Source organism: Protomyctophum parallelum (assembly GCF_964188405.1).
Source record: "Protomyctophum parallelum genome assembly, chromosome: 14".
NCBI lineage: Eukaryota > Metazoa > Chordata > Actinopteri > Myctophiformes > Myctophidae > Protomyctophum > Protomyctophum parallelum.
The window spans coordinates 22,949,967-23,238,324 of record NC_139709.1 but is presented as its reverse complement, the minus strand read 5'-3'; the positions used below and the strand labels follow the sequence as shown (position 1 = coordinate 23,238,324).

The window sequence follows — 288,358 nt, the reverse complement described above, 5'->3', positions numbered from 1 at the left end:
ATTAACATAACCGCAATGTGGACACTCGAAACTTTAATGTCGGCTACAAAACTTGTGCGGTTAACAGCCCGAGCCTTTTTCTTGTGGAACGGGTCTCAGTTTGCAAGACCCACATGTAATTGTGGTGATGTGGCAGTCAGCTGACCAATTGGGCAGGGTATTTAAGCTCACCTAGACTGCATGCTTCTTCCTGCCTACCTTCTGCATATGGTTCCTGGTTGTTATGTGATGTTTGCTCCCTCCGCCACCCCAGCACCACCGGTGGGCTCTGTTATTTCTGTTCCCCATGGGGGGTTGTTATTGTATATCTATCTCCCTGCTCTTAATGTTTAATGATGGTGTTTAATTGTGCCGAGCAGGGAGAAAAATGTAGCAGAGCCGAAAGCTAAGATAAAATATTATATGCACTCTTGTATTCTCATTCTATAATAGATTGGTTAAATCTATTCGTGAGTTATCTGACTCAACTACACGTGAGTGTGCCACTCAATTGTGTGTGTGTGTGTGTGTGTGTGTGTGTGTGTGTGTGTGTGTGTGTGTGTGTGTGTGTGTGTGTGTGTGTGTGTGTGTGTGTGTGTGTGTGTGTGTGTGTGTGTGTGTGTGTGTGTGTGTGTGCGGCTGGCAAACAATGCAAGCCAGGCTCATTAAAAACTCTTGGCTGAGGTGAATTTGTGCTTTTCCTGAAAAGTTAAATCGGCAGATGTTCCTTTTAATTAATGGGGGTGATGGTGGTACACATTACTAGATTAATAGACAGTGGATATTCCAGGCATGATATTTGACATACTACATAAATACAGTATATATTCACAGATATACATTATTGGTTTGACTGTAGACTAGATGAAGGCACTAGACTAGAGCATGTAATACAAAACATACATATGCTAAATCTCAATATATCATATGAACATTTGAAGCATTTCCTCTTGTGTAGAAAAATAATCCATTGTTTAAGATGAGCAATGAGTACACTTCCATCCTGTTACAGCTCATGCTCGCAATCTTTAAGATGTTGTTTTACATATGCACAGCACAATCTACTACTGTAGTAGGCATGTTGTGCCTATACTTAAATGCCTAGTTTGCACAGTTTATGCAGAGTGTCAGGTATCGAACCAAAACAAAGAGACCTGCTGTTTAAGAGTTGATTTATTATTGTAGACAGTAGAAATACAGTAAATCTGTGGTGGATACATTCCCAGCAGAATCTTACTGTTAAGCTCACTCCAGTTCCATTATAAACCGCATGTTCTTGTTTGGATCAGAGTTGCATTTCCCCAAACCATCTAGAAGCCCGTTGACACATCACATATCAATGGCCAGGTGCTTTTGGGAAACGGGGCTTATCTCTGTTCCATTATAAACCACATCTTAGTGCTCAGATTCTCTTAATTCCACTCTAACCTGATTTTGGCTGTTAGTGGTCTTGCTTTTCAGAAGAGTGTTCAGAAGCGCATAGAAGCTCACATACAGTAACTGTACAATTTTGAGATGTCATTTATATACAGCACTTTAGACATGGTTTACAATGTGAAATAAAATATATGGCACAGCAGTAGAACAATGGAGTGAAACGAGACTAGCATTACTTCAATAAATCAAATGTATAGATTTCAACCAGGTGAAAAACACATTGGGCCAAATTCATAACAGCGTTTACGCTCATATCGTGAGCGTATAAAGACATTTATGAGGATTGCCACGTTACGTGTAGAATTCATGAACTTGAACTTGGCATGACGTTGACGGACGTTGGTCGTAAAATCCGCTAAGAGAAGTAAAAGTCAGCTCAGAGGGTGGTGTACCAGTGATCAAGCCATGCGTATATTTATTTAGAAGGCTTTAGTCTTCATGCTGAATCAATTCATAATAATAATAATAATGATGATGATAATAATTCTGAATCAATCCTTTTTCAAGCAGAAGTTTAGTTTAGTTTAGTAGCACATTGTGTAATAATAAATGGAAACAATACCACAAGAAGCCAAAAGGCTTAAAGGGTCACGCTGAATAATTTCAGTCTAAGGTACAGCGAACGGGTCTCGGGACCTCCGATTGTACCAAGATTAACTGATTTGAGCCAATTAATTAATCTGCATGTAAAGTGATGTTCAAACCTTACAGCGATGAGCAACTTTTCATACATGTACTGTATGTGGGAGGTCAAATGCACATTATTATGTCAAAATATAGTTTCAATAATATCCTTTTTCAACGTCTTTGTTCTTGTGTTGTGTCCCAGGCTCTGACGTGGCCAGCCTTGATGGCAGCAGCAGCCTGCTCTACAGGTTGAGTCCTGCTCAGAGCTCCACCACCAGAGACAAGATGTCTCTGAAGTTTAAGACTTTGAGGAACTCTGGGACACTGCTCCATGCCGAGGGGCAGAGAGGACACAGCCTTACTCTGGAACTGGAGAAAGGAAAGCTTCTACTGCTGATCAGACAAGGTACTGTACAACCCAGACACAGATGTTACATTATAATTTTTTTCGTTTCCGATCCCGATAACACAATTTCTGTTTTAGCCGATACCGATACCGAATACCGATACCAGAGAATAATATTTATAATTATACAAAAAGAAAGAATATCTTATTTTGAAGTCCAACGACCGGGAATAGTGTTTATAGCTATCTAGCTATATAGATATATGTGTTGTGTTTATAGCAGACTCCTCACTCCACAGTAAACTCCACATGCCCCAACATTTTATTTACCTGCCATAGTGTCAGCCCCTTACCCCTGTGTCGGATCTGTGGTTAGACTGGCATATTTGCCGATACCGCTATGAACCGATATGACCAAATAAGGGCCGATACTTTTCCGATACGATAAAGTATTGGGACATCTCTAATTATCAACATACTGTATAAAGCCCAACAGTTGAATCAAGGCTAAAAAAACACAGAGTCTAAGTGGAATTTAAATCAGGATAAAAAAGGCACTTGCTTGCACATTCTATTCTAATAGCGAAAATATATTCCAGCACATGCTGGTAATATCTCCCTAAGTCCCCTTCGGCAATATACCTGTAAACCCTGCTGCAGTCTCCCAAGGTACAACAATGCTGTCAGAAAGATACTGGCCATATCGATTGTTCGAGCCTAATAGATACCGATGTGTATACAGCGGCTAGATCCCAACAGACACTGTTGTTATCTATAGATAATGGTGCTATCTACCAAAGTACAACGCTATAGATATTGCTGCTATCTCCTATATCGTTGCTGCAGATTGGAAACCTTGTATGTCCTAAACCATTACATTTCAGGAAATGGAATAAAGAACCTGGATATGTAGTTATAATTTAGTCACATGTAAGGTCTTGTTGATAATTTGCATTGGTTCAATATTTATAAAACCCTCAGACAAAGCAACCACTTTCACTTTAAATTGTTTGAAAATGACAAAGAAATTGCTGCGCTACGCTGGCTATTTTTGCTACTTTTGTGTTGCAAAAGTAGCAAAAAAACCCCAAACAACATACAAAGTTGAAATCGGTACATGTTCCACTGTACACTGTTGTTTTCCCCTGAATCAGTGGTTCAACAGTGAATCATCTGGAGAATGAAGCCGTTTTACTTGTATTGTCAGGGTTTCAAACAAACCACTGGAGAGATCAATAAGCCAAAACCCTTGGACACATCTGGTTGGCCTGTTAACATAGGCCAGTGGATCTCAAATGTATTTGACCACGAACCCCCATCTGAAAATATTTGTGCCAGGACCCCATACAGTATTTGTGTTGTGTTGTGTTGATTTTCTATATAAAATGTGAACCATATTATAAAGTAAAACCAATTTTGCTGGGGACCCCCTGAAGCCCCTTCAAGGACCCCTGAGGGGTCCCCAGACTTCATTCTGAGAACCACTGGCTAAGCACGTTGGCTATCATCAACAAGGTTAGCGTTAAAGGCTCTCAAGATACTTTCTCCAAGTATGAGTTTCTTCTTCTCACCAAGTGCTGGACATACTGCAATGTAGCTAGCTGGTTAAAAACTGAGCAACAAAGCCTTTTTTTTTGTATCCAGGAAAAGGGAACAGAAGGTCATATGGCTTGGAATGGAACACTCACTGTTGCTGGTTGAAACCCTCCTTCCATATAGTTACGATCTCCTGCTCTCACGCACTTGTGTGTGTGTGTGTGTGTGTGTGTGTGTGTGTGTGTGTGTGTGTGTGAGAGAGAGAGAAAGAGAGAGAGAGGGGGTGTTTTTTTGACACATTTGTCCAAAACGTTTGTTCCTACTGTCTTCCCATGTTTTGAAGAAGTTAAACCTTATGCTTTTGTTGTGAGTTGCCAAACACACCCACACAGGGTGCCATCCCCAGGGTAAAAGTAGTATGGAAAACTTACTCAAAAGTAACAATTTCCCACTATGGTTTTTCCTATTTGTTGAAGGAGCATGAAGGCCCATTAAGACAGTGGTTCTCAAACCTTTTCATATTTTATCTCAAGGGTAATTAAAATATAATTAACCAATAGATAGAGAGAGTGAGTGCATTTTCCGGCAGCGGCATCTTCCGCGGAACACCCGCGGCAGTCGGTAGTGTTTCTCGGCGGCATCAGTCCGACACTCTACCCCAAACCCTTACCCTAACCCTAACACTCTACCCCAAACCCTTACCCTAACCCTAACACTCTACCCCAAACCCTTACCCTAACCCTAACACTCTACCCCAAACCCTTACCCTAACCCTAACACTCTACCCCAAACCCTTACCCTAACCCTAACGCTCTACCCCAAACCTTTACCCTAACCCTAATACTCTACCCCAAACCCTTACCCTAACCATAACCGCAAGCACTCTACCCCAAACCCTTACCCTAACCATAACCGCAAGCACGGCGCAACGCATGTCGGACCAAACGCACTGCCGCAGAAGCGAGCGGCAGGCGAGTGTCATAATCCCCCCAGTTTCCCCCGGCAGTTGCCGTCCCTTCTCCCGGCAGCGCAGCGGCTGTTACCGACAGTTTACCGGCAGTTGCGGCAGCTGGAGCGCGGCTGCCGAACGGACCGACAGAGCAGCGGAATGGAGCTGTCATAATCCATCGGAGGCTGCAGGTCCTCCCCGCGGCAGTGCCACGTCTCATGCCGTTGCCAGATTATGCACTTGCTGCTTCTGGGTAGATGGACGGATGGGTGGATGGACGGAAGTTTTCAGTTTAAGGATTAGGTTACTAAAGTATTTCCATCGAGCCATGATTTCATAGGGGATTCACACTGACTGAGTCCGTTTTATTCGAACCGTTAACGAATACGGTTGCCTGGTCCCCGCTGGCCATGATTCACATTGGCCGAGATTCAACAGCGCACACTAAAGCAGTGTGCGCTGATGGTCTTAAACAGCGCAATGTAACCTTGTCTCTCATCTGTATGACGGTGACATCACATACATAACCTTGGTAAGTTTGTCATAGCTGCAGCGCATGGCATGTGGTTTTGTGCTGTGCTACTCAAACACTAGCGGATTATCAATCATGCTTTGTCAACATTCAAGTAGAACTACCCAGGTAAAATAATGTGTCATTATATAAATACATAAATTATTATTATAGTCCACTTCCTCCTTTTAGTACGGATGGCTTTCACATTGCAGCAATCCGTATCCGAGACTTGATTGATTGCGATCCCGGGTACGGTTGGGCAATCCGTTCCCGGGAACGGTATGCATCATTCACACTACCGCCAAGTGGTCCCGAGTGTGCATCCGGGACCATAGTGTGAATCAGCCTAGAATTATCCAAGACTATAGTAATAATTGCCTGCAAACATTCAGTGGCAAACTGCCAAACAAACCAGCGTGAAACTAAAATGACTCACAAAGCTGTATTATGTAATTTTTTGTGTGATTTGTTTTATTTTATTTTGTCTAATCTGCATTGGTAGAGTATGTTAACATACTACATAATACACCTGGGGTGGTTGTATTTTGTCTCCCTACTCTTCTATTGAGACATTTAGATCCTGTGTCTAGGTCGGACATGACCTTTGACAAAATCCTGTTACTATACTGGTTTGATATAGATTTTGACCAGAAGGTCAAATTTTATTTTCTCCCCTGAGCAAGCAGGCAGGCTCTATTAGCTCAGTGGTAAGAATGTCAGCACTTGCATAGGAGACGTGGGTTCAAATCTGTGGTAGAACAGGTAAGTGCAGCTTTAACATCTCGGTTATTGATTTACAACCTTTAAAGGTTTAAAATGGTTAGAACTAAAGCTTTCAACTGCAGTCTCAGCCTTCTACAATGATACGTTCTGTAGGTTGCACAATGTGTAAATCAATAAATGATCTTTTCTCTGACATGCGGCATTCAGCCCCATGGACCGCGCAAGGGTCAGAGAGGGCAGAAGAGAGAGAGAAATGATTTTTTCACAATGAGGATTTTACAGAACATATATTAACTCTTTTCTCAACTAATCATTGAGGCGAGGCCTGTCCCAGTTGCTATGTCAGTTTCAGTTTAAACATAATGTAGTAAGGGCTGCCTGCTTGACAAACTGATTCCAACCATATTGTGTAACAATATCACACAAACATGCAAGATCCCCATGCAGTAAAATACTACAAATCCAGAGAGATAATAAAGTCTCCAGTAAAAGATATTAGAGCATACTAATCCTAACCTTAAAAATCACAACACACCAGGCTGGATCAAACAACGCATTGATTGGTGGCACAGATCTAACAGTAAGCATATGCAAAACAAACAAATAAATAAATAAAGTTACTGCCTCACTTTAAGATTAACTTTCTTGAAGTCTGACAGTCATTCTCATCTTTATCTCTCCTGTGTGTCATTCTTACCACTGTCGTCATATCTAGTGAGCATATGCAAAAAAAATACATTTATAAAGTTACTGCTTCACTTTATGATTGACGTTGTTGAAGTCTGACAGTCATTCTCATCTTTATCTTTTTTCTCATCTTTATATTTTTTTTATTTGATGCACACATCAAATAAACTGGATTCGATGTTTGGCTCATCCTGGATGGTTGCAGCTCTCTTTGTAGTTACAGCTGTGATGGATGGTACCCATTCACTGGAACATGTGTTAGGTCTGGGCCCTGTGGAAAACACTGGACCAGTACAGCTAAAACATGATGCATGAGCTGAAGACAGCGTACCAGAGGCAGCAGCCAACTATGTTCCCCGGTGGTGTGTGTGCGTGTGTGTGTGTGTGTGTGTGTGTGTGTGTGCGTGTGCGTGCGTGGGGTTAAACAGGGTTAAATCTGCGGCGTTGTCACCATACGGTACAGCTCTTATGACGCATGCCATCTGACTGTTGCTGCTGCAGCAATATCCCTCTTCCACTACCTCCCATGTATCGGTACATCCTTTCATCCCTTCATCTGCCATCCGTTCATCCTCTTATCCCTCTCTATACATCCATCAATCCATCCGTCATGCCAAAATCCTTTTATCCTTATCTCTTCCTACCTCTGTCCCGTATTTTATTTGCTCCTGTCTGTCTGTCTGTCTGTCTGTCTGTCTGTCTGTCTGTCTGTCTGTCTGTCTGTCTGTCTGTCTGTCTGTCTGTCTGTCTGTCTGTCTGTCTGTCTGTCTGTCTGTCTGTCTGTCTGTCTGTCTGTCTGTCTGTCTGTCTGTCTGTCGTCTGTCTTATCTGACTGTCTCTGTATTTTGATTCCTATTCCTATTCCTATTCTCCATCCATCTTTCTTTTAATATTTTCTTCTCTCTACCTCACTTACCCCCCCCCCCTCACCCTATTCCTATTCCTATTCCTATTCCTATTCCTATTCCTATTCCTATTCCTATTCCTATTCCTATCCCTATCCCTATTCCTATTCCTATTCCTATTCCTATTCCTATTCCTATTCTCCATCCATCTTTCTTTTAATATTTTCTTCTCTCTACCTCACTTACCCCCCCCCCCCCCCCCCTCACCCTCTCTCTCTTCTCTCTTTTCCTTTGTTCGTCCCTGCAGCATCCATCTATCTCTTTTCCTACTACATCTATTCCACGGCCCTTTCTCACACTGCCCTCACTGCATCTGTCTTCCCTATCCAGGTACTTTACGTTGGTCTCTATCTCTTCCTACTGTCGAGTCAAACTAAGTATTCCCTATTCCCTCCTATGTGGAGGGAAGACACGTCTCTCTGCCTTAGAGAGGTGTCATCTGTAAGACCTGCCAACGCTTTCACTGGATGACTTAGCTCTGCTGTAGTAGAGCAAATATCCAAGATTAATAGAGTACAGTCTGATAGCCAGTAAGCTACTGAACCACGTATGTCCCCTTGTCCCGCTCACGATAATACACTCTCTAAATAGAAATTGGTGCATTTATATAGCTTCTTTATCCAAGGCGCTTTACATAGATTGTGCATTACATTCATCCATTCACACACCGATGGCGGTGGAAACCATGCAAGGCACCAACCAGCACATCCGGAGCAATAGAGACACACGGGGACTACAAATTTCACGCCCCCAAATGAGACAACGGCCCCACTTCTGGTCCGTTTCAACGGTGTACTGCAGCTGCATGCAATCCCTATGAAAAGCATCATAAAATACCCTAATTTCACTGGTTCATTACTGAGGCTGTAGTGATTTTTTTTGTGTTCCAATAAAGTGTCCCATATATTTATTAGTCCTTTTCAATGTCACATACCTGCCATCTCAATATACAACCCACAATGTACTATAATATACTCCACGGTATAGGCCTATACGGTCACGGTCGCATCCCTTGAGGTTTTCAAAACCCAGATATATTTGCTGTATTTCGTTTTATATGCTATGTATTTGTGGAAGATTATCCAAACAGGCTTGCAAGACTAATTATTAATACTCATCTGGGGAATTCACTAGGTAGTTTAAAATGTCAGGATATGTCACTTTTGACAACGGTAAAACACACCGTCGGAGCTCCGAGGTAGGTAGAAAATATTAGTAAGCCCGTGACATACAGTATAGACTAGACATACCGGTAGACATGAATGAACAAAGTCAGTCGGGATCGGGATGTATCATTGAGAATTCCACTCCTCAAAGTCGGTGCTCGTTGCCTCGTAAAGGCAGTGACGTCCTTAAAAGCGACAGGTTCTCTGTCTGCCGTCTCCCCTCTGCTCCGTAAACAAAAATACTTGTTTAATTGAAAACAATACACATTATGACTTTAAAGTAACATTGCATGCCTTAAAATAATGTAACTCCTTAAAGGAAGAACTATATTGGTTAAAATAATGTAGCCTATTTAAGGAAACACAGTGGTATCCCACCTTAAAAACTGTATCCCACAGAAGGATATCAAACGGAACACAACCACCCTAAAGACTAATCATTGTGTATATTCCTGCACTATACCTGCATCCAGTGATCTTGGTACATAGCAATTGATCTATTTGAAGATTCTGACTTTCAAATGTACATACTTTTGATTGTATTGCTGTATTGTTGTATTGTGCTTTCTGCTTTGGCAATGTAAACGTATGTTTTCTCATGCCAATAAAACCCTTTGAATTGAATTTAATTTAATTGTATCCCACCTTAAAAGAGTCAGTGTCCAGGGAGGTGAGCCATCCATTGCTGTTACAGAGATGAGGAGCTGTTCATCTTTCTAAGGAGCCACATTGAAAATAACTCCCATCCTGCCTCAATCCAACCTCTGTCTCTTGCTATCTTTCTCTGCTTCCTTTACTTTTTACCCCCCTTTTTGACATCTGTTTACTGCCTTTCATGGACCCCTTCACTTTTTCACTTATTTTTCAATATATCCAGTTGCCTTTGTCAGCTTCATTCTCCTCATCGTCTGTATCTCCTCTCTCCTGTCTATCTCTAACTATTTTCTCTCTCCCATCCCTCTTTTTTTCTCTCTCATCTCTGACTCTTCTTTTTCCTCCCCATGCATTTGCTGCTTATTGAAACTTGTTTTCATTCCAAACTCACCCATTACTGTACATGCTCTGTATATTTATGTCTTTCTGTCAACCTCTCTCTCACAGGTTTGCAGTCTGTTGACTACATAATTTATAGTAGGTCAATACTCAATAGCGTGTCACACAAGTGCATTAAACCCTGAGCCACAATATGGTCCCGTCTGCTGTATGACACTAAGAGGTCTGACACAGAGGAGATGTATCTCTCTCTATGAGGCAACACTATGAAACGTGGCGTAGACAAAAGAAGATTAGTTTAAAAATACATTCATTACTACAAATATGACATTCAGTTGTTGTCATTGGAGCTGCTTTGGAGTGTCATTGGAATTTGGAAGTGAATATATCTTCATCAACACTTCATATTATCTTTAAAAAAATTATGTAAAAACCTTCATTGTGATACAGATACAAAGTATACTAAACTCAGCAACAAAAGTTCGTAAACTTAACTTTGATCCATTATTTCTCCACTTTAATAATACCAATTGGTATTTTATATCATTTTAATCGTTGATTAGTCATAGAGAGAAGACTTCCGCACACCCGGCAGGCAATTTGGAGCAGGTGCGATGATGACAAAGAGTATACAATGTGGAAGAAGGGACATCCGCACACTGCCACTTGCTAGTTCAGAGCAATTTTATTAATTGAGCAACGTTTTGGTCTTGCGACCTTCCTCAGGCTCGTTGATTAGTCACCTTTACAACAAGGTATAGCTTGTGAGCATCGGGCGTTCGTGGAATGAGCAACACAGCTAAACGTGTGGGTAGCGCCTCCAAAAAACTTGCCAAAATGGCAAGTGGTTTGGTATTCACCCTTTAAGTAGCCTCGGTACCAGGCTTTCATTTTTGTTGGTGCAAAAATGTAAAGCCTGGAGGAACGCATTGGCCGCTCTGGTCTAAAAGTGGGAGTCAACCCTTCCGGGTGGGCGTCGCTCCAAATGATGTGACGTAGCGCTGCACTAGGGGGGAGAGGAGGGGCCGGGGGTGACGGACAGATCGATGAGATCCAATCAGGGCATGCGCAAATCTCAGCCGCGACCCGCCCCTCTAGACCAGAAACCTAACACGTTAGCTCAGGCTACCCTTTAAGTTGCTTAAGGCAATATGTGTTGTTTTTTCCATATTACTGTGTGACAGTGCAATCATCCAATCCACTAATAAACTCAAAGCAATCCACTAAGCAACTCAAAGCAAATCCACTAAGCAACTCAAAGCAAAATGGCCAACCTCTTGCCATTTTAGCACATTTCTTGGAGGTGCTACCCACACGTTTAGCTGTGTTGCTCATTCCGCGAATGCCCGATCCTTACAAGCTATATACCTCGTTGTAAAGGTGACTAATCAATGATTACGTATTACTAAAATGGAGAAATAATGGACCAAAGTTACGTTTCTGAACTTTTGTTGCTGAGTTTATGTTAGTTCCATTGATCCAAACTTGAACACAATAGATTGTCATTGATCATGAACTCATTTACTGCCAACATTGATTCAGTCTGTAGTCTCATCACTGCCTCTGAATGCAGCAGGGACTTTTATTTGGATCTGTAGCTTCGTAATCTTAGCTAATCTTAAGTGATATTATCAGATGCAGCCTTTTGCATAATTTAGTGTCTAACCTTCGTTATCTCATGTAGCACACAAATACCTTAATGGACAGATCGACATCATCATGGACAGATACTGTCATATTTAAATGTTTGATACACCTTCATGCCACTTTCATGGGCAGATATAGATGCCTTCATGGACAGCCGCTGGAACATGTTTTATCTAGTAGGGGTGACATTGACTTGACTTGATTTATGTTGTCATACAGTATGCTATTAGTTTTACTTGCAGTCCAAGTAAGCTCCCCCACATTTGACTCTAACAAGAAATAGACCTACATATTGTTTCAAAAGGAAACTTAAGGCAGCAATAGTCAGAAAGGAAATTATATTAGATTAGGTTGTTATTATTTTTTTTATTTTCGGACTGACAAATCAGTTTTTTTCCTTTTTCTTTTAATTTTACTGTTAATATAAATGTTGTTCTCTAGGTTTGTGTGTTTGTTCACCAACATTGATCATGTTGTACTGCATTTTATGATTTGTACTGTGATTTTTGCCTGGACCCCAGGAAGAATAGTCTCCACTACTGTGTAGACTAATGGGGATCCTTAATAAACTAAACTCCAGTCCTGCATATCGACCAGCCTACATTATTTCCTACCAACGCACCGTTAGTCCAAATCTGTCTGCCTCTGGCTATCCAAACAGCTGGAATAAACAGCTTATTAAGATTTATGTGTCCTATCCAAAAACCATCCTATTTCCTCCTTGCCTTGCATTCATCAAAATGTCACTTAACCAGACTGCAGCCCACTGACTTGTAATTCCGCCACATCGTTTCCTGTCACTGGAGGAATTCAAACCAGTAAATAAACGTGGGGTCGCTGACTCGCTGTTTCCTTCCCCAGTAGATTCAGAGTAAGATTCAAGCATACAGTAAGTGTAGCTGACTTAATTAGGTTGTGTCAGAGACTAAGGCAGTACAAGCTTATTACAATAGGGATACATTGTACAGACATTACTGTACATGGAGGATCCCGGGGGACTCATAATTTCTTCACAGATATCTCAGCCATTGTCTTTGCTATTTATGGGGTTATACTGTATGTTTGTATATTCTTAAAGGCAAAACTCACTATTAATTGTGGAGAAGTACAGATCCCTGGTGGTGGTGAAATACAATAGAAACCATGTAATGGATTTCATAGTTTCTGACAACATTTTAGGCAAGAAAGGAATTAACTTTTCAGAGACGTTTCACAGAGAGGATACACGTCAGCCCTGATTGGCCATTGCTCAGGGCCAAGTCAGTCCCTGCTCATTTGCATAAGGTTGAACAAGTTATTTGTCACCAAGTCGTGGCAATCTTGTGGCAATCTTGCCGCCAGGTGTCTTATCACCACTGTGACTCAATATATCCTCCGCTACCACTCGAAATTACTGCTAGTCACTCTTATTGTTGCTTTGGTGTGAGTGCACTGTTACGGCCAGGGAGTACTGTACTAACTACACTAGAGGGATGTAATGATATAGTAACTGCATCCGAAAAACATATTATATCGTTTGACTTTGTATCATATCGTTTAGCAATGCAAATAAATGGTATTGAATCGTTGTATGTATACAAGCCGCACCGGACTATAAGCCGCAGGTGGCCCCCTAGTGGCCGTTTCGTTAGCTCAGCTAACGCAGAGCCATCTAAGGAGATGGCACCGTTGTATAAGCCGCAGGGTTCAAATCATGGGTAAAAAGTCGCGGCTTATAGTCCGGAGATTACGGTAATCATTTTTCCATTCAATATCGCTACACTTGTTCTATCGATAAATGTAGGAATTATCTGTGTTCATGTCAAGGTACAAGTTTGTCCATATGAGTTGTTCAAAGTGTGAACAACTGTTACGTTGGGTATGGATGAAACTCCTATCGGTCTGCTTCCTGATAATTCCTGTCATTGTCTTCCTTCATAATCCGATTTTGAGTTACTGCTTGAGCCATAATCCAATAGAAGAATCTGATTAGCTGATATTGTCTTTGGGAAACATCTGGCATGTTAGAAGACTGGGACAAACACCACCCAATGTAACGCCATTCAAGGTGGATAAATGTAGGAGTTGTTGTCCTGTTAATTACAAGGTTTGTTTTTATACTTTTTATCCCACGATTTTGTAACCCATTTTTCACCCCTGTGTCAGTGTCCAAGTTGCTCCTTTGCACCTGACAGGGGAGAGTTTCCCTGGTTGGACGTGGCACGTGGAAGGAACACGTTATTTCAACCAGTTCCTTTCCCCTCTTAATGGTGATTTATGTGTATCACTTCATATGGCTATTGCTGGAAACACACTGGCTGCTGCTGTGAGCAAACCAGCGACCTTTTGCTTACCACCCGTAAACATTGTCTGCTTGTGCATAAATATTAACATGGTTTGCCCCCTCTGCTTGTGCACATCTTCCAGTTTTACAGCAACACTGTGAGTGGATTGATTGATTGAAATCTTTATTAACAGTTTGTAGAATTTACAGTACATTTTAAGCACAAACTCAATACAAAGACTGTCAACTGTGAGTGGACGACCCAATTAAGCATTACACTTGTTTACAACAGGGTCCACATTGTTCAATTCATCAAAACATTTAAAGACATACAAACATTTAGAGACATACAAATAGACATTTCTCTGTAGGTAAAGAACAGAACAGGAATTCATCATATGGGAAGCAAAAAAGGGAAAAGATACAATATACAGTGAGGGAAAATGGGGTGGGGGGGTGGGGGGGATTCAGATTTTACAGAGGCCAGTTTCGAATTGCAGCCATCCGTAGGTGCCCTTTGAGAGTGGTTTTGAAGGAGTCAAGGGATTCACATGTCTTAATGACTGTTGGTAGGGCGTTCCACATTTTGGTGGCATAGGAGCGAAAAGAATTTAGTCCCTTGTTTGTGCCGAATCTGGGTTGTACATGGTTTGTTGCACTCCCTCTGGTGTTGTGGGTGTGGACTTCGTTTACATTAAGGAAGTATTTAGACAGGTACATGGGTATCTTGGTGGTGTATCGAATCTTGTGGACCAGACCCATTGCAAGATGCTGTACTCTGTCGTCGACCCTAAGCCATCCCAGCCTGTCAAAGTGGGCAGGGGTGAGGTGGGTTCGGGGGGTGAGGCCAAGTAGGAGCCTGACCAGTTTGTTTTGAGAGGTCTGGAGCCTTGTTTTAAGGGCCTTTGAGGTGCTGTGGTACCAAGAGGTGGATGCATAGTCAAAGAAACCTTGTACGAGGGCTCCTGTTAAGGTCTTCAAGGTGTTTTTGCTGACCAGTGAGGAGATCCTGTAAAGGAATCTTGTTCTTTGATTGACTTTTTTGATTACGTTGGTGGCCATTTTATCACCGGAAAGATTGGCCTCCAGGATGGAACCTAGGTAGGTAATTTCATCTTTTCGAGTGATAATATTGTCACCCACTCTAACCAAGAAGCCATCTGCCTTGCTGAGTTTACTATTTGATCCGAAGAGGATGGATTCAGTTTTTCCCAGGTGTAAGGATAGTTTGTTATCAGCGAGCCAGGTGCAGATTCTACCGAGTTCAGAGCTGAGGGTCTTTTCAACCTGCAGTTTGTTCCTGTCCGAGACCAGCAGTGCTGAGTCATCTGCGAACAGGAACAAGTTGCAGTCACAAGCTGAAGTCATGTCGTTAACATAAATTAGGAACAGTAAAGGCCCTAGTATGCTTCCTTGTGGGACGCCACAGCTCACTGGGAGGGGAGGGGACAGTGTTCCGTTCACCTCCACCATCTGTTCTCTCCCCTCCAGGTAGGATTGCATCCAGCTCACTGATGTGCTATCAAAACCAATAGCTTTAAGCTTGTTAACCAGTATGGAGTGGTTCACTGTGTCAAAAGCCTTTTGGAGGTCCAGCATGACCATGCCGCAGTATTTTCCAGCATCCACCTCGTGTTTGATGTGGTCGCTCAAATAGAGGAGGCATGTGTCAGTGGAGTGGGATGTTCTGAAACCAGATTGGAACTCGTACAGCAATTTATTAGTGGCAAGATACTTTTCAACCTGTTCATAGACTATTTTTTCCATCACTTTCGAGATGGAGCTTAGAATAGAAATAGGGCGGTAGTTGCCGGGTTCTAATTTACTCCCTTTTTTGTACAAGGGGGTTACTTTGGCCAGTTTAAAATCTTGGGGGACCTGTCCCTGTTTGATGGAGAGGTTAACTATGTGGGTGATGACTGGAGCTATGGAAAAGGCTGAGTCTCTGAGAAATTTGGAGGGAATATTGTCATGGCCAGTGGCCTTGTGGGGTTGGAGGGCACTCAGTTTTTTAAGTACCTCCTCGGTTGTTACCATTGCCATTTTAAAATCATCTTTACAAACACCAAGGTTTTTGTAGAAGGCTGTGATGTGCTCTACACCAAAACGCCCAGAGTGGGAGGGCAGTTTGCTAACCAGCTTTGTTGCAATGTTTGTAAAGATGAACGAGGAAAATGGAGACAGAAGGAGAGGAAGGGGATAAATGGAAGGTTCTACTAATGAATCTCCATTAAGTAATTTTCTAAATTAGTTGACAAGCCTCGTGAATTGATCCCACTTCACTATTTTGGCCTCATCTATGTTGTAATCAAATACAGACAGTATACTGTAGTTAAGTGGGTTGAAATGTCAGACATTTATCATAGGGTAGTGGAGCTTACTCTTGCATGCTCATGTCTCTCTCTCTGTCTCTATCTTTCTCTCTGTATCTCCCCCCCCCCCCCCCCCCCCTTGTCTTCCTACTGTATATTGTCGTCTTTCAGACTGTATTGATCGCTCTGCTCTGTCTTTCTACTCTAGCTATCAACACCACCCAGCACCTGACTCTCTGCATGAAGTTGTCTCCCTTTAAACAGTATCTAATACATTTTTAATGACCGGGTGTGCTTAGCCTTTTCTAAACCTCCTCTCAGCAGAATATCTTTCGCTTCGTCTCTTGCTCTCTCTCACAAACATAATTGGAAGCTCTCATTTGAACATGCTGCTGTTCATCTATCATTAATAATGTCCTGCTGTCTTTTTCTCTTTTTTTTTCTTTTTCTTTGCTGCAGTTATTTTCGTTTTCTTTTGAATGGTGTCTATTCCGTTCCCCTTTATTGGTCTCAGTCCTCTGTGGCCATATGCAGATACCCAGGAGTCCCTAATGAGATGAGGGGGAAGAGTCACTTCACCTCCTTTCACTGTGTGAGGCAATTGAATTGTTCAGCTGTGGTATGACCGTGGGCCGGGGCACACTTGTGGGCGGTGAGGATATTTCAAGTGGGCCCCCAAATAATCTGCAAAACACTATGATTGTATCGCATAAGATTTATAATCATATTTTTAAAAGATAATGTAAAAACATTCATTGTGAGACAGATACATACGTAGGAACTTAAAGTATACTATGTTAGTTCCATTGATCCAAACTGAAACACAATAGATTGATTGTCATTGATCATGAACTAATTTACTGCCAACATTGATTCGGTCTGTAGTCCCTTCACTACCTCCGGGTGCAGTGGGGACTTTTATTTTGAAGACCCCACCAACAAGTCATCCGAACATCGATGTTCTGTTCAAACACCTCAATCTGAGAAAGATTAAGATCTGAGTTAAGATCGTGGTTATAATGGCAGTGGAGGGGGGGGGGGGATCGTTTCATTGACGGACCACAGGCGAGCCGAGCATTACCTAGCGACGGGGACGCTGCTAGACGGTGGATATCAGCGCGACCATACTGAATCAATAAAAACCTAAATAGACGTCAAAGACATCATCGGCAGTATGCTAAATGAGTTAAAATAGTCAATAGTCTTAAAATGCATGCGGCCCACCCATCTGAGCACTTAACGGCTGCCATGCTTAGTGGTCAGATGGGTGGGCCGGGAACACTAATTAAAGGTTGGGAACCACGGGTATAAGGAGTTGATGTTTGCATTACACCCACTGTGTTCCGTAAAGGAAACCACATAAGAGAGGACACATGTTAAGGTCAGGAAATGAGGAGAAACTAGAAAAAGTGCCCTTCTGGGCACAGGTCTCCACCAGAATTCTTCCTCAGCCTAGTGGGAATATGCGTGCACAGTTTCATCGCAATCGGACGCTGCGTTGAGGAGTTGTGGCGATTTGTACAAAGCGGGCTACTCCTGAAAACTGTAGGAGCCAATCGTGGCCAATCAGGACGGAATATGAGAAATCAAACAAACCTGTCTTGATCACATGACTATGCAGATCATGTGTACGGATTTGCGTGAAATTTGGATAAAATCTGAAGGAGTAATAATAGAAAATGTGTTTTACATATGTCGGCCTCCTGGTGGCGCTATAAAGAGCAGATGTGAAAAATTCCAGACAAAGGTTTTTCCTTGGCCTCTAGGGAGTTGGCATACAAAGTTATCCACAGAGCCGTGCAGTTAGAGGTAAAAACACTTTTCGGCCAGTTATAGCGCCACATTGAGGCTGAGTTGAAATTGTTCATGTGGCATTTCGTCCTCGGCCTAGTGGGAATGTGGTTGCACAATTTCACGGAAATCACGCGATGTGTTCATGATTTGCAGCATTTTGTTTGAAACTGAGCACTCCTGTGAACTTTGCAAGCCAATCTTAACCAATCAGGATGGAGTGTGAGAAATCTGAAAGACCGGTTTCGTTGAATGGCTCTAGAGAGACTGTGTACCAATTTGCGTGATGTTTGGACAAAATCTGTAGGTGTACTGTGCAAAAACTTTTTTTGCACAAAGCGGCCTCCTGGTGGCGCTGTAACAGGCCGTTCTGGAAAGTTTGGGGCAGAGGTTCATCGTTGGCATCCAGGGAGTGTGTGTGCAAAATTTGGCATCGACCGGGTTAACGGTGGCCGAGATTAGCTGCTCACGGACACACGGACGGACACACGGACGGACGGACGGACACACGGACGGACGGACGGACACACGGACGGACGGACGGACGGACGGACGGACGGACGGAGTGCAAAACATACTCTCCCCCCATGCCTTCGGCCTGGTGGAGACAAATATCAGGAAGTTTGGACTAGACTTAACAAACTGTAAATCGTTGTGGATTAAGGTCTGTCAACGAGCATTAGTGAAAGTACGACAGAATGGAGGCCAGTGCTGTGATATTGATTCGCTCTGCTCCAGTTTGTTTGTGGTGATTTACTGGAAGGTTCATGGGGTTGCTCCTGGAAAAAACTTTCAAAGTCAAATAACTTTGAATTCCAATCCTAAAATGCAGTGGCTACCCAACATTATTTAATTCATGCATAGAATAGGTTCATACATTCAGACCATACCGTTTATGCAGTATGGAGTATAGATCATAGACATATATATTGTTGCTGTCGGACCAACATATTCTCACTCCCAAGACGCCCCAAGAAGTCAAACATTTGACTGTAAGGAGGGGCAAAACGGCACATGTTGACCAGGGGTAATACGAGTTATGATTCTCTAGCGCTACGTTCTACGTGTTGGGACTGGGACATGAATGTACATGTATAAGTCTTTATAATTATCTTCCTGGTTTCTCCCATGGACAGCTGTTGTCTCTGATGCTTCATCTTCAAATGCGTGTGTATTGTTGATTTGTAGAACGACTGGCCGTTGCAAACTTGCACAGATTGCGTGTTTTTATTACTTTTTGTGACGGTTTCACACAGAACCTCTCACATTGAAGTGTCTCTGACGTGTGCACATGAAAGAAAGAGCAAGAGAGCACATAAAAGAGAGAGACAGAGACAGAAAAAGAGCACTCTGTGGAGCAGAGATGCTTGCCCCTTTATTATTTCCAGACGCAATTATGCCCAGAATTGGGACGCTAGGGTTCATGTAGTTAAGGAGGCAGGGCTTCCAGAGGCCTGCTGACATCTAAATCTTATAGTGTTGAATTGTTTTTTCCCGTCATTCTTTAAGTAAGTTAGTAAGTAAAGTTCATTTGTAGAGCACCTTTCACAGACAATCACAGTCACAAAAGAAAACAATAAGAGTAGAAGATGTCTATAATAAAATGTAACACCCGCCTTTCTCTTTGTCTCCCGCTCCTCATCCTCCTATTATATATCCTTCTTCCTCCGCATTATCATTCCCTCTTTCTCTCATCTCACCCATCATTTTGTTCCATATCTCTTACATGTCATTCCTCCTTCCTCAACCATTTGTTTCTTTCTTTGTTTCTTTCTTTCTATTCTTCCTCGTGTCTGTATTCCAGGCAGGGGTCTGTCCTCTGACAGCCAGCATGGTCTAGTGTCCGTGGGGAGTCTGCTGGATGACCAGCACTGGCACCATGTGGTGGTGGAGCGTCTCGGTGCTCAGCTCAACCTCACTGTGGATGACAGCACGCTGCAGCTCCACCTCCCAGCAGCACACTTCACTCACTGGGACATCCAACAGGTGTGAGGCTGCAAACAAGTGCAAACACCATGCACAGTTGCACACACAACACACTGATATCCCATATGTGGTACTCGGTATCGAGCAATGCAACATCAGGTATCGGAATATCTCTCCCTCAGGTGCACATGCAAACATGTGTTTCACGCATGCACGAGCGCACGCACGCATGTAGGCGCAAACATGCACCCATACAGACAAACACATACAGACAGAACACTGATATGAATCAGATAAATGTATAATATATGAAATACCATTTTCAATTATGTGTATTGTTTTGTGTCTAGCTGAGCATGGGAGCTGTGCAGAGCCCCAACTCTCCGAGACCAGGCATCTCCAAGAGGAACTTCCACGGCTGCCTGGAAAACCTGCTCTACAATGGCCTCAATGTGATCCACGTAGCTAAAGACAGCAGCCACATGGTTACTGTGGTGGTGAGTTAATTAACACAGCTGTTCACCTGATAGACAGAGCTAAACACAATGACCAGACTGGAACTAATGAGTTTAATTAACTAATGTCCATTATTCATTATAGTTCATTATAGGACATTTGTTCACAGAGAAGATTGTGTGCACATCTCTTGTCTGTATTTAGGCCAGGTGCTGGATGTCAAGGCATCAAGGAGGAGGAAGAAACATTCATTATATCCATTATAGGATATCCCCATTTTACAGTAATGAGGGCCCAACAGATAATCGTAATCCATTTTACAGTAATGAGGGCCCAACAGATAATCGTAATCCATTTTACAGTAATGAGGGCCCAACAGATAATCGTAATCCATTTTACAGTAATGAGGGCCCAACAGATAATCGTAATCCATTTTATGACTAAGCAGTCAATGACTAAGCTGTGTGTGTGTGGTGGCTGGGTTGTCATTGATTTCACCTTCCATGTTTTCAAATTCTCTTCAGTTTATTTCTGCGTTGGTCATTGCTTCCTTGATTTAATCATATAGCTGTTTTTAAATGATAGACATCACTAGTAATTTCCATATAAGCAACTGTGTGTGTGTGTGTGTGTGTGTGTGTGTGTGTGTGTGTGTGTGTGTGTGTGTGTGTGTGTGTGTGTGTGTGTGTGTGTGTGTGTGTGTGTGTGTGTGTGTTAAAGTTCACTTTCAGATAAATAGTTTTTTCTGCTAAGTCAGCAAGCTGTCAGAAAGCTAGATTTGGGCTAGTATTCCTCTTGGCTGGGGCCAAATCGAAAGCATTAATTTAAAATGTAATCCTGGCATTCCTTTTACAGTACATGTGAATGTGTGCATGCATATTTGCACACATCACAAATCTTTCGGGGTGGTCCCTGCTGTTCTGCCTGGAACGCTATCGCTATTCACACAAGCATCAATTATAAAGATCTCTGATGATGATCTTCTCTTATGCTCCGACATAGTGCTGATCTACACCTCACACTGCATCGCGTCCGCAAAACCTTGTGTGAGTCTGTTGATTGGCTGTCTTCTGCGTCCAGCGACAAAGTGTACATCTGGCTTCAGTTGTGCTCACTGCACTGCTAACCTTTCTGTTGGAAGAAATTAGTATGGAGTTGTAGGGAGTCAGACTGTTTTCGTTCCCTTTCCTCTATTGCTTTTCTTCATTGTTCATATTCGGTCTAGAGACCGCCTACTACAGTATATCCAGTAATTTCCCACACAAGTCATTTGCACACACGCACTCACGCACCGTTTCTCTCCGTATCTGCTCTAGACAGGAAGTGCGGAAGTGCAGCTGATGGATCCCATGCATCCAAGCTCACGGAGCAGGTTAAACCATTTTTACTTTGTAATAGGTGAGAGGAGCTACAGAGATTACTACATTATTTGTACATACAAAGTTCAGTCTCTCTCGATTTTATTCAGCTAATCTAAATTTATTTATGACACAAATTAAATAAAAATGTAAACTAAATTCAACAAGAACATTTTCAATCCCGGCTTTTTGAGACCCCCCCCCCCCCCCTCCATTGGTCTCTGGTAAGTCATCCCCCCCAGGTTCGAAGCTTGTGTGTGTTATGCTTGTGTGCGTGCATTTTATATGACCATTGTGAGTGTGTACGTACATCTGCTTCACTGCTTAGGGATAAGTCTTTAGTTCTATGAATCCAAGTATCCCTCTTGTCTCAAACTACTGGAGGAAATGAAGGACAAGCTTCTCCTCCTGTACAGAACACTGTACGTCAGGATGTGGAGCGTGATCCTTCTGATCGCAGTCCACAGTTTTTCCATTAAGACATACATTATAGAGGTCTTTGAAAAATGACAGCTCAGCAGGCGGTGCACTTTTTTTTTTTTTTTTTTTTAAGATTCTTTTGCGGCTTACGCCTTTTATTGTTTTTTTGAAGGGACAGACAGTAGGCTGACAGGAAACGGGAGAGAGATGGGGGATGACATGCAGTAAAGGCCGTGTCGGGCTCGGGAGTCGAACCCGCGGCACACTGCGACTGGATTACCAGTCGGGTGCCCAGACGGTTACGCCACCGGCTGGGCCAGGCGGTGCACTTTGAACCAGTTATGCCAATGAATTCCTCCCCATGTTGTCAGTCACTGCTGTCGACACCCAAACGCCTCCAGAGAGAGCAGGCTCCTGCAGGGGGTCTTCAAACACCTTTTTCTCCATCCTGCCCTGAGATCCAATCTAAGCTGTCCAGAAATGAATGTGTACCATCACAAATCTAGAATCGTTGTTGATCTTCTACTTCATCATTAGTTCAGTCAGATGACTCGTGAATATATTGACAATACTTTATTTTGTTAAATGTAAGTACAAGTATGAAAACTATTTGATCTTGCCGTTCAGGCTATTATATATTACTCCCTGCTCAGTACACCAGAAGACAACCATTTAAGAGCAGGGATATACAGTATAACAACCTCCTAGGGGGAAACGGAGCCTGTAGGAAAGCAGAGCCCACATGGTGGTTCTTCAGTGGCGGTTGGAGCAAACAAGCTCTTCTTCCCCCCTGTGCTCGGCACCCAGCGTCAAGGGTTGTATTGGGGGCAAGTCCCTGGAACATGCTAGTGTCATAGCAGAGGAAAGTTCAGCTTTAATGATAACTGAGAAAACACACCAAGCTAATTCTCAGATGTGTGTGTGTGTGTGTGTGTGTGTGTGTGTGTGTGTGTGTGTGTGTGTGTGTGTGTGTGTGTGTGTGTGTGTGTGTGTGTGTGTGTGTGTGTGTGTGTGTGTGTGTGTGTGCGCGTGTGCGACGCCTGCTGGTAGGTGCGTGCCTGTGTGTGCACGCACGCGTGTGTGAATGATTGTGTGTGTATTTTTAGGGTTGCTTCAGGCTATCTTCCTGTAGTGGTGAATCTCCACGGACCTCTCCTCTCCGTGTGTACTGATACCGTTCATCACCACAACGGCTGCACAAAGAGCCTCTAGATGTGATCTAGCGGTGTGCTTCCTGAATCCTGACCGTTATCAAGACAGCAGGCCCGGTGTTTTCTATAGGGGAAGCTTTCTGTAATCTATCACTACTGCAGCTCCAGCAATAACCCTGCTGTCATTACCACTACTCAAAACAATGGAGCACAACATACTGTAGATGTCTAGATAATACTGAACACGCACCCCCCCCCCCCCCCATCTCCAGCTATGCTCTTCTCTGTCCTACACAGTACAATCCTCCGTGTTAATTCAACTCTGAGAATACGTTTGTACATATTAAGGTCATGCCTGGGGGTGACTGACTGACTGACTGACGGGAAATGTCATAGTAAATGCATCGCAATAAAGCTTTCATCCATAATCTAGCAGCGGTTAACGGCGTTCCCGTGTGTCCTGCATTACAGCATAATAATTTGTTTTGTTTTTACCTCAGGAAAGGTGAGGAACTTTTTTGTCGAAAAGGATTATATAATAGACCATACTTAAGCCTAATATATTATTTCGTATTCTGTTACATTTATGGACTTGCTTTGATGCTTTCCAAATAAACCATATCTACAAGCTGTCAAGGCGTAAAACAGGATGTTTTCAACACAGTGAATTTGATTTCCAGCTTGGCTATTCCGGTGTTGCCTTTTATGGTGTTAAATGAGGTGCAATTTGGGCTTACGCAAACGCGCATTTGATTTACGAACGATTCGCAACGTATCGGCAGGCAGAGATCTCTGATCATCTGGCAACACAAGACTACATCACACGAAACATCCAGTCAAACTGAACATTTATTTGGGCTTGTCTCTGAGTTTTAACAACTCTCTCTCTCTCTCTCTCTCTCTCTCTCTCTCTCTCAGGGGAATGTGACCTTTTCTTGCGCACAGCCGATCTCCATTGCCGTGACGTTCACCGACTCTCAGAGTTTCCTGCAGTTGCCGGGTGCACCAGTGCCCTCCTCGGGGAGCGTGTCTGTGGGGTTCCAGTTCCGGACGTGGAACATGGCAGGCCTCCTGCTGACCTTTGACCTGCCTCAGCAAGGAGGCGTGGTCTGGCTGTACTTGAGTGAGGCTAAGCTCTGCCTACAGATACACAAGGCTGGCAGGGCCTTGCTGGAGCTCAGCGCAGGTCAGTTCCACAGCTAAGCTTTATGCTTAAAGCAAAATAAACACAAATGTACACATTAAATATAACACATTACAAAATAGTGAAAATAGCAAAATAATAAAAGACATTTTAACTATGATTTTAGTTGGTTTTATACACTATAATAACCCTTGTTACACACACACACACACACACACACACACACACACCCTTGTGCGTGCGTGCGTGCGTGCGTGCATGTGTGTGCGTACGTGCGTGTGTGTGTGCGTGTGCATCCAGGTTCAGGTCTGAATGACGGTCAGTGGCATGCTGTGGAGCTGATCTCCAGGCGAGGCCGTCTGACTATCAGTGTGGACACAGAGGAAGAAGACGCTACGATGGCTCATGCCGGCCCCTCGTTTCCTGTCACCACAGGAAGTCACCTCTTCTTTGGTGGTAAGGGACGCACACATGAATGATGCTAATTGTCTAATTGTCTCTACAGTTAAAGTTTAGCATCTGTAGGCTGTATATCCATTTCTGGCTTATTCTCATTTTATATAATGCCAAGGTTATGCCCTGTGGCAAGATGATTGATATTATGCATACACTTGTACAGTTTTCCAAACATGTTCCTAAAAACGAAAAGTAAATAAATAAGAAAGGCTATTGTGATTTTCTGTGTAATGTGTTTTTCTATTGGCTACGCACAACACTGTGTTTGTGTGGTTTCCTCTTGAGACCTTTTGAGTGACTGCTGCCTTTGCTCTGTTTTTTTTTGTTTTTTTAAGATATTTTTTTTGCGTCTTACGCCTTTTATTGATTTTTGAAGGGACAGACAGTAGGCTGACAGGAAACGGGAGAGAGATGGGGGGATGACATGCAGTAAAGGCCGTGTCGGGTCCGGGAGTCGAACCCGCGGCACACTGCGACTGGATTACCAGTCCGGTGCCCAGACCGTTACGCTATGGCCTGGGCCCCTTTGCTCTGTTTTATCATGAGCTAACTGCTGCATGTATTCCTCTTTTCAGGTTGCCCAGCAGAGGAAAGTAGTCAAGAGTGTACAAACCCCTTCAACGTGTTCCAGGGCTGCATGCGCCTCTTGGCGCTAGACAACCAACCCGTAGACCTGATGAATGTACAGCAAAGGCTTCTGGGAAATTACAGCCACCTGCAGATCGACATGTGTGGCATCATTGACAGGTCAGTCAGAAAACAACATGGACCTGTTGGGTGGGTTTGGGCGGCCTAGGCACTTCACATTCTCTCTGATAAAACACATGGGAAAATATTAACATATAATACTTCACACGTGAGCTCTGATTTGGGGGTCATTTTTTACTTTAAATTTTAGTTCAGTTCATCCTCACCCATCCTCTCATGCTGAGTCTTAAACTTTAAAACCTACAGTATACAAATTATGTTTTGTCCTCCTCACTAATGTCTTGCCAGCCCCTTTCCCAGATTTCATTGTATTTTTAATACTTTGAACGCAAGGTGAGAAAAGGCTTTTGTGTGCAGCAGGCAGTCAATTATGGTCCGAATAGCTGCACAGGAGTAAGGGAGGAAAGACATGGCCGTGTCTCCCTACAGAAGGAAGTCTGTGACAAAAAAAGAAAAGAAAGAAATAGTTGAATTTCACACACCCAAACCTATGTCTGTAATCTGTCACTTATTTATTTTTACCATGCTGGCAAGTGCTACATCTCCTCTATGCACAAGTGAACTTCCCTTATCTCTTTAGGCTCACTTTTTTTTCACACCCAAAGAAGAATTGTGATGCTTTAAATCAGGGGTGTCGAACTCAACTTGGGGCGAGGGCCGCATTGGTCAAAAGGTCACTTGATGGGGGCCACAACCAGTTGCAGACGCACGCTCGATGTCTCAGTCAGTCACTGCTATAATATCTATCTATCTATCTATCTATCTATCTATCTATCTATCTATCTATCTATCTATCTATCTATCTATCTATCTATCTATCTATCTATCTATCTATCTATCTATCTATCTATCTATGTTGGTTGAATGCTTGATTCTGATTGCTCAATCGCTGAATTCATCGGTTATTTCTGGATAATGACCGCTCCGCTCTATAACAGACCGCTGCCTAATCAAACCCTCGGAGCATCTGGCTGCAGCTGCTTGATTTAATGCTGTTTCCTACATGACAGCCATGTAAACACACACACAGCTAAACATTGCTCTGAAATGTTTTCAAAAACATTTGAGCAAGAAATAGACGAAGCAGTACGGGTTTAGCGTATTACGCAGGGTGCGTAATGCATGGATGTTTGCAAAATGTTATCTTTGTGCGTAAAAAAGAACTAAAAAAATATGTATAACCTCCGCGTCATCAGTGCCCATACCCGAAGGCGGGGTTGGCGATAGGGCCTTTCTGTGTGGAGTTTGCATGTTCTCCCCGTGTCCCCTAGGGTAGATACCCTCACAAAAACATGCAGTAATCCTGGTCTCTAAACTGCCTCCCCCTGGCCAGCCGGGCCGCCTGATGGAGGGGAAAGGAAATGGTTGGAATAACGTGTTCCTTCCACGCGCTACGTCCAACCAGGGAAACTCCCCCCTGTCAGGTGTAAAGGAGCAACTTGGACACTCAAGCATGAAGGAAGCATGAGTTAAGTCCGTTGCTCTCCCCAGGTTGGTGGAGGGTGTGTAGAGCCCAGGATCACATTAGATGATTGACACAGGGGTGAAAAATGGGTTACAAAATCGTGGGATAAAAAAAAAGAAAAAAAAAAAAAAAAAAATATGTATAATAAAAAAAAGCTTCCCCAGCTGTTGTGGTTTAGCTTCACTGAGATCAGGCAGAGAGAATACATTTTGCACATGTCAAACTCAGTTAATCCAAATATCTCCCCAGAAAGTCTAAATTAACAACTTTATCCCGAGCGTCTGTAATACTGGGATGTCAAAATAGGTGAATATTCAGCGAATAATGGGATGTGAATAATGTGTTATGTTGCGTCATCAGTCGACTTTTAATTTATTATTCATTTATTAAATTTTTCTTATAGACCCGGCTATCAAATCTCTGAAGTAAATCTTGTCACCTTTTTCATCACTACCCAGTTTCTTGTGTACATGTTCTATGATTGAATCATGTTGGTTTGTTCATTTGCGTTTGTACTTGACTGAGTGACTAACCACCACATGAAACGAATTTACCCCGGTGGAGCTCAAAAGGAAAAGAAAAAGAAAACAGAAATGCTCCGGGCTTCTCTGCCTAAATTGACAAGTTATTTTAAGCCAGCAGAAGAACCCAAACCCATATTAGAGGAGGAGAGAGAGGAAGAGGAAGGGTTGCACCAGCACAGAGCTAATGTAGCAGATTACACTGACAGTGAGGTTGGTTCTGAGGCTGACTTTTCAAAAAGTATTTATTTAAAGACGTGTACGCCACGGACAAAACCAACTCGAGTTGTGACAAATCATGACAACAAACACAACCTTTTGGGCCGAACAAATAATTACTTTAATTGTCTCCACCAGGCCGAAGGCATGGGGGGGAGAGTATGTTTTGCACTCCGTCCGTCCGTCCGTCCGTGTGTCCGTCCGTCCTTGTGTCCGTGTGTGTGTCCGTGAGCAGCTAATCTCGGCCACCGTTAACCCGGTCAATGCCAAATTTTGCACACACACTCCCTGGATGCCAACGATGAACCTCTGCCCCAAACTTTCCAGAACGGCCTGTTATAGCGCCACCAGGAGGCCGCTTTGTGCAAAACAAGTTTTTGCACAGTACACCTACAGATTTTGTCCAAACATCGCGCAAATTGGTACACAGTCTCTCTAGAGCCATTCAACCAAACCGGTCTTTCAGATTTCTCACACTCCATCCTGATTGGTTAAGATTGGCTTCCAAAGTTCACAGGAGTGCTCAGTTTCAAACAAAATGCTTGCAAATCATGAACACATCGCGTGATTTCCGTGAAATTGTGCAACCACATTCCCACTAGGCCGAGGACGAAATGCCACATGAACAATTTCAACTCAGCCTCAAGGTGGCACTATAACTGGCCGAAAAGTGTTTTTACCTCTAACTGCACGGATCTGTGGATAACTTTGTATGCCAACTCCCTAGAGGCCAAGGAAAAACCTTTGCCTGGAATTTTTCACATCTGCTCTTTATAGCGCCACAAGGAGGCCGACATATGTAAAACACATTTTATATTATTACTCCTTCAGATTTTATCCAAATTTCACGCAAATCGGTACACATGATCTCCATAGTCATGTGATCAAGACAGGTTTGTTTGATTTCTCATATTCCATCCTGATTGGCCACGATTGGCTCCTACAGTTTTCAGGAGTAGCCCGCTTTGTACAAATCGCCACAACTCCTCAACGCAGCGTCCGATTGCGATGAAACTGTGCACGCATATTCCCACTAGGCTGAGGAAGAAATGCCACTTGACAGTTTTCAACAGCCTGATGGTGGCGCTACAACAAGCCAAGTCGCGTCATGCACTCGTTTATTTGTGTTGCCCTGCTACCCAACCACCAGATGAAGGCAAGCTGCAATGTCCTACATTCCTATCCTCCTGGTGGAGACCTGTGCCCAGAAGGGCACTTTTTCTAGTTATTATTATTTTTTATAACTTAAAATTTTATTGGTTTTTAAGACAAGACAGAAAAAACGAACTTACAATACATATAACACCACAAACATACAAAAAAAAAAAGAACAGAAAAAGAACAGAAAAAGAAAAGAAAAAAAACAGGCATCGACATTGCGTTTCAAATTTGTTACATACATTTTTCTAGGCATTTACAATTGTCTCTCTTATTCCCCTATACCCTTAAATATTGTCCATTTATACCATTTGTCCTCCATTTTTTCTTGTAGCCTCAGACGGTGTGTCAGTTTCTCCATAAAATGTATCTCCTGAATTAAGTCCTCCCATTGTCCCTGTGTTGGAGGTTCCATCTGCCCCCATTTTCTTTTTTTTTAATTTATATTTTTTGTCCCACGATTTTGTAACCCATTTTTCACCCCTGTGTCAATCATCCTGTGATGTGATCCTGGGCTCTACACACCCTCCGCCAACCTAGGGAGAGCAACGGACTTAACTCATGCTTCCTTCATGCTTGAGTGTCCAAGTTGCTCCTTTAAACCTGACAGGGGGGAGTTTTCCTGGTTGGACGTAGCGTGTGGAAGGAGCACGTTATTCCAACCAGTTCCTTTCCCCTCCATCAGGCGTCCCGGCTGGCCAGGGGGAGGCAGTTTAGAGACCAGGATTACTGCATGTTTTTGTGAGGGTACCTACCCTAGGGGACACGGGGAGAACATGCAAACTCCACACAGAAAGGCCCTTTCGCCAACCCCGCCTTCGGGTATGGGCACTGATGACGCGGAGGAGGAAACACGCCGCCAGCACCCACAGCGCCCCGAGCGGGAATCGAACCCAGGACCTTCTAGCTGTGAGGCGACAGCACTACCAACTGTGCCACCGTGCCCCCCTCTGTCCCCATTTTCTTGACAGCTTTCTTTGCTGCCGCCAGTAAAATGTTTACCAAATATCTATCCTCTCCTCGAATCTTACCCCCCATCAAGTTTCCTAAATACAAAACATCACACTTCATAGGCACCTCATATCCCAATATCTTTTGTATCTGCTCATGTATCATTTTCCAAACACATGTGAGTGATCCACATTCGCATCCCCACAACCTCTCCAACATTGTATCTGTTGCTTCAATTGCTTACTCTTGATTTTTGGTGTTCTGCACAGGTTTTTCCAAGAGAATTCCCTCCATATCCGTGAATTGGTAGTTGAATGGTGCATTCTCCACATATGTGTCCAATCTTTTTCTGTAATTTCTATGTTTAGTTCTGCTTCCCATTTATTTTTAATGTATTCCGTTGAATGACTGCCACTCATCAGAGTTGTATATATTGCTGATATAATTCGAATCTTATTCCCCTTGTATATATTTTTAATGATTTGGACAATACCATTCACTTCTATGGAGGGCCTCCCTTTGACTTCCTTAGTGTAATAATCCCTTAGTTGCAAATACCTGAAGAAATCATGTTTATCCAACATGTATTTAACACTCAAATCTGTGAAACTCTCCAATGCCCCATTTTTCTCCAAAACACACCATGCTGTCATTCCTCTATTACTCCATATTTTAAATTCCTTATCATACCCTGCAGGTTTAAATGAACTATCAAATGCCATCCATTTTAAAATCTTTATATCCTCTTCTAACTTATAATTCTTTACTATTTTAAACCAGATCTCCAGTGTAAATAGGGTGATTGGATCCATACAGTGTTTTATTTTCTTAAACTTTTCCTTGTCTCCTATAATATTCTGAATGGGATGTTTGTTGAATTCCTTTTCCATATCTTTCCATTTTGCTATATAATCTGGTTCACACCAACATCCTACTGTACATACCGTAACTGGGCCGAATAATAGTACATTTTTAGGTTGGGAAGACTCATACCCCTCTTTCCTTTGGGAGTTGAAGGGTTTGAAATCTGACCCTTGGCCTCTGCCCGGCCCACACAAACCTAGAAATCATTCTGTCCCATGTAATAAATTGCCCTTGTGGGACCTCTACAGGCAAGGATTGGAATAGAAAGAGCAATCTGGATAATACATTTATTTTAACTGCCTCCAACCTTGAGTTCAGGTCTAGTGGCAAAGTATTTTCAATATCTTTCAATATCTTTTTTTATCTCCTGATTTAATTTTTCGTAGTTGGCTTTATATAGTGTTGACAATTCTTTTGTTATGTTTATACCCAAATATTTAATACTTTTTTGTTCCCAATTAAAGTTGAAGGCTCCCCTTATAGATGCATTTGGAGCATAGTTTAAAGCCAAAATCTGTGTTTTGGCTATGTTGATCTTGTACCCTGACAAACGACCAAATTCTTCTAATACTTTGCTTAAAATGGGGAGTGAGTCATTTAGTTTCTGGAGGAAGGCAATTACATCATCTGCAAAAAGTCCTATCTTGTGTTCGCTACCGTTTACCGTCACCCCTTGTTTACCTTCATTATCTCTCACGGCTTGTGCTAAGGGTTCAATAAAAAACGCGAACAACGTAGGCGAAAGACAGCATCCTTGCCTAGTCGATCGTTGTAGGTTGAATTTCCCAGACAAGCTCCCATTCACTTTAATTCTAGCCGTAGGTTGTTGGTATAATGTTTTTACACATTGTAATGCTTTCTTATTGAACCCAAATCTAGTCAATACAGCGTAAAGGAACCTCCAATTGACCCTATCATATGCAGCCTCTGCATCAACACTCACTAATAGAGTGCTTGTTTTAGTCCTCTGTGCTTGATCTACAACGTGTATAGTTCTCCTTACATTGTCATTAGTTTGGCGACTGACTATGAAGCCTGTCTGGTCTTCGTCCAAAAGCTCGTTGGCTATGTCCGCTAACCTTCTAGATATAATCTTGGTGTAAATTTTATAGTCCACATTCAAAATGGATATGGGTCTATAGCTCCCACATTGCTCTTTATCCCTTCCTGGCTTTGGTATCACTGAGATTATTGCTTCGGACCAAGATGGTGGTTTTATGATTGTTTACTGTTTAGGGTCCAATTAAAGGATGCTACCAGCATAGGTATCAACTCTTCTCTGAACATTTTGTACCACTCCACAGGGAACCCATCACTTCCTGGTGATTTATTATTTTTAAAGGAACTAATTGCCTCCATAATGTCGTCTGCTGTAATATTAGCTGTTATTATACGGCTCTGCATTGCCCCTATATTTGGCAGGTCCAGCTGATCTAAATATGTTTTCATTTATTCTTCCTCTGCCTGTTCGGGCTGTGTATAGAGCTCCTCATAGTACTGTTTAAAAACTCTCTCTATTTCCTCTGGTTCAGTTGCTAATTTCTTGGTTTTAGGGTCTCTGATTTTGCTAATATTGCTCAATGTCTGTTGCTTACGCATACATTTAGCCAATAATTTAGTGGCCCTTGCCCCGGCCTCATAATAATTTTGTTTTACATATTTACTTTTCCTTTCAATTTCGTCTAATTGGGCCTCCTTTATTTTAATTTTCAAGTATTTAATATTTGTATATATTTCTCATTTTTTTGTCATCTGGTATTCCTGTTCCAATGCCCTTAAATCTTCATTATTTTTCTTATAAGTTACTAGTTTAGCCTTCTTCATTAATGCAGTCTCCACTATCAATTTACCTCTCATGACAGCTTTCATAGCGTCCCATACTATAGTCGGATCCACTTCCCCATTGTTATTTTCCTCAAGGTATGTATTCAAATCTGTCCTGACTTTCTCTTTTCTCACTTCACTGTTCAACATACCCATATTAAGTCTCCACGCTGTCTGCCTCTTCCTATTATTTAAACCAATTTTCAAAAACAGTGGGTTGTGGTCCGATAGATCTGCCCTCCTATCTCATATTCCTCAACTCTGTAACTATCACCCTTATTCACAAAAAATTGGTCGATCCTAGAATGGACTTTATGTGCAGCAGAGTAATGGGTGAAGTCCATATCTGTCGGGTGGAGTCTTCTCCATATATCTACCAGCCCCATCTCACTCAATGATGTATCTTTTTTTATCACATAAAACCACATTTGTGTCCCCTCCTGCAATCAAAATACCCTTTGTTTCCACAGCTATAATGTCAAACATGTATTTAAAAAACTTCTTGTCGGCCCAGGCCGTAGCGTAACGGTCTGGGCACCGGACTGGTAATCCAGTCGCAGTGTGCCGCGGGTTAGACTCCCGGACCCGACACGGCCTTTACTGCATGTCATCCCCCCATCTCTCTCCCGTTTCCTGTCAGCCTACTGTCTGTCCCTTCAAAAATCAATAAAAGGCGTAAGCCGCAAAAAAAAATATCTTTAAAAAACTTCTTGTCACTTTCTGGTGGTGCATATATGTTTACCGGTTCATTATCTAATCTCCCCTTCACAATAATGTACCTCCCTTCTTTATCTTTAATCTGCTTTTCAAAATCAAAGTTGACTGTATTAGCTATTAGTATTATAACTCTTCTTTTCCCGTTTTTGTATGAACTATAATATAATATGAGTTCCTATAACCAAACCTTTTTAGTTTATCATGCTCCGTTTTGTTTAGATGAGTTTCTTGTAGAAAAAAGACCTGCATTTTTTCTTTTTTCAATTTTGTCATGACCCTTTTTCTCTTAACTGGCGAATTCAAACCATTTACATTCAGCGACATTATCCCCAACCTATTAGACATTGTTATTTCTTATGGTTCATACATATTTGTTTCCTGCCTAGTTACATTACAGTATTTGCATCCGCTTGTCGATAAAACAAAAACAAAAAACACGAAACACACACATAGCTTCCAAACACGATGTAAAACATCCGTGACCCTTAAACCCTCATAAAGGGGTGAGGGGACAGTCCCCGTCTTGCACGAGGGCCCCTCCCTAGACAAACTAGTACTAATCTCAACCTGTGAGTTTCCCCAGTGCCTAGCCATTCCCTACCTAATTAAGCAAACCCTTCCAGTTGGTACATTTAAATGTAAAGAAATATTAATGAAGCCCTAGTTAGAATATTCACTACAAAGAGTTGGTTATGTACAAAAGAAAAACAATAATATATATGGGGATTCAATCTTATTTAGAAATGAACCAAAGTGTTATATCTATGGCACCCTCTGTATATTAATTTATCTTTCTTTTCTTTCTTTTCCTTCCTTTCTTCTTTCTTTCTTAAAAATAAAACCAAACAAAAAGAAGCCCTTCTTCGCCTATCTTTCCCCCCTCCCTCATTCAACCCAACTCTATGTTATCTCTTTTCACAGCAGAAATCACGTCCTATTTCCTCATAAACATTCGTAGGCTGTCCTTGGCTCTCCACGCCGCTCCTCGCCTCTTTTCCACCTTCCTCCACTCCGGCTCCCACAGTTGAGCGACTTCCTCCGCACTTCTGTACGTCTTCTCACCGTCAGGCCACTGTACCCTCATCTTCGTAAACGGTGTCTGGAACCGGATTCCTCTTGCTTTCAACATTCTTTTGAACGGAATATAATCCTTTCTCTTCTTCACAACTTCGGGTGGGTACTCATGGTCGAAACCGAGCTGTTTGTCTCCTACTTGTATCTTTGCCTCCCAGGCTTTTCTCAACACCATTTCCTTCGTCTCGAATTGAAGAAAGTTTGCCACAATGGATTGTGGTGTTGCAGACGGGAGAGTAGGTTTCTGAGACAGTGCACAGTGTGCCCTCTGTAGCTGGAGCTGAGTCCCTGCTGGTAGCTCAAGCTCCGTGTGAAACAGCTGCTCCAAATATTGAATTACAGTGGTCCCTTGTTCACTATTTTCTGGACAATTGAATACACGAATGTTGTTCCTTCTTGATCTGGCCTCGGCCTTCAATTGTCTTTCTTGTAGTTGTTCAATCTGGTCCACCAGTGTCATCATGGCCTCGGTCGCTCCCGTCCTCCAGTCCTCCACCTCTGATATCCGTGTCTGCGCCTCGGCCATGTTCGTCTTCTGCTCCGTCACCTCCTCGTCTTGTCGTTGTAGCTCCCGGTCCACTATTACACGATAGTTTGCGAATTCTTCCTTCATTTCCCTCTTCAGTTATTCTTTAAACTTAGCCAGCTCCTGTTGTATGCCTTCTTTAAAAGTCTTTAGCTCTTTGGTGATTTCAGCCCTCCGCCATGCTGTCTGTGTTTTCTTTCACTCCACTCCCGTCGTCGTTTTCTTTAGTTTGTTTATCTGCTTTATAACTTCGAGTTATCCTACGGCTTCCTTGTTGTTCACCACTCATTTCGTGTCATATCTTTTCCATTTTTAATCTGTTTTTCCGTGGTTATTTTAACTTATCATGCCCAACTTTGGGGAGCTCACTAATCAAGCAGCTCCTTCCTCCGCCATCCTACCGGAAGTCCAATTACTTTAATTATAAAGTGTTGTAACCTGCCGTTTTCTTCTTCTTTCTAATTATTTGTTCGGCCCGAAAAATTGTGTTTGTTGTCATGATTTGTCACAACTCGAGTTGGCTTTGTACGAGGCTTAAAGGGTCTTTAAATAAATACTTTTTAAAATGTCTATGAGGAAAATGAACGGGGAATAATTTCCTGGGCCCTGGTAGGGGGCGGGACTGGGACACTCTACTGGTACTAGGGCTGCTGCTACTGTAGCACCAGTGATGATGCTACTGATGAGGAGGAGGATGATGATGATGATGATGATGATGATGATGATGGTGGTGGTGGTACTACTGGGGCTGTTTCGGCTAGTACCAGTGAGGCTGCTGCTGTAACTAGGGCTGTTACTACTACTATTGACAGTGACAGGGATCATAGTGTGTCTGTAATTGAGGATGAGGAGCAGGATCTGATTCTGAAGCCAGTGAAGTGAGTGACATCATCATACCTCAGTGATGACCCAGCTCTTTGGCCAGGAACGCTGAGTGGTGTGACATTGTCATGTGACACTGTACAGTACACTGTACTGTCCGCTATGCCATTTTGCCTGGTAGCCTGCTATGCCATTTTGCCTGGTAGTCTGCTATGCCATTTTGCCTGGTAGCCTGCTATGCCATTTTGCCTGGTAGTCTGCTATGCCATTTTGCCTGGTAGCCTGCTATGCCATTTTGCCTGGTAGTCTGCTATGCCATTTTGCCTGGTAGCCTGCTATGCCATTTTGCCTGGTAGTCTGCTATGCCATTTTGCCTGGTAGCCTGCTATGCCATTTTGCCTGGTAGTCTGCTATGCCATTTTGCCTGGTAGTCTGCTATGCCATTTTGCCTGGTAGTCTGCTATGCCATTTTGCCTGGTAGTCTGCTATGCCATTTTGCCTGGTAGTCTGCTATGCCATTTTGCCTGGTAGTCTGCTATGCCATTTTGCCTGGTAGTCTGCTATGCCATTTTGCCTGGTAGTCTGCTATGCCATTTTGCGCCCAAGGGACAAGAAATGTGTCTCTGATTGGTCCAGCGGTTTGCTGCGGACATGAGACACGCTGTAAAAACGATCAGATAGACAGTTCAATGCAGTTCAACATTGCCATCTGTTCTCAGAGCTACTCAAGAGCATTGAAACAGGTCATTGAAAGACAATTGCAGGGTTCATCTAATTGCTTTTGCCACCTGGGGAAATCACCAGGTGTACTGAAATGAAGACTGGCATTCATCCCTTCATGGGCACGTAGACACGTAGACAAGTGAACGTTTGTCATTACATTTATGTGGTAGGCCTAATGTTAAGGCTCTTTACAGAACTTCTTGATAAGCCCATTTAAAGCATAGGTCCGGAGTATGGTGCAGAAGGAGAGGCCATAACCACCCAAAAAAAGAAAAATTATCTGAATATTTCTCTTTTGTTTGATATCAATGAAAATGCGCTAGGACGTGTGTACACGTACTCGCAATCCATGGGTTGGATTAGCTAGGACGGCTAAAAGGGTTAAAGGCTTTTTGATTTTTGATTTGTTTGGAAAGTGATAAATGTTTTACGCGCCTTTGATGAATAATTTATTCAATGTCAACTGAACATAACGGTGTGCACTTAATAATTAATGGATGTTTGAATTGTATTCATAAATCTTCTCTTATTAAATGAATATATTTATGGATACTTTTCACATCAGTCCACAGTTTAAAATGCATTGGGACGCAAGAGTTATATAACATTGACAAAAATGAGCATGTATATATAATATTTTGTGTGTTGGATTACCTCAAGCAAGTAGAATCCAGTGGCAAAGAAAATACCACATGCTTCGTAAAGTATTTTTTCAAGTGCCTTGTGACCAAGTTTCGTTAGAACCTGAAGTCTGGTCACGTGATATGGGGGCTGAGGATTGTTCGTGGTAGGCACGGACAGAATTACAATCCTTGAAGACAGATGAATAATGATTAGAGAGTATAGTAAATTACTTAATCCAATGTCAAATCTTAATGTGTCTAGACCCTGATCTTTATACTCTGGCGATGTCGCCTCTGACGTCACTGCTGGGATGTCAGAGCGACATCCCGTATCTGTGGTAACATACCTAATGCAAGTACTGCAAGTATACAGTCTTGGTCAATGGGCTAAACATGTTCAACCACCAGGATAGACTTGTAGTTCCAACACATCACCACACAGTCATTGACCAACACAGTATGGTGATTTTGATAATCACTTCTCTCATATCCGGTTGTTTTGCTGCCTGTTGAAGTCACTATATAATCATATTGTGTCAGCTTTAACCTCCATTGTCTTAAAAAGACATTTCCATTGCATTCCAATTATTGTTGAAGAAGCCAAGTATTCATTATTGACATTAGTTCTAGATAAGTGCCTTATCTAGCCTGCATTGGGTTTCATAGCAGTGTTGGGTATGGAATCTTCTATGAAGCAGTTAACCAGCCTATCCCAAAGTTCTACTTTCTCTGGTTTTTATTTTCTCTTTTGAAATTGCCCACCAGCTGTCTTCATTATTGCTATAATAGCATATAAGTTAATTTATAGTTACAAATGGATAGAGATAAGGTTTCTGCCCGACAGAGACGTTATGAAAACTGCTTTACAAATGCAGTTTTTTGTTATTTGACAGCAGTGGGTTGGATGCAGAGAGGAACAACTGTATGGCTGCACTGTTGTTCTCTCCTCCAGGAGAATTTTCCCAGAGTCTCTCTGTGGCTCTCTTCAATGGGTTCTCATCCTGTTTGATATGATGTAGAAGTTTTTTTGGAGATGAAATGGGATTTCTTTTTCGTATTATTTATTTATCGGGTGCGGTGGAGTAAAATGTTTTTATTGCCCCATCCACACACACACACACACACACACACACACACACACACACACACACACACACACACACACACACAGCGCTGTGTTCCCCATATGAAACCTGAGTTATTGTTCAGCTGAGACCAGGTTGTGAAACAACCAGCATGAGTATTATACCCAATTTTCTCTCCTCTCCTCTCCTCTCCTCTCCTCTCCTCTCCTCTCCTCTCCTCTCCTCTCCTCTCCTCTCCTCTCCTCTCCTCTCCTCTCCTCTCCTCTCCTCTCCTCTCCTCTCCTCTCCTCTCCTCCCTTTCTGATGCCCTCAGCTCCCTTGAGACATGCTTTCATCAGCATCATCACAACACTGTCACTGACATCATCACCACCACCACCATCTGCATCATCTACACAGCAGCAATCTCAGAGAGAGAGACAGACAGACAGACATGGAAAGAGGGAGAGGGGGAGAGAGGTGTGTGGAGCAGAACCAATGGATTATTGTCTTACTGTCACAGTCTAATAGTAGTGCAATTAATGGCACAATTATAAACTCTCCCTTAGGCTCAACAAAACACATGCACGCACGCACGCACACACACACACGCACATACGGCACACACACACACACACAGACACACACCACACACAGGCATGCATACACATTCGCGCACACACAAAGTAGGCCTATATATACATACATAAAGTACAGACTACAGACATAAATTATGTACACATACATGTGCATGCAAGTGCCCCCCCCCCCCCCACACACACACACACACTGCACACTCCCCATGCAATAATCCATATCTTTAGCAGAGAGAGTGTTTGCTCCAGTGGTTTTTTTTATTGAACATTTACGTTTTCACATAGATGAATCATGAAAGGTATAAATTATAAGCACAATAAAATAAAACAGACAAGAAAAACAAAAAGCACAGAAACAAGACAAAAACAAATGGCGAGCAGCACATACCGTACACAATACAGTCAGTATTCATTAGGAAAAAATATATACAGTATATATATATATATAAATACAAATATATACACATACATACACAAGATAACACAACACACATGGGCATATCAAAAGGCAAATTGCAAGAGTACAGCTGGGGCTCTCCAATCCAATGAATCACTTCCGTTATAAATCACAGTAGATAGATCCCTGGGCAAGTAATCTCTCAATCTATCAGTGGCTGCCATATATTCACAAAGTTATTTTCTCTCTCTTTTAATTTGGCACTGAGCCTTTCCATTGGAAGTACTCTGTAGATTTCTCTATACCACTGAGTCACTGATGAAAGTTTTTCGTGAATCCACGCTCCAGTGGTTTTAATTAAATCTCTCTTGGTGTTTGTGAATTCATCACATAATCATCCATTAGCACACATATCTGTCTGTGATAACCTACTGTACATGTGCACCAGTCACACTGTAGCTGTCCAGTGGAGAGAAGATTTACAAGCCCTTAACATCCCCCCCCCCCCCCCCCTGTAAGTCTGTTTATGACATTATCAGCTCATGAAGCCAGTGAATCACTGACGCTCCCTACACAATATAATACCATTCATTTAAAAATGTACCATTAACAGTTACAGTAAATTTACATTTAGTTTTATTGTCATTTCACGGCGTACCAGACCGTATAACCATCTTTGTATTTGTACCGTGGTTTCACTTGCACGTGACACAACAAGGGACTAGGGAGAGAGAGACAGACAGACAGACAGACAGACGGTAGTTACCGCAGTGAAATTTGTTCTCCGCATTTGACCCATTTCTTGGAGCGGTGAGCCGCAGCGTGCGCCACGCTCGGGAATCATTAGTTGATTTGACCTCCAATCCAACCCATTGATGCTGAGTGCCAAGCAGGGAGGCATTGGGTCTCATTTTTACAGTCTTTGGTATGACCAGGCCGGGGATCGAAACCCCGACCTCCCAGTTTCAGTGGCCACAAGGCCACTGTTTGGTTTAAGGGCAGACGGTGTGTTCTGTTATAACGCACTGAGCGCACTGTGCAATACAAACTAATACATGAGTGCGCTCCCGGTGCGCATATCTGAACACACCCAGAGAGAGAGACACACTTGGTTGCGTTTCTTTCTTACCAGCCATGCTGGCATGGAGGGAAAAACACGAATTCATTACCACATACCAGGCTATAGTGCGACCATTGTTTTGATAGGATAGGGACCACTCCATCACTTTTCAACCTGCCTTCATATAATTGGTCCTCACTATGATGTTCATGATAAAATGCCACATTTCTTTCCTACTCAGTCTGTGTCTCATGGGAGGGCTGTGGGCAGTTCAGAAACCATCCACCAGGCATGCAGGTCTACAGTACACACTTACTTACTTACTTATGGCAGTCCATCGTAGTCGATGATGACTTCATATCTCCCGGGGGTAAGGGGGGGTTTTCAGCGCCTGGCGCGCTCATGCGCCCACATGTGGCGGTTGAGACCAATAGCTGATCCGCACACTTTTCCACACGTGGGGCAGGGGGGTGTTGAGCCTGGGTGGATAGTCCCTGCAGCGCGCTCATGCCGCTGCCTGCGCTTCTCTGCGCGTCTCAGGGATGTCTTCTCCTCCCAGCGGGAGACACCTGAGTTGCAGGAGGAGCGCCAAGCGTCCCGGTCTACTGCTATCCTTTCCAGGTTTGAGGGTGGAATGTTGCAGCTCTTTAGTAGCATCTTTATGTGGTCCTTGTATCGCTTCTGTTGGCCTCCTGCAGACCTCTGGCCGGATTGAAGCTGGCTGTAGAGGACCTGTCAAGGAAGACGAGCTGCAGGCATGCGTATCACATGTGACAGAAACACCTCCATGCTGGATGAGTTGGTGCGTTCATATATTTCTGCGTAGGTCATGTGGTGCTCCCATGTGATACCCAGGATCCTTCGCAGACAGCGGATGTGGAAAGCCTCCAGAGCTCTTATATGCCGTCTGTATGGTGTCCAGGCTTCAGATCCATACAGTAGTGTGGACACACATACTGCCTGGTACACTGCTGCCTTGGTTGAGGCCTTCAGGTTCTTGTTAGTGAAGACCCGTGATCTTAGGCGACCAAACGCGGCGGAGGCTAAATTGATGCGCGATTGAATGTCTGCGTCAACGTTGCAACTGTCTGAGAGGATACTGCCAAGGTACTTGAAGTGTGGTACCGTTTCCAGAGGGGTGTTGTCTATGTGAAAGACCGGTGTGGGAGTGTGTGTGGGGCTTGGTTGGTGGACTATTTGTGTCTTCTTGATGTTGATCTGAAGACCAACATCTCTGTAGGTGGCAGCTACCACATTGAGGGTATGCTGAAGGGACTCGGGGGAGTGCGCAATCAGCGTGCAGTCATCTGCATACTGGAGTTCGCAGATTTGGAGGGCAGTTGTCTTGGTGAATGCCTGGAGGCGCCGGATGTTGAAAAGGTTGCCATCCAGGCGGAAACTAATGCCGACTCCATCCGTGTTCCTCAGGCGTTTGTGGGAAATGAGTGTAACTGCTGTGAGGAAAATATTGAAGATCACCGGGGCTAGGACGCATCCTTGCTTCACTCCTATGTTGACATCGAAGGGGTCAGACTGTTGTCCACCTATTCGAACCCTGGCTTGCATGCCATCATGAAACTGCTGGAGGATGGAGAGGAATTTGGATGGGACCCCAAACCGGCTAAGTATGGCCCAGAGTAGCTTTCTGTCTACTGTATCGAAAGCCTTCGATAGGTCGATGAAAGCCATGTACAGGTCTTGTTTGTGCTCTCTGCATTTCTCCTGTAACTGCCTGGCAACAAAAACCATGTCTGTGGTGCTACGATCCCTCCGGAATCCACATTGGGTCTCTGGTAGGATGTTCTCAGAGATGTGTGTAGCCAGGCGGGAAAACATGATCCTTGTAAGCATTTTGCCTGCAACTGACAGGAGTGAGACACCTCTGCTGTTGTCACACGAGGATTTATCACCCTTCTTTTTGTAGATGGTGATAATGGTGGCATCTTTCCAGTCTTGTGGGACAGTTTGAGTTGTCCAGATGGCAGAGATGAGTTGGTGTAGCCGGCGTTTGACACACACACACACACACACACACACACACACACACACACACACACACACACACACACACACACACACACACACAGGCTTTTGACAGGAGTCAGGTCCTCTACTCCCACAGAGAGAACTAAGGCCAGACAAGCTGAGGCAGTCCCTGTCCACCACACGTGCATAGGCATGTGAACACGCGCACGCATGCACGCATGCACACACACACACACACACACACACACACACAAACACAAAAAAAAACATAAGGAAAAATGCAGTTAGTTACATACATATAACTGTAATGTATTCTAAACATCACAAATGTAGGTCAACTCCTTACCAGCTGGCAGAGCGATAAAGACCCTTGACAGAACACATACACATACTAATGTGCGCACGCACGCACGCATGCACGCACACACCTTCCCACACACCTTCCCCAACTGTGCTATGGCGGAAGAGGTGTGTGTGTGTGTGTGTGTGTGTGTGTGTGTGTGTGTGTGTGTGTGTGTGTGTGTGTGTGTGTGTGTGTGTGACATGTCACCCTTCAAATTATCCTGCCACATACTGTAGGTAAAGAGCTGATTGTATGGATAAGAATATATACTGTCTGTCTGTCATTTGCTACAATGAGGTTATGTGTGGAGTCAACCTCTCTCCAACACAGACAATTTCCTAAAAATGTAAAAGACAACTAAAACAACAGGCCTATTGGCCTCTCTCTCTCTCTCTCTCTCTCTCTCGTGCCTCTGGCAAAAATGTCTGTAGCCTCAGTAGGATATAGTGTTAGCTGAGCTGGGAGATGGAACCTTTTGAACATGGCCTTCAAACTGGCAGCTGTCTAGATGGGGAACATCCAACAAGATCTGCATGGGAGTTTAGGGTTTGATCAGATGTGGAGCCATGCTCTTCATCTCTCATAAACATGAAAGGGAAACAACCACACAGTTGTATGTGAGATACCAAGTGCTGAAACAGTGAGAGAGAGAGAGAGAGAGATTTTATAAGAGGCACAGAGTTTGTAAGAGGCACACAGAAAGACAGAGAGAGAGCGTATATACTAGTGTAACATCAACACAAGGGACACTAACAAAGTGGACAATCTGAAGTTGGTTGTGTAGAGCAGTGGTTCCCAAAGTGGGGTCTGGGGACCCCCAGGGGTCCTGGAGGGAGTTCCAGGGGGTCCCCAGCTAAATGAACGTTTGGAACCAAATGGACCCTTATGGGGTCTGTAACTCAGAGAGTGTACAAATGGAACCAGAGTTAAATTAACATTGATTTTACAATATAAATTGAGGGTCCCAGAGATAGAAATGCCATTAAATGGGGGGTCCGTAGAGTAATGCATGTCAAACTGGGGGTCCTTGAAATTAAACGGGTTGAGAATCATTGCTAGAGCGTCAAAATCTTCTCTTATGGGGCTCCCAGTCATATATATATATAAATGGGGGGGGGGGGGGGGTCCGCGGGCTCATTAGTGTCAATCTGGGGGTCCTTGACATGAAAAAGTTTGTGAACCACTGGTGTAGAGGAGGATGAGGAGGAAATTGGAAGCTATCCTGATGAACCCCTCCCATCCCGTCTATGATGAGCTAGCGGGCATGAGGAGCACATTCATCCACAGACTCACCGTCCCCCGGCACAAGACCATCAGGCTCCTTAACCAAGCCCCCATATGTTCTGCTCCGTTCTTGGATTAATTACTCCTAATTTACTCATGGTACATTCGCACATGGACCACTGGGATGTACACTAAACTGCCACAACAAATGCCTGCTTAGGCTAACTGAAATAAATGTTTCACTGTTGATGGATAATATATTGCGCATTATCTTCACTGTTGATTGACTGCATTCTCTATAATAGGCACAGAGAGAGACAGCATATATGTAGCCTCTGTCCCAGCCTTACTCATCTGCGAAGACAAAAGCCTGGTCTCAACCTAAGGCAGAGACGCTATCGGCGGAAGTGTCGTTCCGGAACATCCGCCAAATGTATTTCCCGCGGATACGATATTTTTCTGACCATTCACAACACTTCATTCACGGAGAATGTAAACTGATTTGTAAAGCATCAACGTTATTTCCTTGAGCGGTACTTCTGCCAAAATCCTGCAACTTCCGCCCCAAAATAAATGATAGCGTCTACAGTGTAGGTCTTGCCCAGCGTGGCATATATGAGGCAGAGAGCTATACACAGATAGAGAGAGAGAGAGAGAGCTAGAGAGTCAGACGGATTGTTCTTTCAATATAATTGGATTTCATCTCAGAGGCTGACCAATCTGGGATCACTTTGATAAAGGCCAATCCTTCTGGTGAGCCATAACACGTAGATTGAGGAGAACATCTCTGATTATGCAGACAGACTGACAGAGTGAATTTACATATGGTAATGAGGCATGACTAAATATTTTTAAAATTAAGCCATGAAAACAGAAATCAGCTGTGAAGCTGTTGTGATACCTTTTCTGAGGGAGAACCAATGAGAGTGGTTTCAAAGCATTGCTGACGGTGCATGCATGCATGTGTGTGTGCATCAGTGCATGCATGTGACATGTCACTCTTCTGGAGGTGCAAACGTTCCTGCTACATGTGCAAAATGGATAAGAATAGACACCCCTCTCTCTCTCTCTCTCTCCCTCTCTCTCTCTCTCTCTCTCTCTCTCTCTCTGAGGTAGAAATGTTCTATCCTCTTGACAGTACGAGTAAAATCCTCTTTGTTTCAAGTTCCTCCCACACGTAGTACAATCTACCACAATGTTCAGCTTCCAGGATGGGTGTCCTCTTAATGTGTGTGTGTGTGTGTGTGTGTGTGTGTGTGTGTGTGTGTGTTTTGATTGATTGACTGAAACAGTTTGCAGAATTACAGTACAATTCAAGCACAACTGTGTGTGTACTTTTAGCGACAGGAGGTACAGTAGAGCTGCCATCTTGGAATCTGAAGGTTGCCCGTTCAGATCACACTAAACCAGTGGTATTCAATTGGCGGCCCCCTTGTGGCCGTTTTTTTTTGGGGGGGGGGGCGAATAATAAGAGGGCTAATAAAAGTTACAGGTATGGTGTGTGCGATATTAATTGTGAGATTACCATAATGACGGTAATCATTAAAGGACCACTTTTCAATCTTCATATAATAGGTCCTCACTAATAATCATGATAAATTGGCACGTCTGTGTCACATACGTAGGAGGGCTGTGGGCAGTTCAGAAACCCACCCAACGGTGACATCAATGGAGAATCCAAGCTAATAGAAACTGCAGGCTTTCTAGTCCTGAAAAGTTGCAATGCGAAAATGGAAGCCATCATTCTCACGATAATAAACCCTGTTAGGGTCCATTTGGTTCCATTTGTTACAGACCCCATTTGGTTCCAAACCATCATTTCCCTGGGGACCCCCTGGAACTGCCTCAAGGACCCTGGGGGTTCCCGGACCCCGAATCCCACTTTGGGAATCACTGCTCTATGTAATCTGATCTTTATAGTCTGATAAACTATTCTCACGTAAATAAATCTTGTTTAAAAAACAATCTGCCTAATGATGATGTCACTGGTGGTCGTGGACGGGTTTCTGAACTGCCCACAGCAGAGTGAGTGTGTGTGTGTGTGTGTGTGTGTGTGTGTGTGTGTGTGTGTGTGTGTGTGTGTGTGTGTGTGTGTGTGTGTGTGTGTGTGTGTGTGTGTGTGTGTGTGTGTGTGTGTGTCCGTCCAGCTGATGGTCGTTAATGTCAAAGCAATGCTGTTTATGCACTGTCAAATAGGTCTAGGCCTACATCTATTCTAAGGTAGCATATACCTGTATAGACATATTATCCTGCTCATTACTGTGCGGAAATATACATGAATCTTCGTATTTTGAGAACCCACAAATTTCCGGCAATTTCCGGCCCCCCACACACACAATCATTCTACAGTTGTGGCCCCTGGCCTAATCTAATTGAATACCCCTGCACTAAACCCTGAACTGATCCCAATGATCCGGTTGGTGCCTTGCATTCTGCCGTGAATGTAATGCACACTGTAAAGTGCTTTGGATAAAGGCGCTACCCCCTATTCCTTTCCTTAACCTCATACTAACCTAATGGTCGGTTATGCTGGCTGTGTATCACTGTGTAGCTTGCTCTGTCCTCGGAGAAAGTTTGTTGCATACATCTAGCATGGATATAATTGCTCCCGATGTGCGGTTGGTGCCTTGCATTGTTTCCTCCGGCGGTGTGTGTGAATGGATGAATGTAATGCACAATCTCTGTAAAGCGCCGTGGATAAAGGCGCTATATAAATGCACCATTTACCATTTTATAGTTCACACACACGTGCGCACGCGCGCACGCACACGCACACACACACACACACACACACACACACACGCCTTTTGTTTGAAGATCCTGTGTTTCACAAAGATTTTGAATTAGCCTAACTTCTAATAATTACATTATTTTTTCTAAAATCTCTTCTTTTCTGTCCTCTCTTAAACTCTACTCTGTCTTTGGCCCAATCTCTAAGTCACAGACCTACAATACCGACCGTAACGTTTCAGATAAGTCGGGGCTCAGAGCTATCCCACATAACATTGGCATGAGATCTCTCTCTTAGACTTCTATAAATATGCATTACTGCAGGCAAAGCTGGAGGCATTAGCCTACAATTCATAGCATTGTGATGTTAAATCCGGGTATGACAATCGCGGTCCCCAAAAAGGAAGGAATTAAAATAAAATAAAAAGGAGAAAAAAAAGAAACAAACAAATATTTTTCACGATCCGTGACTTTTTCCGTTTCCCTGCTGTGTTTTCTAGTCATAGTTAATGTTTTACTTTTCAGTTGTTCCTTTGATTCTGTTGCTTTCCTTGATTCTTAGTTTGCAGTTACACTTGTGTACTTTTATTTTGTAATTTGTTAGTGAACTAGAAGATACTAGAAGATGTCCACAGAGGCTGTGGATCTCAAGACCTGTGGAAGAGCATTCCACAGAGTGGGCGCTACAAACTGAAAGGCTAAGATTTGTCTTTGGGACCGTTGGGAGCCAGTGCAAAGAGGCCAGGACTGGTGTGATGTAGCACCTTCTGTTAGACCTGGTGAGCAGTCTAGCTGCGGCATTTTGTATTAGCTGGAGGCGGTCCATGGTGGTTTTGTTAAGGCAGGTGAAAAGTGAATTGCAGTAGTCCAAGCATGAGGATACATGGATAATCATGGATAATCATCCAGGCATGGATAATCATCTCTAGGCATGGATAATCATCTCTACTTCGGGAAAGGAGACAAATGACCTGAGTTTAGCAATGTTCCTGAGGTGGAAGAAACAAGTGCGGTAACTTGTTTTATGTGAGTTTCTAAAAGCATGGTCTGGTCAAAGTTAAAAGGGGGGCCGAGGACCCTCAGGGGTCCTTGAGGGAGATCCAGGGGGTCCCCAGCTAAATGATAGTTTGGAACCAAACTATCAGGTGGTCCCTGGCATATCTCTTCAAATGGGGGTCCGCGAGCTAATTACTGTCAATTCGGGGGTCCCTGACATGAAAAGTTTTGGGAACCACTGTCCTAATGTTCTGATTGCCTCTAGCGTTTTTGACTTGGCCTGTACCTGGACTTAGATTTGCTCCTCTTGCATTTGGGTCACACTCAACCTGACTCACACCGTGACAATATTTCGCAAGTTTACATACATGTACATACTAACTGGTTATTCATAGAAGCACTGTGTGCAGGTGTTTGTCCTATGATTGCATCCATTTCCAAATATGTTTCTTCTGATTTGATCCAACTGATTTGAACAACAAACACTACAATTCATTATTTGGGGCCATGCATTTCGGAATGATTTGGAAGTGCCAAGTGATTATTGGGGCGATCAATTTAACTCTCTTCCTATTACCTATCATGGGAATGGAAATTGAGGGAAAATGTGAGAAGTTATATACCAGTAAGACACTGCGAGAAGCGAGGTCGCGTGCACGGCACGCATCTGCCTGGGTGACGGCAGACTGCTGGGCGAGCTCTGGTGCTTTGGCATGGGGGGTCAGATCAACATATGGAATGTCAGAACAGGTCAGCTCCATATATGGAGATCTAAAGGTGGCAGCAGGGGCAGTGTCTTGGGTGTACAGGGTTTGATGAGGTCTGGCCAAATATGGGCAGTGTCTTGAGTGTACAGGGTTTGATGAGGTCAGATCAACATATGGAATTAATTCTGTATTGGCCATATATGGAGCGTGTCACGAGACGTGACGGACTGAGTGACAGGTTTTGCCTGTCAGTCACCTACGGTCGCAATTATTAAAAAAATCAGACCTACATTCAGACAGACAAGACAACACTAAAAAAAACATTGTATGTGCATTTGTATGGAACACCTTCTAGAGTCACCGGAGAGGCAGAGGCAGGTCCAGAGGGCCGACCTCCGGCGAGTTCTGGCATTAATTAAGCCCTGGTTGAAGACCAGACATGTTGCGGCAGTCATGTGGTTGTTTACTAGCCTCGCGTAGCCATACTACGGTAATATCACTGTGTGGATATTAGTCTGGTTCCACTTGGTGTTTAGGTTTCTCCCAAGGGGCGGTTACAAAAAGATTCAAACAGACTACTGGTTAGACCTACAACCAATCAGAGCAGCGCATGCCCGCTACGTCACACACATACTGGGCCCTGGTTGGTTATAGCCTGGAAAGCCCGCCCTATATTTGCGTACTGGGCCCTGGTTGGTCCTACACTACTGCTGGCCTGCGAAATACACACACTATACACTGACACGAAACAAGACAGGAACGCCCAAAAACGTCACATCCGGTTTTTTACCCTGGGCAGAATTTTCTATGGCTGCCAATGCAACTTTTTCCAATCCTTAATCACATACGGACAAACATCTATGCCGATAATATCTAACTTGCGGAGGTAACGTGCCTTGTCCACGGGCAACAGATCTTTCAAAATATGGCATTGCAAATACGTTTGATAATCGCTACTCTGCGCAATATTGTTTTGGAAATGCCGCAAATTGCATTGCAGTGAACGAGAGCAAATCACAATTTACCCTGGGGGTGGTGACTCCGCCCTGAATACGCGTTTTCGTGTCAGTGTATAGAGGGTATGCGCGTGACAGTTATATAAGTTATGCGGGAACGCCCACTGAGTGTCAAAAAACGACTTTCTGGCTTGACAGCCCATTCATCCAAACAGAAACGTCCTGTCTGATTGCATTAAACAATGTTAAACTCACCAACATTGCAGCTGTACGAAAAGCTTGAATTATCCTCTTTCTATCTGCAAAGTTTTTGTTTCATAAAAATCCACCATAGAAACATTATGAGCTACTTTCTGTCAAGAAATGCCCTGCATTTGATTTTTTTATTGTATTATAAGTGTCAGAGTTTGGAAGTGCTTGTTTTCAATAACACAACATTTTGCTGCCTCCTGCATTCTGTGACATTTAGAAACAGGTGGTACGCAGGACGGTAGAGTGATTTCCAACAAGTGCTTCCAAACTCTAACACTCCATGCTGCTCAATGTTTTGCCACTCAGTCTTGATGAGGGGTGCGTGTCCTGATGGGAAAATCATGCATGTGAATACTCTCCATGGAGCGACACCAGACTCAATCTGCCTGGGGCAATATGCATCGCCAAGGCAGATTGAAGGCTGGCTATGTGAGGCTAGTTGTTTACCGCAGGTACTTTAGTTTCCCTCCAGACCAAAAGAAAAGTGAGCACATTAAATGCAGAGCATGAATTGTGGCTGTGTGCCAAACAATTATGGTAAGTTCACCCCAAGTTGGGACTGGGAAGTATACTTATTAGCCCTCTAAGACCCAGCGTTGCTTTTTTAGCAACAATTTTATTTTAATTAATTACTAAATTATTATTATTTTTTCTGTTCTTTTTTCACCTAAACGTCATCAGTGATGTTCATTGCAATGCCATTTCAATGCCATTGGTCATGATATTTGCATATAAATACCCCCCACAGAGGCTGAAATTCACACAAATTAAAAATGTCTGGACTCTGTGCGATTTTGAACATCTTTTAAGACTTTTGACCTTTACCCTAATAAAAGTAGGTACAATAATTGTAATATATGTTTTTTTTGTGATCATTAGAATGTCTAGAACATGTTTTATTCATTATTGTGAAAGATATCCCCCAAATGTAAATTATTAATTTATTATATTATTATATAATTATTATAAATTTTTCATCATATATTTTTTTTCTTTTCTTTTTTTAACATATTTTTTAGTCTTAGTCCTAGTAGTACAAAGTAGTAGTGAGGTTGAAATCTATTTTTTGAAAGTAGAAATTAATGCGGGTGTTAGAGGGTTAGAAGAAATCCACACCAGCAGTCCAATTCATAATTCCTGGTCAGAAACTCTGGGCTTCACACGGGATGAACCCTGGTCAACAAAAGGGTAAACGGTCAAGTAAATAGAATGCAAAGAAAAACATTAAATCATACCAATTTCTGCAATGTTGTTAAGTCTGCAGACATAAATACACCCCCTCTCTCTCTCTGTCAGGTGCACTCCCAGTCGATGTGAACATGGAGGAAGATGCAGTCAGTCGTGGAGAACTTTCCACTGCAACTGTTCCAACAGTGGCTACACTGGCGCCACCTGCCACAGCTGTAAGCCACACACGTACGCACATGAATGCACGCACGCACACACACAGCTCAATATTACATATGTGTACAGGAGGGACAAGCAGAGAGAGAGAGAGAGAAAAACACACGGCAGACAGGCCAACATCATACCCTCATCACCATGTATTTGTGCAGATTCATGCAGTGAACTGTGAGACGGAGAGAGAGAGAGAGAGAAGTAGAGCATAAGAGAAATAGGCAGATTGTTCTTTCCACTTAACTGGATTTGAACTCTTAGGCTGACCAATCAGGGCTCAGCATTATAAAACCATTAGATGAGTAATGCTGCAGGGTTTGGGGGGTAATTGCAGCCATGACTAAAGGGAAACAATTCCACTTTAACCACGTGATGAAGTGTGGTCATGTGCTCAGCAGCTCAGAGTCAACTCCTGCTAATCTATTAGTAATACATGTGTGTGGTGAAGTTTTGATGGACACACTGTGTGTGTGTGTGTGTGTGTGTGTGTGTGTGTGTGTGTGTGTGTGTGTGTGTGTGTGTGTGCGTGTGCGTGTGCGTGTGCGTGCGCGCATAACACCCAGTATGCTACTGTGTGTGATTCTGTCTGTCTGTCTGTTCGTCCATCAATCCATCCATTCATCCATCCATTTCATTTGTAACAGTTCATTACAGTACAGTAGTTTGTCGTTGTAGTTTCTCTGAATCTCAACAACTGAAGCCAAGTAGTGTATGATCTGCATTCATAGCAGGACCTCTCTATCTGTGCTGCTGACACACAATACCACAACACATAGCCTGGCCAGGCCCAGACCAGAGATATTAGTCTGGAATCTCTGTGTGATACCTGCATTTCCATTCCAAAATATGCCTCTTGTGATAAAACCCGCCCGTATTTGTGTACTGGTTCCTGATTGGTGCCACACAACTTAGAGGGCAGCGAAAAATCCAATCACAACCGAGTGGGGCCAGACTAATCTGCCGAGGCCTATTTTCTTTTTTTGCACTGGCAGATTGGTCTGGTTTCGGAGGCTACACAACACAGATGATCGACTCTATGTAGAGTAAATAGACAGTGAAGGAATTCTGGACCAAATGATACACCATAATCAGACCGAATCGTGTACAGTACATCAACACAAATGTTCTTAGACTGGGATTCCAAAGAGATAAAAAATTATAATAATACAAAATCTTATCAATCAAATCTTACAAAGAATGGAAGCTATAAGGCCTAACTGAATAGACTAGACTGAGGCAGTGTGCGAACAACATCACAGCCGATGGTCCCATGACTGTAGTACTGCTCTGATTGATGGCACTTTAATGGCAGCTGCTTTTCGTCCTCATTTCAACCCTCCAGCGATACATGAGCGGTCCTGTGAAGCGTACAAACACCAAGGCAACGCATCGGGATATTATTACATCGACGTCGACGGCAGTGGAGACATCAAGCCGCAGCTCATCTACTGCAACATGACAGGTAAGATGCTGGCGTGTGCGCACCTACATGAGCACACACACACACACAGTCACACACACACACACACACACACACACACACACACACACGTGCACACACACACACACACTCACGCACACACACGTGCACACACACACACACACACACGCACGCGCGCGCGCGCGGACACACAGACACACACACACACACACACAAACTCCTGTTTCTGTATTCTGTGTCTGTGCATGCGAAACATGCTGAGTGTACATTTGAAATTGAGTGTACAGATGGAACTATGATTTTACAGTGTGGAGGGACCCTGAGGTAAAGTACTTTATTAGATTAATCTCTCCCTCCAAACTCATCCATCCTTCCTTTCCTCATCCTCCCATTATCACCTTAGTTCACATCATTTAACATTATCATAATTCTTTACTAAATATTCACATTAGCATAATCTTGAATAATAATGGTCCTCTATTTCTCCTTTATCCCCTCCTCTCTCTCCCTCTCTCCCACCCTCTGTCTGTCTGTCTGTCTGTCTGTCTGTCTGTCTGTCTGTCTGTCTGTCTGTCTGTCTGTCTGTCTGTCTGTCTGTCTGTCTGTCTGTCTGTCTGTCTGTCTGTCTGTCTGTCTGTCTGTCTGTCTGTCTGTCTGTCTGTCTCTCTCTCTCTCTCTCTCTCTCTCTCTCTCTCTCTCTCTCTCTCTCTCTCTCTCTCTCTCTCTCTCTCTCTCTCTCTCTCTCTTCAGAGGAGCAGACATGGACGGTGGTTCAGCACAACAACACAGAGCTGACCAGACTCCGCCCCTCCCCGGGGGCCAATGAGCACTCTGCGTATTTCCACTATTCATCTGAAGAGGAGCAGCTAACTGCCGTCATCAGCCAATCTGAGCACTGCCAGCAGGAACTGTCATACCACTGCAGAAAGTCTCGTCTCCTCAATACACCAGGTAAAGCCTGTTGGTTCTCTCTAACCTTTCCTCAGCCTGCAGGGTAGCTGTGCTGAGCAAAACAAAAGACAACGTGCGCCCATCCAACCAGGCTCAGGTGCCAACTGAAAATTCATGGAAAGAAAAAAGTTTCCACACTTAGGGACTCGATAGTTTATTTAACCTTAGGTGACACAGCTGTAACTTTTCTTCAGACATCCTCTACCGAATAAGTATCCTTTATTTGTTTATAAGGAGTGCTGCTGAATATTGGAGATGGGGCAGATTTAGCTGTTTAAACATAATTATTGTTCATTGAAACACTTCAGCTCAGAATGACCATTAACCATTTATTGCAAAGCTATTGCATTTTACATTCTGCTCATGTGATATCATATCATCTGATATCATATCACATTTGATATCTCACATTATCTGTGCACTGAGACACAGCTCTGATATCTCAGATTATCGGTGCACCAAGACAAAGCTCTCAAAAATCCCAGAGCAGAGCATAACAAATCACATGATCATAATACAATCCATAAAACACATTATAATCACGGATACGCATGACAGAACTATATACCACATATAGTACAATCCGTAAATCACATGTATAATCACAGAATCACCCATTACGGGACTAATGCCACAGGGATGAGGCCGGGGAGGTGGAGGACATTTGAACGCTGACATCTGAACAACAGAGACACAGAGTCAGCTAGCATGAAGAGTGAACAACAGAGACACAGAGTCAGCTAGCATGAAGAGTGAACAACAGAGACACAGAGTCAGCTAGCATGAAGAGTGAACAACAGAGACACAGAGTCAGCTAGCATGAAGAGTGAACAACAGAGACACAGAGTCAGCTAGCATGAAGAGTGAACAACAGAGACACAGAGTCAGCTAGCATGAAGAGTGAACAACAGAGACACAGAGTCAGCTAGCATGAAGAGTGAACAACAGAGACACAGAGTCAGCTAGCATGAAGACTGAACAACCATAGAGTCAGCTATAGCATATAGACTAAGGACAGGGTAGTGACTGCTTAAGAAGAACACCTGATTGAATGTGGGCGTGAGTGATTTAGCTGGCAGCGAATGAGAGTGAGGGGAGTTGACATGGAGAGAGACCACTGATTTAAAGAAACAGAATGAATTGCAGAATGAAGGGGCCATTATATACTGTATTAAACCTTCTGCCTTCCGTGTCTCAATGAACTATCGCTGCGCTGGATTTGATGAGAATGCCAAAATATAACACAATGTAGCTAAAAACTTTTTTTGTTCTACGCACCACCAGAGAAGTTGTACTGATCTTAAATTATCTTTGGGGACATTTGCTGTCTACACAATACTCTTTTTGAGCGGTGCAAATTTCGATGCACGCACATACGCACGCACGCACACACACACACACGCACACTAGAGTTCTCAAACTCTGCCCGAACCCAACCAGGCCCGACCCGACATTTTAGGGCCGGGCCGGGCCTAAAATGTATGCTAATCAGTAGGGCCGGGCCGGGCCTGGGGCTCCATGAAAAAAATATATATATATATTGAATTTGTTTAGAATAATAAAAATAATAGTTCTGTTCTGTCTGTTTGTTTATCTATTATGAAGATGGTGCTGACTGGCGTTTCACTTTTACTCTGTGTAGAGTTCTCAAATTCTGCACAAACCCGGCCAGGCCCGACCCGACCCGACATTTTAGGGCCGGGTCGGGCCTAAAATCTATGCTAATTAATCGGGCCGGGCCGGGCCTAGGGCCTGATCAGTTAGGGCCCAGTTAGGGCCGGGCCTTAATTTTCGGGCCCGATGAGAACTCTAACGCACACACACACACAGCCTGATTGTTCAGCATATGAATACTGTTATATACACTCACACTTGAGTACAATGCAATACTATTTTAATCAGATATTGCTGTTAGCTGAGCAGCTCCAAAGCAGCAGTTTGTGTTTTAAGTGCTTTGAAAACACTCGCCAAGACAATAGTTGATGAGGGACGTTCTCATGAGCACACTCGTTTGGTTTCCCTGCACAGAGCTACTCAGCCTGTCTGGGAATTTAAACAACCAAACGTCTCCAACCTGGAGTGCGCTGATCTCCTCTCCATATCACAAATCTCAGCGCCGACTTTCCCACCAGCATATCAGCTCAAAGTTTCCTCTTTGCTCCTCAAACCAATCCCTGTAGCTTTGGAGAAAAGCTTACAGGGATGACAGAAAGCTTTACACAAGACACAAGAAACACACCCAACGACCGTATAGTCAACACAGGAGGCATCAAAACTGTTGACACGTCTTACAGAGCTGGGTTCTATTTTCAAGTTTCGATGCAGGCCACAGACGTCCCAGCATTCACACTTGTGTGTGTGAAGAATAGTTGTGTTTTCACTTGTTTTGAGAAGTTTCATTTTTATTATATAGACAGTGGTCTGCACAGATCCTGACAAATCAGTTGTCTGTGAAACTACTGCAGCCCTATCTTCCTTTGCATGTATTATCTCGTGACGTCAACGCTTTAAACATCAGGAAATTATGGGTGAAGATGATGACGTACAAAAGTAACCTGAACTCTATGACGAGCTAGCCGCATAGAGACACAAACACTTCAAATTCTCCCACTTTCGATGTAAAGAAGTCACCTCATGTTCCGACATTGATGCTTTCGTTCTGTCAGTCCTATTAGTGCAGACAGGCCAGTCTGGTGAAAGACTTCTTTTGCTAAACATATACAGTACATAAATCAGTAAGACACCTAAGGGCGAGAAGCGTGCACGTGCAAGCATGCATGCATCGTTGACGGGCCGGCAGGCGAGCGCTGGCGCTTTGTCATGGGGGGTCTGATCAACATGGAATGAATTTAGGTCAGATGTAGAGTTGCTGGCCAATATTGATGACATCAGGGATCTCCATATATGGGCTTAATTGCGACAGCAGGTCGCATTTACAATGACATCAGGAATCTCCATCCCTGATTATGTCACGTGATGTCACGAGACCATCTATGGTCGGTCTATAAGTGACTGACTGACTGACTGACTGACTGACGGGAGATGGACGTTGGTCGCAATTATGTTCAAAGGTCTCCCACATAGACTAAAAGAACAAACCCTCAAAGCTCTACCACAGGTAACAACCATGTACTAAAAACTAGTAAAACAGCTCGATAAACTGCTAAAGCTGTGACAATACAAAGTGATAAATTCACAAGGCATTCCAACAGAGCGCAAACATGATAATTATGTTTACCAGCCACAATAAACTGTGCTGCAAACCAATTTAGTTTCAGAGGTTTTTCATCCCATTTGTCTGACAAAGAGATCATTTAGTGTCTGTTTAGTGTCTCCTGCAAGTATTGAACCAGGTTAGTTTGTCTCTTTTCAGATAAAGTGTTTTCTGCTTTTCTATGGTTTCCTCCTGCGTTCTTTTGTCATTTATTGACCTAATGACTGGGAAATCACATTAATGCCCTACGTCTCTATTAGCCCCAACTGGGAATAAATGTGGACTGGCTGTCCGGACTGTGTCTCCATCTTCCATCTATTCGCAAAGAAAGAAAGAATGATGATTGAATGCTTCACAGAGTTTTGCCACATTAAATTCAGGTCATTGATTTGCCGTTATTATTTGTAATCAGGACCATAGATTTTATGGCCCTACTCTATGAGAAGTAAAAAGTGACCATAAGCATAACGTTTTTTAAGTGGTGCTTCTACAACTGACTTTGTGTATGTACTGTACAGTATGTACTGTTTATCTCCATGAGCGTGAACACCTACAGCTAATTGCAACACAAACAACACAAACAGGAAGCATATGGCACAGTATATACACATACTGCATTTAATAAGACACACCTCACACATAAACATGGTTTTATTGTACTATTGTATTGTAGTCTTAACTTTATTTTAGTTTATAACTGCTCATATGTTACATTTACAGCCAGGCAAGTCTTTGTAGTGTTTTGGGTGCGTCACGTGCGTGACTGCACTAATGGAAGCGCAGAGAAGCGTGTATTACTGCAACACTAGTGGTCAGGAGGTGCACGCTCATCCAAGAATATTCAACGGTGCTCGATCAAAAGAGATTAACTAAAAAGGAAGAAGTCTGCGTGCATCAGCTTGAGGATAACTTGTGAACAGGTCTGATCTAGTTTTTACAGAAATAAACAACAGCAATAACCTATAAGAAATTGGGCTTCGAGTCAAGTATGTCAAATTATTGTACATGTAAGTACTCTATAAGGGTTTTGCTAATTAAAAATAGGTGAACTCAAAGAGATAAAGGTAACTTTTTGAAAAGAGAAAAGCAAATAGATGCAGTGATACTCTGGCTGGGAGCTAAACTTCTTTCCCTAAGATATAGCTTCAGCGGGGAAAAGGAAACTGAAGGAAACAGAGTCAGTGTTCTGAATAGAGAATACTAAGATATTCCTGAGACTATTAGGGGCCATGTTCACACAACGTGTTTTCTGAGTTTGCAGCGCCTGTCGGCAATGTATTTCTATGGTAAAGACACACTGGTGCGCTCTACTTCCCAGCGCCCAATCATCGTGCTTCAGCACTCTCCTGTCTGTCTGTCTGTCTGTCTGCCTGGATGGATGGATGGATGGATGATACAGTAGATAGATAGACGAAAATGACAGAGAGAAAAAGGAGCATATGAGGGAAATCACATGAGAGAGGTGTCTCTCCTCTGCTCTTTAGGAAAGTGCTGAGCCAGCAGAAACAATTTCATTGTGTTTTGGGCTCTCATCCTTCACTGCACTTCATTCTCTTACTCTTGCTCACTGACGTGAAGCAGTCCTCTGATGTACAGTAACAGGATCAATGCTCTCTGTGTCGTCGCTGTCTTTGCAGGAGGTTGGAATTTAAGCCAATGGCATTTTCAGTTTCAGCTGCAGTTTCAGCAGTAGTCTGTCAACGTAGTAGTAGTATGCTGTTAAACCGTACTGTATGCCACTGTTTCTTAACTCATTAACCTCCAGAGTTAAAACATCGTCTATAGCTGCCCTTGCCAGTGATTCCGAGGGTTTTCACTACATTTCTAGATTATTACAAATGATCCATCCATCGTTTTGAAAGACGAAGCAGAGTCTTGTAGAATCATGGGGAAAAAAACTGTGCCTTTGTTTATACCAGAAAGCAGATAATTGTTTTATTTTTTATAAATCTTTTAGCATTATGCTAAACCAGATGAAAAAAGATGATTTCTGCTGTAGGCTTCTTGATCCTGGGATCGTTCACAGGCTGCGGAAGAGCGCTCTCTAGGTCGTCCTCAGACGAGATACGTAATTCTTGAATAAATCCACATATGTTAGTGTGAGACTTCCTCGTGCCAGGCTGTGTGTTGGTTCCCACAGCATCAATTTTGCTTAATGTCTTTGAAATGAAACAAATGTAAATCTACTCATTACATTTCCTATAATTGAGACAATGGATAATGATGTTGATGATATGCATGAGATCATTGAGAATGATAATGATTTTTTATTTATTATACCTGTGCTGTTGTCTTAATCCAGCGCTAATGTAAGTCAGAGAGGGTACAATTCTTTATTTTTTGGCACAGATGAATAAAATATAAATGTGTCCATCTATATGGTAGTTAAACGAATGCTAATACTTTTTCTGTATAGATTAGGATCCCAGACATAAAGAAAAAAATCACACCCGTGTGAAGTCATACATCATACATCACATTCTGTGCTCAGCCAATCAAATCATCACAAATGTCATTCCGGCCAATCACTTTTGGCGTCTTCACTTTTCTGCACTCACTTTTATCTTCAATATGTACTTTGCTCAGCTAATCAAATCATCGCTATGGGGTGATCAGCCAATCACAAGCCAATGTTTGTGTTCACACAAACCCGGAAAGCTGGGCATAGGAAGGGCTAGCGCCCCTCAAAAAGACAAATCATATCAAATGGGGGTATGTAGCCTAATGTATGTCAAATTCGGGGTCCTTGAAATTAAAAAGGTTGATAATCACTACTGTATGCTATGGTCAATTATTGTGTGTATGTGTTCACCTACAGCATAAACTTTATTTACGTGTCTACTATCTAGGCCTGTGTTCATGTGTCTGCCCCTGTGTGTGATCTCTGTGTGTTTCAGAGGGATCTCCGTTCAGCTGGTGGCTTGGAGGTCCGGGTCAAGGTCAGGTCCAGACCCACTGGGGCGGAGCTCCCCCAGGCAGCCACCAGTGTGCCTGTGGCCCGCAGGAGAACTGTGTTGACCCAAGACACTTCTGCAACTGCGATGCCGACCGCTTGGAATGGTACAGTGTTGTTAGATATTCATAAAAGGAACCGTTTAAATGTAAACTAAATTTGTGTGGCTTTTTCCAAGGGGCGAATGCCATTGACAATTGTCAATTTAAATCCAACCGTTGTCTGCCATTGTCGAGTATACAGTACTCGTCAATTAATGTTTTATTGTGACCGTAGTTCGCATTTACTATGCAATTCCTGCAATTCCGTGTGTCACGTCACACCTCCATATATGGTCACGCCTCGTGACAGCACGCCCCTCCATATGTGGTCATGCCTCGTGACATCACGCCTCCATATATGGTCACGCATCGTGACATCACACCTGGAGTCACCATGGAGCTGACCTGTTCTGACATCCCATATGTTGATCCCTCCCCACCCGTCCTTCCTGTTCTGACATTCTATATGTTGATCTGACTTCATCAAACCCTGTACACTCAAGACACACTCCATATATGGCCAGTACAGAATTAATTCCATACAGTATGTTGATCTAACCTAACCCCCCATGCCAAAGCGCCAGTGCTCGCCCAGCAATCTGCCATCACCCAGGCGAATGTGTGCACGCGGGCGAGGTTGCTTTTCACCCTCAGTGCGTCTTACTGGTATTGATTCAGTTAGATCACGATATGCGTCTGTGTCCTAGCCTGATTATCAGACTGTAGCTTTCTTGAAGCTTCAGTCTGACATTGTCTCCTGTCCGAGCGATTTCAAGGGGGAGGGGATTAGAATTTCCCTCAACTAATAGCCATTGTTGTTGTTTTTCCCTCCTTCCTCATGTGTGTTGCGCTGTGTGATGACGCTGAAAACGGGCCTCGGCGCTGATTGGTTGTTCGTTAGACCCACCCCCACCACCGATTCTCATTGGATAATATATTTTTGTACTGAAGAAATTATAGGTTCACAGTGCAACACCAGACCAAGAGATGCAGTCCACTCAGAGAGTGGGCGGGGTCTTTGGGCTGGATCCAGGCTATCTGTGTCCTCTATCGCGTATGCAACATATTAAAGCATCTCGGTTGCTAGGCAATCGCGTAAACAGGCAATGAACTGGAAACAAGATGGCTGCCCGTCCACATTTATTTAAATAATTTCAAATGCTTTCTCTGATTCTATTCCCAGATTCAATTTTAATCAAAACAAGCTTTATTCACGGTTCACACTGAATTTTGCTCCTTCAAAACAAAAGCTCAGAATGAAAAGATTGTGGCAAGGGTGAAAGATACCATACAGTTTATGGGCACAAAGGGACACTGACGCGTACAAGCTTCCCTCGACACTATGACTCAAACATATCAGTCGGATCGGCTGTGCGACATAGGTGTGAGAGCCACGTAGCGGCCCAAACTCTAGGTGTGAAGGCTGTGTAGCGGCCTGAACCACTACTAGTGTGAAACAAATGGCTAACCTCCTGCAGAGCCATGGTGTAAAATATGAGGAAATTCTCAGATTTATTTATCGAGGAATATTCCTATTCCATTAAAAATAAAAATCTAGGCCCAGGCCGTAGCGTAACGGTCTGGGCACCGGACTGGTAATCCAGTCGCAGTGTGCAGCGGGTTCGACTCCCGGACCCGACACGGCCTTTACTGCATGTCATCCCCCCATCTCTCTCCCGTTTCCTGTCAGCCTACTGTCTGTCCCTTCAAAAATCAATAAAAGGCGTAAGCCGCAAAAAGAAAATCTTAAAAAAAAAAGAAAAAGAAAATCTATTCACATGGGATGATATTGCCTAAGTGAATGCCCACAGTATTTTATTGCAATCACTTTTTTAATAGTGTGGGAAAACGTGGTGGTGGGTTGGGGTGTGTTACAGGGGGTGAATTCATAAAGCAATACAGATGAGATTGCACAGGGATATACTGGTTGCGGTTGATCTCATTAGAGATGCGCTCACTTCTCCCACTCAACTCCCTGCGAGAACCGCCTGCAAGTATTAAAAGTTAGTCTGTGTCATCAATCAGTTTATTAAAACCGCTAATACTCCAGGTTCTCTGAATGTTAAACGATACGTTTCATAGCAACAGGGGCAATCTTACCTCAACACTATGATAGGCTTAACTGAGAAGAAATTGGTAGAAATATAAATAGACAGCTGACACAATGTATTATTCTCATTTAGGTGATGTTCTATGGAGTTACATGGCACACGTCTTTCTTGCTAAAATAGCCGATCTGAAAGCTGTGAGCTTATAGATCCGTTTTTTTTTTTAATGTTTTTGTCTTTTTAAATTTCCAGGTTGAAAGTGGTTAAATTATTCACTAGGATTTTGCTGTATGGGAAGAATCTTACAGTACCATTAAGGCAGCAAAATGCTGTAAGCAGCCATGTTGTCATCTCCAAAGCCCAATCCCTCTTATTTCATCCAAACGACGAGTGTTCAACAGTGCCTCTATTTTTACAGACTGGATCGTCTCCTGACGTTCAATATTTCATCAGGTTCATGAAGTGCTCAATGTGCCATAAGCTTTCAAGTCCTGAGTATATTTTTAGAAACAATGTCCCAGCAACAAGCTCACTGACAGGACAATTTTCACAAAGAGACTATAAAATAGTGACTCATGCGAGAAAACGAAAAGAAAAATGACATTAATGGATAATTGCCAGGAAGCTTGCATATAGTGTACATACAGGCTTATGATTCATCCTTTTAAAAATAACTCATCAAAGGATCCTCCTAGACACTGACTTCTGACTTGTTATAATAATCTTAAGTTATTTTTGGAAATGTTCTTCGTCCTCTAAGAACGAATGAAAACACTATGAAGAAAGGCAGGTTTATATTCAGATTTCAAGTTGATATTGAGGAAAGTCAATACATTTCATTCCCGGCATTGAAGTCAATACATTTCATTGCCAGCATTGAAGTCAACATTTTTATTGCAGTAAAAAAGTTAAAGAAATTGTGACCTTTTACTAATCACTGTCTTCATTATTCTTTAGCTTCTATCTTTTTGAGTGGTGCTAGCCACTCCTATAGACAGCTATGTGTGTCCGTGTCGCGGCTGTGTCTGTCTGTCTGTCTGTCTGTCTGTCTGTCTGTCTGTCTGTCTGTCCGAGTACGGAAATAGTGTTTGTTGACCACCAAGTGTCACTGTTGCGCAACCTACCACACACACACACACACACACACACACACACACACACACACACACACACAAACACACACACACACACACACACACACACTTGTTATTCTACCTCTTCGTTTTCTCCACTGCTTTCTCTTCATCCTTACTTCCTCTTCCTCTGACAGGGCCAATGATTCTGGCCTGCTGACACACAAGGAGTATCTTCCTGTGCGGTCTGTGGTCCTGGGAGACATCCAGAGACCTGGCTCAGAGGCTGCCTACAGGGTGGGGCCCCTTCGTTGTCACGGAGACAGTAAGTCCAAGTTCTGGGGCAAGGATTCCTACCTGTGAGGATATTGCAAGTGGGTCACCAAATAATTGGCAAAAGACTAAGAATTGAATGATAACATAACATAACATAATATTAAAAAAATATGTAGCCCACTGCACTCACTGTAACCACTGGCTATCAATAGAATTAGCGCACACTGTTTACCTGTCGCCAGAAACGTTTACATGTCGGGAGCGATGCGAGACAAAGTCACAAATGACATCCGAACTTTGGATGGATGACGATCACCAAGGAAAGTGCTCGTAGATTCCTAGTTATGGAGCTTTGAAAATCCTGCTTTGAACCGAGGTAAATGGAGACTAGTTATAAGATCCCATACCTGGGGCCTATTTCACGAAACTTGGATTAGAGATTAAGCCGGGCTTTAACACATATCCTGGCTTAATATATCCTGGATCAGTGCTTAACCGGTTTCATGAAAGCTGGTTGATCTTGCCAGATTAACTTAACCAGTTAACCTGGATATGTTGAGGCTTGATTCGGTTTCATGAAAGTGATGCTACATAAGTTACCATGGAAACTAATGCTTTGGACTTAGCCTGCTCCGGACCAGGCTAACAGCCAGGTTTAACCTAATCCTGATGTCTTTACTGTTCATTAAGCAGTCAAACTGATCACAAACCAATGATGTTTTCCAGATTTATTCAATTATTATGGGTTTATGTTGCCTTATTTGTATCTGCATTAAAGGACTAATTTAAGCACTATATAAAATCAAATAACCAAAATATATAGGCTGCACAACATCATGACAGCTTGTGAGCTTGTAGATCAGCTGCTTTTGTTGAATGTTCCCCATGAATAGGTTTGCTGTCGTACAAGTGCACGGTTAAGAAGAATTATTATATTATATTATATTATTATTATTATCTTTTTGTAAAAGTGAAAACCACTAAATATTACCATTACTCATTGTTTTACAACATATTACCATTGTAACGTTTCACCCACTACTAGTCCTACATACTTACACCTAGAAACCCCATTCAAACCTATTTAGGTTCATCCTACGGTGGACATGTGTGCCTGAAAAGGAATCTTTGAAATGTTTCATAGTTTTAGAAATATAGTGCTTTCAAATTTGAGACATTTATAGGCAGATAGTGGCACTTAAAAAAATCACTTTCACCTAGAAACTCCATTCACACTTTGTAAAATTCAGCTTACTGTGGAGACACATGCTGGAACTTTTTACTTTGAAATGTTTTATAGTTTCTGAGTTATTTAACTTAAACGCCCAATGCATTCTCAATGGCAATAGCACAAACTTTGGCATGCTACATGAACCCATGACCCGGCCCTGTCTGGACAACAACCCCCTTCCCCAAAGGTAGCTCCCTCAGAGGAGGGAGTTATGGCCAAATATCACAATGCGACAATATCATTATGCTTACAATATTAAGAATTCTGTTTTAAGTTAATAGTAGTGGTAAAATGTAAACTATATTTTTGGGGTAGTTAATCATTCAGTCTATCCACTATTGAGAGTATGTTCTCTCTTTAATTACAGCAGCAGTATTTATTTTAGAAGCTTAAGTCCTTGTATCAGTAAGTCTTGAATAGATTAGTAAAGATAATGAGATATACAGAAGGGGGCTGTAATGCAACTATTAAGGATGCAAACTGCCTTAATACCCCATGAAGAAGAAGGATCAGTAAATCTGTGATCCACATAAGGGGTCTAGAGACAAAAAGCCAGACTGTCTATTAAGCCAGGCTTGCTGATCCCGGCTCGCCAAATCCACCAATTCTGAGCCTCGCTTGGCTTTAGTGGAACGGAATAAACCAGGCTGTAAAGATCAGGATTTAAAAAGCCTGGTTTTGGCCTAAATCCTGGATTAGTTAATCCAAGTTTCGTGAAACAGGCCCCTGGTGGTGACATAGCAACCGCATAGCAACCGGATCAATGTTAAAAGCGGCTCAACCACTTCATATACAAGAACGTCGCAGTCCCGCCCCGACGAGGGCCCAGGAAATAATTCCCTCTTCATTTTCCCCATAGGCTTTTCAAAAAGTATTTATATAAAGACGTTTACGCCGGACAAAGCCAACTCTTGTTGTGACAAATCATGACAATAAACACAATGTTTTGGGCAGATCAAATAATTAGTACACTTTTTGTTTTGTTTTTCTTCTTACTAATTATTTGATCGGCAAAAACATTGTGTTTAATGTCATGATTTGTCACAGCAAGAGTTGTCTTTGTCCGCAGCGTAAATGTCTTTAAATACTGGTAAATACTTTTTGAAACATCTATGGGGAAAATGAATGGGGAATTTCCTGGGCCCTCGTCGTTCTGAAAGGAGGCGGGACTGTGACGCTCTATAGGGGGGTTACGAATTATACGTACCTTTTTTTCTCAATGATTCTCATTAGTGCTGTTAGTAATAATAGTATAGTAATATGCTACTAATGAGACGTACGTATGTCTCAGTGGGGCCTCCTGCATTAACAAAGGTTTAGAATTAGAATGATAGACCAATTCATTGAGCCTGACTGTTGAACAAATGACTACAATCACTATTTAATTGAAATATTCATTCAAGCTACCGTATGTAAATAATAAAATGTAGTACATGTATTTCATTAGCACTCAGATAATTTAGATTTTTTTTCTGCCAGTGTAAACAGTGCTAGCACTGCCTGGGTCTAGAGTTCATCAATTATCAATTGGTTGCAATCAGGTCCGGGTACTAACGTATAATTCGTTTTTCTCTTCAAATTGAGCTGGCATTGTTTGAATTGAGTGGGCTGTGAACATAAACATACTTCAGATTTAGGCAATTAAATCCTTCATGCTCTTAAGCAGGTGTTTCTCAGTAAAGTGGTTCTTTGAAACATTGGAAATGTCACCTCCGTGGGCCTCTACAAAGTACGGTGATTGAACATTGCTTGAACAGAGTAGGTGGTAATAACAACGCATTATTCTGTCTTTATACTGTAGGCTTGGTAAAGCGAGCACCTCATAATTAAAGAACCAGTCAGTCAGAAATAGAACAGGTTTTGATTCATCAACGGTCTCACACCTGCCAATCAACGATTTAATGAAGTCCCACTGTCACATCCAGCAGCAATTAGAAACAACAACTACTGGCTATAAAAAATATAATAATAGCGTTTTTAATCTTCTGTAAAACAAGTTTAAAATTATTCATAATTGCTGCTCTGAATGACAGGGACAGATAAATACATTTCGATACTTGGCACCATACATCAGCTTAAACATGAGTGCTGCTGCTTTGTTGTTAGCTAATTATTTCTTTGCCATGTGATTTGCATTTGAAGGGCAACTTTAATGTGTTCTCACCAGGGAACTACTGGAACGTGGTATTTTTTGACAAGGAGACATCGTACCTCCACTTCCCCACATTCCACGGGGAGCTGAGTGCCGACGTCTCCTTCCTGTTTAAGACCTCAGCCTCGTCTGGAGTGTTCCTGGAAAACCTGGGGATCAAAGACTTCATCCGCATCGAACTCAGCTGTAAGTAAAACATGGAGTTCATATTGTTGCTTTAATATTTAAAAGCGTTGGCTAGTTGTTATGCATTGTCATGGTTAGCATCATCATATGATAAAAAATATATATACTAAAAGAATAATAACAGCAATATAAATCTATACTTCCAAGTCGTCGGTGTGCTACTGGACTAATTGTGGTACACTTTTGATATAACATGTTGTGTCTTTCCTATTCAACAAAAACACTGTCAAGTTCAACCAAAAAAAAACACTTATTTTCTATCAATTACACTTTGAATTCAAGGAGATTTATTTCGTTTTTGAGCCATTCCTTTTCATGTTCTTACTCGTCTCCTCTGTCTCAGCCCCTACGGAGGTCGTGTTCTCCTTTGATGTGGGGAACGGCCCGTCGGAGGTGCGCGTGGAGGCGGACGCTCCGCTGGACGACGGCCGGTGGCACCGCGTGCGAGCCGAGCGCAACGTGAAGGAGGCGTGGCTCCTGGTTGACGCGCTCCCTGTCGCCGTGCAAGAGGCGCCCGCTGACGGACACATCCACATGCAGCTCAACAGCCAGCTCTTCATAGGTGGGTGCGTGCTGGCATGCGTTGGATGTGTGTGCATTTGCATTTTCATGTCAAGGGCAAGGCTAATATATATGTATATATATATATATATTTTCTTTTTTTTTTAATTCTACTTTTAGTTATTTTCTGTGTGTATGCATGTGTGCGTTTTGTTTTCTTCATTAGTCACAGAGTGCTGGTACTAATGACTAATTGCCCCCTGTAGTCCTTGAACTGAACATCTTTCTCCGGTTTCTCTCTCTGTCTCTCTCTCTCTCTGTCTCTCTCTCTCTCTCTCTCGCACGCACGCACGCACGTGTGTGTGTGTGTGTGCACGCAGACATAATCGAATGCATGCATGCACTAACACACATACATACACGCACAAATCTGACTTCATCACATACCGGTTCAGTCAGCATGGGAAACAATGATAGATATTAAGCCTGTTTTGAATCTAATCAGACTCTACTTTTGGCTGTTATTCGTCTGTTATTCTGTCTTACGTTACATTGTGTTGGGTTACATTGGAATGTTATATATCTTATCTTATTATAACTTTTACATAATATGTAAAAGTTAAGCTAAGATTATAATAAGATAAGATGTTTCCCTTAATATTATTAAGGGAAACATTTAGCTGTTATATTAGCTCTGTTCCTGGAGCCCTGTGCATCTCTACTGGTCTGTTGGGCTGAATATACTTCTTGCTCTTTCATGCAACTCTTTTGATATCAAACTGTTTTTGTCCTGGGCTGTCATACAGTATTATTTCAGTTGACTCAGTTCTTTAGGTACAATACATTGCATCTTCCTCCATAATCCTCCTATCTACCCTTGTTGGGCTGGGAGCCAAACCTCAGTAGGAAGGGAGGGGAGTTCTCTGTGTGTGTGTGTGTGTGTGTGTGTGTGTGTGTGTGTGTGTGTGTGTGTGTGTGTGTGTGTGTGTGTGTGTGTGTGTGTGTGTGTGTGTGTGTGTGTGTGTGTGTGTGTGTGTGTGTGTGTGTGTGTGTGTGTGTGTGTGTGTGTGTGTGCGCGCGCACATCCATTGTATAAAATAGGCCTATATATTGTAGTGCTGTCGTTCATTGTTCCACAATGTGATACATTCACCTACTCTAGTGTACACATTCACACACTGTTCTGTTCACAGAGGTGGATGAAGTTCAGTCTCTTCAGTATGTTATGCAGTAAGCTACACACTGTACTGTTCACAGAGGTGGATGAAGTTCAGTCTCTTCAGTATGTTATACAGTAAGCTACACACTGTTCTGTTCACAGAGGTGGATGAAGTTCAGTCTCTTCAGTATGTTATGCAGTAAGCTACACACTGTACTGTTCACAGAGGTGGATGAAGTTCAGTCTCTTCAGTATGTTATACAGTAAGCTACACACTGTACTGTTCACAGAGGTGGATGAAGTTCAGTCTCTTCAGTATGTTATACAGTAAGCTACACACTGTACTGTTCACAGAGGTGGATGAAGTTCAGTCTCTTCAGTATGTTATGCAGTAAGCTACACACTGTACTGTTCACAGAGGTGGATGAAGTTCAGTCTCTTCAGTATGTTATACAGTAAGCTACACACTGTACTGTTCACAGAGGTGGATGAAGTTCAGTCTCTTCAGTATGTTATGCAGTAAGCTACACACTGTACTGTTCACAGAGGTGGATGAAGTTCAGTCTCTTCAGTATGTTATACAGTAAGCTACACACTGTACTGTTCACAGAGGTGGATGAAGTTCAGTCTCTTCAGTATGTTATGCAGTAAGCTACACACTGTACTGTTCACAGAGGTGGATGAAGTTCAGTCTCTTCAGTATGTTATGCAGTAAGCTACACACTGTACTGTTCACAGAGGTGGATGAAGTTCAGTCTCTTCAGTATGTTATGCAGTAAGCTACACACTGTACTGTTCACAGAGGTGGATGAAGTTCAGTCTCTTCAGTATGTTATGCAGTAAGCTACACACTGTACTGTTCACAGAGGTGGATGAAGTTCAGTCTCTTCAGTATGTTATGCAGTAAGCTACACACTGTACTGTTCACAGAGGTGGATGAAGTTCAGTCTCTTCAGTATGTTATGCAGTAAGCTACACACTGTACTGTTCACAGAGGTGGATGAAGTTCAGTCTCTTCAGTATGTTATGCAGTAAGCTACACACTGTACTGTTCACAGAGGTGGATGAAGTTCAGTCTCTTCAGTATGTTATACAGTAAGCTACACACTGTACTGTTCACAGAGGTGGATGAAGTTCAGTCTCTTCAGTATGTTATGCAGTAAGCTACACACTGTACTGTTCACAGAGGTGGATGAAGTTCAGTCTCTTCAGTATGTTATGCAGTAAGCTACACACTGTACTGTTCACAGAGGTGGATGAAGTTCAGTCTCTTCAGTATGTTATGCAGTAAGCTACACACTGTACTGTTCACAGAGGTGGATGAAGTTCAGTCTCTTCAGTATGTTATGCAGTAAGCTACACACTGTACTGTTCACAGAGGTGGATGAAGTTCAGTCTCTTCAGTATGTTATGCAGTAAGCTACACACTGTACTGTTCACAGAGGTGGATGAAGTTCAGTCTCTTCAGTATGTTATACAGTAAGCTACACACTGTACTGTTCACAGAGGTGGATGAAGTTCAGTCTCTTCAGTATGTTATGCAGTACGCTACACACTGTACTGTTCACAGAGGTGGATGAAGTTCAGTCTCTTCAGTATGTTATGCAGTAAGCTACACACTGTTAGTCTGCAATCAAAAGCCAATGCACCTACTGTACACTACACAAGTACACATACACTGTAGGACCAGAGGTGGACAAAGTGGTTACTGGAGTACTCGTTTTTACTCGGTATTGAAAAGTGCCTGCTTTGAAAGTATTCAAAAGTACAAATTGCAATGTACATTTTGTTTTTATATCAATGAATGGTGTGTTGCTGTATTGAATATTGTACATTTCCCCCCAAAACATTCTAAAACTTTTAAAACTAATTTTCTAAAAATAGTAGTGTCAATATATGATCACGTCATTTTCAAATGATTGGAATCGGTTCGGGAGCAAAACACGTGATCGGGACATCCCTAGTATCATATTATATCCATATCACGATATTAGACTATTAGAATATTGTCTGTGATTTGGGATATTGTACTATTGTGAGATATGGCATAAGTGTTCTATAAAAATATAAATATCGGATCGAGAAAAATCGGTATCGGCAGATACTCAAAATCAAATGATCGGAATTGGATGGGGAGCAAAACAAAGGTGATCTGGACATCCCTGCGCTAGAACACATACATATATGAATACAAAGCAAAGTAATACTGTTTCCTCCACAACCCTGTGTGACCTGCTGGCCTGGGCCTGAACCCGTGGAAAAAGGAAAGATAGATGATGTCTCCCTCACCTGTGTTATTCCGCTATTGACTAGCTGCCACTTGTCATGGAGCTGAACTGGATACGTTGCACCTGTGTTGACAGTTCTATTCACCGGAGGGTCTAATACATCTTCCTCTGCAGGTGGTGGACCCACCTGCTAGACTGGGATTGAATCCCGAGAGAAAGGATGAGAATTATGCTGGCTATACTATTTCACGTGCGCAGAGCAGCCTCTCTGGCTAGATGCCATCGTACACAGCGGTATTGGATGTGGATAGCTGAGTCGGCGCTACGTGGGCACTGAACAATAATCACATGCGATAACCAACTTTGCATCAGGCCACACCGATGGAATGGATCATAGGCTGCTCTTTGTGTGGGTGGCTGTGTAAATGCATGCATTTGTGACTAAAAGTGTGTTCATGTTTGTGTGTGTTTGTAGGTACGTGCATTATGCATAATTCACAATGCATTCACATTTGCCTGCGTGCATGCTTGTAGGGCTGTGCGTGTGCGCGCGCGCGCGTTTGTGTGTGAGAGAGAGAGAGAGAGATTGGTATAGATGTGGTGCACTTGTATGTAAATGTGTCCTTCTGTGTGTCCACGACCACGACACGTACATACTGTACATACATGTCCATGTACATTTTTTGCATACAGGCAACTCAGTAAGCTGAATCACACTGGGGTACACTGATACTGTTCTTCTTGCAACTCTCCTGAAATAATCTTTAGGAAAAATCACAAAGTCGCCATTGTTTCAGCTACAAGTCTTCTCCTGACAGCTTCTGATGCAAATCTATGCCCTTCACATAACTTCACCGCTACTGCAGTCCTGCCTAATTCTCTTCAAACCGACTGTATGAGGTGATGTTTTCTGGACTCTATTCAGACTCAATAAATCACCACACAAGACATCAGATCATACTGATAGCAAGGAACCTACATGAAGGTGTGTGTGTGTGTGTGTGTGTGTGTGTGTGTGTGTGTGTGTGTGTGTGTGTGTGTGTGTGTGTGTGTGTGTGTGTGTGTGTGTGTGTGTGTGTGTGTGTGTGTGTGTGTGTGTGTGTGTGTGTGTGTGTGTGTGTGTGTGTGTGTGTGTGTGCACACGTGCATGCGTGTCCGTGTGTGCGTGCATTTCATGAATACACTCCTCTTTATATTAATCTAATCAACCTTGCACAACTGCATATTTAACCCCTTTCTCTGCCTGTGAAACTGGCAACAGAAACAAAAAATCCAATCTTTATCAGCAGGCTTCATTCAGCAAATTATGGGTGTCATTTCATATCAGTACACACACATTTTGAAGGCAAAATCACCCAGCAGACAACAATGAGATTGGACGGTGGCAGCTGCACAGTGAGAATGATTATTGGCTGAACATTTTCAGCCAATAATCCTTTTACAATAGCCAGCGGGAAATGACTGTCAGCCTTTTTTTCATAATATGTGAGTGGGATAGGCCTGTTTAGTATCATGCTTATCGGAACAGTGGGATGTGAATAACGCTGAAGAATTCAAATGTTTGAATGGCCATGCGCTGGCGTGTTGGAATGGCTGGTTTGTAAAAATAGGTACGACTTGACAGTGTCTCGGTTCAGTGCCTGTGTAGCAGAGCAGTCCTGTCTATCGACCACAAGACTAATAGCACCCAGGATTTAAACTCCTGTCTCCCACATGGGAAACAAGCAGTGCAGTGAGTTACTACTTCTGCGTCTTGTGTAAACGGCATACAGAACATTACATTATTATTATTACATTATTGTTGTCTGTCTGTATTGTCTGTAAAGTTTGCAGGAGAGGCTTGTTTTGAACAAAATGCCTCAAGTCATGAATGCAGTGGTCAAACTTTGCACCCACATTCGCACTACGTTGAGGAATAAATGCCACCATTTTAACATTGCCCCATTACAGTGTCACCAGCAGGCTGATTATTGCAAAAACACATTCTTTGAACAAAAATGCCTCAAATCATGACAGCAGCATCCGATTGCCGTGAAAGGCAGAGGAAGAAGTGACCCTCTTTCCACATTGGCCAATTATATCGCCACCAGCCCAGGCCACAATAATCTCCCTGACCTGTGCTCTGAGAAGTACTTTTTCTAGTTAGGAACTGAATTCCTGGTTTGAGACAGCACTGCGATTATAATTGGAGTAGGGTTACATCAGTCACGCCCAAAACATCATAACTCATAAACTGTTTAAATCTAACTCCACCATTCAGTAAAACTTTGTAACGTAATGACTTCTTAGCTATATGTTATAAATATAATGTGTTTGGACACAAATCACCTAATTACCTAAGCTATTTTACATTTGTGAGAGAGAGAGGGAGAGAAAGTTGGAATGGATTTCTATTGACTCGGATTTCAAATGCTGTCATCTCTGAAGAATAAGAGGCTGTCACATTAAAACTCTTGAGACTAAGAGATTGCATCTGAAGTCTGAGCACAATAAGAGCTATGAATAATAGCGGACTCTGAGAACAATACTGTATGTCCTGGTCATTTCTGATCAGTATTGGCATAGATATGCTCTCTTCACGCTTAATAATTTACAGACCTGTCATAACAGATGCACAATTTGACAAGGACATAGGATTCTTTCTTTCTTTCTTATTGAAAATAATATATTGAATTTAATATTTTAATTAATTGCTAAATTGATAGTGTTGTATACAGAAAATGTATAATAATATTAATCACCAAACCTATTGAGCTGCAGATTAAATTTAATCATGTGTTAGTTTATATATGCTAAGTAGCAAGCACTGAAAATGTACTATTCTCAAGGTCACTGTCAGATGCATCCATAGCTGATTACCCTGCTAAATGATCTAATATATGAACTATAACATCACAATAGTGGCATTGTCCCCACATATGTAAACAAAAGGTTGTCTTCAACAATGTCACATTGTGTATTGGCTCAGATACTTAGTTATACTAAATACAGATCCCCAGTGTGGTCGGTAACATGTCATTGTTTCCGACCCATTACTAACCCTATCCCAAACCCTAACCATGACCTCACACGGAGTCTTAACCAGCCACGTAGTCGGACTAAGCACTAAGGGGATGTCCCTGTGTGGTCTAATAGTCACACAGCACATCAAGCGCACTATGTGATTAGTTTTCATTTCATGTTGCATGCTTGCCCACTTACTGTACCCTAAGCACATGCACACCTTATGTGCCTAAATAAAGCATACAAGTGCAGATCAAGTGTGGATAATGGGATGGGGAACAGTCATGTGATAGCCAGGTGCAGCAGAGTACTGTAGTTTAACTAGAAGTCAAAGTTCTCTCTTGGCCAAAGTGTGTGTGACTCGGATTTGAATCCACGTGGTTAGACAGGTAGAAAGATGGGACAGTTGAGTCAACTAGTCAGCAGTCACAGTTAGACATGCAGTCAACAAACATGATCCACCTCGTATTAATCCCATCAGTTCTACAGCCTTTACACAATAGTGTTTTTAACCCATTGCTCGGTCTGTAAAGCTGCTGGGGGAAAATCCATTTGGTATTACCCAGGGGGGCAGTCAGCCAGATATTTCGTGAAGCCTCATTTGAAATCGGTAGTTCATATAATGGCCTGTTGTGGCGCTGGACTGGACCCAAAAAGCCCCATAGCTCCATAGAGGCCCATGTATTTTGGCCCAACTTCACCTAGACTGTATTACCTTAATAAACATGGTCATGAATACTTTATTCTTCCAGTCACTAGTTTAAAGTCTCATTTCTAATGTCATAATATTCTTTTTGGAAAATTATGGTCCCATTAATTAAAAAAATTACCATAAAGAAAAGAAACCATTGCGTATGTTCTGAGGGGCGTGGCTATGTGTCTATGATCGGGATTCCCCTCCCACTCGAGTCAAAATAAAAACCAACGGAGAAGAAGGGGGGAAGTCCCGCCTCGTTGTCTGGGCAGCCAATGGCCAGCTGGTCCAAAACGGAGCCAGCCAATGGCCAGCTGGTCCAAAACGGATCTAGAAAGATGGCGACTTACATCAGGAATTACCATATTATTACAGGCTTCATTTTACGTTCATGTTAGACCCGCGGAACGCTTTGTCCATATTTTTTACAGTCTATGGTATTACCAGGCTTTTTTCCCCCTGCAAATATTACGGGTGTCATGTCATATCAGTAAACACATTTTGGAGGGAAATCACCCAGCAGACAACAATGACATTGGACAGCAGCAAGGGGATATTGAAGTAAATATTGATGAGCTGAGAACATGTTCAGCCATTAATGCTTTCTCAATCGCCAGCAGGAAATTACTGTCAGACTTTCCTATGTGAGCAGGATTTACCATGTTTTGTATTTATCTCAGGCTTATCAGGACAAAATAATAGTAATAGTCTACTCTGTGTAGCAGAGCAGTCCTTCCTGAAAACCAGAGGCCTAATATCTACCTTGGCCAATGTGGGGGTGTGTTGTAGATGTTTGGTATCACACGCGGAAGACCCAAGTATCCAGGTAGTTACATCAACATTTTCATTACATTTAACAAATGCTGCAAATTCTAAAACCACAGGCCACAGCTGAATTGCAAATGAAGTCACCACTAAGGTCAGAACAAAGACACAAAACGATTTGAATTGCAGAAATCTCTCTCTCTCTCTCTCTCTCTCTCTCTCTCTCTCTCTCTCTCTCTCTCTCACTCACTCTCACTCACACTCTCACTCACACTCACACTCACACTCTCACTCACACTCACACTCACACTCACACACACACACACACACACACACACACGGACTTGCCGTGTCATTCTTTCAAGTATTCATTCTGACTTCAAATCTGTCATACAGTATGTTATGGCTACTCAAAGCACTGTGTGTCATAAAGATCAATGCTTCGAATTCATGTAAAGTACTAACTATAGGATAGAACAAACATTTCTCAGACATAAATTCACAGACAAATTGTTGAGCACAGCCTATTTGATGAATGTGTTATTGATTGGTCACTGACCTCAGATCGGATATGTTGATTGATTGATTGATTGATTGAAATATTTATTAATAGTTCGCAGAATTACAGTACATTTCAAGCACAAACTCAATACAAAGACTGTTAACTGTGAGTGGACGACCCAATTAAGCATTACAATTGTTTACAAGAGGGTCCACCATGTTCAATTCGTCAAAACATTTAGAGACGTACAAATATACACTTCTATATAGACAAAGAACAGAACAGGAATTCATTATGAAGGAGGTAAAAAGGGAAAAGAAACATAAAGTGGGGGGAAAGGGGGGGTGGGGGGGTGGGGGGGATTCAGATTTTACGGGGGCCAGTTTCGATTTGCAGCCGTCCGTAGGTGCCCTTTGAGAGAGGTTTTGAAGGAGTCAAGGGATTTGCATGTCTTAATGACTGTTGGTAGGGCGTTCCACATTTTGGTGGCATAGGAGCGAAAATAATTGTGTTGAAAATGTTGTGAAGCGAGGTGGTTTCCTACCCTAATAATAACTCTAATAGATTTTGTGTAAAAATATTTCAAATTAGCATAATCCTTGAAATAGTGGATTCGGACGGCAATCAATCACACCAGCTTACTCTGTGATTATGAGACGTGACACTGAGGAGCGCTTCATGGAATGGCTTCCCATTACCAGGCACACAGGTGCATTCTCGTTTCACTCACTTACTTAAGGAAAGCCTATATTGAAAATGGTAGAGGACAATGCTACAACATCACTAGTATTAACCCATTTTTGACCTGAGATCAGATTAAAAAAATGTCTGTTTGAAAATGACAGTTTTCTGAAAAAGCTATGTTTCTATGTCAGTCGTTCTTCGGGTTTTTCAAAAATAGCAGACCTACAAGCTCGTAGCGCGCCACTATGAGCTTGTAGATCTGCTATTTTTAAATAGCTAAAGCATAACGTAATGCTAACACCAAAAGGGGTTCCCGCCTAAAATGGGTTAGGGAAAGCCTATATTGAAAATGGTAGAGGACAATGCTACAACATCACTAGTATTAACATGACGGTAAAGTATGTACAGTATAAAGGAGTACAATCACGCTTAAGAGAATTGCGATAATGCTTTTCTGCATTAATATAAGCCACAATATTGTCATAAAATGCATAGTATTCATAAACAAGCGACAGTATAGATTCCTGCATGCAAATGTTGTATTTAAAAACCAGTCTTGTTTTTAAATCAGTCTTTCTTTGTACATAATAAATTATTCAAAAGGCAATTGGATTATGTAGCCATAATATTGGCTTGTATCAATTCATAAACCATACATTGTACACTGTATTTATCAATTCTGGCATTGTCCCCGATTGTTGGATTGGTGAGCCTTAGTAATGGCTGGTATGAATTCATAAACCATATTACTATGTACACTATGTTTATGAGCTTTGTACAAATTCATAAGGTGTTGTATTCCATTGTTCCATTGTTAATTACCCATATTACCGCCTTGCATGGATTTATAAACCATAGCGTTGCACAAGTTCAACTTTTTTTTTATTGCCATTTATGGTTGTTGAATGTCCATACCCAAGTAATTGGGAGTTAGAGTGCCGTGTACTAAGCCTTAGTTGACTACGGTTGTTTTGCTATTTGCTAGTCTTCTCCATGTATGGATATCCAGGGTTTGATGAGGGGAGGTCAGTGTTGTGATCTTCATATCTGGAGATGGTCATATATGGTCATATAATACAGTAAGACAGTAAGTAATTAAGACAGCCAACATACAGTAGACTTGCAGACAGACAAGACTACTCCACATGGTGCAGAGCCACACAGTTGAATCCTTTGTGTTAATTTAACTCTTAGATTGTACAAATCAGGAGTAAGACTCAGGATGTGTGCAGACAGCGAGGTGGCTATAAGTCTCCCTGAAAGTAATTTCCCTGTGTTTCATCACCCTGTCATGCTCTTAGAAGAAAAGAAAAACCTTACTGTTGACAAAGACGAGCTGGGGATGCAGGGGCGACGCATGGCTCCTCTATACATGACAGGCAGATGTGGGAGAAGAAAATGGCACAGACAAAAGCAGAGAAAGCACCCAGTGAAGTGTTGAGGGAGTGAAAATAGTGCGTTGGTGTGTGCATGATGTGTGATGCATGTTGTTAACCATGCTGCGTCCAACAGAGACAAGACGAGTATAAACAACTGATGGACTTGTACTGTGCACAATTTGAGATTCCCATGTAATGGTGTGAAACGATACATTATCTGTGCAATTGTGCATGAGCTCCTTGCAACTTGTGTTTTAGTGCTGCTCGTGTGCTGTGTTGAAGTTTCTGTCACATCGTCCTGCCCATACTGTTAGGATCTGTCCCTCCGCTTACCTTGCCAGACCTGGCAACCTCTCCACAGACTGTCAGACCTGGCAACACTCACTTCCCCCTTCCACTCTACAGTCACATTCATTCCACCTGTGAACAATTCATCAATCAACCTTCCCACTATAAGACTGGACTCTTTACAAACACTCACTGTCAGTACATTGTCATTGTTCCCTGAGCGGTACCCCGAAGTTCCTGGTTCTCGGTTTTGTTTCGACTTAAGGTTTGCTTTTTGGACTCTTTAAACTACTGCCTTGTACCCTGGTATGTTTTGCCTTTTGGACTTAGTAGTTATTTTTGTATATTGGAAATGTTTGGGCTCTCCTGAGTTTCCTGAGATTACAGCTACTACTCATTTTCTCTGTTTACCATTTTTGTTCTGCCCTGGACTTTAATAAATACTTTGATTTTGAACTTCCTGTTTGTGGCTTGCATTTTGGGTTCGGTCATCCGCTTAGCTTAACACATACCGTATGTACAGTATATTTTATATGTTTTGTAATGTATGCCATGCTACAAATGCTCACATTTACCTCCCGTCTTCAGCCAAAGATTGCACAGTCATCCTGCAGTTCCTCTGCACCACTCCCATGTTTTATTTGACAATAAATAGGAAATATAAAAATGTGAACAATAAAAAATTTAAATACTATTTTCAATCCCCGAAAGTAATTGATAGCATAATGGGTAAGACACTAGCATAACAAATGTTCTCTATATGCTCGCCTGGGATTGAACCCCCTCCCTACTAATTACACTCTCTCCTCTCCACTCCTCCTCTCCTTCACCATCTCCCGCTCAGCTTTCATGCATAGCAATAAAGACGAAATGGCAAAGGGGGGCACTTGGGAAGGGAGGGCTTTCCAAGGAACACAATTTAGAGGATGGAAGCAGGGCTCATACAGGTTGTTCAGGGGGCCTGTTCAGCAGGGAGAACTGAGTGTTAATCCCTCCCGGTGAAACTCAATGTCAGGTGAAAAGAATCCGCTGGTGACTTCACGTGTATCAGAGTTACAGAGTAGACACATTCTCATTCACACCCTTAATGAACGAACCAGTAAAGGGTCAGCAGCGACAAAAGGACTACAGTACAGGGGGATGTGTGATTTGAAAGAAAATTGGTATGAAAAGGAGGATTTCTCTTTTAAAGAATTTTAAAAAGTCTCCTATGCTGTGTGCGTGTGCGTGTGTGTGTGCGTGCGCGTGCTCAGGAGGCACAGCATCCAGGCAAAAGGGTTTCCGGGGCTGTATCCGCGCGCTGCAGCTGAATGGCGTGACTCTGAATCTGGAGGAGAGAGCCAGGATCACCCCTGGGGTTCGGCTGGGCTGCCCGGGACACTGTGGCACATACGGGTCACTCTGTCTGAACCAGGGCCGCTGTGTGGAGAAGTCCAGCGGCTTCTCCTGTGACTGCAGTCATTCAGCCTACACTGGAGCCTTCTGCCACACGGGTACTATACCTACACACACACACACACACACACACACACACACACACACACACACACACACACACACACACACACACACACACACACTAAGTATTAGAGCCAATCTCATAACTCTACACAAACTCGTTGTAATTATCAGCCAGATTCAATGAAGTTCCTTTTACTCATAAGCTGTTGTTGTGGTGACTTTGTCTTGTCTGGTTAGCTAATAACTAAGGCATTGAACAGATCATTGAGATTTGAGACTACATACAGTATCTTTCAGATCCAGGATAAGTTTTTTATCTAACTCAATGCAGTGTGAAGATTATGTAAAATGTAAAAAAAATAAAAAATAATGTGTGGTATGAATGGATTATGGCGGGGGATGTCCTGATCAGTTTTTTTTGCACCCGATCCGATTCCGATCATTTGATTTTGAGACATACCGATTACCAATCTTTCCCGATCCGATCTTTATATTTTTATATAACACTATTAGAATGACTGTCATTGTGTTTTTTTAAGTGGTGCAAACCACTTCTACATCCAGCTTACAATGCCCTGTACGTGTTTGTGTCTGTGTGTGTGTGTGTGTGTGTCTGTGTGAGCATGGAACGAGAGAAGTATGTGACATGGCTGCCACCTGCTGGACGCACGGGAGTTGCACCACTTGGTTCACACTGGTGTGATTTTCTTTCTATGAAGGCATGGAATCATAGCAAAACTAGAAAAAGTGCCCCTCGGAGCACAGGTCTCCACCAGGCCAGGACAGGTTATTGTGGCCTCCTGGTGATGCTAAAATAGGCCAATGTGAAAAGGGTGCCATTTTTGGAATTGGATGATTTGAGGCATTTTGTTCCAAAAGTGTGTTTTGCTAAAATCCATCTGTTGGTGGCGCTATAACAGGCCAATGTGAAAAGGGAAAAGTCAGCTTAGTAGGAAAATGCGTGAAAGATTTCAGGTAAATTGCACGCTACGTTCATGAATTGAGTCTTTTGTTCAAAACGAGACAATCCTGCAAACTTTGAAAGCCAATGTTTGCTATGGTGCCGGAGATTAGCTGGTAACGGACGGACGGACGGACGGACACACACACTGACGAACGGACGGACGGAGGGCAAAACACCCCCCCCCCCCCAACAACATTTCAGCATCAACGGTAAAGAATTAAATTGTTTCAGCCATAAGCGGCGGGTGGATTTTACCTTTAGGTAGGCTAGAATTGCGCGGGACGACGACGCAAATGTATTTCCCTCAGATGGTCTAACAATGTCATGATTTGACCAATGTATTACCAATCTCGTACACCATTGCTCACGAAAGCAAGATCCTTGACCCAATTACAGCCACTGCATCTTACCTTTAGGCTTTTAATTAAAGTAAAAGTAGTCTGAGGAAAAGGAACAGTTCTGTTCCCCGGACACTGTTTTGGGATTTTGTATTTTCTCAAGTCAGCATGGAGATTACCCGGCGGTGTTGCTGCCCCTCCGCTCCCTCCCGGCTCTTTACAGACGGGCCGACGGTACACACAGAGCAGCACCTCCGCTGACCGTGTCAGTGAGAGAGACTCGCTGGAAGCACTGGACCAGTCCAGGGCTAGTGTTGCTGCAGGAGTGGGAATGCAAAATGACCAGGGGGAGGGGAGCTTCAGCCTTCAGTCAGCGGGTGCTATTTGGCTTACTATCGTGTCAGTGGGTGCTTACTGCTTAAGCCCTCAAGCACTCCCGGAGTTGACGCCGTTGAATACAGTTCTACAGCTTATAGAACTGAAGTCAAGTTAAAACTCTTGAGTCTTAAAGAGTATCTCTCATTCAGAGAGAGTACTACAGACACCTATGCCATCATGCATAGCGGGGGTTGCATTTCCTTTGTATTCATCATAGGTGTCTTTCACGCCTCTTAGTGTGACTAGTCTTTGTTTGATGATCTTTGACTGGGACCAGAAGGAAAACAACTAGCATAAACACAACAGTTTTTTTTTACAAAATCTCATTGCTTAAAAATCTTTCCTTGAGATCTACATTAGAAAATGAATAATCCGATCTTTTTCCCCCGATTCCGATCTTTTGAAAATCATGTGATCGGAGCCGATTTCCAATCACCTGATCCGGACAACCCCAATGACTATATTCACAAGTATTCAATTATTACAATTTACAATTTAGGCATTCAGCAGACGCTCTTAATCCAGAGCGACTTACATTATGCAAGAACAAAAAGCATGGGAATACATCACAAAAAAGCATTTATCATGAAACATGCGTTATGCATTATTAAAAGTAGTAAAAGTATTTAAAGTATTAAAAGGTTATTCATAATTAATTAAACTTTCAAGACAAATTCTGCTAACAGCAGAATCTGTCAACACCACCGCTCTATGTACAACGATGCACACAAAGTCCTTATGTAGCGGTGCCGGCCCATGGGAGAGAACTGCAGAGGGAATCTTGACAAAACAAGAAGGTGGCCGCACACGCCGATAGTGCCAATATTGTATTAGGACGCAGCAGGTAAAACGAATGAATCCAACGTTTCGGCGGTTAAGCCTTCATTAGGGAATGAACACCACCGCTCTAAACATGTAGGCCTACAGTAGCATTGTTGTTAGTAGGAATAGACACGGAAGCACCCGGGCGGAAGTGGACTAAGAAAGAAGAGGGGCCAAACCAAGTTCCTGACTGTTGATCCCAGATTGATAATTAACCAACTATAATGCATGTCCAAAAGAGTTGAGCATATATAGTTAAACATTTTCAAAAATAGGAAAAACAGCAGATCTACAAGCTCGCAACGCATTGTGGCGTTTTGAGAGCTTTCTCAGAAATTTCACAAATGGGAAATACAAAATATGGGCCGCTAGGAAGGGCTGAATAGAGAAGAGGTGAATGAGGTAGAGTTGATTTAGACTAATGATAAAGTAGTTACTCAACAAATGTATCTAATGCCATGGGCATAAGCTGAATTTAATTTGAGCCAACCTGTTAATGACTTTGGAGAAACCTTACATCTTGGTCACAGACATGGATAGTAGAATGGATTGCTGCCAGCTGTCTTGGTGTGGTTGCACACACTTAACTTAACTGAGTCAGCTATTGTAGCTTAGCAGGGCAAATACATGGTATGGGCTAAGTTACTTCATGGTCTTTGTACATGCTTCAAGAATGTGCAAAATGTCAAGAGAGATAGACATTTTGGGAGAGCTGTTTTACAGCATAAAATGCAAATATAAATGCATTTTAATGTCAGATGTTTTACTGGATAAGAATTCAGCGACCAACATATAGCAAGAGAGATTCAAACTTGATGGAAATGTAATTACAGTATATATGCAGGTAAAGGACCTGTAAATGAGACGGATAAATCAATTGTGTAATGAAAATGTTGCTTAGTTCCCAGATGCCAGAGATGAGAACTTACATTAAATAGACAATTATACTAACTAGCCCTTACCCGTTGTGAGATATTTGCCCCCCCCCCCCCCTTGTGGCCGTGGGGGGTACTGCGCCCGGGTGCGTTTGTAATTGACTAATCAATTCATTAATAATCATTCATGTGTCAAATCGAAAAAAGGGCTTCGTTACGCCCTCCGCATTCATATGGTCAATGCCTGTGTGTAAAGTGGGAGTGATTGGTGCAGGCAGTAAGGAGTTACGGCAGTGTTTCTGACAGACACACACACAGACAGACACACACTCAGACATTGTTAGAATTATAGTATGATGAGTCAGTGCAAACACTGCCTCTATAAAAGTACTGGTATGTTAAATTGTAGTGTTCACAATTAAAGGATAAACACTCAATCAACTCAAGTGATGCAATTAACTAAACTGTATAAAAAGCATCTGTGATGGAGCTGATTTAAATGGCTCAGAATGATATAATGAACTGCACTTGTAATGGCCTCCCTTTCTCTCTGCAGAGATGTCTGGCCGCATCAACATTTTACATAACCCATTCCTGATACTCGCAAACAACTGCAAATTAAAAACGATTCCGTTTTACAAAGGCTGAGACAAAGTTTAATTTGCTTATTATAAGACCAACAAAAGAGAGAGAATAGTTAGACTTGTGATTTGCATTGCTTTGTGATCAATAAGTCAACACACCAAAATAGCAAGGCACTCTGCTTTGCACGAATGAAAAAGCCTTTAATAAAGGGGCTTAGTGCCTAAGCATTTGGAGTCTTCTTCAGGGCATATAAAAAGCCTTTAATAAAGGGGCTTAGTGCCTACGCCTTTGGAGTCTTCTTTAGGGCATATAAAAACAATTGACAATGACATTTCACAACATGAAACATACGTATTACTTGCATTTACACACAGCACTTGCACATTTAAATTAGGTTTCCCTTTGTGTGGGCATAGTTTTTGTCTGTGCGTGCTGAAAGCACATGATATTCATCATAACAGCTCTGTTCTTGTTTTACTCTCTCCAGAGGAATCAGCCAGCTTCAAGGATACGACGTCGGTCAGTTACACCTTCAGGGAGCCCTATGTGCTGAGCAGGAACAGTAGCGCCCTGCCCTCCTCCATCTACTCGGACACCACCTTGAGAGGAGAAAACATCTCCCTGAGCTTCAGGACGAGCCAAGCCCCTGTCCTGCTCCTCTATGTCAGCTCCTTCTACAGAGAATACCTGGCCCTGCTCATCAACAAACATGGTGAGGGCTCAAGTGAAGATGTTAGTTTGGTGGTGTTCAAGCTTGTTCAAGATTGTCTTTGGAACCTCTCATCTCATACTTACCTCACCCAGTTCCTTGTTTTTCTTGTCTCGTCCTTCTGCGCTCTCTCCTCCACTCTCCTCTCTATTATTTTGTTGTTTTTCCGCTGTTGAGGGGAAATATCTTGTTGAGAGAACTTCTTTGCACTTATCATCCTCCTGTATGACCTTCCTCACTTTGTCGCTTGTCTTCTCCCATCCTCTTCTTCTCCACTATTTATCTCTTTGATAGATCTTATCAGTTTCCCCTTTCTCGTTTTCCTTGACTATCGTCCTCTCATCTCATCTCCTCTCCTCTCCTCTCCTTCCCTTGTCTCAAATTCCCTCCCCTCCCCTCCTCTCCTCTCCCCTCCCCTCCCCTCCCCTCCTCTCCTCTCCTCTCCTCTCCTCTCCTCTCCTCTCCTCTCCTCTCCTCTCCTCTCCTCTCCTCTCCTCTCCTCTCCTCTCCTCTCCTCTCCTCTCCTCTCCTCTCCTCTCCTCTCCTCTCCTCTCCTCTCCTCTCCTCTCCTCTCCTCTCCTCTCCTCTCCTTGTCTCTTCTCCTCTCCTCTCCTCTCCTCTCCTCTCCTCTCCTCTCCTCTCCTCTCCTCTCCTCTCCTCTCCTCTCCTCTCCTCTCCTCTCCTCTCCTCTCCTCTCCTCTCCTCTCCTCTCCTCTCCTCTCCTCTCCTCTCCTCTCCTCTCCTCTCCTCTCCTCTGTTGTGCAGTTCTACCAGATCGTTTAGGATTAATTAGGATTAGAATGTCAGGTTATTATCGTCATCCTCTGCTGCAGCGAGCCTATTTATTTATTATCTATTGTTTGAGAGTAAATAATTTCCTGAAAGAAAACTGCTTCTGTTGTGTGAAGGCCTTATATCGCCAAGGGGACAAGAAGAATATTAAAATTGCACACCTGAAGATCAGAAATTAAATAACCGACCATTAAATAGTAGAAAGTATGTTGTTCTATCTTTAAATGTTTACATCTGTGAGCAAAGAAATATTTACTGTCACAGTAATACCAACAGTATACCAGCACAAGCTCCTTGACTGTTGAATGCAGTCTGTCTATTTAGTATTGTACTGAATGCAAAGGTAAAAGACATGAGTTACCAGCTAATGAGTTTTCTAAAACTCTCTGCTACTTTTAAATGTATAATAAACTACGAAAATTGAAGAAAAGTAATACAAGTCGTAAATGACAAAGGTGATTAAATCGTACATTATAATCATTAAACTCAGAAGTGTCACAAAGACCTCGACAGTAGTGATGACAGGAGATGACTTTAGCTGGCTGCCGTGGGCAACAAGTCAGTATAATGATGAAGAAAACACAGAATGCACGTGTTTTATAAACTGCCTCTTTACTGAGATAAGAGCAGGAAGAAGGGTACTTTCGATTCTGAAATGACAATTCCAGCCATTAAACTCAATAGTATCACGTGCTGACAGCGCTTGCAAGTGGTTTGCTGAGTACATGCCAGGCTAAGGGTACCTTATAAACCCGTCTTCTTCAGTGTCCAATAACTTTCTTTGGAGTTCAGCTTCAAGAGCAATAAGAAGGGTAATTGACTCTGAAAGGACAAATGCAGGGCGATAAACCAAATTGAGGCAGCATTCCACTTCTATTAGCAGCAAAGAGACCAAGCTTATAACCTGCTCTTAATGATTCTCAGAACCTTGATGGACAGCATGTTTCCATGGTGATCAAGTAGTCAGAGAGAGCTCGGATGCCCCACGATGCCTTTTATATATGGGCATAATTATGCTCTTGGATAAGATAATGATCCCCTACCTTTTGTACGTATGTGTGTAGCAGAAAGTGAGAAAGGTAGAAGTCATAACAATGACATGTTAAGTATTACACTTAGTATAACACTGAATTGGTAACGCCAATTAGGGTTGTCTGTCAAAATGGACAAAGGTATTTTGTGTGTGTGCGTGTGTGTGTGTGTGTGTGTGTGTGTGTGTGTGTGCGTGCATGCATGTGCGTGAAGATAAGCTGGAGGTGATATACAAGCTGGACTCCAGTAGAGATGCTGAGGTGCTGAGAAGCAGAGCTAGGAACCTGGCCAACGGACAGCTGCACACACTCACTGTCAGGAGGCTGACAGACACTGTCTCTGTCCAGGTAACACATGCGCACGCACCCCCCCCCCCCCCCCCCCCCACACACACACACACACTTATAAATGGATGCATTTATATATGTATGTAGATTTACATAGATTGTGCATTACATTCACCCATTCACACACACATACACATTATATACACATATATTGCTCAGCAATAAGAGCCACCTCTGCCTTTTCTGTCTTTGTTTATGTAGATGTTAGCACTGATTCTATCCTGGACTCAGTACTAGACACACTCTATGCAGAGTTACATCCCCAATATGAAATATGATTCTATCTGGATATGACCTTCTTAGATAAAATATGAGGCAGGTTATTACTACCTGGATGCAGTCCTGCCATATCTCCATTTTATGAACACTAACCCACCAATGAAATATGGGGTGAACTTCATTCTAGCTCAGTTCCAGCACCTTGCATGACTTCTTAATTCTCAACGAACTTCAGATGAAATACTCTCCTGGAAAATGTTCAGCAAACGGCCTGGATTGAAACGTGTGAGATATTGCCTTGTTGTGCTTGTTTCTAGTCACTTGATGTACAGTATTGTTTAATTGGCAGCATTCCCAAATGAAACCCCCATCATGTCTTTCTCCACTCCCTTGTGTCAGTATTATCATTTTATTACAACCCCTTACTCAAACAGGGTTGAAGCTCCCTAACCATAACCCAGCTCAAAGTGGTGGAAATGACCAGCTAGTACAGGACTTAAAGTCATACTGTGTCCATGTAGTAGTGTCTTTGGTGACACCTCTGGTAGGTCTACCTCTGTTGTCTTTTACAACCACAATTCCCAGAATTTAGTACAAAACAAAACCATTGGGGTACCGCTCCAATTGTTTTGAATTACACGACTTGAAGTCTGACTCTTGAAAAAAGTCAAAAACAACAAACATGTTGTTCCTCTTCGTTGTGCAGCTCTTCACTACTCTCACAGAACCATGTCATATATCCACTCCCATTTAGCTGAATGACTTTACTCAGTGCCAAATCTTGTGGGTCTACCTGCGCTTTGTGACCTCTGTGTTTCTATTCTTATCTCTGAGAGGCTGTTCAGTTTCTAGCGTGTACCTTCAAGGCTTTCTCCTCTCCTCCCCTAAACTCAATGTTTACTCACTAGAGGACACAGACTAGCAACACATACAAATACTGAGTGCTACTTTTCTGAGTGTTCAAATGAAACCAAATGGAACATTTAGTCCAGTCGTTCCCAACCTTTCTTTTATCACGGACCGGCTGACAGTTCATGAAATGTCTGCGGACCGGCATGGGCGGGGCGGGGTGGACCGGTGGTGGGGTTTGGTGCTGCGCATCAGCACCAAAACCATTAAAAAAGGATTAAGGCCTATGTCTTTTTCATTCAGAAATGACTTTGGACATGTGGAAAACATGCAGAGTGACGCATGACTTTATCTTTATCATCTTCTGATACTTCAATATGTTTTGACATGAAATAATAATCCCGTACCGTGTAGTGTTTTGTTTCATTAGTGCGAGCGTGACAAAATAGGCTGCAGCTTGTTATTGTTCCGCTGCTGCTCTGAACACACGGTAATGGTAAAGATATACCAAAGATTCAAAAGTTGCATCACTGTTATGCAACGCAACACGGAAGTAACACAGACTCCAAGCAGTTTATAAACCGATCTACATTGAGGCATTGTGAGCTTGTAGATCGGCTATTTGAACTATTTTAAAATGTTTTCTAATGTAGTAAAAAATGGCAAAAAGTTTAGGGATAAGATAAGGGGGTGGCGCAAGATATAGCCCAGAATGTATTAAGTTATGAATGGTAACCATGGATATAGGGATTATAGGCTATGGAGGGGCCATTCTAACACGTTTTTGACTAAAAAGGTCTAACTCTGGCTGTAGGTTTACTGAACCGAGTAGAACACTGATTAGTGTTCAAAACCTGAAAAGCCTTTTTAAACATCAGTGCTGAATCCCATTTCGAGTAGATGAAAGCATTAGCGGAGGTTTTAAAGCTCTCTCCTCTCTCTTTAACTAACTGCTCTCATGCAGATGTCTCCCCGCAGAGTAACCCTCATTAAAAAGACACTCCATTAGAGAACTCCATCCTGGCCAAATGAAAATCTTGTCATTAGTGTGGAGACTCAGTTGTGTTATGCAGGTATTGTTAAATGTACGTACAGTATGTCCTGTTAGCACTGAATATAAATGTAAACTGTGCCCGTTATGCGGGCAGGTATGGTCTAGATGTCAAATAACAACGGGGATCCTGTGCAGCACGTACTCGTCATCAGTAATCCCCCCAGAAAGTTGCAATGACCACATGCACACAATGCACTGACCGGTTGGCTCCTCATTCCCATAACTTTGCATTAGGAATACACATCCAGTCCAAGGCTGTAGTCCAGGGAGACACGGCAAACAATTACAGTGTCTTAAATAAAAGGTTTGGTCTGACCACAACACCGAATTGGAACCCACTGTACTCGCTTATGAACTATACTGTCGTGAAGACACAATTTCCCTGAGCACAAAAACTAATCTTAATGGATGAATATCCAAAATATGAACCACTTTTATAAAGTGATTGCATTTGATACCATACGCCAAATCAGGGAGATTTGAGGTGTACACTATCTAAAATAAGAAAATTATGACTTGAAAAAGAGCATAACATCTCTTCACTTGACAATGGGGAGCTGCTTCGTAACTGTGGTTAGTGCTGACCCTGCTAGATGGGTAGTTATTGCAACAATAAAACTCTCCCTGTCTGTATTTCTCGTATTTCATCAAAGTTCATTAGTTCTTCTCGAAGAGCATCAGAGAGCTTTGAGAGCACAAGCCTCGGGGGTTTTGTATTTTTACTATTTTATCAATAGGTTATCGTAAAAGTGCCTGCTTTGGGCAATTTTCAAGTCGCGTGGACAAGATAAGGGCCGATTCATACTCCTATTTTACCGCTGTTTCGGCGCTGTAGTACCAAAATGATTTTGGCTCGTCAGAAATTTTCAATAGCACCGAAGAGCCGACTTTAGGACGGTACCCGCCCCCCCGAACCTCAAATGACGTCAAATTGTAGGCTCTACAGCGCCGAATCGACTTTTATTCGGCTCTAAAATAGGAGTATGAATCGGCCCTAAGCCATCTTGCATTCAATTATATTTGTAATGATTGACTACTCCAGTAGTCTAATGCCTACAAGGACCTTGTAGGTGTGCAAAAAGACTTAATTCCTGCCTGGTTCATTCTTTCAGGTCGACCAGAATGCCAGAGAAGACTTCAATCTGACATTTGATGGAGAATTCAACGCTATCAAGTCCCTGGATCTTGGCAAAGTGCACGGTGAGTGGTCAGAGTGCACTCAGCCAGATTCCCTTGAACAGCAGCAATGAGATGTTTGGCAGTATCTCTCAATCAGTCATTCTGGAGATTGTAGACATTTTCTACTAGTTTATATTCATTATGGTGGCTGGAGCCCAGGAGGTGCTTCGATCTGTCTTTACAGATGACTTATGGAAGCCCAAGAAATGCATGCACTGCTTTTAACAGCAAGATGAGCTCAACATAAAAGAAAACCTCTCTACTTTTACAACAAAAGGGACATTTCAAGTGCAATACGTAGTCATTATGTTTGGCTAAGTACATATTAAACCTATGTATATCACGGCATGACATGTCAGGCTTCGCATAATTATGTTTAACAGAAATTTCTCTCTACTCACGAAACTCATGTTTTAAGGCACTCTTCATTTATTTAAATGTTGACATGGTATGCCGCAGATATGCACTATATGCACTAATAACAGCAGTAGTTGGGAACTGTGAACCAATTCTTTACATTATGTTTCTTAAAACGTTGAGTAATGTGGTGTGCATTCCGGATGTCGACCTTGCTGAGAAAGTGAACTGGACCACTTCAGAGTCAGACAGCTCAATGCTTTTTAAGCCCAGATAGAACTTCCAGGGTTTTATGCTAATTAACCTAAAATTAATAGATGTTGGAGTCAGCACCATTTACTACATTAACACTGCTGCTGGTATTCAGCACCTACTATATACAGTACAGTATACAAGTACTGTATGTATTGATCTGAGCTCCATTGATCTCGTCGGCACGTTTTTGATCTCTTCCGTACATTTTTACAGTTACAGTACAGGAGTGCAATAATTCAGTGAAGTATTCAATGTCATAATGTGCCTAGTAATGCATTCTGAAAACGTGCCTGCAACATTTAATGCAGCAATATATCCTGCTCATATTTGGAGGGCTGGGTGATAATAAATCCACAGAAAAGTCAGTGCAACTACATATTGGCACTTACTATAAGCTTGCACTGACTGATCAGTGGTCAACTATTGTTATTAGCTATAAATTATGTTTTACAGGTGTATCACCCTCTCTGCCGTTTTATCACTCCCTGTCACCAAGGACAGGATATGTTTATAAAGTATCTTGATCTTTAAGTGTTTCTTGCTTTCTTGTGGCCAGGTTAGCTCTTCGGCCAAGCCAGACAAGGCATAGAGTCATACCAAGATTAGCCTGAGCTAACGTGTTAGGTTTCTGGTCTAGAGGGGCGGGTCGCGGCTGAGATTTGCGCACGCCCTGATTGGATCTCATCGATCTGTCCGTCACCCCCGGCCCCTCCTCTCCCCCTAGTGCAGCGCTACGTCACATCATTTGGAGCGACGCCCACCCGGAAGGGTTGACTCCCACTTTTAGACCAGAGCGGCCAATGCGTTCCTCCAGGTTTTCAATTTTTGCACCAACAAAAATGAAAGCCTGGTACCGAGGCTATACCAAGATCAGAGAAACGACAGGAAAGCAGAAGATCCTCTGATTTGTGGCTTCCTGCTACCACTGTCACCATTAGCCTAGCCCCAGCTAATGGACCTGAGACTTTGAGAAACACACACACACACACACACACACACACACACATACACCGAGAGAGAGAGAGAGAAAAGGGTGGCTGAGTGGGGGGAGAAGGGGGGCTGAGTGGGAGAGTCATCTGTCAGTGTGTGTCGTCTGTCCGTCCGTCTGTCCGTCCGGAGACCAAGAAATGGGGGCGAGAAAAGAACGTCAGTGTGCAGCTGTTGAGATGTGCTGTAGGAAACATCAAAGTGTCTCAGAATCACTTTTAGAATCAGAATTTGTTTTATTGTCATCAAGTCTGTCAGATCTGGTTTTCCAGAACCAGTGATCTGACCTATACACCCATATACGGTATATAGTAGGCGTATATGAAGATCTGGTTGTCCAGAACCAGTGATCTGACCTATACACCCATATATGGTATATAGTAGGCATATATGAAGATCTGGTTGTCCAGAACCACTGATAGGCATACCCATATATGGACCAACTGACTTCAGGTTGGTCCCATAGGTTTCTGGCGGTGTAGCTTTGGCTGCCCACTGGCTTGTATGGGGTTAATAAATGTAATTACTGTAGGAGCCAGGTCATGAAGTGTCTTAGTAATCAGTAATCAGTAAAATCCTCAAACAGATCAGCCAGTGCAGGAAAGTTAACAACAAGAGTAATGTTCTCTTCTCCTGTTTAAAGGTCTAGCAGCAGCATGCTGTACAATTTGGAGCCTATTGAGTAGTTTATTTTTGCTAAAATGTTAACATTAACACAAAATAATATGTATTTTAATCCTTGTTCTTATCCTGGATAAATACAGTACATGGTAAATACACAGTGCTTATATTGGCATAACTGTCCATGTATTTGTTTGAGGGGAAGGCATGAAGTTACATTTATCTTTTTTGTTGTTGTATGAAATGTAAAGGAGAACGTTAAATCAATAGCAGTCTATTGATTGTCTATTGGTGCCAGTATACTGCCACCTCTGCAAGACCATCTAAGGTAATATAACTGGTAAAGCTTTAGCAGAGTTACGCAGTGTATGGATCTCAGTCCACCCAGTAAAGTGAAAGGATAGCATCATCATGAACTAACTACCGCTATATGATAGAGACACAAATGTAGTGATTGCAGGCTGAACTAGATAAAGTGCCCCTCGGGGCACATGTCTCCACATGTCAGGTTGTGGCCTCCAGGTGGCGCTATAATATGCCAATGTGAAAAGGGTGCCATTTCTTCTTACGCCTTGGATGGCAATTGGATGATTTGAGGCATTTTTTTCCAAAAATGTGTTTGCAAAGATCCACCTGTTGGTGGCACTATAAAGCCCTACACACACCGGGTGCGCAGCGACGCGGCATAGGCGTTGACGCGCGGCAACGCCTGGAAAATAGAACAGTGGCTTATCGGAGTGTCAGCCGAGGCGTGAACGCGCATCGAACGCCGCCGGTGTGGGATAGGTTCATTGAAAATAACGGTTTTGACGCGTGGCATTCGCAGACGGTGTGTGTAGGGCTTTACAGGCCAATGTGAAAAGGGTGGGATATATTCCTCAGAATAGTAGGAAAGTCCGTGAAAGATTTCACGTAAATTGCACGCTGCATTCATGATTTGAGGCATTTTGTTCCAAAAATGTGTTTAGCAAAAATCCACTTGTTGGTGGCACTATAACAGGCCAATGTGAAAAGGGTGGGATATATTCCTCAGCCTAGTAGGAAAGTCTGTGAAAGACTTCACGTAAATTGCACGCTGCGTTCGTGATTTGAGGCTTTTTGTTCTAAACGGGCCAATCTTGCAAACTTTGAAAGATATTGTTAGCCAATTAGGATGGAATATGAAATATCATCCATCCATCTATCCGTCCAGTTTGTCTGCATGTCTGTCTATCTCCATCACTTAGTCAGTAAACACACTCTCTTTTTCTCTCTCTCTCTCTGTCTCTCTCTCACTCTCTTACTCTCTGGGTGAACATTATCATCATTGTCCAGCATTGCCAGGATTATTGTGTCACTTCACAACGTGCCAATCAGTATGTTCAGGTTTCAGTGGCCAGCATTGGCCAGATTATTGCATTCTTAAAATAGTCTCTCTCTCTCCCACTCTGTACCTCTCTTCCTACTTCTCTCCCTATCTCTCTCACAATCTATTTTTCACTATCTCTCTAAAATGCTAAATGGTGCATTATAGAGTGCTTTTATGTCGGCCTTTATCCCGTTTGTACACTGTGTAAAGCACCAACCAGCTCATCTGGAGCAGTTAGGGGTTAATTGTCTTGCTCAAGGGGGAGCTGGGGATCAAGTCCTGAGGGAAGCATGCACATCCAAAAATATTAAATTGTACACGTGCTGGACAGCATTGTTGGGGATCAAACCTTCTTATTCCTAAATGGCCACTTTACTGCCTGAGCCACTGCCACGAGCTCTCTCCATCTCTCTCTCACCCCATCCCTATCTCCCTCTCCATCTCTCTCTCACCCCATCCCTATCTCCCTCTCCATCTCTCTCTCACCCCATCCCTATCTCCCTCTCCATCTCTCTCACGCTCTCACTATCTCTTTCTCTGAGGATAGGGTGTTGTTGTTACCAGCTGCTGTGTAAGCACAGCTGGTCAATGTTCTCTCTGCTGTGCTTTCACACCCAATTGCTGTAGTTGAGACCTATGTTTCTCATTGGCTGTACTGACAACCTATCGTCCTGATTGGCTGCCTCGTCTGTAGGCAACCACACACTTTTTGCCTCTAGCCTACCTCTCAGCCATGGGATATAAGGCAGCAGCTGCTAATTAATTGATGTCATCAATTCGTGTGTGTGTGTGTGTGTGTGTGTGTGTGTGTGTGTGTGTGTGTGTGTGTGTGTGTGTGTGTGTGTGTGTGTGTGTGTGTGTGTGTGTGTGTGTGTGTGTGTGTGTGTGTGTGTGTGTGTGTGTGTGTGTGTGTGTGTGTGTGTGTGTGTGTGTGTGTGTGTGTGTGTGTGTGTGTGTGTGTGTGTGTGTGTGTGTGTGTGTGTGTGTGTGTGTGCACTTGCATGTATCTTCAGAGTCTGGTGAGCTGGATCCAGAGCAGGCCAGGCTGGCCTCTCTGCATTTTACAGGCTGTCTGTCTGTGGTCCTCTTCAACTCCATCAGTCCACTGAAAGCAGCCCTGCTGTACCCAGACATCAGCCCTGTCATCATCACAGGCCCATTGGCCCAGTCCAGCTGTGGTTCTTCTGCCCCAGCCAATCCCTACACGGCAGAGAACACACACCACCTATCAGGTATGAGACTGAGGGTTAGGTCCATACTGACATGCTACTGACCATGGCACTGACATGATACTGATTACTGACGATGATACTGGCCATGCTATTGACCATGATACTGACATGCTACTGACCAGGGTACTGACATGATACTGATTACTGACCATGATACTGACCATGATATTGACCATGATACTGACCATGCTACTGACCATGATACTGACCAGGATACTGACATGCTACTGACCAGGATACTGACCATGATACTGACATGCTACTGACATGATACTGACCATGATACTGACCAGGATAATGACATGATACTGACCAGGATACTGATATGCTACTGACCATGATAATGACCATGATACTGACCAGGATACTGAACATGATACTGACCATGATACTGACATGCTACTGACCATGATACTGACCAGGATACTGACATGCTACTGAACATGATACTGACCATGATACTGTCATGCTACTGACCATGATACTGACCATGCTACTGACCATGATACTGACATGCTACTGACCATGATACTGACCATGCTACTGACCATGCCACTGACATGCCACTGACATGATACTGAACATGATACTGACCATGATACTGACATGCTACTGACCATGATACTGACCATGCTACTGACCATGCTACTGACATGCTACTGACCATGATACTGAACCTGATACTGACCATGATAGTGACATGCTACTGACCATGATACTGACCAGGATACTGAACATGATACTGACCATGATACTGACATGCTACTGACCATGATACTGACCAGGATACTGACATGCTACTGAACATGATACTGACCATGATACTGACATGCTACTGACCATGATACTGAACATCAGTATCATGTCAATAGGCTATCATGGTCAGTATGACCATGATAGCCTATTGACATGATACTGACCATGATACTGACCATTAATATATTTCTTAACAATTGACAAAATGTATTATTCTAATTAACCACTTTAGATATTATCTAGGATATTATCCTTGTTGTGCAATGTTGGCTTGCAAAAATAACCAATCTACTGTACAAGCAAAAGTTTGAAATAATTGTGATATTGATTATATATCGGCCAACCCTAGATGGAAACATAATACCAACACCTTTCATGAAATGGAACAAAGAACCTGTGTTTCAAATGGATCCATAATGATTTAGTCACAAGCTTTTAAGCACAGATTGGAAGCGGCAAGTCGTGCGGGAAGTACTGAGAGCTGATGGTAGGTGTGGCTCTCCCAGGGGTCTAGCTCATTGTTTCGGGGACAGACCGGCTGATATAGCAACAATAAACCACTTTCAACCTACTTCTTCTTCTGACTTTTATGGGTTACATATTTATAAACCCTCAGACAACTGTCAACCTGGTGTCCCTATTTTGGCCATGTCATTATAGACGAACATTTTCACTGTTCTAAAATAGCACACTTTTTACTGGTTAAGTAAAGGTTAAATAAAAGGTTATTTTCACAAATTTTGCCCAACAATGTTGGGCTTTTGTGGTTAAAGGATGACTCATTAATTTATGAGGCGAAAAAGCATAAAAATGTGCCGCATGCCTACAGTAGGATATGAATTCCTCTTCCGCTAATGTAGTTCGCACTTCTCTCATGATACTCTACTCCGAGAGAGCCACTCCGCCAACTTCACAACAGGCTCATTAAGTACGATCACCCTCCTCCTCGTTACACATTGAGATGACAGTGTGACAGATTGAGCTAATTAATTTGCACTGGAGAGTGTGGAGCTCCCACTGGTGCGTTTGTGCCCCAGTGGTCCGTCTCCTCACGCTGCTTAATGTTGCTGTGCTGGAGTCCTCTGGAGATGAGCTGTGGTATTCAATGGGCCCTGCTGTCTCTGCTGCTTGATGGAGTTGTGATCCTATCACTGAATCCCTCCTCTGTCTGCTGTAACTAACTTTATGTTAATGTCCCACGTCTTTGTTCGTCTTATCCTCTCCGTTTTGTCTGTCTGTCTGTCTGTCTGTCTGTCTGTCTGTCTGTCTGTCTGTCTGTCTGTCTGTCTGTCTGTCTGTCTGTCTGTCTGTCTGTCTATGTGCTGCAGACCAGTCTGGTTCAGCGGGTACAGGTCAACCCCTAGTCGATGCTGTCAGGACGGACTCTGCTCTAATTGGAGGTAATTAACCGTAACATATAGTTATGTTTTACAGTAATCCATTAAACTATTATCAGACTATTTGTTGCTGTTGGTAGTTTTTTGATTGATTGATTTATTAACAGTTTGCAGAAATCCAGTACAACTCAATACAAAAACTGTTAACTGTGAGTGGACGACACCATAAAGCATTACACTTGTTTACAATAGGGCCCACCATTTTCAATTCATCAAAACATTTAGAGACGTACGAATATACACTTCTATATAGCCAAAAACAGGAAATCATCATAGAGGAGGTAAAAAGGGAAAAAAAAACATATATAGTGAGGGGGAAAAGGGGTGGGTGGGCGATTTAGATCTTACGTTCATTCAGTTGTATTCAGAATGTACTGTAAGAGGAAGTAGAAATGTCAAGAGACATTTAGTTACATGTCATTATTTATAGTCATTTGACTATAGCCCCTCCTATATTCAGCTATTAGTGTAGATTTTCTACTTACACAAACTACTTTACGTCATATGTGGACAAGCAAATCGGCTATTTTCGTTCTACACAAAAAATTCCTATTGACAATGGAGAATGTACTGTACGTCATGTGTGTCTGAGCAAATCGACATGTTACGCCATGATGATGTACTGTAAGATAATAAGAGCACCCCTCACTTCACACGGGTGTGATTGCTGTTTTATTCTTTTTAGGATTATTAAAGCTTTAATGTATGAACAAATGGAGCAAATGTATGTATGCAAAGGTCTAACTAAAACTCAATTAAAACTTTTAGATTCTGTCAAATCAGATTAGATTCAAAGGGAAGATTGAAGCGTTTCAACTGTTCAATAAGTGAGTGGCAGAGTAAAATAGATTTAAAATGAAGCTGGAAGTTCAATAGTCTCACTCTGTGTCTGAGTGCACAAAGGAGAGTACAGCTAATTAAAGCTTTGCAGAAATGTTTCGCTGATGAAAGAACTTTCTGCTGTTATCTTGAAATGCATGGTCATTTTAGAACCACAGTAATGTGGTGTTAAATTAAGTCTCAAAATTCAGTCTTCAGTGGTCCAATGTGACGCCCTTTTCTCTTGTGATGATGGAATGTGCCTTGCAGCATAAAATAATCCAGAGAAGCGTCGACTGGGTCAAATGATAGGCAGAAGGGGGTCCAAATTGAAGTGGACTTTATGTTTTACATATGGATAAGCTAATCTCATACTGTACTGTTTAATGCCCTTCAAATTTAAATTAGAGGACCATTGTAGACCTATGAGAGAAATATAACCTTGAGTTGAGGAAACCTTCAGGGAAAAAAAGAAAGAATCTGTGTTAATTTTACAACATTCAGACATCAAAGTTTAACAAATGCGCCACTGTTTCAGAAGTATTTCAAAATGTCTTAGCTGTGCTTCAATGTTATTAAAGTGCAATTACTTCTTCCAAGTTCAAATGAGTTCAAAACACTCTCAATGTAATTTGTTGAGCTCTGCTGCACAGACAGACCTAATTAAATAAACGTAAATTATTTTCTAAAGGACAAATCTGTTTTCCCCTTCATTTGAAATTATTATCTTAACCAATTACACTTATGAGTTAATATAATACAATTAAAATAAATTGTCTTTGTCCTTTTTACCATTATTTTCTTTTGTTTGGCAGGTGTGATAGCAGTGGTGATCTTTGTGATTGTGTCTGCACTAGCAACAATGGCCAGGTTCCTATATAGGAGGAAAGGCACCTACCAGAACCAGGAAGTGAAGGTAGTCCAACCTGAAGACAGCCCAGAGTTCGCCTTCAACAGCCAGCTCGACTCCCAAAAGGTTCCCAGTGAGAACCCAAAGGAGTATTTTATTTAGTTGGAGTATTGACGTCTCTGTGACCTGGCATTGTTGGAACTGTGAGGATCAAGGATGCCCTGCCATGCCTCAGTGCTTTAGACTACGTACAGTCCCTCAGTCACTTAGCTGGGAGCCACAGTGGCTCAACAACATGTGAAGATGACAGAAGAGTTCACACAATTTGTATTGCTGATGTTGTTTTGTTGTCCTTGTTCTGTAAATAATGTACATACTGTACTGTACGGGTACAAACATGCAAAGCTGTGTCAGACTTTTACGGTGTTCATACTCATTTAAAACATTGTAAATATTGAAAAATGTAGATGTTGAATTACTGTAATGTCTTTCTAACAACCCCTGTCTAATATATTTCACTGTCATATTGAATTATTATAATTGATTCGAGGAGGAATCGATATCTTCCATTCAAGTATAGATCTGAATATTCAAACAACTTTAGTCAGTGAGGATGGATGTATAAGCATTTTTCTATAAGGATAATTAAGGCTTGCTTCATTGAAAGTGAAGATGTCAAAGCCATAATTATTCTGTTTCACTGCTTGCAAAACAGTGTGGACTGACATTTAATTAGTATTTAATTATAATTATTTTTTCTACCCTTTCTGCCTAAAGATAAAACTGAAATAAACCCATTAGCATTGAACATTAACATTATAGTTTCCAGTATTTTCAAGTATTCAGGCCTAAAAGTCATCATGCAATTCCCACTGTTTTTCTTTTTTTCTATAATGGCCTCAATCAACCAATCAACCTGCTGGTAAATGGTCATAACAGACCGTTAGTCACCCCCTTCTTTATTGTGTGCTTGAATGGTGGTGTTCTGACAGGTAGACTGTGATCCGCTGGAATTCAGTGGAAAGAGAGAGAGAAATAGAATCTTAGTAGCTGACAGAGAGACATGTAGTCCATGTTGTAGATAGCATGGAGAGCGGAGAAAGAGGCTATTCATCAAACGTTGTCTCTCTGTTTGACCCTAGCGGACAGGTGGTATTTGAATGGGATGTGCAATTATAATTATTTTCATTGTGCATTGATTATTTATTTCATCCCATCCCTGAAAAGGTCTAAGGTTCCTGATGGTGATCAATATGTTCATTAGATTTTATCACATGAATTTTCAAATAATTATTTATGTGCAGTGCTGATCACATGGACATTCTCCCTGCCCCTTTACCCCAGCTCATCATGCATCCATCCTGCTTTTACACAGAAACAACCTGTTGCATCCTCAAACATTTTAGCACAAAGCAATCAGAACATATTAGGTGACTCATGCCTCTTGAACAAATGCTTGTACGGTCATTTTTCATCCCTTGCTTCTTTATTTCTTTTTTCCCCTTTTTCCCCACATTCTCGTTATGCATTATTGGGCGTTGTGCCAATTCCCAATTTCCCCCACACGTGTAATCCCTGTCGAGTTCAAACTCTTACAGCTGGTCATGTGGGACGGTGCAGATGAGCACGTCTCCTCCAATGCACGTGAAGTCGCCAGCCACTTCTTTTCACCTGACAGTGAGGAGTTTCAGCCAGATGGCTTAGTGCATATATAGGGAACATATCCACTTAGTTCCTCTCCCTGCTGAACATGCGCACAGACCTACCGGGTGGAGTCGCTAGTGCGGTGACAGAGTTCACTCTCCCCAGTCCCCACCCAGCTTCTCACCCTCAAACACGGCCAATTGTGTTCGTTGGAGCACTGCAGAGGATTTGAACTCCATTGTGAGGAACTTTTCCCCTACCCTCTGCCACCTGGAAGCTCCATATCCCTTGCTTCTGAAGGCTGAAAAAAGGATTGGCTTTGTGAGCACCTTGCGTTCATCTGGACTGGAGTTTACTATTTCTGTGAGTTTACTAAACTGTGAGCATCCGGTATTTTCTGTTCTTTAATAGAGAAGCAGGATTCCACCAGTCAGTGCATTCACTGCATGTAGTGGAACTTTGAACCATGACTGCATGGATTACAGTATAGGCCTATGTTTAACTAATGTGAAGCCTTTAGTAATAATGAGACTTCATTACCATTACTTTAACAGCTATTTTCTGGACATGGTGTGATAAATCAAAACATTTCTGCTTTTGTCTTGCAGCCAATAGTTTTTATTATTATTTTTTTCTCCCTGCACCGGTTTAAAGAAGACCTGAACGCTTGTCAGTGTTACTTTGATAATGTAATGGTACTTACAGTATTGGTGAATAACAGTAATGTCAGTGACTTTAGTGACCTGCCATAAAATGTCCTAATTTTAATCTATTCGGGTGGTTTGGTTAAAACTGAATTATGGTTAAATAAAATAAACATATATGCTTTTAAATAAGAGGTTGGTGTTAATACTTCATTCTTCATATTATGAATTTAAAGCATAATGTGAAGCACAGTTATATGTGCCATACAAATAACATATCATTGCTGTTGGAGCTCAATGGGTAGAAAGCAACAGCACATTTATACAAAATGTATACTTTAAAATAGTGTTGCTTAAACATTTGGCATTTTCAACTCCAAAAAAAGTCGTAATTATTTTTTGTTGAGTTACATCACAAAATACATTTGTCATGAAATTGTCAGGACTTTGGCCTTGACATCCACATTGAGAGCAATGTATACTGCCGTTACAGTACATAATTTCCTAAGACATTTCTTTTATGACTCGTGGCACGTTCTAATAAAGCACTGAAGGAATGTTCAGTTCATTCAGCATTAATCTGAGCTCCTGCGTTTTTCCTTGACACTAAAGCCTGCCTGGCAAATTACTTTTGTCTGCTCTGTTGGTTATATTATATGCAGAGAAAATAACAGGAGTCAAATCATGTAAACCGCAGTCCTCCACTTCTTATAGCCAATCAGGCACATAAATTGTGTCAAATCCTTCGTATTCAACCCTGTTTTTTCATCAAGCACCAACTGCACCATAATGGAAAAACAAAGATTTTGTGCCTGTGGCTATTTAGAATAAGTGAAATAGTTTTTACTATTCAGTCACCTCACTCACTGCTTGACCTTCATCCCACTATAGTTCAGGGTTGTCTGATCATCCTTATGGTTAGAAAAAAACGGATGGAAGATTTGTTTTTCCGTGAAATGAAAGAAGCTGAAATGCAGTGAGGATTTTCTGCTTGACTGCTAAATTAATTAACTTAAATGTACAACATTCATTCACAATGTTTCACCGGAGCGTCCTTTTTTAATTCCCTACATGACACTTCTGACAGGCACTAAAATGCTAAAGGAAACAAAAAAGATAAAGGAAACAACTGAAGCTGTGAAGCATTCAGGAACAGTAACAGTTGGAGACATCAAACTCATTATTTTTGAAGAGCCACTAGCCTCTCTCTGACACTCTTTCACACAGTTTAAACGAGGAAATACCAGGGTTTAGAGGCTGATTTAAGAGCAGCTCAACTGTTAAACTGTTTGCGGTCAGCGATCCCTGCATGTGTGACTAATTAAATCAACTCTTGTGATCAGAGCTGAGGCCAAAGGCTGGTGGCTGGACAGCAGTGGTCAGGTCATGGTCAAAGCCTGATAATTGGATACTTTCAGCATGAGCAGGATCAATGCTGCCCAAGTCCCCACCCCCCCCTATATTCTGTTTGATTGGCTAGATTAGAATACATGTTGGAGGCCCAGGCCGTAGCGTAACGGTCTGGGCACCGGACTGGTAATCCAGTCGCAGTGTGCCGCGGGTTCGACTCCCGGACCCGACACGGCCTTTACTGCATGTCATCCCCCCATCTCTCTCCCGTTTCCTGTCAGCCTACTGTCTGTCCCTTCAAAAATCAACAAAAGGCGTAAGCCGCAAAAAAAAAAAATTATAAAAAAAAGAATACATGTTGGACAATGCCCTACTTTATCATTCTGCTATCAGAACCATGAGTTTCAGAACTGTTTTGCAACAGCAATCAGATTGAATTAACTTGTAAATCTTCCTGACTACCTGTAAATCTGCTCCTTGAATAGGACAGATCATCTCCATCAGAGGCATCTACAATGAATGCACAGAAACAGCTTGCTATACATTTGGAGGCCCATGCAGCTGATGCCCCCTACCTTGCCTTGGGGAGCATTAACTTTATCAAATCTCTCTCTCTCTCTCTCTCTCTCTCTCTCTCTCTCTCTCTCTCTCTCTCTCTCTCTCTCTCTCCCTCCCTCTCTCCCTCTCTCTCTCCCTTTGCAGTAATTGTAAATCCACGTTGTATGATGATCACATAATGTATGCACTCTGATGTCGTAACATCAATCAACACTGTTGAAACTGAGTGAATGAGGCTTTCATCCTTGTGAAATAGAAGCCTTTCTTCTTTACGTTGCGCAGTTGCACTAGTCCCTGAGGGAAGGACTATCCCTAACAAGTGGTCACATGATGACGATGGTGGTTGTCAGAGTGTCACATAGAAGCAAAGAGCAGACACTGGCTAGCAGCACATTTTACAGCTGACAAAATGCAGGAAGTTTGTAAACAACAAATAACACAGACAGACTGTGTAAATGCGTAAATGAACAGGCTTATACAGCAATATCTCTGCAAATAACAAAATAAATTATATATATATATAATGACTCAACTGAGAAGTAACAGTCAAACTATATATATATATATATATATATATATATATATATATATATATATATATATATATATATATATATATATATATTGTAGACTATTGCACTTATATGCACAGGTGTACTTTTGCAATTTGTTTAGAATTATTTAGAATTAAATTAAAATCTGTTGTGAACAAGTGCCCATGGGTTTGGAGGTTTTGCACATGTTTCCAAAATGAATTCATTATTGTTTGAGAAGCGTGCCAAAGCAATTGAGACAAACTATAATATGTAATTGAAGTCCCGGGGGCTTGGCTTTATTGAATGCAGTTTTATAATCCACATGTCAGTCAGCCAGCCTTCACTACGAATCAAAATCTACTTCACACACATACCTCAGGTACAGAAAAGAACCACGTAGGAGGGTGAAATTGCATAGTTATTCCTTGCTCATCTCTAATAGGCTACACATGTGGGACTATGCAGCCCGGCATTGCAGTCTGGAGCACTAATTGAATTTAATGTGCTGAACAGTCGAGGCATGTGTCAGACTATGAATAAACAGGGCAACACCTGACTGTAGTTAATTATGGCATCCCCAAGGATGAAACCATGAGGCCTCATTCACACGAACCAAACACCAATCAAGCAATGTTTGGTCGTTTTTTATGTTTTTTTGGGAGTCACATGGTTTGACCAAACATTTGTGTTTGATTGCTGATTGCTGATTGCTCCCCCCTCATCAAACACAAACCATGTGACTCCCATTGAAAATGAATTGGAGCAGCAATCAAACAGCAATCAGACATCGCACACGGACCGAACATTTGTTGGTGTGTACGAAGCCTGAGAGGTGAGTAGCAGTGGCGATGAAGGTCTCTCTCTCTGTGTGTGTGTGTGTGTGTGTGTGTGTGTGTGTGTGTGTGTGTGTGTGTGTGTGTGTGTGTGTGTGTGTGTGTGTGTGTGTGTGTGTGTGTGTGTGTGTGTGTGTGTGTGTGTGTGTGTGTGTGTGTGTGTGTGTGTGTGTGTGTGTGTGTGTGTGTGTGTGTGTATTATATTGGGTCTCAAATTGTGGTCCAAAGGCAAGAGCTCGATCTACCTACTGAGCTACCCGGACTGTAGTTCTGGTCCATAGCCTAATAATGCACTTTACTGCCGTTGCACTGAGGCCATGGGACTGTTCTCTTTCCTGGCTCGCATAAAACGGAGACCAACCTCTCCTCTGTAGCGAAAATATAAAAAACGTTTTACCTACTCACCAATACAAAGGTGGTAATTTTTTAGTGGACGCACTCTGAGCTCCCAACCACAGGTAAAAAATTCACTTTTTGGACAGAAAGGGATTTTACGGTGGAAAACAAATCCCTTTCTAACCAAGAAGTGCATTTTATACGTGTGGTGTGGTGGGGGTCTCAGACTGCGTCCACTAAGGAAAGTAGACTTTCTAATTACACAAGCCGCCTTTGTATTGGTGAGTAGGTAAAACGTTTTTAATATTTTCCCTACAGAGGAGATATTGGGGGTCACGGTGGCACAGTTGGTAGTGCTGTCGCCTCACAGCTAGAAGGTCCTGGGTTCGATTCCCACTGGGGGCGTGTTCCCTCCGCCTAGTCATCAGTGCCCATACCCGAGGCGGGGTTGGCGAAAAGGCCTTTCTGTGTGGAGTTTGCATGTTCTCCCCGTGTCCCTTAGGGTAGGTACCCTCACAAAAACATGCCGTAATCCTGGTCTCTAAACTACCTCCCCCTGGCTAGCCAGGGCGCCTGATGGAGGAGAAAGGAAATGGTCGGAATAACGTGTTCCTTCCATGCGCTACGTCCGGCCGGGGAAACTCTCCCCTGTCAGGTGAAAAGAAGCAGCTTGGACTCCTCATGCATAGAAGGAAGCATGAGGTCATGCCGCTGCCCCCCAGGTGAGCAGAGGAAGTGTAGCGCCCAGGATTACATTAGATAATTGACACTGGGTGAAAAAATGGGTTACAAAATTGTGGGATTAAACATTTAAATAAAATAAAAAATCAGAGGAGATATTGGTCTGCGTTTTGCGAGCCAGGAAAGAGAACAGTCCCATAGCCTTCAATGCAACGGCAGTAAAGTGCATTAGGCTATGGATGGACCAGAGCTGCCCGGACTGTAGACTCTACAGTGGGGGAAGATCAGAGGTTTAGGCTACTGTGGAAAAGGGGAAGAGAGAGGTTTAATCTATGTGTAGTGGTACTGTGTCCTGACTCCTGAATAGAGATCTGATGGGCTTGTCTAACCACCTTGACTCAAACCAGGGTCTCCCATTTGGGAATTAATGCAAGCATCTTAATTCTACCGCTTTGCTCTTTTAGACAAAGAGTCAGCCACAACACAACACATTTCTGTTTGCAAAGCACACCACAGAGTCTGTTGTCAGACTGCATCCATCATAATTGCACTGGGCTAAGCAGCCAGAATAATGAATGGGACATTTATTGACTCACTATATAGGCTCACCATCGTGCTCTGCTGTTTGCTGTGCTTCGGGGCTTAACCCATTTTGGGCGGGAACCCATTTTGGTGTTTGTTAGCATTATGTTATGCTTTAGCTATTGAAAAATAGCAGATCTACAAGCTCATAGCGCGCCACCGAGTGGCGCGCTACGAGCTTGTAGGTCTGCTATTTTTAGACATATTTTTAGACATAGAAACATGGCCTTTTCAGAAACTGTCAGGATGTAGAAGACATTTTTTTTTAATCTGATGGGTTAAACTCTTGCGGTTGCCGGGTTGTCAAAAACTGGGCCGGCGTGTGGAGACATGCTGTTACTGTGGTGACAGAACACTGCGTGGTCGTCCGGGGTCAGTGTGGGTCTGGGTCCAGTGGTTATGCAGCACAGAGACAATCACAGAACTCAACTGGGAGAGCTGACAGGAGCATGTGACAGCATGCCGGCTGGGCCGTCATTTTGTCTGGGGAGAGATGGGAAGAGGTGGTGGTGGAGGGAGGAGGGAAGGGCGTGTCACATTATACAGCAGTCATGTGTTGTTATATCTCTGCCAGGAGGTTATGTTCTCGCCCCTGTTTGGTGTCTTTGGCTGTTGTCCATCTGTTTGTCTGTGACTAACACATTTTGAAAATTGAATTTGCTGTACTGTATGTCTCAAGATGTGCTGACTCGGTGTCATACCTTACTAATTTACTCACTCCTATACATACATCATGCCCTTGCCTTATATCTAACTACGGCAAGGGCAAAATAACTCACTGTCCACAGTGCACTAGTAGGCACTTTGTGAAGTGGGCCTGTGTACAGTATACGCGGTATACTTCTACAAATGAAGTGTTGAATGTAGTGTTATGGTAATGTTCCATCATTGTATTCCTTTAACGTTTGGTATTGTGTAATGTTGGGAATCTAAAGAAAACGGAACACAGAATAAACTATTGACAATATGTGGGGCATACAGCAGCTACCAAAAGAAGCATGCTGTAAAGACAATAGGAGACATTGTCCTATAGCAAGACATAGGACAATGACAATGCACTTTACAAGAGCTATGTGCAAATCAAATAACTGTGTGCAAAATACATTTCCTTATATTGTTACTATTGCTGCTACCATGTTGAGGAACCAAACCCAAATAATTTACTCTTGTGTACTCGACTCTTATGTATCTTCAATCTTGACGAAAATGACTTAGCAGTTTGCAAGTATGGCTCTACTTGTACAGTAAATCACTTTTGTGCTGCAGCATCAGATAAATGATTAATCAGGTTAAAAGTTGGGTTGGGGCTCTGAAAATCTCTGAATACACATCTAGTATTGATGTCTTGGGACTGAATCCCAACAAAGCCTTGTCTGCTGTGTCTCTCCTGTGCTGACTCCTTTGACCTTTTTTATATCCAATCAAAGGACCACTTCATCACTTTTCAACGTATCTTCATATAATTGGTCCTCACTAATGTTCATGATAAAATACCACCATTCTTTTCTACTCAGTCTATGTCTCATAGGAGGGCTGTGGGCAGTTCAGAAACCATCCACCAGTGACATCATCGTTAGGCAGATTTATTTTTAAACAAGATTAGATTTGTATTATCATTAGAACGATGGCTTCCATTATCACATTGCAACTTTTCAGGAATAGAAATCTGCAGTTTTTATTAGCTTGGATTCCCCATCGATGACGTCACTGGTGGACGGGTGTCTGAACTGCCCACAGCCCTCCCAAGAGTCTATAGAGTAGAAAATAATTATGGCATTTTATCATGAACATTCGTGAGGACTAATTATATGAAGGTAAGTTGAAAAGTTGTGAAGTGGTCGTCAGAGGGCTCAGCCATGCACAATACAGTGCTCCTGGGCCCTGGGGCATTTGTGGCATTGTGTGCAACATTTTGCTCAAAGTTCAGAGTTGGAGTAGAACGTCTGTACAAACCAAGGTGACACTACCCTAAGATAACTAATGTGTTTAGTAGCCATGCTGAATTAATTTAACAAAACAAATTTGTCTGCTCAACCTTTCCCTGGGTTGCAATAGTCATGCACAATACTGTGCCCCCCCCCCATCTGTCTCCCCCTAGAGAAGTTACTTCTGTCCCCCATGTATTAAGTTATCACTGCTGAGCCACCTTGAGGACTCACCAATCCAATAATAAATCAATATCTCCCAAAGCATTTTTCAATATCACCTCCCCTCCTCTTATCAGGCTGGTAGATGGCTGTGAGTACAGGGGTTTGGGGGGGGCTTGACTCTAGCAACAACCAGACAACCTGGTGCTATCGATTAGGAGCGGCCCTGCCATCGCCTCCCAACACCCGGCCACATTTAAGCCCCTCTGTGATAAGAGAGTAAACACTCTGATCTGATAAGAGTAGAGACATAGATCATTGCCGCTTGCTCGGTTGATTCCATCGTCCCCAGCATTATGCAGAAAGAGCTCAATGCATTACAGTGGTCTGCCTGGTTGGACAGGACATCTGTAAACAGCTCATGTTTTATTGATATTGTATAGCTATAGCCTATCTCAAAGCATTGTAATTTCCACTCTATCGGTCATGTTCTGTACCGGTAATGTTCTGTTCGGACCCCTCCATGTTTAGTACGGCATATTAATAACTGTTAAGTTATTTATTGGCCATCTGATTGGAGTTTCTATAGTCTGTGCTCAGCACTCGTAGATTCACTGTCTGCATTTAGTGAATTATAAATGTGCACACACTTGCAAAGCCCTTGGAGCAGTTTTGGGGTTCATATCTGGTTCAAGCAAGGGCACACAGCACCCTCCAGTCACAGTCAGCTGCACACAACTGGAATACACCCGTCTGTCAGAGCTGGGGATCAAACCAGTGGTTTGGTTTGCATGCATGAGAGAAGCATGCATACAAATTATCCACAGCAGGATTCACAATGTAAGCACACCGGCACCTTAAAAAAACCCAAAACATGATGTGCATTCACACTGTTTCCATCAAGTTTCTTATTCTCAACCAAAAACATACCAAATGTAGTATTATTTATATGCAGCATGAGTGTTGTCACTGTGGGAAAACATATGGGAATTGATCTTTTTTAGACCACTCAGAGTTTATGCCTCTTTTCATCTATTTAAGCCTCCTGGAGCCTGACTGATGCCTCTGACTTGCAGGTGATGAACTGACTTGTTTACTTGAACTGTGTGCTCTGACAGCCAGCCATACATTGTAAGATGAAGTGTAGAGTTGTGTGACTGATCATTCAGTCCCTTATTAGATTTTTGGAAAGTAAAGTGACATTGACTGTGACGGTAGAGTTTTAAAATGTTGGCGGTTCTTGGCTAAATGTATTGACAAGCAAATAGGGTGAATATTTCAGCGTTAAGCACAAGTGGGATATAAGCATGAAGCCTCTTTAGAGGCTACGTATCATCTGAATAAAGCAACCAGGCGGCAAGGCCGCTCTGGTAGATTCCAAGCCCAGGAAGTGATTATTTTAAGCCTGCCGTTCCCGTGGCCCAGCAGATGTTGCTGTTTTACCCCCTGCAGACTGCAGAAGCATTCACACTCCATTTAATTGAATGAGGTTTTGGCTGGACTCACCATGTTCCCTTCGTAGTAGACAATTTTAAATACTTAGGCACATATATTGACAGCAAACTCAATTTCAGTGGAAATACTGACCAGATTTTTTTTAACTTGTAACCAACGCCTCCACCTACTACGCAAGCTCAACTCCAGCAAGCATATATGGAAACAGTCTATAAGAACCTGATAGAGGGAATCTTTACTTTTAACATGGCAATGTGGTATGGCAATCTTAATGTAAAAAGAAGAAGCAAGCTGCAGCGAATAGTGAACCTAGCCTCAAAAATCATTGGGAAGAGACAGAAACAACTAGAAAAAGTGCCCTTCCGGGCACAGGTCTCCACCAGGTTATCCACAGATCCGTGCAGTTAGAGGTAAAAACACTTTTCGGCCAGTTATAGCGCCACCTTGAGGCTGAGTTGAAATTGTTCATGTGGCATTTCGTCCTCGGCCTAGTGGGAATGTGGGTGCACAATTTCACGGAAATCACGCGATGTGTTCATGATTTGCAGCATTTTGTTTGAAACTGAGCACTCCTGTAAACTTTGGAAGCCAATCTTAACCAATCAGGATGGAGTCTGATAAATCTGAAAGACCCGTTTCGTTGAATGGCTCTAGAGAGACTGTGTACCAATTTGCATCGACCGGGTTAACGGTGGCTGAGATTAGCTGTTCACGGACACACGGACACACGGACACACGGACGGACACGCGGACGTACGGAGTGCAAAACATACTCTCCCCACATGCCTTCGGCCTGGTGGAGACAACAATCAGGCTCTGCCAGTGGGCCGAATTGATTGCCACGTACACTTTTCAGTTTGCAGTCTTCAGGTACATACACAGATCTCCTTGTGGGACACGGGCTGACAGTTAAAACGGGTGATATGACAACGTATATCATTAGGTTCCCTAAGTTGCATCGTTCCCAAGTAGGCCGGTGGCCGACTGCGACGGACACGTACAGGTCTATAGTCCTTTATAACTCGCCACTCGCCCTACACACTCAATTTGAGCATAGATATTTAGACTGCACCAATAGAAGTCTATGTACATTGGACTGGCCCCATGAATTGAACGGCGTTGTCGTAACTGAACCGGCCTGAGACGGAAGTTTATGGAATGCGAGTTCCATGAACCACGAGTTACATGAACCACGTGCAACCGGGCCGTTTTCTGCCCCCTCAATGTCGTAACTCTGTGTAAGTGTAACGAGTCTTAGTACAAAAGAGAAAGAGCCACAGTGCATGATACATCGCAAGGGAAAGCATTATGCAGGGGCATCATAATGTCCTAGCCTAGAAGAAAGGAAGAAAATGTGAAGCAGTAAAGAAGTTGGAGGGAAACGATGAAGGGGAGGACAGGCAGGAGCAGCAAAGGAAAGAGCAAGTGGAGTTGGACAGAACATTATGGATGGACAAAAGAACGTTTTTTAACGTTTGTCGCAATATGGTGATTAACTGTGCAATAGAAATATAAGGAAAACCGTCTGGAGACGACCTTGATTGTACCTCGAGGGAAGGATTCAAGCCCTGACTAGGGTCGGGGTGGTAGAATAGATTGGGAAGAATCACACCCCTGTGAAGTGAGGGGCCGCTCTTATCATACATCATCTCATTCCGGCCAATTACAAGTTGCGTCTGCACCTTTGAGTCACGTTCCGTGACCTGTTATGTCAACGTGCTGTGATTTCATATGTCCCTTGGTTCTTTTGGGTTTTACTCTTGTTTACCTTTTATTTTGTAGTAGCCTATAGGCTATGTAGTGTCTTTTGGTTTCCTGTGTTGCTTATGTTTGTTTACCTGCCTTGTCTAACCTTGTAATTAGTGTAGTTTTCTCCACCATGTGTCCTATTAGTCTCCCAGCCAATCCCTGTGTTGAGTTGTCAGTTGTATTCACCTGTGTCTAGTTGTCTCCACCAGGCCGAAGGCATGTGGGGAGAGTATGTTTTGCACTCCGTCCGTCCGTGTGTCCGTCCGTGTGTCCGTGTGTCCGTGTGTCCGTGAACAGCTAATCTCGGCCACCGTTAACCCGGTCGATGCCATATTTTGCACACACACTCCCTGGATGCCAACCATGAACCTCTGCCCCAAACTTTCCAGAACGGCCTGTTATAGCGCCACCAGGAGGCCGCTTTGTGCAAAACAAGTTTTTCGATGCCATATTTTGCACACACACTCCCTGGATGCCAACCATGAACCTCTGCCCCAAACTTTCCAGAACGGCCTGTTATAGCGCCACCAGGAGGCCGCTTTGTGCAAAACAAGTTTTTGCACAGTACACCTACAGATTTTGTCCAAACATCACGCAAATTGGTACACAGTCTCTCTAGAGCCATTCAACGAAACGGGTCTTTCAGATTTATCAGACTCCATCCTGATTGGTTAAGATTGGCTTCCAAAGTTCACAGGAGTGCTCAGTTTCAAACAAAATGCTGCAAATCATGAACACATCGCGTGATTTCCGTGAAATTGTGCACCCACATTCCCACTAGGCCGAGGACGAAATGCCACATGAACAATTTCAACTCAGCCTCAAGGTGGCGCTATAACTGGCCGAAAAGTGTTTTTACCTCTAACTGCACGGATCTGTGGATAACCTGGTGGAGACCTGTGCCCGGAAGGGCACTTTTTCTAGTTAGTCCCTGTTTTTTTGTATATGCCCTTGTGTTTTCAGTTCTCTGTTGGTTCATTGTCACTGTGAGTATTTGTTAGAACCTTGTTTCTTGACTCCTCGTTTGCCTTGTATATTAGACCCACACAGTTTTCCCTTTGTACTCCTTTTGTTCTCCGTGTTCTGACTGCCTACCAGTATTTTGACCCTTGCCTGTACCTGGACTTTGATGACTGCCTACTCCTTTGGTTTGGTGAAATAAATACGTTCATTTGAACTGAGCTGCCTCTGCCTCTTATCTTGCAGGAGTGCATGCCTTTTGTCCGACGGGGCATAGGTCCGATCCATTGGTCCCATCGACTACCTGGTGCCGTGTCATTAGTCAGAAGGTTCATTGTTCCGAAATTACTATCCCTATCTCTAACCCTAACCTAAACCTAACCGCAAGCACGGGAGCAAACCTAAAACCTAACCGCAAGCACGGGAGCAAACCTAAAACCTAACCGCAAGCACGGGAGCAGTGCATGTTCGGACTAACGGGACTATAAATTGTCCATTCATTGTCAATGGCATTTAATGTTTGTGCAGGACAAAGTTTGTGTTTGCACATGCACTAAAAGCTGGACATAGGAGCTGGAAAACAGTAAGGGGAAATGGTGGTGGACACTAGTGTAATGATGTGAATGATGCAGGATGGGAATGGGATTTGTCAGGGATTTTTGGAGCAGAGGGAAAGGGTGTAGCAATAGTGAGGAAGGCACTGTTTACATTTTTGTACACTATACCAACCTCAGTAGTAGAATCTAACTAGCACTGGGAAATTGACATGATGTTGCACACTCTTGTACATGCACCTTTACGCACCAAAAAACCGAGAAGAAGTGAGAGTTTGTTCATTCAATGGGACACATGATGCAGTGTATGTGATACAAAGTGATTTATTATTTATTTTGCAGGTTGGTTATACTGCGATGCACATGCTGTGGGAATTATGTTATGGGATGAGGATGATGTATGTTCGGATTGTATTTAACGACTAGCAACATCATACATCACATTCGGTGCTCAGCCAATCAAATGATATCTGTGGTACAAACATACAAAGCTGGGATATAGCGCCCCTCAAAAAGCCTAATGCATAATATAAGGGGTGAGGTACAAGATGGAGATATTTTGTTAATGTTTCTTCAAAATAGTAACAAGGGGTAGACATGTCCCCTCTACTCTAAGCATGAGGCCACTGAGCTGTTATGGCCGCTACACATTTTTTCATAAAAGACACATAACTGGCATGCTGTCACATGATGTCACTGGGGTATGATGCCACAGGGACGCTCTGCCCAACATGCAGCAATGAGCATACAATTTAACTTACTAAACTTAAAGAATTTAAAGGAGAATTCCATACTAAAAGGCTTTCTTACCTTTCTTTGTAGTTGTTACGTCCCCACCAAAGAGGTCCAGGTGTTATTTTGTGCAAAAGCTCCTTATTGGCTATTTCCCCTACTATAAGCCCTAAATGAATTGCATTGAATTGAATGGGAATTGAATGGGGCTATGGGGTGTTGTGCTAATTCGCTTATTTCCATCGCTCAAAATTATAATTTCTTTGTATATATCCTCTCTTCATAATGTAAATAATATCCCAAGCGGCACACTTTACTACTTCTTTCGATGGAAATAAGCGAACTAGCATAACACCCCATAGCCCCATTCAATTCCCATTCAATGCAATGCAATTCATTGAGGGCTTATGGTAGGGAAAATAGCCAATAAGGAGTTTTTGCACAAAAAAACACCTGTACCTCTTTGGTGGGGACGTAATAACTACAAAGAAAGGTAAGAAAGCATTCTAGCATGGAATTCTCCTTTAACACTAGAATGTCTGAGAGGTCATTTTTTTTAATTATTTTGAAGTTGATTATCTTTGCCCATGAAGCTTTCAGAAGGTTCCCCATCCATGACCATCATCATCCATCACCATTCTATCATCTCAGAATTGTTTGACATCTGAAACAAATTCTAAATGTGAATTTAAGCACATGCTAATTCTGCTGATTTTTCTTCAGACATGCTAGTGTTTTAAAGACTTTGGCTTGGCTTCCTATATCTACCTATATGTCTGTTAGTCCTATTAGTGTCTATGTGAAATCAAACGCATTTTGACTGCAAGGTATTTGGACGCCATGCCATGTATAAAGGCAGTGCTTGTGCTTCGCCTATATAAACATTTGAAACAGATGTGCAGTAGGCCTATGTGTTGATTGATCTGTTCCCAACACATACTTTTGCTTATTTGATCAGATCAGTCATTCCAAACTTACAAGAATCTGAAAATGTCCTGCAGCCATTCCCGACGGGCAATGAGTGGTGAGGTTGTATAGCTCCGTTATTGTCACCGAGTTTTGAGTAGGGCCTTATATAGGAAATCTAACGACACGTACGAGGTTTCAGCGACCATTTTGCTCAGGACTCAGTGGCTGACGACGTCCATCTCGCGTCCAATGAGGAGGCGGACCCTCATTGGTCATGATGCATCGCCAGAGAAAGCGGAGAAACTGATTGGCTCGCAGTCGAGCGTACGCAGGTTGACCAGACACGCGGTCCGAGTGCTGCAGAACTCCGGGACGGTCACCAGGAGGACCTCCTGCCCCTCGGGCCCGCGCACCGTCCTGGAGCGGAGGGACGGAGCGCTGCCGCTGAAGTACACGTGAGGACACTCGTCCACCACGAACGGGTCGGTCCGGTGGAACGGGTAACAGGCCAGCGTGTCGGGCGCCGTCGGGGCCACGTGCCTCAGCCGCAGCGTGCTCTCCAGGATGTCCAAGCGGTCGTCCAGGCTGCTGCACCTCCGGACGTCGCCGACGTTCTGCCCCGACGTGCCCAGGAAGGTCACGCCGCCGATGGCCGCCTGGTACGGGTTGGAGACCAGCCGCAGCGTCGGGTAGGCGGAGGACAGGGGGAGCATGAGGCGGTGGAGGGGCTGCTGGGGGAGGGTGTGGTCGGTGGGGTCGCGGGGGCCCGGCATCACGTCCACGGGCACGGAGGTCGCCAGCCGGAGCAGCAGCTCGTCCAGCTGGCGCATGGCGCCCACGCTGCCCGCCTGCGTCCTCTTACCGAGGTACCTGGGCTTGGAGGCGGCGGGCGCCTCCTCCTCATCCCCGCGGGCGTCGTCGTGACTTGAGATGAGATTCCCGGCCAACAGGACCCGGGCGATGGCCGCGGCCGCCCTCTGCTCCCCTCGGCCGCCCAGCTGACCCGTCACTGTGTCCACCAGGAGCTGAAGAGCCAGCTTGCCGTTGTTGTGGCCGTGGTCGTCGTGGCCCGTCACGCCCAGACCGGAGGCCAGCAGCACGAACCTGTCGCCCGTCGTCGCCCAGGTCGAACCCGTCGTCGACCTGGGCGCTTGCGGCGGGAGGTCGGCCGCGCGGTAGTCCTCCACCGTGAACGTCCCGTCACCGTTCTCGTCGGCGCCGCACACGGCTATCACGCTGCCCGTGACGCACCTGTGCCTGTCGACGTTGCCCTCCAGCGCGATCCTCTGCCGCTCGTCCTCCAGGAGCAGCCGGTCGGTGTCGCTGACGTACTTGGAGCGCCGAGGAGGACGACTCCGCAGGAGGCCGCCGCGCTCGTCCTCCTCCAGGACGGACGGCTGCAGCTCCATGCGCTTGAACAGGGTTCCCACCACGCAGCAGCGCTCTCCCCGCCGCAGGTCGCACAGCCTCCTGACGGGCACGCCCTCTCCCCACGCCCGCCGGGCCCTCTCGGCCAGCGCGGGTCTCAGCTGCGCCAGCCGCGCCGCGTAGATGCCGGCGTACTGCCGGTCGAACTTCCGCCCCTCCTCGAGGCGGAAGCGCTGGCATCGGGGCGAGTAGGACGCCTGGGCCCTCTCCAGCGGCGGCGGAGCCAGTTCCTCGGAGACCGGACGACGCAACAGGGACGACGACGGCGAACCCTCCCCCTGGACGCTCATGTCGGAGAACATGATATTCGGAACCAGGAACTGAGCAGAACTCGGAACTGCAGCATCCAGATGCTCCCTCCCCTTTTACGACTTCAATGGTGTTCTGCAAGTTGAATTGTGCTGAGTAAACGAATATGGACATGACTGACGTCATAGTTCTGACATCAGAGAACTCAGAGCTGATGTCCGAGATGTGGCATGAATACGATTTGTTGTAAAGTAACTTATAACAGCTATCGCCACAACCAGTGCCGGGATTCCTTCAAAATAGAAGCTCTGGGGTGCCGGAAAGACATGACCCCATTTACTCTGTAAAACCCTTCTGTTCCGGAAAATATAGTTATTTTTTTGCTTGCTTACGTTTCTCTTGTTTCAATATTATCGCTAGATAATCCATCGCGTTCATATTTTTAACGAGAGGCAGTTGAGCAGTCAGAAATGAAGACCTTAGTATAGCGTAGAGTATACACGTAGAGCGCCCTAGATTAGGAGAGACGAGGCATTCTTTCTGCAGTAAAGTAAACTAGGAAGTGACCGGACCACTCATGAACGGAGCGAAGCGTTCGGTGGCCTTGGAGTCCAAAACATAATATGCATAAACATGCATAAAACATAATATGCATAAACATGCATAAAACATAAGATCGCTTTCCATTGCTATGCCGATGATGTACAGCTTTATTTACCCTTAAACACAAAAACCAGTGATTCAACTAAGCCGTTGTTGGATTATTAAGGCTTGGATGGCCGCTATCAGGCGCCTACAACTTGTCCAAAATGCTGCTGCCCGCCTCCTTACCGGAAAGAAAAAGCGCAATCATATTACACCTGCCCTTGCTTCCCTACACTGGCTCCCAGTTCGCTTTAGAATTGATTTTAAATTATTATTGTTTGTTTTCAAAGCCCAAAATGGGCTTGCCCCCCCTTACCTCTGCGAGCTCATTGAATCATACATCCCAGCCAGACCCTTGAGGTCAGCTGACCAACTGCTTTTGATTGTGCCCGGAACCTCATGTGTCACTAGAGGTGACCGAGCCTTCTCTGTGGCCGGTACCACACTGTGGAATGCCCTGCCCCTTCTCATTCGCTCTGCCCAGTTCCTGGGTGTTTTTAAATCTCTCCTATAATGACCCACTTTTTCTCCCTGGTTTTTAATGTTGTCTGATATCGCATATACCCTTCTTATACCATGTATGTGTATACTGTACTTCTGCTCTCACTTGTTGCTTTGTTTTGTTTTTGTTTTGTTTAAATGCTCTTGTGGCTTTGTTTTTTTTAATTCTTTACATGCTCTTGTTCAGCACTTTGTTTTGTCTTCGGTCAATGTAAATGTTCTATACAAATAAACTTTGATTGGATTTGATTTGATGTAAGACATGATCGTGTCTGGATTGTATTGTTTCTGGGAAGTGTTTAGTGCACTTAAGTTACCATTCGCCATACAGTAAGCAGTCAATTTCATTTTGCCACATCAATGTCAGCAGTATAGTGTGTACTATGCATGCAGGGGGAGATTACATTTACGTGTTTCTTTCACCGTGACCTATCAGATATACATGACCAAAAATTTCTTTCTTAGGTAGGCTATGTCATGGAGCAACGCTCCCCATTTCATGTAGAAAATCCTTGCAATTATATCCGGATGACCTTGAGGCTGTAGTTGCCCTGGCAGCAGTACGTGACTCCATTTGGGATTACATGTGACCTGTTGCTTGTAACCTCTGACCTGTGAAAACACACAGGAAGCACTTTCCAGGTATTTGCCTTTTATCGGGTGTTGGGCACATGAGCTCCCCTGGCTTAAGGAACAGATCATCTGTCACCACGACAACCACAAACACACAGGTATAGGCTGACACCTGTCCACAGACCAGCCCATATCACCATGGTTACACCACATATTACACACGCAGATGGCCAGTGTTGATGACAGTAGACAGGCAGTGCTACAGACAGACAGACAGTGTTGGACACAGCAGACAGACAGACAGACAGACAGACAGACAGACAGACAGTGTTGGACACAGCAGTTTGGACAGAATCAGAATGAAGAACACTGATGATGCTGCAGATCGTAAGACTAACATCTATCTATCTATCTATCTATCTATCTATCTATCTATCTATCTATCTATCTATCTATCTATCTATCTAGCAAGCACGGAGCAGCACATGTCCGACCTGTTTCCGCGGGGTGCATACTTAGTTTAGACTAGTCAATGGTTAGAAAATGGGTTAAGGGTTAGGTTTAGGTGTGCTGCCCCGTGGGAGGTTGGGTTTAGGGTGAGGGTTTGAGATAGGTTGTAGTTGTAGGACTAATGACTGGTCTAACCAACTATGTAAGTACTGCACCCGTCTCAGCATGTTGGTCTATTGGTGTGTCTAATCTGTGTGTGCATCCCGTATATATATACCGTATTATAATCGATTAGTATTATTACTATAGAATTGTTAATTTATTCCTATTTTTCTTCTACCCTGTAGTACCACAGTCTTCTCCTGTTCTTCCTCCTCCTCCTCCTCTTCGCTCTGCTCTTCGATCCTCCAGCTCCCCCCCTTACTCACCGGAGAAAGGCAGAGTCTCTTTCTGCCCTGACTCCAACTCACCTGACAGACTGCCTCTGATGAAAGATCCGGTTAGTCCAAACTCACCCGACGGACTGCTTCTGAATGATTCAAGCAGCTTGCTGGACAGTGGACTGGGGTCCACCTGGACGGGGACATCAGTCCCACAGGGGCCTGCAGAGTACAGCTGCACCCAGGAGAGAGGCCCCATTTGTGGACTGCCTGCTCCTCTCCAACCCCCGGAGACAGAAAGCTCCCTAGAGATCAAACCTGAGACAAAGGGACAGAGGACGCTGCTGGAACGTAGCTCAGGTCAGAGGACAAAGCTTATAGTTCACCTTGACTAAACGGCTAAATGTTAATGACGTTTAGAAGCTTTAGATCACTTTCCTGGGGGTATTTATGTGTGTAATATGTGGTTTTAGTTATTTTAGATTGTAGCATTGAGACTGTTGTCTCTGATGTCATGGACACTGGTCTCACTACCTTCCTGGACTACAATTCCCATAATTATTTGGTGCACTGCTCCTCCTTGCGGATAGGGGGAGAGCTGTCTTACTGAGACAACATGTAGTCCAGGAAGGAAGTGAGCCCAGTGTCCATGACATCAGAGACTCACTGCTACAATCTAAAATATCTAAAACCACATATTATTTACATAAAGCCCCCCAGGAAAGTGTTCTAAAGCTTCTAAACGTCATTAACATATTTTTTTGCAAAAAGGGTGAAGTGTCCCTTTAATGATAATTATGTGAAGACGATGTCCATTATAATTTATAATTGTCTGGTTATCGTCCAAACTCTGTGTATAAATAAATCAGTACTGATAATTCAACTTTAACCTGATAAATCATTAATGATATCGGCTGAACAGTATTAGTATAACAGTAAGCATATGCTCTTAATTGAACTCAGTTGATTTCAAGCTAATTGGCTTTTGATGCAGTTTCCATATGTAGCACTAGAACAGGGGTTCTCAGCCTGGGGGTCGCGACCCCTCGGGGGGGTCCCCAAATAGTTTGGGGGGGTCCACAAATGATTTTCAAAGAGAAGAAATGTTTAGAGTTTATATTGTACACATAGGGGTCCACAAATTATTTTCAAACTGAAGAAAAGTTTATAGAGTTTATATTGTACACATAGTGCATGCATAAACATTCCTTAAAGGGGAATACCACTCATTATCAACATTTTACTATGTCATTAATATACGTTAGAGGTGTTAAATAATTATGTGTTTCCTAGAACTGGAGGTCTGACATTCTTTGTGCGTCACGCTGCTATTTTCAGCAACTGTAAAATCAGCCATTACAACAGCATCAAGGCCCGCCAAAACACATTTTAGTCGACTAAATCAGCTGTAGAATTAGTCGACTAAAATCCTATGATATTTAGTCGACTAAAACTAGACCAACAGTCCAACACTAAAGCATTCCAGGTGATTACAATGTGACTAAAACGAAATGAAGTTTCATTCCAAAGACTATGACTAAACTAAAATAGAAAAACAACACTGGCTGTAAGTCATCCTCCTCTTGTTGTCTCTGCAGAAGTGTGTCAGTGTCTCCATCCTCCTCCTCCTCCTCCTCCTCGGCCCCAGAATGATCTGAATCAGCCAGCAGAGCTGCTCTGCTTCCACCACACCTCCCAGCTTCAGAAGGCCTATGAGGTACTGGAAGAACCAGGAAGTAGTCTAGGCTCTGGGCAGAGATCTCCTTGCAATAGAGTCCAGATCCAGGTCCTTAAACTTTACTAACACTCATCTAATGTGCGCACACACGCACGCACGCACGAACACACGCACACACACATTGCACGCTATGCACGCGTGCACAAGGTCTGAACTCGCCAAGGTTATAATAGTTTATGCAGCGCTGCTGCATAAACCAATGACCTCACACCTCACTGGCGCTGCTGCAACCAACCAAAGACAATTCGAAACACAATATGTCTTGATGTTAAGGTTTACAACCAAAGCCACAAACCTGTTGGTCACCCACACGCTACAAACAAGTCTACCGACCGGCGTCTGCACCGACGGAAGCCTTGTGAACCATTGTCAACTCGTACCATATATGGGCGTAGCACCGGAAATGACGGAACTATAACTCAGAAATATAACTTTACCCAAATATATATTAAGAAAACAATAAACTTGGGAAACTTAACCAACTAGAAAAAGTGCCCTTCCGGGCACAGGTCTCCACCAGGTTATCCACAGATCCGTGCAGTTAGAGGTAAAAACACTTTTCGGCCAGTTATAGCGCCACCTTGAGGCTGAGTTGAAATTGTTCATGTGGCATTTCGTCCTCGGCCTAGTGGGAATGTGGGTGCACAATTTCACGGAAATCACGCGATGTGTTCATGATTTGCAGCATTTTGTTTGAAACTGAGCACTCCTGTGAACTTTGGAAGCCAATCTTAACCAATCAGGATGGAGTCTGATAAATCTGAAAGACCCGTTTCGTTGAATGGCTCTAGAGAGACTGTGTACCAATTTGCGTGATGTTTGGACAAAATCTGTAGGTGTACTGTGCAAAAACGTGTTTTGCACAAAGCGGCCTCCTGGTGGCGCTATAACAGGCCGTTCTGGAAAGTTTGGGGCAGAGGTTCATGGTTGGCATCCAGGGAGTGTGTGTGCAAAATATGGCATTGAAAAACTTGTTTTGCACAAAGCGGCCTCCTGGTGGCGCTATAACAGGCCGTTCTGGAAAGTTTGGGGCAGAGGTTCATGGTTGGCATCCAGGGAGTGTGTGTGCAAAATATTGCATCGACCGGGTTAACGGTGGCCGAGATTAGCTGTTCACGGACACACACACGGACACACGGACGGACGGAGTGCAAAACATACTCTCCCCACATGCCTTCGGCCTGGTGGAGACAATTAAGAAGTATCTACAAGGAAGAAAAAAGCTGTCAAGATAGCAAATGACGCCTCACATCCACTCTGCAGGGAGTTCGAACTACTTCCCTCTGGTAGACGGTACAAAGTACCAAAAGCTAACCGTAACATTTAAAAAAAATCCTTCATCCCAAATGCCATTAAGGCACTAAATGATACCATGTCTCGCTAGATATGTGGTTTTTCAATGTATTTGCCACTGTTGTCCTGCACTTTTTTGCCATGGAGAAATAATTGTGTAAGTGTTATTGCTGTTGTTGTAACTGTTTGTTTTTTACTGTTGATGAGACCGAAGACAAATTTCCACACGTGGACAATAAATGAAACTAACTAACTAACTAACTAACTAACTTCATCCATACTTTTTACAGTCTATTAAAGCAACTACATCTGGCGGTGTGTCAGAGGAGACACTGATCTGAGACACTGTGGATGTACTCTCTCTCTCTCTCTCTCTCTCTCTCTCTCTCTCTCTCTCTCTCTCTCTCTCTCTCTCCCTTCCTGTGAGATAAAAGGACATGAATATTGATAAGCACCAAGTCCTGACTTCTTTATGTCAAAAAGAGAATCGGATTATAAAAAAATCAGCAAAATATGGAAATTGTGTGAGTGCTGTTTTTAATTATAGGCCTACTCCATCCCAATAGGGAAGATATTACCATATTGCCTTTAAGTGTGCCATTGTATTGTCACCAGGTTTCTGTGCTAAAAGCTTTCATTTACCCCATAGCATGACTCCCATTAGATACACCTGCATTTCTGACAGCCACAATGGTCTCCCATTGACCTTATGCACACCGCTGCATGCCATCTTGCCAGCAAGGTGGCAACTAGGTGCAATTTCCCATTGACAGCCCATTCATCAAAATAGAAAAGTCCGATCTGATTTTATTAGACAACGTCAAACTCACCAACATTACAGCTGTACGAAAAGCTTGAATTATCCTCTTTCTATCTGCAACGTGTTTGTTTCATAAAGATCCACTGTAGACATGTTATGATCTACTTCCTGTCAAGAAATTCCTTACAGGTGTTTGGAGTTTGGAAGTGCTCGTTGAATATCACTCGACGGCCCATGCGTACCACCCGTCTTGAATGCATAACATTGCACATAATCAGGCGGCAGCAGGAGGTTGCTTTACTGATAACGAGCGCTTCCAAACTCTGACACTTTGAAAAATAATCATCTGCAAGGAATTTATTGACAGGGAAAGGAAAGGGAAATTGCACCTAGTTACCCCCTTTGCTGGCAAGATGGCAGTGGTGTGCATAAGGTCAATTGCTGGTTATTTTGTGCATGGAGATGGAAAGCCATAGTGCCCACAGTGGGGTCCTCAATCCTCATCGTCTCCACCAGGCCGAAGGCATGGAGAGAGAGTATGTTTTGCACTTTGTCCGTCCGTCCGTGTGTGTGTGTCCGTCTGTGTGTCGGTGTGTCCATCCGTCTGTGGACAGCTAATCTCTGGCACCGTTGGCTTGATCGCAGCCATAGTCTGCACACACACACCCTGAATGCCACAGCTGAACCTCTGTCCCCGCTTTGTGCAAAACACTTTTTTGGATTTTGTTACGCAATCACGCAAATTGGTACACAGTCTCTCTAGAGCCATTCAACGACACAGGTCTTTCAGATTTTTCAGACTCCATCCTGATTGGCTAAGATTGGCTTCCAAAGTTCGCAGGAGTGCTCGGTTTCAAACAAAATGCCGCAAATCATGAACACATCGTGTGATTTCCGTGAAATTGGGCACACACATTCCCACTAGGCCAAGGCAGAAATGCCACTTGAACATTTTCAACTCAGCCTCATGGTGGTGCTATAAATGGCCGATTAGTGTTTTTACCTCCAACTGCACGGATCTGTGTAAAACTTTGTATGAATTTTTCACATCTGCTCTTTATAGCGCCACCAGGAGGCCGACATAATGTAAAACACATTTCTAATATTATTGTTTCACGCAAATCGGTACATCATAGAACAGAATATTCTGCGGGTCTTTCTATTAGTAAAAACGCTGTCAAGGTATTATACTGGCAGTTGAATACTTAAATTATAATTAAGTGTTCACTTGTCCTGTAATGGTGTAAAAACTAAAAACTAAAACTAAAATGATTGTACCAGGAAGTCATAATTACTGCATTTCCAGATAATATTAATAATGTCCACTTAGTTTGGCAAGCTGATTTATTTTATTATTATTTATTTTTTTACATTTTGCTGAGACATCTAACTGATGCTGTGATTTAGATTAGCTTGTGCTAGGGGGGAAATGGGAAAATGTTTTTACATTATATAAATAGACTGCCAAAGTAGGCCTACATTTCATCCAATAAATATCATCCAAGAAGTTTGACTTAACAGAAGAGAAATATGTAAAAGTGGCAGATATTGAATCCATTAGTGCTAAATCCTGCCCTGCAAATAAATGTGAAAGAGGAAAAACCCGGCCTGCAGGGTGAGGTAACACGCTGCAAAAGGACAATGTATTCACCCAATGGCCTGGCCAGAGATATGACTCCAAATAATGAATTAAACATAGAGCCAAGTGACATACATAGATGTGTTGGTGGTTACAAGTAATATGAATAATGTATTACAAACTGCATCTATTTCAACCTAAATTAGTTTTCTACCTGCGTTTGTTCAGACGGGGAACAGCATGCTGTGGAAGCAGGCATCAACTTGAAATGGTTGCAGTTGATGGCTGCAGTTTAATTTGACCACTGGGCAAGGTAGAAGATCAGGTTGGCAGAACAATTTAATTTCTCAACCAAAAGATAGGCAGGGGATGACATTATAACTGAATGGACAATCATCCTCAGTGATGCCTCTATGCCTGTACTTCACAGACACCAGGATACTGACCAGGATATTGACACCAGGATAATGACCAGGATATTGACAACAGGATACTGACCAGGAAACTGACCAGATAGGGTACGGGCAGACATGCGCGACAAGTTGAGCCATGGTCGCAAGCCCATGCAGCACTTCCGACCATTTCCGGGAGTTCCTTTGATATCTTCTGGGGCTTTGAGCAGCTTGTGGGCAGTATCAACGAAGAGACAATTCTCTGGATGTGTATAGTTCTTTGACTAGTGCTATTTGTAATAACATATATAGTGCACCTTGACAAAATGAAAACACCATTACATTATTATAAACAGCATTACCATTAACCACATGAACCCAGCATGACTATTCTGATTCTGATTCAGTCATGGAAGTGGTGAGCTTGTAGATTGGCTATTTTTGGCAAAAAGATTTAGTGTTGACAGAAAAAAGCAATCCAGGAAATGTAGGTCTGTTATTGCTGAGGATAGAGGGTTTAAGAAGGCTGAGTTACATCAATAATTCTGCCCTGCAGGTGCATTAATCCTTGAAAAGACACGTTTTTATGCACCAACTGCAACTCAACTATCTCTCAGTCTCTATGAAGTATGAAGTTCAAATGTGCTTTTTCAACCAACCAAGTTTCTAATATATTTCCCATAGTTCGTGCTCTAATAATGAACCCTCTCTGACTTTGATCCAACATCGGGGTCAAGTGGGCCTGGTCATTATTGAGAGGCTGTATAATGCAACAGTGATAGGGTATTGCTTTGTACAGTAATGTGAATGCTTCCCTATTATGTGTACTGCATGAAACAATAGTCTGGCACTATACAATATGGAAACACTCTCAAACACACCACCACCCACATTGTGACTCTACTGTAGAAGCCATCGAGTTGTTTAGTGTGTACTGTGTACCAAGTACCAACTCCATTGTATAGTTGCCGCCCACATTTGCTTTTAGGGTATGAATAACAAGAAGCAATCTAATCTACTGCTGGGCTCCACCCACCCACACCACACTCACCACCACCACCCACATATGTGCAGTACTCAGTTCACTATACAACTAATGAGAAGCCATCTTGACTTAGTGTTGTGTTCCACCTCCGTCTTAGTCACCCTCACAACATGGTTTCATTCTACGTATAATTAGATGTATAATCATGCCCATTTTATTCATGCAGACCGTACCCCATACTGATGCATTAGAGAATAGAGTCCTAGCTAAAGCTAATGGCCGTTTTCCATTGTACAAAATAGTCCAGGGAGGGGAGGGGAGTGATAAAAGGACCAGGTAATACAGCCAGTATGATTACTGCAAGAAAAAGACCTTGCTGTGGAAGGAACTGAACCTGTCCAACATTGACCAAATTTGTCCGACAAACGTTGACAAAATGTTGCTGTGGATGGTTTAGAAGAGGCTCAGTCACCAGTACCTGCAGTGTTCTCAGCCTAGTCCGTCCCCTCACTGTTGGGTAGTCCGAGCTGGACTATCTTTATTTTTTCTTTTTTTTGTTATTTTGTTATTTTATATATATTTTATTTATATTTATACCACCCAATTTAGTCATTATGACAATTCATTCCTCCCCACACACACTTGTGTGTTGTCACTGCTGTTGTATCCTGACTCCCGAGGAGCCCCCACTGGGAGGATAGGGACGTCCTCCAACCCAACACTCCCTGCTGACAGGTGCCACTGCCACCCCAGTCCGTAGGAGTCAAGCCCCCAGGGAGGCTCTCCAGCGTTGAAGCACTCGGCCCTAGTGGTTAGAGTGTGAACTGCAGGCGGACCCATGTATTCATGACGAGGAAACCCGTGCAGCTGGGCTTTAACCATGGAGTAATAAAAGGATAGAGCATTAGCCCCGCCCCCCTGCTATTCATTTCGATGGAAGTTGCTCAGTGGCGTTTTGAAGCACCCAGAATTATAACTCAATGGCTCGAGTGAGCGGAAGTTAAGCCTGGACCTCAAATTTGAGGTCCTGGGACGACACACGTTATGCACATGACCGTGCGCATATATGGCACATCTCATGTTTAGGTAATTGTCACCGTGGCCGTGGATATACACGGCTTGGCAAGCCGTGGATCTACAAGCTCCAAGTGTTGCGTCCACATGCAGCGCGTTGTGAGCTTGCAGATCGTCGGTGCCCCACTCACCATGAATCCAAGCAGAGGTCCTCACAAGTATAGGTAAAACACTGCCAGTGCTCAGCTTAATTTGCAAAGAAGTTGAGATTTTACTTGTGCGATATTCAGATAATCTTCAACCGATTGTTATAATTCGAAGTGGTAGCCTATATATTCCGTGAAGTCTATATTTTCATTGGGTGTACAAGTCATGTTTTTAATATGCCTTTATCAAATGATATAGAGAGATGGTATAGGGTAGTGCCCAGCAGGAACTGGTACAGGCTTTTCCCTCATGGCAGTTCTCCCCTGTTGTCTCTTACCTAGCCTCAAGTGAGACTGAACTGCCTCCACCTGCAGCAATCCTGCTCTTAAACAGGTAGGGCAAACCATCCTCTAATTAAGTAAGTGGTCATTAGTTAACTCACCACACGGCTAACTATATGAGCAATTCTTCCACATTACTATATACATTAAAGGAATACAAGATATACAAACACTCAACTATTTCACAGGTCCAATTAATTTAGAGAACCTAACGTAAACTAGAAGTGCACTCTGTCGAGTGCATACTTGCTTGTTGCACACTAGTAGGCCATAAATGGCCTACTAGTGCGCAAGCAGAGAGCGCAAGTACTTTCGACTGCTACAAACTGTCAAATCTGAGTAATGACTATACGTACTTGTGCCTGATACGGCAGTGGTGCCAGATTACATACATGTATACATAGGAGCATTACCTTTAATCCTCCCAACACTAAAACATATCGTCATTACGTCACCACCATCGAAAACCATTGGTTTTATACATATACATAGTATATGTATAACTAGCTCTCAATGATTGCACCAAAATGGTGGATAATAATCCAACCCACAAAATAATTGTGGTTCCAGCACGGAATGTTGAGAGCAATTATATACATAGTGCTTTGTTGTTATGGAAGCAGGAGCCTATAGTAAAAAAATACGTTTTCTAGGTGGGTTCAAGGTCCAAGGTTTCTTTATTTTGTCTCCCAAGGGAGAAATTTGTCTTGGACCCCAAGGACCCGCCCTGCAGCATACAATACAATACAATACAATACAATACACAATACAGGACAACAAATGCACACAGTGACCCGTACAACATTAAAAAACAACACACCAACATACCTGTGCAAAAGAGGAAGAAGATCACCTCATAACCTTCGACCCCTACCCTGTCTACCCTCTGCAAGGACTTTGTTAAGGAGTGTGATTTGCAGGGCGGGTCCTTGGGGTCCAAGACAAATTTCTCCCTTGGGAGACAAAATAAAGAAACCTTGAACCTTGAACCCACCTAGAAAACGTATTCTTTTACTATAGGCTCCTGCTTCCATAACAACAAAGCACTATGTATATAATTGCTCTCAACATTCCGTGCTGGAACCACAATTATTTTGTGGGTTGGATTATTATCCACCATTTTGGTTTGAGATTATTGAATTGGTCGATTTAATGTCTTCCAAAATGTCTTTCAAGTGCACCACTTAAAAGGTTGACCATATCAACCATCGAATAAGGCTCAAATGATGTACATGTTGATTGGGGTAGGGACAAAGGAATGCTTGTACCTATTGTACTTGCACGCATGGACCTCGTACCTCCTACCTGATGGCATTAGCCGATACTCAGGGTATAGTACATGGGAGGGTCAGACACAATTTTCTTAACCTGTCCAATGGTGGCCTGCTCAAAGATGACCTGGGGGGTGATCGGAGGTGTAGACATACCCATGATCTTCCCTGCCATTTTGGCTAATCTAAGGATCTCAGATTTGTATTTTACAGTTAGGTTTCCAAACAAACTGGTAATACCATACCTTAGAATTTACTCTATACTAGCTCTATAGAAGATCAGCATTATGTTTCTACTTACACCAAAAAGTCTACGGAGAAAATGAAGGCGTTGGTGTACTTTTGCACACATACTTGTCACATTGTAATTGTAATTCTGTTTATTTTAATGTAATCTAGAGTGAATGCACGGTTGTTGCATGGTTGTTATGCTTTAATGTATTTATTTTGTGAAATCTGTAATGTTGTTCTTATTTCAATTTTTGTATGTATATTATTCTGTGAGGACCCCAGGAAGAATAGCTGTTGCCAGGTGTAACAGCTAATGGGGATCCTAAATAAACTAAACTAAACTAAACTAAACATGGGAGTGCCAGTTTATATCACAATCCATAAACTTGTGGTATAATAAAGGTATAATGTTGTAATAGGATGATGTTATAGGGAGGAGTATATTGAGGTCAGTGGCTGTTTGTTTGGTAGTATAAAGGTTGGTTAAATTGAAAGGACACTTTTTAGGATTAAGGGACAAGAGACTGAAAATACTGAGCAGAATATCACATTGAATTAAGAACGGACTGAGTGGTACGGACAAAAGATAGAGCTTTTAGTGTCAAGCCCGTAGGGAGTTGTGGTAATTCAGTTTTATGAACACTGACTGAACCATCAGAAATAATACATTTTAGTTGTAATGTGCTTCCCATTGTAGAAACAATCTCAGAGCACTACAGCATAAAATAATAAAACAAAGGCACAATGCAGGGGACAAAGAACAAAACAACTAAAAAAGTAGATGCTAATCATAAAGCTTTCCTGCACAGGAAGGTATTTATCCTGGTGTTAAAGGAGGCCAGTACATAATATGTGTAAATATTAGAATCTGTCAAAGTTAACATGTTAATAACGCATTAACACATATAATCTACGGTATATGCTATTATTAATCACAACTATTTATCACCATCAATATGGTACTATACTCTTAGTAGTTTAGGATACAGCTCTTTGTGTTCATGTGCAGGGTTTTTCTGCTGAGACATTTAGATCCTGTGTTTGGTTTGAACACAATCCTGTTTCTAGGGTTTAACACGATTTTGACCTGAATTCGATTTCTCTCCTGAGAAAGCAGTCCTCCTGTTTTAGCTCAGTGGTAAAAAATAAAAATGTCAGCACTTGCGCCGGAGACCTGGGGTAGAATAGGAAAGTTACATATAGTTCAGCTTCATCTTCTTCCACCACTGCTCCACAGGTTATGCTTGAGATAACAGATCAATACGTATAAGAAAACCACTTAACTGACAAATCAATTGTCTTATAGAAAATGGCATCACCACTCGTAGGTCCTGTGGAGCTCGGTGTGCAGATCGGCGGGTCTCTTAGGAGGGAAAGATTGTTCAGAGACCCATAGCAAAACCCATTGACTGTACACTGATATTTCTTTTATACGAGAGTTATAGATTCTCTAGAGGGAGTGAACTATCTGTGTCAAATTATTGAGCTGTGAGCTATTGGCTGCACGCAATATCAAGCCCTTTCATTGTGCTTTTGTATACCCATCTCATCCTACAGTATATCAGAGACTGACTGAAGTGTGTATTTTTAAAACTAGACCAGTGCCCGGCTATAGAGCACCGAACAATGGAAGTTGGAGATCCATGCCCGACCTGGGGGGCATGGATCTGTTCTGCACCTGTCTCACTGTATCCCTTTATTCCTATATGGAGTTCTATGTCAGGCATGCCCAAATATGTGATGTGTGTGATGTCAGAATTGTGATGTCAGGCCAGCTCCATATATTTTTCTTACAGTATAGATTGACAAAATTGTGTCACTTTATCGCCGTATAATATTTGTATTCTGTGTGAATGGACTCGTGTTCAGTTTACTTGTACAGTTCAAGAAAATATATTTTTGGGCGAATTAATTGCATGAAAAACCACCCCCAGTGAGTAAGGACCTTTAAGGTTTTCTTCCCACATTTTCTAATTACCACATTATCCAAAAAACTGCACAGAACTCCAACCCACACACACCTTTGATCATTAATCTTTGAATTGGCTGGGGCATTTCACAGCCCAAATTGCATGTATAAACCTGATAGTGTCACAAAAGCACACATTTCTCTGGCTCTGTGAGAGGGTAACTTGCCAGTAACCCTCCGCCCCCAACTGACCAACACTATTTTCCATCCAAATATCCTATTAGTTTTAGTGTATTTAACTTTGATAGAGTTTATGCATTTTTAAGTCATGGTTGCAAAACCCATTCAGACTGTTCCTTATCTTCCTCAAGTGCTGACATGGAATCATTTTGCTCTGCCTCACCCGAAGGAGTGCGCACATTACAGTATATTGACTTTCTCTGTCACACAAAAACACTCCCTGCTACAGACTCTTGTAGAACATGCTGCTACGCCTAACAGGAAAAAATTATGCCGCACCAAACATTTCAGCACTAGGTCTGTTTAATTCAAAACACAACTGAACAGGCTTCAAGTGCACTTTTTAAAATCCTCCAGTAGCCACGTCCCCTCCATACACACCTGCTGCAAAGTGCAAACGAACAGACATGCAGACACAAGCTCCTTATGTTTGGTAGTAAAAAGAGTGAAATAAACAACTTATAATGTAACTTACACCTCATGGAAGTTGAGTGGAGTAGTCTGGGTTGTTAGGAAGTGTCGGCTCAGTCACAGGTGTGTGACAGTTTGAAAGAGAAGTTAATTCATCTTTATAATAAACTGCTTGGTCGATAAGTATTTATTCTGCAGGTGAGTTAGCTAACCCTAATGCTAACTAAGTATTTATGTGCGTGTGTGTGTGTGCGTGCTTGAGAGGAAGGGAGGCTGAAATGAACAAACATAAAGGTGCTTGAAGTGCTGTGTGCATGAGTCATATTTACATTTCTAATATAAATAGACAGACACAAATCCTTGTATGAATTCTTAACTGTTTAATGATGGTTTCATTGAAAGTGATTTTGAACCAAGCAACCTGAATTGTACATTTAGACAAGGGTAGAAGCTGACCCTCCGCTATCGTGTCGGGTCTCACTACGCCTCTCAGCCATTATAAAATCCACGGTAACCTGAGACCTCTTGTGGCTTTTTGCTTTAATATAAGACATTGCCTGCCTGCCTGCCTGCCTACCTACCTGCCTGCCTGCCCGCGTGCGTGCGTGCGTGTGTGTGCGTGTGTGTGTCTCTTTGTCTGTCTCTCTCTCTGGTGATTTATTTTTCATTGACCCAGAACTAACCACCTACTGTGTTGAGGCTAAGTTGTCTTTTGATCTGGCTGTGATGTTTCTAATCACCACCCGGAGGAGTATAGTGGAATCACTAATCACCGTTTATAATGAGGAGGAGAAGAAGAAGAAGAGGAGAAGAGCAGAAGCATGCAGACTCCTATCCTCTCATTTGTTCTCTGCGACATGCAATGTTGTGAAAAGTGAGTGCTATGATAAGTAATGAGTCTGCGATCGACACCCATCCATTTGTGATTCATTTTAAGTGTTCCGTGCGTGGCTTGTCAGACTCTGCTGAACAGTGCTACAGTATATGCCATGTGATGATAACTTATGTAAAATTATTCCACTGGCCTATTCTCAGTTTTAGGTGAATAAACGTGACCACAGAAAACTACAATATGACGTCACGCTGTGGTGATGAGCAACTCAACGCTCACCCCAACACATCTCTCTGTTTTTACTCACCTGTTTTTACTGGTCACCTTATCACCTAAAACTGGAGTATGAATAGGCCTTTAACCTTGACTGCCGAAGACTTCATATGGCGTCTTTGATCGCTTTATATCATTATGAAATGGTTTTGCTGAAAACCAACTTTTAGCCCTGTCCCGGTTGCTAGGCAACACCTTGCGTACCCCCAGCACCAGGAAACGTGGGCACGCATCCCATAGAGTCCTATTTAAAATATTTAAAATCGAAACGTTTCTGGCGAAAGATGAGCTAATGACCAGTAGGTGGCAATGAAAGAGGCAGAATGCACTAATGTTTCAAAAGACAAAGTACGCAAACCTTATATTTCTGGCAGGATTTTCAGTTCAAAGTCCCAAAATGTTTCAGTTCCATTCCTTTGATTACCATCTACTTGGTAAATATCTGGTAATTTGGGGACTCTGAAATAAAACCTTACCATTATCATCAAGTTCAATATTTTCCTTTTTCTTCCCACAATCATATGTCTTTCTTTGTCTCTGACCTTTGAAGAATTGTATTAATGCTCCCTGGAGGAGGGAGCAACACAGAAACCCAAACCTCTGCCCCCATAAATCTAGACAGCAAGCTTTTCAGCGGTCTGGATTTAATTTTGGTACTTTTAAGGCAGGGGTTGGGTATGGGCATATCGGTCGGATTGTCGGTTCTGGACAACCAGATATCCTAATCACTCGACGGCGACCACTGCCCTTGATCCTTACCGATGCACGCTCCAGTTTGAAGTCGATCTATCCCATATTATGCATATGACCAAGTATAGACAATGTAGTCTGATCTCTGGATAATCCGATCTCCATAATGCATTATATATGGGCGCATCAGGTTTGGTTATGACTGCAAGTCATAGTAACAAGACAATGGAGGTGTCAGGTTTTCTTATGATTATGATTTATGTCTGAGTTAGAGTAACATGGCTGTGGTCTGCCTGCCAGCCAGCTGGCCTGCCGGACCGGCCTCCCATTAGCCAATTTTAATATAAGACCTTCTATAAGAATATATGGCTTCTTGGTTAGAGTGGTTGACAATATTATCACACGAAAAGATTAAATTACCGACCTAGGTTCCATCCTGGAGGCAAATATTTCTGGAGATAAAATGGCCACTAACGTAATCAAAAAAGTCAACCAAAGAACAAGATTCCTATACAGGATCTCCTCACTGGTCAACAAAAACACCTTGAAGACCCTAACAGGAGCCCTCGTACGAGGTTTCTTCGACTATGCATGCACCTCTTGGTACCACAGCTGTGTGTGTGTGTGTGTGTGTGTGTGTGTGTGTGTGTGTGTGTGTGTGTGTGTGTGTGTGTGTGTGTGTGTGTGTGTGTGTGTGTGTGTGTGTGTGTGTGTGTGTGTGTGTGTGTGTGTGTGTGTGTGAAAGAGCAGCCATCTGTTTTGGGAAGACAAGATCATCCTTTGGCTGATTCTTCCTCTCTGTTGTTGGGGAGTTCTCTCCACTTCTAAAGCAGCTTTGAACATCAAACTTGCTGGCTCACATCAGCAGAAGGCTTAACATTGAAATGCTTATGCAAATAGGTGTAACCACAAGCTGAAACTCATATACCGCACACATCCTCTGCAGTCTTTCTGGGAACAAAAACGGAGATCGGTACATACGTAACTCTCTATAGGCATGTAGCGTTGTGTGTGTTGCATGTCTATAGTGCCTTTGGCACTTGACGTGAGGACCTGTTGTTACATAGAACAGAGAAGATCAGGTGCGTACATCCACTCATAAAATGAGGCACACAGTCATAGAAGGAACAAAGGAGATCAAAATGTATTGGCACATCCAACCAATGAGTGAAGTTTCAAGCCTATATGCACTTCTACAGACTAAACAGAAAGAGACTGAAGAAGAGCGTATAGGTTAAAAACTTAGCTTTTTGTGCCAATTACACTTAAGGGAGCTGTCAGTGTGTGTATTTGTTCCTTACCTGTTGTGAGACCTGGATAATTTACAATTTAGGCATTTAGCAGACGCTCTTAATCCAGAGCGACTTACATTAAGCAAGAACAAAAAAGCATGGGAATACATCACATAAAAACATTTATCAAGAAACATGCGTAAGCTAAGAAAGTAACAGTGGAATATCTATATAATGAAGCTATACATATAAACTATACATCTATACTACTATCTATTATATATTAGAGAACTTGTACCCAACACATGGCAAGAAACCCAAAGCCACAACAGCTACGTCGCTATTGCAACACCCACAACACCATCTTACACACTACACCCACACACACTCACACGGCAGTGACGTCACACACTTACCTTCGCAGTGTCCGGGACCTATCTCCTCCTATCGTGCCCAATGCCAACACTCGACACCACCCGCCAAAAAATGTTCATTGCAGTGCCACCAAAGATGCCTCCCGTCCACACTCACGGCGGCAATGCATTTGTTTACTACAAACATTATCGCCCGAAGCACCCACACCCCCGGAACACTGTTGCCCTTTCACCACGCTAAATTCGCCAGGTCTATGCAAGTGAGCACAAATTACATGTGAGAAAATTCATTCACAAGCCCACAAATGCCATTCAAATGCCATTCAACACACACTGCCCTGTCTTCTAATAGGCCCACACTAGCTCTCAGAATCTCATTCTGATCTCCCGCAGGAGAAGAGAAACGAGGAAGGGGAGAGGAATTGTAGCCTCACGATTTTGCTTGTTCCTTCTAAATCTCTGTATTTAAAATATCGCTCTCTCAGCGAATCCAGTTCCATCAACATTGTACTTTGTCTGTAGTTTGTTTGTGCCTACATATTATGATTACACGGAACGCTTTGGCTATTTTCGCCTGCCAGCCAACTGCCGAGTACACACGCCTGCACACACACGCACACGCACGCATGGCTTGCACACACACACACGCCTGGAAGCCACGATCTCTCTCTCTCTCTCTCGCCACGCCTCTCTCTCTCTCTCGCCACACCCCACACACACACACAGGCTATACACGCACGGCGGCGCCGTGCCAGCGAGACCGGACGTTATAATCTTGAGTTTCATTAAATAACTGCCTGCACATCGAAACACACACACACACACACACACACACACACACACACACACACACACACAAAATGTCATGTCAAAGGTACCTCTGGAAGCCACACCTCTGATTGGTCGGGTTTAGTCTTAAGGGGTGTGTTTTTTTCACCCACTGTGTAATACAATGAATGGACGGTAGGTGGCAGTAGTACAGAGGTCAGAGAAACTATAAGACAAACGCACATGGAATGGGAAATAGAGGGGGGAAAATGGAAATGGTAGGGTTTTTATTTTTGGTATTTGACTTTGCTACTGATGATTGTACGCAACAACAACTATTGCATTGTGTGTTTGAGCTGACAGGTCCTTTTTTATGTCAATAAATCAAGTCATCTCAGGTCATCTCAAGCGGCTGATGCAAAAATAGTTTTTTATATTAAAATTATATATATTTTTAGGGCCATGTCATGTGCTCTACCTGCAAAGCCTTTGTGATCTATAACTTTTGGGCACCGCTTAACGTCAGATCAGGGGTTTTGTCGGCCAGCGCCAAAAATGCTCCCCGACAGCATAATCGGAGCAAATACCGGGCAGTGTGTATGAGCCATAACGTGTTGACTACACTACACTACACTAATAAGGACACATAATAATAACTAATAACCCATCCGTTACTACATGTGGAGTCAACTCCCGCAATTTCCTTCTTCCCATAGTGCGCGGCAACGTAACTCTGGGATGAGCGGCCACGAAGCGTCCGCAAAATTCTAGTGCTATACATATGTACTATGACGTGCTATGACTACATACAATGCAATTATAGTGCTGTCTACATAACATGCTATAAGTCTGTATCAAATGCTATCTAAGTCTACAGAAATGCTATCTAAGGGGGTGGGGTAAGTGCTATGGGCCATGATTGAGTCTGAAAAGGTGGGTTTTCAGACTACGGCGGAAGATTGGGGGTGATGCTGCAGTTCTGACTGCAATGGGAAGTGCATTCCACAGTTTTGGAGCCAGAAGGGAGAAGAGTTTGGGACGTGTGGAGCGTTGTCCCGGCGTTTTTAGTGAGGGTACTTCCAGCTTCCCTGCGTTGGCTGATCTGAGTGTGTGGGAGGGTTTGTAGGGTTCGATCATACTTGCAAGATATGGGGGAGCCATACCTTTGGTTGCTTTGAATGCCAGCATCAGAGTTTTGTATTCTGTGCGGGCAGCGACCGGGAGCCAGTGGAGGGAGCGGAGCAGGGGGGAGACATGTGAGAATTTTGGCTGGTTGAAGACCAAGCGAGCTGCAGCATTTTGGATCAGCTGGAGAGGCTTAAGTGCACATGCTGGTAGGCCAGTAAGGAGGGAGTTACAATAGTCGAGTTTTGACAAGACTGATGTCTGGATTAGGAGCTGGGCTGATTCCTGGGTGAGGAACGGTCTAATTCGTTGTATGTTATAGAGTGTGAACCTACAGGATCGAGTGACAGCTGTGATGTGGGTTTTGAACGAGAGCTGACTGTCCAGGACAACACCAAGATTCCTGGCTGTTGGGACAGACGTTACCAGGGCGTTGTCTACGGAAATAGTTAGCTCCCGCCTAGGGCAGGACTTAGCTGGTAAGAAGAGAAGCTCAGTCTTGATAACATACTGTAGGACCCTATAGGAATATAGGGATAACCCCTCTGTTGTCCCACGGTTTTCAAATGGTCACTCTGGCCTCTCATCATGAAAATATATACAGTAGACAGGGTTAATAGAAATTCCATAGTAGTCACATTGCCCACCATTTTATAATAATAATAATATAATAGGCCCAGGCCGTAGCGTAACGGTCTGGGCACCGGACTGGTAATCCAGTCGCAGTGTGCCGCGGGTTCGACTCCCGGACCCGACACGGCCTTTACTGCATGTCATCCCCCCATCTCTCTCCCGTTTCCTGTCAGCCTACTGTCTGTCCCTTCAAAAATCAATAAAAGGTGTAAGCCGCAAAAAAAATATCTTAAAAAAATAAAAATAATAATAATAATAATATAATGAATTGCATTTTTATACATTTTGTATACAAGTATTGTCTTTTCCACCCCCTGTCTCTCTGGCTTCTTTGAGGCAGACAACAGGTCAGGGCTTCCTTTGTCTTCTGTTCAGCAGGACATCAGAGAGTTGAACTGTTGCAGTCTAATGGCAGAGCAGTGGGATATAAAATATACTTTGCATCTGTACCAGGTATTGATTAAAAGAAAAACCTCATGTAATGATTTTGTAGTATTATTGTTATTCACAGTTCTAAGAACACAGCACATAACAAGAAATAACAGGACAAACACTAGTAGATGCACAAACTTTGGAAACTACAACAGAGAGAGGAGGGGAGGGGCAACTGAGATGACGCTATAGGTTCTGGTCCTGGGGGGTTTGGCATCCCCAGATGTGAAGGATCAGGATGGGACATGGTGGTGGATCCAAGGAGATTGTAAAGGCAGGCGGAGCTAGGTTGTTGTTGTTGTGGAGTAGAATTGATTCTGTGCCAGTGAAGATCATAGAGAAGTGGTGTGATATGGTGATCTCTGGTGAGCAGGCTTCACATTGAATTTGAACAGAAACTTTGAATTCCAGTTGGAACTTATTATAATGCATGCTCTGTTTTCACTTATATTGCTTACCGGTAAAAATCACAGCAGGAGTCCAACATAAAAAACACAATGCCTCTTTATGTTGTTCATGGTGCTGACTGACCTTGGATCTGTTTTCTTTCCCCTGTCTTTTACCATTTGTACACTCCAAGGAGGTAGAGACATTTGAAGACAAGAGGTGTGCTTAGGCTACATCGAAATCAGAACAAAAATAAGAGACCGTTTAATATACTTAATTTTGTATAAACCTGTGGAATAACTTAAATTAATTTAGAGGCCTCATTAGTCAAGATTAGTTTTCCCCAGATGCATTGTAAACAAACAGCAAGAAATTGGTATAGTACAGGGGCCTGTTTCACGAAACTTGGATTAACTAATCCAGGAGGCCAAAACCAGGCTTTTTCAATCCTGGTCTTTACAGCCTGGTTTATTCTGTTCCACTAAAGCCAAGCGAGGCTCAGAATTGGCGGATTTGGCGAGCCGGGATCAGCAAGCCTGGCTTAATAGATAGCCTGGCTTTTTGTCTCTAGACCCAATCTGTGGTACACAGATTTACAGGGGCCAGACTGGTGAGGGTCATGGGTTCATGTAGCATGCCAAAGTTTGTGCTATTGCCATTGAGAATGCATTGGGCGTTTAAGTTAAATAACTCAGAAACTACAAAACATTTCAAAGTAAAAAGTTCCAGCATGTGTCTCCACAGTAAGCTGAATAATAAAAAGTGTGAATGGAGTTTCTAGGTGAAAGTGCTTTTTTGACGTGCCAATGTCTGCCATTGAGCACCATTGTAAAATTCTCAAATTTGAAAGCACTATATTTCTAAAACTATGAAACATTTCAAAGATTCCTTTTCAGGCACACATGTCCACCGTAGGATGAACCTAAATAGGTTTGAATGGGGTTTCTAGGTGTAAGTATGTAGGACTAGTAGTGGGTGAAACGTTACAATGGTAATATGTTGTAAAACAATGAGTAATGGTAATATTTCGTGGTTTTCACTTTTACAATAATAATAATAATAATAATAATAATATAATATAATAATTCTTCTTAACCATGCACTTGCACGACAGCAAACCTATTCATGGGGAACATTCACCAAAAGCAACTGATCTACAAGCTCACAAGCTGTCATGATGTTGTGCAGCCTATATATTTTGGTTATTTGATTTTATATAGTGCTTAAATTAGTCCTTTAATGCAGACCGATACAAATAAGGCAACATAAACCCATAATAATTGAATAAGTCTAGAAAACATCATTGGTTTGTGATCAGTTTGACTGCTTAATGAACAGTAAAGACATCAGGATTAGGTTAAACCTGGCTGTTAGCCTGGTCCGGAGCAGGCTAAATCCAAAGCATTAGTTTCCATGGTAACTAATGTAGCATCACTTTCATGGTTTCATGGTTAAATTAATCTGGCAAGATTAACCAGCTTTCATGAAACCGGTTAATCGCTGATCCAGGATATATTAAGCCAGGATATGTGTTAAATCCCGGTTTAATCTCTAATCCAAGTTTCGTGAAACAGGCCCCAGTACAGGTGTGTCAGGGAATGATATTACTAATCACTAATTATCACTACTAGACTAGTTTCTCGCTGAGGAAATGGAACTGTCCATGGTCCTGAATTACTGTGTATAACTGTGGTCTCTTATTTATAGTTTTTCCTCCAGGTCCTGTGTGTACATGAGCATGGTTATTAAAAGAACACAGCTGTCATTGTGAGATTGTCTATTGCCAGATTACTGCTGGCATGGCTCACCTTTGTTGGTACACAGCCATCATGTGAACTATCCAAGGCTGTTTTCAGGTCTGGCTCCTTTGTACCGGGATAAACTACAGTGTCTTCTCAGCCGTGAATTCTACCAAACCCTCCACAGTTTGGCTGCCAAAGTCATCCATGTTTGACATGATAAATTACTTGAATAGCAGTTTAAAGTATGGTGGAACGACCCCTAGGAATGATTAGCTTGTGTATATTGAACAGCTGACATATTACGCCTATATAACAGCCGATCAATCTGCACAAGTTTCACAATTGCATTCCTTTTAGCTCTCCCCTCACCCATGATTGATAAAGTAGTGGTGTTAACAGCAGTAGTTCTAATATTTGTGAACAGCTTAAAAACTTTAAGACAATCCATAAACTATACTATAAAGCTAACTTATATACTTGACCAAACTCTGGGACCATGCAAATCGGGAACAATGCAAGTTGGGAATGCAAGCCCAACCCGTTGTACCTGTCTGATTGTGTCCCTTTTATACCCATGCGTGGAGTTCCGTGTGAGGCATGTCTAGATATGGAGTATAGGCCAGTTTATGATGGCATGTTAAGGCAGAATCTTAATTTCCTCCAGTCATGAATGACGTATTTGCATAATCTTGACCATGAAGGCATTTTAGCTGATGCTTTGAAGAGATTACTAATTCATTATACAACATTATTTTTGTACCTTAAATAAAATAATCATCCCACCTTTTGAATTGCTATGTAGCAGTATGGGTGTTGGCTTCCACTCTGCCCATTCTCCTCCCAATAATCAGTGGGCTGATTGCTTGCAGGATATAAGCAGCACACACTCTGCCTGTGTTAGCTTCTCCTCAGTTAGAGCTGGCCCTTTGGACTTCAGCATGTGCAGGTCCTTCATGTATCCCGCCTCAAACAAAGCTGGCCTGATGGGCTTCAGAATTGTTTGATTCATTATGCTCAACCCAGGTACGCCTCTCTCGTGCCTGCAGTCAGTTTATATTGTTATAGACTAGAGTTATGGTCATGAAATTGACCGGTTGTCTCTTGCTTTTTAGTCTGTGTGTTACCCTTCTCGGGTTGTCTATCCCTTGTGTGTGCCTGGAGGCTGCCTGTGCATCTTGCCCCTAAATGAGTGGTAGGTTTGTTTGTGTAGAATGATGTTCCTTGTTGTATAATTGATACACTTGCGCCTTATTGAAATGGCCTGGTAACACTGCGGCTTGTGTTTCCAGGGTTTGGTGGAGGGAAGCCACGCTGCTGTTTTACTTTGCCTGAATATAGTTCAGTCAGACAACTCTGAATTTAGAATATATATTTATTAAGCATAATTGAGCATAGATATATGAAGCATAGATTGGCGTCAGGGCTCTGTCCATATTCATTCCTCGTAACATTAACATTTTGGTTAAATTATAAACCAAGTAGAATTACAGGGAATGAATAAGACCCCCATGCAGGGGGGTCTAGAAACAGAGCCTGTATACAGGTGGATGCTGGGGAGGCGGTGGGATTTGCAAAAACTTCATGAGCAGCAGGTTAGCAGCGAGCCAGGCAGGGAGACAGCAGCAGCGGTGCATGACCGCACAGCGGGAGAGAAGCCAGGAAAGAGCAGGTAGGCAGATTTAAATAGCCGCTCTGATCAGGTAAAGAGTGCATGAGACTATAGTCACCTGATCAGGTAGGCGTGCTCACGAGTTGCCTGCCTGAACTAGTTCCGCAGGCTTCGCATCATTTTCAACACTGACCAACCACTTTATTTATTATCATTACTTTATAAATTATCATTTATTATGTTGTGTAAACTGTGAAACCCCTGATTAGACACTGTTTATGGAGATGTGTTGTCTGCATTCTCATTAATGCATTTGTTCTCTCTTTGCTAGTTCCGGTGCTGAGGCCTACAGTCTGGACCAGGTGACGCCCGTCCCAGTGGTAATGGTATCTCCTTCCCTTTTTGTGTGCCATTGAGTTTGTTTTTGTTGTGTGCTGTGGTTTGGGGTGCCACTACCGGCAGGGGTGGGTTATCTGGTTCCCTGTCCCCCTTGGTAACCCTCAGCACCAGTCCCAGAGCTGCACCATTTGTAATGCTGAACCACTTAATACAGTTTTAACCTGTTATGTCTAAGTAGCTAGGTTTACTTGGCTCACCCAAAACTATTTCCTAGGGCGCAATTCCTTAGGTGGTGTAGTTGGCTACCTTATTTAATACGACCCTGCTACAGCTACATAAATAGTTACCAAAATACCCACTCGTTTCAAAATGTATATGAGGACAGTTCTAGAATAAAAGTCTGTTCTAGAACACCTCAGACACATAAACTGTGCACATTGTGCATCAATTCACTAAGTCATTATGAAGTAATTATGAGTCCTTAATTCTGATCAGTTTAACTTCATCAAACGAAGTCATCAAACAAACTAAATGGTAGCTATTTAGCGGAGAGGATTTGCTGTTTTTAATCCAGCAATTAAGGGCCCATTGTATTTAAAAGAGACCGAAGACATAAAACAGCAGAGGCGGTGACTAGGGGGATGGCATAGGTTGGTAATTCACATCATTCAAAAATGAAGGTATCAACCTTTTGTTGTTTAAATCTGATTTGCGTGAAATAGGCTGTGTTTATTGAATATTCGTACACACTAAAATCCACAGTGTTAATAAAACTCTGAGAGCGTAAAAATGGACCTAAGCAGACTGATGAATTTCCAGTATCAGTGTTTAGCCAGACTGACATGACATTACATTACAACGAACCAACAGTAATATAACAATAATCCTCTCACTCTGAGCATTTGAACCCATTCCCAGCTATGTTGGTGGTGACTGGTGAGATACAGAGACATACTTGTGGTTGAATTCCCCCATGGCTGTTTGGCAGAGGTATAGGTCCTCCTATCTGACTGCAGTCTGATAGAAACCAATGGAGACTGGAGTCTTCCAGAGCTTTATCAGCAGCAAACAGCAGCCATGTGACATCATCGTGTACAATAGAAATGTCTGCTTCAAAAATATAATCTGGGAATTTACATAATTTAGAATTACCGTCCATCTTTTCCCCTCTCGCCCCTTGTTGCTCTAATGCCAGGACACACGCATACAAAAGTTGGCATAAAAACGTTGACATGCACGCATATGAGCGAGCGAGTGCAGGGTGCACATGCGCACACACACACACACACACACACACACACACAAAATGACACGCTTTCTATCTCACTCTAATGTGGACTTTTGCAGCCGTTCCAGGACACACACATATGCACACACGCACGCACACGAAATGACACACTTTCTATCTCGCTCTAATGTGGACTTTTGCAGCCGTGAGTGCCTACAGCCAGCATGCCTACAGTATAAAGTCAGACCAATTAACATGCATTACATGGAGCTAAATGAATTCCCAGACTCCTTCAGGTCACTGTGATTGTCAGGTACTGTTGTTTTGGTTCAGGAAAGGCTTCAGTTATCCCATTTTGGGCGGGAACCCCTTTTGGTGTTTTAAACATTATGTTATAATTTTGCTATTGAAAAATAGCAGATCTACAAGCTCATAGCGTGCCACCGAGTGGCGCGCTACGATCTTGTAGGTCTGCTATTTTTGAAAAATCGTGAAAATATTTATTTCAGAAAACTGGAGGATTTTGAAGATTTTATTTTTATTTCGAGGTCGGGCCTAAATGGATAAACATTAGAAATGGAAATATGGATATGAAATTGCCAAGAAACAAATTTAAGGACCAGCTGACTTCCACTTAAGGCTCCTTTCTTCTTGGTTGCGAAGGCAACCCACAAGACAATGAGTTCTATGCTTCAGTGATTCAGGACGGAAACATGGACGGAACATAATTTTGCTACTACCATGACCTATTGTAAGAATTTCTAATGATTTCCACTTGGCCAAATAAGTCATTAGACAGTCGTCATCATAGCACAAGCAGCCGGCATATAAGTCACATCTGCGTATAGCACAGCGTCACCACTGATTTGCGTGGCTGTTCACAAACTTCAGTTACTTCACACATCAAATCAAAACATCTGGTCATTTTCAATGAAACTGGCTGTCACCAGCTTAGACAGCGGAGGCTTGTGGAATTAACATGTTGAACAAAATTATCTGAGAAAATGATGTACACTCTGTTTTGTACACTCTAGTCTCTAAACACAGTTTGATTTCCCTTATTACGTACAGTATGTGTCTAGTGTCTACATGTATAGGTTACATGTTCCTATAGCCGCAGAAGAGATATCCTAACCAGTATTTCATCCTAGAAGTCCTATGGGGGGATTTTTGTCTCCACCAGGCCGAAGGCATGGAGGAAGAGTATGTTTTGCACTCCGTCCGTGTGTGCGTCCGTCCGTCCTTCCGTCCGTCCGTTATCAGCTAATCTCCGGCACTCAATCTCCTCAACGGCCTGTTATAGCGCCACCATGAGGCCGATTTAGGCAAAACACACGTCCGTTATCATCTAATTTCCGGCACCGTTGGCCCGATCCATGCCAAACTTTGCACACACACTCCCTGGATGTCAACGACGAACCTCTGCCCCAAATATTCCTCAACGGCCTGTTATAGCACCACCATGAGGCCGATTTAGGCAAAACACATGTCCGTTATCAGCTAATCTCCGGCACCGTTGGCCCGATCCATGCCAAACTTTGCACACACACTCCCTGGATGCCAACGACGAACCTCTGCCCCAAATATTCCTCAACGGCCTGTTATAGCGCCACCATGAGGCCGATTTAGGCTAAACACATTTCTGTAGATCACTCATACACATCATACAATTCGGTGTACACTATCTCCATAGTCATGTGATCAACACGGAGCGGCACCATTTCCCATCTTCCATCCTGATTGGCTAAGATTGGCTTCCAAAGCTCACACGATTGGTCCGTTTCGAAAAAATTCCACAAATCACAAACATTGATTTGTCCTATTATAGCGCCACCAGGAGGCCACAACCTGATCTGCCCTGGTGGAGACCTGTGACGATTGGCACTTTATCTAGTTCATTTTGTTTTTTCACGTGTGTTTTTTGCAGTACACTGGCTGACTTTTGGTACTCGTACTTCCTATGCTAATGTAGTATTATCTATGTTTGGTCTTGGTGGAGACAGCGGAGTCCTCAGGCCTGTTGGTGACACAGCTAGCGGATTAAGATCTGACATAAACGCATTTTGAATGTGCACACTATTTAAATCAAAACCTGGTTGTGAATCTACCAGAGGACTAATAATCCAATCTCTTGAAGGAGAATGAATGGGGCTGAAGTTACAGCCAGTCGTCTGTTCTCTTACTGCTCACCCTGTGTGGCACGGCCTGCTATTGCCATTTATTGATCAATGTCAAGGGGTGATAAATGTGTGGGTGTGTTCTCTGGATAAATCTAATTAATTCTCATTAGTAACAGGACACTCTCCTGTCAATCAGCATTACAAAATGTCAGAGGAAATGGGCACATTTTGGGCAGTGCAGCAAGAATTCAAATGAACCAATTAAACCTTTGAAAGTTTGTGATTCATTTTGGACCATTTTCACAAGGACATGTGAATCACTTTGTTAGTCGAGTAATCTTACTTCACAAATTAGCATTAGTGTGGATTAAGTTTTAACATAATGTCACTGAGTCACATATAGGTAAATGGTTCCATCATAAAAAAGGTATTTGTACTTTACTTGAGTATTTCCAATACCTTTACTTATACTCCGCTACATCTCAGAGGCAAATATTGTACCACTACATTTATTTGAAAACTTTAGTTACTAGTTACTTTGTACATTTTGATTATTATTATTACAAAACATACATACACCACTTCAGCCCTATATACATTTCGGCAATTTGAGCTGATCAAGCTCACAATGCGTTGCAGATGTTTAAACATATGAAAACTGAAAATGAATACTTTTTTGTACTTTAAGTACATTTTGATGCCAACACTTTTGTACTAGTATTTCTAGATTGCAGTATTGATACTTTTACTTTTTTCTCCACTGCCCCTCTATCTTTGACAAAGGCATACTCTCCAGTGGCTTTATTGAGGTTACTCTGTGACCAACAGTAAGAGACTGTGACATGTGTGAATGTATCACATGAATGGGCACTAGACTCAGTGTTGCTGAAAAAGATTGTGCAAGTTCAGCAAATTCTCCCTGGGTTTAATAAGGTTTAAATAAATGAAATGGAACAGTTGGGGGGCCTTGGTTCTCCTAGCTGTAATAGAGGAGGACAGATACAGGGTGGAGCTGAGAAAACGTGGAGAGATTCTTAAAAAGAAGAATGTTTTAGATCCTACCAGAGGACACGGGGCACCTCTGCAGTTTGATTGCTGTAACAGACTAATAATGAACTGTATTTTTATAGTGCTTTTCCAAGTGCTCAAAGCGCTTTACAATGGTTCATTCATTCATACATTTGGAGGTGAAGCGGCGAACAGTCGACGCCAGTGTCCTCACTTCCCACATTCACACACCCCAATGGTGGCAAGCTCACACCGACCGACTCATTGGATGCAGTGTGGGGTTCAGTGTCTTGCCCAAGGACACTTCGACATGTAGACAGGAGGAGCCTGGATTCGAACCTCCGTCCCACGGATAATTGGACGACCTGCTCTGCCTCCTGAGCCACAGCCGCCCCTGACTAATCGTACATCATCATCGTCCTTGGGCAAGACACTGAACCGCACATTGCCTCCAGTGGTTGCCACCATTGGTGTGTGCGAATGTGGGAAGTGACTGAGGACGCTGGAGTTGACTGTTCGCCGCTTCACCTCCCAATGTATGAATGAATGGACCATTGTAAAGCGCTTTGAGTAAGCACGTAGTGCATAGAAAAGCGCTAAAAATGCAATCCATTATTACTTGAGCAGAGCGCACAAGTTCTGTAATGGGCTGGGTATGTCGGTGTTGTCTGTCGGCCAATCAGGGACCACCATTCTTGATGACGTAACTAAGGCTGGGTATGTATGTACAGGTATGTATGTATGTATGTGTATGTATGTACTATGTATGTATGTATGTCGGGGTAAGAATGAATAACAGGTCTAAAGGATTTAGAACAGCAGTTGTAATAGATATGGGATGAGTTTCCCAAAGGAAATACGCATAGTGAGTGGGCGTGTGGTTCTTCTCAACAACACCCCCTTTCACTGTGAACATAGATATTCCATGCATAGATGTGCCACGCAATGGTAGGCGTGAGGCCTGGTATATCAAGTATCAGTAAATCAAGCGGGGCACAGCAGGTTCTCCGAGGGTTTGATTAGGCATGCGTCTGTTATAGAGCGCTGATTGTCAAGTGGAGCCAGTGAACTTGACCGTGGCCGTTGGAACGAGATGAGACGGAGCCATACCAGAGCTGGAGCAAGTACTGCAGGTCATATTCGGAAGGGCCCAGGTTTACACCTGGGTTGTCTGTAAGTATCTATCCGCAGTACTTGCCAGTGCAATCCTGCCGTTGTTTAATTAGACATTGTCAGAACAGACGAACTGGCCTCATGAGGTGAGAAGAGAAGTACCAGGCCGATATCCCCCCTGCACATCTCAGAACATTAACCCCAGTACCTCTGAGCTCTTTCATTGCATATTGCACATTTGATATAAGAGAATTTTAAAGAAATTATTGATTAGCTTTTGATATTTTCGTTACGTGATTTTATTTTAGGGTTTAGTTTAGTTTAGTTTATATAGGGTTTATTTGTGGGATTTTAGGAAGTAGGACTTTTAGTATTTTTCAATTAAAGTTTGTATTTTATATTTGGCCAATTAGAGTGCCAGCTGTTGAGGGTCATTGGGACCTTATGTTCCCCATCCGCACCACCTGAGCACGGTACGACAAGTAGTCCAGTATCCACCTGCACATGCTTGGGTGCAGGCCTAGGTCTCTGAGCTTCATGTCCAGTCTTGCAGGGACAATTGTGTTGAAGGTGGAGCTGAAGTCCACAAACGGCATCCGCACATACCTGTTGTTGCTCCCTCTCTTGTCCAAGTGAGTGAGGGCTGTGTGGAGAGCCATGGCCACTGCGTCATCCGTAGATCTGTTTTTCCGGTATGCAAACTGGCATGGATCCAGTGTAGCAGGCAGGATTGAGCAGATGTAATCTCTCACTAGTCTCTAGTGAGAGACTACTCAACACACGGTTGAGTATTACTATATGTACAGTAAATTGTTGCAGCAGTCCATGAGGGCAAGTTGGGGTCAACTAGTTGTACCAGTGAGTGTCAATACACTGCATAGGTAACTGGATTTTCTTTTTACTGTGGTGTTTGAGAGGGGCTTGGATGTCTGTGGCTGTGCAGTGTGCATAGCCTCCTTGTGCCGTTCTAACAATAAGAATGGGCACAGGGCTGGGTTCCAGTGGCCTGATAGAGTGGAGGGCAGCACAAAGTGTGTTTATCATCTAAACATGCAGCCAAGTACATTGGGTTGAGCAGATATTATTCTGGTCTTATCAGGGAGAGTCACAAAGGGCTGGGGAGTGGTGTAGAGCTGATTGTGCAGCCGGAATGGATCCAAAGGAGGCCTGCCACTGCATGGGCCTGGTGCACTGCAAGCCTGTCTGTAGGGGAGACGTTCATGCAGACAACAAAAAATACACACCCACACATAATTCAGATGCCAATAGCAAAGGTATAATATAACTTGGATAAATGGTCTACTAGCTATATTGCCTACTACAAGTGATGAGCCTGCCTTTCTTTGCTATAGAGAGTTTTTGTAATTTAACCATTGGCGAGAACCATTGGCGAGAACAACGTCCGGGTTGGCCTACACAGAAAGACGGCTACCCTAATATGTCTCTTGTTTATCTCTCTTGTAACCTTACAAGGCAAGGCAAGTTTATTTGTGTAGCTCAACGGCAATCCAAAGTGCCTGATTTGAAAGCATGTATAACTAGAACTGCACTCTGTTGAGTGCCTACTTGCTTGTTGCACACAAGTAGGCCATAAATGCGCAAGCAGAGCGTGCAAGTACTGTAGACCGCTACAAACTTTCAAATCTCAGCCTCTCTGTGAAGGAACGTTTGCAATATTTAATTATTAGGTTTAGCTACGTACCTTGCTTTTGGAGGAGAAAAAGCAGTATTTTGAAGTATGGTAATGATTACGTATGCCTGTTATGGCAGTGGTGTCAGATTACATACATGTATACATAGGGGCATTACCTTTAGTCCACCCGACACTGAAACATGTCATCATTACGTCACCATCGTAAACCAATTATACCCTGGCATTGGTACATAATCTTCATCACGTCATGGGTCATCCGCGGAAAACATACCTGCACGGTCTGCTTCCGTATGTCCGGGGCCAGCATATGACGTCATATCATATGCATTCTAAGGGACATTGGTACATATCTTCATCACGTCATGGGACATATACTTCGTAGCATGACGGAAAACATACCTGCACGGTCAGCTTCGTGCCAGCATATGACGTCATATCATATGCTGGCCCCGGACATACGCATCGTAGCACCTGACTGATAACATTACTTGCACAAGTAACTAGATAAAGTGCCCCTCGGGGCACAGGTCTCCACCAGGGCAGGCCAGGTTGTGGCCTCCTGGTGGCGCTATAATAAGCCAATGTGAAAAGGATGCCATTTTTTCTTACGCCTTGGATGGCAATTGGATGATTTGATGCATTTTGTTCCAAAAATGTGTTTTGCAAAAATCTACCTGTTGGTGGCGCTATAACAGGCCAATGTGAAAAGGGTAGGATATATTCCTCAGCTTAGTAGGAAAGTCTGTGAAAGATTTCACGTAAATTGCATGCTGCGTTCATGATTTCAGGCTTTTTGTCAATTCTTTTGCCAACTTTGAAAGGCAATGTTAGCCAATGAGGATGGAATATGAAATATCGGACAGATCCGGCTTGAACACATGACTATAGAGATGGTGTGTAACGATTTGCGGGATATTTGGACAGAATTTGGAGGAGTAATATCAAAAAAGTGTTTTTCAAAAGTCGGCCTCCTGGTGGCGCTATAACAGGCCATTCCGTAAAATCGTTCGGATCCAGGGATTGTGCGTCAAAATTTGGCATCGACCGGATTAACAGTGCTGGAGATTAGCTGGTAACAGACGTACGGACACACGGACGGACGGACACGGACGTGCAAAACATACTCTCTCCACATTCCTTCGGCCTGGTGGAGACGATAAAAAGAAATATGCATAGGCTATTAAAAAAAAGGTAATCATGTAACAAAGGTTATTTGCGGTAGTATGGTTTAAATTGTCTAAGTTGTTCAAGTGTATTTTCAAAATACTTGAGTGTAGCGTATTTTACTGTAACCTTAATATTGAGAAAATTGTCATCTCCCTTCTGGTTCTGAATAATAATAAATAAAATCACACTCGTTTGTGGGGCGATCTTATCATCATAGATCATCTCATTCCGGCCAATCAGAATTTGCGTTCTCACCTTCGTTTTCAATGTTTGTGTTATGCAATGTTTGTGTTTACACAAACACTCAAAATTGTCCATTCATTGTCAATGGGATTTAATGTTTGTGTAGCACATAAAATATGGACATAGGAAAAAATCTGTGTATATTAAAAATCACACTTGTGTACTCACTCAGCCAATCAAATCATCACAAATGTCATTCATGCCTATCACTTTTGGGGTCTTCACCTTTCTGCTCTCACTTTTATCCTCAATATGTACTTTGCTCAGCCAATCAAATCAATCAGATCAGCCAATCAAATCATCGTGTTTGTGTTGCTGGGCATAGAAGGGGCTGGCGCCCCTCAAAAAAAGAATGGCACTAGGTTATATCGGGTGATACAGTGACAGTCAATCCAATGCAAGATCCCTTTGAGTGGCACTGCACGAAGCCAGTCAGTCCATTCATCATATTCTCCATGTTATCAGTGCATTATGTTGGGGCATGGAAAGTACTAAGGACTAATATTTACCATTCTGTGCCTATCCGTACGCAACTCGAGCTAACAACGCCCAACTCATGTAAAAAAAAAAAGAGAGGGAAAACCCTGCACAGTAGGGGAGTGGTAAGTAAAGCCCTGCCCTTCCCATATTCACAGATATCACTGAGGGCTGATTTCACCCAACACTACTACTAGGCACACCTTGTAGTACTACTCGTCCAATCCCATACCATCGGGGGCGGATCTCGGAATTCAAAAGGTCCTGTGTCTCGTCTGTCTGTTTTTCTCTCTCTTTTTTCTGTCTCTCTGTTCGACTGCATCCCAGCTGGGCTCTAAACTAAATCCTTGATTCCCTCACTTCTGTCTTTTCCTTGGATCTTAGTCCCTCCCATGGAGGATGCAGATCGAGGAAGCATGCCGAGCAGAGAGGAAACGAAGACAAGAGACAGAATTGGAATTTCAGAAGTCTTCTTAAAAAACGTCCATTTCTGATAACAACAACACAGCTGAACCACCACTTGTTTAGACACACAAAACCTGCTCATTGATGTCAATGAAAGAACAATCTCTAGGCTCTACTTATGCCACAGCTTAATTGACCCCGGCCACTACAGTTACCCATCAACATGTGAGTGCACAAACACAGTAAACACACATAACATACCATTGCCAGCTGTAGGTGCGGAATCATTAACATCATGCTGTTCAGCTTGAAAGATCTTCCTGGAAGGATAGGCTCATGTTTCTTCGCTCATAAATCTCGCTCCTAATTCTCAGTCTTTGCTGCTCCTTGGAGCAGGAATAAGACTTTGACTGTCAAAAAGGTGGATTAGAGTTGAACTTCGGTTGAAGCGAGGACAGAGGAGCAAGGAAACATCAGGAGACTCGGGATGCAGCTTCAATCTCAATAGCAAAATTCCAATACCTAAATCTCTGCTCACTTAATTGCTCACTCCTGCCTATTTCCGTAAGCCAGTTCTTTGTTACGCTGTGAAGAAAGCCTGTAATCTGTTTGTCCATTCAGTTGTTCTCTGTGCCTGTTGCTGCTGCCTTGTTTTGCCTGAGCTCTGTTTGATCTCTCTTGCCGTTTGGGTCCAACTTTGCAAACCTTAACTTATGATCCGATATTGGCCCCAGTGGAGAGAGTTATTTTTAATTTTTGTGTGTTTTTGTTTGCTTGTTTGATTTAGTTTTTTTAGTTATCAGTGTGCCCGTTTGTCAGCTGTTTGTTGCCTGTTCCTAAAGGCCCAAACAGGCATGATTTAGGCATAACAAGGGCTTGTGTTTTATATATTTTTTATTATTTAACTCCAATTCTATGATGGAAGTCAATAGAAGTGGAATCAGGCTGAAACCTTGCCGAAATGATGTCATGGAATGGCCACCTGAAGTCCAACATGGGAGCCATGCTGTTGTTAGACATGACCTATTCGGCTTTTTTACGACATTCTCTGAAAAGAGGACAAGATATCTACAAATAGGTCTACCTGTCTGTCTGTCCAAGGCTAATCTTGCAAACTGCTGGACCAATCACTGCCGACTTTCTTATGCATGATGCAAAGTAGTGTAGTAGTAGTAGTAGTAGTAGGTGAAGGAAGTGTCTCTTGATTGATTGAATACATTATTAGTCTTGTGCTTGAGATGGGGAGCGTGGGGTAAGATGAGACACTTTTTACTTATGTTGTCCTTGAGGTGAGACATGATATGCATCTGTGACAAAGGGCCATAATGTGACTTCTCAACAAAAAAAAAGTGGTCCATGGCTCATCCTGCCCCAGGTTTGGGAAAAGGTGATCCAAGTCTGATAATTAACACTTTCAGGTTTAAAACAAAAAAAACTAAATGATGTACTCATTTATCAAACATAGTTTCAAACAATGTAATAATTCATTATTAATATAATCAAGACTTTTCCAAATAGTATTGTTTCATTTCTTAAAGGTAACCTTTAGACTTAGAGGTATTAAACAAAGTAGTTTGATATTCAGAACCTTTTAATACTTGCAAACTTTCTTTGAGATGAAAGTAATTTGAGTAGAAAAATAAAATAAAAATAAAAAATAATATGAATAGTGATTAATATTAGGGGTTAGTTGAACCATTGGCTCAATATAATCCAGAATTTCTTCACTTTGCCTGGCTGTAGTCTAATACTAATTTTAAATACATGATTCAGATGGTTTTATACACTGGAAAATGACCAATATGATATTTATTTTTAGACCCGGATACATTTGCTTTGACATAACAGTCCTTAAACTGTCCTTACATGTAGAAAATGTACTTGACAGGCAAAAAACATTTCTTTGTGTTTAAGAGAATTCTTTCCATTTTACGCATGCGTTTCCAGACTTCACAGCCACCTAGAAATGGCTGATGCTTGCTAAGTCACACATGTACAATTGTCTAGATACAGGGACAATGTACCAATCGTAACCCGTTCTCCCCAACATTCTTCATGGTCCATTCTTTGCATTCTAAAAAACTGTGACTGACAATCTGACTGAGCATCCATGAGCATCATTATCTCCATGTTCATTAGTTGAAAATGGATGCATTAAGATCACTGTTCATCAAAAACACAATCATAATCAATGAACAGCTAGCAACACTGGCTGCCTCTCACTATACGAGTACTACTACACAATGACAGACAAAGGATGCTGGTGCAGTCAGAGGGACTGGGGCGAAATTACACATTTGAAGTTGTTATATTTTAAAATGTAAAAGGTTCAGGGCTTCTGAGAAAACATTTGGGGCTGCAGTCCAAGACGCCATCCTGTAGCTCCGCTCTTGCTATAGTGTCCAGAGGCGTTGGCAGAGGTGGTGGTTCCAAATGCCTTGCCCGCCTGAATGTTGAACATTTGGTCATCAAAGAGGATGTGGGGTTTTATCTTCTTCAGGAGTGGCTCTTTGGGAGCTCCAGCTGCGAAGAAGGCCTCGTCAATTTCCAGGCCCCAGCTCTTCAGAGTTTTAATGACACGGACCCCTGAGGTGGCTGCACTGCGCGCTGTGATCAGGAAAGTGCGGATGGGACAGGCAACACGCTCATCCTTGGTACAGAACTTTTTTTGGAGTTTCCCCAAGACATCCAGAAATCCCTTCAGTGGACCCTGGGCAAGTAGAATGTCCTCGTTTTTCTTCTCGTGTTCAAAGAACATTTCCATGCCACTTTGTTTCATGATGATCTCGGACTCATCTGAGAATATCATAGCATCTCCATCAAAGGCCACTCTCAGCTGGGTTTCACTAAACTCAGTCTCATAGTCGGGTGAGTACATTGTGGCCGCAGCAATGCCCACTTCAACTGCCTCTGTGACTTTCTCAGGGTCCTTGGAGAGGTAAAGGTTGGTATCGTAAGCTTTCAGGTAGCCGATGGGACTCTGCCCTCCAGTCATGCAGAATCTCTCTATGGTCAAATTGTAATGATTGATGCTCCTTATGAGTCGGACTGCAACTTCAGCATGGCTGTTAGTCATCAGGACAATGTCAAACAACTCCTCACTGTCTGGGTAGAGTTCCCTCAGCCTCGAGTTGACTGTCATCAATGCCTTGACAAATGGGAAAGAATGCCCTGGACTCAGAATCTCATCTTCGTGCTCCACCTGATAGGCTATGTATTGTTCGACTCCTTGATTCGCATAAATCTTGTTCTCTGCTGCCATGTCGAACAAGGTGCGAGGGGAGATGGCTACTGTAACAGCAAGTTTTGGGTCGGGTGGTAATGGTGACGTTGTTACACCAAAGTTGGCTTTTCTCGCAGACCATTCTTTATCCTCAATCATTTTTTACAAAGCTTTGAATCACTTGAAGGTGTTTTATGCTACTTCTCTAGTATTCCCTCTATCAATTAGACACTGGTTTGAACACTGATAGCTCTAAGGCTGTGACGTGCCTTTTAAGGACCAAATTCAGCAACAGCACAACAACACCACAACATCACCTCTTACGTCATCAATTTCAGCAATGGTAATGATCTATCTGATGTCTAGCTTCATGTGAGTGAGACTAACCTACATCTGAGTCGAACCAACAAGACCAATAAACAATCCATGAAAAAGCAATCAAATGTCTGCAAAGTCACCTCACAGCTACACACTAAAGACTTGGCACACTTCACACCTGTCTGTGGAACCCTTCATCCTTCACTCAGAGGCCTACGGAGCCTGTGACAGCAAGATACAAGCCAGATAGCAAACAGCCAGCTTGGCTCAAATAAAATGTTACTTAACTATTAAGGACACTTCTGTTGCTCTGATAGTGTTCAGAGAGAAAGATTGTTTCTGTTTCTGTAATGATAAAGACAAAAACAAATCAGCTTATTGTTTAGGTGTATGTGCATCACTTGAAGTATTTTTTACATATTTGTTTTGGTAAGCTATAACTTATACATTTTTAAGAGGGGTGGATGGGATGTTCTTTTCTAGCTAATACTATATTTTGAAAGCTGCAGTAATACTATTCCAGACCAAAAACAAGACGGGGTCTAATAATGGCATGGCCTACATGTGGATTTCAAACTTTGTGTGGCCAGTCTATGATGATAGTCAACTGTGATGTCAGTCCAGTGATTTCATCTCCATATTTGATTTGACTGTTATTAACTTCCATTATAAACTGTAAGTTTTAAAGTCGACGCACGTGCACAAGCACACACGCACACACACAGATGCCCTCTCCTAGATGTCTTGCCTCCTACAGAGCCATGCCGTTAAAATAAAAGGATCTGCAGTAAAGTAAATTATATTGTTACCGTAAGTCGTAGTCAATGGGCCGAGAATACCAGACCAGTCTGTATGGCCATTTAAATGCCAACAAACATGGGACTACAGGCCTTTCATTTTTCCAGCAGAGTACCAGCTAGCTAGAGCCCAACAGACTGTCTGGAGACAGCAGTGCATCACTGTCTGGGACCTAATGCCCTTGCTGTAAACAGAGCTTAGAGTGACAGGACAGTCACTGCCTTGCAACATATAATTACAGTGAAAGGTCAACAGTGACTCTGTCTGGTCAAACAATGTACTGAACTGTATTGTTCACATGTATTGTACTGTCAGACAGACAGATGTAATTATATGTGTTTTAAAACCTCTTATTTGTCTATTCAAATTCAGGAAACATTACTCCTATTCACAGTTACAGTCAAGATCAAATGGTATTTCAGCGCCCAAAGTCTAGAACTAGCAGTATAGTTTGAAGAGTGTTGCTTTTTCCCCAGATACAGGAAAACAATATCTTCAAAATGTCAATAGGATTTAGAAACCTGCTGAGTAACTGAGATAAGAGCAATGTGTGGCATGCTGTTGTGTGTATTTACTTCTAATATCTCACGCACGCACGCACGCACGCAGGCACGGGCATGCACATGCACGTACTCATGCACACAGTACACACGCATGGGCGCGCACACACGCATAACACATACAGGACTACATCGATTTTAACTGTTTTTCATATAATAAAGTGGTGGGAGGACCTTGATAGTTGTTCGCCATGATGAGACACATATGAGTAGTAGTACCGGTATCTATCTAGCTTTTATGGCAATAGCTAAAACAGCGTTTACCTGTTCAAAGTTTGCATTTTATGTGATGTTGTGCGTCTTTACTTTTTGCTTTCTGGCTTTCTGCTTTCTGGTTTTCTTGATAGGTCTGAATGTATAGCCAAAATAACAGGATACATTTTACAAGTGACAGGCTTCTGAGTAAAGGTGAACCCTTTAAGCACACTAACGCTATGCATTTACGTATGTCAATTAAATTATTGCCATAACCTGATTCTTCAAGTACCCAGGATATTAGTGTGCATGTCAACACTTCGACAGATGATCGGGGACCTCGGAAGACACAGTGCTACTCTAAAGCTTCAGCTAATAAACTCTGTAAACGCAGACCCTCAGAGCTGGAGTACTGTGGGGGTTTTAAACCACAAAACTAATCAGAATTGTCAGCTGTGAGAACTCTAAACCTTGCAGAGAGAGGGAGAGGCAGACGAGGGAATTAAAAATAAATCTGTTGTGTTAGTCTGACATTTAGTCAAACGACCACAAGGGAATGTCAAATCCACTGGGGTAGGGCCTACCCTACCCGGTAGACATATCTTCTATCCACCTAGTTATTTATCCATGGGAGAACGAATGAAAAACCTTTTAACCACGTCAAACCCTTAGGTTACTTTCGTAACCCTGATACTTCATCATACGGTGCCACGGTGGTGTTTGCAGATCTATAAGCTCACAAGTCACGATGCAACTTGTAGATCTTGTTCAGCTTGTAGATCGGCTATTTTAATAAAGAAAATGGATGCCAGGTTTAACGTTGTTAAATCATATTTGCGGTAGTCTATCTGCACTGGGGATTAGAGAATCAGTGATTAACCCAGAGCACATGTCAAGGATTTCATCAGATTAGAGAGCTTGAAATCAAGGGGCTTGTAATGAATCAATTACGTTTTCAGATTTGGCTGATTAAACCCAACAAAGTCATGGCCCTTCACTACCAGCAGACTACAATAACACAGCAGCAACACATTTATGTCACGTGTGTGTGTGTGTGTGTGTGTGTGTGTGTGTGTGTGTGTGTGTGTGTGTGTGTGTGTGTGTGTGTGTGTGTGTGTGTGTGTGTGTGTGTGGGGGGGGGGGGGGGGGGGACTGTTCCTGACTCTCTCTCTCTCTGTGGTTGCCCTTTGAATAGTACAAAGGTCAAATATTCTGTTCTTTAAAACCTCATTAACCTCAGACAGATGATAGACGTATAACATGGCCATAAAACTGGTCTGTGGAGAAAACCGGAGTGTGTGTGGAATACACTATAGGCTTAGACATGCATAATTTAATAAAAATAATTTACTAACGTATACCTACTGCAGCAGGGTAGTATTTGGTGGGTAACCGGCCGGGATCCAACATATTGCATTATCCTTGAAGACACAACCCACCATTTCTAAAATGAACATTATTCCTATCTGTCCCTGACTCACGTTTGGGCCTTCAACTGCTTTAAGCTACATTGGCCTATACTTGAGTCCTTGGAGTCCAGTCCACACAGTTTTAACCAGATGTCTCATTGGCATTCATTAGAGACGTTAGTGAAGGCCGACTTCACAATATGCTTGCTTGTGTTTACGATTTCCACATCAGACACATTATCTCAGATACTGCTGTTTTATCCCAGTGATACCCCCAAGAGTTTCAGGTATACGGCCCATTCAGACAGACGTGTGTGTGTGTGTGTGTGTGTGTGTGTGTGTGTGTGTGTGTGTCCGTGCCTGCCTGCCTGCCTACGTGCGTGTGTGCGTGTGGGGATTTTGCACGTTTCTGTTCCTTTGCTGACCTTTATTTACCCATGCAGTCCCGCTGAGATGCAACTAAACAAGAACAGGGTCATTTGCACCAGAATTAAAGGGATATTTCTCAGCATTTCTCCTGTGTGATGAAGCCTTTCTCTTTCTTGCAGTGGTCTGACCTGTCTCATTTACATGCAGATCAGGTGTAATGGACCGGGGTCGCCTCGACAGCAGAGCTGGCAGATGAAGAACAGCAGATTCAATGTAAATATTGTATGGGGCCCTCTGTGTACTGAAACACACGTAGAACAAAGCTGAATTAATCATGTAATTTACACAGTGACAGCGGAGGGACAGCCTTATTCTATGTAGTCATCGTCCCATAGTTAGGATTCAAATGTACTGTTAGGCATACTAAAAAGGCCAGCCGATGTGTGAGGTGGTAATGTCAGTCTGTTTTGTTTTTTTTTGTTTTTTTGTTTTTGTCTTGGTGCTATGTGCTCTGTGTTGTTTTTGATGTTTGATGTGGGTGTTGAACTGTTGAACAGATTGTGAAGACAAATATCCTTCGGGACAATAAAGATTATTATTATTAGTCTGTGGAGGCGGAGGAGAAGATTGATTTTTTTTTCCTTAAAGGCTTGCACAGAAATGTTTGGGAAATTGTCATCAATTCTTGAGTCATTTGTTTTTCAGGAAGTATTGAGAGACAGACACACAGCCAGAGTCTCACTAGGCTTCCCTGAGACTCACCCAGAATTAATTAGCTACTCCTTCAGCATGTTAAAAAGGTTCCTGTGTCCTTCAGGATGTGGGGAAATACTGAGTTTTGGGTGTAAAATTGGTTGTTTATATTAAAAAATGCAACTGCAAGCCTATTTGATGTAGTAAGACTGTCACTCAAAAATATCTCAATCTTAATAGAAAATCGGCAAGCAACAGGTAAATGTAATTAGGCTTAAAGTATTACCCTTAGATAATACTTGATTACTTGTTATCTATTCAAAATGTTACTTTTTACATCTGTGCACATCACTGATGATGATGCTGTGATGATGTGTTAGGGTGAGACGTGAGTCGCTTACCACTGCAGCGTGTCATGTTGTAGTTTTCGGTGGTCACCTTATCACATAAAACTGGAGTATTAATAGGCCTTAAGAAACCGACAATCATCGGATCACAAAAGCTACCTCAACCAGTGGTTGACCTGTGTATTACTTAAGGAGCCAATATATTAAATAATGAACGACTCCTTCATTGAATTCCTTCTATATGGCTCTGGCTGTCATATCTAACCCACTTTGGTTAGATGTTCTGACAGGGTCATGGACTGGTGTCATGAATTATCCTTTTAGTATTCAAGACAGTGATCCAATTGAGGAAACAGATAAAAATACACTATTTAGACGTGGCTATATAAAATATATAAATAAAGCCCCTTCAGCACCCACAGCAACTGCAGCAACCTATAGCGCTATTGGCCCGGTTTCCCAAAGGACACCTCTTACACCATGGTGTAAGAGGTGTCCTTTCTAGTCTAGGTTGTACACTGTATTACACCATGGTGTAAGAGGTATGGTGTTGCACATGCTCAGTTGCCCTCTAGGCCGCACATGAAGCCTGTGAACATAGACATTCCGTGCATAGATGTGCAATAGTAGGGCCCCAGGCCTCAGGTCTACCATTCTGAAATTTAATTTAATAATATTTGGACTGCTGGACAGCTGACAGTAGGCTCTCTTCACTCTTAAAATGTAATTCAATTTAATTTCTTTGATGCTGAAGTAGGCCTTAATTTCAAAGTTTTTATATTTAAATGAGATGAAGAAAGTCACCACTCGCACCACACATTTGTGACATTTCTCTGCGAATGGTTTTAATACTGCCACATGTCGACAGGTGTGTGTAGGGCTGTAGGCTAAAGAGCCTTTAGGGAAACAGGTTTGTGTATTCATGCAGGAGGCCTTACGTGCGCATACCTCTTACACCATGGTGTAATATACTACTCCAATGTGAAGCTGTTGGTGTTATTTAATTTTACCCCCTAGACTATAATGATGCATTTGGAAGGTCTTCATGCTACTGTAATTTAATTATGAGCTACCCAAATTACAATTCATACCCAATTGCCCACAGCAGGTGAACAGAAATACTATTTCATTTATTTTTTCCCCTCTTTTTTACTCTATTACAATTTGTCATGTACTGTACCTGTGGAGAACTGGAGATACAACATGGCCTTGTCTATTTCTCATTACTATCCAGCTGGTGTACCCCCTCCCCCCCTCTCTCTCTCCATGCTTCTTAAAAATTCTGTAAATTTAACGTTTAATCACTTGTCTTAAACCCTATAGTGTACCTATTCTGGACATAATACAGTACGTGAACATTCCAACGTAAATTCTCCATTCATATTGTCAATGGGAATTTAAGCTAGCGTCCCTCAAAAATGAGGGTGCCAAACTGCTATAGGATGGATCCCTGGGGGACCCCGGTCAACAAAGTATATACTGTAGGGTTTAAGTGGTTAATAAAATGCACTGGATTTATAGCAGCAGGTGAAACATGAGGAGCAGCAGGCGAGGAGACACGCCAGTATTGTGTTTTATTAGGAAGTGGATCTGATAGTACTCATTCCCTATAATCCCTATAAACTAATGATAGATTTGGAAAGGAAGACTGTGCTTCATTTCTGGGCATCTGCTCTCATCTCTGTCCAGGCAGCTCATTAAAATAAATATCCCAAATCAACATTCATATTGGCTGTGGTCTCATGCACTATTAACTGGTGATGAGAGAGAGAGAAAAAGATAGGGAGTGAGAAGGCAAGAAGTGGAGGCAAAAAAGAATGGAACCAGAGAAATATTATATAATATTTATTATAATATAATATAATAAATAGAATACCAAATATAATATTTATTATAATATAATATAATAAATAAACCAAATGTTCCTCGGGCTAGAACGAAAAAAAGAAAGAAAGAAAGAAAAGGTCTGATTGGAGCCCTGAGGATGATGTGAAAGTGATGATAGTGAGAAGAAAAAGCGAGAAGTGCTTTCATTTATTTTGTCCTGTGTCCTCCAGTGAGACATTTTTCCGATGGGTTTTGGCTCTCCGCCAGTCCAGCAGCCATGTATCCCCCCTCTCCTCCAGGACTCTTCTATTCTTTTTTTTTTTTTTTTAAGATATTTTTTTGCGGCTTACGCCTTTATTGATTTTTTAAGGGATAGAAAGTAGGCTGACAGGAAACGGGAGAGAGATGGGGGGATGACATGCGGTAAAGGCCGTGTCGGGTCCGGGAGTCGAACCCGCGGCACACCGCGACTGGATCACCAGTCCGGTGCCCAGACCGTTACGCTACGGCCTGGGCCAGGACTCTTCTATTCTGTGGCATGGGGACCGATGGGGAGATGGAGGAAGAACCTTCTCTCTTAATAATCAATACCGTTTAGAGGGGAGCCGCTGTTTAGCCCGTCAACCCAGCATCACCGGATGCAGCCCTCTGTGTCTCCATAGGCGCTCAACAAACATTCAGGTCCGATGGGGGTGTTGGTGAACTTTTGAACCTGATAGCCTGTTTTAATTCCAAAGCAGCTCATTCAGAATTGAACAGTCCCAAGGGATGGGATGGGACAGAATCATTCCGCTGCAGTGTGTGAGATGAAATCCTCAATGTAAATGAACACTATGAGTGTCTTTACTAAAAGGGGGCATAAGGCCTCGGCCAGGAAGACAGACAGCGAGCAAATTAGAGAAAATGAGAATTGAGCCTGAAGTGATGTGTAGTGCTGAACAAGTGTATGAGACTGTGTATTAAAAGAGGGTGACTGCGATATGAAAAAGAAAGAAAAAAAAACCCTGTCACAGCACTTTGGACTCTTGAGGTGTGGAGCTGACGGTGCTTTCTGTACGCTGTCTGGAATCTCACATTTGTCAGTCTGAGACTCTGAGTCATAGGTCTACAGGTTATTGCTGCCTTGCAGGCTGCTAGTTCTGCTTAACAGCATCATCAATCTATAAGTGTTGACATATTTTTGTATAGTTAATGAGTTAGAACTGGTGCCCATAGCCATGGGCCTGTGCCCTGTGGTGGTTCTTATCAGTCTCTCGAATGTGTTCTTTACACAGGCCACAATGTTTTAGAAAAAGCTAAATTGATGAATTGTTGTTTACTTGAGAAAAAAAAAACACTTTAACACATGGGCAACCCTAGCCATGGTTCATGACTCTCGTATTCATACGAGAGTCATGAAGAAACTTCACCCTGTTTTTGGCGAACGCTGCATTTACAAGATTTCCGTATATATAAACATTCAGATTTCAAATATAAAGTACTCACAATTTGTTCCACGGGTGTTAATTAGTAGCAGCTCCAGCGATTAGAATTTCTGCATCCCGCGTTGTTTAATAAAAAGCATTTTTATCCGAGGTGTTATTTTGCCATTGGCTTTCAACTACGCGCCCCTATCGGTCGGGAGGAGGGTGGCACTCGGTGTGTTCGATATAGGTACGCTGACCGCCCTGCCAATACAGACTAATAGGCGAGTGCGCTCCCGGTGTGCAACTGAATTTCCCAAACGAATCCCGTTTGAAAAAAGTAGCCGGGGAGCTCGGACAAAAATGCTTTTTATTAAACAACGCGGGATGCAGCAATTCTAATCGCTGGAGCTGCTACTAACTAACACCCGTGGAACAAATTGTGAGTACTTTATATTTGAAATCTGAATGTTTATATATACGGAAATCTTGTAAATGCAGCGAGCGCCAAAAACAGGGCAAAGTTTCTGCATGACTGTCATGATAATCATCATGGCAGTCATGTTTCAGGGCTAGGGCAACCCAGGCAACTCATTTGTCTTGTAATTGTTAGTTGACAACTACAAACTACTACATGTAGATTTGAACCAGTTTGATGTGAGATTAGAGCTGGGCCAACCTAAAAAACAGAATCAGAGGGATTAGAGAACAAAATATTCTTGATTGGCTATTTGGCTCAGAGGTGAGTGTGTAGCACTAGCACAGTGGAAGACACAGTGGACTTGTGTTCCTGTTTCTTACCACTAGATGGCAGCAGTGCCACACAAACAATGGGTCCCCTTCTCATCGGAAACAGAGGAGTACACGTTTGTTTGACCGGAAGTAAATAAAGCGCTTCACTGTATTCCCGCGCAGTTATTATAGAAGCAACTGTTCTCCTGCTGTCAATAAGGAAACGCAATGGACGAACTTTATTTAGATAATATTGACGAGTTTGTGAACGACCACAACAAGATAGTAAGTGGAATCTGACGCCCTATTTTTCTTCTAAAGCTATTGTTTACATGTTATAATTAATTTACTGATGCTGCTCTGCATGCTAAGTAATGTCAACATTTCAGCTTCAGCGAGGTGTCATTATCGCCCTCGTTATTCAAGAAACTGAATAATAGTTTACATTGGATTGAACAAATTTTAAATACTGTGATACGTGTGATTAGCTTGTGTTCTGTATTTACAAGCTAACTTGGTGTAAATAATCCAGCTAATTTTTAAGAGTAGCTAATTCTGTATGGACCTAACAGGTGACCTACAAATGGCTGAGTCTCACTCTTGGGGTCCATGTCAACACAGCTAAACAGTGAGTATACACTGATATACATGATGTGTGAAAACAACAGTCAACAGATACAGATTAATACTAAAACAAATAACTGTGCGTGTGTGTGTGTGTGTGTGTGTGTGTGTGTGTGTGTGTGTGTGTGTGTGTGTGTGTGTGTGTGTGTGTGTGTGTGTGTGTGTGTGTGCTGACTGGAATCTTTTAACTTCAAGGTATATAATATTCTCTAATAACCGACACCTACTGTATGTTACATAGCCTTAAAGGCACAGTAGCCCTGAAACATGACATGACAACATGTCATAATCTACAAGTGTCAGGTTTGTGAACTATGGCTAAGTGCACAGATACTGAAGACATAAGCGAGTGTGATTGACTTTAATGATCCTAAACCTCGTAGACAAACCAGACGACCCTCTCGTAGACCCCCATAACTCTGAGAGTGTATACATGGGTCTGGGGTCCATTTGATTCCAGTTGTGCACTTAAGAGTTACAGACCTTTAAGGGTCCATTTGGAACAGCCTCAAGGAACCCTGAGGGTCCCTGGACCACACTTTACGGTCTATATTGTCTGTCATTGAGAGGTTCTCAGATAGGGCTGTCTACTAGTACTACAACTACTTGTATATCTGCTGTTTTTAGTTAGTGTTTACAAATGTATGACCATTTTTCAACATGGAAATGATTATGCAAAATTATTGCGATTATTATATAATTATTGTGACGGGCCTAACCACACCACTTTCAGTGGAATTGAGTTGCTAGGGAACAGCTTGGGTCCAAGTGTATTTACTGGCAGCTACTGATATTCACCAACATTACAACAGGAAATAAACTTGGAGTGAACTTTAAAGTTTTATTAAAGGGATGTACAGAATATTCGGCCAAATAGTGGCAAATAATTGTATTTGGTTTATTTTAGAGCCGAAACCGAATGGTCAAAGAACTTGGGTTACCTTTCGTAGCCTACTGTTTTGTTGTGATGACGTGATCAAAATGTAATCATGTCTTTTGCCATTATTATGTAACTCTACAACAAAGGTACAGCCATACCAAAACTAGTATTCGGTTTTCGGCCAACTGTTTCCTATATTCGGTTTCGGCCAAGAATTTCCCATTCGGTGCATCCCTAGAAAAGGTCCACATGATTATAATAAAATATAATATTTATACTGATACTGCAGAATGTATTTCACCACTTATGGAGTAAACAACATTAGCGTTAAACAAATTACCAGTGTATTTTCCTCAGCTAGTTCTGACTCTGCATTGTGCTTGGCTGGTTTTGCGCCAATGTCTCATCAGCACTTCCTTGTCTGAACTCTGAACATACACACTTTCTTATAATTTACTAATTAAGAAATAAACTTGCTGATCTAGTAATGATTGCTTTCTAATTATAAATGTTAATAAACTGTGTACTGTATATTATCAGTCATATTTCTATTGCTTTAATATTCCAGAATAAATGTTGAAAATCTTTGTATTTATTCCAGAATGCTTTACCATTACCTGGAGCACAAGAGAAAAGAAAGCTCTGGACCACTTCATGCTACATATCTTGTGTCCGGGAAATTGGTTGAAAATGGCCTCACGGTAAGGAATGGCATAAAGGAACTCCTAATGATTCCTTCTGATCTAGTTTTCATCCTGCTTTGACAAGTGTGGAGTGATCATATTTTGTCTCATGGTCGCTGTTTGTCTTTGTTTTGTCAGTGTCACAAGGTGTCAGTGGTACGAGAAGACCAGCTGGAAGGTGAGTTTAGGATGCTCCTATAGGTGGCCGCCCGTGCCACGTTTTGTTTCTTAGATTAGTTTTTCTATTGCGACAAATTCTTAGAATGAAATATGTATATAGAATATTAGACTTACAAGTGTCTTTTGCAGATGCCTTGGCGAAGATGAGCATGACTGTTAGTGTCCATGTGTACAGTGTCCAGAAAGCTTACCTGAAGGACAGTGGTCCTCTGTACAGTGTTGACTATGATGCTGTGAAAGACAATATGAAGAACTGCAGCAAGTATGCCTCCTATATTCTGTCTGGCAGTATATCCCCATATTTAATTACTTAGTTTTTTTCCACAAATGATTAATGAATGCCATATTTTATCACTAAAGTAGCGAAAAGAGTCGACCTGTGAGCTCACAATGTATTGCAACGTTGTGAGTTTGTAGGTCTTATTTTCCTCTTTTTACATACAATTTATATATTTTTCTCCCCATTTATAACACGCCCAAAATAGTGACACCGGTGGTTAACAAACCAAAAAGTACATAAGCAACGATATGCTTTTGTGCATACAGTACATAGATGAAAAATTTTACTGATTTTTTTTTTTTAAGTTATTTTGTTTTCCCTTTGTATGACGAGTAAAACCCTATTCCTATTTGGTGACACTGTATGTGTTTCCAGGTACAGTGCTATCCAGTGTGCCAGTGCGGTGCCCATGTCTAGAGCAGAGGTGCAGCAGACTCAGGATGTGATGCAGGCGTCTACTATAGAGCCTCAATGTGTCAAACCCACTGTGAATGGCCATGCTAGCGTGACCTCCAAACCTACCACAAAGCCACCTAAAGGCATCATGGGAATGTTTGCCACTAAGCCTGCCACCAAGAAGCAGGAAGCTAGCAAAGAGATCAAGCCAGAGCCCAAAGAAGAGGCACCTGTGGTATGTTTTCATTAGTGATGGGCATTCTGGGAGCTGGATCCTTTGACTCTGGTTACCTTGATTAATTTGATCCTTTGTTATGAAGAATTCGATGTAATGCTTTCACTTGTTTATTCTAGGATGAGGCCCCCAAAAGCAAACCAGCAGGAAAGACCAATACTATAAGCAACTTCTTTGGGAACCAAGCAGCAAGTGAGTGTTCAAAACTGCAGTCCTTCACACTAACCTACCTGACCTCACTGTCTTTAAGGGTCGTCCAAACCAAGAAAGATGACAATAAGTGTATATCATTAAAAAAAACATTGTCATAACTCAAATGGATGGTGGAGTCCACACCACAACTATAACGGCAACGACCAATGTTATTTGGATCACTTTCAGACAGATTTGATGAACGCTTACACTGGTGTTGTGTTGATAACATTTATAGAATGTTATCTTTTGATCAGTGTGGATTCTCACATCAGTATTGTTATAGTTCTCTTTGTAGTTTCATTGTTGGGCTGGATGGCCCTTTACTCTCAACCTGCACTAAACTGCTTTAGTCGTACAATATTAACTGTTAGTAATTGCCACTTGGTTTAACCTTTTCTTTATTTTCATAGATTTATTTGCTTTTCGTCATCAGTGAAATCTTACAGAATAAACCTTTGTCAGCAGATAAATCAATATCAAAACAATAAAATAATCAGTTGTGTCAGGTAAACACTGAATTCAAAGTAATTTTAAATGAGGTCACAATGTTTTCTAAATAACGTGTGTCCTGGCCCGGCAGAGAGACCTGAGAAGACTGAGAAGAAGGAAGAGAAAAAGGAAGACGAGGTCCAGCCAGCATCTTCAGAGGAGCCGAGACCTTCCCCATCACGGCCTGAGGACAAACAGATCGATGTGCCACAGGAACAAACCAAGGACACCAAGAAAGAGATTAGGAGGTGTGTGTGTGTGAATGGTAAATGGTGCATTTATATAGCGCCTTCCAAGGCGCTTTACAGAGATTGTGCATTACATTCACCCATTCACACACCGATGGCAGCGGAAACCATGCAAGGCACCAACTAGCACATCGGGAGCAATTAGGGGTTCAGTGTCTTGCTCAAGGACACTTCGACAGTAACTCTGGGGGAGCCCGGGTTCGAACTGGCAACCTTACGGTTACCATCCAGGCACTCTACCCCTGAGCCACTGCCGCCGTGTGTGTGTGTGTGTGTGTGTGTGTGTGTGTGTGTGTGTGTGTGTGTGTGTGTGTGTGTGTGTGTGTGTGTGTGTGTGTGTGTGTGTGTGTGTGTGTGTGTGTGTGTGTGTGTGTGTGTGTGTGTGTGTGTGTGTGTGTCATGTGATTTTAATGCAAAGTGTCTGAGTATTAAGTTATGAAGCACTATACTACATCGTTTTAGTATTGTGTAAAATATTTTGCTCAAATATGGGTAAATTAACACTTTAGTGTGATTTTTTTTTATTCCTTATTTTGATCCTCTGAAGTAAAACCAAACGCATACAAGAATCTGACAGCGAAGAAGACAAAATGGATAAGAAGAGACGACGCAGAATTAAAAGGCCTGTGTCAGACAGTAGTGATGAGGAGGAGGAAGGTGAGTCTTCTGGATCCTTTGTTCTTTAAATCTTCTAGTCTAGACAGTCAACATGTTGGGTGAAAATGGACAAAAAAAATAGCTAATCTGCTATTTTTGCTATTTGTCATAAAACAAAGTGTACCTGTCCTGTATAGGGCCTAAATGGTTAATGTTAAATAATGGTGTTTCGCTACCACAGTGATTCCAGATTCTCCACAGCCACAGAAAAAGAGGGAGCCATCACCATGTCCTGAAAATGACGTGAAGGAGGAATCACTTTCACATGCAAATGTAAGCAGACTGTATTGACCATGTTCTGGCGGAAACCATTTTGCTCTTGCGTCACGTTTGCAGTTCGCACTGGGTTTGTGTCGTTTTCGACTATGGTCAATGACAGCATGTAGATTTACTTAGTATCATGATATTTTACCAAAATGTTTCTCCTTCAGCATGTTTATATTTGCATTTCCACAGCAGCAGCATTCCGATGGGAAAAGGAGGAAGAGGAGGCGAGTCTTGAAATCTCGTACTTTCGTGGATGAAGATGGGTGCATGGGTAGGTGCATCAGCCTCCATAAAAGCAACATACGCAATTTTTATATTTAATTTTAATATACCAGTTCTCTCAAATTCAAAACTGTATAGGATCTAATCATCTCTACTAGTTCCTGTGACTGCAGCCATGAAATACAGTAAAGAACAAGCCTAACGGAATTCAATTCTTGTACTGTACATGGTCAAATAAAAGATCTTTAACAGATGTTAACGAGGCAATAACAAGAGGTTTCATAGGTCATACATGCTTATGTTTTTACTTTTTGTTGATAAAAGTAAAGAAACGGGTAAAGGTTTGGTGCTGAATATTGAATCCAGATGTGTTCTGCTGCCCATAGTAACAGAGAAAGGCTACGAGAGCGAGTCGTACTCTGAGACTGAAGAGGAGGCTCCTTCCAGCAAAGTGGCATCGAAGCATCCCATCCAGGCTAAACTACCAACGAGCAAGAAAGACGATGACAAGAAAAAGAAAGAAAAGAAAAGCACTGCGAATGCAAGCAAAGCAACTAAGCAAGCTTCAATTATGGGATTCTTCCAAAAGAAATGATGGAATATGGAGTGTGGAGGAAGGAGAAATAACAAATACTTAAGCCTGAAAATCCACAGTTCCACACATTTATTGGATGGCTTCAATACACTTGAAAGTTCTGCTGGTTTATTTGTTGTGTGACTTTAGTAATAACCTTTTCATCTTGGACTCCAGTTTGAATATCCACAGTTTCATTTGAATACATGGTGGTTGAGTAAAAAAAAAGAACCCTTTGGGGATACACCATTTTCATTTGACAACAGCACAGAGCAGACAGGTTTCTGACCTTTTGTCTCCTAATTACTAAAGGTATTGTTTCAGCCTAATGAATACCTTTGCTATGATTGACTGTTTGTCGTGTCAATCCAACAGACAGATGTCTTGGCAATGCTTATTCAAAAGATGGTTGTAAACTCCTTAACAATTAGTTAATTTTAAAACTAATAGGATTCATCCTATAACTACTTTGAGGCATAAAGAATGCGAGGACATCAAATGTGCTACTTCAGGGAGTTTAGGTCTTGAGTCTTGTATCTGCCCACGTCTTGTCTTTTTGTGAAAACACTGCTCAGATTAAATACATTAAAGTTGTTTATTTTTCTCACTAAAGGGCTTCTAATTTATTCTATGATTTCCATAGAGCCTTACACAGCTAGACCTGTGAATTACTAGCAATGAATAGATGTGGTGATGTAGTAAAGGACCTAATTATGTGTGACCAGATAAACTACTGGCTTGTATAACCTCATTTTATATAATATATCAGAAACTGCAGAATGTGAGGGCAGCTACAGTGGCATGCGAAAACCTTGAAGTTGTGTAGGGTATGCAGGTCAAGAAATCATCCGTAGACATTTTATTCAGGATAACCTACAGTATTTAAAAATATATATTTGTTTTAAAAAGCCACCCATTATCCATAAACTTATATGCTGTTTTTTTATATTTAGAAAAAAACCTTTTAAAATAGTTCAACTAGCTGATCTTGTAGGTTGGCTATTTCAAATGTTTTTTCAATATAGTAAACATGGCAAATAAGTTTAGGGGTAAGGGTGCTTTTAGTTTATATTAATTTATATTTAAGTACATTCTAGATGGGCCTAGACATACTGTAGTACTGGTACTACAGGCTTTCTCTCTTTGCTTCAGGCAGTTTGAATGTTTGTCAATGTGCAACAATTAAAAAGGAACTCGCACATATTCTGTAATCACAACCAACGGCTACGAGGGACACTGAGTAGAGAAAGAAGACGAGAGATAAACAAAACTATTATTGAAGGCAGAGGACAGTGGGCGAGTAAAACCGGGTATATTCTGGTTGTTGCAGGAAATGTGGTTGGACTGGGAAATGTGTGGAGATTCCCATACCGTTGTTGTTACAAGAATGGTGGAGGTGAATATGATTAATTCATAATCTATATTTCATGTATATGAACTCATGACAAGAATTGCATTGTGAGTTGGGATCCATTGGATTTTTCTTTTGAATTATCAATACTATTATAGCTATATATTTTGATGGTTTTGGAAATGTATGTCTGGATTATGTGTGTGCCATTTACCATTTTCTACATAGGAGCCTTTCTGTTGCCATGGTCTGTTAGCAGTGGTTTATGGGATCCCTCTCTTCCTGCTGGAGAATGTGATTGGTCAGTACACCCAAGAAGGAATGGTCACCTGCTGGACAAAGATTTGTCCATTGGCAAAGGGTAAGAATTTTAAGGCAAAAAAAACCACACACACACATATATATATTTTTAATTTAATTATCCCACGATTTTGCAACCCAACAGGGGAGAGTTTCCCCGGCCATGGAAGGAACACGTTATTCCGACCAGTTCCTTTCCCCTCCATCAGGCGCCCCGGCTGGCCAGGGGGAGGTAGTTTAGTGACCAGGATTACTGCATGTTTTTTGTGAGGGTACCTACCCTAGAGGACACGGGGAGAACATGCAAACTACACACAGAAAGGCCCATATATATATATATATATATACACACACACACACACACCGGTAATTGCATTATACATTATTACTTAATATAAGGGAAATGTTTTATTACCGTATTACTACACGTCACTCACTTCATGGCTTGAATAAATTCTGCTTATCATTTCATTTTGTGAAGCAATGTGTATTTGGAAATTGGAAATGATAACTTTTGAATCTGCACCCTGCACCAGGAATTGGATATGGACATCTGCTGATAAAACTTTATGACTTCATCTCTATTGTAATCCAGGCTTGGGCTCTCCTCTATCTGATATTCTCCTTCAAATCCCAGCTCTCCTGGGCCAGCTGTGAATACCCCTGGAACACAGGTAAAGGCTTAAAGGTTACATTGTGGACTTCATTTTAATGAGTGCCGCACCTGTAGCTCAACTGAGCTGTGCGTGTGTGTGTGTGTGCATGCATGTGTGCGCGTGCGAGAGAGAGAGAGAGAGACACTGGTGGTTTCCTGTAATTCTTCATCTAGACACTAGATGGTGTTAAATGACTCCCACCTTTTGCACATAAATCATATTTGAGTATTTTAATGTAGTTATTGTTTGTTTAAATTAAAACAATACATTTGTTCTAACTTCTGTTACAGTTTTAGCATCAGACACTTTTTTGTCTTTTATCCGTCTTGTGTTATAAAGCTGACTCTGTACCCGTTGGGCACTGGCCTACTTTAGTACTTGGACCGATGCAAGTTGAAAATGCAAACCACGTTTAAATGACCTTTTAGTTACATTTAGAATTAATCATACACATCCCGAAATTACAAATAATAATTTCATTTTATTTTCTCTAATAATCCACACAGCTAGCTGTGTAGATCAGATTTGGCATTCCCAGTCTCCAAATCTGACAACAAACTCAACCTTGTTAACCAATGCCACCTCTGCTGTAGGGTTTAAGTGGTTAATAAAATGCACTGGATTTATAGCAGCAGGTGAAACATGAGGAGCAGCAGGCGAGGAGACACGCCAGTATTGTGTTTTATTAGGAAGTGGATCTGATAGTACTCATTCCCTATAATCCCTATAAACTAATGATAGATTTGGAAAGGAAGACTGTGCTTCATTTCTGGGCATCTGCTCTCATCTCTGTCCAGGCAGCTCATTAAAATAAATATCCCAAATCAACATTCATATTGGCTGTGGTCTCATGCACTATTAACTGGTGATGAGAGAGAGAGAGAAAAAGATAGGGAGTGAGAAGGCAAGAAGTGGAGGCAAAAAAGAATGGAACCAGAGAAATATTATATAATATTTATTATAATATAATATAATAAATAGAATACCAAATATAATATTTATTATAATATAATATAATAAATAAACCAAATGTTCCTCGGGCTAGAACGAAAAAAAGAAAGAAAGAAAGAAAAGGTCTGATTGGAGCCCTGAGGATGATGTGAAAGTGATGATAGTGAGAAGAAAAAGCGAGAAGTGCTTTCATTTATTTTGTCCTGTGTCCTCCAGTGAGACATTTTTCCGATGGGTTTTGGCTCTCCGCCAGTCCAGCAGCCATGTATCCCCCCTCTCCTCCAGGACTCTTCTATTCTTTTTTTTTTTTTTTTAAGATATTTTTTTGCGGCTTACGCCTTTATTGATTTTTTAAGGGATAGAAAGTAGGCTGACAGGAAACGGGAGAGAGATGGGGGGATGACATGCGGTAAAGGCCGTGTCGGGTCCGGGAGTCGAACCCGCGGCACACCGCGACTGGATCACCAGTCCGGTGCCCAGACCGTTACGCTACGGCCTGGGCCAGGACTCTTCTATTCTGTGGCATGGGGACCGATGGGGAGATGGAGGAAGAACCTTCTCTCTTAATAATCAATACCGTTTAGAGGGGAGCCGCTGTTTAGCCCGTCAACCCAGCATCACCGGATGCAGCCCTCTGTGTCTCCATAGGCGCTCAACAAACATTCAGGTCCGATGGGGGTGTTGGTGAACTTTTGAACCTGATAGCCTGTTTTAATTCCAAAGCAGCTCATTCAGAATTGAACAGTCCCAAGGGATGGGATGGGACAGAATCATTCCGCTGCAGTGTGTGAGATGAAATCCTCAATGTAAATGAACACTATGAGTGTCTTTACTAAAAGGGGGCATAAGGCCTCGGCCAGGAAGACAGACAGCGAGCAAATTAGAGAAAATGAGAATTGAGCCTGAAGTGATGTGTAGTGCTGAACAAGTGTATGAGACTGTGTATTAAAAGAGGGTGACTGCGATATGAAAAAGAAAGAAAAAAAAACCCTGTCACAGCACTTTGGACTCTTGAGGTGTGGAGCTGACGGTGCTTTCTGTACGCTGTCTGGAATCTCACATTTGTCAGTCTGAGACTCTGAGTCATAGGTCTACAGGTTATTGCTGCCTTGCAGGCTGCTAGTTCTGCTTAACAGCATCATCAATCTATAAGTGTTGACATATTTTTGTATAGTTAATGAGTTAGAACTGGTGCCCATAGCCATGGGCCTGTGCCCTGTGGTGGTTCTTATCAGTCTCTCGAATGTGTTCTTTACACAGGCCACAATGTTTTAGAAAAAGCTAAATTGATGAATTGTTGTTTACTTGAGAAAAAAAAAACACTTTAACACATGGGCAACCCTAGCCATGGTTCATGACTCTCGTATTCATACGAGAGTCATGAAGAAACTTCACCCTGTTTTTGGCGAACGCTGCATTTACAAGATTTCCGTATATATAAACATTCAGATTTCAAATATAAAGTACTCACAATTTGTTCCACGGGTGTTAATTAGTAGCAGCTCCAGCGATTAGAATTTCTGCATCCCGCGTTGTTTAATAAAAAGCATTTTTATCCGAGGTGTTATTTTGCCATTGGCTTTCAACTACGCGCCCCTATCGGTCGGGAGGAGGGTGGCACTCGGTGTGTTCGATATAGGTACGCTGACCGCCCTGCCAATACAGACTAATAGGCGAGTGCGCTCCCGGTGTGCAACTGAATTTCCCAAACGAATCCCGTTTGAAAAAAGTAGCCGGGGAGCTCGGACAAAAATGCTTTTTATTAAACAACGCGGGATGCAGCAATTCTAATCGCTGGAGCTGCTACTAACTAACACCCGTGGAACAAATTGTGAGTACTTTATATTTGAAATCTGAATGTTTATATATACGGAAATCTTGTAAATGCAGCGAGCGCCAAAAACAGGGCAAAGTTTCTGCATGACTGTCATGATAATCATCATGGCAGTCATGTTTCAGGGCTAGGGCAACCCAGGCAACTCATTTGTCTTGTAATTGTTAGTTGACAACTACAAACTACTACATGTAGATTTGAACCAGTTTGATGTGAGATTAGAGCTGGGCCAACCTAAAAAACAGAATCAGAGGGATTAGAGAACAAAATATTCTTGATTGGCTATTTGGCTCAGAGGTGAGTGTGTAGCACTAGCACAGTGGAAGACACAGTGGACTTGTGTTCCTGTTTCTTACCACTAGATGGCAGCAGTGCCACACAAACAATGGGTCCCCTTCTCATCGGAAACAGAGGAGTACACGTTTGTTTGACCGGAAGTAAATAAAGCGCTTCACTGTATTCCCGCGCAGTTATTATAGAAGCAACTGTTCTCCTGCTGTCAATAAGGAAACGCAATGGACGAACTTTATTTAGATAATATTGACGAGTTTGTGAACGACCACAACAAGATAGTAAGTGGAATCTGACGCCCTATTTTTCTTCTAAAGCTATTGTTTACATGTTATAATTAATTTACTGATGCTGCTCTGCATGCTAAGTAATGTCAACATTTCAGCTTCAGCGAGGTGTCATTATCGCCCTCGTTATTCAAGAAACTGAATAATAGTTTACATTGGATTGAACAAATTTTAAATACTGTGATACGTGTGATTAGCTTGTGTTCTGTATATGGACCTAACAGGTGACCTACAAATGGCTGAGTCTCACTCTTGGGGTCCATGTCAACACAGCTAAACAGTGAGTATACACTGATATACATGATGTGTGAAAACAACAGTCAACAGATACAGATTAATACTAAAACAAATAACTGTGTGTGTGTGTGTGTGTGTGTGTGTGTGTGTGTGTGTGTGTGTGTGTGTGTGTGTGTGTGCTGACTGGAATCTTTTAACTTCAAGGTATATAATATTCTCTAATAACCGACACCTACTGTATGTTACATAGCCTTAAAGGCACAGTAGCCCTGAAACATGACATGACAACATGTCATAATCTACAAGTGTCAGGTTTGTGAACTATGGCTAAGTGCACAGATACTGAAGACATAAGCGAGTGTGATTGACTTTAATGATCCTAAACCTCGTAGACAAACCAGACGACCCTCTCGTAGACCCCCATAACTCTGAGAGTGTATACATGGGTCTGGGGTCCATTTGATTCCAGTTGTGCACTTAAGAGTTACAGACCTTTAAGGGTCCATTTGGAACAGCCTCAAGGAACCCTGAGGGTCCCTGGACCACACTTTACGGTCTATATTGTCTGTCATTGAGAGGTTCTCAGATAGGGCTGTCTACTAGTACTACAACTACTTGTATATCTGCTGTTTTTAGTTAGTGTTTACAAATGTATGACCATTTTTCAACATGGAAATGATTATGCAAAATTATTGCGATTATTATATAATTATTGTGACGGGCCTAACCACACCACTTTCAGTGGAATTGAGTTGCTAGGGAACAGCTTGGGTCCAAGTGTATTTACTGGCAGCTACTGATATTCACCAACATTACAACAGGAAATAAACTTGGAGTGAACTTTAAAGTTTTATTAAAGGGATGTACAGAATATTCGGCCAAATAGTGGCAAATAATTGTATTTGGTTTATTTTAGAGCCGAAACCGAATGGTCAAAGAACTTGGGTTACCTTTCGTAGCCTACTGTTTTGTTGTGATGACGTGATCAAAATGTAATCATGTCTTTTGCCATTATTATGTAACTCTACAACAAAGGTACAGCCATACCAAAACTAGTATTCGGTTTTCGGCCAACTGTTTCCTATATTCGGTTTCGGCCAAGAATTTCCCATTCGGTGCATCCCTAGAAAAGGTCCACATGATTATAATAAAATATAATATTTATACTGATACTGCAGAATGTATTTCACCACTTATGGAGTAAACAACATTAGCGTTAAACAAATTACCAGTGTATTTTCCTCAGCTAGTTCTGACTCTGCATTGTGCTTGGCTGGTTTTGCGCCAATGTCTCATCAGCACTTCCTTGTCTGAACTCTGAACATACACACTTTCTTATAATTTACTAATTAAGAAATAAACTTGCTGATCTAGTAATGATTGCTTTCTAATTATAAATGTTAATAAACTGTGTACTGTATATTATCAGTCATATTTCTATTGCTTTAATATTCCAGAATAAATGTTGAAAATCTTTGTATTTATTCCAGAATGCTTTACCATTACCTGGAGCACAAGAGAAAAGAAAGCTCTGGACCACTTCATGCTACATATCTTGTGTCCGGGAAATTGGTTGAAAATGGCCTCACGGTAAGGAATGGCATAAAGGAACTCCTAATGATTCCTTCTGATCTAGTTTTCATCCTGCTTTGACAAGTGTGGAGTGATCATATTTTGTCTCATGGTCGCTGTTTGTCTTTGTTTTGTCAGTGTCACAAGGTGTCAGTGGTACGAGAAGACCAGCTGGAAGGTGAGTTTAGGATGCTCCTATAGGTGGCCGCCCGTGCCACGTTTTGTTTCTTAGATTAGTTTTTCTATTGCGACAAATTCTTAGAATGAAATATGTATATAGAATATTAGACTTACAAGTGTCTTTTGCAGATGCCTTGGCGAAGATGAGCATGACTGTTAGTGTCCATGTGTACAGTGTCCAGAAAGCTTACCTGAAGGACAGTGGACTGTTAGTGTCCATGTGTACAGTGTCCAGAAAGCTTACCTGAAGGACAGTGGTCCTCTGTACAGTGTTGACTATGATGCTGTGAAAGACAATATGAAGAACTGCAGCAAGTATGCCTCCTATATTCTGTCTGGCAGTATATCCCCATATTTAATTACTTAGTTTTTTTCCACAAATGATTAATGAATGCCATATTTTATCACTAAAGTAGCGAAAAGAGTCGACCTGTGAGCTCACAATGTATTGCAACGTTGTGAGTTTGTAGGTCTTATTTTCCTCTTTTTACATACAATTTATATATTTTTCTCCCCATTTATAACACGCCCAAAATAGTGACACCGGTGGTTAACAAACCAAAAAGTACATAAGCAACGATATGCTTTTGTGCATACAGTACATAGATGAAAAATTTTACTGATTTTTTTTTTTTAAGTTATTTTGTTTTCCCTTTGTATGACGAGTAAAACCCTATTCCTATTTGGTGACACTGTATGTGTTTCCAGGTACAGTGCTATCCAGTGTGCCAGTGCGGTGCCCATGTCTAGAGCAGAGGTGCAGCAGACTCAGGATGTGATGCAGGCGTCTACTATAGAGCCTCAATGTGTCAAACCCACTGTGAATGGCCATGCTAGCGTGACCTCCAAACCTACCACAAAGCCACCTAAAGGCATCATGGGAATGTTTGCCACTAAGCCTGCCACCAAGAAGCAGGAAGCTAGCAAAGAGATCAAGCCAGAGCCCAAAGAAGAGGCACCTGTGGTATGTTTTCATTAGTGATGGGCATTCTGGGAGCTGGATCCTTTGACTCTGGTTACCTTGATTAATTTGATCCTTTGTTATGAAGAATTCGATGTAATGCTTTCACTTGTTTATTCTAGGATGAGGCCCCCAAAAGCAAACCAGCAGGAAAGACCAATACTATAAGCAACTTCTTTGGGAACCAAGCAGCAAGTGAGTGTTCAAAACTGCAGTCCTTCACACTAACCTACCTGACCTCACTGTCTTTAAGGGTCGTCCAAACCAAGAAAGATGACAATAAGTGTATATCATTAAAAAAAACATTGTCATAACTCAAATGGATGGTGGAGTCCACACCACAACTATAACGGCAACGACCAATGTTATTTGGATCACTTTCAGACAGATTTGATGAACGCTTACACTGGTGTTGTGTTGATAACATTTATAGAATGTTATCTTTTGATCAGTGTGGATTCTCACATCAGTATTGTTATAGTTCTCTTTGTAGTTTCATTGTTGGGCTGGATGGCCCTTTACTCTCAACCTGCACTAAACTGCTTTAGTCGTACAATATTAACTGTTAGTAATTGCCACTTGGTTTAACCTTTTCTTTATTTTCATAGATTTATTTGCTTTTCGTCATCAGTGAAATCTTACAGAATAAACCTTTGTCAGCAGATAAATCAATATCAAAACAATAAAATAATCAGTTGTGTCAGGTAAACACTGAATTCAAAGTAATTTTAAATGAGGTCACAATGTTTTCTAAATAACGTGTGTCCTGGCCCGGCAGAGAGACCTGAGAAGACTGAGAAGAAGGAAGAGAAAAAGGAAGACGAGGTCCAGCCAGCATCTTCAGAGGAGCCGAGACCTTCCCCATCACGGCCTGAGGACAAACAGATCGATGTGCCACAGGAACAAACCAAGGACACCAAGAAAGAGATTAGGAGGTGTGTGTGTGTGAATGGTAAATGGTGCATTTATATAGCGCCTTCCAAGGCGCTTTACAGAGATTGTGCATTACATTCACCCATTCACACACCGATGGCAGCGGAAACCATGCAAGGCACCAACTAGCACATCGGGAGCAATTAGGGGTTCAGTGTCTTGCTCAAGGACACTTCGACAGTAACTCTGGGGGAGCCCGGGTTCGAACTGGCAACCTTACGGTTACCATCCAGGCACTCTACCCCTGAGCCACTGCCGCCGTGTGTGTGTGTGTGTGTGTGTGTGTGTGTGTGTGTGTGTGTGTGTGTGTGTGTGTGTGTGTGTGTGTGTGTGTGTGTGTGTGTGTGTGTGTGTGTGTGTGTGTGTGTGTGTGTGTGTGTGTGTGTCATGTGATTTTAATGCAAAGTGTCTGAGTATTAAGTTATGAAGCACTATACTACATCGTTTTAGTATTGTGTAAAATATTTTGCTCAAATATGGGTAAATTAACACTTTAGTGTGATTTTTTTTTATTCCTTATTTTGATCCTCTGAAGTAAAACCAAACGCATACAAGAATCTGACAGCGAAGAAGACAAAATGGATAAGAAGAGACGACGCAGAATTAAAAGGCCTGTGTCAGACAGTAGTGATGAGGAGGAGGAAGGTGAGTCTTCTGGATCCTTTGTTCTTTAAATCTTCTAGTCTAGACAGTCAACATGTTGGGTGAAAATGGACAAAAAAAATAGCTAATCTGCTATTTTTGCTATTTGTCATAAAACAAAGTGTACCTGTCCTGTATAGGGCCTAAATGGTTAATGTTAAATAATGGTGTTTCGCTACCACAGTGATTCCAGATTCTCCACAGCCACAGAAAAAGAGGGAGCCATCACCATGTCCTGAAAATGACGTGAAGGAGGAATCACTTTCACATGCAAATGTAAGCAGACTGTATTGACCATGTTCTGGCGGAAACCATTTTGCTCTTGCGTCACGTTTGCAGTTCGCACTGGGTTTGTGTCGTTTTCGACTATGGTCAATGACAGCATGTAGATTTACTTAGTATCATGATATTTTACCAAAATGTTTCTCCTTCAGCATGTTTATATTTGCATTTCCACAGCAGCAGCATTCCGATGGGAAAAGGAGGAAGAGGAGGCGAGTCTTGAAATCTCGTACTTTCGTGGATGAAGATGGGTGCATGGGTAGGTGCATCAGCCTCCATAAAAGCAACATACGCAATTTTTATATTTAATTTTAATATACCAGTTCTCTCAAATTCAAAACTGTATAGGATCTAATCATCTCTACTAGTTCCTGTGACTGCAGCCATGAAATACAGTAAAGAACAAGCCTAACGGAATTCAATTCTTGTACTGTACATGGTCAAATAAAATATCTTTAACAGATGTTAACGAGGCAATAACAAGAGGTTTCATAGGTCATACATGCTTATGTTTTTACTTTTTGTTGATAAAAGTAAAGAAACGGGTAAAGGTTTGGTGCTGAATATTGAATCCAGATGTGTTCTGCTGCCCATAGTAACAGAGAAAGGCTACGAGAGCGAGTCGTACTCTGAGACTGAAGAGGAGGCTCCTTCCAGCAAAGTGGCATCGAAGCATCCCATCCAGGCTAAACTACCAACGAGCAAGAAAGACGATGACAAGAAAAAGAAAGAAAAGAAAAGCACTGCGAATGCAAGCAAAGCAACTAAGCAAGCTTCAATTATGGGATTCTTCCAAAAGAAATGATGGAATATGGAGTGTGGAGGAAGGAGAAATAACAAATACTTAAGCCTGAAAATCCACAGTTCCACACATTTATTGGATGGCTTCAATACACTTGAAAGTTCTGCTGGTTTATTTGTTGTGTGACTTTAGTAATAACCTTTTCATCTTGGACTCCAGTTTGAATATCCACAGTTTCATTTGAATACATGGTGGTTGAGTAAAAAAAAAGAACCCTTTGGGGATACACCATTTTCATTTGACAACAGCACAGAGCAGACAGGTTTCTGACCTTTTGTCTCCTAATTACTAAAGGTATTGTTTCAGCCTAATGAATACCTTTGCTATGATTGACTGTTTGTCGTGTCAATCCAACAGACAGATGTCTTGGCAATGCTTATTCAAAAGATGGTTGTAAACTCCTTAACAATTAGTTAATTTTAAAACTAATAGGATTCATCCTATAACTACTTTGAGGCATAAAGAATGCGAGGACATCAAATGTGCTACTTCAGGGAGTTTAGGTCTTGAGTCTTGTATCTGCCCACGTCTTGTCTTTTTGTGAAAACACTGCTCAGATTAAATACATTAAAGTTGTTTATTTTTCTCACTAAAGGGCTTCTAATTTATTCTATGATTTCCATAGAGCCTTACACAGCTAGACCTGTGAATTACTAGCAATGAATAGATGTGGTGATGTAGTAAAGGACCTAATTATGTGTGACCAGATAAACTACTGGCTTGTATAACCTCATTTTATATAATATATCAGAAACTGCAGAATGTGAGGGCAGCTACAGTGGCATGCGAAAACCTTGAAGTTGTGTAGGGTATGCAGGTCAAGAAATCATCCGTAGACATTTTATTCAGGATAACCTACAGTATTTAAAAATATATATTTGTTTTAAAAAGCCACCCATTATCCATAAACTTATATGCTGTTTTTTTATATTTAGAAAAAAACCTTTTAAAATAGTTCAACTAGCTGATCTTGTAGGTTGGCTATTTCAAATGTTTTTTCAATATAGTAAACATGGCAAATAAGTTTAGGGGTAAGGGTGCTTTTAGTTTATATTAATTTATATTTAAGTACATTCTAGATGGGCCTAGACATACTGTAGTACTGGTACTACAGGCTTTCTCTCTTTGCTTCAGGCAGTTTGAATGTTTGTCAATGTGCAACAATTAAAAAGGAACTCGCACATATTCTGTAATCACAACCAACGGCTACGAGGGACACTGAGTAGAGAAAGAAGACGAGAGATAAACAAAACTATTATTGAAGGCAGAGGACAGTGGGCGAGTAAAACCGGGTATATTCTGGTTGTTGCAGGAAATGTGGTTGGACTGGGAAATGTGTGGAGATTCCCATACCGTTGTTGTTACAAGAATGGTGGAGGTGAATATGATTAATTCATAATCTATATTTCATGTATATGAACTCATGACAAGAATTGCATTGTGAGTTGGGATCCATTGGATTTTTCTTTTGAATTATCAATACTATTATAGCTATATATTTTGATGGTTTTGGAAATGTATGTCTGGATTATGTGTGTGCCATTTACCATTTTCTACATAGGAGCCTTTCTGTTGCCATGGTCTGTTAGCAGTGGTTTATGGGATCCCTCTCTTCCTGCTGGAGAATGTGATTGGTCAGTACACCCAAGAAGGAATGGTCACCTGCTGGACAAAGATTTGTCCATTGGCAAAGGGTAAGAATTTGAAGGCAAAAAAAACCACACACACACATATATATATTTTTAATTTAATTATCCCACGATTTTGCAACCCAACAGGGGAGAGTTTCCCCGGCCATGGAAGGAACACGTTATTCCGACCAGTTCCTTTCCCCTCCATCAGGCGCCCCGGCTGGCCAGGGGGAGGTAGTTTAGTGACCAGGATTACTGCATGTTTTTTGTGAGGGTACCTACCCTAGAGGACACGGGGAGAACATGCAAACTACACACAGAAAGGCCCATATATATATATATATATATACACACACACACACACACCGGTAATTGCATTATACATTATTACTTAATATAAGGGAAATGTTTTATTACCGTATTACTACACGTCACTCACTTCATGGCTTGAATAAATTCTGCTTATCATTTCATTTTGTGAAGCAATGTGTATTTGGAAATTGGAAATGATAACTTTTGAATCTGCACCCTGCACCAGGAATTGGATATGGACATCTGCTGATAAAACTTTATGACTTCATCTCTATTGTAATCCAGGCTTGGGCTCTCCTCTATCTGATATTCTCCTTCAAATCCCAGCTCTCCTGGGCCAGCTGTGAATACCCCTGGAACACAGGTAAAGGCTTAAAGGTTACATTGTGGACTTCATTTTAATGAGTGCCGCACCTGTAGCTCAACTGAGCTGTGCGTGTGTGTGTGTGTGCATGCATGTGTGCGCGTGCGAGAGAGAGAGAGAGAGACACTGGTGGTTTCCTGTAATTCTTCATCTAGACACTAGATGGTGTTAAATGACTCCCACCTTTTGCACATAAATCATATTTGAGTATTTTAATGTAGTTATTGTTTGTTTAAATTAAAACAATACATTTGTTCTAACTTCTGTTACAGTTTTAGCATCAGACACTTTTTTGTCTTTTATCCGTCTTGTGTTATAAAGCTGACTCTGTACCCGTTGGGCACTGGCCTACTTTAGTACTTGGACCGATGCAAGTTGAAAATGCAAACCACGTTTAAATGACCTTTTAGTTACATTTAGAATTAATCATACACATCCCGAAATTACAAATAATAATTTCATTTTATTTTCTCTAATAATCCACACAGCTAGCTGTGTAGATCAGATTTGGCATTCCCAGTCTCCAAATCTGACAACAAACTCAACCTTGTTAACCAATGCCACCTCTGCTGTAGGGTTTAAGTGGTTAATAAAATGCACTGGATTTATAGCAGCAGGTGAAACATGAGGAGCAGCAGGCGAGGAGACACGCCAGTATTGTGTTTTATTAGGAAGTGGATCTGATAGTACTCATTCCCTATAATCCCTATAAACTAATGATAGATTTGGAAAGGAAGACTGTGCTTCATTTCTGGGCATCTGCTCTCATCTCTGTCCAGGCAGCTCATTAAAATAAATATCCCAAATCAACATTCATATTGGCTGTGGTCTCATGCACTATTAACTGGTGATGAGAGAGAGAGAGAAAAAGATAGGGAGTGAGAAGGCAAGAAGTGGAGGCAAAAAAGAATGGAACCAGAGAAATATTATATAATATTTATTATAATATAATATAATAAATAGAATACCAAATATAATATTTATTATAATATAATATAATAAATAAACCAAATGTTCCTCGGGCTAGAACGAAAAAAAGAAAGAAAGAAAGAAAAGGTCTGATTGGAGCCCTGAGGATGATGTGAAAGTGATGATAGTGAGAAGAAAAAGCGAGAAGTGCTTTCATTTATTTTGTCCTGTGTCCTCCAGTGAGACATTTTTCCGATGGGTTTTGGCTCTCCGCCAGTCCAGCAGCCATGTATCCCCCCTCTCCTCCAGGACTCTTCTATTCTTTTTTTTTTTTTTTTAAGATATTTTTTTGCGGCTTACGCCTTTATTGATTTTTTAAGGGATAGAAAGTAGGCTGACAGGAAACGGGAGAGAGATGGGGGGATGACATGCGGTAAAGGCCGTGTCGGGTCCGGGAGTCGAACCCGCGGCACACCGCGACTGGATCACCAGTCCGGTGCCCAGACCGTTACGCTACGGCCTGGGCCAGGACTCTTCTATTCTGTGGCATGGGGACCGATGGGGAGATGGAGGAAGAACCTTCTCTCTTAATAATCAATACCGTTTAGAGGGGAGCCGCTGTTTAGCCCGTCAACCCAGCATCACCGGATGCAGCCCTCTGTGTCTCCATAGGCGCTCAACAAACATTCAGGTCCGATGGGGGTGTTGGTGAACTTTTGAACCTGATAGCCTGTTTTAATTCCAAAGCAGCTCATTCAGAATTGAACAGTCCCAAGGGATGGGATGGGACAGAATCATTCCGCTGCAGTGTGTGAGATGAAATCCTCAATGTAAATGAACACTATGAGTGTCTTTACTAAAAGGGGGCATAAGGCCTCGGCCAGGAAGACAGACAGCGAGCAAATTAGAGAAAATGAGAATTGAGCCTGAAGTGATGTGTAGTGCTGAACAAGTGTATGAGACTGTGTATTAAAAGAGGGTGACTGCGATATGAAAAAGAAAGAAAAAAAAACCCTGTCACAGCACTTTGGACTCTTGAGGTGTGGAGCTGACGGTGCTTTCTGTACGCTGTCTGGAATCTCACATTTGTCAGTCTGAGACTCTGAGTCATAGGTCTACAGGTTATTGCTGCCTTGCAGGCTGCTAGTTCTGCTTAACAGCATCATCAATCTATAAGTGTTGACATATTTTTGTATAGTTAATGAGTTAGAACTGGTGCCCATAGCCATGGGCCTGTGCCCTGTGGTGGTTCTTATCAGTCTCTCGAATGTGTTCTTTACACAGGCCACAATGTTTTAGAAAAAGCTAAATTGATGAATTGTTGTTTACTTGAGAAAAAAAAAACACTTTAACACATGGGCAACCCTAGCCATGGTTCATGACTCTCGTATTCATACGAGAGTCATGAAGAAACTTCACCCTGTTTTTGGCGAACGCTGCATTTACAAGATTTCCGTATATATAAACATTCAGATTTCAAATATAAAGTACTCACAATTTGTTCCACGGGTGTTAATTAGTAGCAGCTCCAGCGATTAGAATTTCTGCATCCCGCGTTGTTTAATAAAAAGCATTTTTATCCGAGGTGTTATTTTGCCATTGGCTTTCAACTACGCGCCCCTATCGGTCGGGAGGAGGGTGGCACTCGGTGTGTTCGATATAGGTACGCTGACCGCCCTGCCAATACAGACTAATAGGCGAGTGCGCTCCCGGTGTGCAACTGAATTTCCCAAACGAATCCCGTTTGAAAAAAGTAGCCGGGGAGCTCGGACAAAAATGCTTTTTATTAAACAACGCGGGATGCAGCAATTCTAATCGCTGGAGCTGCTACTAACTAACACCCGTGGAACAAATTGTGAGTACTTTATATTTGAAATCTGAATGTTTATATATACGGAAATCTTGTAAATGCAGCGAGCGCCAAAAACAGGGCAAAGTTTCTGCATGACTGTCATGATAATCATCATGGCAGTCATGTTTCAGGGCTAGGGCAACCCAGGCAACTCATTTGTCTTGTAATTGTTAGTTGACAACTACAAACTACTACATGTAGATTTGAACCAGTTTGATGTGAGATTAGAGCTGGGCCAACCTAAAAAACAGAATCAGAGGGATTAGAGAACAAAATATTCTTGATTGGCTATTTGGCTCAGAGGTGAGTGTGTAGCACTAGCACAGTGGAAGACACAGTGGACTTGTGTTCCTGTTTCTTACCACTAGATGGCAGCAGTGCCACACAAACAATGGGTCCCCTTCTCATCGGAAACAGAGGAGTACACGTTTGTTTGACCGGAAGTAAATAAAGCGCTTCACTGTATTCCCGCGCAGTTATTATAGAAGCAACTGTTCTCCTGCTGTCAATAAGGAAACGCAATGGACGAACTTTATTTAGATAATATTGACGAGTTTGTGAACGACCACAACAAGATAGTAAGTGGAATCTGACGCCCTATTTTTCTTCTAAAGCTATTGTTTACATGTTATAATTAATTTACTGATGCTGCTCTGCATGCTAAGTAATGTCAACATTTCAGCTTCAGCGAGGTGTCATTATCGCCCTCGTTATTCAAGAAACTGAATAATAGTTTACATTGGATTGAACAAATTTTAAATACTGTGATACGTGTGATTAGCTTGTGTTCTGTATTTACAAGCTAACTTGGTGTAAATAATCCAGCTAATTTTTAAGAGTAGCTAATTCTGTATGGACCTAACAGGTGACCTACAAATGGCTGAGTCTCACTCTTGGGGTCCATGTCAACACAGCTAAACAGTGAGTATACACTGATATACATGATGTGTGAAAACAACAGTCAACAGATACAGATTAATACTAAAACAAATAACTGTGTGTGTGTGTGTGTGTGTGTGTGTGTGTGTGTGTGTGTGTGTGTGTGTGTGTGTGTGTGTGTGTGTGTGTGTGTGTGTGTGTGTGTGTGTGTGTGTGTGTGTGTGTGTGTGTGTGTGCTGACTGGAATCTTTTAACTTCAAGGTATATAATATTCTCTAATAACCGACACCTACTGTATGTTACATAGCCTTAAAGGCACAGTAGCCCTGAAACATGACATGACAACATGTCATAATCTACAAGTGTCAGGTTTGTGAACTATGGCTAAGTGCACAGATACTGAAGACATAAGCGAGTGTGATTGACTTTAATGATCCTAAACCTCGTAGACAAACCAGACGACCCTCTCGTAGACCCCCATAACTCTGAGAGTGTATACATGGGTCTGGGGTCCATTTGATTCCAGTTGTGCACTTAAGAGTTACAGACCTTTAAGGGTCCATTTGGAACAGCCTCAAGGAACCCTGAGGGTCCCTGGACCACACTTTACGGTCTATATTGTCTGTCATTGAGAGGTTCTCAGATAGGGCTGTCTACTAGTACTACAACTACTTGTATATCTGCTGTTTTTAGTTAGTGTTTACAAATGTATGACCATTTTTCAACATGGAAATGATTATGCAAAATTATTGCGATTATTATATAATTATTGTGACGGGCCTAACCACACCACTTTCAGTGGAATTGAGTTGCTAGGGAACAGCTTGGGTCCAAGTGTATTTACTGGCAGCTACTGATATTCACCAACATTACAACAGGAAATAAACTTGGAGTGAACTTTAAAGTTTTATTAAAGGGATGTACAGAATATTCGGCCAAATAGTGGCAAATAATTGTATTTGGTTTATTTTAGAGCCGAAACCGAATGGTCAAAGAACTTGGGTTACCTTTCGTAGCCTACTGTTTTGTTGTGATGACGTGATCAAAATGTAATCATGTCTTTTGCCATTATTATGTAACTCTACAACAAAGGTACAGCCATACCAAAACTAGTATTCGGTTTTCGGCCAACTGTTTCCTATATTCGGTTTCGGCCAAGAATTTCCCATTCGGTGCATCCCTAGAAAAGGTCCACATGATTATAATAAAATATAATATTTATACTGATACTGCAGAATGTATTTCACCACTTATGGAGTAAACAACATTAGCGTTAAACAAATTACCAGTGTATTTTCCTCAGCTAGTTCTGACTCTGCATTGTGCTTGGCTGGTTTTGCGCCAATGTCTCATCAGCACTTCCTTGTCTGAACTCTGAACATACACACTTTCTTATAATTTACTAATTAAGAAATAAACTTGCTGATCTAGTAATGATTGCTTTCTAATTATAAATGTTAATAAACTGTGTACTGTATATTATCAGTCATATTTCTATTGCTTTAATATTCCAGAATAAATGTTGAAAATCTTTGTATTTATTCCAGAATGCTTTACCATTACCTGGAGCACAAGAGAAAAGAAAGCTCTGGACCACTTCATGCTACATATCTTGTGTCCGGGAAATTGGTTGAAAATGGCCTCACGGTAAGGAATGGCATAAAGGAACTCCTAATGATTCCTTCTGATCTAGTTTTCATCCTGCTTTGACAAGTGTGGAGTGATCATATTTTGTCTCATGGTCGCTGTTTGTCTTTGTTTTGTCAGTGTCACAAGGTGTCAGTGGTACGAGAAGACCAGCTGGAAGGTGAGTTTAGGATGCTCCTATAGGTGGCCGCCCGTGCCACGTTTTGTTTCTTAGATTAGTTTTTCTATTGCGACAAATTCTTAGAATGAAATATGTATATAGAATATTAGACTTACAAGTGTCTTTTGCAGATGCCTTGGCGAAGATGAGCATGACTGTTAGTGTCCATGTGTACAGTGTCCAGAAAGCTTACCTGAAGGACAGTGGTCCTCTGTACAGTGTTGACTATGATGCTGTGAAAGACAATATGAAGAACTGCAGCAAGTATGCCTCCTATATTCTGTCTGGCAGTATATCCCCATATTTAATTACTTAGTTTTTTTCCACAAATGATTAATGAATGCCATATTTTATCACTAAAGTAGCGAAAAGAGTCGACCTGTGAGCTCACAATGTATTGCAACGTTGTGAGTTTGTAGGTCTTATTTTCCTCTTTTTACATACAATTTATATATTTTTCTCCCCATTTATAACACGCCCAAAATAGTGACACCGGTGGTTAACAAACCAAAAAGTACATAAGCAACGATATGCTTTTGTGCATACAGTACATAGATGAAAAATTTTACTGATTTTTTTTTTTTAAGTTATTTTGTTTTCCCTTTGTATGACGAGTAAAACCCTATTCCTATTTGGTGACACTGTATGTGTTTCCAGGTACAGTGCTATCCAGTGTGCCAGTGCGGTGCCCATGTCTAGAGCAGAGGTGCAGCAGACTCAGGATGTGATGCAGGCGTCTACTATAGAGCCTCAATGTGTCAAACCCACTGTGAATGGCCATGCTAGCGTGACCTCCAAACCTACCACAAAGCCACCTAAAGGCATCATGGGAATGTTTGCCACTAAGCCTGCCACCAAGAAGCAGGAAGCTAGCAAAGAGATCAAGCCAGAGCCCAAAGAAGAGGCACCTGTGGTATGTTTTCATTAGTGATGGGCATTCTGGGAGCTGGATCCTTTGACTCTGGTTACCTTGATTAATTTGATCCTTTGTTATGAAGAATTCGATGTAATGCTTTCACTTGTTTATTCTAGGATGAGGCCCCCAAAAGCAAACCAGCAGGAAAGACCAATACTATAAGCAACTTCTTTGGGAACCAAGCAGCAAGTGAGTGTTCAAAACTGCAGTCCTTCACACTAACCTACCTGACCTCACTGTCTTTAAGGGTCGTCCAAACCAAGAAAGATGACAATAAGTGTATATCATTAAAAAAAACATTGTCATAACTCAAATGGATGGTGGAGTCCACACCACAACTATAACGGCAACGACCAATGTTATTTGGATCACTTTCAGACAGATTTGATGAACGCTTACACTGGTGTTGTGTTGATAACATTTATAGAATGTTATCTTTTGATCAGTGTGGATTCTCACATCAGTATTGTTATAGTTCTCTTTGTAGTTTCATTGTTGGGCTGGATGGCCCTTTACTCTCAACCTGCACTAAACTGCTTTAGTCGTACAATATTAACTGTTAGTAATTGCCACTTGGTTTAACCTTTTCTTTATTTTCATAGATTTATTTGCTTTTCGTCATCAGTGAAATCTTACAGAATAAACCTTTGTCAGCAGATAAATCAATATCAAAACAATAAAATAATCAGTTGTGTCAGGTAAACACTGAATTCAAAGTAATTTTAAATGAGGTCACAATGTTTTCTAAATAACGTGTGTCCTGGCCCGGCAGAGAGACCTGAGAAGACTGAGAAGAAGGAAGAGAAAAAGGAAGACGAGGTCCAGCCAGCATCTTCAGAGGAGCCGAGACCTTCCCCATCACGGCCTGAGGACAAACAGATCGATGTGCCACAGGAACAAACCAAGGACACCAAGAAAGAGATTAGGAGGTGTGTGTGTGTGAATGGTAAATGGTGCATTTATATAGCGCCTTCCAAGGCGCTTTACAGAGATTGTGCATTACATTCACCCATTCACACACCGATGGCAGCGGAAACCATGCAAGGCACCAACTAGCACATCGGGAGCAATTAGGGGTTCAGTGTCTTGCTCAAGGACACTTCGACAGTAACTCTGGGGGAGCCCGGGTTCGAACTGGCAACCTTACGGTTACCATCCAGGCACTCTACCCCTGAGCCACTGCCGCCGTGTGTGTGTGTGTGTGTGTGTGTGTGTGTGTGTGTGTGTGTGTGTGTGTGTGTGTGTGTGTGTGTGTGTGTGTGTGTGTGTGTGTGTGTGTGTGTGTGTGTGTGTGTGTGTGTGTGTGTGTGTGTGTGTGTGTGTGTGTGTGTGTGTGTGTGTGTGTGTCATGTGATTTTAATGCAAAGTGTCTGAGTATTAAGTTATGAAGCACTATACTACATCGTTTTAGTATTGTGTAAAATATTTTGCTCAAATATGGGTAAATTAACACTTTAGTGTGATTTTTTTTTATTCCTTATTTTGATCCTCTGAAGTAAAACCAAACGCATACAAGAATCTGACAGCGAAGAAGACAAAATGGATAAGAAGAGACGACGCAGAATTAAAAGGCCTGTGTCAGACAGTAGTGATGAGGAGGAGGAAGGTGAGTCTTCTGGATCCTTTGTTCTTTAAATCTTCTAGTCTAGACAGTCAACATGTTGGGTGAAAATGGACAAAAAAAATAGCTAATCTGCTATTTTTGCTATTTGTCATAAAACAAAGTGTACCTGTCCTGTATAGGGCCTAAATGGTTAATGTTAAATAATGGTGTTTCGCTACCACAGTGATTCCAGATTCTCCACAGCCACAGAAAAAGAGGGAGCCATCACCATGTCCTGAAAATGACGTGAAGGAGGAATCACTTTCACATGCAAATGTAAGCAGACTGTATTGACCATGTTCTGGCGGAAACCATTTTGCTCTTGCGTCACGTTTGCAGTTCGCACTGGGTTTGTGTCGTTTTCGACTATGGTCAATGACAGCATGTAGATTTACTTAGTATCATGATATTTTACCAAAATGTTTCTCCTTCAGCATGTTTATATTTGCATTTCCACAGCAGCAGCATTCCGATGGGAAAAGGAGGAAGAGGAGGCGAGTCTTGAAATCTCGTACTTTCGTGGATGAAGATGGGTGCATGGGTAGGTGCATCAGCCTCCATAAAAGCAACATACGCAATTTTTATATTTAATTTTAATATACCAGTTCTCTCAAATTCAAAACTGTATAGGATCTAATCATCTCTACTAGTTCCTGTGACTGCAGCCATGAAATACAGTAAAGAACAAGCCTAACGGAATTCAATTCTTGTACTGTACATGGTCAAATAAAAGATCTTTAACAGATGTTAACGAGGCAATAACAAGAGGTTTCATAGGTCATACATGCTTATGTTTTTACTTTTTGTTGATAAAAGTAAAGAAACGGGTAAAGGTTTGGTGCTGAATATTGAATCCAGATGTGTTCTGCTGCCCATAGTAACAGAGAAAGGCTACGAGAGCGAGTCGTACTCTGAGACTGAAGAGGAGGCTCCTTCCAGCAAAGTGGCATCGAAGCATCCCATCCAGGCTAAACTACCAACGAGCAAGAAAGACGATGACAAGAAAAAGAAAGAAAAGAAAAGCACTGCGAATGCAAGCAAAGCAACTAAGCAAGCTTCAATTATGGGATTCTTCCAAAAGAAATGATGGAATATGGAGTGTGGAGGAAGGAGAAATAACAAATACTTAAGCCTGAAAATCCACAGTTCCACACATTTATTGGATGGCTTCAATACACTTGAAAGTTCTGCTGGTTTATTTGTTGTGTGACTTTAGTAATAACCTTTTCATCTTGGACTCCAGTTTGAATATCCACAGTTTCATTTGAATACATGGTGGTTGAGTAAAAAAAAAGAACCCTTTGGGGATACACCATTTTCATTTGACAACAGCACAGAGCAGACAGGTTTCTGACCTTTTGTCTCCTAATTACTAAAGGTATTGTTTCAGCCTAATGAATACCTTTGCTATGATTGACTGTTTGTCGTGTCAATCCAACAGACAGATGTCTTGGCAATGCTTATTCAAAAGATGGTTGTAAACTCCTTAACAATTAGTTAATTTTAAAACTAATAGGATTCATCCTATAACTACTTTGAGGCATAAAGAATGCGAGGACATCAAATGTGCTACTTCAGGGAGTTTAGGTCTTGAGTCTTGTATCTGCCCACGTCTTGTCTTTTTGTGAAAACACTGCTCAGATTAAATACATTAAAGTTGTTTATTTTTCTCACTAAAGGGCTTCTAATTTATTCTATGATTTCCATAGAGCCTTACACAGCTAGACCTGTGAATTACTAGCAATGAATAGATGTGGTGATGTAGTAAAGGACCTAATTATGTGTGACCAGATAAACTACTGGCTTGTATAACCTCATTTTATATAATATATCAGAAACTGCAGAATGTGAGGGCAGCTACAGTGGCATGCGAAAACCTTGAAGTTGTGTAGGGTATGCAGGTCAAGAAATCATCCGTAGACATTTTATTCAGGATAACCTACAGTATTTAAAAATATATATTTGTTTTAAAAAGCCACCCATTATCCATAAACTTATATGCTGTTTTTTTATATTTAGAAAAAAACCTTTTAAAATAGTTCAACTAGCTGATCTTGTAGGTTGGCTATTTCAAATGTTTTTTCAATATAGTAAACATGGCAAATAAGTTTAGGGGTAAGGGTGCTTTTAGTTTATATTAATTTATATTTAAGTACATTCTAGATGGGCCTAGACATACTGTAGTACTGGTACTACAGGCTTTCTCTCTTTGCTTCAGGCAGTTTGAATGTTTGTCAATGTGCAACAATTAAAAAGGAACTCGCACATATTCTGTAATCACAACCAACGGCTACGAGGGACACTGAGTAGAGAAAGAAGACGAGAGATAAACAAAACTATTATTGAAGGCAGAGGACAGTGGGCGAGTAAAACCGGGTATATTCTGGTTGTTGCAGGAAATGTGGTTGGACTGGGAAATGTGTGGAGATTCCCATACCGTTGTTGTTACAAGAATGGTGGAGGTGAATATGATTAATTCATAATCTATATTTCATGTATATGAACTCATGACAAGAATTGCATTGTGAGTTGGGATCCATTGGATTTTTCTTTTGAATTATCAATACTATTATAGCTATATATTTTGATGGTTTTGGAAATGTATGTCTGGATTATGTGTGTGCCATTTACCATTTTCTACATAGGAGCCTTTCTGTTGCCATGGTCTGTTAGCAGTGGTTTATGGGATCCCTCTCTTCCTGCTGGAGAATGTGATTGGTCAGTACACCCAAGAAGGAATGGTCACCTGCTGGACAAAGATTTGTCCATTGGCAAAGGGTAAGAATTTTAAGGCAAAAAAAACCACACACACACATATATATATTTTTAATTTAATTATCCCACGATTTTGCAACCCAACAGGGGAGAGTTTCCCCGGCCATGGAAGGAACACGTTATTCCGACCAGTTCCTTTCCCCTCCATCAGGCGCCCCGGCTGGCCAGGGGGAGGTAGTTTAGTGACCAGGATTACTGCATGTTTTTTGTGAGGGTACCTACCCTAGAGGACACGGGGAGAACATGCAAACTACACACAGAAAGGCCCATATATATATATATATATATATACACACACACACACACACCGGTAATTGCATTATACATTATTACTTAATATAAGGGAAATGTTTTATTACCGTATTACTACACGTCACTCACTTCATGGCTTGAATAAATTCTGCTTATCATTTCATTTTGTGAAGCAATGTGTATTTGGAAATTGGAAATGATAACTTTTGAATCTGCACCCTGCACCAGGAATTGGATATGGACATCTGCTGATAAAACTTTATGACTTCATCTCTATTGTAATCCAGGCTTGGGCTCTCCTCTATCTGATATTCTCCTTCAAATCCCAGCTCTCCTGGGCCAGCTGTGAATACCCCTGGAACACAGGTAAAGGCTTAAAGGTTACATTGTGGACTTCATTTTAATGAGTGCCGCACCTGTAGCTCAACTGAGCTGTGCGTGTGTGTGTGTGTGTGTGTGCATGCATGTGTGCGCGTGCGAGAGAGAGAGAGAGAGACACTGGTGGTTTCCTGTAATTCTTCATCTAGACACTAGATGGTGTTAAATGACTCCCACCTTTTGCACATAAATCATATTTGAGTATTTTAATGTAGTTATTGTTTGTTTAAATTAAAACAATACATTTGTTCTAACTTCTGTTACAGTTTTAGCATCAGACACTTTTTTGTCTTTTATCCGTCTTGTGTTATAAAGCTGACTCTGTACCCGTTGGGCACTGGCCTACTTTAGTACTTGGACCGATGCAAGTTGAAAATGCAAACCACGTTTAAATGACCTTTTAGTTACATTTAGAATTAATCATACACATCCCGAAATTACAAATAATAATTTCATTTTATTTTCTCTAATAATCCACACAGCTAGCTGTGTAGATCAGATTTGGCATTCCCAGTCTCCAAATCTGACAACAAACTCAACCTTGTTAACCAATGCCACCTCTGCTGCCAGTGAATTTTGGGAGTAAGTCTCCTGTATTTGCTATCACAAAAATACAAAATTGCACACGTACATTTTTGTTTAAAATGTTTAATAGAATAAGAGCGTTACAAAACCAAAACACATAATCCATTCCAATTTGTATCATTCATAACCATCCTTGCATTTCTTTACTAAGCCGAGTAAACTCACCTTTGGTCTCCATATAAACTCGTTATTTGTCCTTACATCAGACATCGAGTGGTATTGGGGAGCTGGGCAGCATCAGATGGGATCTGACCCTGTGTCTTCTGGCTTGCTGGGTGTTTTGCTACAGATGAGATGTTAATACATGATAAAGGCATACCGGTATTACATAATTATTTTCCATCGTAGGTTTCATCGGATACTTCATCTCATATATTGTTCTCTATTTGTTCTGATTAGGTAGTGTATTTCACAGCTACTTTCCCCTATATAATGCTCCTAGTCCTGCTAGTCAGGGGTTTAACACTTCCTTGTGTGTGTGTGTGTGTGTGTGTGTGTGTGTGTGTGTGTGTGTGTGTGTGTGTGTGTGTGTGTGTGTGTGTGTGTGTGTGTGTGTGTGTGTGTGTGTGTGTGTGAGAGCATTAGTTAGTTACAGAAATGTAACTTGTCAAATACTGTAATTCAAAGTATGCAATAATATGCATACCGATATGTTAACTAAACATATTGCTTTGTTGCTGTTTTTCCACTGCAGGTCTGGGTCGAGGCTGGATCTCAAATACTCTTCTCTTATAGTTTGGCTGCTGAAACTCTCATTGTTTTGGGCAGTTATAATGACCAACAACTGTTACAAGTAAGCATGACTCAATTTTAAATTCTCCCTATTGTCTTGTTGAAAGGTTAAACATTTAAACAGTAAAATAACAATGTCTAAAAATAAATCAACCTCAATGTGGATGCTCACCTAAGAATAATTATAGTTATAGTTGTCGTGCTTAGTGTGAAAATGCCTTAAAAAGAAGGGAAGTGTAGTGAATTTTGACAAGTTACTCTTATCACTCTGACAATTAATTCCAGGGACTGCTTTTGGCTGTGTCTGCTGAACAGCGGAACCAGTTTTGTTGCTGGATTTGTTGTCTTCTCTGTGCTTGGCTTCATGGCTCTGAAACAGGGGGTTCCTGTTGACATGGTGGCTGATTCAGGTATTGTATATCTAAAGACAACACCAATTTGAACTCATCACTGCCTAAAGAAGAGCATTGACCTTAAAACACATTGCATGCTGTATGTCATGCTTTATATGTGGCTTTAGGCTTTATATAACTTCATTACCTGTTTATGTTAAACCTAATAAACCTAATAATATTGGTTACTGAAACTTTTTCCCCAATCCTTCTCATCCTTTTCGTATACTTAACACAGGACCTGGTCTGGCGTTCATTGCTTACCCTCAGGCAGCAGCCATGATGCCGTTACCTCAGTTCTGGAACATCTGCTTTTTCCTAATGCTACCTTCATTATGTGTAACGGACTATGAATCAGTCCATTACCAATCAGGCTGGCATAGTGGGCATACAGTATATTGTAATGCCTGATTTATACTTGGTTGTGCATGTGTCATGCTCCAAAAATAGCAGATCTACAAGCTCACACATCCTAGCTTGAGCCAGTAGATCGTCTACTTTAGGTGTGACACCATGCGTTGTAGGTATTAATGAGCCTTAAAAGCTATTGAACTATTCCTCTGTTTCATTTGGCCCACAGTTTGTGATCGTGGAGTGCTTGGTCACCTCAGTGAGTGACATGTTCCCTATTCTGTTTTGCAAGCCAGGAAGACGGGAGAGCTTTGTCCTCATCATCTGTTCCTTCAGCTTCTTCATACAACTGACCTTGGTTACTGAGGAAAATAGTATACTGACGCCCGGCCAAGGACTCTTGATTTTTGTCTTCGTCAGACCAAATGGCCAATGGCCAGAGACTATGTTTTTGTGTTTTTTATGTTCCCCCCCCCCCCCCCCCCCCCCCCCTTTCTCTCATTAGCAGGCAACAGTACAGCACTATCTCTCTCTCTGTTTCTGTACAACAGCGCCCCTACTGGTACTAATAGTCATACTCGTGCTCATTAACACATAGGCGGTCGACACATAGGCGGACACGGATATTGCTGTTCCTTGGAGTGGTTGCACCACTCAAAAACAATGTCCTTGGAATCCTTGGATCATGATGCAACTCCATAGCATAGGCGATGCCTGTTTCCCATATATCTTTGTTAGATGCTTCAATAACTCTAATGTGCTGGGTTGATTAGAGGGTGTTTATCACAGTGACAAATGTATGTGGCGTTTTACTCAGACATACGTATGATAATTATTAATTACACACTTTAGTATTAGAACTGACAGACCATTTTATTTCTTCACAGGGGTTAATAATTTTAATGATATAAAAAGAAATGACCAGTCAACGACCATGTGCTGGAGGTATTTAATTCCTCTGCTGTCTCTGGTGAGTTGATCAGGTTTATATCCTGTTCAGATTTAAACCAAAATTATTTGTTGTCCAACAACTCCTCTCCCCCAACAACATTTTGTCAGAAACTTAATAAATATGTTATCAGTGATTCTAATTTTATTATCTATTATAACAAATGCCATGTATCATAAATTACTTTTACAGAATTTCTTCAGTTAAATGAATGGTGCATTTAATTATAAATAAATACATTTATTTCCGTTATTTAAAAAATGTCAATACATTCACAACAAAATATAGTTTGAATTATTTTCCTTATTTACCAACTGTTGGAATGGACAGTTGACTGACAAACATAATACTTTACACATTATTTTAAAGAACCTTCCATACATTTCCAGTGTATATGTTAGATGACAACCAGCTCAAGATGAACCACTACATTTACCCTGACTGGGCTTATGGTCATGGTACTCTCATCTGTTATCATGGTGCCCCTGTGCGGAATTGGACAGATTTGTCTTGGGACATGCTCTTTAAGACAGTTCAGTCTCCTGTTTCCGAGGCCTAAAATATGACTTGTGTTGAATAATATGATTTCATAGCTAGATGATTTTGTATTCCATTTTAAGTATGTGCTGTATAGGAAAAAGGAATGCCATGGTCTTATGTCAGCTGGGATTTGAGCCTATGCAGACTAAGGTATATAGAAAGTCAGTACACTAAATGTTAAATGGTGCATTTATATAGCGCTTGCTTTACATAACATTCTCTCTCACACACACACACACACACACACACACACACACACACACACACAGATAGACACTAGATAGCCACGCCAGAATTATTTGTTGTATCAAACATACAGTATCTTGTGCTGTGCCTTCAATTACAGTATACTGCCATAGAACCATAATATAACAGCTCTCTATGATTTTCCCTCAAACAGCGCTTGTCTGTCCTTTGTTGCCCTTCAAAATATTCAGTCTGGCAGAAAAAGAAAACAGAAGAACCTCAGACAAACCTGGAGTTGACATCATCTATATAAAAGTTTGTTACTGGCACCAGAATCTTAGTAACACAGTTAGAATAGCAGCATTACAGTCCACTATTCTTATGAGGCCTGGATTGTGGACAGGGACTTTTTCATATACATATTTCAAAATGCAAAATTAAGACTACTGTTAAAGCATGCAGGTGTGTACATAACAAGTTTTATGTCCATGGTCTCCCTCTCCCAACAGAGAGAGGTAACTGCAAGAATATCTGATCTACGATCAAGATTGTGGCGCATCTAATCGGTGCAATTGTGTCGTGTGCTTCAAATAAATAACTATTGATATTGTCAACCAGTGTGTGTCCTACCCGACATCAGGGACTACATTTCTCCACTGCCAAACACTGCGGATGTACTAGTTATACTCTACCATACAGACTGGTTCATGTTTTATTCATTCATTGCTATACTAATTCCTAAAGTTAACACTGAATACAAAGAATACCTACTGTTCACATTTTCTGTTCAAATTCTTTGAATTGCAGCCATTTCTCTGAGCTTGGACAGCAGTTCATCCACATTATCACATATAGCCTTCCTTCAAAAGCACAGTTCTAGTCTTTGATCGATTTACTTTATTCATTAATTGTATTAGTAAGTTAAAATGTAAACAGCACGGGAGTACAGTAAACTGGGGCTATTTTGTTTTATCCATTGTGGTCCTAACATTCGTCTAACATTTTAGATAATGTGGCAAAATAAAAAAGTGGGAAAAGACTTTCACATAATTTTCCTCCCTTTTCATTATTGTGTTATGTACAGTAACTAAAAGTTACTGACTGAACTTTACTTGCTGTACTGTAAATATATTATTGCTATTATTCACAATGTTATTCATCATCACCATGTCCATTGACAACAAAATAGCAGCTACACACCACATTCCATGGATGGAACAAATGAGATTAATTGATCAAAGTGACAGCTGGACCCCATGGTGCCTGAACCCCCTCCTAAGAGAGGCTTAATTTGATAAATTGCTGTCATAGCCTGTTAACTCACATGTACAAAAATGAAACATTTGCTCATAATCCAAAACAGAAAAAATACATTTTGGTTTACCCAACAGTAACTAAATATTTTTAATCCACCTTGCTTGTCATCCATGCATGCATGCCACCATTGGTGGATGAAGTAATCACATTTTGAACTTAGTAAGAGTAGTAAGAGTACCAATACTACAAGGTCAAAATACTAAAATAAATAAGTCCTAAACATGCTTTGAAAATAGCAAATCTACAAGCTTTGTGAGCTTGTAGATCAACTAACTAGCCTAAGTATGCATAGGGCTGAAGTGGTTAATGCATGTTTTATAATGCATGTTTTATAATAATAATCAAAATCTACAAAGTAACTAAAGTTGTCAAATCATTATAGTGGAGTAAAAAGTACAATATTTGCCTGAGGTGTAGTGGAGTAAAAGTATTTAAATTTGGAAACACTTCAGTATAAGTAAAACAATCCTCAAAAGTGTACTTAACTTGGGTAAATGTACTTTTACACCACTGCATACCACCAGCCCTGTATGTCCAGTGAACAAGTAAATAGACACAGAGTGGTGTCTTGTGGGACATGTATGTTGCTCATTGACAGGCTAGCCAGACAGCCTACACAGCAGTGCCACACCCATCCACTGAAAACACAAGTAGGCCAGTCAAACTGGTATTTGGATGAACTACGTAAGAAGCAATGGAAAAAGGATATCCCTTGTTTCAGGGAGTGGCCAATCTGTTCTGCCACTTGTGTTTTAGTCTGGCATTACTTCATTGTCTCCACCAGGCCGAAGGCATGGGGGGAGAGTATGTTTTGCACTCCGTCCGTCCGTCCGTGTGTCCGTCCGTGTGTGTGTCCGTGAGCAGCTAATCTCGGCCACCGTTAACCCGGTCGATGCCAAATTTTGCACACACACTCCCTGGATGCCAACGATGAACCTCTGCCCCAAACTTTCCAGAACGGCCACCAGGAGGCCGCTTTGTGCAAAACAAGTTTTTGCACAGTACACCTACAGATTTTGTCCAAACATCGCGCAAATTGGTACACAGTCTCTCTAGAGCCATTCAACGAAACCAGTCTTTCAGATTTCTCAGACTCCATCCTGATTGGTTAAGATTGGCTTCCAAAGTTCACAGGAGTGCTCAGTTTCAAATAAAATGCTGCAAATCATGAACACATCGCGTGATTTCCGTGAAATTGTGCACGCACATTCCCACTAGGCCGAGGACGAAATGCCACATGAACAATTTCAACTCAGCCTCAAGGTGGCGCTATAACTGGCCGAAAAGTGTTTTTACCTCTAACTGCACGGATCTGTGGATAATTTACTTTTGTTGCCCTTTTATCCAACCACCAGATGAAGGCAAGCTGCAATGTCCTACATTCCTATCCTGGTGGAGACCTGTGCCCAGAAGGGCACTTTTTCTAGTTTGTAACATGTATTCAGTGAGGTCATGCACTATTAATTGTCCTCTAGGAATAAGTTGCATGGCTGAAAACAAGTATTCTTAAAATAAGAATAAGTATAAGGGGATTATATTCTTCATGACAGCAGAACAATATATTATGATTATATAAACAAACAAGTCTATCAAGTGGATTAACACTGATCTATTATTCTATTATATCCACTTCTATGCCATTATTTTAATATAATTGTCAGTAAAAACGACATTCAGTCATAATTATAATACATTCTAATCCATTCAAAATATTTGGATCTGGTGGATCTTAGAAAATAATGCAAAAATGTATTTTGATATTTCTAATATAGCCTTGCCTTTATTGATTACAATGAATCAGTCCGTGGCAGTGCTGAGGGGGTGACGTCATTGTGATCCACATACACACAGCAGGAGGGGTGAGGTGGCCAGCAGCAGCACTGATCCACCGGCATCATGGCTCCCATACAGGAGAGGAAGTGATTTAGGGCGAAATAGGTTATTTTTTTGTTGTACAACAGACATATTATTGCACTTTCCAGACGTCGAGAGCGGGACAGAGGGGCTCGGCCTCCCTTCCCCCCCACAGGCCGCCCCTAGATCCAGGATCAAATTTTATTTTTTATTGTGTGAATATTTCCATCACGACCGTGGTGGAAGATGGCCGACGTCCCGGCGGAGTGCACCATCAAAGTGATGTGCCGTTTTAGGCCCATGAACAGTTCAGAGGTGACAAGAGGGGACAAATACACTCCCAAGTTTCAAGGGGAAGAGAATGTGGTCATCGCGGTGAGTTATTTTGTCTCGGTCATTGATATTTACCTTTTTGTCGGCGGGTGACCGTCATCGGGTACGCCATTTGTGATTGTCTTGGGGCGGTTAGCATGTTAGCTCGTCGGCTAACGTTAAGATAGCCCTGACTGACTGACCTGTCCGTCGCTGCGCTGTGGTCCCGTTGACCCTGCTCTCATCGGCTGCAAACCCAAATTAGCCCCTCTAAACGTACATGGGTGTGGGGGGTTCATTTAGACGTGGCATTTATGTGTCACAAATGAAGGCAAGAGCGACATGACAGGTTGTGTGGTTGAGCTGTCATTCAACAAAGCCACAGCGGATCCCTGCCTGCCCTGGAGGAGCCGGTTGCTCGCCTGTATTGCGACCTTTTTTTGGGGGGGGGGACCCTCTGATTTCATGGTGTTTAACGTTACTGTCATTACCAAGATATACATTCTGACAACGAAGGCCCCAATATAGGGTGCAGTGTGTATGTGCAATGTGTGTGAATGTGTCTATGTTGCAGCAAGCTTGGCCAGTCTCCACTGGGCTGGTCAGCTAGCTATAGCTTGCTCATGGCTAGCTGTAGCCAAGGCCAGCTAATCTGTCAGCTGGCCTAGCTATATAGCACGATAGCTGACAGTTTACTTAAGCAGCTGTTATTCAATCCAAGCCTAGTTTCAGAATTATACACTGTGTTTTGTGCTGATGTACTCTATTAATAATTCATAATTTTGTTTTATAAGCGGGTATAATATCTAGGTTGACTAATATTCAATGCACATCGCAATATCTTGTCTTTCGGCAAAAAAAATAATCAATGACGTATATTCAACTGAAAGCGTCCACAAAAATGACGTAGATATGTGCTTGGCTACTGCAAAGTGTCGACATTTCTGCCGAGTGTCATTGGTCCTCTTTGGTTGATTTTCATTACGGGTTGAAAGTGACATTTAGCTATTTTAGTTCACCTTAACCAGGTCCTTCTAATCTAGGTAGAGTTTAGCCCCTCTCTTAACCCTCCATAAAGCTTTTCTGAAATTTGGATGAGTTTTATGTAGGGTCCCTGTTCATAACTATATTTTCGTATGGGAATTTTGGAACGCGGACATGAATATGCTCCGTAACATCTTATCTCCTTTGAGGGCTTCTGAATTCGTGAACTATAAGTACCTATACATTCCGCTGCGAATATCTCCTGTGGCGCGGAAGCCGTTAAGTATTTTTAATTTGTTTAACTTTGTTTGACCGATTTGGTCGCTTTATTTCTTCTTGTTTGTTTACCGTTTATTGTACCGCCTCCCGGTGTGCGGTTGGCTTGTGCGGCTACGTCCCTGCCTCTGATCTGCTCTGTCATAGCTATAGCGCCACTAGCTAGCCAGATAGGCGGTACAATGAGGTGTCAATAAACAAACAAGGAAGGAAGAGAAGAATCAAAGCGACCAAATCGGTCAAACAAAGATTAAAAATACTTAACGGCTTCCGCGCCACAGGAGATATTCGCAGCGGTATTTATAGGTACTTAAAGTTCACACATTCAGAAGCCCTCACACGAAAAAAAGTCCTGAAAGAGCGCAGAAGGACTTATCCGAAGTTGTTTACGTTTATATATGTGTGCGTACCCCTGTGGCAGGGTGGAGGTGGAACCGTGGAATAGGACCCAATGCTCTGGGTCTAAAAATGTCAGAAACTTCAGTAGCATTGGGTTCTGCTTGTAGGGCTAGGTAGAGCTCAATGGTGGAGATTTGATTTCAGTGAATTATGTTTTGTTTCCATCCAGCTGGACACTGGCCAGTTCAAGATCAATTTCCTGACAACATTGCACACCCGAGCCATTACTGATCCTATCCGTTTACTGTTTGTTTTCTTTTGGCCTAATTAGTCCTCTTGTGAAACAGACCTCAACACTTGATCATGCTAATGCCTACACTGACTACACTATGACAAAAGAAGGAAATGCCTTTTTAGTTGTGCATGTGTACAGCATCGGTTTAGGTCGTTGTCCAGATCATTCTGGGTTATCATCATTACACTTGCCTGGGTGTGTTTTTCAAGGATCCCTTGTATGGAAGTTAGTCTCATGACATTTCATGCCACTTGAGCATAGAGACAGACGGGTGACAAATTAAACGAACAACTATCAAGTGTTGGGGCACCACAAGCCAGCAGAACGGCTTCAATTTGCCTTGGCATAGATTGTACAAGTTTCTAGAACTGTACTAGAAGCATCATGGAACACCATTGACCATTCCAACTAAAAGAGTCTAATCTAACATGACCACATTATCCCATAGGTGTACTACAATTGTGTTGCGATCTGGTGTCTGCGGTGGCCACGCCATAGCATGTGATGATTAGCATAATACTCCAAGTCTCCAACCATTCGGTGACCCCTCATGCCCTGTGGATGGGAGGCTTGATAATAGGATAAAAGGACAAGTGGGGAGACACACACACACACACACACAGTAAACCAGAGTAGCTGCTGGACCGCCTCACTGTCGGTGTCAAGCATTCAGGCCTGTGCCGTTATCTTGGTGTGTGACACACCGACCGACACATCCTTCAAATGTGCAACACTACTATAACATCCCTCACTATGTAGTAACCTGTCACTGACAGTCCGATCACGTCCTGCACCTGAGGAAGAGCTGCTCCTTTATCTCATACATGTCTCACTAATGCACAAGCATCACTGTAAAGTGTAAACCAGTGGTTCCAAAACTTGAGGGAGTTCCATGGGGTCCCCAGCTAAATGATAGTTAGTAACCAAATGGACCCTTATGTGTCTGTAACTCAGAGAGTGTACAAATGGGTCCATTTGGTTCCATTTGTACACTCCGAGTTAAATTAACAGTGATTTTACAATATGAATTGTGGTCTCCGAGATAGAAATGCCATTAAATGCATTATGCGTAATGCATATCAAACTGGCGGTCCTTGGAATTAAACGGGTTGAGATGTGAGAATCACTGCTAGAGCCGTAAAAATCTTCTCTTATGAGGGTCCCTGGCATATCTTTTCTAATGGGGGTCCGTGGGCCAAATTGGGGTCGTCAATTTGGGGGTCCTTGACATTTGTTTTGCAGCTTAATTTTAAAGTTTGAAATGGGGTTTTATTTTTTTAGTTGTCTAATCACTAGTGATTTTAGCAATGAAGCATACTGCAGCAGCTGTGCAAACACCTTTTGTCTGACTTTACATGAAAATATGGTTAAACATTGTTTCTGTAACAATAAATGTAACAGTCCTGTCTTTCATGGACTTTGTCTACCTACACAGTCGACACACCTCAGGAAGTGAGGAGAAGGAATGAAATGCTTAAAGCTTTTTACAAGGTATAAACCGCTGTCTACTGTCTAGCTCCATTTGTGTTTGAAATTTCATTTTGATTCAGGTCTTTTCATAGTTTACCGTCTGGTGTATATGGCATCCAATAGACCTATTAATTCTACATCATACAAAACGGATAAGCAAGGCCATTTTAGCTATGGTGATTTGAGTAGTTTTGGTGATGCAGAGTTGCAGACATTAGACCTGTATGACTCCATCTCCAAGAAAGCTCACTGTTTCCTACATGCCAGCCAAGCACGATGCTCCCTGGCCCAAATCAAAGTGCTAGTCATGCTGTCATGCTGCCCAGCCCATTTCGTCCAAGTGCCAGTCATGGTGCCCAGCCCGTTTTGACGTGCCAGTCATGGTGCCAGAATGCCAGCGCACATTGTGAAAGACGCAAGTGTTATGGGGCTTAGTAGATTCTAGCAGTGCAGCTGCTGTTCTATGAACTGCTACAACACTGACAGTACTCATATAAGCAGCAGAGGCAGCAGTACAAACCTCTTGGGTAATCCCCCTGTGTCCTCTCTCCTGGCAACCAGCTGTTCTACCAATCAGAGCAGGAAACGGTCCTGGTGACTGGGTGAATATGCGTGTTATTTTGCAGATGCTCTTATCCTGGATGCTTCATATTTATTTGTGTCTCATTTTGAAACAATCTAGGACAGGGTGTGGGCCTTGTATTAAGCCTAAGCAGTCGTAATTTTACGTCTAGGCCTGTGATGAAGCCAACCAGCTTGCCTTTAAAAAAAGGCCCTGGCTTGCAGCTAGAGCAGCTTGGGCCTCTGTTAGCTACATGTACTATAATGTTTGGATGCTGAGTCTTTGGTATTGTTGGCTTTTTCCTCACTCTGTTCCTGCAGTGCCTGTTCTCTTAGCCATGGCTCGCTTTAAATGCCTGCTTGCCCAGGCCTGTGCCAGGGAGGGAGATCGGGGAAGAAGTGAACAAGAGAATGATATGAGGTTTCCAGATGAGGTGGTACAAGTGTGTTTGCCGGCTAGGTTTTGCCGGCAGAGCAAGTGTGTGTGTGTGCTGTGCTGTGGGTGAATTATTCATGCACCCATTTCTTGCCCTGTCAGTCATGTACAGAAAAAGACTCACGAGCACATCATCCTCCCAGGCTATACTTTCTCATCACATATTAGCATTCAGATGTCGGACACAGCTGTGCTACTTTTAGGTTGGTCTGACCACAGAGTAAAGGATAAAAGAAAAAGGATGCTGAATACTAGAGTGATGACTTTAATGAGAGTGGCAGAGCGCTATCTGGTTAAAGACCCAAATCTAGTTCTGTACTACTTTTGCTCCTGTAGCTTCTAATATTAGCAAGGTAAACATCAATACCAGATTGGGTAAAGTTTGGAACAGTGGACTAATTTTGCCTTGTAACACAAATTTAATTGGAAGTTAGTCAAGTCATGCACTGCTTTATTGGGATCATGTGGATGATGGGGTAGAACTATGTTGGACTTTGCTTTACACTAGTAATTGAATTGCCTTGTCTGAGAAATTTCATGACGTGGCCGTTGTGGGCCAGGAAACTGAGAATAATAATAAGCACATATTTTGTATACTATAACAATGCTTTTCACTGTGCAATATACGGTTAAATTTAGTAATCCCATGACATTGAATAGTAGGTATTAATGCAACCAATGGCACCAGCAGTGACAGTGAGTACCGGTACTTTGAACTTTGGATAGACAGGGGTGTATACTGGCTCAGCACTCAACAGTCTGTTGGGTTGTGGCTAGCAATATTGTAACTGTAATAGATTTGTGATGTTAATGGACACCAGTGGTCCCTGGTTTTCTTTCTACGGTGGCCTTAATGCTTTGGGCAGTGATAAGTGGACAAATTAAACCCCTCTCAGCTATTGAGCCTATTGTAGTTAACTACTACGATCCATCACAATCATGTGTTTCCACGATTCATGATTGAAGCTCCAGTTGATTAAAGCTCCTGTTCAGGATTTGTGCACAAACCAAGAAGTCATGATCAAAGTATGTGTTGGTGTCCATGGTGACCTAAGAAGAGAGCGGTGTCAACATTCTGCGCCCTGATGGGGCTTGGCTTTACTAATTCATATGGTGTTGTCAGCCAACCTGACAATCACCCCCCTGTGCTACTAAGGCATGTATATTTTGAAACATTGAGGAGGGCCCCCGCCCCCCGCTGGGAAGAGCTATCCCTTTGTACTTGATTACACACCACACACACAACAGAAGACACATGAGTCAGATAAGTCTCTAACTCTATGCAGACAGCACACCATGTCAGTCAAATCGCTTCAATGTTATTATCCTGCAGTTGGCTCCATTTGAATATACCCATTGATAGCTTTCTCATTAGAACTGTACTATTTGATATTTCACTATAACATTATATGGCTGCCAAATAAATAATCAAATCGTTAATAATCAAGTGTGTGTGTGGTTCTAACATTATACAGTATGCATATTCTTTCCCTGTGTAATGTTTCAGTTCACTTGGCCTTATAGCATATTAGTGTAAATTATAGGTTATTATCAGCAGGTAGTACTCTCTTCTTTGTTTTGCATTAGCCTAACTCCTCAGCCAGGGGTGAAAATTCAGAGTCTGGTGGAACAGTTGATTTCATTATCGGACTATGTAGAGACTGAGACTGAGATAAACTGTATAGGAGTTGGGAGCATCAGTAGATTGTGGAATATTGCTTATCAGTGGAACATGCTGTCATTTCGGTCATCAGGCTTTATTGGGGAAGATGTAGGGCAGATATTCTCCTAATACTGTGCAATACACCTACGACTACAGGCCATTTTAACAGGACTTTGAAAAGATGAGTATCATAATGGCATTATAAATAATTCTCACCATCTTTCTCACTATTTCAGGGGAAACCATACCAGTTTGACAGAGTGTTCCAGTCTAATACAACACAAGAGCAGGTGTACAATGCCTGCGCCCAGAAAATTGTCAAAGGTGAGTTCTCTGTTGTGTTTTGTCCAACCATAAAAACATCTTAAGAGATATATGTACGTTCATGTGTGTCCGTCATTCAAGTCACAGCAATAGACATTAGAGTTGTGTGAATCTTAATTGCCCTCACGATTTGATTTATTACACGATTCAGCCGTTAGTGTCTTGAGTGTACAGGGTTTGATGAGGGCCCAGGTACGGCCGGGCCTTAATTTTCGGGCTTGTTGATAACTCTAGTTTTCTCCAGCTGCCGGGTGCGGCTGCCTGCACTAATAACTTTGGGGCAAGCCTGTTTAGAGTTTAAATGGACAGGTATCAGTCAAAAGGGAGACATCGAAGAGGAAGGATGGATGGGGAAGGATCAACATAATGGAATGTCAGAACAGGTCAGCTCCATATATGGAGATCTAAGGGTTTGAGAATTGAGATCAGATGTAGAGTTGCTGGCCAATATTGATGACATCAGAGATCATCCATATATGGGCTTAATATTTATGACATCAGGGATCTCCATACATGATGTCACGTGATGTCATCTGGGGTGACCAACCAACCAACCAACAATGCACGATTCCATAGTTAACTGCAACCTTTGGTCGCAATAATGACACTGCATTGATCAATGCCGAATCCAAATATGGCAAATATGTAGGAAATTGGTTGAGCGGCTCTTGAGATATGCGAACGACAGACTTAATGTCAGAGAATTGTGGAATTTATACACTGTAGACCTAACCTAACCGGCCATGTTGTTGTGTGTTCTCCTACAGATGTCCTGGATGGATACAACGGAACAATTTTCGCATATGGACAGACATCATCTGGTAAAACACACACCATGGAGGTAAGGGCTTTCTGTATGCTGTTAACAATATTATTTAATAATATAATAAGTACAGTATCTTATATTAATTAGACCCTCAGTGAGGGAAATGTTTTCAATCGTACTTAAGTCAATATCCAAAAAAATCAATATACAGAAAATGCCAGAAGAAAAACATTGTGTTCAGATTATTGGAAATAGCACTTTATTTTCTTACAGCATAACAGCCTCCAGTTTTATTCCTGATTGTTTGTCCATCCTCCCTGTTCAGCCTCATGTTTCCAGAAGTTGGTGGACTTAACATGCTGACGTGTGTTCTCTGTCTATAGGGGAACCTCCATGACACAGATGGCATGGGGATCATCCCCAGGATCGTGCAGGATATCTTCAACTACATCTATTCCATGGATGAGAACCTGGAGTTCCATATCAAGGCACGTAGACAGGAAGCTGTCCTTCTTTCACTCTCCCTGTCCATCCCTTCATCTTTGTGTTTTTAGTATTGTTTGACAGATAACTTTATTGATGCCAGTTATAAATCATGTAAATAGATTTAAGGTGTAAGATGTCATCAAGATGAATCAAATATCGTTTTCCATGAATGTAACAATTTCACTTTGAAATCATATTGCCAGAATTAACTTCATAAGTGGATGCTGAGATAATAAAACGTATCCTCCTTTCACAGGTTTCATATTTTGAAATTTACTTGGACAAAATCCGGGACCTTCTGGATGGTAAGTGGCAAGAGTCCCTCTCTTATCTCATCTCCTTGCTCATATGCTTGTGTAATAGGCATGTTATTATTGTATCATTTGGTATTTTGAACTGTTGAATATATCACCAGACACTCCCTGATTTGAGCTTCATGTGTCCTACCAATACAATGCCATGTTTAGGGATAAAAGTTAAACTAATGACGCAGGCCACTAGTCACACATGTCTATTTTCCCTTAGAGAGTTTAAGAGAATTGATTCAGTGGAGTGGTATAGCTTAGTGCGGTTTAACAGAATTCCCTTGACTGAATTCACTGACAGGATATGCTTTTGTCTCATCTCCAGTGTCAAAGACCAACCTATCGGTGCATGAAGACAAAAACAGAGTACCCTACGTCAAGGTGAGAAAAACACAGCAAAGTAGTTGCTGTGCCGGAATGTGTAATCAAAGCCACTATGTAAGATACATCTGCGTACAATGTGCTAATGTGAATCTGTCATACATTTTACAGGGTTGCACCGAGAGATTTGTCTGCAGCCCAGAGGAGGTGATGGACACCATCGATGAAGGCAAATCTAACAGACATGTAGCAGTCACAAGTAAGTTATTTTTGTTATATATACCGTAATTTCCGGACTATAAGCCGCACCTGAATATAAGCCGCACCAGCCAAATTTAGGGAAAATCCCATATACAAGCCGCACCGGACTATAAGCCGCACCGGAATATAAGCCGCAGCTACATTAGCTCAGAGCCTGAGATGGCTCTGCGTTAGCTGTAAAAATCCATAGATTAGCCGCACTGTTGTATAAGCCGCAGGGTTCAAATCATGGGTAAAAAGCCGCGGCTTATAGTCCGGAAATTGCGGTATATATATATATTTCTCTCTCTCAAGGTAATTTTGGTGTGTGTGTGTGAGCGTTTCATTAAATATTCTGCATCATGTTACCAGCCCAAAGTGCTGTGGCCCTTTTACATAAGTATTAATCCTTCTCCTAGACATGAACGAGCACAGCTCCAGGAGTCACAGCATCTTCTTGATCAACGTGAAGCAGGAGAACACGGCGACGGAGCAGAAGCTCAGTGGAAAGCTCTACCTGGTGGACCTGGCTGGCAGTGAAAAGGTACACACATCAACTACTAAGATAGCTGTAGGCAGATAATCAGCCATATTTAGAGTTGATTTTTCCAGGGTGTTTACCCATTCTGACCTGAGATCAGATTTAAAAAATGTCTTCTACATCCTGACACTTTTCTGAAAAGCTATGTTTCTATGTCAGTCATTCTTCGATTTTTCAAAAATAGCAGACCTACAAGCTTGTAGATCTGCTTGTAGATCTGCTATTTTTCAATAGCTAAAGCACAACATAATGCGAACGCCAAAAGGGGTTCCCGCTCAAAATGGGTTAACCACATGAATGCTACTGTAGAGATTTGTTGTTGAGGGACAAAGGAGGGGACCAACTAGTGGAGAACCCTGGGGACCACTGTCAACAAAGTATGGGGTTTAAGTGGTTGTAGGATATTACTTGACAGTTGACACAATGACCTGTAACGAGCACAAATCCATGTGCAGAGGGAAGACCCACTAAAATGGTGGATCATGATGAAGTTGTGAATTGATTGATTGATTGAATACTTTATTGAAAAATATATTTTCAAAAGGATAAAGTCACAAGAAAGCCGTTAGGCTTGTTTCCATACTCATCTCAGTTGTTTCCAATACTCATCTCAGTATCTCGCTATATATAAATATTCTGTGAATTCTTTTAACATTGTGGTCATTCATAAACTAACTCCGCTGCACACTTATCCTGCAACACTGCTGCTTGGAACAGTTTGACCTCAAATGCCCATTTTACACTAGTAATTCGGCAGTCAAGAATAACCGTATCTGTGCCAAACGTTGTATACGGTGCCATCTTTTATTGTGGACACAGAGACGAAACATTTCGCACAGACAAACTGCCTTCTTCAGAGTTGGTTGTTTACCTGTCTATGGTCTTCAGCACAAGGATTAGTGGCAGACTTAACCGCGGTAGTCTGCAGTGCCATGGAAAAAACAAGTTCCTTTTCTGGCGCAAACACTCAGTCTCATTTGGACTGAGGGTTCTACATACAAGATTTTTTTACTGCAACCTGCAGTAAAACCATAACGGGGACAATAAAGTGTGAAAAGAAGCCAAAACTAAAAATACCATCAAACACCACCACTGCAACATGAAATCTCACAGGAAACACTAGCTGTCATGTCAGATTTTAAGTCCACCACATCTGTCAAAATATGCCATCCCAACCTCACAGAGTTTCGTAGGCGCCATCATCATTACATCCATAGTATCTCATTTTCCCCAAACTGACTGTCCTATGGAGCCTTTGTAAAGAGACTTGATCAATAGGAACACATTATTTGATTATCCTAGTGAGTAACTGTTCACCATACCATATTTTATTTCACTGTCAAGACAGACAAGTGCCACAACATAAACAACACTTCATAGATGCTTGAATCCAAGGTGCCTTATGGTCTGACTGCCTCCTTTCTTAGTGTGGATGTCCCACTGTAGAACCAACGCTGTCACTATCAGCCTCACAGAATAACTAACAACATATTGAATGAAATCGCTAAGCCTGGCTGTTCTTGCCATGGAGCTTCTCAGAACCACATGTACATGAGGTCTGTATGACTTTCAGGTCAGTAAAACTGGAGCCGAGGGCGCTGTGTTGGATGAAGCCAAGAACATCAACAAATCTCTGTCCTCGCTGGGGAATGTCATCTCTGCCCTGGCTGAAGGAACGGTCAGTAACTACTCACACACTCTTGTATGAAATTAAACTCAAATTTTGTTTTGAAGTAGTAAATATGCGCATAACAGTGACACAGCCTGTATCCTCTTTCTCACTTTGGATTTAATATACAAAGTGAGCTTGAGGTCATGATGTCTGACTAGTGTTTTAATAAATCTTTCCAGTTAGTTTCCTGAGAGGCCTGACTGCGGCCGTACTTAATGTGAAGTGTGATGAAGTGTAATGCTAATATTTATTTTCTCAGTTTACTGTGAAAGTGCTATTCTCACTCTCTGGGAGCTATTAACAAATTCTGCTCCGAGCAATGCTTCACTCTGACTCGGATTCTTTCATAGCAATTTCATGCCTTTTGCTTTTGATCAACGATCGGTTTGCATTTGTCCGCTCTGTAAACAACACACTGCCGACAGCAGCTGATACATCAGTGATACGTTGGAGACCAGTTTACGTTAGAGACAAGTGAACTATTGTGTTCAAATGTCTCAGTCTGCCATGAGAAATATGGTGCTATTATGCTCCGTTTAGCCCCTGGCTTCAGTTCTATTAGTTAACATTGTCATACGGAGTCATCACATTAAGTGGTTTCTAGCCTGAGCTAACGTGTTAGGTTTCTGGTCTAGAGGGGCGGGTCGCGGCTGAGATTTGCGCACGCCCTGATTGGATCTCATCGATCTGTCTGTCACCCCTGGCCCCTCCTCTCCCCCCTAGTGCAGCGCTACGTCACATCATTTGGAGCGACGCCCACCCGGAAGGGTTGACTCCCAATTTTAGACCAGAGCGGCCAATGCGTTCCTCCAGGCTTTCAATTTTGAAAAATGAAAGCCTGGTACCGAGGCTAAGTGGTTTCTGACTGTATTACATATTGTCAATGGTAACTTAAAAGCACCACATCCTGTAGTCTGTGTAGGCGAGACAACTGAGGCACTGTTCTCAGTGGTGTCGTTTCAAAATAGTGTTTCTTCTGCAAAACTCTCTATTCTATTCTCTATTTTCGCCCATGCTAAACTCCTTATCCCTAAACTACTTTGCCTTTTCTTTTTTACTATTTTGAAAAACATTTTTGAATAGTTAAAATACTAAAATAGCCAATCTACAAGCTCACAACGTGTCGATGTAGATCAGCTGGTTCAACTATTAAAACGTTATTTTCAAAATGGTAAAAAAGGCAAAGTAGTTTAGGGATAAGGGGTTTAGCATGGACGAAAATAGAGCCCTACATCTTTGTAACCCTGTATTGCTTTAACCCTAATGAAGCAGCTTTAGTTACGCACATTAATTTACAGCTATGACCTCAATAATTAATGCTAATGCCGTTCTGATTGTGTGTGTGTGTGTGTGTGTGTGTGTGTGTGTGTGTGGGTGGGGGTTGTGTGCATGCGGTCGCTAGGCCTACATCCCCTATCGAGACAGCAAGATGACCCGTATCCTGCAGGACTCTCTGGGTGGAAACTGTCGGACCACTATTGTCATTTGCGCCTCTCCGTCCTCCTACAATGAGTCTGAGACCAAATCCACCCTTATGTTTGGACAAAGGTAAAGCAAAATCAAATGCTGCTGGTGCTTTCATAGTTTTCATGTTTATTGGCTGATTTATTATTATTCTTATTCGCCATCAAATGGATGATAATGATGATCACCCCTGCAACTAATGTTTGGGCCAAAATTATTTGATATCAAAAATCACAATGTGTGTTACCACATATGGTAACAAACAGTATGTATATTTAGTGTAATGTAATTTAGAGAAATAACAAAATAAAATATATATTTGTTTTGTCACACCCGTGTGAAGTGAGGGGTGATCTTATCATCATACATCATCTCATTCCGGCCAGTCAGAATTTGCGTCCTCACCTTCGTCTTCAATGTTTGTGTTATGCAATGTTTGTGTTTATACCAACACAAAAAAAATTGTCCGTTCATTGTCAAAGGGATTGAAGTTTGTGCACATACATCAAAAGCTGGACATAGGAGTGGCTATCGCCGCTTAAAAACAAGACATAGGAACGTTCAAGTCAGCATCTCTCTAACAAAAACCTTTGAAATTTCATGCAAACTACTCTGTAATTTGGCAAAAAAGGGTGAATAAATCGTATAAGCCCATCCTAGTGAATTGAAAACAGCCTTGAACCTTCTTTTGCAAGCTGTAATTACAAAAATGTTCTGTTTGCGTCCAGAGCTAAGACCATTAAGAACACAGTTTGTGTGAACGTGGAGCTGACTGCAGAGCAGTGGAAGAAGAAGTATGAAAGGGAGAAGGAGAAGAACAAGACGTTAAGGAACACCATCACCTGGCTGGAGAATGAACTCAACCGCTGGAGGAATGGTGAGGCTAAATCTGGTTTCTCTTTGTGTTTTTCCAGGGGATGCACCAAGCCCAACTATGTCTGTTGCCTGTCATCTTCAAAGGGCTTGGGGGCTTGAGTTGTTCCATCTTGCCACATCTAGTTGAGTCGAGTTTATATTGATGTTATATTAACGTGACATTCATGTGAAATACTACTGGCTAGCTACGGTGGCCAAACCACTTTGCCCCTGTTTAGTTGTGTACCGTTGCCACTTCCAGCATCCAGCACTTATCCTAAAACTTCACCTCTTCAAACCTGTGTGTCCTTTACCCCAGGGGAGGCCGTGCCGGTGGCAGAGCAGTTCGACAAGGAGAAGGCCAACGCTGAGGTGCTGGCTCTGGACAATGTGCTCAACGACAAGCCAGCCTCCACGCCCAACATCCCTGGGGTTCGCCTCACCGACGTGGAGAAGGACAAGTGTGAGGCAGAACTGGTCAAACTTTACAAGCAGATGGACGACAAGGTGATTATGTTGTCTTTGTGTGCGAGTCTTAGCCTATATTCGTATTTTTTCTGTTTTAAATACTGTATTTCATTTTTATGAATTTGCATGCATATCTCCATAAGGCAGGCTCACCTGCAGCCTGTAGTCACAAAACCATCTGCATTGCTTGCTCATATTCCATTTTGCGTTGATGACCCAATGTGAACACTAACGTGGCCGTCTCTGTCTCCAGGATGATGAGATTAACCAGCAGAGCCAGCTGGCTGAGAAACTGAAGCAACAGATGTTGGACCAGGAAGAGGTGAGCAGGTCCAACAAACCTTAAAATCATGACTTGTATACTATGGCAAACAAAATATATCTGCATATATACACATAGCATATCCAGCTGGTACAGTATGTACATACATGAGGTTAGACAATAGACATAAGTTGATGATGCCTACCGTACATGATGCATGATATTGGACATTAAGCTGCAAAAAGAGTATCAGTGCATTGTACTGACTCATCATTGGTTCCCTGTTATTGTTACTCATTCATGCTACTACTGTCTGATATCCCCTTGCATTTGATTCCTAATTGGTACCACTAGAGTACTTTGGACCCAGTGGCACTCCAGTGAACCCTATGACCCAGTGTGATCATACTCGTAGTCAGTCCAGGCTCGCTGGTTGAGGTGTAACGTGAGGGGACATAAATAGTATCCACTATTCTCAGATTCCTCACACCTCAGATGTAGTTGTGATGGCTGGGATAATGTTGTTAACGGGGGGGATTGAGTAGCATGGGCTGACCAGGATCTGCTGGACATCTGTCAATACACCAGATTAATTGTTTTGTTGGTTTTGCTTAAATGTTGACGTCTATGCCGATTTATGACAGAGATGGGATGTGTCACTGGTGCTCCAAATTAGCTTTTATAAAACATCTCTTTGATCTTTGATTGAATACTTTATTAGACAGAAATGTAAACGGCACAAGGTATACAAAAAAGCCCTGGGCACTTTACATTACTATTGTGGTTATATATATATATATATATATATATATATATATAACCACTGAACACATTTTTGTGTATGTAATAATTTATAAACTTATAAATATAAGGTTTGAGATATATGTACAGCATACATCAGATCTACTGACCAAGCTGCCCCCTCGACTATTCCCTCTGCTAGCTCCTGGCCTCCTCGCGCCGCGACCACGACAACCTGCAGGCAGAGCTGAACCGCCTGCAGGCGGAGAACGAGGCCTCCAAGGAGGAGGTGAAGGAGGTGCTGCAGGCCCTGGAGGAGCTGGCCGTCAACTATGACCAAAAGAGCCAGGAGGTGGAGGACAAGACCAAGGAGTTTGAGTCCATCAGCGAGGAGCTCAGCCAGAAATCGGTGAGTCGTGAAAGCGAAAAGTCAAGAGTAAACTTGATTAACCTGACAGAGCCTAGGACTGAGATTAACACTTATGAACTCATACATTGTATATTTTAGTATAACATAAGTTATAGAAATCATCACCAGTGTCCGTTGATAATAAGTTGATAATAAATGTTATACTGTGGCTATTTTAGGTGTCTAATTGTCTGGCAGTTAACTACCATTCAATAGTAAATGTGGCTGAATCTTTGGGAATTTCATTTACTTAATATATCATCCTGCCCTGAATTGGCCTCATTCTCTAAGCTGGTCGTAAATTAGCAATATTATTGTAGAGTAAAAGGTTGTGCAATGTGTATATTGTAGATTTTGGGTCGGAAACGACCCTCCCTAGTACCCTATCTACTCCATGCAGGGGGTGTCGCTTGCCAAAAAGAACATTAACTAGTCAGGACGGACGAGTGATGGCCCATGTCAAACATCAACAAGATGCACTGCATTGTTTTCTGGACTTTTACAGAGAATAGCCCAACTAGGCTAGCATGTTTCAGGCTACAGTATGCATCTCGACCTTGTTCAATAAACGGTTGAAAGAGATTGTTACTATGAACGGCTGATTATGTAGTTAGGCTAGTGATGTACTGTGCGTACATAGTGAGCTTTAGGGCACATTCTATTTGAGATTTAGCACTATTGTAATTGATTGTAAGTCTGCTTCCGAGCAGACATAAGTTTGGTTGTCTGTCCTGCAAAATTTAAAATCCACAGCCAAAAAAGGTGAATCAGACTCTGTACGTGGAAAGGTCGGATATGAACAAAGTGCGGATATGCACATTCCACACAAGTACAAATTGTGTGTGGACTTACTGTAGTAAATGAGCCCCAACGTGTTTATCCACCAATCAGTTGCACGTGTAGTTCCATTATGTGCGTACTTACTATATACACACACATATTGTACATGTTACTGACGTTTGTCTTTTGTCACTGCAGTCCATCCTGTCGTCTCTGGACTCTGAGCTTCAGAAGCTGAAGGAGATGTCCAACCACCAGAAGAAGAGGGTGACGGAGATGATGTCATCGCTGCTCAAAGACCTGGCGGAGATTGGCATCGCCGTGGGCAGCAACGACATCAAGGTACAACGAGTTGGCGACCACAGACATAGTGATGGGACAATCTGATTTCGGTGCACTGAATCTCTACTAGTTTGAAATCCACCTGGTCACACAGACTTCTCCCTCCCTTATTTTCTCTGCCAAGCCGAGGCGTGGCCGCAACTATGTTTTCACCACCGTCCGTCCGTCCGTCCATCACTATAACGATGCATTATAACAGATTTCTGTGAGCAGCTAATTATTGGCACTGTTTGACCGATCGGCGTGAAATATTGAGGACCCCCTTGAAAACTAGTTGCTGCAACTCAAGGGGCTTATCCTTCACCACACCAGGAGGCAGATTTATTTATTATTATTATTACTAGTCCTTACCCGTTAGAACATATGTATTATGTACAGGGATGGGCACAAAAGTAATGTTATTACTCACACGCACATGCACACACTCATACGCACATGCAAACGCACAGACATACACACCTGTGTCCTGCACAAACACGCACCTGCACCGCACCTGCACGACCCATCAGGTTAATTATCGGATTACAATTATTATTACTTGCGCAAGCAGAGAGCACCAATCGCTACTCATAACCCTAACCCTATCTCTATAGTCATGTGTAGAAGGTGTATCTGTCAGAACTTTCATATTCCATCCTGATTGGCTTTCAAAGTTTGCAGAAGTGGCCCATTTGGAACAAAATGCCTCAAATCCGATTGCCATAAAACATTGCTGGCCCGCAATATCCCTGTAATCACGAAATACTATAAACAGAAATATCTTGTCTAGAGAAACATATTAACAAAAGTACCCACTGACGCAGTCGCAGATAACATAGAGGAACAACAGTGCTTCATGTCTCACATGGATCACTGTTCCTGTATAAGAGATACCAGAGAAACTTTTAGACCATACACAGCAATCACTTTGTAGTGATGTCGATATGAGGCTTCTAATCTCACTTCTAATCTCCTTTACTCCCCCACACTTCAACTTTATGTTTTAATTTCTCTTGTCCCTCAGCAACACGAAGGCAGTGGTCTGATAGACGAGGAGTTCACGGTGGCTCGCCTGTACATCAGCAAGATGAAGTCGGAGGTGAAGACCATGGTGAAACGCTGTAAGCAGCTGGAGGGCACACAGTCGGAGAGCAACAAGAAGATGGACGAGAACGAGAAAGAGCTGGCCGCCTGTCAGCTGCGTATCTCCCAGGTAGGAGGAGAAGGACCTCCACCGCACAGCATTGATCTGAAGAAATGTATCCACATGGACTCTTACAGGTCAATGTGGTTACAATCGAACACTCTCAGACTTGTATTATCACTCGCTACCCTTTTTACAGTGTAGACAAACAAAGTTGATGTTGTCAAATAGGCTAAAATGTATTAATAATTATCTTGGGATATGAGTCGGAGTCGTCCCCCAATCACATGTAAGGTTTAAGAATATTGATATATTCCCAACATCTTTGAACATAAAGCCTTTCATCCGTTTCCCCTGTGGGTCTGTTATTTCTCTGTTTAAATGCACAAGCAACTTAACTATCCATAAAATAATCTATATGATCATCTTTATAATAAAACATTTTGCTTTGGATTTTCTCCTGCTTGCAGCACGAGGCTAAGATCAAGTCCCTGTCAGAGTACCTGCAGAACGTGGAGCAGAAGAAGAGACATTTGGAGGAGAACATAGACTCTCTGAATGAGGAGCTGGTGAAGATCAGCGCCCAAGGTACGGACCATCACTCAGTGACGCCATGGTGGCAGATTACCCTGAAGAAAATGTGTCGTCGTAAAGTTTAAGAGGCATTTCAATTGAAAATACATACGTTTTGTTGTGTGACACAGTGACGAAAACGCAGTGCAATAAATTAGCTGTAAGATTTACTGCTTTACATTTTTAGTACTTAGACTCTCACTACTAGGTATTTACAGTAGGTAGTTACTAATGTTCATAAGTTCATAGCAATTAGCAACTGAAAAAGAGTGAGCAGTGCTTGGCTCAAGGATGCCGAACTTGATAAGATACATACATTAGTTTAGTTATTACTAGGGCTGGGATTTGAACCTGTGACTTTACATTTACCGAATGGTTTCTCTTAATCAGTAGGCTGTGGCCCCACCCTGAACTACTATGAACAGTTACATCTTACAAAAAACAAAACAACACTGCACCATGTTGAACTTTTTACTTGTAGCCCCTTTGGGCAGAACTCAGATGACCCTTGGGACTTATCCTAAATGAGGCCATCCATGCTGAGTGAGGTCAATCATATTTCTTATTTTTTAAGACTTTATTTATAAAGCACATTTAAAAACAACAGAGTTGAAGTGCTGTACAGTAGGCATAACAATAAATAAAAACACAATACAACACAGGGAGAACATTCAATACAAAATCAATCAGGGTTTAAAAGCCAAAGAATAAAAAAAGAGTTTTAAGATGGGTTTTAAAAACGGGTAATGTTGGAGCAAGCCTGACATTGTTTGGTAGCTGGTTCCACAGTTTGGGAGCAATAACTTTTCAGACTTTGTTTAGTTACCAGCCTTGCGCCGCATTGTCAGAGACCTTCTATTAAATAGGCTTGCACTTATTGTACAATTTTTATTTATCAGAGGTCCTTTTTTTGCAGAAAAACTTCATGCCATGGAGAAGGAGAGCGAGATACAAACTGCCAATGAAGTCAAGGTACACCCCTCAGTCCATAAAACAGAGCTGAATGGATAATGCATGTAGAATTCCGAATTCTTTCTGTTTCTTTTGATTCAGTATAAGCGTAAGTTTTGAAGTCCTGTATTTATTTATAGATGTGAATGAGTTTGTTGAGTATCTGTGACCCAGACAGTGATAAATGCAGATCCTAAACAATTTGGTTGATAAAACAAAGAAGAGAATACACAAACACTTAATCATGCACCTGCAGTACAGCATTACAATTATTTTTTATTATCACTTCGTTTTTTATTACCATTTCCAGTTCCATTATTTTTGCTATTTTAGCTTTATTTTGCCTCTGAAATGTTACAAGCCTCGATTTTAGAGAATTATGATCCTTTAATTCCATGTAAAGGTATGACAACTAGTGTGTGACAATGTTGTTTGTCAGTCTTCTGTTGCATCTCATCTTGTGTGTGTGTTTGTTTGTTTTCAGGAGGCTGTGGAGAAACAGATCCACTCCCACCGTGAGGCCCACCAGAAACAGCTTAGTAGCCTTCGGGACGAGCTGGACAACAAAGAGAAGCTCATCACTGAACTGCAGGAGTAAGACATGTTGACTACTAGTACTATTGTAGGGGTGTTCTACTGGGAGAACTGGCTCTCACACACCTGTTGTGTCCATCAAATCATGGGTTCCAAGCCGTCCTATGACTTGTCTCATGACACCTTGTCTTTACCTATTCTTTTTTTCCTGTTTCACTCTTTTCCTCTCACTCTTTATTTCTCCTGTTTCTTTTAGATCCCCATCTCACTCTCATTTTTTCCCCCCTGTCTCGCTTTCTTTTTGTCTGTCTTTTTCCCGTATGGCTTCTTGTAGCAGAGATATTATGACACTTCAATAGATAAAAGCTTAAAAACTAAATCCAACAAATAAATACTCACCAGTGCACATGGTTCCCAGTAGTGATTGTGTGATGGTGTGTTGCTCTCTCCAGTCTTAACCAGAAGATTATGTTGGAGCAAGAGAGGCTGAGGGTGGAACATGAAAAACTCAAATCCACTGACCAAGATAAGACCCGAAAGCTGCACGAACTCACGTATGTTGCCACACGCACTTCTACATATGGTCATTAAATAAAGTATCCGGCGCTCTGTTAATAACCTCAAATCCAATGTTGTTTGACCAGGGTGATGCAGGATAGGAGAGAGCAGGCACGACAGGACTTGAAGGGACTGGAGGAAACAGTGGTGAGTTCACTAAGAAGACATCACAGCCTTTACTACCTGGAAACGTGTTGAAAGGCCTTGATGGTCACTTTGTCCCTAAGTGTGTAGTCTCACAAGCCAGACTGTTGCCTCCTACTATTTTTAAATACGTCCATCTCCATAGTCTGGAGTATGGAAGCTCTGACAAGGTTCAGAGGATACGCTTCCGTTTCGTCTTTACAGTCATGCAAATTTGTGCCAATACAAATCAAAATAATCGAAGCACATAGGTTGCTGCTTATCAGAAATGGAAATTCTAAAATCTAATTTAAAGATATTTTAAATTATATTTTCAAACAGTAAAAGGTTAAAGGTCTTAAAGGTCTTATACATGGTTCTCACCAGAATAATACAACAAATAGTAAGTTAAACAAAGTAATCAAACATACGGTATGACAAACAACAAATACGCTTGTGTGCTTGTTGTGCACCTTAATTTCCCTCTGGGAGACGATAAAGTACTATTTATCAGTATCTCTCTATATCCATCTCTCTTTCTCAATTCAATTCAAAGTGGCTTTATTGGCATGGAAAACATGTTACATTACCAAAGCAACTGTCAAATAAACAGACAATTATACAAATCTCTCTCTGCCCACCCCCCTGCCTCCTTCCCAAAAATCTGCTCACTGCCTAAAAGTTTGTTTTTCTGTTTGTCTGTTCTGTGTCATATCCCAGGCCAAGGAGCTACAGACCCTTCATAACCTGAGGAAACTGTTTGTCCAGGACCTTGCCACTAGAGTCAAGAAGGTAACTGCACTTTCAACCTGGGGTCAATATTCTGAGGATGTTTAGGCAAGATTTAATTGAACAATATCTGGTAGGAAATAGAGCAAAATTGAGCATTTGCTCACCTGTGTGTATGTGTGTGTGTGCTTCATGCAGAGTGCTGAGATGGACTCTGATGACACGGGTGGCAGTGCGGCTCAGAAACAGAAGATCTCCTTTCTTGAGAACAACCTTGAGCAGCTTACCAAGGTTCACAAACAGGTGAGACTTCATCCACATTCTATATTAAAATTGGCTGGCCAGTCGGCGGACCAATTTATATTGTAATTGTAAATTGACTTGATAGTGTCAACTGAACGTTGTTGTTCGCTGTCCTAGATGGCTGGCCCTTTCTGCACCATGTCGTAAAACCATATCTGCATGCTAGAATTCAAGCTCCCTTGTTTGGACTAATCTAACATCACAATAGAGCTTGAATGTAATTTTCTTAGCACTCATGATTTTATCCAGTACCTGGCCTACTTGGGTTTAGGATGTGCACAGCACTAGTGTGATAGTCATTAAAACCACATCCAACCAAAGTTCTCTTCCTCCTCTGTGCAGCTGGTTCGTGACAATGCAGACCTGCGCTGTGAACTTCCTAAACTGGAGAAACGTCTTCGCGCTACAGCTGAGCGGGTCAAAGCCCTGGAGTCTGCTCTGAAGGAGGCCAAGGAGAATGCCGCTCGCGACCGCAAACGCTACCAGCAGGAGGTGGACCGCATCAAGGAGGCAGTCAGGGCCAAGAACATGGCCAGGAGGGGGCACTCTGCCCAGATCGGTGAGTAGAGGAGCTTCAGGATTCGGAATGAATCTACCATATATATCAGCAAACCAGTGCATGAAAGTCATTCCACTTCCATTCCACTGCGTTGTTTGACATAAATTGACTTTCTGTGAGAGCCAAATGTTTTGATAACATTTTTACTGCAGAACCATATGCAAACCATCTGCAAATGGAAATCACGTTAATAATTGTAAATGTACTCTCTTTGACTGCCAAAAGGTACTACAGTAATAATATGCCACTATTAACACCCAGTTTCCGGTTCAGCACGGATGAGGTGGTGGTTGTTGTGTTGTGATCAGTCATTGTTAGCATTAGCTGGCACTTGCCTGTCACCAGAAACAGTTGGATGTCGGGAGCGGTGTGAGACAAGGTCACAATAGACATCCGAAATTCGGATGCGCGAAAGACCTCCATGGACAGCTCACGTAGTTTTAGAGTTATGCTGCTTTGAAAATCCTGCTGTAAGGACTGTAGCTGGTGGTGACGGAGGCGTTGCATAGCAACGGGAACAACGCTACAAGGTAATCTGCCGGCGAATCACGACCCCTAGCGGCGAGGTACGCATACTGTATATACGGACCTGGGAGAAAAATAATTAAACATAACCACTCATCTCCTACCTATACCCTCCTACTCTCTTCCTCTCAGCCAAACCCATCCGGCCCGGGCAGCAACCGGTGGCCTCCCCCACCCACCCCAACTTCAACCGCACTGGAGGGGGCTTCTACCAGAACAGCCAGACAGTGGCCATCAGGGGAGGGGGTGGCAACAAGCCGGAAAAGATGTAAGTCTCTCGATCTGTCTGTCTCCACCAGGGTGACTCGCTTATATAAAAAAAGAAAGTAGAGTAGAGTTCGGTGAAGTTTACCTGGTCTTAATCCAGTTTGATTTCATGTAGACTGACTGAATCAGTGAATGTCAAAGTTTAAAGTAACCTACAACAACAACAACCTGTTGTATTTACTTACAAATGGCACTGAATCCATCTTGTATTCCATTAGTAATATGACAATGTGATTAACATATTATGTAAACCGAGCCATGCAATGGACTTGGGAATTGGTATCATGTAGCCCTAAACTTTGCCATTGTGGTGGTGCATGGTATTGTATGTTATTGCAGTAATGTATTACAGCAGCTTGTGGCTGCTTAGCGTTCAGCATCGGGTGCAGTACTTAGTTTAGACAGTTTTTGGTTTAGACTAGTCATTGGTTAGACCAGTCATTAGTCCTCCATCTACAACCTATCTCAAACCCTCACCCTAAACCTAACCTCCCACGGAGCAGCACACCTAAACCTAACCTTAACCTATGTCTAACCAATGACTAGTCTAAACTAAGTATGCACCCCTTCAGGATCAATATTTGTTTTGGGGATAGGTCCCTTTGACACACTAGCATCGTCATGTCCAGGGTGTGTAGAAACATAGCTATAGTTTTGGAACATGTTCCTTTTATATGGAATTGAGCGTTGGAGTGCCACTCAGTAAAACACATTTTCGGACATTTGACAGCATTTTGTAAAGTGAAACTATCACAGTGTCAGTTGGCTGTTTCACTTTAGCCGTGTATATGTTTTGATAAAAATGCAGCAGAATCTGTACGTTTAATCAGTGTCATCCATCCACAGATAGCCTTCTCTCTTTCTTTAATTTTCCCCTTCTCTTCCTCTCTCCTCCTCATCCCTTTGCAGCTGAAAAGCAGAGGGACAGCTGATCAACATCACAGAAGAAGAAGCTGAAATCATCCCCGACAACCTGTCATTCCATTACAGCAAACAGCTCCTGGCCACAGCTTTAGAAGACGGCCAAGGAGCCTCATAAATATAAATATATATATAAATATTCCTGACCTGTACAGCTCCACCGCCCCCCACCCTATCCCCACTCCTCCCACCTCCTCATATCTCTTATATCTCTGGATATAAAAAAAAAAATGAATTTAATTTACAACACGCTAAGATATCATTATCCACCGAAAACCAAACGTCTTGAGCGCTGTCTCGTCGAGCGAAATCGCTGTTGCTGAGTTTCGGTTTCGTTTGATTGCACGGCCTGTCGTCATCCGTGGTCGTTTTCTCCTGCACCGTGCCAGGCTGAATGTAACGGTAGCGAGGTTTTGGAAAAACAAGCGAAAACATATAAATATATATATGTGACCCTGCCACGAGAATAGCTCGGCCTAGTCTAACCTCTGTACAATTTCATCGTCATTATTATCGGTTGTTAACTACACTTTCTCTGGATAGATTTTACTGTACATGCTTCTTTAAGGACAAAAAAAAATCAAAGATGGAGAATTTTTTTTCCAGTTTTGAAACGACTCGATGGCATCAAGCACTACTGTTTTTGTCCGGTCTCGTTGTACAGATGTAAAATTGGCACTACTGCACATGCTTCTACAGGATTTGGGGAATGGAAGAGGGAAAAAATTGAGAGGAGGAAAACAAATAAATGCCAAGACGTGCGACAGTGTAGATGTATTTAACTAAATACCTGTGGAGGCCAATTGTTTTTATTATCATTAAATTAAAAAATAATTATGTATACTCGTCATTGGTGACTTCACACGAAGGGTGTATTGTAAAGAACAAGGAAGGAAAGTAGGAGAATGATCCGGTATAAAGAACACATCCTATCCAAGTAGATACTGTATGTACTGTTTTAACTTCTCTAGGTGGTTTAATATGCATTGTTACTGGATCCTATTTATATCTGCACATTGGAGCACATAGACTGCAGGTTGTATAGGCTGAGATTGCACCCACACAAATGCTTGTCCTGTCTTAGCTAGGCTGGTGTAACTTGCTCTTTCACAAGCTGTGTCTCTTTAATTTGCTTGGATATTTGATGGATGGCTGGAACCATTATTTAGTCTTTAATGTAAACGTGCCCGCCTAGGAATAGTGCATTGATTCGCCGGCTCCTCATGGGACGTTCCCTGCCATGTCAAGTCAATTAAACGTAATATAATTGATCATTTTAAGGGTGCCTCACTTTGACCGAATCCTTTTTACCCTAAACGGTGCCCCTGTCATTTGTTATGGATGTTTGGCCTATTAACTGTACTTGCACAACTGTAAGGCAATGTGCTCAGCTGGATGTATGTACAGTACTGTATTTGTTGCATTGTTCCATAGCTTGGGTGTGTAGATTGGGATGTGACAGGGTGGGTCTGCATTTGAGTTGCCAGACCCTTGCCACTGATCGTCCAATCAGAGGAGCAGGGTTTATGGCAAGGCAGAAGTTTGATATGTAAGAAATCCCATATCATGATTGAGAGGAGAGGGTAATTTAAGTAGTTGAGGGGTTTAGGATTCTCTTTTATTGTCTTTATTATTATTATTTTTTTTTATGTTTCCCATTTTAAAATATTTTCCCATGCTCTATCTCACCACACTGTGTTTTTAATCATTTGAAACTCCTTAAGCATTTGCAGAGAGCTTGCTGAGACTGTAACCCCCTTCCAGCATGTAAACACTAACAACTTGTGCAAGTGCAATACACTGTAAGAGTATATCAGTCATAAGTGTTAGGTTTGGCCAGGGTGACATGTTGTTTTTGTTGTTTTTTTTAGTTGTAGTCCTGCCACATTAAGTAAACCTGTTCTGAAAAGAAACATTATGGTCTATCACTTCAGAATCCTCTCCTGTGGTAGAAAACACTCCATATGTGTGGCTACTTTGAATGAGGAACAAGATGTTTCTAAAGCTAAACAAATTGACTTATTAGTAAAGCTGTTATCAGTTGATTAATTGGGACTAGTATGGGCATTTTAGTTTCCCACTGTGGGATGAGTGGCTCCTCCATACCTATGACAGGACAATGTATTGTGTCTCTTAAGAGGTTTATTCCTGCTGTTGGATCTTTTAGATATGGTGATACATCACAGCATGGTCTACAAAAGGTATACCTTTTTTTCCATAGCTCCTACCCAATACTGGATATGAAATGGGAAGAGCATAATGAAAAAAACTAAAACTAAAATACAAATAATGTTATGTTTATGGTGTTTATCCAAATTGAAAGTTGTTTGCTTTAACTAAATAAAAAATAAAATAGCCACTTTTTATTACTGTGTAATAGTTTCTAAAAAGGAAAACCCAAACAAAAGGACAATTTCAAGGATTCCATCTGTGGATGAAGGTACTGGATCATTCCTAGAGAACGGGGACACAATAGCAGGGCTCTGATTTGGAGGGAAATGGGAAAGGTTATTATCACCTTTTGGATTGACTGCATGATGTAAATGTATGTGTGATTAAATAATTATGAGAGAACGTCTTTCTTGTACTTTTTTCCCTTTCATTTGAAAAGTGAGGCCATTATGACATTTTCAGATAAGTTGATTGAAATAACTAATCTATATAGGCTAATAATATAATATATAATAATAATATCAAGTGTTTTACTAGCACTTTTAGGTCATATACAAACACCATATGGAATTGTGAGCAAGAAGACACCAAGAGTAAACTTAATTTTTTTTAAACGTTTGTCTTGAACTGTCTCCTACAATTTCTACTTGTCATTCATTATCATCATGATTATGTTGCCTCTAGTCATTTGCCTTCAGTTCAACTGGTGATGTCTTCAGTTCAACTCAAATGTAATGTATACACTGCCCACTAGGTGGTGTCCTGGCAGCGCTGGAAACACCTGGAAAGCAGGTGAAATCTTTAACCCATAGCCCGAAGGGATGGTCCCACTGAATGGTTGTCTTGTCAAGTAAACTTGTCCACTGTCCACACACAGCAGCTATGACAGAGGTAGCAGCTCGTTTGTTTAGACGAGTCTTCTGGTTGCCTGACAACTAATTAACGAATCAAAGCGCAATTGTTCCTCCGGGAAATATGATGATTAAAGGAAACTGCTGGGAGCGCGTACCGAGTCGAATAGAAGAGGAGGCTGTCCTGCACCACAGTGACAGTGTTACATTAGAATAATCTGAACTCGCTCGTCAAACTGTACCTACATAAGCATGCCACTTCCAGTTGTGGGACTTCAAAATAAGTAACGTTATTTTTTGGTCTGTTTTAACTTTTATAAATAAAGTATCTATTTTTATCCACCCTCTCCTCATTGTTAACCTTTTGAGTGCTCGGATCGCCGCCTTCTCTTTAGTATTCTAGTCCCATTGATCTTTGAAGCACCAGCCTACTTTACATTATAATTTTTTGCATCTCCATCGAGCACCTGGTTGATTTTCTTTTTGTAACGTTATTTGTATTTTGGACAGTGCAAAATGCCATAAAGGAATTATTATAGGCCTACCTTAATTTCACAAGCCTGCTGACATGATTGAATAATATGGATTCTTATTGGGAAATTATAGGATATACAAAATGTGTATTTCCCTTAAAATAGATATGTAAATTACATCACATACTTCTACATTCATTAAAACTCTGAACTCTGACTGGGGTGGGAGTCTGCTCTGACTGAGTCTAATGATCATTATAAAAGAAAATATTTTAAAAATAAGGGAAAAGGTTATATTATTGACTTTGATGTAATTAAAATGTACACTACTGACTATCTAGAAAATAAAAACATGGCACTTGTTGCAGACCCCTGCAGTAAATAATCAAATATACAGTGCTTCTTCATTTTATAATGGTTTATTAATGTTTTATTAGTCAAAAAATATATATATCTTATTTTGAAGTCTGCCAACCGGATATGTATTACTTCGTAAGGCGCGTCTTGACGAACGTGTTAAGAGCTGACGGAACATCGGGTTGTCCTGTGTTACCTTTTTCTTTCGCAAAGAACTAACCAGTTACCAGACAGTGGATTTTCACATACAGGTCGAAGGAGGGAAGAAGAAGAAATAGAAGAACATTCATGGGATTGTTTTAAACTTTAATCCAGGAAAACGTGCCGCGACGCGCGTGTTATTATTGTCTTCCCTCTGGATCCGATTCTCGCTACAAGAGAAGGTAAGACTTTTCCCTGAGTTCCAGTGTTTGGATTTACACTTCCAGGGAAAGAGAATCAGACAAAACCCTAATTAGCTAAAACGTTAGCAACAGCTTAGCTACTCCAGTGTCTACCTGCCCTGCCTCATGTTCATGTATAGAGTGTAAACGGTGTCGCAGGTAAAAAAAAAAAAGAAAGAAAAAAAGAACTGATCTATAGAAGCTACTGTAGATCAGTTCAATTTGACAAGTGACTTTAAAAAGCATCCCTATTTTTTCAGTTTTTACTGTTTTACTGTAGTAATCTTGTCATTAAAGGTGCAAGCAGTGCTTACTGTGCTTCAAACGTAAACATTGTGTAGCAGTGGAGACACCTTGATTGTCATAGCTCTTGATAGATGGACAGCAGGTATAGTTTGTAAACTGCATAATTCGCTGTATTCTGGGGGCCTTGGTAGGATTGTTTACACAAATGGGAATAAAGATTTAAAATGTATATTTATAATGGGGTAAGATAGTTCCAATTCATATTGAACAGCTGTCAAACTCTTCAGTTCGTGGAATATAGATTTCTGTAGTAAAGTACAGTAATTGCTGTTATTGCGCCAACATTACCCAACACTTTCCCCCTGAAAATTCCATAAATGTCACACACTGGATGCAGTGATGCTGTGTGTGGTTTAGCATAGTCTGAGTGAGACATGGCCTATTTGCTCTGATTCAAGGAACGCTGTGGGGAGAGAGTTGTTTAACTAGGTCTAGGACATACTGTGCTGAACCAAGCTGTTATATTTGGTGTGCTTACACCCAGAGGTCACCATGGACCTCCTGAGGAGCGATACTTCTGCTTCAGACCTCTGTGATGTATGATGTTACAGTATAAATCACATTGATTGGAGATGTGTGTTTAACAGCCAATTTACTTGTATCACCTGAACCCTGGAAGTCATATTTCTTCACACAGTCGGGTCTCTCTCTCTCTCTCTCACTTTGCCACTCGATCTGCCATTCACTTTATGCATGTGCATACACTCTATAGTCTATATGATATACACATACACAGTACACACATTCTGTATCTTCATTATATGTAGCTTATGTATCTACATGACTAATTACTATTAACTTGGAGGCAGTTGCTGGCTAACTATTACAATTTTACAGAGTCCAGTGAGTGATATTAAACTCATCTCTGTTTTGTAAAAAAAAACAAAAAACGGTGAACTCTGCAAAGTGGAGACATTTCAGAGCTGACAGCCTGACACTGAAGAACGATGCATGCCATGGGCCTGACATGCCCGCACTTCGATGGAAAACACCTTACAGGCTCATATTGAAAATTGAAAATTCCTTCCGAGGCATTGCTCTCCACTTTGCTGAGGAAGGGGAAAAAAACAACTGTAAGGGGTGCATCAGTGAACGCGCTGACGATAGCAGATTATTCACTACAGTTGCCTTATCAAATAGTCCTCGACTTCACAGACACAACTCCTCTCCTGTCATGTTACTCTCTCGTGACCTTTCATTCCTAGAAGCTCCACTCACTCCCATCTGTATTTCGTCATGTGAAACCACATGATGGCGTGTTCCTGAGATAAGCAATGACAACAACGACATGTTCCTTGTTTTTAGATAGCTTAGAAGTAGATGGTTTTGTAAGAGCACATAAGAGTTAAGACTCAGTCGGCTCTGCTCCTTCAATAATATACACCACTGATCTGCCCTTGAGCAAGGCAGTAAACCTCTCCAACTTCTACACACTGCTAAATGTGGTTTATAGTACCCTATATTGGGAAGGCCTGTGTGTGTTCATGGCAACTCCTCAGCCCACGCTTCTCCAAATAAGAATATTTTTAGGTTAACTGAGGTTGAATTAGGGTTTAGTAGTAGCTATTTATCTGAAAGGGAGCAGCGTAGTCTAACTTTAATGTAAACTGGCTGAGTCAACAAGTTTTAGACTGACTGACACTCACTCTCTCTGGCCCAGGCCTGACTTACGGGAGGTTGTCGGCGATCTTAGGGGGAAGTGTGAAACGGGCAGGGCAGGGTGGAAAATAAACGTTCCCCCACAGGCTCAGTGGATCATGGGAAGTCCCCAAATCCACTTGATATTTTACTGTGTTTGACAAGCCAACGTATTTTTTTAAGAGTTAAAGGAACCCCTATGTAACGGTTAGGACTGAACACACACACACACACACACACACACACACACACACACACACACACACACACACACACACACACACACACACACACACACACACACACACACACACACACACACACACACACACACACACACACACACACACACACACACACACACACACACACACACACACACAGACAGTATTAAAGGACCACTTCACCACTTTTCAACCTATCTTCATATAATAGGTCCTCACTAATAATCATGATAAAATGGCACGATTCTTTTCTACTCGGTCTGTGTCTCATAGGAGGGCTGTGGGCAGTTTAGAAACCGTCTTCCAGTGACATCATCATTAGGCAGATTTTGTTTTAAACAAGATTTTTTTACAAAAATGTTTAGATTTTCATTATCGTGAGAACGATAATGAAACTTTTCAGGACGTAGAAAGCCTGCGGTTTCTATTAGTTTGTATTCCCCATCGATGATGTCACTGGAAGACGGTTTCTGAACTGCCCACAGCCCTCCTATGAGACACAGACCGAGTAGAAAAAAATCGTGCCATTTTATCATGATTATTAGTGAGGACCTATTATATGAAGGTAGGTTGAAAAGTGGTGAAGTGGTCCTTTAATATTTGAGTCGTTTTATTTTTCCAGGCTGAAAAGACAACCAAAGCATTTAAAATGTATATTTATTTAATGTGGAATTTAATTTTTATTCTTGTCGTGAGTATCATTTCCAAGGCATAAGATAATAATATGACATAAGAGATAACCTTCTACTGGAGTGATGGTGAATTCAGCTCCATCTTAACCACAACGTCGTCTCTGGGCTTACAGTACAACAAAGGTCTTCAGTGAAGTGTGTATCATCATGACAGATTGTGTTCAACAGTGCATAGTACAGTTTACTTTAGAAGAGGTTACTTATAGATGGATAGATAGGTGATCTGTGTATATGAGGTTGGAGGAAAGGCTATGGGCAGACACAGTTGCACGTTCAAATAATAAACAAAAGATCAGACAGCAATGGAAACGGTATTGGTGATACTTGCCAACTGAGTTAGGACATTGCAGATGAAAGCGTTAACCATTGAAGTGATGCCAGTTTGCATCACCAGAATCTTATTAACCATATTAATTATACAGTGGTGTATGGCATTCTCTACTGTGTTTACCCACAAACCTTCACTGCTGTATGATTGGACAGTAGACCACACCCACTTCAAACTTCAAAGAATGAACATTGAAAATAATTTATTGTGTTGATTATGTTAAATACCCAAACTACTGCGTGGGAAATGGGAATTGCCCACATTACAGCTCACTTTTACTGCAGTGTTTCACATCATTTATGATTTTAGCATGTCTGCTTGTAAAGGATCATGAACAATTTAGGCTAGGCTATACTAAGAGGGGATGGATGGGTGAAAAAGTGTAAGATCAACTTTGCTTAATGAAATGAAATCACAGACAGGTTTGATCAGCTTCTGTAATGACTGTTCTAGCTTGAATATGTTTTAGTGAGGTGTCCCTCAGGGTGTGGTTTGGGCTACAGTGGATTATAATCCGCAATGTTATTAGTCATCTGGTCACTATATCAGGAGGACTAATTTATGTGTTTCATGTAGCCCACTCAAGCAGTCTTTTAAGATTCATGTTTTGGCATTTCTTTATTTAAAATACGTCTGTATTATGGAGACAGCAAACCAAGGGCAGAGAGAGGAGATACATATGATAAGACAGAGGGGTCAGAATCAAATGCTGATCCTTCCTCACGTTCAAAAGGAGCATTATGGTCTCTGTGCTAACTGGGCTGAGCCACCAGGAATAGTCTTTGATTAAGATAATTAACCATGGAAGATGAGTGAAGACAGCACAGCACTGGGTATTCCATAATGGCTGCCTAGTGCCTACTAGCCCAGAGTTTGCGGTTCAGCACGTCCAATTATGTTGATGGTGCTTGTAACGAGACTGTTGGTGAGCTATAAGCATGTGGTTTAAACAAGGCTATATCACAGTGATGCTGATTGCTGTGTGGTCAGGCTATTCTCAAGAATGCTCCTACTTTGAAGAGGCTTCATTTTTTGAGGTATGGTGCAATTATGGAGACACACACACACACACACACACACACACACACACACACACACACACACACACACACACACACACACACACAGGGAATGAATAGGCCAGCCAAGAAAATCTGTATTATAGTTTGAATCACACCCACTGTAAATATAGCCTCCTCTCCTATGGGCACACTGGGCAGTGCTTATCTAAAGCAACGTCCATGATAAATTCAGTCAGAGTGGATCCAATAATAGACAACGTGAAAAACAGTGGCAGTGCAGTACACACTCACGCACCCACGCACGCCTCAGATCTCGGTACCATAGACATACAAGGAATAGATAGGTTATAAGTGCATTACTTCTGTGTTCAGAGGAATGGGACCTGGTGATGCTTGTTGCTATGGATAGCCTACCATTATGCTTCTTAATATTGAACAAAAGTGTCAGAGCCCCCCATGATTTGAAGACTTCCTGGTTGACGGGAAAGCACAGCATTGCTATGAAGGGAAATGTCCGTTATACGTTTCTATCATGCTTAACACAGTCTGGGAGGCCATTCTAATTGGGGACACGTCGTAGAGGTCCCAGAATGCCTATATTTAAGTTGGCCTTTGTGTTCTAAAAGTGAATGCGCTGGCAGCATTTTTGTACCAGATAATATCTAGACTGGGTTATGCCTGTGTAGACTATTGACGTGCAAGGCCAACAATACAAGCCAGTCACTGAAGAAACAACAAAACTTTAAGGCGCCATCTACCCTAGCACTAGTCCACAACTTCAGAATCTCAGCACAAGAGTGTTGAAGGTTAAGGCTCAGAGGCTCAACAGCCTCACGAAAATCGTGTTTGGTTGGTTGACATCACCAATGTCACTGTTGTGCAGCCTAGCGCGCACACACAAACACACACACACACACACACACACACACACACACACACACACACACAGTAGAGGGACCCCCTGGGAACCCCCACACGGTAACTCTGTCATTTCTCAACTGTTTCGGATGCGGGACGGCTCGCCGGAACCAGGCCGGACACCACATGGAGTTGCACCACTCACTTCACACGGGTGTGATTTTTTGCCAATTTAACTCTTTAGAGTTGACCCATTAAAGCCAGGAAACACAGATTCTTTGAAATAATCTGTCATTTTAGATTGTTGTGTTGCGTTTTCCTTTTTCTTATTTTTTTTACATTTGACAGTGTGAGAACCACTGAATTAGGTGGTCTTTAGACGAGAACGGTGTTCATAGGAGGTGAAAACGCAACAAACTGAAACCACCTCCCAGAGTGGAAATCTTTGAAAACGCCGTTTCCTCCGGTCTCCGTGTAAACAGGCAAAACGGTGAATCCGCAAAACTTATGACATCATGGCTCACGTTGGCTCACAACGCATATGTTTATTATATTGATGCAGAGCCATTATATGATATCCTACAATGAACAAGCCTCCCTACAAAGCGCCGCTCATCAGCGATGGTGAATGTAAAACCATGAGGTAAATAAAATGCCTTGATTAGGCGGCAGCAGCATTTATGTAGCCTAATGTATTATAAAATATATAACCATCCCGTGGCGCGCTCTGCCTGCATGCTCTGAGCTACCTGGTCCCTCTTCTCATACGTGCGTGACTGGTCTATTTGGCAGCCCGTTACCGCCACCTAGCGACATTATAGCGTTTTCTTGTGTAAAGGGTCAATAAAAAATGAGAACGCAACGGGACTTTGCCGTTTTATCTGGAGACCGTCCCCGTCTAAAAGAGGCCTTAGAAGGCATCTGTAGACTGGGCCTCAGGTCTTACATGAAGTGGATTCTACTGTGCAGGAAGCATAATGAGAGAAGGCTCTGCAGGATGTGATCCCATACCAGGTGTGCTTCCAAATGGACAGGGTATACCCTTACATACTTGCTCTACTCTTAGCTCTGGTCCATAGCTCTAATGCGTTGCATTTAGAGCTATGTTACTCTCGATTACCGAATGCTCCCACTAAGGAAAGTAGGCTTCCTAATGACAGTATGACACAACCCGCCTTTGTTTTGGTGAGTAGCAAAAACTTTATTTTTATTTACGCCAAGGCTGGTCTGCATTCATGCGAGTCGCGGAAGTCGAGAGTAACATAGCTCTAAATGCAACGCATTAGAGCTATGGACCAGAGCTACTACTTGGCCCCCTCCTTTTTTTTACCCTCTCTTTTTTTTAACAATTCCAAGAAGAACAATTGATTTGTCCAATTAACTAATTAAAAGCACAGTTCCTCTTAGCAAGACTCTGGTCTGCCGTCTAAAGCGGAGATGTTATGAAATGTTTCTAACTGGGGTGTGGTGTTTATGGAAATAAACCCTCTTGATTCTTGGATGAGTGCTAAGCGACATGATTGCAAAAAAAATTGTGGACATCATGGGGTCATCATGAGCTAAACCCTATATTTATCACATAACCACGGCGGTGGTATAGCGGTGATGAGGTTATTGTCCCAGCACTACTCAAGTCTGCTTTCTAAACGAAGCACTAGGCTTAGTAGACTGGTTTTATAGACGGTTTAATAATTAAGCGTATGCTCATTTCTTTACACATTCCATTGAACAAAGCCTTGTCAACTCTTAGGTTGCTAAAGGTGTGTGTGTGTGTGTGTGTGTGTGTGTGTGTGTGTGTGTGCGCGCGTGTGTGTGTCCTATTAGCACTAGTTACTGTTTGAAATCAAAAGGGATGGAATGGAAGAGAGGAAGATGGAGAAAGAGACAGACAAGACATTTCTGTCTCTTTAATCTCATGTGCTGTTCAGCCACCTATAAGCCTGGGAGCTCTACCTAGGATTACTGATCTTCATTTGTTCTGACTGGGTTGAGGGGTTAAGTATGTCTGACTGAATGTGTATCTGTGTTTGTTTGGGTGTGTTCAGTGTTGTAAGAAAGAGTCTCATGTAATGTGTATGGCAGCATGTGTCCCATTCACGTGAGTTTCTGTGTAATCATTAACACTCACCGACAGTCCGTGTTTTCAATGTCATTCTGTTTCATCGGCATATGTTTCAATGTTGCCAAGAGTGGCAAGTGTAAGGGAATCAGATGAATATTAATGATGTTAATTGAGAAATAATTATCTCTCTCCAATGAACTTCTGTGCTGACCCCTATGTCTATCTGCTGTCTCCAGCCTTCATCCGGCGAGCCATGCTGAATCTGCTGATATCTCCGTCTGTCCTGCGGTGAATGTCCTTCCAGAGGGGAGACTAGAGAGACGGTCAGTGGCGTCATGGCGGACCTGCCCATCGCGCCGGGCCAGATCTATATTGAGGTGGAGTATGACTATGAGTACAAGTCCAAAGACCGCCTCATCACCATCCACCAGGGAGACTGCTACATGCTGGTTAAGAAAACTAATGAGGACTGGTGGCAGGTGAGGAAGGAGGAAGGCACCAAGGCCTTCTATGTGCCGGCTCAGTATGTCCGAGAGGTCCGCAAAGCTCTCATGCCCCCGCCCAAACCCATCCACCATCAAGCCACGCCCCCAGAAGGCCCAGGCAACAACGCAGTCCCTGGCCAGCACGCTGGCGGGCAGACAGGCCGAGCTAGGCCGGACGCCCTGGACCTGCACTCCGACAGCTTCCAACAGCGGCAGGAGTCGTCCTTCTGCCGCTCGCCGTCCTCGCCTAACACGCCTACCACGCCCTCGGCCACCTCCTCTTTCTCGAGCAACCGCCTCAGCCCGTCCAGCCCACACCGCGACGCCAACCACAGCCCTGCCGCCAGCAGCCCCACCGAGCACAACCGAGTGCCGGCTGAGATCCTGGTCCAAGCTGGCCAGAAGGGAAGCGGCGACGGCGGAAGATGCAACACCCTGCCCCGGAGCCGCGCACGCTCCCCGGACCTGGTGAGGTCCCCGCTGGACGTGGACAATGCCCAACAGCTCTGTGACTCGGCTGGGGAGAGCTCGGAGAGACGTACCAACGACTCGGAGTCTGGAGACGAGCTGAGCAGCAGCTCCACAGAACAGCTTGAGGTAAGGAGCCAAGGGCTGATATCATGTTGGTAGTGATTCTGGATCTATGAGGTTTCGTCACTGCCCACAATGAGCCTGATTTGTGGATCTGATCTTGATTTCAGAGAGTCCTAGCTCACGAGTTACTGATTATTTGACAGATTTTTGTAAATATTTATAAGGTAAAAAAATCAATAATAATATAAATTGCTGATACCTAAAACAAATAAAAATAAAAGCTGATCTATTGGTCTGGCTGGCCAGGCTCTACAATACACTGTATCGTCATCAAATTAGAAACATCATAACTCAATATCTGACAATGTGTAGGTCAAAGTTCAAACAAACAATTATTGATTAACACATTGTCGTACACATAACATTTGAATAATTCATCATATGAAGGACGAGACTGATTGCATTTGACACATTGATGTCTACTGGGCCTGGCACATGCCTTTTTTTTGTTTGTTGTGTTGTGTTGCACTACCAAAGTCAGGTCTCTGGGTAACTGTTCTTCCCCCTAGTTAAAACAAAACAAGAAATCATGTTCCCGTATATTCCTTCCATGGCTCTAACCTCCTATACAGACTTGCACATTCTCTCATACTGAAAGAGAGACCATTGACAAAATATTTCTGTGACTGGTAAAAAATGCTGTGAATATGACAGAATATTCAACATTCAGGAGGACTTGCAGCTACTTTGAATTAGTCAGGCAGTGCTGTCCATTAGTCAATTAGGTGGACGATGGTTTGGGTGGGAGGATGGAGGCCTGGGTAGGCGACTGATGGGGAGTACGGTATTTGTTCCTGACATTATTAGCTCAGCCTGTTGGCCAAAACAAAAGCCAGCGAGAGCCCAAAAAACTGAGTTGTTGTGACACTTAAACCCAGTCTACTCTGTCTTTGTGTGGGAGACAAGATGAGAGGAGTGGAGATGTGCTGGTGGATAATTATGTGAGTATGGCTCTAATAGGCCGGCTCAGTGTTCACTTTACACACATTCACACAACCTGCAGTACAACATTGTAACCTGCTCTATTTTTTTTTTTTTAAGAATTTTTTTTTTGCGGCTTACGCCTTTTATTGATTTTTGAAGGGACAGACAGTAGGCTGACAGGAAACGGGAGAGAGATGGGGGGATGACATGCAGTAAAGGCCGTGTCGGGTCCGGGAGTCGAACCCGCGGCACACTGCGACTGGATTACCAGTCCGGTGCCCAGACCGTTACGCTACGGCCTGGGCCAACCTGCTCTATTTTGACACTGTAGAACTCCTTAAAATTTGAAGATCGGGGTGTAACATTCAAGTTCAACTCTGTATGCACTCAGTTGACTTCCACATACCGCAGTTCAGATGGCATTTTATGTTGCGTATTAAAAGAACAGAAATCTGCATAGATTAGATGGTACCATATTTTACATTAGAATGTGTGCAGGTTTCCTGTGAGTTAAAATACTTGATGTTGTTTCAACCTAGCTTCTTTTAACAATGTGCTTGTGACTACTGATATTAGTCCAAATTTGATGTAGTACCCCTAGAACATGTTGTAGTACCATCTAGAACATGATGTAGTACCCCTAGAACATGTTGTAGTACCATCTAGAACATGATGTAGTACCCCTAGAACATGTTGTAGTACCATCTAGAACATGATGTAGTACCTCTAGAACATGTTGTAGTACCATCTAGAACATGATGTAGTACCCCTAGAACATGTTGTAGTACCCCTAGAACATGTTGTAGTACCCCTAGAACATGTTGTAGTACCATCTAGACCATGATGTAGTACCTCTAGAACATGTTGTAGTACCATCTAGAACATGATGTAGTACCATCTAGAACATGTTGTAGTACCATCTAGAACATGATGTAGTACCCCTAGAACATGTAGTACCCCTAGAACATGTTGTAGTACCCCTAGAACATGTTGTAGTACCCCTAGAACATGTGCCTAAGCACTGTGCAGTGGTCTCTTAACGGGAAGCTCGCAACCGCTGTTTGATGACGTGAATAAGAGTTTGGCTCCATAAAGGATGAACACATGCAATTTCAACATAGAACCATATTATTACAGTGCTCCAGAGTGGAGTTCCTGGCTTCCTTCCTTTACAGGTGGCCATTGAAATTGTGCCCTGGAGAAAGGTCAGTGTCGGACTGTCGGGTGTATCAAGAGGCAGCTGTTGTCCACCACAGCACAGTAAAACACTGCTGCTGGATCGCTCGTTTGAGCTCAAATCCAGCCTGTAGTCTAGTAGACACTAGAAACATACTATGTTGGTTGTATCTGTTTGTATGTGTGCGCATGCGTGTGTGCATGCAGGTGAAACTTTCCCAGTTTCAATGGGCAGCCTGTTTTGTTTGTTTTTCCTCTGCTTTGACAGCATGCTGCTGGTGACTTCAGCTCAGGTGTCAATGAACGGCTCCGCCCACCTCTGTTTTCTCTTCGCCGCTCTGCTCTTATCTTCTCAAAATACTGTAGCCTGCAGTGTCACAGCTGATGTAAATGTATTCTCAGTGGAGAATTATTATAGTATGTTGTGTACTATGTATTGGTGAATGTGAAGTTAAAATAATCTATGTAATCCACACATGTAAAAAGCTATTTGTGAGTTTATGTCTTAGTTATACCAGCATTGTTTTGAAGTAGGTTTTACTAATGGGAGATTTAAACACTACTTTGCGATCATACAGTATATGCAGTGCACCAGCACTAGAAGATGGAATGGCATGAATACATAACCAAAGCAGTCTTGAATGCATGACCACAGCAATGCCGAGGGTCCTAAATACATAACCAGAGAGGTGATGAGGGCCAGACTGCAGAATGCGCTGGTTCTGTTATATCTCAGGGAATTGTTACTCACTTAAGCTCCATACACTACCTCTGATAAGCCAGTGAGTCCTTGAAGAACTTGCAGCATTATAGTTGGGCTCATTTTCTTATCGGCAGTGCAAACCATGGCCTACTTTGTCACCATCCCCAGTTTCCCTCAAGTTCCAGCCCTTCTACTGCCATCCTCATCTTGCCTGCCTCCTCTCTCTGTCCTTAGATGGGGAGAAAGGCTAAGCCTCCCCAAGCTCTTCGGGACTTTGAATTGATGCAGTGCTGGAACAGTGGATCTGAACTGGATTCATGCTGAATCTGACCTGAATATTGTGCTTCAAATTAAGTCATGACCCCGTTAAGTAAAACATTAATTATGTTATGTACTGGGGCTCGGACCAACAGGTTGAGGATGACTGATTTAAAACTCCAATAGGATTGTGACGGATACCTCATCTCCATTCTCCAGGACCGGATATTGATTTTCATGAACTCTCCTTCAGATGAACGATCTGGCTCTGATATCAGTGGATCGTCCGTCTTTCCCTGGGCAATAGAGTGTCACACCGGTTATAGTTTCCTACTGAGAGACAGATGTTTATTCCCCTCCAGTCGCTTCGTTTAATGACTCTGCTCACACTGTCCCTGTGTAGTGTACTATAATTTTCTGCTCCAGTGCACCTCCTTATTGCCCCCCCTCCTGTACTGTTTTCCAATGCTGCTGGCCAGAGGCGAGAATTAAGAACCAGTCAGTAGTGGTGTTTCTCTACAGTTTCCTAAACACTGGGTCGGGACCATGTGGGTCGCAGACACATTTGAATGGTTTCCTTTATTTTTTTGTTTCCTACATTTTGGTTTTAATTATATTATTTCAAAACATTCTCAAAAAATGGGAGTGTTTCCCAGCCGCTTCGCACTGCATTGTGAGCTTGTAGATCTGTTATTTTCACTTGTTTGGGTCCCGGGCCAATGTCTTATTTCTTTTTTTGGGTCTAGAGCTAAAAGGTTTCTGTGTGACAACTTAGACTTTCTTTCATGATACGTTAATATCGCAGTGACAGGACAGGACACTCAGGGTCATGTAATAGTGCAGGACACACATTGCTGGTTATAGTAGCTAAGCTACTGTATATCAGTGTCTTGTAGGCCTACATTAAACCATATATACTGTGTCTTTGTCTTGTAAACCATGAAGCATAAGCGCTTTGATCACCAAGAACATTATCGGTGGCTTGAGTTCTGCACACATCCAGTGTTGTGGGACAGTGAAAGACATACAGTAGGACACACAGACAATGGACCTTCTGTGTGGGCACACACATTGACAGGGAGGAAGCATCAAGAAGAGATGTTGTTGACCTCCAGCTCTGGTTGAAGAGTGTATTGATTGTCCCAGCTCAAGGCTATAGATTACATATATAGGCTCCCGTCTCCTCTCCTCTCCTCCACTGCTCTCCTGTGTTGTCTTCCATTAACCTGGAACTGTTTCTCTGCTAACACAGTGTGTGAGTCAGCAGGAACACTACTCCATCTCTTGATGTTTTGCTTCCTCTCTCAGTATGTCTTATCTCATTCAATCACTTCACTTGTCAGTCACAGCTCTTTTCCTTCTCTCACTTCAACTATCCTATCTCTCTTCTCTCTCATTCTCAGGGTAAATATCAGCCAATCAATTGCCCCCTCCCCCATCCTCCTTCCTGTAATCAAATTGATTGGAGGAAGGAAGCACTTTCTTATTTGTTTGATTATATAATGTATAGTACACATTGCACTTGCATTGTGATTTATTGCACACTTATCTCCTTTCCACTCTGCACCTGTCACTCAGTATATTCTCTCTGTCACGCCTTGTTTGACATGTTCAATTTGTTCATGTCCTCTCAGCATCACCTCTCTCACTTGTTTTAAAGCAGCCTGTTATATCAAATATTGGCAGGGTGCCATATGGAGGGTTGTCTGTTGCTAGAACTGGATTAAATAGAACCTTAAGTACCTATACTTTCCAAAAAATCATGAAGAAAGGAAAAAAAATAAAATAAAATTACAACAAATGTTGTAATGTGGGTCCCTGGTACAAAATATTTTCAGATGGAGGTCAGCAGCCAGTAATTTGGGTGTTCTAATCTTAACATGAAAACACCTGAGAAACACTCAACTCGTGTAAGTAATGGCACAGTATGTGCTACAGTAGCTTATGTGGTGTGGAGTTGTTGACACAGGCTTTGCGTCTCTGCAGCCAAAGTCGTATAGGAGCCCTGAGGGCTTCATAGTACCATTCTGTATTGTTCTGACACACATAGTCACATACATGCTGCATATACACACACATTTTGCATACACAGAGGCTACACAAGCACAAAAGCACACCCACTAGACCCCAATCACGCCATACAAGCGAGCCAGTGCATGCACGCGTGCATAGTCGGAGCAAACACCCTCTGACATGCACAGACTTGCACGTGCATACACACAGCCTGAGGCGGTCTGGCATCGACTGTTCTCTCCTCTCTCTTCTCAAAAATAATGGAGCCTGGAGAAAAGGTGACATCTCTTCTCGATTCTTTCTCCATCTTCATTTTAAGTCTTTATTTTTATTTTATCCTCCTGTTTCTCTCTCTGCACTTCCCTCTTTTCTTTTTAATTAGTGCATATTAGTGACTCAAGACATTAGTCATTTCTCAGCTAGGTTCAAGATGAAACATTGCAAACTAACCGTACTGTTTATCTCTGTAATCTTGTGTGCAGACTGCAGAGTCCACTGACCACAGCGCTGCATAAAAAACAGCAACTTGCATTGTTATGGCGAACATCTAGATATTATGGGATAAGATGTCCTCCAAATTGTATTTTCACAAAGTGTCTTTTACACCAGAGTTTCAGAGTTAAACTAACCAGGTGTACTCAAATACCCCCCTCCTCCCTCCCCTTCTCTCCGAGGGCACATGAATGCACCATCCCTGTATAAAACACTGCATTAAACATTGTTGTTCCCTTGCTGCTGGTCAGTTAAGTCTCTGCTGTTTTCCAGACTAAAGGGAAGGGATTAAGGACATATAAGAAAGCTTTCTCTGTGGCAGCCTGGCAAGACAATGCTCGTCTGTCAGTGTGTCTTTTTAGTTTCTCCATATCGACATTACAAATCATGTCTTGTAAAAAATGATGCATACATGGGCTCTAATGCCTGACAGTGAGTCTCCGGTTTGATTCCCAGCCACCCAGACCAGTTTCTTTATGTCACTGACTCTCCTACTCTCTGTATTTCCTGTCTATCTGCAGTCTACACCATACCTGTCAATAAAGGCAATACAAAGTGTCAAAAAAGGGAATGAGGAAAACTAGGTTTGGAATTTCAGTGATTTTTGATTGAACTTCACTTCTACAGAAATGAGTGACCAAACAAAAAGATCTAGCATAAGGGATAACGGTAACACATGTCCCTAGTCTGGAGTCTGGACAGTGGTGTACATGTATGAATGAATAGTGGTTGGTGTTTGAGGATCTATCTCTCAGAAGCCCCTCCTGAGAGTCTTTGATTAAAACGCAGAACAAGAACATTCTCTGCGGAGGGGGGAATACCACCCACTCTTATAGAGAGCTTTTGTTAATCCCTCTGGGACGAGGCGGCGAGCACTCGCATCTGTGTGTGTGTGTGTGTATGCACGCGTGGTCGCGTGCACATCTAAGCATATTTTGTCTGTATGCGTACTTGCTCTGCCGCGTGCATGTGTGCACGGCACTGCACGGAGTCACGCACGGGCATATGAATGTGCTTGTGTGTGTGTGAGAGATTTGGTGTTCCCATCCTTGCGTGTTGGTGGTCTGTTGTTCTACCAGCTGGGACGGCCTGTGTTGTGCAGAGCGGCATTCTGTGAGGGCTGGGCCATCAGTGGTGACTGACAGTGACTGTTGTGGGCAGTATCACACAGAGCACTGCACGCACCCCCACACTCTTTATATGAGAGTCTCATGTCAGAGATGTGTGTGGTTTGAGAGGTCCTTCTTGGCATTGATTATCTGTAACAGTAATAGTCCAGTCAGTCAGTCAGAGTGTGTGTGTGTGTGTGTGTGTGTGTGTGCGATAAAGAGGGAGAGAAAGAGACGGAGTTTGTGAATAGACGGGGTTGCCACTGCATGTCTGGGCTCCTCTGCTTTCCTCAGCATCATCTCCATTCTCATCAGCACCACAGGACAGGAGTCTGCTACAGTTAACGGCAGCAGTACAGCAGCAGGACAACATGTACCCAGACGGCAATGAGACGGTAAGACAAATTACCCCCCCCCCCCCCCATGTTGTGTTGTCATGTACACAACATGCCATCACAATACTCTTGTCTCATCGGCATGCATAGGCACTCGGAGCCACGCACACTTTTTGACCTGAGCATCAGATATGCAATCAAATCCAGATGTGTGCGGCTGCGGCTTTTTTGGCACTACCTGCAGCGCAGCTTGTTTGCAGAGTCAGCATGAGAATCGATCCTGCTTAGCCTAATGTATTTGAGTAAGTTGCTTGCTGCAGAGTGACTCAGGCATATAATGCAAAAATATATCTGCCTCTCTCAGTGAATATTAGACATCAGATTCAGAATGGCTACTGGCTTTTTCTTTTGGGGGCTATTTATCACTCTCAGATGCACTCATGCCAGCTGGCATTGTTACGTGCCGCTCTATTCTGTGCACTCTGCAAGCATTATCTTTTAATTGAGTGACACCGCTATTGTAGACTTTCTAGTGTGCTGCAATGCTCTGTTGTTTTAATTGCAAGCCTGTGTGAGCAGAAGCTCTTGAGCTTACAGTTCAGAACATGCATGCATCGGAAGCTTTGTCACACAGTACACACACACACCCATGCTTTTGTTGCAAGACTTAGCAGAGTCTTGTTCTCTCGTTCGGTTCATTCAGGTCTGTTCTCATCTCTCGCAGTTGATCCTTAAAGATTTACCGACATAACACAGGCTATTTCTCTGAACGCATAATGTCAGGAGCCCCTGAGAAACAGACGGACTGCTGAGATTCATGCTAGTCGGTCATGACTCATGATGAGGACATGCGACGGGTGAATCTAAGGGGGTGCTCTAAGCACTTGTCATGCTACATTACATAATCGCAGGCTATGTAACATTTGTTTGGACAGCTGGCTGGAGGGAAGAGATCAGGGCGGCAGCGGTACTGCGGTGGGAGTGAGAGAGGGAGAGGAGGTGTAGACTAAATCCCAAATCCGCAAAGCAACATTACAGAATATTTGGTCCAGTTTTTTTCTTTTTTTCTTTGTGCAAACCCAGAGGCAGACTCTGTGTATATTCCCATGCTTTGTTTTTCTTTTACAGTCCCGATTAGTCGGGATGGAATCTGAACTTGTCCTGTTGACTGTAGAGCTTCATACAATATGAGCATAAAGCCGTTGGAGATAATACGATAACAGATCTGCAGTCTTAAGTTTTTTAAACAGCTCTCTTCTTGTGGTACGCTACCAATTCTCACCAGCAAACACTGCTGAAATCTTAGCAGTACTCACTGGCCAGTGAATTTGTACACACATAAGCTACTGACCCGGCCTGAAACTTGGATGTTCTGTTTCCTTTCCTAGCATGTCTCTATTTCATGATCCCCTTGCACTCATTTCATGCCATTGAGCAAGACATTGAGCTGGGCACCAGGGATATTAAAGGGACTGTTGTCAAAGTCAGACTCTTGGACTAGGATGACTTTTTGGGATCAGACACACTGTATGGGGAACAAAGGTTATTTTCTTGTAACATCTGTCTCTTAAATTATGAAGTGAACTCTCATCAAGACCGCGTGTCTCTCTGACCTCGCACCAAATGACAGAGAACAGTTAGTTCTGTATAATCTCCCAGTCCAGTATAAATAAAGGTTTGTTTGGGGCCCTGCCCATGTGTACTTAGGGTTGTCTGGGCAATGACAGTGTGCACTATAACTTCTCACTCTGCTGGGAAGGATTGTCTCTTTCTGCACTTTGCCCCGAGTCAATTCTGAATCTGAGCCAGTGAATATTATCTTTGGTTTAATGTGGTATCTGATCTGAATCTAATATGGAATAAGAAATAATTGAGTCACTGGTTTGTTTAAAGAAGTGTGGCAAAGTATGCAAAGTGAATTTATAGAAATTCACCAAAGGTCTCGGGAAACCTCCTTTGGTTTTTGTTATTTTGCGTCATGCTATTTATTGTGAAGTTAATAATCTTCACTTTGTATAGTGTGATGCACTCTAGTTACAATAGCCATTTATGAGCTACACTAGTTCTTCCTATTAAATGTCAAACTACGCCATCTCAACTTTATTTGTATAGCCCTTAATTATTGTTGCAGTCTCAAAGGGCCCACGTACATTTCTCAAAGGAAACAAACCACACACTCTTTCCTTAGCCCCTCCCAAACTCCCAAGAAAAACCCTTTTATGGAAAAAGTAAAGAAAAAATCACACCTGTGTGAACCGAGTGGTGCAACTCCCCTCTCTCCCCCCCCCCCCCCCTCTCTCTCTCTCTCTCTCTCTCTCTCTCTCTCTCTCTCTCTCTCTCTCTCTCTCTCTCTCTTTCTCTATCTCTGCTCTGTCAGATTTATTATGGATATCAATGAACCTAGACAGTCAGTAGTTGGATTTGCGTCCAGAAGGTGGCAGCCATGTCACATACTTCTCTCTTTCCAATTTCAGGCATGCGCACACCACTCGTGCTCATGACGGATACATACACGATACATGATACATACGGACATTCCTGATTGTAGGAGTGGTTGCACCACTCAAAAACCTCAGAAAGGAGCACAAAAGAGGAGACCCCCTTCCAGGGTCGACAAGTGTGCAATTATATGTGGCGAGTAGGCAATCTTCAAATGCAACAACAAAAGAACAAAATGACTGGAAAGGTCTATTGGTTTTATACTTATTTCTCCAAAATGGAGAAATGTTTAGGAACCCTGCTCAGATGATTGTGTCCCTATACTGGTTTGTGGAGGCTACTGTAACTAGAGCTCCATTGAGGACAATGAGCATTAGCACTGGTTTAGCCTTCAATTACAAAGAGCTACTTTCTCCTCACAGCTTGTGGGTGGCTAGTGGGTTTCCCGTAGACGTCATCACTCCCAAGGTTTGATGTCAGTAGGTCAGACTCAGTGTAACATCTACGAATGGAGGATTTTATCCCCCCCCCCTCCCAGCTGCTCTGTTGAACGGTCACGTTTTGACGTGAAGCTTTCAGCGCTATTACCGTTACACAGGGCAGAGGTCAAGGTTGCTGGAAACCAGTCAAGAGATGGAAAGGAAATGTTATTAACTGCAGAGAATCAATTGTGATCTAGTACCTTTTTGATGTGGTACTGGGCTTGAATATACAGCATTTCTAGGATAGGCTTGCATGTGTTCTCCTAGACCTAGACCTAGAGGTGGAATGCTGTAGTCCAAATTATTTTAACATTAACATTAACATTTTATGAATGGCTTTGGACCAGGCCCCTCTCATGACTTGATGTTAAACTTTACAAATCACATTTTAAAATAATTCTATAGTTGGAACATTGAATTAGAATTGGACAAAAATCATAATACTTGATCTGACTATAACCTTGCCTGTAGTCGTTGTGTGGACGTTTTAGGGTTTCTAATGTAAATTTGCAACCAAACTGGTGTCCAGACAGCTGTGTGTCCAACTGTCCAACCTTAAACACAACCTACACAGCTTAAAGTTGTATTTTGTGGGATTAGATCACAACCTAAACCAAGGCATGCTGAGGCAGGCTTTAGAAGTATTCATCCAGTTGTTCCAGCGGAACTGGGAGGGATATCGTGTTTGCCGGCACATGTTACACCCTCCCCGGGAAACTCCTCACTGTCAGGTGAAATGAAGTGTCTGGTGACTCCATCTGGTGACTCCATGTGTATCAGAGTGAGATGTGGTTGGACTTGGTTGTCTACTCTGCACACCCTCCCCAAGAACAACAAGTACGTGTTTGCAGTGACTGGCACTATAGGAACTGGCAAAGACTACATTGGGGAGATAATCAACAAACCTCTTCCTGTTTGCTTCTCCTTTTTATGGCATATGAATCTATCACAGATATTGTGGATCCCGGTATATTTCATGTGATCATTGACTGCTGTCCCCTTAGTCCCCTGTCCCCTTAGCCGCAGGCTTTACTTGCCTCGGGGAGCCTACCTTGTTGATATTACCGATGTTGCTCTTTAGAGACAAAAATTAATTTGAGAAGTCTGAGAACACGTTGTCCCAGTCATTTAAGTTGTCAAACAAACCCTGGCCCATACTGTAGAAACCCATAATATTTCCCAGAAGCCACTTAGTTTTTGCAACATAATTAAAATGGATGGTTGTGGCATGACCGCATTGAGGAGCTGTTTATAATTTGTGTTGCAGTACAGCCTGTGAGGTTCCTCCTGGGTGATACTTTAAAGCCGAGAGTAGACCACCCTGTCCTTTGGGTGATAACAGCGGGGCTCACAGCGACAAGGGTTGGCTGTGATACCGTAATATGATTATGTATACATTCTTGTAATAATTAAAATTTTATTGTTTCTTTAGAATCTTTTAAGCTCTCTCTCCTCTTGTTACTTCTATTCTACCTTTTTTCATCCCCTTCCTCGCAGCGATGATAGAGACAGTATCGGCCCGGCAGACTGTCTGATGATTACACAGCTGGTTTATCTTAACGGTGAACCCTTTCCCAAAAGGGACACAGTCTGAAGCTGGACTGAAGTCTCTGTCGTTCGGTGAAACCGCTCTCCAGAGCCTCATAATCCACATACGACCGCTCTGGTGTGTCAACAGACCGGGGTTGAACTGGGTCAAAGGACACTGGTTATGGCAGATGCTTCTGTTAAGAGCTCACTACAAAATGTGTTGTATGCGTGCGCGCACGTGCGCGTGCACACACACACACACACACACACACACACACACACATGTATCACCTGTCACTCATGATGTAGTGGCTGGTATCCATCTGTCTGTATTTACTGTATGTCTGTCCACGTGCATGTGTGGCTGTTTCTTTTAGCATGTTTTCTATGTGTCTATCATGATGTGACACAACTTTTCAGTAACATTGCATGGAATGCTTCCCAGCTGTAGCTTCCATCAGAGACAGCCAGGCCAGTTCCATTTGTCTTGCCAAACTGGTTTGATGCAAGAAGAAGTTTTTGTTGCCTCGCTCAGGGCTGCTGTCTCAGGAGCCAGTGAGATAGTCCCAAGCTATTGTTCATTTGCATTCAGGACCTGAAATACAGGTTCAGGGCTGTGTGAATAGCAGGTCATTCTTAACTGTGTGTGGACCAACAGTTTTTTACCAAGGACACATTAGATTTCATTACACACAGATAAATATGACAACAAATTACACAATCAGTGACTGGCATTGTCTTATCAACCGACTTGTGCTGGGTTGTCTTGCTTTGTTTTCAGACTTCAAATGACTTGATAAAATACATTTCCCTCATCCCTCATCTGTGCATGGGAATAGTATGAATATATTTAGTGAACTGCTGTGATTTGGCTGCTTAGTGTGCCCTATCTCTAAGTGTGCACATCTCTTTGTGTCATGCATTGGAGATAAGAACTGCGCGTGCGACACTGTGCGTGCATGAGTGCGTTGGTGTGGTGGAGGCCGGCAAAGGAAGAGGATTCAAGAGACAGTCTCTTCACATTACATCAGTAGTATACGTCACATCATCCTTAAGTTTAGATCAAAAGGAAGCGTACGTTTTGTTTCCCAGTGTCTCCCAGCCCTCTGTATGAAAACAGAGGAGACGCACTGGGAGGCAACTGAAGCCATACGTTTGATGGAATGCTTTGAAGGTAATGAGAGCTGGGTGGACAAGCTTATGACATTTATTTTTATATATATCATTGTGACCTTTGTAAAATAATCTGTGGAGCTTCACATTGTTGTCAGATTTCTTTTTTTCTCGATGTGCATTGTGTTATGAATTTTGAGGTAGGCTACTTAAAGCAGGGTTTCCCAACCTTTCTATTACCATGAACCGGCTGACTATTCATAAAATGTTTGCGGACCGGCATGGCTGGGGGGTGGGGTTGTGCGTCGCGGTCACGCATCATCGTACCAAAACACGGAAGACAGTTGACTGGCCTCAAGTAGCCTACCGCATTCACAACATAATGTTCTATCATTGTCAGTGACCATATCATTGTTATAGATTCACGTTTTGGGAAAACTTGGGATTCCCTTCTCGCGTACCAGTGGGACATGTCCCACGTACCAGCACATGTCCACGTACCAGTGGTTGGGAACCTCTGATCTAAAGCGCATAGAGTATGTTTCTGACTGCGCAGTATGGGCTGTCATCAGGAGACTAGAAACCGTCAGTGAGCCTGTCAATAAATACCTGAGTTACTGGTGCCCAGTCAGAAAGTTACTCTGTGCTCTTCAGATAATTAGGACAGGACCCCCTATGTCTATTCCATGGTTGCACGCACATAATACATACACGCAGTCGCACACATACTAGACATTGTGACCCTACTTGGAGTTAAATTAACTTTGAAGATTTGACTGTTTTACAAGGTAACTTGCATTACCAGCCGTGCCGACTGCTGAGCATAAGACCAACGACTTTTGTTTTTGTTGTTGTTGTCTGCTCTCAGTGCTTCACTGCTGCAGAGATCTGACGTCTTAGTTTGACCTTGTGGGAAGGCTTGCATGGCCATTGGAGTAATCACAGCCAACGGTAACCTCCTCTGCCTCATCTCTCTCTCGCCCTCGTTTTTCAATTTTTAAGCCTAGCACTCCTCCATTTATATTCCCCCCCATTCGCCATCCTATCCTCTGCTCTGCAAGATAGACAGCGGCTGGCCACAAACTCATTTGTAAAGCACTTATCAGCACTCTGTGACTGATTGTTTGCGAAAGTCCTTGTCTGTTATTGTTGATGTTGTCGTCTTCTCTCGGCTCGCTCACTGGCTGATAAATGGCATGCAGTGAACGGCTTCGGCTGTATCGCTTTAAAGGTTGTCACTCTGCATATGCGCAGTTGAGGAGACGACTGAACTTCTCTCCTCTCTCCTCTCCCCTCTCCTAGCCTTTTCTTCTCTCCTCTCAGAATATGGGGGATACATTTACTCCCCCTCAGCGTCGGTGAGGATGCAAGCACTGACTTGGGAGCAGTAAATCATTGTGAGTTGTACGACTTTATGGTGAGAGTTATGAAACAGATCATAGGTTAGTCTGATTCTGAACAATGTTACAGTTCATGAAAGTCGTATTCAAAACAGGAGATTGTTTTGCATTTTTACACCCAAAGCTTTTCATTTATAGCTTTCAGCAATAAAAACTTTTCAAAATAACTTGGAGACTCATGGGCAGATATGGTATGCAGATGCAAGATATCTTTGTTTATAAGTAGTGGCACTGAGCCAGAAGAACAAATAAGAAGTAGGCTGGAATATCAGGTGCACACTCACTCTTCATGCTTTAAATACCTCTACAGCCCCGTCATTTCAGACATATCTTGTGTGGTATTTGTACAACAAATATATTGTGTAATTCTTTATTTTTTGTTGTGTAAAATAACCATCCACTTTGGCAGCAGTAGTTGAAGTTGGCCTTTTATATGGTTCAACCTGTTAGAACAACAACATTGTGCCAGTAGCATATCTGGGATCTTCCCTGGCCCAAGGATCCATTTCTCCACCTCCCGTCGTCCTCATACCAATACTTAACCCTCCTCTTACTCCTTAAAAAGGTATGTCGTTTAGGACACGTGGCCTCTTCTTCATAGCTGGAGGAGGTGGAAAATATTTGACACTATTATTTTCCCCCTCCCTCTCTATCTCTCTTGGTCTCTATATTCTGCATTCTTGAGGTGAGGAGAGACAGGTTGATACAAGATGTTGTACAGTTGAAAAGAGAGAATCAAAGTGGTTTTACAGCATGGCGCTAGTGCGAAGATGGAGAAAAGCAGCAGAGATGATCCAATGAGATTGAAATGGGACTAGGGAGGGGTGGATGAAATAAAAAAGTAAAGAGCTAGTGTAATTATTGTACACAAATAAAGGAAAATTATAAAACAATCTTATCGATACTGCAGATGAGATTAAAAGTTTAAAACACATTGATGGTTGAAAACGCCTTTAAAACTGATTGGCATTTAGACGTAAAACACTAAGCCATCAGCAGACCCGGTTCACTAGTTGCAGGCTCGCTCCAGTGAGCACACACTAGTTGTCTACAGCCGCTTTATTTGGCATCTAAACTACTCTGCTAGAAATCTAGTTCAAACTTGAGCATGTTAAATGGAGGACAGTACCCACCCGACTCATGGGCTGTTTGAGCTGCTGAAGTCCGGGAAAAGATACAGGATGCATAAGGCTGTCCTGGAAAAAGCTTTTATCCTCAGGCTATTCGGATCTTGAATGATGACATGGACCTTGAAAGGCGATGGGGATTGGGCCACCCCCCACGTGCTTGAGCGTGAAGAAGGGCAGTTGTGTGCACGTACGTACGCACATACAACCCCCCCCCCCCCCCCCCCCTTCTGCAGGAACTGCTTTTCTTGTTTATGCTGTGTTTTCCCATTTTGTGAATGGAAAGTCAACCAGCGTTTTTGCTTTTCCGCTATCATGTCAACATTACATGTTGATACACAGGGCGTAACTTCATTCATTCTTTATCTCTTTATCCCTGCCCACAGGACCCGTCTGATTAACATGTGCGGGTGGGTACAGATCTACATATTGATTCGGGTGGATGGCGGCATTGGCGGGTGGACGATTTATTTGTACACACAGATTCAGATTACATCATAGCTCACAGGCGCGTCTCTACCCCCATGTAGACCCTGTTGCTGCTGACATTGTTGGTCTTTTGGGAGCATACTAGCGTAGACATTGGACAACCATGTTTCTCCTGTGAAACGCATGACATTGCTAGCTGCTGCTTTTCACATGACAGTGAAGAGTTTCACTGGGAGTGCGTAATGCATGCTGAGGAACACAACGCTGTCCCTCCCAGTTCCACTCCCCGCTGAACAGGCACCTGATCTATCAGTGGGAGTCATTAGTGCAGCGTCGGCGACATATTTTCATTGCTTCCCATCATGTTGGGAACACAACATGTTCAAGCTGTCGAGCTGGAGCTCGAACAACATTTGTTGATTTGTTATGGGCATGAACTTTACACCTGCACCTCCCTGAGACACTTGAACCATATACTGTAGGTTCCAGGTACAAAATCTACAAAGATGTCTTTTAAAGATGGAGTGCTGTGATTTTGTATGTTTTGTATGTGTCTATGGAGTTATTCTAATAGACCCCCAGGTGTGGTTATAATACCCAAATATGTCTTCCCTGTGTATTTTTGGTCAATCGAAATACACCACCTAACCCCTCCCCCATTATCATACAACAACAGCTGTGGGCCAGGCTTAAGTTCAGGTGGGTTTTGCCCATGTGAAAACCATGTATACTTGATGAACTGGAGGGTATTCTGCATACTGTTAATATTTAAATCATTCAATCAATCAATGAAGTCACTTAAGCTTTATATTCTTTGTTGACCGGAGTCATCCTCACTTTGTTCCCCAGGGGTCTGTACTTGGCCCCAGTCCCCCAGGGGTCTGTACTTGGCCCCCAGTCCCCCAGGGGTCTGTACTCTGCCCCCAGTCCCCCAGGGGTCTGTACTCGGCCCCCAGTCCCCCAGGGGTCTGTACTTGGCCCCCAGTCCCCCAGGGGTCTGTACTTGGCCCCCAGTCCCCCAGGGGTCTGTACTCGGCCCCCAGTCCCCCAGGGGTCTGTACTCTGCCCCCAGTCCCCCAGGGGTCTGTACTCTGCCCCCAGTCCCCCAGGGGTCTGTACTTGGCCCCCAGTCCCCCAGGGGTCTGTACTCTGCCCCCAGTCCCCCAGGGGTCTGTACTTGGCCCCCAGTCCCCCAGGGGTCTGTACTCTGCCCCCAGTCCCCCAGGGGTCTGTACTTGGCCCCCAGTCCCCCAGGGGTCTGTACTTGGCCCCCAGTCCCCCAGGGGTCTGTACTCTGCCCCCAGTCCCCCAGGGGTCTGTACTCTGCCCCCAGTCCCCCAGGGGTCTGTACTTGGCCCCCAGTCCCCCAGGGGTCTGTACTCGGCCCCCAGTCCCCTGGGGGTCTGTACTTGGCCCCCAGTCCCCCAGGGGTCTGTACTTGGCCCCCAGTCCCCCAGGGGTCTGTACTTTTGTTTTTTTTACACCAAACAATTTGCTAAAAATAGCCAATCTACAAGTTCACAAACTAGCTTGTAGATCTGATATTTTTAGCTAATCTTAGACTATTTTGCTGAATGTTCACCTATTATGACATTCACAGAATGGGGTCACTAGGGTTTGTGCGTTTAAAAAAACTGCATTGATTGGAAAGAGAATTGGCCTAAAATGACACCGGCGGATGAAAAAAAAACTTGATCTGAGCTGTTTTTATGTTTACTGTAATGAATTAGAACAGCAGCCGAAAGCAGTGGCCTGTTTTGTGAATGCATCTCTATCTGCTGCCGTGTGTCCTGTCTTTTAAGTGGGATATCTGATGATGGATGAGCCTCTCGCAGCAGGATAACCCAGTGTAGCACAACCGTTGGTTCTCTGCAGAACACAGCTACTAGGACACACCACTAAGGTCTAACATAAATCATGGTCTCTCATATTTAGCCTTGAGAAGATAGATGTCAATGGTTATGGGTTAGTAAAGAATACTGCTTCTACACAGAGTTCCCACGCTGGCTGATAACGGATCTTAACTGATGTGAGTCACAGTCTGTGACATATTGGACGTTGGTGAAATCTATTTTCTTTTTTTTTAAACACTTTATTTTGATTTTTATTGATGAATAAATGAAAAAACATATATGTACATTTTGTTGTATCCGACATGTAAATATCCCCCCCTCCCCCCCAATCAAGGTCAGAACAAGACAAATAAAACAAAGACAGACAGTAAAAGTAATTAGTAAACTAGTTTTGAAAGTACTAATGAACATAGTAAGAAGAAAAAAAAATAAAATAAAAATAAACAGCATTTTCCATCAGGGTATGGTATCTAGGTTACATACATTGTATCCATCTTTCAGTTTAGATAGTAAATTGCGCTATATCCAACTGTCTACTTACTGAGGGCCTCCAACCAGAGGTCGCCCAATGTCAGGTTTAGTGTGAGGTATCAGATTGTACAAGGGAATATGGGTTTAAATGAAAGGTATACTTTTTACAAACTCTATGAAAGGGGTCCAAGTCATAATGTATCTATCTTTAGAACCACTACGGTTGTACCTTAGTTTCTCTAGGGGAATCATGGAGAGAACCTCTTTGACCCACTGTTTGAACGAGGGAGGTTTCCCCGACTTCCATTGTCGAAGTATCAATCTATGAGCCAAAAGCGTTGTGAATGCCACAGCGTTTGCCTGAAGACCCGTGAGCCGTTCCTCGATTGGAGACACCCCAAAAACAGCAATCACCGGGCAGGGGTCCACCGTTCCACCACATACATACGACACCGTCTCGAAAATTTTCTCCCAAAACCTGACTAGTGATTGGCATGACCAAAACGTATGACCCAGCGTGGCAGGCTTGTGCTGGCATCTCAGACAGCCAGCATTAAAACCAGGGTAAATCTTGGCTAGTTTTTCATTAGAGTAGTGGAGCCTATGTACAACCTTGAATTGGATGAGGCCGTGTCTTATACACAAGGAGGTGGTGTGAATTCTTCTTAGACAGTTAAGCCAAGACTCGTCCGATAACGTGATGTCCAGATCTGTTTCCCAAGCCAATTTAGTGTTATCAAATGAAGGGGGTTTGATATTTTGTAGTACTTCGTACATTTTTGATATATTCTTTTTGGAGTTCAAGTATTGTGTTTATAGCAGTCTTAGACGGCGGGGATGGGAAAGGGAAGTGTTTTTGAGCGAAACTGCGCACCTGCAGGTATCTAAAGAAATGGTTATTCGGGATGTCATTGTCTTGTTTCAGGAATTAAAACGAGGCAAATGAGCCCTCAGTGAAGAGGTCTTCAAAGTAGACCAGACCAGATCTGTGCCAAACCTTAAAGGCTGCGTCGTTCTGTGATGGGGGGGGGATAGGTGGTTACCAACCAATGGAAGGAGTGTGTTTGCCTCCTTGAGGCCAAAATGTTTTCTGAATTGGAACCAAATTTGTATGGAGTTTTTGACCACTGGGTTCAGATTTTGCAGGTCAGAGCCAAAGGGCAAGGGGCAGCTCAGGGCAGAAATCAAGGGAACCTGTGGATTGGAGTTAAGCTCCATTGAGACCCAAGTTGGACCCTCACCCGTCTCGTGCATGGAGAGCCAATATGTCAACTTGGACATGTTAGCTGCCCAGTAATAAAATAAAACGTTTGGTGAAATCTATTTTCTAATTATGTTTTAGGCAGTTTCTGGTTTATTTAAATGGGATAATACTAGAAGGTAAACTGAGGGCAGAGAAGGGGAAGGACGTTGTGATTATGTGCCGGTCAACTAGCGTTGTTTATGATTTTAACAATTCCGGTTCCTTAACGATTCTCTCTTAACGGTCCGATTCCTTAACGGTTCCCTTTAACGATTCCTATGTGGGTTACAATGGACCCTTGCAGGTCTGCAACTCTTGAGAGTGTACTAATGAACCATTTCCATACAAATTTGGTTCCATATGTACACTCTCAGAGCTATAGTGGTTTTTGCTTTTAGAATGTCTGAGAGCCACCGTCATTGTAATTTTATAGCAGATGTGAAGTTCACATACCAGCTCTGACAGTGTGATAAAACCTGTTCCAGAAAGAATATGGACGAATTTTCTTGCATGTTGTGGGTCAACAAGCAGAGGAGCTGAGACATGAATGACCCCAGCTTTATCTTCATCCACCTCTTAGCTTTCTCTCAGCTCACCTCTCTCTCTCTCTCTCTCTCTCTCTCTCTCTCTCTCTCTCTCTCTCTCTCTCTCTCTCTCTCTCTCTCTCTCTCTCTCTCTCTCTCTCTCTCTCTCAGCTCACCTGCTCTCTCTCTCTCTCTCTCTCTCTCTCTCTCTCTCTCTCTCTCTCTCTCTCTCTCTCTCTCTCTCTCTCTCTCTCTCTCTCTCTCTCTCTCTCTCTCTCTTTTATTTGCCTCCCTCTTCCATCTTGATGTACAGTGTATTGTTTTGTGATTGGTTTGGTTTCTGCAGTGGCTGACCTTGTGAAAAGACAGCGGCGATAGAACACTGTCACTTTGTCATGTCTGATTATACTCTGAAATCCTTTAATAGCTGGTGCCTGTCGTTCCGTGTTTTGTGTGCTCTGCTGCTACTGAGCTCTCTCCTGCACTGCAGTGTTTGGTCTCTGAGTCCGCAGTACTGTAAAGTGTTGTAATCCTGGTTGACTGTCGAATAATTTACTCCACATTTCCGCAGACCAGGATTCCTACTAGTCTGTACCTTTTATTGATCAGGTCATTAAATATACCGTATATATATTTTAAACCGTAAATTTGTATCAGATTTGAGTGAATACTGAACAGTGAATCCAGGGGTTGGGGAAGACTTTCTAGAAGTGGTACATAAAATAGTAAATGGTGCATTTATATATCGCTTTTATCCAAAGCGCTTTACATAGAGTGTGCATTACATTCACCCTTTCAAACACACATTCATACACCGATGGCGGAGAAAACCATGCAAGGCACCAACCTGCACATCGGGAGCAATTAGGGGTTCAGCGTCTTGCTCAAGGACACTTCGACACTAACTCTGGGGCAGCCCAGGTTCGACTGGGAACCTTGCGGTTCCCATCCGGCCGCTCTTCCGGCCACTCTACCCCTGAGCCACTGCCGCCCCCAAAGTGGTGTCCCCATCAGCTTGCTAGTTCACCATATTGCTTTGGCTTAGAGTAGGACTACTTGGCGACGTCATACTCACTTTCTTTTTTACAGGGAAGGAGGAAGCATATTGTGTTTTATATTCCATATCTTGGAAAAGAGAGCGAATTGAGCACTCATCTGAGTAGTTCTCAGTACATGTGTATCGGGTGCATGATTTTGGCAGAAGTTGTTTCTTAGAAAGGAATACCAGCACTCACTTTGTTCCATTTAGGATTTCTTGTTTATTACAAGATCACCCCCAGCAGCAGTTCATACGGACGTTTTGGCCCACAGGCCTTCCTCAGCGTGCATGATACATATAGACATACTGTAAGTGTCACTTACAGTATGTTGCTGGGGGTGATTGCTGGTATTCCTTTCTAAGTTTCCATATCTATCATACAAAGCCACATTCGTTTTGTTTTGGGACTTTTTGAAGACTGGTAATTTATGGGAATTAGTCTTTCTCCGTCAGGGAAAGTACATGATTTCATGATTTGAGGAATTTTCTAAATGGGCCACTAATACAAACTTTGTAAGCCAATCATAGCTAATCAGGATGCAATATGACAAATCTGACAGATCCGTCCTGATCACATGACTATAGAGATGGTGTGTGGACAAAATCTGTAAAGTGTGTTTTATTTATTTATTATTATAATATTCGGCCTCCTGGCTCTGTAACAAAGGTTCTGCTCTGGCCTCTAGGAAGTGTGCATGCACAATGACGTACACACACACACACACACACACACACACACACACATGGAGGGACAGGAGTGAAAACATACTCTCTGCCACGTCTTCGACCTGCAGGAAACAAGTTAATGTTGAACCCTGTACCGCCTAGGGCTTAATGCCTCATCTCATCTCATCTCAGTGCTGTGCTGTGATATAATACATTCATCTCCCTTGTGGCAGGCTGGCAGATAATCCTTTTATTTCAGTGCGTTGGCTCGTCAATGAACAGGCTCCTTGTGTCACTTGACTCCTCAGGAGTGACTCACCCACTCACTCACTCTCTTTTCCATTCCCCATTCATTCATGACATCATTTTTACATCTGTCAGAGGTCATTATTGCATCTGTGACATGCATACATCTATGCTATCCACTCTGTGTGCGACATCCCCAGTAGGGGGGGGGGGGGGGGGGGAGCCATGTGAACAACGATTTCACATTCTAAATGTGTTAGGGATGCTATGGAGACTGACTGAACCAGCTCAGCACCAGTAACCATAACATCCTGGGTTCAGTGTCTGCTTCAAAGACGGTGTTGCATGTACTATCTGAATAAAGCAGAGATGACTTCAAAAGGTCTCTCTCTATTGTTCGTATGTTATCAACTCCACATGGTTTCATTTAGCATGTTTTATCTTGTGTGGTGAATACTGTTGAAATTTGTGTTTGTTTGTCATCATTTGGGTCATGTTTTAAATCAAGCTGCAAATAAAACTTTACCAACAACAGTGCTCACTCATGCCGCGCTTAATGTCACTCTGTGTCTTCACTTGAATGACTTCCCATCACTGTGGTCCCACACAGTGCTTTGATAACTGCCATCCTCTGATCTCAGTTCAGTAAGAGAGTTCAGCCCCATTGTCGTCAGCCCTCTATCTCCCACCCGTTGACTTCACAGCCATCATTCACACAGTGGGGACAAAAACACGTATTTTCTTGATTCCTATTGACGTCCATGGTTCCTGTAGTCGGAACAAACAACTGTCTCACATGGGAATGCTGTAGGACTAGTACTGTAATTCTCCATTCAGACTGCTAGTTGTCTATTCTAACACTTAGTTCATCACATTGATTGAATAATTTATTAACAATTTTGGAGAATTGCAGTACATTTCAAGCACAACTCAATACAAGACTATTAACTGTGGACGACACCATAAAGCATTACACTGGTTTACAATAGCGTCCACCATGTTCAATTCATAATTCATAATTCATCACCCCTGGTGAAAACTGACCCCTGAATAGATGGCTGTAAATAATGAAAATTAACTAACATGGTCTGGGTCCCCAGTGGACCCATGCTTTGGCTCTTAGCATTGAATTTAAGTGTCTGTGTGTATTACTAAAAGCAATTAGCCCAAGAGGTTCTGCTTGTTCCCAGTGGTGCAGAGTTCAAACTATATCCAGGGAATGATTACAGCGGCTCTACTAATTTGGAGTTTACACAGTGTTATGGACTGTATTACTAGTGCATGTCATAGTCAAATAAAATAAATTCAGCTGCATCGATAGAGTCAATTATGGGCCTAATCATTCCTGTCCTAAATACATTTAAATTTAATATGGCACTTCTTGAAAAGTATGCTGAGTGAGAACCTGGTTTATCATTTGTCTATATTGTCTATAATGTTCGAGTAATTCCACTAATATTGAACAAATTAGGTTAACCACAATGTATATTTGAGAATTCAATGGATTTGGAAATGTTTTCTTTTTTTTTTACCATTTGGTTTGATTATCGAATCAAATTGATTTGCATTGTGGTGGTGAGTGATGATCACCACGGCGCAAATCGCAGATGTGAGACTAAATAGTTTCAGAAAGAATTGTATTCGAATACAATTAATTGTGATGTCAGGGATTTACTACTACAGTAACTGAGACCAGCATGCATCTAATTTTACCGTACCTTTTTTGTGTGTAGGATAAAGGAATAATGGGGAGAATATGAATGATTTCACAAGCCTATAGTAGTAATAGTATGCAGAGTTGTGGTAAGGTTCACCTGAATATAGTCTTATCTGCTTTTATGGCAGGGGAAAGGTCACCACAACAGCATGTGAGTTGGCAGTTCCCTTCACAACTCTGTATGTGTGAAAAGATACAGACTATAACTATCTTTTCCCCTAGAGTTTTGTGGTAATATGTCTGTCATTTATGGTTAAACTTCCTCAAGCCTCCAGTCTCTTTTCGGTGTGAAGTATTTCGTTTGCCATGAATTTGAATTTTTGGCCCTTGCTCTGCTCTGCTGATATAAGGACATCTTGATATCGACTTACTGTGGGTGTCTGAATGAAAGAAGTCAAATTATATAGACAACCCTCCTCAAAAGGCCATGGTCTCAACTGTATCAGAGCTCCATGGATTTATAATGTCCCTGTTATCTGGCATATACAGCCTGTGGCTTCATTGAAGTTGGTGAATGGACAGGCAGCCTTGAATGCACTGTGCACATTTGACTGAATAAGACGCAGCCGTGTCCTTTCCCACAGGATATGGTTTCATTTTATTCAAAGGGCTCAGCTGGGCCGCGCAACTTCAACACAGTGAGGCTGTGTCCTTGCAATGTGATCTGAACAGATGACATACACTTCCTGTGTGTACATCATTCTCTTTCGTGGGTTTGTGCAGTCAGGCTGATATCTCTGACAGAGCTAATGTGTGATTGAATTGTAAACTATTGAAATGGAAACTACAAATGCACAACGTTCCTCCTCTGGTGGGCTCACGAAACCTCATCTGTCTTTTGACAGCAACGCAGAAGGTATTCACTCAGTGTTCACCAGTTGAACCGGTCTGTTATATTATATACTGTACCATGGATGCTAACAAAAGCATTGCTAAAAAAGACTTGTAAACTTCAGGAAAATTAGTTGTCTCATAAACCACTCTATTTAATAGATAGCGTGTATACTCTGCACAGTATTACACTTAAGAGATTAGTGTGGTGTAAAATCCTGTGGCTCCCCATGGCTGTTAATCCATAATACTAACACGGGGCAGGTCAAAAGGTCACATAACTCTGTTTGATATCTACATCTTCCTCAACTACGTTGGCAAACTCTGAAGGTGCTGGATTTAGATAACTAGTTTCACGATGGAAACGGTGGTTCACTGTGGCCAGACAATGTCCTTTTCAGAGACCAGTTGAACTGGGCTCTGTCCTGTCATGTAGCAGAAGACGCATTCTCAAGCATAGACATATAAGGTAGACACCTCTTCCGGCTCTGGGGCATGTGTTGTCGAGAGGGGGCACATTCTTCTTTGCGAAACATAGCGGAAGCATGAAGCGAAGCTTGTCAAGCTTCCGCGTGCGTCACAGAAGTCGCGGAAAAGACATGCTGTGATTGGCCGTTTAGTCATTTGAGTGACAGCGAGAGACATGGAGGAGTCACATGAGTGACGTCACATGGGCAGCGACGCAGCGTGCCTTCAGCACTTCCTGCGCACTTCCGCCCCCATTTGCACACACATCGCTCCAACGAACTGCAGCGGCCTTATGAGGCATCTATTATCTCAAGGCAGTGGAGAAGCTAATCGTTTATTGACAGAATCTCTTCGCATGCTTACAGGGGATTTGAAGTAGACTCATGTGTAGCTGCATTTATAGCTTCTCCATGTAGGCTAATGCTTTGTTTGTTTGTGCATGCATATACAGCATTTATCTTCACCAGCCCCAACGTGGGAAAGTATGTGTAGCATGCATCATTCCCCAGGCCACGTCCACTTGCGTGAGATGGCCTTAACACTGACCATGTCCACCTGTTTCCATTGTTGCATCATAAAAGCACCCTCATACTCCTACCCTCACTTGCTGTCCTCAGTGCACAGCCCCCCCCCCACACACACACACACACACACTCCCTGGGGCCGTCAACCAACCGCTGTGCTGTAGAATTAGACTCATTATCAGGGACCAATCAGGTGACAGGTATTAGGAGAGGATTAGTGGTTAGGTTGAGGCTGTCAGCAGTCTCACTGAATGTCTGTGTGGCTGCGTTTTAACATGGCGTCTAGTGAGAAGACCAGTTTTTAAAATAAGCTTTTTTCAGTACCATTTTTACATGTTTAGCCCATTCTGGTGTTTTGGTGTTCTAACCATTCTGGATGGGAACCCCTCTTGGGGTTCTGTACAGTATGTACAGTATTCAAAAATATTTGCTGCTACATGAATATTTGATGTTTTTCAGAAAACTTAGGTCAGCATTTAGAATTTTTTGAATCGGCCTCAGTCCAAAATGGGTTAGGGATACAAGGATATTGGAGAATATTGCCACTGGTGTGCTGATCTACAGTATGGCAGTCGGCCATCTACCGCATTTCTACTATTTCGGCACACCAGTGTCAATATTATTTTTGTTGTACCACAGTTTAATTTGTATTTAAAATAAAATAATGAATAATAGGTTATTAATAATGAATAGGTAAGGTAAACAAGGTGGAGTGCTGTTGTCGGGAGATATTGGCACTTGCAGTGTGAACTGTGGTATTATTAATTGATTATACCACAGTATTTTTTTAATTATTATTAATTAATTGTAATGTTTGTAATGTATATGTTTAGGAGAATTGTACTATACAAAAACACAATATGATTAATAATATTCGACAGCTCAGTTATTTAAAAACCTGATAAATTATACACAACCGGGACCAACAAAGGTACAGCTATGGTGGATAACGGCAACTATGTTCCATTAAACGGTACATAATGGCATGAACCAGTATAACCACAATGGAGAGATTCATAAGTATGTTTCGGACTGTGATTCACTTTGTTGTAGCCTTGAATCAGTAGTTAGGAAACCTTCACCCAGGCTGCTTTAAATGACTACAGCGAGAACAGGGCAGCCAGCTGTTGGGCTGGAACACGCAAGTGTGCACACACACACGGACATCCACATTATGTCCACAGTAGACAAACCGTTTTGTGTGTGCACCCACATACTCACACTGGCATATCCATAGATGCATGCACACACACACACACACACACACACACACACACACACACACACACACAATCAGTTACACACACACACACACACACACACACACAGACACAGACACAGACGGATAGATCAATAAACAGCAGCAGCTGTAGCAGCTGTGTGTCCCGTCTCTGACTCGCCTTATTGTGCGTGTGTATCAGTCATAGAGGGACATTGAGGGCCACAGTAAAAAGCCCGCCACAATGTTGTGACTTTGTACAACAGCGTCGCAACAGTCCACAACTGTCTGCCAGTGCTATGGACACACACACACACACACACACACACACACACACACACACACACACACACACACACACACACACACACACACACACACACACACACACACACACACACACAGAGAGAGAGAGACAGACACAGCAGTAATATAATTAATTGGTCTAGTACTGCACTGATGAATGGCGTGCCGTCCAGTTAATGGGGCTTATCTTTTATCAGACTTGTATTTAATGGACAACCGAAAAGGAGAGACTGGGGGGCCAGTGACACGTTAGGTGCACTGATGTCTTGTCCTGTGGGTTAGGTGCACTGATGTCTTGTCCTGTGGGTTAGGGTTAGGTGCACTGATGTCTTGTCCTGTGGGTTAGGGTTAGGTGCACTGATGTCTTGTCCTGTGGGTTAGGTGCACTGATGTCTTGTCCTGTGGGTTAGGGTTAGGTGCACTGATGTCTTGTCTTGTGGGTTAGGGTTAGGTGCACTGATGTCTTGTCCTGTAGGTTAGGTGCACTGATGTCTTGTCCTGTAGGTTAGGGTTAGGTGCACTGATGTCTTGTCCTGTGGGTTAGGTGCACTGATGTCTTGTCCTGTGGGTTAGGGTTAGGTGCACTGATGTCTTGTCCTGTAGGTTAGGGTTAGGTGCACTGATGTCTTGTCCTGTGGGTTAGGTGCACTGATGTCTTGTCCTGTGTTAGGTGCACTGATGTCTTAATCTTTTCCTGTCTTAGGTGCACTGATGTCTTGTCCTGTCTTAGGTGCACTGATGTCTTGTCCTGTGTTAGGTGCACTGATGTCTTGTCCTGTGTTAGGTGCACTGATGTCTTGTCCTGTGTTAGGTGCACTGATGTCTTGTCCTGTGGGTTAGGGTTAGGTGCACTGATGTCTTGTCCTGTGGGTTAGGGTTAGGTGCACTGATGTCTTGTCCTGTGGGTTAGGGTTAGGTGCACTGATGTCTTGTCCTGTGGGTTAGGGTTAGGTGCACTGATGTCTTGTCCTGTAGGTTAGGGTTAGGTGCACTGATGTCTTATCCTGTGTTAGGTGCACTGATGTCTTATCCTGTGTTAGGTGCACTGATGTCTTGTCCTGTAGGTTAGGGTTAGGTGCACTGATGTCTTGTCCTGTGGGTTAGGTGCACTGATGTCTTGTCCTGTGTTAGGTGCACTGATGTCTTGTCCTGTAGGTTAGGGTTAGGTGCACTGATGTCTTGTCCTGTGGGTTAGGGTTAGGTGCACTGATGTCTTATCCTGTGGGTAAGGTGCACTGATGTCTTGTCCTGTGGGTTAGGGTTAGGTGCACTGATGTCTTGTCCTGTGGGTTAGGGTTAGGTGCACTGATGTCTTGTCCTGTGGGTTAGGGTTAGGTGCACTGATGTCTTGTCCTGTGGGTTAGGTGCACTGATGTCTTGTCCTGTATTAGGTGCACTGATGTCTTGTCCTGTGTTAGGTGCACTGATGTCTTGTCCTGTGTTAGGTGCACTGATGTCTTGTCCTGTGGGTTAGGGTTAGGTGCACTGATGTCTTGTCCTGTCTTAGGTGCACTGATGTCTTGTCCTGTGCTAAATTAGGGAGTAGATGGCCTACTATTCTAAGCACCGTAACTACTGTACGCAGGGAGTCTCGTGTTTGCGTCGGAGCCATGATGACAAGTATGTCCCTTGTACGGTAACGTAAACCCCCCCCCCCCCCCCCCTCCCAGAGTTGAAAAGGCATCTAAGGAGTTCACCTGAGGTGATGGCAGCCTAGTCATCTGTAGACCACGAGGATGTAGGATCTCACTGTATCACGCTAGAGACTTGGAGGGCGGCATGGAGTTGGTGTTGTTCATTAAGTCGTGGGTTTGACATCAAGTAAAAATGAGTCTTGAATTAAATGAACACTGTAGTAGTGTTCATTGTAACAAATCAAAGGGATTAACGCAATGTAAACTAAGGAATGAATGATAAACACGTCAAAAATGGTGTGCGTGCGCCCCCTGTGCGTGCGTCCCCCGTTCCCCCGAGACCTCAAAAATGGTGTGCGTGCGCCCCCCGTGCGTGCGTCCCCCGTTCCCCCGAGACCCCAGTTCACCTCATCTCCTGAACCCCTGACTCTCCATCTGTCTGTTGTCTAATCTCATCAGAAATGACAGACTTGCCCTTTAAATCGTATAGAACTCACCCTCTTCCTGTTTACATGGCATTGTCCCTCCCTGGCGCCCCTTAACCCCTCCCCAGCTAATCTCAGTGGTCATCTGTCACCCAAAAGGCTTTCTGTCAATGCAGCTACTAAATGTCCACCGTGAGGTCTATCGTCTCATATTACTGCACCAAAAGGAGCTGTACACGGGCAATAGCTTTGTTTGTTTGTCTGTTTGTTTGTCTGAATCCAATAGATTTTAGGTTCTGAAATGTGGTGACAGAAACGGTCCTGTAACTCAGTGGTTCCCAAACTTTTTCATGTCAAGGACCCCCAAATTGACACTTATCAGCCCGTGGACCCCCATTTGAAAAGATATGCCAGGGACCCCCATAAGAGAAGACTTTTACTGCTCCCGCAGTGATTCTCAACCCGTTAAATTTCAAGGACCCCAATTTGACATGCATTAGTCTACTGAGTCTACTCTATACGGTCCCCCATTTAATGGCATTTCTATCTCTGGGACACCCAATTTACAGTATATTGTAAAATCACTCTGAGAGTGTACAAATTTAACTCTGAGCCATTTGTACACTCTCAGAGTTACATACCCATAAGGGTTCATTTTGTTACAAACTATCATTTAGCTGGGAACCCCCCTGGAACTCCCTCAAGGACCCCTGGGGTGTGTGTGTTTGGTTGTCCTGTCCTAGTAGGAAAAGCACTGCAATGATTCTTTCCTATGTAACTAAATTTGTGTGTGCGTGTGTGCACGTGTTACTGTGTCGACATGCCTTGTGTTTAGGAAAGTCCATAGGCTACTTTGAAGTGCCTGCATTGCAGCAATAGCAGAACTTGGGAGGAGTGTGTGTGTGAGTGCGCGTGTTCGCCATGCGAGCTTGCTCCCTGTGGTATGCAGTAGAGCAGGTTGATCTGTGCCACACAGGAAATGTCCTCCACTGGCCCCACCCTCCCTAATCTTCAGACAACTTAATGAAGTCAGACTGCCACCTAATGGACAGCACTGCCTGACTCTGGTCAACTTGGAGCTTCTGTTTAAGACCTATCTTGCCTGTACAGCACTAGCACTAGCCTACTGTTTATAGTAGCATTAAACTCTTAAACCCTATATACTATACCCCTGGGAGAGGGGTCAATACCAGGCCCCTCTTTTCCCCCTGACACCAAACGTGGCTGATCTGTAAGCTCATAAAGTGCTTTTGTGACTGTGAGCTTGTAGATCAGCTATTTTTGCCGAACGTCCACCTCAGAATAGGTTGTAGTTAAAGTATATGCCTCATAAAAACAAGAAACGTAAGAAACAAATCTGGTGTTTACGCAAGGGAGTGCAAACCGTCCACTCAGAATTTGACAAAGCCGCGATTCATTTTAAAATATAAATTTATATATTTACCGTTTTTGTTTAGTTTTTATTTTTTTACAAAAAGGGAAACATTGTCAATCTTTCAACTCTTGAAAACTGCCTTTACTTACTGTAAGGGAGTAACAGATATATATTAACTCCCGTCAAGTGCAGACAGTATGGGCTGTTAATGTTGTCCTTCGACAGGACCAGAGCCACTACTTTATCACCGTCTGTGCTGTGTACTACAATCTCCACAACTAATGCATTTCCTGGCCTATAAAGTCAGAATACAGCCTCAAAAAGAACGTCGTGTTCTAGGCTTCATCTCAGAGTAGACAAACTGATGCCACAGCCTCATAAACCATGTCTGTCTAATATTAGACCTTATAAATCTAAATGTTTATTCACCGACCTGACACAGGAGGCCCGCATGAAACTTCTATTTGTCGTCTCTGTGGTCTATATGTCGCTGTAAAGAGGGACATTAGTCACAGTAACAAAGATTAACAATGTTTCATTACTGAAAAAGGCATTTCCTTTCCATGGTCTGCTCTGTAGAGGTACTGGTGTACCAGCCTGTCTTAAGATATTTTTTTTTTGCGGCTTACGCCTTTTATTGATTTTTGAAGGGACAGACAGTAGGCTGACAGGAAACGGGAGAGAGATGGGGGAAGACATGCAGTAAAGGCTGTGTCGGGTCCGGGAGTCGAACCCGCGGCACACTGCGACTGGATTACCAGTCCGGTGCCCAGACCGTTACGCTACGGCCTGGGCCTACCAGCCTGTCTTTACCACCAACAATATCACATTTAAAAAGAGGGCAGTCATCAAAATGTAAGAGGTCAACCTGTGGCTGTGCTTTAGTGGTCAGAGCCCTTCTCAGGAGAATATCCCCGTCAAATACAGTAGTATTGATCTGATCTTGATCACAATGTGCTTGACCAATGTAGGTACCAAACACCCTGTGTCTGTTCATTGTTAATGGCACTACAGCCCTTTGATAATTACAGCTAACCGGTTGCCAGGTTTTGGCTAAAGACCGGCTCATTTCTGTTGACTCTTTTGAGCAATCTATAACTTAACGTTTTGAGTTATGAAGTGAGCACCTCGCGGACTGTTCACACACAGTTCTGTGTCAGCAGCGACACACACACACACACACACACACACACACACACACACACACACACACACTTTGTAACTGTGTATATGACTGTATTGTGGTTGGTGGTGGTTCATTGAAGTTGTGTTTAGAACACAGATACTCCAGAGGGGAAATTTGTGGTTTTGTGGTTCCATCGTAGTGGAGTTCTGTCTCCGCAGCTTCCCAACGGTTGAACTTCCCCTTTGATACATAAACTCACATGTGCGCTTAACAGCACAGAGAGAGACTTCAGAACGGTTCAGCGTTGCACTGAAACCAAAGTATTTCCATGACATACTCGCCATGATGCGTCTGAGGAGAGTACTGCTCCATCCTCTCCCAGAACATGGAGATGATAATCTGTTCACTTGTTGCTCACCACCAAAGGTAGACAAGTTTTCATTTATAGATGTGTTGGGTTCTGTTATGTGAAGAGGAAATGTTTTTTTTAGTTTTCTTTTGTTTGTTTTTTCCCTTAAAAAAATGTATGACCCATAAAGCATAAGTTCTGTGTCTTGCTCTACAACACTTCAAGGATTAAACCAAGGATGGCATGGCTATTCTAATTCACCAGCCACCTTGACTCTGCTAACCAGATGCATTCAAACAAAGCACGTTTCCAGCTTATTTGAATAGTTTCTGTATCTGCATGGACTAGATATGTTTTTACATTGAGAGGGAATACCAGCACTTACAGAACTGTTCTTGGGGCACATGATACCAAAACATACTGGCCATAGGCGAGGCATCTTGAACAGTTTGTGTAGATGCCACATACAACATGTGTAAAGAATTTGATCAGATTTCTCTACCTTCAAAATTCCATTGACATATAGTACAAATACAACATGTATGAATTATGTAACCCGAATCCTTGCACTTGTATATGTATAATTTATATAGAATAGAAATATGGAATTGAAGAAAAATTGAAAAATGTATATCTCAACACTGACGCTATACTGTTCCAATGAGAACAAATCATCATTGTGTTGATTGTGATTGATAAAGCAATTGCATGTTACAGTGGTGTGCAGATCATGCACATGTAGGCAATATAGGCATACATCAGTGCTCCTACCTTCAACAACCTATGGTGCCTTGTCAAAAATGAAAATGGTTTCTCCACTGGGAACCAGAGAGCTGTATATACTGTATGACACATTTCTTTGGTAGTACAGTCAGCATGAGGTAGTATCTGACTATCTCCTCGGGACCAGTGAACAGTCCATCGATTGCCAGCAGCCCTCCAACTGTTTTCTCTGTTGGCCCCTGCATATTTCATCCCTATTGATCTCTGAGTAATAAAACCATCACAGGCTCTACGAGGCTTCAGGGCACACTGGCATTATTTATGAGCCTCTCTCTGCCCTGCCACTCCCCAGACATTCAGCTCCTTTGTAATGCCAATTTTAAATGATCATGAAGAACAGTCTGTATCAAGAATTTATTTCGTTTCTCTTTTCTTTTTCATAATGTCACTTATGTATTGTAATTTTAAGTTTAATGACATTTTATTTCATGTGCATTTTGATATTTCAGGCAGATATTTCAGATTGTGAGATCAGTTTAGATCATTGTGAATTGCAACATGTTCTTTTTTTAGATGGAGTACGCTGCTTTTAAGAGCCTGTATGTAATGAGACTTATAACTATAATAGGACTTGATTGATGTTGCTCAAGTGTTGTGGCAGGAATATTGGCAGAAGATGTTTTCTGAGATGATGTTTTGTGATTCTGGTTCTGTCAAGGGTGTGTTAGAATATGTTGGAATCACATTGGAGATTTATTATTGCAGTAACATGGGTTAAACACCTGAAATTGTGTTTATTTGTTAACATAACAAATGCACATCTTCATGGATATTAATATCCTCTTTCTTTCTTCTAGCACAGGGAGGATTCTCACTAATCTAAAGTTACATTTCCCAAGAACTAAAGAATAACATGTACTCATGTTTCATGCTTTTATGGTGGCATTTCCTTTATTATTTTTCTCAAATGTTTCTATCTCATACATTTTTTTCTAGCTGTTGGTCTTGATGATGTTCTGTTAGGTTGATGTACAGAATAATCAATTTCCACAACAAGTCAGTCTCACTTCTGCATTTCTCCCAGTATAATCTCTTATGTAACAAGTACAACCTGGCAGTTTACGGTTCCCTGTCTGTCCCGCTCTCACTTCCTGTTATGTGCTACACTTCCTTCCTCTTGTCCCATTCCTCGCTGTCCTCCAATGTGTCGAGGTGTTCCATGTCTACATTAGACTGAAATGTAGCGCTCCTCTCTCAGTAGAAAGATTAAATGGTAAAGTGGTACATGGACTGCTTTTATGTAGATCCTCTACTCTTTCGACCACTCAAAGCACTTTACAGTTCATTCCTCACATAAGTAAACCTTCTGATTCCTATAGTATAGATTACTGCTGAGCTCTGGAGATTAGGATTGTACTAAATTTGGGAGTTGAATTGTACTTTATTGATCCTGCAGCGTAAAAGTCATTAATACAAGATACATAAAAGTAGATACAAAGATCAAATTGGTACTTATCTAATCAATACTCGACTATACTGTACCTAGTCGTGTATTAACCAGATAAGAATGTTACAGTTTGTAGTCTTACAACTTGTGATTCACAATGGGTTACCTTGACCTGATTTTAAAACGCTTTTTCTTTACCATAGGGGTTTTAAATTATGGACAAAATAACTAATACATTCTATAACATGAATTATACCCATATCTCTCATCCATACATTTTTAAGCTGTTATGCATTTGTAGTGCAGTAGTTAAAAAAGGTCAGGGGGGCTTGCTTCAACATATCATCTGCGTTTGCTAGAGAGCTTATTTCTCCACTGAGGGAGATCAATACCTGGTTGGCCTCCCAAAATACATGTATGTAGTAGTACAATACATGTTATGTATGGTTAAAGGTATATTCAGTGATTTCACTTAATTCAAATATCACTTATTTTTTTGTTTTGTTGTGATAATCCTCCCTACTATAGATTGTGCTGGCCATATAAGGAGTTCCTCCCTGTCCCCAGTTAACCCCTGGGGGTCAAAAAACCTTAGGTTTCGTTTTTGACTCTCTATCCTGATTGGACGAAAGGCTGGGTCCCACAGCCAAAAACGAAACCTAAGGTTTTTTGAGTGAAATCACTGAATATACCTTTAAGTGTGAGATAGTGCTGCTATGCTTATGAGATGAATTGTCCAATTATAACTTTTAAATGATTCAGTGTCTCTCTCTCACTCACTCACTCACTCACACGCTCGCACAACTGCTGCCTGCATTCATGATTTTAACCAACTGCTACCCTGTGTCTCTCTCTCTCTCTCTCTCTCTCTCTCTCTCTCTTCCCCCCCCCCCTTTCCCTCCATCAGTCGGTGTTTCCATCAGGCCAGGGGCGCTCCGACTCTCCGGTCTACTCTAACCTTCAGGAGCTGAAGATCTCCCAGTCCAACCAACCGCCGCAGCCCTCCTGCTCCCCGCTGTCCGTGCTGGGGGACTGGGAGACCCACAAGGACCACAGCGGTAGACACTTCTACTACAACCGCTCCACCCAGGAGAAGACCTGGAAGCCACCACGCGCCAAGGAGACCGGCACAGGCAGCACTGGAGAGAGCACCGAGGTACGCACCTTCACATTATGCTTCTACATGGCATGTATTAAGACATCTTAGCATCATATCACATCACTAAACCGATTATTTCATTACTTACAATCTTACATTTCATTTGATACATTTTCTGTCGATCGATAATCGATTATTCAATTAAACGGGGCATTGCGGAACATAATTCTCAGACAATAGACTATAAATTAGATTGCAGACAATACTCAGACTTGGCGTTAGGTAGTCGACTCTATTGTGTATGATGCATGTTGTACACGTGTATACACACTGTCGTACACACACACACACTCACACACACACACACGCTTCCAATTCCATGTGCATGCCTGTGCGGCAGCAATAAGGGTGACATCACTGCTATTTCACACATGGATGAGTTGTACTGTACCGAAACATTACACGTACCATAACATACTCTCATTCACATACTGGCCCGCCCACTGAAACGGCACACAGAGTCCTTCCTCATGTAGCAGATCAGGCGGTGACTCACACTGAAGGCATCAGTGATTTTGAGTCATCAGTTCCATAAGTTAAAACTGCTTTACCACACTGCCATCTACTGGCGAGAAGCAGTCAATGGTATTGCTGAACGAATGCAAACCGACAGTCAGGTCACCACAAGATATCCTGCACTCAACATACATTCAAGGTTTATAGGAGGTCACAGAGTTCATCATAGTAGTGATGTATTGGTTTCTGCATTGTGGGTGTCTGGTTCTCTATCCTCTGCACTCTGTTTCATTGGTGGCGGGCATTTCCTTGGCTCTGCACTAATCTGATTTACACTGATCGGTTATGGGTGCATTCCAATCATCTGTTCTCCATGGTGAAAGATCTCTCTCTTCTCTTTACATCATTCTCTTTTTTTACCCCCCCCCTCCCCTCCCCGAATGGTAGACCACGCCTCCTCTCCCGCTCTCGCCGTCCTTCCTCCCTCTCCTCTCGTTGTCCATTGGCCGCCTCCAGCCTCTGTCATCGGAGGACACCTGCCTCAGTACCTACTCTAGCCAGTCAGACAGCCAGTACGGCTCGCCCCCCCGCGGCTGGTCAGAGGAGATGGATGAGCACGGCCACACGCTGTACGTCAGCGGTTACACTAACGAGAAGGTACCTTCCTGCTGCAGGCGGTCCAAGGGTTCCCTCCTTTGGAAGGACAGTGGTGACTAGTTCCCTCTGCTGGCTGTTTTCATTCCAGGCAGACTCTCCTGGCATTTTACACTTTTGGTAATAGCCAACGAACATCCCCAGCTAAGCCGGATGCACCCGTGTTATTTTAATAACGTCATAATTTAATAAATCACAGTCAAGTCTTTGAATACAACCAGCAGAGGACAGTGTGATGGTGTTGTACGTCCTCTCTGGGGTGCTGCTTCTGTGTTTCTGGGGTCCTTCATGGTGGCGTTCCAGCATCACACACAGTCCACTTTATATGATGTTCCAAAGAGGATTTGTTTTCAATGTTATTCAGGCGTCAGTCAAATACACTCTTGCGTAAGTTCAGGGCACAGTCCAGTCAGACCTACTTTTGACCTTTTGTGTGTGCCAACAGTGGATAAAGCATGTAGATGACCAGGGCAGGCCCTATTACTACAGCGCAGATGGCTCCAGGTCAGAATGGGAGCTGCCCAAGGTAACAATCTTTCACACTCATTGCTATATAATTATATATCAGGCTCACCGCATCTTATGAAGCTTGTATGTATATTGTATACAACCCTTTGTCTGTGTTGTGTTGTTTGATGGACTCAACCCATTTTGGGCGGGAACCCCTTTTGGTGTTAGCATTATGTTATGCTTTAGCTATTGAAAAATAGCAGATCTACAAGCTCATAGCGCGCCACCGAGTGGCACGCTACGAGCTTGTAGGTCTGCTATTTTTTTTAAATCGAAGAACGACTGACATAGAAACATAGCTTTTTCAGAAAACTGTCAGGATGTAGAAGACATTTTTAGAATCTGATCTCAGGTCAAAATGGGTTAAAGTGATTTGATTCCAACCCTGCTCCTTTCTCTTTGTTGGCCCCTGCAGTACAACCATTCACCACCCCAGACGGACAGAGATGCCCCCAAGACCCGCAGTCTGGACAGGAGACAGGAACCCATCGTCCTCACCAAGTGGAGACACAGCACCTACGTCCTGGAGCCCAACGACAAGGTCTGAATCACTGTATGCAGTACCAGTCCATACATGTTGATTTACTGTCATTAAATAGACAGCCACTAAAAGCACAGTTTGCAGTACAGGCCATACACCACTTTGGTTTACTCTCATTAAATAGATAAAATATTCTATATTAAATAGACAGCCACTAAGCACAGTTTGCAGTACAGGCCATACACCACTTTGGTTTACTCTCATTAAATAGACAAAATCTTCTATCACTTTATGTTATTACACTACAACCAGAGAACATTTCTCCTTTGTTTCAGTTCATTTTCTCCCAATTATCTCATTGCATTCCATACCCAGTGATTACAAATAATTAGACCTTCCTTCCATGTTTTATTACATTCAATAAACCTTAGTCAACTGATACTATATTACTATTATTATTAAAGACAAAAATGTTACCCCAATTAAAATGAGTGTGGTGGCCCAGGCCGTAGCGTAACGGTCTGGGCACCGGACTGGTAATCCAGTCGCAGTGTGCCGCGGGTTCGACTCCCGGACCCGACACGGCCTTTACTGCATGTCATCCCCCCATCTCTCTCCCGTTTCCTGTCAGCCTACTGTCTGTCCCTTCAAAAATCAATAAAAGGCGTAAGCCGCAAAAAAAATATCTTAAAAAAAAAAAAAAAAAAAAAAAATGAGTGTGGTAAAAATCATTATACAGTTCCTGTACAAATGTTGGCTATTGTTCTGTCCTGTCGAGTGGTACGGGTAGGTTGTTTTGTGTGTGTGTGAGATAACCACAAGGTTACAAACGGATGGTTTTGTTTCAGCGGCTCCTCAAAACCAGGCGTTTCCGCGCAGGTTCTGCCCGCCCACACCCATACAAACACCAAGTCAGTGTGACCTGTCACTCAACCTGCCAATCAAATCAATTGCCTTGACCCTCAATCCAAAAAGCCAATCACCTTGCATGACGATAATGAGATGAAACGAGGCACTATAGCATCACCGGATGTATCTGTTTCTCTATCCTGACTTCTGCGTTAACTTTAGGCTGATCATCCTCCCCTGAATCACCTGACAGGGGAAGTGAAGGACACTTTGAATTGTGGCAATGTGTTTGACAGATCTTGCTCACTTGAATGCCTCTTTGATTACATTTTTCCCCCACGGAAAGAATGTTTTGTTTTTCAACCATTTTTCAACATACAGTAATTTATTATGTATATTGCCTCTTTTTGTTTTGGCCTCTAATTTGAGGGCGATGAACAACAAACCATCTTGTCATTATACATCATCACATTCCAGCCAATCACAATTGGCCTCCTCACTTTCTATCCTTAATACGTACAGTACATTGCTCAGCCAATCAAATCATTGCTATGGGATGCTCACTGCTCAGCCAATCAAATCATCGCTATGGGGTACTACACACAAACACACAAAGCTGGTTATAGGAGGGGCTAGCGCCACTCAAAAAGGGACATCCCACCACAATAACACTGGCTTTTTCAGTCCTATCCATTTAATGTTTTAAAGGCAATCTGAAATCGTTTTGCTAGTTATTGATCATTGTCAGCAGAATATTGCTGACTTCCATGGCAACGGATTCAATTAAATTTAATCTCAGTGCTGACAGGAAATTGCATTGGCGACAGCGTGGAACTATTGTGCTGGGTGCAGTTTACCACAAACTATCCAACTATCACACTTCAGACTCCCACTGCTTAATTCAATCTAATTGAAAAAGGTCTTCCTAGTCAGTCGAATAACACTATCGTCAAACATCTGCACTTACATTAATGTCTCATATTCTCGTGCTGTGGTCCCTTCTGGTTGAAGTGACTTTTGTTTGACTGATTTGCCTTGTGTCATCCCTGTTTGTCAATATTAGGATGTTCCTCCTCCAGGCCCCAAGCCCTCCACTCCTGACTCTGACTCCTGCCCTTCATCTCCAAAGCACCCCCCCTCTGTTAGTATCTCCCCTCTCCTCCCCTCTTGCCCTTCATCTCCATAGAATTCTATGATTGAAAGTCTAGGCAACTTTATCCCTGATTTAAGCTTTCCTTTCTGAAAGGTGTGGTGATGGACGGCCTATTTGCTGTTTTTTTCCCATGAAGTGGTGTTCTTTTAGGCGGTGGTGATCTTGGTGGTGGTGTCGTGTTCGGAGCTTTCTCTGCCAGAGCTCTTTGGGTTGTATGACCGGAGGTTTACTAGCATTGACAGATGTTTGATCTCATCTGTAAATGTAGTTTTGGGCATTTCTTTGCTGTTTTTTTTCTCTCTCTCTCTGGTTCCTGTATGCCACCATTCCAATATGTTGATGTTTGTGTGTCTCTGCAGCCATCAGAAAAGTGTGGCGTTCTGAATGTGACTAAGATCACTGAACATGGCAAGAAAGTGCGGTGAGTAAGAGGCAGTTTAAATCTAATGCAGTACTTGTAGTTGCTGCTGACCTAGTACTGTTATTTAGATTACAGATTAAACCACAGGTAAAATACATTGCTGTGTGTCTGTATCTAAGAGAAAATACTGATAACTCTCTGTGTACAATGTCAGAACTGAGGGGTAAATTATTTGCTTGATATCAATGTACTGCAATATACTTACCCCGGACTATCACTTTAAATGTGCAGTACCAGAAGTTGTGTTTTTGTCATTTCGAAAATGATACATAACATTTTAGATGAGAGAAAACTGAATATAAGATAATGTTGTTGAATCATCCCCCTGACAGGAAGAACTGGACCTCTTCCTGGACGGTACTCCAAGCATCCACACTGCTATTTGCTAAAGGCCAAGGAGGCGGGACCAGTTGGGTGAGTGACAGAAGTCTGTGGGAAGATGTTTCTACCAGCAAATACTAATACGGCTAGTCTGGTGCGTCACAGGAGCAGGGACAACAGAAGGGATAGACACTGGAGCAGTTTAAGCCTTTTATTCAGGTGCTAGTATTACAAGAAATTACTGCCGTTTCGATCTTTCAATCTTCCCCAGATCATGACTTTGAAAAAGATTGAAAGTCAGTAATTTCTTGTACTAAATCTGAATAAAAGGGCATAAACTGTCCGAGCCCAGTGTCTATCCCTTCTGGAAAATAGAAGTTGTTGTGTGTGTTTCTCTCTCTCTCTCTCTCTCTCTCTCTCTCTCTGTGGTGTTGTTGTTGTTTGTCTCTTGGCTGTTTGGGTGGCATTCATTTATTTAATATTTTCTTCCTGCTGGACTGCAGGAAGAAAATATTAAATAAACTACCCTTCCAACCACTCGTCTAATATGTCAACCAGTCTAAGCACACATTCTCAGAGCGTATTTCCAAATGCACACTTTTGTTCATGTGTTGTTCTCCTGCCTCCTCATCCCCAGTTTGGAAGCAGCCAATCCAAGCCCGAGTTCACGGTGGACCTGAAGGGAGGTTCGGTGGAGTGGGCCTCAAAGGACAAGTCCAGCAAGAAGCATGTGTTAGAGGTGACTGAGGGGAACCCACCTCCATGACGACCACACCTGGTCAGATAGACTTAGTTTTTAGAATACCAGAGGGGTTGGGTTTGCTGCACCGGACAACTGCCTCAATGGCCGTTGTCCTGGAGTGGATGATATGCGGGTTGTAATCTGTGTGTGTGTGTGTGTGTGTGTGTGTGTGTGTGTGTGCGTGTGTGCGTGTGTGCGTGCGTGCGAAGCTGAAAACACGCCAAGGCACGGATCTCCTGATCCAGTCGGAGAACGACAGCGTGATCAACGACTGGTACAGAGCACTTCAGGACACCATCAGCACGCATGTAATAATGCACCCCCACCCCACCCCCTCCACCATCACAAGCACAATAAGAAACACTGTGTTTATGAGTGAAACGTACACAGAAGCAATTAACTTTTGTACCCATTGCTTTCACACCCCAACATTGACCATATTCACATGGCGGCCATTTTGCTCTTACCTGATAGTGAGACCAAAATGGCCGTTGTGTGTATGTGGGCGAAGCACTCACCCTTAGAGGAACACTGTAGGACACAATACCCCAATACAAGACAGGACCAATACCTGTAATACTGATATCGACCTCTGTGTAGGATGTATGTGTTAAAATTGTTACTGTAGATTAGGTTTATACCAGCTGAGGTCCAATAGCCCAGAAGTAATGGCATAGTTGAGTAGCCAAGCGTAAGAAAGTAGCGTAAAACAGTAAGTGTAATACAACATGAATAAATGGGTAAAATAAATGTTTGTAGAAAATGGTGTTTGTTTTGTTTCCAGGCATGGGAGTCTGATGAGGCCATAGAAGAGGACATGCCAGAGTCTCCTGGCGCTGAGAAGCAGGACGAGGAGAAGGATCACAGAGACTCTAAGAAGGGCAGAGGTGAGTCAGTCACACCTCAGTGGTTCCTTCTAGGGGTCAAACAAACAGTTAATCGAACAAATCTATTTAGTCGATTTTATACAAAAATAATCAATTTAATAAAATAACTGATCAATAGTCAATCCCTATTTTAAAATAGTGAAAATATCCAATGTACTAGCTCACAATGCATCGTGACACGTTGTGAACTTGTCGATTTTTGCACAGCACTGTTGTGCAACATAGTATAAAATAACACCGAAGTATAGTTAATCAATTTGTTGATAATGGCAAAGTTTTACAAATATTTTAGATACAAAAAGTAATCGATAGAATAATTGCTAAGAAAACTATCGGTTGTAGTGCCCCCCTAGTACACTGGATAACGTTGTCCCATCCCTCCCCCACAGCCATGAAGACCTCCACCAGCATGGATGCCTCAGAAAACAAGAAAACCAGACACAAGCTGAAGAGGTTCCTGACACGCCGGCCTACACTGCAGGCTGTCAGAGACAAGGGATATATCAAAGGTAGGATGCAGGTTAATAACCCAGATAAATCCTGATAGGTTACATTTTGGTCAGCCTATTGTATGCAAATAGAGATCCGCCAAATCTTTGTCTATTTTAGCTGACTGTCTGCCTATTACAGTATGACATGCCAACAATAGGGACGCTGGGGTTCATACGTGTGTTTAACCTTTGTCTTCAGATCAGGTGTTTGGCTACAGCCTGAGTGACCTGTGTCACATGGAGAACGCCACTGTGCCGAGCTTCGTGATGATGTGCATCGACCACGTGGAGAATAACGGTGAGTGATACTGACATGGACTACACACACAAATCATCATCTGCAGTTCTTAACTGGGACTCACTCAAGTCAATGGGCTGAACATGCTATTCCACCGATGTGATCCCATAAGAACTGCAGACGGTGTGTGTGTACGTGCATGTGCAGATTAGGATCAGTGTGTGTTAACTTCCTCGTGCATGTCTAGGGTAATGAAGGAGTTACATGCCAAACTGTTACCTATACCAGTATATAAATATACTCTTGTAGAGTATTTATTAGCTTGAATTGGTCCTGTTGACGGCACTGTAGATTGACTAGAAGAGATACCCTGTGTTGGGCAACCAACACTACATGTTATTTTCATGTTATTTCTACCCTCCTGCAGGTCTTTCTGTGGATGGGCTGTACAGGGTGAGTGGGAACCTGGCCATCATACAGAAGCTGCGCTACACTGTCAATCACGGTAAGGTTCCGCCCTCCAGGTTAACGCTTCACCTCTAACCTCCACCCAGCATGCATTGAGGCTTTGTAGGAATACACGTGCATATAAGCATATTATTGTACTGTCTAAAGCTATTGTCTGGCAATTGATAGTACATCATTTACACGGTGGGATTCTATTTATTTTGTGTGCATGCTTGCGTACGTCTGTGTGCCTGACTGTGTAGATGAGAAGGTAAACCTAACAGATGGGAAGTGGGAGGACATCCATGTGACCACTGGAGCTCTGAAGATGTACTTCAGAGAGCTGCCTGAGCCTCTCTTCACCTACGCCTACTTCCACGACTTTGTCAACGCCATCAGTATGTACAACACACACACACCGCCAAGCCATTGGCTCAGCCATCATGGAAGTCACTTTTGCATCGCTTCAAAGTTGTGACAGGTTTGTCCATTCTGCAGAGATTCCTGACTACAAGCAGCGTGTCCATACCATAAAGGAGCTGGTGAAACAGCTGCCCAAACCAAACCATGACACCATGCAGGTCCTCTTCAAACACCTCAGGAGGTAAGCACTACATTCGACCATCATTGTACACATAGTAGTGGTTGGCCTAGGTAGACTTGTTGAGTGTCAATAAACACGGTGACATCTTTAGTGTAGTTCAGACATTGTTGCAATTCCCTCTTGCCATAAATTGTATGGATTGTAGTTTAAGTAGTAAAATTAATCGAAACGGAAGCAGCCTGCTGTGTGTGCTACATTAGGAAGATACATTTAATGCTTAAAGCAGAAATAACATGAATTTTAAAAGTTTTTAATATTTAATATCATATTGTCTATGTCTCTCAAAGTTATTTCTAATGGTTTGAGCCTCAATCACCACTCTGATATAACTAGACCTTGTCATTTCTTTCTGGACTTTGAAAGCAGTTTTAGCTGCAGTACCACAATGTCCTGAGGTGGTGGGGGCGCTGATATGCAGATTATTTAATATTTGAGTCATTATAATACTAATGTTAGATAAAACCAGGCTTGTTTCCACAAAGTGGAAATGCAAATTTGCAACTGAAGACTGAAGGAGGAATTATACAAAGTAGGGTGACATTGATGACATCACGATGAGGACAAAATCAGTTAAGCTGTTTCTGAGAGCAATTTACATTAAAGCACCTACAGTATATGATATGAAAGCCTTATTTGTTCAAAACTGGTTATTTGTGGGGATAGAAAACACATATGGGAGCCCCAAAAACATACTAGGTCCTTTAAAGGATGATGAGTGGAGCCGTGGACCATTGAAGCAATTCCTTATTTAGCATTTCACTTACTTACATTATGTGTCTATGCTTGTACCTGCACTTCTCCCTCCCTAATACACTCTCAATCGCACTCTCTCCAGGGTGATCGACCATGGTGAGGAGAACCGTATGACGACCCAGAGTGTGGCCATCGTCTTCGGCCCAACCCTCTTGCGACCTGAGACGGAGACGTTGAACATGGCGGTCCATATGGTGTATCAGAACCAGATTGTGGAGCTCATATTGCTGGAGTACGAGGGCATCTTCGGCAGGTAAGACGACGTCACAGGAGGAAGCGTGTTTCTCTGCACCCCCTGACCTGAAATACAGAGCTCCTCTTAACCCAGCATGGCCCTGTCCCCGGAATAAGCCTGGCCCAATACAGCATCCCTCCATCTCTCCAGTCAGCTGGCTTTCTCACATGCTCACATTTTTCAAACCACATCTTGAGAACTTGAAGACCCACCTCCCTCCAAAAGAATGTTTAGACTCTTTGCACTTAACCAACCCTCTGATGTATTCACTGCACTGCTGTTAGTGCCACTTTTTTCCTGTGAAGGTCATATCCACTCCTGTACCTTACACTGGATTGCTATATATGTGGACCTCGCGGAACTGGATAAGTCCATCGCTACAAGGAGGTTTCTGTTGGAGACTATGGAGGGGGGGGGGGGGGTGAACTGGACTTGAACTAACCGAAGGTGGCTTCTAGCCTCGGTAGCTGCCTGCAGACGCAATAAGATGGCAGGGACGTTAACAATGCTGGCTACAATACATAAATGTACAGTACTTGACCACCACTTGTACAGACGGAACACTGCAGTCCTATAGTCATACTATAGAGGCGTGACCAATATCTGCTAGGTGACTGTCCTCGTCTGCTGGATCGCAGTGCGAGTACTATACAGATGCTGTCGTTTTCTTTTTGTTGGACCACCGCAGTTGAATGGAACACATGATATGTTCATCAGAAAGCTGGTGGAGCCAATAATATAATTCTGAGCAATGCAGAAGTGTTAATGCTTCTGAGGAAAGTCTCACTTCTCTTTGAATCTTTCGCCTCCTTTTCAGTTTGCTAACACTCTTTATTTCTCTCACCTTCTCCCGTTTTCTCTTGGGTCGCAAAACACTGATTTAGAGACTGTCTCAGTTTTAAGGGGGGAAGATTATCTCATGCCAGTTAAAACAACTTGAAACACAAGGTACTCAGCTGTGTATTTTCTTGCCTAATGGATAATACATCTATAGGTAAACAGACTTTGGAAAATTATATATGTATGTTCTATTGATCAATTTGTACAGCATTGTTTGTGGATGGGATGGGTTGGACAGATAATATATTGTACAAATAGTAAATAAAGATGTATGCCAAAATACGCGGGATGGATCAATAATGTATTATGATTCTACAACCAACAGATTGTGGAATAAAGTTGTGAAATGTTTCTCTTGAGGTTTCATTTCTGCGTAAATGGACAAAAAAAGAATGTAATTTTCCAAATGAACAGCTTTTTTAAAACTGGAATAAAGGCCTCTGTTGAAAAGAACTCCAAAGAACATGCTACTTTATCCATTTTGTGTGCTTTTTATTTGATTTACCATAATAAGAGCATTTTCTTGTGTGTAGTTTATTATTCAATAACCGATGAATGAAATGCTCGTAATGCAATACCATTTAAAACAAAAGCACAACACGACATTGAGTCATTCCGCTATGATGCCGTCTTTAACAGCTCCATGGAGGTAGAGAGCCAGGAATTTGCTGAATGTTTCAGGATGGTATCCCGATAGGCCGGCTGGTACCTGGATGTAAGATACATAAACAAGACTAATGTGTGTGCAGTACAGGGAGGAGTAAAAGTACTGTACGTTTTCCAAAACAAAGTATTCAATCCATCAAAGGAAATTAACAAAGAAATAGCAGCCATTAATTAATCTGAATTATGCCATTATAATATCCCATTGTCACTCTATATTTGCACATGTATGTAAAAATTGTGCTCTGAATTTACCCATCCTATAAGTGCTCAGGAGCGACTAGGGGTTGAGTCTTGCTCAGGGAGACAGACACATTGTTGGCCTGGCCTCACCAATCACTAAGCTATGGTTAAACATACGGTATATACATTCAGACAAATATAGTAGGTAATGGTCTCACCTTCACTACTTTCTTCTTGATGAGCGGGCGCACCTTTGCAAAGTCATAGAGCTTATTGTCCTCATCCAACCACACCTTCCAGTCACAACATACAGAAGACATGAAGCATGGATTAAAGCCAAATAAAAATGTTAGGCCAAGTCCTAATCTGCGATTTGTGAATAAACAATATGTAGAATTAGAATGTTTTGGTATACAGCCAACCAGTGATTGAGGCTTAAACCAGTTTGCATTATTAGCTAGTTTACTTTCTATGGCTGGTTTGACCTTCAATCGTAAAATAACAATTGATATGCTTCCATAGAAGACATGCTGACTTCTATGGAATTTAAATGACAGAACTTTAATCTAACACCACAGGCTTTTAGTAATGCCAGAGCAATACAGTAGTTTTCTAACACATCGGCAAATACAGCACAGACAAAGTATATAATACCACACCTGGTTCTTTATGCCCTGGTCATCACGGAGATCAGTGGTGTTTAGCTGGAAGACGACAAATTCAAATTGTCTACCGTTGGTCCCGACAGCCTGTACGGTTATAGGATGGTCCAATATGCTCTGAGGCTGAGGCTGAATCACAGGCAGACAGATGTACACAAAGAGAGTTAAACTCAGACACATAACAGACAGTTCCCAAACATGGACAAGACAACCATTCAGCAGAGGCAGGCAGACAAAAGGGAAGTAGGGAGAGAGGTTTTAGAAACCGTATGCCATTTATAAGGCAAAAAATAATATGCTGCTGAGTGCACGTATGCAGTTGTATCCGTGTGTGTGTGTGCGCGTGCATGCTTACCCCATATAATCTGTGTGCACGTGCCAAAGCATTTCCATAGGCAAACATGATCATCTTGGCTCTGAGCTGTGGTGGATGCAACCGAGGTATAACCTCCCCCGACTCCAGGAAATAAAGTGTATGGGCATGAGGGTAAGGGTAATCATCTTTGAAACCTGATTGGACAAAAGGGCCATCAATTAAACACTAATTTTAATTCAATTGCCATGAAATCTGATTGCACGAGGACTGTCAATTACAAACTAAGCACTATACAGTGCCTTCGGAAAGTATTCACACCCCTTCACTTTTACCACATTGTTTTGTTACAGCCTCATTTCAAAATGGATTAAATTCGTTTTTTTCCTCATCAATCTACACACAATACCCCATGATGAAGTGAAAAAAGTTTTCTCAAATATTTTGTTAATTTATTAAAGATAAGAAGCTGGAAAAACACATGTACATAAGTATTCACACTCTTGACTTAGTACTAAGTTGAGACACCTTTGGAAGCAATTACAGCCTTAGGACTTTTTGGGAATGATGCTACAAGCTTGGCACACTTGAATTTGGGGTATTTTCCCCCTTTTTCTCTGCAGATCCTCTCAAGCTGTCAGGTTAGACGGGGAGCATCGCTACACAGCTATTTTCAGGTCCTTCCAGAGATGCTCAATGGGGTTCAAGTCTGGGCTCTGGCTGGGCCACTCAAGGACTTTCACAGAGTTATCCTAAAACCAATCCTTCGTTATCTTAGCTGTGTGCTTGGGGTCGTTGTCCTGTTGGAAGGTGAATCGTTGACCAAGTCGGAGGTCCTGAGCGCTCTGGAGCAGGTTTTCATCCAGGATGTCTCTGTACACTGCTCCATTCATCTTTCACTCTATCCTGACAAGTCTCCCAGTTCCTGGGACTTGTTCCTGGGAGACTTGTTCTCCCCAAAGCATGATGCTGCCACCACCATGCTTCACCGTAAGGATGGTATTTTGCCAGGTGACACTGATGAGCGGTGCCTGGTTTCCTCCAGACGTAACGCTTGGCATTCAGGCCAAAAAGCTCTATTTTGGTTTCATCAGACAAGAGAATCTTGTTAATAATGGTCTGAGAGTCGTTTAGGTGCCTTTTGGCAAACTCCAAGTGCGCTGTGACGCCCGGCTGTCATGTGCCTTTTATTGAGGAGAGGCTTCGGTCTGGAGGAAACCAGGCACCGCTCATCACCTGGAAAATACCATCCCTACGGTGAAGTATGGTGGTGGCAGCATCATGCTGTGGGGATGTTTTTCAACGGCAGGAACTGGAAGACTTGTCAGGATAAAGGGAAAGATAAATGGAGCAGTGTACAGACATTCTGGATGAAAACCTGCTCCAGAGCGCTCAGGACCTCCGACTTGGTCAACGATTCACCTTCCAACAGGACAACGACCCCAAGCACACAGCTAAGATAACGAAGGATTGGTTTTAGGACAACTCTGTGAAAGTCCTTGAGTGGCCCAGCCAGAGCCCAGACTTGAACCCCATTGAGCATCTCTGGAAGGACCTGAAAATAGCTGTTCAGCAACGCTCCCCGTCTAACCTGACAGAGCTTGAGAGGATCTGCAGAGAAAAAGTGGGAGAATACCCCAAATTCAAGTGTGCCAAGCTTGTAGGATCATTCCCAAAAAGTCTTAAGGCTGTAATTGCTGCCAAAGGTGCCTCAACTTGGTACTAAGTCAAGAGTGTGTATACTTATGTACATGTGTTTTTCCAGTTTCTTATTTTTTATAAATTAACAAAATATTTGAGAAAACTTTTTTCACTTCATCATTATGGGGTATTGTGTGTAGATTGATGAGGAAAAAAACGAATTTAATCCATTTTGAAATGAGGCTGCAACAAAACAAAATGTGGTAAAAGTGAAGGGGTGTCAATACTTTCCGAAGGCACTGTATATATATATATATATATATATATATATATATATATATAATACAGATTGGCATACATAACCCAGCAGGGTAAAAAAAAAAACTGGTCTGTCAATTATTCATAAATAAACATTGATGGATTCATCTAGGTCTGGGCAACATGTTACATTTTCAATTGTATACAGTACACTTATTTCATTTTGTTTGTATATCCTTTCATAATCAAAAGTGTTGACTTTCAGTTGCTTCCCCTTTAACCCAGGTTATTAAATAACGACATGGAGGCACATTGTTGAGCTGTGAAAACTGAGAAGTTTAGAGGAAATGTAACAATAAGCATATCAGATATCAATGTTTGGGGGAGGGGTGAGCGAGAGAGATGTGACGTCACCTGTGTAATTCTCTCTCTTATACGCATATATGTTCTGTAAATCGATAGCTGGAGAGATGGGGTAGAACGTCTCCAGTACGTTTTCCGTTGTGCTCTGAACTTCCTGTTTCCCAGCGAGTGGTGGTAGGGGAGCCATGCTGCTCTGCAGCAGACCATTCATACCCCTCACCTGGAACAAATCTTCACCTGGGAAAGAGACAATATAATGTTTTGACACCTGAATTTCTCCCTGGGAATAATAATCTTTATAAAGATATCAGGGATATCAGAGTTTAATTGTTGGGGATCATAGATCTTCTAATCCAGAACCATGCACTGTTTATAACCTCAAACATGTGGGATTCGACAAGAAGAGTTCTCAAAACATTGCGACTGAAGTTGTGAACTGGAACTTTAGTCATCGTATGTAAAATGACAGTGTCATGCCTCTTAACCTTTTCTTTTGTTTTTCTTCTTTACTTTACAATTTAGACTGCACATCTCTTTTTATTTTGCCCACAAAATGTGTTTTTCTTAATAGTTAATAACAGTACAAGTTGAGTAATGGTGACCGACCGTGTTTTTACGAAAACACTTTCCAAAAGGTTCTTTACACTAGGTAAGTAAACCAGGAAGCATGATTAACAGTAACACATTAGAACAGTGTTATTATACCTCTTTCCCATGTAGCACAGAGTGTGTAATTCTCTGATAGCATCCTCTTGCCCAGGGCTGGGTGTCTGGGTTGTAGTGAACCACATAGATGGAGCAGATTATTGAGCAGGGTGTGGCTGGATGGAGTAGATACAAACACACAATAGACAGTCAGGTAAAATGATTAGTTAAGCCTCTACCTTATTAAGGCTATGGGTAGAGAATATATCATTTGATCAGCGCAGCCACGGTTTGAGTTTGATCCCCCCAAGGGGAGTTATCAGTTATTAACCTCTCAGTGCTTTGATTACTCCCCTCACCCAGGGAAAGAAAAGGCTGGGTATTTGATTAATAGAATAGAAACATACATGTAGGTGTAAATAAGGATAACATCACAAAGGGAGTTCAACATGCTTCAGCCAAGTTATGAGTAGAAGGGCTTCGGTGCTCAACAGAAAAGGACAATTATAATGTGATGGAAAGGTTATCTGGGCGCTTCAAAATAGACTACCCGTACCCAAATACATTACTGGAGCATGCAAATAGGTCTGAACAATTTACTGTATTGCAGCGGTGACATTTCAATCAGCATCTTCCTCAGAGTGAAAGTGGTTTTGACTCTTTGAGGAGGACGCTGGTAATTGCCCAGGTAACACTTCTTCTTCTTATGTAACTAAGTACATTATTATACCGTAGATTGCATTTACAACAGATTTAAGGGCCGGTGTCAGGTTGTGCATGGTTTCATGGCAGACCTATTCGTATTGCTTAACTCAACTGTAACAGGCATGCCAGTCTTACTAGGCTAGCACACATACCAATATTGGGGTTTCCTCGGCCTTCTCTCTGTCGTATCCCAGAAGCGAGCACGTTTGATGACATCCTGCACACGCTCATCCTGATCGGGGATCTGATTGGCTGGATCATAGGCCAATGACAGGAGTTGAGGGGGGAGACCAGCGGTGAGATTAGCCTTGGTCAACCACAAAGCCTGACGCACTCCTGAGAAGGAGACGGAATAGAAGTGCAAAAGAGTCAAGTCACATCGAGTGTCAAAGCAACATTTGATGATGTCACGTACATCACTGTTACAATCTCAAAAGGCTTTACAGGCTTGTTTGTAATGTATACAAAGGAAACAAACAATTCCCCCTGTCCTGCTCAGACCTTCAAATGGGTAAGGATTAAGGAAACCCCCCAAGGGAAGAAACATTGGAAAGGGAGAGAGTGGGTACGCAATATCCAAATGCAACACATACAGAAAAGCAAAACTGTGAATATGAATAAATATATGACAAATAAATAAATAAAATAGGGAACAAGAAACAGGGAAGAAAAGTGTCAGTGTGAAGGGGTAAGATCACAGTAAAGGCAGGCTAGTAGGCTATAATTTACAAGATTGTATTACTATTATTAGGCTATAAGGAATAATAAAGTAAGTTTTCAGCACTCCCTATTTAAGCCATCCCCACATAATAAATCATTGGAATTGACATCCCCCCCACCCCCACCCCCACCCCACACACACAAGCTCTGGTCCATAGCTGATAGCTTTATTAATGCGATGCATGCAACGTATTAGAGCTATGGACCAGAACAGCGCACACACACACTACCTTCCAGTACGCTAGACCTCTGGCTGAAGACGTAGCATGTTTGTTCTTTATAAAGTGGCATCTCTTGAAGCGGGGGTGATTTGTAATGCTGTGGGTCCTTATAGTCCTTCTCCCATTTAGGGTAAACGGGCTTAGCGAGTCCCAGGGCATAGTGCATCTTTTCCCCCCATGTTATCTTCTCCAGTCCTGGAATCTCGACTCTCTCCCTGGGTTTTGGTCGAGGAGGAACCTTGGCTGACAGTTGACCAGTGACATTGAAGTGTCGCCGACTTGTCCCACCATGTGAGAGGAGTCTCAAATCTTTGAGTGCTGTTGTTTGAGACAACAACGGAGCCGCTGATTTTAAACGGTTTGCTGTTTCTGTTATCATCTCGGCCCTGTATGTTTGAACTATTATGTAGATCGCGCAGAGCGTTACTGAAACCTAAATAATTTAACATGTATTGCCGCTGGACGCCGCCATATTTAGTGGAGATTCTTCCTCTTCCTCCAGTCCGGACTACAGTCAGGTCACTTTTTGAAAGGATCTCAAAGTTACTAGAAGCCGTGATAGCGCCGCCAACAGGGCAGGAGTCATTTTACTGATACATTTTACTATGTAACAAAGGCAATCTGTAACCGAGGCTCTAAATCTGAGCCGAGAGGTCCCACCTTAGTTTAGTAGTAAAGGGATAGAAATGGGAGCTCTTGAGGCAGGCTATATGGGTTCAATGCCGGTCAAAGGTGAGTAGTCACAACTAAAGTTCCAAGCTATTAATTCTATCGGTAAACCTGCTAGGCGTTATTTATAATGTCGTGATGTCAGAGGTGACATCACCTACACCTAACACCACGGTTGTGATGTCGGAGCGATTGATTGATTGATAATTTTATTAGACAATAAGATGCAAACAGTACAGGGTACAGTCAAGCACAGCATTGGTCCAAAAGGACAGCTCCGAAGAAAGACCTTGCGGTCTTGTTTCCATTCGGGTCCCATGCATTCATTCACAATGACAACAGTGACAACAAACACTACGTTTCTCAAACACATTAAATCTATATGTACAGGTTGGAATAGAAATACATTAATAAAACATAAAGGGGGGAGAGTCAATCACCTCTCCCTTTGACCTGATGACAGTGACAGCTGGTGAGTCTTCAGACCATTTTTAAAGGAAAACAGCTAGTGATCTGCTTGTTTTGAGGGAAGGGGGCAGTGCATTCCACACTTGAGTGGCAGTGCTGTGAAATGTGAATTTACCCATATTTGTTCTGAAAATGGGTGGCACCAGATCATTATTTACGCTTCCTCTAGTATTATGGCTGTGGGAGCTGCATTTACAATCTTGAATATGCTAGTCCCATTTTTAGTTGTTTAACTCTGTCTTCAACACTGAGCCAACCTAAACTATCAAATTGTGTTTGAATCCTTCGTAACACAATCCTTTGATCTGGAACAATTGTACATCACTCACCAACTCCAGGCCATCGCCAGTCATGGAAAGCATGTGTTGGATTTCCAGAATGAAACATATGAATCAGCCTGGAAAGAACTGTCAGTCAGATTATATATGATCGAACATATTTCGCTCATAGTCAACTACGGTTTGAGAATCTTCAAGGTTCAGGGTTTTTATTGTCAACACATGCAGCTTAATTTCATATCTCATATATTATCAATATTGTGATTTAAAATAAATAACATTTGAAACAATTTCATTATCTACAATCCATAACTGTAAAAGAAAAAGAAAAGCTTGTGT

The 288,358-nt window shown here is 42.4% G+C and overlaps 9 protein-coding genes across 15 annotated transcripts in view; 6 read left to right on the top strand and 3 right to left on the bottom strand.

Moving 5' to 3' along the window:
- cntnap3 (contactin associated protein family member 3) overlaps window positions 1–97,939 on the top strand; it is a gene marked incomplete at its 5' end in the record, with an annotated part of 150,119 nt that extends 52,180 nt beyond the window's left edge. The window contains 20 exons of the mRNA XM_083782957.1: window positions 2,246–2,449; window positions 19,680–19,861; window positions 20,152–20,298; window positions 24,105–24,372; window positions 24,631–24,786; window positions 25,362–25,533; window positions 50,589–50,695; window positions 52,033–52,152; window positions 52,882–53,082; window positions 59,194–59,356; window positions 62,609–62,736; window positions 66,086–66,256; window positions 66,600–66,818; window positions 78,713–78,952; window positions 83,370–83,594; window positions 85,629–85,762; window positions 88,997–89,084; window positions 93,645–93,863; window positions 95,948–96,019; window positions 97,651–97,939. Of these exons, the coding sequence (XP_083639083.1) occupies window positions 2,246–2,449; window positions 19,680–19,861; window positions 20,152–20,298; window positions 24,105–24,372; window positions 24,631–24,786; window positions 25,362–25,533; window positions 50,589–50,695; window positions 52,033–52,152; window positions 52,882–53,082; window positions 59,194–59,356; window positions 62,609–62,736; window positions 66,086–66,256; window positions 66,600–66,818; window positions 78,713–78,952; window positions 83,370–83,594; window positions 85,629–85,762; window positions 88,997–89,084; window positions 93,645–93,863; window positions 95,948–96,019; window positions 97,651–97,847 (3,413 nt within the window). The 3' untranslated portion in view covers window positions 97,848–97,939. The remainder of the gene's footprint in view (window positions 1–2,245; window positions 2,450–19,679; window positions 19,862–20,151; window positions 20,299–24,104; window positions 24,373–24,630; window positions 24,787–25,361; window positions 25,534–50,588; window positions 50,696–52,032; window positions 52,153–52,881; window positions 53,083–59,193; window positions 59,357–62,608; window positions 62,737–66,085; window positions 66,257–66,599; window positions 66,819–78,712; window positions 78,953–83,369; window positions 83,595–85,628; window positions 85,763–88,996; window positions 89,085–93,644; window positions 93,864–95,947; window positions 96,020–97,650) is intronic.
- A 15,610-nt stretch (window positions 97,940–113,549) lies between these two features.
- On the bottom strand, window positions 113,550–115,025 carry LOC310870236 (DNA polymerase delta subunit 2-like; the record flags this gene model as incomplete). Its single annotated transcript, XM_083781336.1, has 1 exon — window positions 113,550–115,025. One exon carries the CDS (start codon window positions 115,023–115,025, stop codon window positions 113,568–113,570), a length of 1,458 nt encoding a protein of 485 aa, XP_083637462.1. The 3' UTR covers window positions 113,550–113,567.
- Window positions 115,026–152,012: 36,987 nt separating this feature from the next.
- LOC310871190 (cytosolic 5'-nucleotidase 1A-like) lies at window positions 152,013–153,065 on the bottom strand (the record flags this gene model as incomplete). The annotated part of the gene is made up of 1 exon (XM_083782679.1): window positions 152,013–153,065. One exon carries the CDS (start codon window positions 153,063–153,065, stop codon window positions 152,013–152,015), a length of 1,053 nt encoding a protein of 350 aa, XP_083638805.1.
- Window positions 153,066–161,719: 8,654 nt separating this feature from the next.
- LOC310870086 (DNA polymerase delta subunit 3-like) lies at window positions 161,720–168,084 on the top strand. 3 transcript variants are annotated; one of them, XM_083781120.1, is made up of 12 exons: window positions 161,720–161,842; window positions 162,130–162,185; window positions 163,663–163,762; window positions 163,883–163,922; window positions 164,054–164,186; window positions 164,580–164,835; window positions 164,955–165,027; window positions 165,611–165,767; window positions 166,315–166,424; window positions 166,606–166,697; window positions 166,884–166,962; window positions 167,300–168,084. In XM_083781120.1, exons 1-12 carry the CDS (start codon window positions 161,786–161,788, stop codon window positions 167,506–167,508), a joined length of 1,362 nt encoding a protein of 453 aa, XP_083637246.1. In that variant the 5' UTR covers window positions 161,720–161,785; the 3' UTR covers window positions 167,509–168,084. The 3 variants fall into 3 exon arrangements, with proteins under 3 accessions (XP_083637246.1, XP_083637245.1, XP_083637247.1); XM_083781119.1 differs by having other exon boundaries at window positions 166,881–166,962; XM_083781121.1 differs by having other exon boundaries at window positions 166,856–166,962; window positions 167,300–167,439.
- Window positions 168,085–173,028: 4,944 nt separating this feature from the next.
- On the top strand, window positions 173,029–179,345 carry LOC310870816 (DNA polymerase delta subunit 3-like). Its single transcript, XM_083782136.1, has 12 exons — window positions 173,029–173,151; window positions 173,382–173,437; window positions 174,885–174,984; window positions 175,105–175,144; window positions 175,329–175,461; window positions 175,855–176,110; window positions 176,230–176,302; window positions 176,886–177,042; window positions 177,576–177,685; window positions 177,867–177,958; window positions 178,142–178,223; window positions 178,561–179,345. The coding sequence occupies exons 1-12, from the start codon at window positions 173,095–173,097 to the stop codon at window positions 178,767–178,769; spliced, it is 1,365 nt and encodes a 454-aa protein (XP_083638262.1). The 5' UTR covers window positions 173,029–173,094; the 3' UTR covers window positions 178,770–179,345.
- Window positions 179,346–184,289: 4,944 nt separating this feature from the next.
- On the top strand, window positions 184,290–190,702 carry LOC310870307 (DNA polymerase delta subunit 3-like). Of its 3 annotated transcripts, none has more exons than XM_083781476.1 (12): window positions 184,290–184,412; window positions 184,700–184,755; window positions 186,261–186,360; window positions 186,481–186,520; window positions 186,652–186,784; window positions 187,178–187,433; window positions 187,553–187,625; window positions 188,209–188,365; window positions 188,933–189,042; window positions 189,224–189,315; window positions 189,502–189,580; window positions 189,918–190,702. In XM_083781476.1, exons 1-12 carry the CDS (start codon window positions 184,356–184,358, stop codon window positions 190,124–190,126), a joined length of 1,362 nt encoding a protein of 453 aa, XP_083637602.1. In that variant the 5' UTR covers window positions 184,290–184,355; the 3' UTR covers window positions 190,127–190,702. The 3 variants fall into 3 exon arrangements, with proteins under 3 accessions (XP_083637602.1, XP_083637601.1, XP_083637603.1); XM_083781475.1 differs by having other exon boundaries at window positions 189,499–189,580; XM_083781477.1 differs by having other exon boundaries at window positions 189,474–189,580; window positions 189,918–190,057.
- An 8,631-nt stretch (window positions 190,703–199,333) lies between these two features.
- Window positions 199,334–225,402, top strand: LOC310870830 (kinesin-1 heavy chain). Its single transcript, XM_083782152.1, has 26 exons — window positions 199,334–199,725; window positions 205,923–206,010; window positions 206,778–206,851; window positions 207,160–207,264; window positions 207,519–207,567; window positions 207,893–207,948; window positions 208,060–208,147; window positions 208,548–208,672; window positions 210,243–210,347; window positions 211,744–211,889; window positions 212,534–212,682; window positions 212,980–213,167; window positions 213,382–213,450; window positions 214,334–214,540; window positions 215,519–215,662; window positions 216,666–216,854; window positions 217,256–217,373; window positions 218,275–218,330; window positions 218,794–218,903; window positions 219,296–219,397; window positions 219,488–219,548; window positions 220,245–220,316; window positions 220,452–220,556; window positions 220,899–221,115; window positions 221,773–221,908; window positions 222,817–225,402. Exons 1-26 carry the CDS (start codon window positions 199,597–199,599, stop codon window positions 222,818–222,820), a joined length of 2,892 nt encoding a protein of 963 aa, XP_083638278.1. The 5' UTR covers window positions 199,334–199,596; the 3' UTR covers window positions 222,821–225,402.
- A 1,453-nt stretch (window positions 225,403–226,855) lies between these two features.
- Window positions 226,856–280,678, top strand: LOC310870976 (rho GTPase-activating protein 12-like). Of its 3 annotated transcripts, XM_083782384.1 has the most exons (18): window positions 226,856–227,064; window positions 234,431–235,276; window positions 269,897–270,145; window positions 271,052–271,261; window positions 271,704–271,784; window positions 272,184–272,309; window positions 274,162–274,239; window positions 274,611–274,672; window positions 275,005–275,086; window positions 275,631–275,732; window positions 275,945–276,043; window positions 276,520–276,622; window positions 277,012–277,131; window positions 277,313–277,411; window positions 277,779–277,856; window positions 278,062–278,196; window positions 278,297–278,402; window positions 279,238–280,678. In XM_083782384.1, exons 2-18 carry the CDS (start codon window positions 234,530–234,532, stop codon window positions 279,410–279,412), a joined length of 2,652 nt encoding a protein of 883 aa, XP_083638510.1. In that variant the 5' UTR covers window positions 226,856–227,064; window positions 234,431–234,529; the 3' UTR covers window positions 279,413–280,678. The 3 variants fall into 3 exon arrangements, with proteins under 3 accessions (XP_083638510.1, XP_083638512.1, XP_083638511.1); XM_083782386.1 differs by lacking the exon at window positions 271,052–271,261; XM_083782385.1 differs by lacking the exon at window positions 274,162–274,239.
- Window positions 280,679–280,724: 46 nt separating this feature from the next.
- mrpl37 (mitochondrial ribosomal protein L37) lies at window positions 280,725–287,096 on the bottom strand. Its single transcript, XM_083781537.1, has 8 exons — window positions 286,614–287,096; window positions 285,816–285,999; window positions 285,019–285,134; window positions 284,365–284,550; window positions 282,094–282,248; window positions 281,736–281,867; window positions 281,295–281,369; window positions 280,725–280,939 (listed from the first exon to the last, which is right to left on the bottom strand). The coding sequence occupies exons 1-8, from the start codon at window positions 286,981–286,983 to the stop codon at window positions 280,841–280,843; spliced, it is 1,317 nt and encodes a 438-aa protein (XP_083637663.1). The 5' UTR covers window positions 286,984–287,096; the 3' UTR covers window positions 280,725–280,840.
- Window positions 287,097–288,358: the final 1,262 nt, after the last annotated feature.

Bases quoted from the DNA above. Each gene is read 5' to 3' on its own strand.
- LOC310870816 (XM_083782136.1), top strand. From the start codon at position 173,095: ATGGACGAACTTTATTTAGATAATATTGACGAGTTTGTGAACGACCAC. The intron at 176,111-176,229 runs GTATGTTTTCAT...TGTTTATTCTAG, and splicing joins CCAAAGAAGAGGCACCTGTG to GATGAGGCCCCCAAAAGCAA. The intron at 177,686-177,866 runs GTGAGTCTTCTG...TCGCTACCACAG, and splicing joins TAGTGATGAGGAGGAGGAAG to TGATTCCAGATTCTCCACAG.
- LOC310870830 (XM_083782152.1), top strand. From the start codon at position 199,597: ATGGCCGACGTCCCGGCGGAGTGCACCATCAAAGTGATGTGCCGTTTT. The intron at 206,011-206,777 runs GTGAGTTCTCTG...GTTCTCCTACAG, and splicing joins CGCCCAGAAAATTGTCAAAG to ATGTCCTGGATGGATACAAC. The intron at 207,265-207,518 runs GCACGTAGACAG...CTCCTTTCACAG, and splicing joins ACCTGGAGTTCCATATCAAG to GTTTCATATTTTGAAATTTA.
- mrpl37 (XM_083781537.1), bottom strand. From the start codon at position 286,983: ATGATAACAGAAACAGCAAACCGTTTAAAATCAGCGGCTCCGTTGTTG. The intron at 285,135-285,815 runs GTATGTGTGCTA...TACTCCATCCAG, and splicing joins CCGAGGAAACCCCAATATTG to CCACACCCTGCTCAATAATC. The intron at 284,551-285,018 runs GTATAATAACAC...TCTCTTTCCCAG, and splicing joins CTGTGCTACATGGGAAAGAG to GTGAAGATTTGTTCCAGGTG.
- LOC310870086 (XM_083781119.1), top strand. From the start codon at position 161,786: ATGGACGAACTTTATTTAGATAATATTGACGAGTTTGTGAACGACCAC. The intron at 164,187-164,579 runs GTATGCCTCCTA...ATGTGTTTCCAG, and splicing joins AATATGAAGAACTGCAGCAA to GTACAGTGCTATCCAGTGTG. The intron at 164,836-164,954 runs GTATGTTTTCAT...TGTTTATTCTAG, and splicing joins CCAAAGAAGAGGCACCTGTG to GATGAGGCCCCCAAAAGCAA.
- LOC310870976 (XM_083782384.1), top strand. From the start codon at position 234,530: ATGGCGGACCTGCCCATCGCGCCGGGCCAGATCTATATTGAGGTGGAG. The intron at 275,087-275,630 runs GTGAGTGACAGA...CCTCATCCCCAG, and splicing joins AAGGAGGCGGGACCAGTTGG to TTTGGAAGCAGCCAATCCAA. The intron at 275,733-275,944 runs GTGACTGAGGGG...GTGCGTGCGAAG, and splicing joins GCAAGAAGCATGTGTTAGAG to CTGAAAACACGCCAAGGCAC.
- LOC310870307 (XM_083781475.1), top strand. From the start codon at position 184,356: ATGGACGAACTTTATTTAGATAATATTGACGAGTTTGTGAACGACCAC. The intron at 184,756-186,260 runs GTGAGTATACAC...TATTTATTCCAG, and splicing joins CATGTCAACACAGCTAAACA to AATGCTTTACCATTACCTGG. The intron at 187,626-188,208 runs GTGAGTGTTCAA...CTGGCCCGGCAG, and splicing joins CTTTGGGAACCAAGCAGCAA to AGAGACCTGAGAAGACTGAG.